Here is a 235690-nt window from a genome sequence, read left to right on the forward strand (position 1 = left end):
TTATTACCATATGGCAGGCACTATAGTAATAATAATAATTGTGGTATTTATTAAGCACTTAGTATGTGACAGGCACCATACTAAGCTCTGGGGTGGATACAAGAAAGTCAAGTTGGGCACAGTCCCTGTCCCACGTGGGGCTCACAGTCTCAATCTCCATTTTACAGATAAGGTAACTTAAGCACAGAGAAGTGAAGTGACTTGCCCAAGGTCACACAGCGGACAAGTGGTGGAGCAGGGATTAGAACCCATGACCTTCTGACTCCCCGACCCATTCTCTGAGACATGAAATGCTTGCTACAGTTCACCATGTTCTGGAAGTACTTTCACAAGAAGACATGCAAGTCAAGCTTTCAATCATTATTGTTGATTGAGTACTTAGAGGGTGCAGAACACTGTATTAAGCACTTGGGAGCATATAATAGAATAGACAGACACGATCTTTGCCCTCAAAGAGCTTTCAAGGAAGCAGCATGGCATAGTGGAATGGTGGAAAGAGTATGGGCCTGAGAGTCAGAGGACCTAATCCTGGCTCGGGCACTTGCCTGCTATGTGACCTTGGTCAAGTCACTTCACATCTCCGGGCCTCAGTTTCCTCATCTGTAAAATGGGGATCCAATACCTGTCCTCCCTTCTACTTATATAGCGAGGCCCATGAGGGACTAGGTCTGACCCAATCGGTTTGTATCTACCCCAGTGCTGTGTACAGTGTAAGGCACATAATTAAGTGCTTAACAAATACCAATATTATTAAATAAATGAATTTAAGATTCAGATGTAGAATGCAGTTCATGCTTGCTGCACCCTCCTCGCCACTCTCCAGAAACCATGTTTCCTGGTCCAAGACAGTGTCGGGACACGGAGGTCAAAAGCAGAACAGAGTGGGGAGTCGTACCTTCCTTGTTGTTCTTCTGAAGCCTAGCCCTTGGGTCTCGCTTGACACACTTAATAAATATGAAAATAATTATAAGAAAAAACCCAATCCATCGCCTTTGATGGAGAGGACAGACAACTGGAGTGGGCCCAGACCAGGCTGACGGAGCCCTCTGATCTAGGAATAACCGGAAGGTAAAGCGTTAGTGCCAAACACAAGAGGGCCTCACAACACCAGAATTCAGCACCTGGAAAAACCACCAGCCACATGGGAGTTGGGAATTCTGGCCGCCTCTCTCCTCGCTACTTCCAGCAAAATATCTTCCCCATTTACGGGCACTAGCCTTCCCCACCAACTCCTGATGGGTTTCACTGCTCTTCTTACAAGCCTCCAGATACCCAGGTTTGTTGATTACCCCCAACTGCATATGTGCTAGTTTAGAGGCTAAGGCGCTTAGAACAATGTCACCCTGGATGGCATTTTGATTGTGAGGGGATAGATAAATTCGATCTATAAGTGGAAGAAACCACCCAAATTGCCTGCTACTGGGCAGGCAATCTGTAATTTATTTGAATGTATGTCTCCCCTTGTAGACTTAAACTTCTCCGGAGCAGGTTTCATCATCATGATCAATGGTATTTATTGAGTGTATACTGTGTGCAGAGCACTGTACTAAGCATATGAGGGACTACAACAGAGATGGTAGAATAAGCAGTTTACAATCTAGTAACTCGATTATATTGTAATTTCTCAAGTGCTTAGTATTGCACTCTGCACATGGTAAGAGCTCAGTAAACACCACTGATTGATTGAGGAAAGAAGAGATTGTCCTGTGGGTTTTAGTCATTCTCTAACTCAGAAAACTCAAAGTTTTTATTATGGTAGGATGATAATGAAATAACACCACTGTGTTCCAAGCTAAGCTAGTATTCCTCCGAGGAGGGGAAAAATGAGAGAAGCCTAGAATATAGCCCGGAGTTGAGCAGAATGAGAAACAGATGGACTCTGATTTCTAAACTGGAACTTTTTTTTTCTTGGGAGTGGGGGTTGTTTAACGCTTGAAAACCTAACTAGAAACCCCAGCAAATTAAAGTCACCTTCAGGTCACCTTAGATGGAGCTGACTGCTGAGATTCAGGTACAAGCATGCCCACAGGGGTTGGGGAGAATCCATGGCCCTGGCCAGCCTGCTCCTCTTGGAACGGGCATGCTGCGGGGTGTCTGTTGGGGTCAGAAAGGGTTGGTTTGTTTCATGATGGCTTCTGCTCCCTTAACAGTGAGCCACCCGGCAATGGCTCCTGAGAGGAAGCTGGCTCCTGGAGGGAGGGAAGGCTTGCACGGGAGGCTCTGCGTTGTCAGCAGCCAGGGAGGGCCGTCTGGGAGAGCTGAACCTGGTCCCAAGCTGAGAGGCTGGCTTTGGGATTAGGGCTACAGTGATGAGTTTACCATCATGATGGGCGTTATTACTTGCTGAAAGCAACTCAGCTGGCATAGGAATGCACTGCTCGGTTCATTAGCGTTGTCAGCGGTACCGCCACGACCAGCGGTACTTACTGAACACCTGCGAGTGCAGAGCCCCATATTAAGCTACTTCTGTTGTATCATCCTCTCCCAAGCGCTTAATACAGTGCTGTGCACATAGTAGGCGCTCACTAAATATTACTGATTGAGTGCTTGGGGACACACCAGAGCGGTAAAAGACAGAGGATTTATAATCTAGAGTTGATTGCTGTCCTCACAGAGCTTCCACGATAAATGTCCAACATTATCGACGCAGGCCGATCAGCCTAAAGGAAGGCAAGCAGCAGAGCTAATGGAAATCAGGCAGCTGCCTAGGAGAGCTTTCATCCTCCTCATCCCTCCCCTTCCTATCCCCCTATCGTTTGGAATAGGCACATGGAGTTAGGATCTCTGAGACAGCTTGCTATGGGGAGATGTGATGGTGTCCCTGAGGGGAGAGAATCCTGAAAGTGAGGAAGGCTGGGAGAGGGAAGAGGTAAGCAGGGGTGGAGCTCTGGACCCGGAGCTGGCTGGTGGAGGTCTGGGCTGACAATTTGCCAGACCAGATGAGTCAGCATCAGTTCAAGCAGATGAGAAGCAGAATTGCCTAGTGGTGAGAGCACAGGCCTGGGAGTCAGAGGACTTGGGTTCTAATCCCATCTCTGCCACTTGTCTGCTGTGTGACCTTGGCAAGTTAGTTAACTTCTCTGTGCCTCAGTTACCTCATCTGTAAAATGAGGCTTAAGACTGTGAGCTCCATGTGGGACAGGGACTGAATCCAACCTGAATATCTTGTATCTACCCTAGCACTTACTACATGAAATAAGTGTTTACTTATATTTAAAAATTTAAAAGAGAGATAGCTATCGGAATCCTGCTAGAGGCTGCACTTCCTGCCGACCAGTCCTGCCAACTGCATCGGTCCTCTTTGTTCTGGGCATCATCTCTGGCATTTGGAACCCTTCTAATCCTGCAGAGCAATCCAGAAAGGAGAGGAATCAGCTGAAGCAGTGTGGCCTAGTGGAAAGAGCACAGGATCAGGCATCAGGAGACCCAGGTTCTAATCCCTGCTCTGCTACTTGCCTACTGTGACCTGAAGCAAGTCGCCTAACTTCTCTGGGCCTCGGTTCCCTCATCTGTGTAAAACAAGGATTCAATACCTGTTTACTCTCCCCTTTAGACTAAGAGCTCCGCATGGGATCGTGACTGTGTCCGACTTGATTATCCTGTCTCTATCCCATTTCTTGGCACATATCAAGTGCTTAGCAGATACCACAATTATTATTGTAAATTGAGGGCTGGTCAGAGGAGAGGGTAAGGAAGAGGGGTAGGGTGGCTTTGGCTCTGTTCTCTGTTGGGCTCCTGCCAAGGAAGATTGTTTCTCACAGCTGCAAGCTCTTCCATTCCAGCTACCTACATGTACCGGGGAGCAAAAGTCGGTAGAAAAAGGGAAGCTGTAAGGAAAAGAAATCCCCAGGAAAATCCTGGTAATTCGACCCTGCCAGGCAATGTTCAGGCTCTGTAGGAGGGGCCCCCGGTTGGCCACATTCCACTGCTGCTTGCTGAGAAACCTGTGGTTCACTGGGTTCTGAGAGTTTCCGTGATTGTTTTCTCCTAGCTCTGGTGGTCACACCAGGTCCAGCTGGGCTTTGTGGTCATCCAGTGACACAAAGAGTGAGCAGTGCTTCCGCTTAGGGTGGCCACTGGCAGACACCAGAGGCTGAGACACAAGGGACGTTGCATGCCACACGGTGGGCTGGCATCATCACCAAACCATGTCAGGCACAAAGTTTTGCGGCAGCCCTTCAAATCTTTCAGAGTCTGATGTGCTTCATGGAAGGGTGGAAGGCAGTCCTTGAACCTTTCCTTTGCTCCAGAGCCACTGGGCCGTGGAATTCCCCAACCATGCCTTGGAGCAGGGGTGCTACTTCCGAGCCTTGGCACTCAGTCACAGGCGGAGGAAGGCTGGGTGCTGACGAAGGTAATGGGCATTTGGCACCTGGTACCAATCTGTATGCCAATCTATGGACAGAGGATAGACCAGGTGGACCCCACTGTGGCTCAGAACTCTGGCCCCAGGGAAAGGAGGCAGAGGGGCCTCATTTCAGGATGTCCCTCTCTCCTGGCTGACCCCTCCCACTTGAGGAGCTAGTTCTGGCCCAGGCAGTTTGGAGCAATGCCAAAGGCGGCACAGCTGGCTGGGAGAGAACTGTCCGTGGGGTTTCTGCTTGACCATTTAGATCGGCCAGTCACCTGCTGCCACTGGACATCTGAAGACCTATTCCCAGAAGAGGTGCTGGGAGGGCAAGAAGCTCTTCCCACAGGACTTGGCACATCACAAGCTCCTAATGAATATGGTTCCTGGGACTCTGTCCATTTCTGTCCAGGTGAAGGTGAAAGTGGCTGTTTCAGCTTCCATCCCCCTAGGCCGTTATTCAGAATAAATAACACAATATAATGGTGAGAGTCTTGTAGGGTGGCAGGGAAAGAGGAGAGGATCTGTAAGAGAGGATTTAGGAAGCGAGGAAAGTTAGAGAAACGGGAAAGGACTTGGGAATCTTTTCTGACTCTGTTGTTTGTCTTCTGTGTGGCCTTGGGTAAGTCACTGAACTTCTCTGGGTTCCAGTTTTTGTTCATTCAATCATTTATTGAGTGCTTACTGTGTGCAGAGCACTGTACTAAGTGCAATTAAGCAACAAATAGAGACAATCCCTGCCCACCATGGGCTCACAGTCTAGAAGGGGGGAGACCGACATCAAAACAAGTAAACAGGCATCAGTAGCGTCATTATAAATAGAATTATGGATATATATACATCATTAATAAAAATAAATAGAATTATAATGATAAATATGTACATATATACCCAAGTGCTTTGGGGAGGGGAGGAGGGTAGAGCAAAGGGAGCGAGTCGGGGTGATGGGGAGGGGGAGCAGAGGAAAAGGAGGGTTTAGGAAGGCCTCCTGGAGGAGGTGAGCTTTCCGTAGGGAATTGAAGGGGGGAAATGTGCTAGTTTGGCAGATTTGAGGAGGGAGGGCATTCCAGGCCAGAGGTAGGACGTGGGCCAGGGGTCGATGGCAGGAAAGGTGAGAACGAGGCACAGTGAGAAGGTTAGTACCAGAGGAGTGGAGTGTGCAGGCTGGGATGTAGAAGGAGAGAAAGGAGGTGAGGTAAGAAGGGGCAAGGTGATGGAGAGCTTTGAAGCCAATACTAAGGAGTTTTTGCTTGATAGGCAACCACTGGAGATTTTTGAGGAGGTGGGTAACATACCCAGAACGTTTCTGTAGAAAGATAATCCAGGCAGCAGAGTGAAGTATAGACTGAAGCAGGGAGAGAAAGGAGGTTGGAAGATGAGAAAGGATGCTGATGCAGTAATCCGGTTGGGATATGATGAGTGATTGTACTAACGCAGTAGCGGTTTGGATGGAGAGGAAAGGGCGGATCTTGGTGGTGTTGTGAAGGTGAGACCGGCAGGTTTTTTTTGACCGATTGGATATGTGGGGTGAATGAGAGAGTGGAGTCAATGACGACACCAAGGTTGTGGGCTTGTGAGACGGGAAGGATGGTAGTGCCGTCCACAGTGATGGGAAAGTCAGTGAGAGGACGGGTTTTGTAGGGCAGATAAGGAGCTCAATCTTGGATACGTTGAGTGTTAGTTGGCAGGAGGACATCCAGGTGGAGATGTCCAGAAGGCAGGAAGAGATGCAAGCCTGGAGGGAGGGAAAGAGACCAGGGGAAGAGATGTAAATTTGGGTATCGTCCACCTAGAGATGATAGTTGAAGCTGTGGGAGCAAATGAGATCATCAAAGGAGTGGGTATAGATGGAGAACAGAAGGGGACCAAGTTTTTTCATCTGTAAAATTCAATAGTATTTATTGAGCGCTTACTATGTGCAGAGCACTGTACTAAGCGCTTGGGATGAACAAGTCGGCAACAGATAGAGACAGTCCCTGCCGTTTGACGGGCTTACAGTCTAAAAATGAGGATTCAATACCTGTTCTCCCTCCCCATAGACTGTGAGCCACAAATGAGACACTGGCTGTATCCAACCTGATCATCCTGTCTCTACCACAATGCTGAGTTACAGTGCTTGCCATTTGGTGAGCGCTTAACAAATACCACAGTTATTATTAATGTGGAATTTGATGGATGCCCTATGTAAGCACACAACCAATCCTTCCAAGGTATCCAGACAAACTCACATTGTGAGGAGAACATGCCCTAGTTCCCTAACAGTATTCTAACCCAAAGATGCAGTGAAAACATGTTAGGGAAGAACTGGGCTTATTACACTCCTACCTTCAGACATCTTTACCTTTATGTCTTGCTGACACTGCAAACTAAACATACAGCGTGGCTCAGTGGAAAGAGCCTGGGCTTTGGAGTCAGAGATCATGAGTTCGAATCCCAGCTCTGCCACTTGTCAGCTGTGCGACTGTGGGCAAGTCACTTAACTTCTTTGTGCCTCAGTTACCTCATCTGTAAAATGGGGATTAAGACTGTGAGCCCCACGTGGGACAACCTGATTCCCCTGTGTCTACCCCAGCGCTTAGAACAGTGCTCTGCACATAGTAAGTACTTAACAAATCCCAACATTATATTATTATCTTTCCACCCAAACCCTGTCCTCTCACCATCTTTTCCAGCATTTCTAGCACTGTAGACACCACCACCCCCCACCCTGTCTCAAAAGCCTGTAAACTTGGCATTATCCTTGACTCATCTCTCTCATTAACCCACATAGTCTGTCTGTCACCCAATCCTGACAGTTCTGTTGTACTCTCCCAAGCAAGCCCTCAGTTTCCTCATCTGTAAAATGAGAACTGAGACTGTGAGCCCCAAGTGGGACAGGGATCAGGTCCAACCTAATTTGCTTGCATCCACCTCGGCACTTAGAACAGTTCCTGGCACATAGTAAGCACTTAACAAATTGCATAATTATTACAGTGCTCTGCACACAATAAGCACTTAATAAATACCAGTGATTGTTCGATTGATTTTATTTTCACAACATTGCTAGAATCCATCTTTTCCTTTTCACCCAAACTGTTACTGTGGTGATCCAAGCATTTATTGTAACCTGCCTCGACTACTGCACCAGCCTCCAAAATGACCTCTCCACCTCTTGTTTCTCCCTACTCCAAACCATACGTCGCTCTGCTGACTAGATCATTTTTCTTAAAAAGCATTCAGTCCATGTCACTCTACTCCTAAAAAACTCCTCCAGTGGTTGCCCATTCACCTCTTTATCAAACAGAAACTCCTTACCGTAAGCTTTAAAGTGCTCCTTGCTTCCTCCTATCTTACATCACTGATTTCCTGTCAATCAGTCAATCATATTTATTGAGCACTTACTGTATGCAGAGCACTGTACTGATCTCTTGGGAGAGTACAAAGTAGCAGAGTTGGTAGACACATTCCCTGCCTACAGTAAGCTTACAGTCTAGAGGGGCAGAGAGATATTAATATAAACAAACTATGGATCCCAGCTCTGCCATTTGTCAGCTGTGTGACTGTTGGCAAGTCACTTAAATTCTCTGTGCCTCAGTTACCTCATCTGTAAAATGGGGATTAACTGTGAGCCTCATGTGGGACAACCTGATTACCCTGTATCTACCCCAGCACTTAGAACAGTGCTTGACACATAGTAAGCGCTTAACAAATACCAACATTATATGTACATACTAATAATAATTATGGTACTTGTTAAGCACTTACTATGTGTCAAGCACTGTTCTAAGGGCTGGGGTAGTTCAAGGTAATCAGGTTGTCCCATGTGGGGCTCACAGTCTTAATCTCCAATTTACAGAGTAGGTAACTGAGGCACAGAGAAATTAAGTGGCTTGCCCAAGGTCACTCAGCAGACAAGTCGTGAAGTTGGGATTAGAGCCCATGTCCTCTGACTCACAAGCCTGTGCTCTTTTCACTATACCACGCTGCTTTTCACATAAGTGCTGTGGGACTGAGGGAGGGATTTAAAAAGAGTGCAAATTCAAGTGCAAGGGTGATGAAGAAGGGAGTGGGAGAATAGGAAATGAGGGGTTAATTGGGAAGGCCTCTTGGAGGAGATGTGCTTGTAATAAGGCTTTGAAGGTGGAGAGAGTGATAGTCTGTTGGGTTTGAAGAGGGAGGGTGTTCCAGGCCCAGAGGCAGGATGTGGGAGAGAGGTTGGCAGTGAGTAGGTTGGTACAGGGAATAGGTTGGCATTAGAGGAGTGAAGTGTGAGGGTTAGTATGAAATCAGGAAGGTAAAGTAGGAGGGGGCAAGGTGATGGAGAGCTTTAAAGCCAATGGGAAGAAATTTCTGTTTGACGCGGAGGTGGATGGCAAATCACCAGAGGTTCTTGAGGAGTGGGGGAAACACGGACTGAACGTTTTTTGTAGAAAAATTAACCGGGAAGAAGAGTGAAGTATGTACCGGAATGGGAGAGACAGGAGGCAGGGAGATCAGCAAGGAGGCTGTTGTAGTGATCAAGGTGGGATGAGATAAGTGATTTGATTAGCACAGTAGTTTGAATGGGGAGGAAGGGGTCCGTTTTAGTGGTGTTGCGAAGGTAGAACTGACAGGATTTGGTGACAGATTGAATGTGTGGGTTGAATGAGAGAGATGAATCAAGGATAATGCCAAGGTTACAGGCCTGTGAAAATTGAAAGATGGTGGTGCTGTCTGCTGTAATCCAGCCCTTTCATTTCTTTACTCTAACACCTACCTAACTCACTGTACTTCGATCTCACCTATCTCACCACCAACTACTTGCTCATGTCCTGCCTCTTGTCTGAAACTACCTCTCCTTTCATATACAACAGACCACCACTCTTTCCACCACGAAAGTTTTATTAAAATCACATCTCCTCCAAGGGGCCTTCCCTGGCTAAATCCTCATTTCCCCTACTGCCTCTCCCTTCTGTGCCACTAAGCACTTGGATTTCTACCCTTTAAGCACTTGATATTCACCTCACCCTCAGCCCCACAGCATTTATTTACAAATCAGTAATTTACTGTTTAGTTTTATGTCTGTCTCCCCCTCTAGACTATAAGAACCTTGTGGGCAGGGAATGTGTGGGTTCGTTATACTCTCCCAAGCACTCGCTCCAGTGATCTGCTCATAGAAAGCACTCATTAAATAACATTGACTGACTACAGTGAGTTCAGATAGTGGAAAATTTGGATCACTGAACTTCAGGGGTTGAAAACCTCGTACTGACAGTGGCCTGATTTGGTTTAATGAAGGAAACTCTCCTGAGCTTGCCTCAGCCCAGTCACCATTCAAATAACCGGTTTTATTCTTGAAGTTCAGAGCCCTTGCTAGGTCACCCTCTCTTTTGTCCTGTCTTTCTCTCCTCCATGGAGAGAGAAAGGAAATCCCATTTTATTCTCCATCCAGGAGAAGCAGTGACTGCCCTGATGAGTGTTTATTTACAGCACACAGTAAGCACTCAATAAATGCTATTGAATGAAGACTCAGATGGACAGATGGAGACCCAGGACAGACCAAAGAGTCAGACGGTCCTGAGCTCTAGGCCCAGCTCCTCCACTTGGGTAAGTCACTTAACTTCTCTAAGCCTCAGTTACCTCATCTGTAAAATGGGGATTAAGATTGTGAGCCCCATGTGGGACAGGGACTGTGTCCAACCTGTTTACCTTGTATTTACCCCAGCACTTAGAACGGTGCCTGGCATATTATAAATAATAATGTTGGTATTTGTTAAGCGCTTACTATGTGCAGAGCACTGTTCTAAGCGCTGAGGTTGATACAGGGTAATCAGGTTGTCCCACATGAGGTTCACAGTCTTAATCCCCATTTGACAGATGAGGTAACTGAGGTACAGAGAAATTAAGTGACCTGCCCACAGTCACACAGCTGACAAGTGGCAGAGCCAGGATTCGAACCCATGACCTCTGACTCCCAAGCCCGGGCTCTTTTCCACTGAGCCACGCTGCTTCTGTAAATACCTAACAAATACCACAATTATTATTATCGTTACTTTTGAGGCTCAGTACCCTGACTGCAGGAATCGTGTGCTTCCACTTTCAAGGGAAACTAGACATGCTCAGTTGAATCTCTTTTGATATCATCGCTAACGGCCGTGTTCCATATGTGGGAGGTGGGTGGGCCAGGCTGGGGAGTGGGCGGTAGTCAGAAGGGAGTTCCTTAAGCTCAGAGGACAAGGCTGCCAAAAGTCTTAAAAAATAAAATCAAATTCCAGAGGCCTTTCTCTCTACAATTCAGGAAATGTGAGCTTCTATGAGATCTGGGCTCACCAGGCTAATGGAGGAGTAAAGTAGGTTCATAAGAAAGTCCCAGGAGAAGGATTAAGCAGTCCATTTCAGGGGAAAGTGGCTTTATGGGATTGGATCTCAGGAGGCCCATGTTTCTGGAAGAATTTACTCAGGGCTGTTGGGCAACTTTGCAAGAAATGACTTCACTTTCAACCTCAAATGCCAAGGTGCCATTAGTCATACCTGGGCTTCCCAACCCAGGTTCTTGGATTTACTAGAGACAGCAGGGCTGAGGGGAGGCAGCCTGAACTGGGAGTCCAAGACCTGGGTGTTGGCCCTGGCTCAGTCCCAAGACCTTCAGTAAGTCCCTCTATCCCTCCGGACCTGTCTGTCTGCATCTGTAAAATGGAGAAAATGCCTCCTCTTCCTTTCCTTAGGCATCATCAGGGCCACAGGGATGGTGTGATGGTTTTGGGGTGGCAAAGTGCTGGAGGATCCTTCATAAATGCTGTTGAATTTTTCCTAACTTAAATGTATCTCCTGAACAACACACAGTCACTGAGCCCCTGTGGCGAAAGGAGCTACAGAAAGATGGGCGATTGGAGGAAACATGGGAAACGTGGTTAGTTAAAATTCATTATCCAAGAACCCCAATTTAATCAGGAGTTTCAACTTTCTTCCCCTTCAGCATTTCACCAATCAGAGCTGCTAACCTGGAGAAAAATGAACTGGTTCATGTATCTTGTTTTCCTTTTTTCTGATGGAAGGGTCAATGAGGCTCCAGCGGAAGGAAGCTGGGTGGAGGAAGAGAAGAAAGAGGAGAAGAATTGGGCCTCAGATAACCTACAAACTGGATAATGCACAAATGGATCTATTGCCCCCTGAATAATAATAATAATAATAATGATAATGAATGTATTTAAGTGCTCGCTATGTGTCAAACACTGCAGAAGATACAAAATAATCAGGACAGACATAGTCCCTGTTCCACACAGGACTCAGTAGGAGGGCGAACAGTTACTGAATCCCTATTTTACAGATGAGGGACGAGGCACAGAGAAATGAAGCAATTTGTTTAAGGTCACAGAGCAGGCATATGCCAGAGTTAGTATTAGAAGCCAAGTCCTCTGATTTTCTGGCCCACCCTCTTTCCACTAGGCCACGCTGCCCCTCTACAGTTGACTCAAAGGTCCCCAATAATCTACTTCTTGACAAATCCAATGGTCTCTACTCTATTCTAATCCTCCTAAACCTCTCAGCTGCCTTTGACATTGTTGTCCTTCTCCTGGAAATGTTATCCAACCTTGGCTTTACTGACTCTGTCCTGTCCTGGTTCTCCTCCTATTTCTCTGGCCACTCATTCTCATTCTCTTTCGTGGATTCCTCTTCTGCCTCCTCCTGTAACTATGGGTGTCCCTCAAGGTTCATTTAATAATAATAATATTAATAAATACCATATTAAATATATTATTATAGTGTTATGGTATTTGTTAATCGCTGACTATGTGCCAGGCACTGCACCTAAGCACTGGAGTGGATACAAGCAACTTGGATTGGACACAGTCCCTGTCCCCATGGGGCTCACAGTCTCAATCCCCATTACAAATGAGGTAACTGAGGCACAGAGAAGTGAAGTGCCTTGCCCAAGGTCACGCAGCAGACAAGTGGCAGAGCCAGGATAAGAACCCTTAACCTACTGACTCCCAGGCCCATGCTCTCTAGGTCCCCTTCTCTTCTCCGTCTATACCCACTCCCTTGGAGAACTCATTCAATCCCATGGCCTCTGTCTGGATGATACCCAAATCTACATCTCCAGCTCTGATCTCCCTCCCTGCAGGCTCACATTTCCTCCTGCCTTCAAGGCATATCTACTTGGATATCCTCCTGTCACCTCAAATTTAATTTGTCTAAAGCAGAACTTCTCATCTTCCCATCCAAATATTTTCTCCCCATGACTTTCCCATCACTGTAGATGGCCCTACCATCCTTCCTTCCTCACAGCCTACAACCTTGGCTTCTTGACTTCTCTCTCACACTCAATCCACATATTCAATCCATCACTAAATCCTGTCAATTTCACCTTCACAGCATAGCTAAAATCTGCCCCTTCCTCTCCATCCAAATTGCTACCATGTTAATCCAGCCACTTATTTTATCCTGCCTTGATTACTGCATCAGCTTCCTTGCTGACCTCTATGCCTCCTGTTTCTCCCCACTCTAGTCCATACTTCACTCTGCTGCCTGAATTGTTTTTCTACAAAAACGTTCAGGCCACCTTTCCCCATTTGTCAAGGAACTCCAGTGGTTGCCCAACCACCTCTGCAACAAACAGAAGCTCCTTACCATCAGCTTTAAAGCACTTAATCACCTTGCCCCCTCCTACCTCACCTTGCTACTCTCCAACTACAACCCAGCCTGCACATTTCTCTCCTCTAATGCTAACCTTCTCACAATACCTCGATCTCGTCTATCCCACCACTAGTCTCTCACCCATGTCCTGCTTCTGGCTTGGAACGCCCTCCTTCCTCATGTCCAAAAGACAATCTCTCTCCCCTCCTTCAAAGCCTTATTGAGGACACATCGCCTCTCTTCCCTGACTAAGCCCTGCATTCCTCTTCTCCCACTCCCTTCCGAGTCACCCTGACTTACTCCCTTTATTCATCCCCCATCCCAGCCCCACAGCACTTTTGTGCATATCTATAATTTTTTATATTAATCTCTCCCCCACCTTGACTATAAACTCATTGTGGGCAGGGAATGTGTCTGTTTATTGTTATATTGTACTCTTCCAAGCACTTAATACTGTTCCCTGCATGCTGTAAGTGCTCAGTAAATACAAGTGAATGAATCAATGGATGATGGACAAGGTTTTATGATGTTATTTTGAGGATTGCCCCAAAGTGAGGAAGAATGGAAACAATCAGGGAAGTCTAGAAGCTGCTAGAAGAATCTGAGTCTCCTTGGTTCCTCTGTTGAAAAAATTCATACAGGGCTTCACCATTCTCTGAATTTATATTCTGGATCTTGGGGCAGGCTTCCAGGAGACACTCTCTGGGAAGACCTGTCCCTGCATGGCTTTCCTGGGAAGAAAAGGGTGGTGAGGGAGAGACATATGAAAAATGAGTGCTTGGGTAGAGGCAGAGGGTACTGGGAATTACAGTCTCGCAGACAGCAAGGTGGATTGGTCATGACCTTAATCAATCAGGAGTACTTATTGACCACTTACCATGTGCGGACTAATATACTAAGTACTTGGGAGAGTCCAGAACAACAGAAATGTTAGATACATTCCCTATCCACAAGCCGTGATTTCTTGGGACAGACCCATGGCTCATCCAACCCAGTGCTCCTCTTCTGGTGGTGGTTCCAGGATGCTCAGTGGATTTGTGTGATGGCTGCTTATGGTCAGGGATGGACCACCCGGCATCCTTAACTTTTCCCTCATTGCCTCTAATTTTTCTTCTAGTAGCACATAATGAGAAGCAGCATGGCCTAGTAGAAAGAGCATGGATCTGGGAGTCAGGGGACCCTGGTCTAACCACTTGGCCACTTTGTCACTTGCCTGTTGTGTGAGACCTTCACTGAGTCACTAAGTTTTCAGTGCCTTTGTTTCCTCATCCGCAAAATGGGGAGCCCCATGTGCAATGGGGAGTTGGTCTGATCTGATTATCTCATTTCTTCCCCAGCACTTAGTTTAGAGTTGGCAGCTGGTAAGTACTTAACAAATACCACAATCTTATTTATGGGAAGCAGCATGGTGTAGAGGATAGAGCATGGGCCTGGGAGTCAGAAGGTCATGGGTCCTAATCCCGGCTCCGCCGCTTGTTTTCTGTGTGACCTTGGGCAAGTCGCTTCACTTCTCTGGGCCTCAGTTCCCTCATCTGTAAAATGGGGATTAAGACTGTGAGCCCCATGTGGCATAGAGATTGTTCAACCCGATTTGCTTGTATCGACCCCAGTACTTAGTAACAGTGCCTGGCATATAGTTAAGCGCTTAACAAATACCATAGTTATTACTGAGCACTTTCTCTGTGCAGAGCACTGTACTAAATGCAGGGGAGAGTACAATATAACAGACTTGGTAGTTACGTTCTTTGCCCACAGTGAACTTAGAGGGGGAAACAGCCATTAATATGAGTAAATAATTTATGGATCTGTACATAAGTGCTGTGGGGCTGAGGGAGAGGTGAATAAAAGGAACAAATCCAACTGCAAGAGCAATGCAGAAAGGAGTGGGAGAAGACACTGTCTCTCTTTTGCTTTCTCTCCCTTGCCCAAGAGTCTATTCAAACCTCTCCTGGATCCTACTAAAATTTCCCTGTGCACAACTTCCTGTGGGAGCAGGATTCCATATGTTTACCCCCAGTCGAGTAAGAAAGTGTTTCCTTTTGTTGGTTTGGATCTCCCCACCTTCAAATTCCAGGGTTTGTTCCTTGCCCTGGTGCTGTGGGACCTGAGGAATCAAGAGTCTCCATTTGCCCTGTCCACACTCTTCAAGGTTCTGGGAATCTCTCCCTCTTGGCCTGCATTTTTCCAGACCAAAAAATCTGCACCTTTTCTTTCTGTCTATAAAGCATCCATCTACTTTTAAATGGGAGCTGCTTCTATGTGGAACCCCGGGTGGGATTCAATTCCCTGTTAGTTCCATCTTCCCTCCCTGGAGTGACTGGAGTGTCTTTTTTGGGAGGGAAGGCAGAGAATCCCATAGATCGGGAGCTCTGTATGGGACAGGGACTGTGTCCAGTCTGCTTGTATTGTCTCTACATGAGCGCTTAGTACAGAGCTTGGCCCATAAGCCTTAATAAATGCCAATATTACTACTATTAGTATTATATTATGATAATAACAGTCCAGGCAAAGATAGGATATGAGACGTAGCCTGCTACCATGAAATGAGTACTGGTCTGGGAATCAGAAAACTTGGGTCTTTGTCCTGGCTCTGTCACTTGCCTGCTGTGTGACTCAGAGCATGTGCCTTTTTCATTCATTCATTCAGTCAGTCATATTTATTGAGTGCTTACTGTGTGCCGAACACTCTACTAAGCGCTTGGGAAAGTACAATACACCAATAAAGAGAGACAACCCCTGCCCACAGTGAGCTCACAGTCTGGAGGGGAGTGAGACAGATATCAACACAAATAAACAGACATCAATATAAATAAGATTACAGATATGTAATAATAACAGTAATAATCATCATGGTATTTGTTAAGTGCTTACTGTGTGCCGGGCACTGCGCTAAGTGCTGGGGTGGATACAAGCAAATGGGGTTGGACATAGTCCCTGTCCCACGTGGGACTCCCAGTCTCAATCCCCATTTTGCAGATGAGGTAAATGAGGCACAGAGAAGTGAAGGGACTTGCCCAATGTCCCACAGCAGACAAGTGGTGAAACTGGGATTAGAACCCATGACCTTCTGACGCCCAAGCCTGTGTTCTATCCACTATGTCATGCTGCTTCTCTACATAACTGCTATGGGGTGGGGAAAAGCAAAGGGAGTAAGTTAGGGTAATGTGGAAGGGGGTGGAAGATGAGGAAAAGTGGAGCTAGTCTGAGAAGGCCTCTTGGAGGAGATGTGCCTTCAGTAAGGTTTTGAAGGGGGAGAGAGTAATTGTCTGGTGGATTTGAGGAGGGAGGGCTTTCCAGGCCAGAGAGAGGACATGGGCCAGGGGTCGGCAGTGAGACAGGCGAGATTGAGGCATCGTGACATGGTTAGAAGTGAAGTGTGAGGGCTGGGTTGTAGGAGAGAAGTGAGGTGTGGTAGGAGGAGACAAGGTGATGGACTGCTTTAAAGCTAATGATGAGGAGCTTTTATTTGATACGGAGGTGAATCTCCACTGGAGATTTTTGAGGGTGGAAGGGTGGTGACATTCATTCATTCATTCAATCGTATTTATTGAGTGCTTACTATGTGCAGAGCACTGTTCTAAGTGCTTGGAAGGTACACTTCAGCCACAGATAGACAATCCCTACACAACAGCAGACTTACAGTCTAGAAGGGGGAGACAGGCAACAAAAGAAAACAAAAAGACATCAATAACATCACATCCTGAACGTTTCTATAGAAAAATAATCCAAGGAAAAGGAGCGAAGTATGGAGTAGAATGGGGAGAGGCTGGAGGTTGGGAGGTCGGAAAAGAGGGTGAAGCAGTAATCTAGGCGGGATAAAAATGAGTGATTGTACTAACGTGGTAATGGTTTGAATGGAGAGGAAAGGGAAGATTTTAGTGATATTGCGAAGGTGAGACCGACAGGATTGGTGATGGATTGGATATGTGAGTTGAATGAGAGAGCGGAGTCAAGGATAAAGCCAAGGATACGGGCTTGTGAGAGGGAAGAAGGGCAGTGCCATCTACCACGATGTGAAAGTCTAGGAGAGGACAGGATTTGGGTGGAAAGTTGTGCCTTGAACTCTTCATCCCTCACCTACCCCATCTACAAAATAGGGGTAATAGGACCTGCCTTCCCCTACCTCAAAGGGATGAGGTGAGGACAAAAATGATGTGATAGCACTTTGGAAATCAAAGAACTCTTTAAAATCAAGATATTCCTATGATGATTTTCAACTTGAACTTCTTGCCTTGCCATACCACTGATGGATCCAGCTAAGAGGAGGCAGCACTGAGATCAATCAATCGATCAATCCACTAATCTATCAATTAATTGTATTTATTGAGTACTTACTTTGCAGTCAGTGCTTGGGAGAGTAATACAACAGAACTGGTGTATGTGCTCCCTGCCCACAACGGGCTTACAGCCTAGGGAGGGAGACAGACACTAGTACTGGATATGTACATAAGTGCTGTGGTGCTGAGAGAGGGGTGAATAAGGTGCAAATCCAAGTTCAAGGGTGACACAGAAGGGAGGGGGAGAAGGGGAAATGAGGCCCTAGTCAGGGAAGGCCTCTTGGAGATGATGTGCCTTCAATAAGGCTTCCAGGAGAGAGGTTGATGGCAAGGTAGGCAAGATCGAGGTACAATGAGTAGGTTACCATTAGAGGAGCGAAATGTGAATGCTGGGTTGTAGTCGGAGAGCAGCGAGGTGAGGTAGGAGGAGCAAGGTAATTGAGTGCTTTAAAGTCGATGGTAAGAAGTTTCTGTTTGATGTGGAGGTGGATGGCCCACCACTAGAGTGAGCAGTGTGGCTCAGTGGAAGACCACGGGTTTGGGAGTCTGAGGTCATGGGTTCGAATCCCAGCTCTGCCCTTCGTCAGCTGTGTGACTGTGGGCAAGTCACTTAACTTCTCTATGCCTCAATTACCTCATCTGTAAAATGGGGATGAAGACTATGAGCCCTACATGGGACAACCTGATTACCCTGTATCGCCCCCAGCACTTAAAAGAGTGCTCTGCACATAGTAAGTGCTTAACAAATATCATTATTCTTATTCTTATTAGAGGTTCTTGAGGAGTGGAGAAACCTGGACTTTGTAGAAAAATGTAGAAAATGTAGAAAAATGTAGAAAAATGATCTGGATGGCTGAACGAAGTATGGACTGGCGTGGGAGAGACAGGAGGCAGGGAGGTCAGCAAGGAGGCTGATGCAGTAATCAAGGTGGGATAGGACAAGTGCTTGAATTAATGTGATAGCAGCTTGGATGGAGAGGAAAGGGTGGATTTTCACAATATTGTGAAGGTAGAACTGACAGGATTTGTTGACAGAGTGAATATGTGGGTTGAATGAGAGAAATGAGTCAAGGATTACACCAAGGTTAATGGGGTTGGGAGACAGAAAGGATGGTGGTGCTGCCTACAGTGATGGGAAAGTCAAGGGGAGGACAGTGGTTGGGTGGGAAGATTAAGGAGTTCTCTTTTGGACAAGTTAAGTTTGCGGTTCAGCAGGACATCCAAATAGAGATGTCCTGAAGGCAGGAGGGAATGTGACATTGCAGAAGAGGGAGAGAGATCGAGAAGTTGGGAATCAGCTGCCTAGAGGTGGTAGTTGAAGCCACTGGGAGCAAAGAAGTTCTCCAAGGGGGCGTGAGTAGATTGAGACTAGAAGGGTACCTGGAATTGAACTTTGAGGGACTTGCACAGTGAGGGAGACAGAGGAGGAGCCAGGGAAAGAGACTGAGAACGAGCAGCAGGGAGATAGGAGGAGATTCGCCAGTACCTCTGGGGCAAATGTCCTGTCCCCTGCTCTTAGTGCGGGAGGTTGGAGTGGGTACGTGAAGGGGAAAGGGTTCTCTGTGTCCAGAAACGGCTGCAACTTTGGGACTTGGCCCATCCATCCCCCAGAGTCCCCGTCTACCCAAGCCCTCTCTGAACATTGGGCAAATCACTTAGAACCTCTGTGCCTCAGTCATCTGTTCTGTAAAATGGGGATAAAATACCTGTTCTCCCTTCCTCTTAGATCGTGAGCCCTATGTGGGACAGGGACTGTGCCCGATCTTCTTATGTTACATCAACCCCAGCACAGAGTACAGTCCTAGGCACCTCATAGGTGTTTTACCAACACCACAGTTACAATTATTATGAATCCCGGAGCCCTGCCTCCTAACTTCCTGTGGGAGCCATTCCAAACATGCCCCTATAAACACTCACCCTTGGCATTTGGAGGCAACGCTACTTCCAGCATGGTTTCCTCTGCTGGCTTCCTCAAAACGACGCCTTCCCCAGCAACATATTTCACAATTTTTGAAACAAATAAGTGTTGCTAGACAAGCTGTGGGACTCCTGCCGTCCAGGCAGTGGCCAAGCACGAGCCAGATCATTTGTTATCTGCCTGGCTTATTTCAGTCTTCAGGCTTTGGGAAATGGGTTTTTAAATAAGCCTTTCAAACAGTGAAGGAGCCTTGTAAATAAACAGAAAAATTTCCCAGTTCAAACATATAGCCTACCAGCTTCACCTTCTCTGGGGAGGTACCTGGGTAGTAAAACAAATTAAAGAAAGACTTTTCGCCCTATGCCTGATGTAACTTGTTTTTATTTTTTTATTTTTTACCTTGAGCCAGTGGGTAACTATCTGCCAGGCTGCTTTAAGATTCAAGTCCCCCCAGTTCTACCCGACCTTTATGCTTAATACTAATAGTAATTGTGGTTTATATTAAGTGCTGTGTTTCCCTGTTCCTGTCCCACATAGGGCTCACAGTTTAGGTAGAAGGGAGAGCAGGTGCTTTATCCTCAATTTACAGATGAGACCCAGAGAAGTTAAGTGACTTGCCTAAGGTCACGCAGCAGGCAAGTGGCAAGTGGTCGTCTGATTCTGAGACCCGTGCTCTTTCCACAAGGCCACAACTCTAGGGAGGGTCAGGGTGATGCAGGCAACAAACCCAATGTCGAGCTGGTGGTTTGGGGAGCAGACTGGGCATAAGGGCTCCTGGGTTCTGCTTCTGTGCCTCTGACTAATTTCAGATGTGGAACTGGTCACCACTTCATGGGATTGGTTATCTGGATTACTAGAGACATCTGTATCTGAGGTTTACTTATTGTTCAAACAGAGGATATAAGCTTAATTATAAAATTGGATAAACTTGCCTACCCATAAGAAGCTGTAAAAGTGGCCAGGAATCTTGGAATAACCAGCCTTACTTAGTCTCTGAGCTCCATGTGGGACAGGGACTGTGTTCAACTGGATTATCTCGTATATAACCCAGTGCTCGGCACATAGTAGGTGCTCAACAAATACCATAAGAATGTTGCATTTTCAAATATTGATATTAGAAAATGATTCTTCCAGTATCCTTAGTGAAGGTTCTTGGTTACAACTCCCAGGTAAAAAGGTAAAACACTCTTTTTTATAGAGATTTCTAAGGTTACCCCGGATTTAATTTCATTATTCAGAAAGCTTGATGCTGCTTGAACATTCCCTTTCAGTCTATGAAAAGGAAGATGCAGGAGGAGAGAAAACGCACGAACACACACACTCACACGCACACACACACTTCCTTTGCTGGTGTTTGTTTCCCAACATGTCTATTGTCAGAACTGAGACCCACAGCTTAGCTAAAGCACTGGGGCTTTGGGCTGTTGGGAAGGCCAGCAAGGGTGTGGAAGACTTGGACAATAGGGTAGTCCCTGGAGACAAACCCCAAAATAGAAGTAAGAGTTCCTTTCGGGAATTGACAAGAAAGGAAAAATGAAAGGCCTTCATTTTTTTTTTTCCCGGTGCAAATGGATAGATTGTGATCCCCTTCTTATAAGAAGGACTATATTAGAGAAGCGGCATTGGCGTAGGGGAAAGAGCACAGACCTGAGAGACAGAGGAACAGGGTTCTAACCCCTTTTCCACCACTTGCCTTTTGTGTGACCGTGGGGAAGTTACTTAGCTTCTCAGGGCCTCAGTCTCCTCATCTGTATAATGAGAATTAAATTATTGTTCTCCCTCCCCTTAGACTGTGGGAAAGTGAGTGTGTCTAACCTCATTATCTTATTTACCCCAGTGATTAGCACATAGTAAGCACTTAACCAGCATCACAATTATTATGGGAAAAGATATCTTAACATTCCCAGTTTAGAAGCTTAGAAGCCACTGGAAAAAATTCAAACCCAATCCAACCCATCCCAACTTGCTTAACAAGTTTTCTTTTGGCCCTTGAATAAATCTTGCCTGTGCACATGACTTTATTAATAATAATAACAATAATTGTAGCATTTAAGTGCTTACTATGTGCCAAGCACTGTATTAAGCACTGGGTTAGGTACAAGATAATCAGGTTAACACACTTCCCGTTCCATATCGGGTTCACAGTCTTACTCCCCATTTTATAGATTAGGTAACCAAACCACCGAGAAGTGAAGTGACTTGTTTAAGGTCACTCGGCAAACAAATGGTGGAGCGGAATTAGAACCCAGGTCTTTCTGACTCCCAGGCCCATGCTCTAACCACTAAGCTATGCTTCTACTGTCTCTGCAAAAGATTCCCAAGCTTACCTCACCCAGGTCCAAATCCTCACCTGCTTTTCAGGGGGATTTTTATGGTATTTGTTAAGCGCCTACAATGTGTTGTACTAAGGCTGGGGTAGATGCACACTAATCAAGTTGGTCACAGTCCATGTCTCACGTGGCACTTTAATATCCTTTTTACAGTTGAGGTAACTGAGGCACAGAGCAGTGAAGTGACTTACCCAAGGTCACCCAGCAGACAAGTGGCAGAGTGGGATTAGAACTCAGGTCCTTCTGACTCGTAGGCCTGCCCTATCCACTAGACCACGCTGCTTCTCATTTTTTCAATCTCACATTTCCTCCTGCTTTTCAGGACGACTCCACCTGGGTAACTAACTCACACTCAATAGGACAAAAATGGAACTCCTCATCTTTCCTCCTACATCTTTCCTACCTACGTGTCCTCATCACGTGGCCGACATCATCCTCCCCCTTGTCCCAGAAGCTCACAACCATGGTGTTTTCTGAGACTGTATTCATTTGGTCTGTAAATCTTTCTGTAAATCCCTCTTTCCCAGATCCACCCCTTCCTCTCTACCCTTCAGTCACACTGCACTAACCTATCTGCTGCTTGCAGCCTCTGGTCTATCTTTAACTATCTGATCATCTTCCTAAAATGCCATTCAGCACATCCTATCTGCAAAACCTCCAATGTCTCCCCATTTTGCTCCGTAGGAGACAACCACTGGCTTCCAGGCTTTCCCCAGCTATCTCCTCCTTACCTTTCCTCTCTCTTCTCCCACTACATCCCAGTTTGCACTCTGCTCCTCCCACATTAATCTCCTAACTCTACCTGGGTGTCAATGCTCTTGTCTCTCAAACCTCACAGACGTGCTTTTCTGTGCTTAGACTACTTACCCACTGCAATCATTCAATCATTCAATAGTATTTATTGAGTGCTTACTATGTGCAGAGCACTGTACTAAGCGCTTGGAATGAACAAGTCGGCAACAGATAGAGACAGTCCCTGCCGTTTGACGGGCTTACAGTCTAATCGGGGGGGACGGACAGACAAGAACAATGGCAATGAATAGAGACAAGGGGAAGAACATCTCATAAAAACAATGGCAACTAAATAGAATCAAGGCAATGTACAATTCCTTAACAAAATAAATAGGGTAATGGAAATAAATACAGTTGAGCGGACGAGTACAGTGCTGAGGGGATGGGAAGGGAGAGGGGGAGGAGCGGAGGGAAAGGGGGAAAAGAGGGTTTAGCTGCGGAGAGGTGAAGGGGGGGTGGTAGAGGGAGTAGAGGGAGAAGAGGAGCTCAGTCTGGGAAGGCCTCTTGGAGGAGGTGAGTTTTAAGTAGGGTTTTGAAGAGGGGAAGAGAATCAGTTTGGCGGAGGTGAGGAGGGAGGGCGTTCCAGGACCGCGGGAGGACGTGGCCCGGGGGTCGACGGCGGGATAGGCGAGACCGAGGGACGGTGAGGAGGTGGGCGGCAGAGGAGCGGAGCGTGCGGGGTGGGCGGTAGAAAGAGAGAAGGGAGGAGAGGTAGGAAGGGGCAAGGTGATGGAGAGCCTTGAAGCCTAGAGTGAGGAGTTTTTGTTTGGAGCGGAGGTTGATAGGCAACCACTGGAGTTGTTTAAGAAGGGGAGTGACAGATCGTTTCTGCAGGAAGAAGAGCCGGGCAGCGGAGTGAAGAATAGACCGGAGTGGGGCGAGAGAGGAGGAAGGGAGGTCAGAGAGAAGGCCGACACAGTAGTCTAGCCGGGATATAACGAGAGCCTGTAGCAGTAAGGTAGCCGTTTGGGTGGAGAGGAAAGGGCGGATCTTGGTGATATTGTAAAGGTGAAACTGGCAGGTCTTGGTAACGGATAGGATGTGTGGAGTGAACGAGAGAGACGAGTCAAGGATGACACCGAGATTGCGGGCCTGAGAGACGGGAAGGATGGTCGTGCCATCCACGGTGATAGAGAAGTCTGGGAGAGGACCGGGTTTGGGAGGGAAGATGAGGAGCTCAGTCTTGCTCATGTTGAGTTTTAAATGGCGGGCCGACATCCAGGTGGAGACGTCCCGGAGGCAGGAGGAGATGCGAGCCTGAAGGGAGGGGGAGAGGACAGGGGCGGAGATGTAGATCTGCGTGTCATCTGCGTAGAGATGGTAGTCAAAGCCGTGAGAGCGGATGAGTTCACCGAGGGAGTGAGTGTAAATGGAGAACAGAAGAGGGCCAAGAACTGACCCTTGAGGAACTCCAACAGTTAAAGGATGGGAGGGGGAGGAGGCGCCAGCGAAGGAGACCGAGAATGACCGGCCAGAGAGGTAAGAGGAGAACCAGGAGAGGACGGAGTCCGTGAAGCCAAGGTGAGATAAGGTATGGAGGAGGAGGGGATGGTCGACAGTGTCAAAGGCAGCAGAGAGGTCAAGGAGGATCAGAATGGAGTAGGAGCCATTGGATTTGGCAAGAAGGAGGTCATGGGTTACCTTAGAGAGAGCAGTCTTGGTAGAGTGGAGGGGACGGAAGCCAGATTGGAGGGGGTCTAGGAGAGAATGGGAGTTAAGGAATTCTAAGCATCGATTGTAGACGACTCGTTCTAGGATTTTGGAAAGGAAGGGTAGTAGGGAGATTAGGGCGATAACTGGAGGGGGAAGTGGGGTCGAGAGCGGGTTTTTTTAGGATGGGGGAGACGTGGGCATGTTTGAAGGCAGCGGGGAAGGAGCCATTGGAGATTGAGTGGTTAAAAATAGAAGTTAAGGAAGGGAGGAGGGCAGGGGCGATGGTTGTAATAAGGTGAGAGGGAATGGGGTCTGAGGCGCAGGTGGAGGGGGTGGCACTTGCGAGGAGGGAGGAGATCTCTTCTGAGGATACTGCAGGGAAGGATGGGAAAGTAGGGGAGAGGGTTGGTGGGGGGGAGGGGAGAGGCGGAGGGGTGACTTTGGGGAGCTCAGACCTGATTGTGTTGATTTTCGTGAGGAAATAGGTGGCCAGATCATTGGGGGTGAGAGATGGGGGAGGGGGAGGAACAGGGGGCCTAAGGAGAGAGTTAAAGGTCCGGAACAATCGGCGGGGGTGACGGGCATGGGTGTCGATGAGGGAGCAGAAGAAGTTTTGCCTGGCGGAGGAGAGGGCAGAGTTAAGGCAGGAAAGGATAAATTTGAAGTGTGTGAGGTCGGCTTGGTGTTTGGACTTTCGCCAGCAGCGCTCAGCAGCTCGAGCATAGGAGCGTAGGAGGCGGACAGAGGAGGTGATCCAGGGCTGTGGGTTAGTGGAGCGAGAGTGGCGGAGGGAAAGGGGGGTGAGAGAGTCCACCATGCTTTATCCAGTCCCACCTTCAAATTCCTCATAAAATGCCTCTTCTTCCAGGAGGTGTTTCCTGACTTAACCCCACTTCCCTGGGCATGTGATCCTACTGCCCCCCCATCAACATTTATGTATATTGGTTTATTGGCTGCATTTACCCACTCATTTTTTTCTTATTTTTGCTCTTACTGGTTGTATCTCTGATTTTATTCTTGCCTGCAATTTAAGTCTGCATTGTCTCCCCCATTTTTCTTTATGGTGGTTGTTAAACATTTACAACTTGCCAAGCACTGGGGTAGAAATGTTAATCAGGTTGAACACAGACAAGTGGCAGAGCTGGGATTAGGACCCAAGTCCTCTGACTCCCAGGCCCACGCTTTTCCCCCTAGGCCACGCTGCTTCATTAGATTGTAAGCTCTTGAGAGAGGGAACCCTCTTGCTCTACCTCTGTCGCATGCTCCCAAGGGCCTAGTGTAGTGCTCTGCACATAATAGGAACTCAACCAGTTGTATTTATTGAGCTCTTACTATGAGCAGAACAATACACTGAGCATGTGGGAGAATAAAAGACAATAGAGTTTGTAGACAGGATCCCCGCTGTCAAGGAACTTACTGATAATGTTGGTCATAATGATGATGACAGCCCTCACCTTCTGGGTTAAATTAGGAGCAGGAACCTTACCTGAAGACAGGGGGATGGACTTAACTGACTTCTTAGGGATCTGGCTAGTCCTAGACTCTTATTAATCATTCGTATTTATTGAACACTGTACTAAGCGCTTGGGAGAACCACTCAAAGGTTGGGAATTTAGGGTCCAAGTGACCTCAGCTGGCATTCTCCCTGAGATGGATTTGGGACAGTGGCAGACAATGAGCTCTCCAGGTGCTCTGGTGGTCTGGGTGGACCCCTGAGGTTGGTGGAACCTCAACCTAGACCTCTCCATTTCCTTGGGTACATCTTTGTGACCTCAGGATTCCCAGGGAAAGGTCTTGGTTGGACACACCAGTCGCATGGAGCTCCACAGATCCTCTGCTTTCGCCAATTCATGGAACCCCAAAGTGGCCTCTCACCAACAATCCCAACCAGACTTTCTCTGGGGTGGGGGCTTGACCAGACTTTGGGGTTCAACCTGTCCGGGACCCTTTACCTACTGAGGCTTGTTAGCCTCCATGCAAGGGCTTTGTTCCCCTGGGCAAGTGGCTGCCCCTTGGCTTTGGGTCTGATTCAGCCAGTCCAGGTGAACCAACCCCTCCTGGACTTCACAGTCCTTCCAAGAGGCAATAGTAGAGAGTCTATCCCCCTCAACTTCTGGTTCTGGTTTTTGAACTAACACTGGGGGAATTCAGAAGGCTGCTTCTCCCTTGGGCCTTCCCACCCCAACCCGCTTCTCTCAGCCAGCGCAGTTGACTCACAATGCACCCAAATTGCATAGACACCCGCCAAAAGCAACAATTTTCAGGAAAGACGAGAGGAGCCCGTGTTCTTCTTTTTCTGCAGAAGGAGAAACAGAAGTACGAGAGGTCAAGTGATTTGTCCAACGTCACACAGTACAAGATGAAGATGAAGTACAAGAACCCAGGTCTCTCGACTGTTAATATAATTGTTCCCTGAGGCAAGAATTTTTGGAAAGTGGAGACTTCGGGGGTCCTGTGATGCCTAAATTCCCCACCGCTCACCCCCGACGTTAGTGCTATCTCACCCTCACCACTCCCCAGTGGTCAGAATCAGAATCAGAGAGTGGCCCAAGTGGAAAACGCATAGGGGGAGGAGTCAAGAGACCTGGGTCCCAACTCTTCCCCCTGCCTGCAGTGTGACGATGGGCAAGCCCCTTAACTTCTCTGTGCCTCACTTTCCTCATCCATAAAATGGGAATTACGCGTCTGTTTTCCCTCCTCCTTAAATCGGTAGTCCCAGGTCGGGTAGGGACGGAATCCGATGTGCCTATATTGGATCTCCTCCGGTGCTTAGTGCTTAGTGGTTTGGCACGTCGTAAGCGTGTAACAAGTAGAGAAGGAGCACGGGCTTGGGAGTCAGAGGTCATGGGTTCGAAACCCAGCTCTGCCCCTTGTCAGCTGTGTGACTGTGGGTAAGTCACTTAAGTTCTCTGGGCCTCAGTGACCTCATCGGTCAAATGGGGATGAAGACTGTGAGCCTCAGGAGGGACAACCTGATTACCCTGCATCTACCCCGGCGCTTAGAACAGAATAGTAAGCGCTTAACAAATACCAACAATAGTATTATTACCACGGTAATTACCACGGTAAGCTCCCGCTCATCGCCCATCCGGCTGCCCGCAGGCCGGGGGGCTCTGGGGGGCTATTGAACGCACATGGTGGGAAGAAGGAGGGGTGGGAGGAGAGGCCTGGTTTTCGGGAGGGACAGGAGGCCCTGCTAGCCAACTGGGGCCAATGTTTAGCCTCCAGAAGAGGCAGCTGGGGGGAGGGAGGGGGAGAAGGGAGGGCGCTGTCTCTTTAAGAGGGCGAGCGAGAGGCGGGGCCACCGCACTCGGGTTCCCATCGCCCGTTTGATCCATTCAGAAATCGCTCCGTGCGGATTCCCGGCGGAGCCGGCCACGAAATCGGAGCTCCAGCCCGAGCAGCAGCAGCAGCAGTAGGAGGAAGAGGAAGAGGAGGGAGGAGGAAGGAGGAAGGGAGCGCCGTCGGCCGCACATGCTCTCCGAGCCTGGGCTGTAGCGGCCCCCAGCCCCGGGAAGCGGAGCGAAGGATAGCCGGCCCCCGGCCCCCGGGGCCCCCATGGCCGCTCGCTGAGCCATGGCCCGCTCGGCGGCCAGTCCCACCCCCTTCGGCATGGCAGCGCGGGAGGACTTGTACAGCCGAGTCACCCCGCGGCGCGCCCGCCAGCCCCGCGCCGGGACCATCAAGCTCGGCTCGTCGCTGGACGTGCTCCTGTCCATGGGCTTCCCCAAAGCCCGAGCGTGAGTGTCGGGACGCGGCCCCTGCCCCCTGGGGGCGGGGGATCCGGAACGGGGTACGGGGGAGTGGGGCGGACCCCCCGGCCCCTTCATCCCCTGCATCCTCATTACCACCCCCCACCCCCGGTTCTCTATCCCCTCCGGTCCCCTCTCGATCGCTATTCTTCCCGCCCCCCAATCCGGCCTATTCATCCTCGCCCTGTCACCCCTGCCCCTCCCCTCCACCCCGCCCTGCCCTCTCCTCTCCTCCCTCCCACCCCACCACCTCGGCCGCCTCCGGAGCTGCCGTCCCCCGCCCCTTCTGCGGTGCCCGGGCCCGTGCCCATGCCCGCCGCCCCAGTCCCGAGGCCACTTTCCGACAGGGGGAGGGGCGCTCGGGGCCGCGTCTCCCCGGAGAAGGGAGCGGGACCCGGGGCCCAGGACGGGCCATGCCACAGCCGCCTTCCGCCTGGGGCCCAGGATTTACCGAATGTCTTGGGGAGGCCCGGCCCAGCCCAGCCAGTCCCCTACCCCCGGCTCAGCCAGCCCAGCCAGCCTCCTGCCCACAGTCCACCCAGCCCCCGGCCCAGCTAGCCCAGCCAGCCTACCCAGCCCCCTTGCCAGCCAGCCCAGCTAGCCCACTACCCCCAGCCCATCCAACCTCCTGGTCCAGCAGCCCAGCCAGCCCCTGCCCCCAGCCCACCCAGCCCCCCGGCCCAGCTAGCCCAGCTAGCCCACTACCCCCAGCCCATCCAACCCCCCGGCCCAGCCAACCCCCCGGCCCAGCCAGCCCAGCCAGCCCACTACCCCCACCCCACCCAGCTCCCCAGCCCAACCAGCCCCCTGCCCCCAGCCCACCCAGCCCCCCGGCCCAGCCAGCCCAGCCAGTCCACTACCTCCAACCCAGCCAGCTCCCCGGCCCAGCCAGCCCCCTACCCCCAGCCCACCAAATCCCCTGGCCAGCTAACTCCCTGGCCCAACCAGCCCAGCCAGCCTCCTGCCCCCAGCTCCCCCAGCCCCCCGGTCCAGTTAGCTCCCCAGCCCAGCCAGCCCCCTACCTCCAGCTCCCCCCGCCCAGCCGGGGGTCATCCCGGGCAGAGCCGGGGGAGGCCGGGTGGGGAGCTGCCCTCGGAGCAGTCCGGCTCAGCTCCAGCCCCGGGACAGCCGTGGAAAGGAGGGAGGGGAGCCAAGGTGCTGGCCAGTGCAGCCGTGACCCCAGCCAGCTGGGCCCAGCCCCGGCTCTGCAGGCCTGCATTAGGAGAGAGGCAGGGGAGGTTGGTGGGTCATGTGTCATTTTATTGGCGAGGAAACCCAAGCTAAAGATGACCCAGCCAGGCAGCAGCCTCATATCCCCTCGAGTTGTGAGGGTGGAAGTGTTGATCGGGAAGGGTAGCCTCTGAGAATCGAGTCGTGCCCAGAGAGTCGGACAAGCCTATTCCTCGGAGGTTGGTCGGGGCTGTTATCCACTCCCAGGGGCATCCCAACCCAGCCCTTGGTTGAGGGGGGTCCTTCAGCCCTTTGGGGTTCAAACCTCTGGCCCTGACGGATGTTGCGGGGTTGGGGTCTGGGTGACCTGTTTCTGAGTAGATGATTCCGTGCTCTGAATCTTAGCGGAAGTTCTGAATGTGACTTAACCAGCCCCTGCGCCCCAACCACTGAGCCGCGAGGCTGGACATGTGTCCAGACCCGGGCTGCCTCTAGAGCTCAGGAACCTTGTTAAAGACCTGTATTGTGGTCCTGGGCAGAGCTGTGTCTGGGAAGGGCCCGAGCTTTGATATCTTGGGGTGGGGAGGGCCTCTTCTCACACCTGCAGGGCCAGGACTGGAGAGTCTGGCCCTGCATCTGCCTGTCCAAGCTCACGTGAAGGGGTTAGATTGTATGGGGGAGGTAGTGGGTCCCATGCTGGGGACTTGGGCTTGGCCTTGATGAAAGGCCCAGTGCAGGAGGACTCCTAGTTATAGTTGCTGCTCAGAAGGCTTCTTGTTCAGTGCATCAATGGGGAGAGGCCTGCTCTGGGCCTTTCCCTTTCCCTTCCGGTTGATTAGAGGGTTGAGCAAGGGTAAGGCCGGAGTGTCTGAACAGACTTTTCAGGAGGAGGAGAGGAGGACAGGAGGCGTGGACAGGCAGGCTGGCAACCCATCTGGGGAATATGGGTGCCCAGTTCCCTGTTCCAGTTCAGCTCTGGGTAGCCTTGGGCAAGTCACTGACTCTCTCCCTCCCCACCCCCCCCAATTTGGGGAGCTATTAAATAGATTAATTAAGTGACTGACAGCTCTCAAGTGCCCAGACCTGGAGAAGGAGAGGAGAGCTAAGCAGTAAAGAGGCCCAAGACCTCAGGGCACACTATTTCTGGCTCATTGCTTCTCCTAAACCGGCCCCAGCAGGCACAGTTAGAAGCACCGAACTGTGTCTGCTAAGCTTCCAGAGTCCTCTGGGCCACGCAAGGACAGAGGTGCCTTGTATCGGGCAGGCGGGCAAGATTGGAAAGAAGGAGGGAATGAGGATGACCAGGGTGGGGGCAGGTGTGAAGCAGGGGCTTGGCTTCGGAAGAACTGGGCACTGGGTCAGAGGCTGAAGGGAACGTCCTGGGGAAAAACCCAAAGGGGTTTGTGAAATAAGTGAGTCACTCGACAGTATTCCAGGGCCCTCTGCTCTGGGTGGGATTCCTGTCCTGGCCGGAGGTTTTTCCATTTTGTCTCCTCCCCCGGGCTGGCTGGGCGCTGGGATGAGCGGGAATGTCTTGGTTTGCTCAACAGTGTGCTCCACACCAGCGCTAAGGGGAATTAAACCCAGAGCCCGCAGGTTTTTTCCGCCACACTGCCCTGGGTGTGCCATGGTTGAGAAGTAGTGCGGCCTAATGGAAAGAATATGCGGCTGGGAGGTGAAGGAAACTAGGGTTCTAATCCCAGCTCTGCTGCTTACATGTTGTGTGACCAGCAAGTCACTTATCTTCTTGGCTCCTTGGTTTCCTGTTCTCTGTCCGTATTCAACTGTGAACACCATGTGGGACAGGGACTGTGTATGATCTGCATATATTGGATTTACCCCAGTGCTTGGCACAGAGTAAATGCTAACAAATTTACAATTTTTATCTGTTTGCTGACCTTTCCCCTTCCTAGTCACGAGAGCCTCATCAGACCTCGGGCCAGGACTCACACCTTATATGCCGCCCTCTAGTTCCCCCATCTTATATCCTGCTCTCTAGGGCTCACACTTTGTATGCTGCACTCTGGTTCCCACACCCTGCTTGCTTCTCTCTAGGGCTCACACCCTATGTGCTGCTGTTGGTGATAACTTCACCCAGAAGAGCCCTGATAAGGTTCTTTGACCAACACCGGAGAAGCAGCACGGTGTAGTGGTTAGAGCACCGGCCTGGGACTCAGAAGGACATGGGTTCTATTCCAGGCTCAACCACCTGTCTGCTATGTGACCCTGGGCAAGTCGCTTCACTTCTCCATGTCTCAGTTCCCTCATCGGTAAAATGGGGATTGAGATGTGAGCTTCACGTGGGACAGGGACTCTGTCTAACCTGATTTGCTTAGTAAAGTGCCTGGTACAAAGTAAGTCCTTAACAAATACTTTTTAGAGAAACAGCCCGGGCTAGTGGATAGAGCACGGGCCTGGGAGTCGTAAGGACCTGGGTTCAAGTTCTGGCTCTGCCACTCAATTGCCGTGACCTTTGGCAAGTCACTTAACTTCTCTGTGCCTCAAGTTACGCATCTGTAAAATGGAGATTAAGACTGTGAGCCCCACTTGGGACAGGGACTGTGTCCAACCTGATTACCTTGTATCTGCCCCAGAATTTAGAACAGTGCCCGGTTCATAGTAAGCACTTAACAAATACCACTAAAACACCCCCCAAACCCTGCCCCAAAACACCAAGAGGTTTAGCCACGCTTCCTGGGGAAGGGAACTGATGCCAGGTATTGATTGGGAGGGGTGTTGTCGGGGTCAGTTGGGAACGGAGCAGAGTGGCTGCAGCCTTGCTCCTGAGGTGGAAAGAATGACTGTTTAGCAGCAGCAGTTTAGGTTGGGGAGAGAAGGAAAAGACACACACAAGACTCGTGTGGCTTTCCTGCAGACTGTGGCGGCCAAGCTGCCTTTCCCCCACCCCGCGCACAGATAAAATCAGGTGCGGAGTGGGGCCGACCGGGCATCCTGCCAAGATGATAAATGGAAGTGGGGACTTAAAGCTGGGGTTGATCCTGCTCACCTATGGGACTCCTGGCTCTGCCCCTCAAGGCTCTGGACCAGTTTCTAGCTGGAATGCAGCTGATCTGGGCTGGGTCCACCGCAGGCAGGCGGCTGCCTGACAGTAGTGCTGAGGCCCACTCTGAGGCGGCTCAGGGTGGAGCCTGGAGCACACATTCCCCTGTAAATCAAAATAGGATTTTGGATGGATGACGATGAGAGTCCTTGCTGCTCGTTATCATAAATTTTCACCCATACCCCCATATCCCTCCTTGTGGGCAAGGATCATGTCTACCAACTCGATTGAATTACACTTCCCAAGTGCTTAGTACAGTGCTGTGCACACAGTAAGTGCTCAGTAAAATCCACTGGTTGTTTGACTTCCTCCCCGGCAGCTGTACAGAATCCACGATGAATACAGAAAGCAGTTTGGCCATGTGGAGAGAGCTTGGGCCGGGGAGTCGAGACCTGGGTTCTAATCCCAGCTCTGCCTTTCCCTGCTGTGTGATCATAGGGAAGTCATGTCACTTCTCTGGGCCCTGGTTTCCTTATTGTGAAAATGGAAATAAGATCTCCCTTTAGACTTTGAGCCCCACGTGGGTGTAGGGACTGTGTCTGACCGGCTTGTGTTGTATCTACCCCAGCACCTAGTAAGGATTTACTGAGTAACAACGCACCATGGTTGTATTATACCTAGAATCTGAGTCCCATGTCAGACAGGGATTGTGTTCAAAGTAATTTACTTGAATCTTCCCTAGTGCATAGAACAGTGCTGGCACATAGTAAGTGCTTAATAAATACAATAATAATGGTAATTATTATTATTATTAGATTTGCAGCTAGGCTGACTATCCACTGGAATCTTTTTTTTCTCCTGAATGGTACAGCCTGGACCAGTGGGAAAAACTGGGGTTTAGGAGACTGTGGTTGTACTCTGCCCTGTGCCTGCTGAGTGACCTCCGGCAAAGCACTTAATCAGGTGAGAGGGCTTACTGTGTGCAGAGCACTGTCCTAAGCACTTGGGAGAGGACAAGATAATTGCTACACCACATCCCTGCCCTCAAGTTTACAATCTAGTGGATTAACCTCTCGGGGCCTCAGTTTCCTCTTATGTAGAATGGGTGTAAGACTACCTGCTTCTCCCAACCCTGCAGGGCTGTTGGGAGGGCAGGATAAGGCAATTCTTATTCAAGTGCTGTGGAAAAATTAGCAAGTGCTGTGCAAATTGGAACTGCAGTTTGGAAGACCCAAGTCTCCTCACACAAACTGTGTGCATCCTTGAGACCAAAGACCTCAGTTTGTTCTCAGTTTACACCTTTACTACAAGCTAAAAAAAATTTTTTCAAAAATCAAATAACGAGGTTGCTTGCCAGGCTAGTCTTGAATACTCACCCCATCCTCCCAGCGCCACCGGCACTTATGTACATATCCTTATACTCTGCTGCCTCACCTAAGTTTTATTTTATTTATTTTAATGCCTGCCTCCCGTTCTAGATTGTGAACTCCTTGAGGACAGAGATGTCTATTAACGGTATTGTACTGCACTCCCCCAAGTGCTTAGTACAATATTCTGCACATAGAAAGCTCCCAATAAATATCCTTGGTTGGTAGATTGATTGATAGATAGATGGAAGCCTTTCAACAGTGAAAAGCCAGTGAGAGGATTCTTTGATTCGACTAAACCATCACGGAGTTAAGCTCCATAGCAACCCCACCACACTGAGAACATCCCTGCTTCTTTATGAAAGACTTTCCATTTACACTGTCTCTGGCTTCTGGGAGTGTCCTCAGCCCCTTATCACAATCAGCTCTTCCCCCTCCCTGAGACCTCTTCCACTGTTGATTTTCCTGAAAGTAAATAGAGAGAGAGACCTGGTAATTAGGGACTCTCAGGACCCTGGGGAATCAGTTAACCATTCTGCATACCTGTACTTTTCAGACAGGCACATAATGGTGTTTTTCTGCAGAATGCAGCAGTCCTCACTTTAGTGAAAAGAGCTCTTTTTTTGAAGGGGGAAGGGGGGGAGTAGCCCAGCCACTGGGAAAAACAACTATGAAGAATGAAGATGACACATCTCTTTAAAGGAAGTTTGTGTGATGGGATTAAATGTCAGAGCCTGCCTGATGTTTTTGAATGGCAGGGTGCAAACAACAACATAAATGTTATCGCTCTGAACAAAAATTTGTTTCAGGAAAATAAACGGTGGTCCGTAGATATTGCCCTGTGGTGTTTGAACCTCTCAATCAAGGAAAGGGTGGAAGATCCGGGCAACGGTGGACCTAGCCTCGTCGGTGGAAAGCGGCAGGATTTTTCGCATTCTTTCAGGTCCCATTCATAAAGCAGGTAGTGCGACTTGTTTAGCATCAGACTTCTGGGTAGTCGGTATCCTGATAAATATTTACTGGCTGCATCCGTTCTCTAAATGTTTATTCTTCTTTTATCTTGGTAAGGAAGAGCTTTTGAGGGGGGAGGGGAGGGAGAGATTCTGCCTTCCCTGGCCACTTTCCAGTTAAAAATTTAAAAAAAAATACTTAATTACACGTAGCAGAGGGATCCAGGGTTTTGAAAACATTGTGATTTAAGAAACTAAAAATGCTCAGACACTAAAAGTGTTCCCCAGCAGCGAAGTGCCCCCGAGACTTCACAGTGCTTATTCCTACTTGAGACTGCTCTGAGAGACAGGTAGAAGTCACTAATAAAGGATAGGCTATCTTTGGCTCAGAGAGAATGATTAGCATGCCTATGATCACACAGCAAGTTAATGGAAGAGATCGGAGTTGAACCTGTGTTTTTTGACTCCCAGACTCGAGGCTTAGCTGCTAGGTTGTGCATAAGTCAAGTAAAACTACCGATCGCTAAAGATCATCATTCTGGTGGAGACTGACTTGGGTATTCAGCTTGTATTTATTCATTCGTATTTACTGAGCAGGGAAGCCTTTCTGGCCTTCAGTTTTCCCAGCTACTAGAGGTGTGAGACAATTCCTCTCCTCTCCGTATTTCACTGGAATCACGCCACTGAGGAGTCATTATTTAAGCGGCCGCTGTGTGCAGAGGCCTTGGCCTCGGTGCTGACCCGCGGTGAAAGTCTGAAATGTTAATAATGATGGTCCTGGGCACCGAGCACTGTACTAAGCGCTGGGGTAGATACAAAACAATCAAATCAGGAGTAATCTGTGGCCTACAGGGGCTCGATAGACCAAGAAGGAGGGAGAATAGGTATTTAGTCCCAATTTCACAGATGAGGAAACTGAGACCCAGAGAAGTGAAGTGACCCAGCCAAGGTCCCCTAGTCCTCTCAGCAACCTGGAGACAGATGCTAATTCAATGCAAAGTGTGTTTGTTGCTGTCCCCACACAATTTTGTACTGTGATGTGTACAGGGCAGGTTTTGGGTCTGAGGGTGGATAGATTTTTTCTTTCTCTCAATTGCTTTGTTTCTCAGGACTCAGAGGTGCTGTTGTCTGGAGCACTTCCCCATGAGACTGACCCATTGTGTGGCCAGAATCCAGCCCTGGAGTGACCTCTCTTTTGTGTCCAAGGAGAGATGGTTTCATCCAGGCTCCAGCCCGGCTGCGGGGCTGCCTGCAGACTCTGAGGGGTCCTTCTGGGTCATCCCAGGTCCAGGGGAGGAACAGGGTGCTCGGGAGAGGAAGAGGCACGTAGGGATGGACGGAGGGATGGTCCCCTTTGGAGCCAGCCACTGGTGAGAATGTTGGAGGAAAGTGAGCCAGGACATTCATCCAGAAAACAAGCTGGACAGTTCTGGGGCCTGTGGACTCCGGTTGGGGCACTGGGGCAAGATCATCACAGGACCCGTGTCAGTGATTGTCCAACCAGGCTCCTGGCGGCTTTCCACTACTGCGTCCCAGGGAGTTCATTCATTTATTCTTATTTATTGAGCACTTACTGTGTGCAGAGCACTGTACTAAGCGCTTGGGAAAGTACAGTACAGCAATAAAGAGAGACAATCCCTGCCCACATCGAGCTCACAGTCTAGAGGAGGGGAGACAGACATCAGCACAAAAAGATATCAATATCAACAGATAAAATTACAGTTATATACATAAGTGCTGTGGGGCGGGGAGAGAGTGGAAGAGCAAAGGGAGCAAGTCAGGGCGATGCAGAAGGGAGTGGGAGATGAGGAAAAGTCTGGGAAGGCCTCTTGGAGGAGATGTGCCTTCAGTAAGGCTTTGAAGGGGGGAGAGACTAATTATCTGGCAGATTTGAAGAGGTAGGAGGTTCCAGGCCAGAGGTAGGATGTGGGCCAGGGGTCAGCAGCGAGGCGGGCGAGATCGAGGCACAGTGAGGTTAACACCAGAGGGGTGAATTGTGCGGGCTGGATTGTAGAAAGAGAGAAGGGAGGTGAGGTAAAAGGGAGTCGAGGTGATGGAGTGCATTAAAGCCAATGATGAGGAGTTTTTGTTTGATATGGAGGATGGTAGGCAACCACTGGAGATTTTTGAGGAGGAGGGAATGTCTTGCCTTAGCCTGTACCTCTGGCTTTTAATTCTTCAGGGGCCTGGTGGTCCATCTGGGTCATTCCTGATTATTCCAGCCCCAACTGCCCTGGTTTTGTCATTCTGCACCTCCTGGCCCTTCTCTGTTTCCCTGCTTCTTTCTGCTTCCCCAAAGGGTTGCGGTGGGGGAAGAAAAGATATGGGGGTAGGGGAGGGAGGGGCAAAAGGGTGAAACTTGCCCTCATCCAGTTAAACTAGAGGCCTGCAGAGGTTGAGAGAGAAAAGTTTAAAATCCTCAATGGCATATCCCTCTGTCCCACCATCAAGAATCATCATCCTCATAATAATAATGACATTTAAGTAGTTATGTGCCAAGCAATGTACTAAATGTTGGGGTAGATGCAAATTAATTAGGTCAGACACAGTCCTTATCTGAAGAAGAAGGGAGAACATGTAGTGAACCCCCATTTTTAGGGATGTGGAGAGTTGGGCGTGTTGGCAGGGTTTTTCAGAGAAGTGCCTGAGCTGTTGACTCACCATGTGAGGATTTTCTCAGAGGGCCAGAATGTCCCTTCTTCATTCTGAGTGTTAGCTGGGGAAGGGTTGAAGCTCTCCAGTGAGATTTCTGCTGGGATCCATCTTTTCCCCCAGATTGGGCTCTGCCAGTTCTGACAAAAATGGGAAATGTAAATGGCTGATTGTAGTTCCCTATAAGCTAGATGAAACTGGCTTACACTGCAGCAAAAGAGATATGGGTGAGACATAAGGAGGAATATGATTCTCCCTGCTAGAAGAGGTTTTAGAACAGAGGAAGCAGTGTGGCCTAATGGAAAAAGCAGAGGCCTGGGAGCCAGAGGTCCTAAGTTAATAATAATAATAATGTTGGTATTTGTTAAGCGCTTACTATGTGCAGAGCACTATTCTAAGCGCTGGGTAGATACAGGGTAATCAGGTTGTCCCACTTGAGGCTCACAGTTAATCCCCCATTTTACAGATGAGGTAACTGAGGCACAGAGAAGTTAAGTGACTTGCCCACGGTCACACAGCTGATGAGTGGCAGAGCAGGGATTCAAACCCATGACCTCTGGCTCCCAAGCCCGTGCTCTTTCCACTGAGCCACGCTGCTTCCCATTCTGATCTGGGTTTTACCACTTCCCTGCTGGGCAAGTCACTTAACTTTTCTGAGCCTCAGTTTTCTCAATTGTAAAGTGAGGATTCAGTATCTATTCTCCCTCCTCCTTAGGCTGTGAGCCTCATGTGGGATGGGAACTGTGTCCAACCTGACTACTTTGTATTTACTCCAAGTGATTGGCAAATAGTAAGTATTTAACAAGTATCACAGTTATTGTTAGCCAAAGTCCTAGAGATAGGGATTTCACTGCTGAACCTAGTAATAATAATGTTGGTATTTGTTAAATGCTTACTATGTGGTAAGCGATCAGTAAACGCTATTGATGATTGACTCTGACATCTTGAGTCTCTTTCTGGCTCAGGTTCTCCTAACTTTGGTGGGGATTTTTGTTTCTCTCCTGCTTGGGCTTGTTTTCATTGGTCAAGTGGAGTTGCAGTGTCTGAGGCATCTGAAATACATCATTCAGTCGTATTTATTGAGCACTTACTGTGTGAAGAGCACTGTACTAAACGCTTGGAGAGTACAATTCAGCAACAGATAGAGACAATCCCTACCCAACAACAGGCTCACGGTGTAGAAGGGGGAGACAGACAACTAAACAAAACAAGTAGACAGGCATCAGTAGCATCAAAATAGATAAATAGAATTATAGATAGCGTGGCTCAGTGAAAAGAGCACGGGCCCCAGCCCATGGGTTCAAATCCCGGCTCTGCCACTTGTCAGTTGTGAGACTTTGGACAAGTCACTTTACTTCTCTGTGCCTCAGGTCCCTCAACTGTAAAATGGGGATTAAGACTGTGAGCCCCACGTGGGACAACCTGATCACCTTGTATCCTCCCCAGCACTTAGAACAGTGCTTTGCACATAGTAAGCGCTTAACAAATGCCATTATTTTACACACACATCATTAATAAAATAGAATAAAAAATATGTACAAATATACACTAGTGCTTTGGGGCGGGGAAGGGGCAGAGCAGAGGGAGGGAGTAGGGGCTATGGAGAGGAGGAGCAGAGGAAAAGGGGGGCTCAGTCTGGGAAGGCCTCCTGGAGGAGGTGAGGCTTTGAAGGGGGGAAGTGTGCTAGTTTGGCGGATGTGAGGAGGGAGGGCATTCCAGGCCAGAAGTAGGACGTGGGCCAGGGGCCGATGGTGGGACAGGCGAGAACAAGGCCCAGTGAGGAGGTTAGCGGCAGAGGAGTGGATTGTGCAGGCTGGGCTGTAGGAGGAGAGAAAGGAGGTGAGGTAGGGGCAAGAGTGAGGAGTTTTTCCTTCATGCAAAGGTTGATAGCCAACCACTCGAGATTTTTTTGGTGGGGGGGTGACATGCCCAGAGCTTTTCTGTAGAAAGATAATCCGGGCAGCAGAGTGAAGTATAGATTGAAGTGGTGAGGGGTCAGATGGTAGATCAGAAAGGATGCTGATGCGGGAATCCAGTCGGGATATGATGAGAGATTGTACCAACAAGGTAGCGGTTTGGATGGACCATATACACAAAATCATATCGTTGTTTCTCTTAGTAAGTTTGAAATCAAGAGAGGGAGAATTTGGTAGGTGACATCTTAGAACACCCCACCCTTGCCTCCTCAGGACACTCCCCACCGTCACTGGCCCTGGGCTACCAGACTTGGCTGATCCTGGGCAGCAGAGCTGAGCCTCCCAGAGGCTCCCAAAGGCAGCAGGCATGAGCCTGGTGTTGGGAAAGGGAGGGGAGGCCCTGACACCAGCCTGGTGTTTCAGCAGGAAGACCTGGGCAGTGGGAAGCCAAAGCCTCCCCCGGGACTGATCCAGGGGAGTGACGGGACAGGAGCCCAGGGCAGGGCCATTGGCAGGGGCAGAGGGAGCCTGCCTCCCAACTGAATGTGGTCCCTGGGGCCGACACCTGGGCGGTTCCTGGACAGGGTGGGATGGCAATGTGAGATGCAGAGAGATGTAGAGTCGAGGACAGATATCAGAGAGAGCTGCCTCTTGGAAATGGGATTCTTGATCAGCTGGGGGACTTGGGAATTGACCTGGTGGTGGTTTTGCTCATGGTCTGGGTGGGAGTCAGTAAAGCAAGGAGCTCTGTGCTGTTTCCAGAGGCCTTTGAGTTCTCCAAATCAACTGCTGGGCTATTCTGAGATGCTCCTGTTCAGGTCTGAGGTGCTGGGCCCTGGCCAGGTCTCTGGGAGGCAAAGCTGCCCCAGCCCCAAGACAGGGGCCCGCTGCAACCAACGCAGAAAGCCATCTTACTATTGACATGTGAAATATTCATGATTACATGCTTTTTAGCACTGATGCCCCCAAGTTAAGACTTTTCTTTAAACTCTTGGCATTTATTTATTCCTCCGTGGGGGTAAAATTGATCACTCAACAGTGATCTCCACATATTTATTCTGTCATCCTGCTAGAGGCAAGGACCTGAATTTGGTGATCTCTTCAGTTCTCTCCGGCTTTAGGAGAAGGTACTCCTGCTCACTGGCCTGGGATTGTGTCAGTCACTCTGTTTCTTTACAGCCCTATGTATGTCATTGACTCAGCGCATTAAATCATCCACACACACATATGCCGGCCTGTGGCGAGTCCCGCTTGGAGACCATAGAGAAAGAAATGTTCGCTTCCTGATTTACTTTGTTTTGGTGAACTATGGGCTGGGTAGTGTAGAGGGAGAAAAGGCTGGTTGCCAGAGATTACCTCTAAGAAATCCTTCTTTATATTATAAACATCTCTCCTGCTGTGGTTTCAAAAGCTTCTTGCACTGACAGCAGAGAAGAGGGAGAAAAAAATGGCATTCTATAAACCTGAGGCGTCGGTCCAGTGAGATGCCCAAGGATTAAATAGCCAAGCCCATCCCTTAACGGAGAGGATGATTGATTCCCCACGAGGTAGGGCCAAGAAGAAAAGGGTGATTTTGTGTCTGTAGAGACACAATCCTAGGAGAGAAAGGCTGTGGATTTCTAAAAGAGAATTTCTGTGAGGGTTGTGAAATATCCAGGTTTTAGTCCTGGCTCAGCTGTTGAATCTGCCGTGTGATCTTGAGAATTAAACTTCATTTCTCTGTTCTCCATCCTAAAGTGAACATGAAAATGCATAAAAACAGCCTCCCGATTTCGTAGGGGGGAAGGTCAGATCAAATAATAATAGCAATGGTGTTTAAGCGCTTATAAGCCAAACACTGTTCTAAGTGCTGGAGTGATACAAAATAATCAAGTCAGACTCAACCCTGTCCCACAGGGGACCCACAGTCTAAGAGAGAGGGCAGGTATTATTTTGTTCTTATTTTACAGATGAGGAAACGGAGGCCCAGAGAAGCCAAGTGAGCTGCCCAAGGTCACACAGCAGTCAAGTTGCACAGCCACAATTAGAACACAATTCCTCTGACTCCCAGGCCCAGGGTTTTTCCTCTAGCCATGCTGCTTCTCAGTGCTTCTCAAGCATTCTCTGACTCCAGGGAGACAGGACCTACATGGGATGATTTGTTGGGGTGCCTGTATGCCAGAGTAATAATAATAATAATAATTATGGTATTTAAGTATTTGTTAATTATGTGCCAGGTACTGAACTATACTATATTGGGAAAGATATGAGCAAATTGGATTGAACACAGTCCCTGTCCCATGTGGGGCTTACAGTCTCAATCTCCATTTTACAGATGAGGGAACTGAGTCCCAGGGCCTCGCCCAAGGTTCCACAGCAAAGTGGCAGGGCCAGAATTAGAACCCGTGACCTTCTCCGTTCCAGGCCTGCGCACTGTCCACTACACCATGCTGCTTTTTCACACCATATTTCTCATCACCCCAAGGAGGAAGTTTCATAATACCACTCTGTTAACAACCTCAGAGGTCTCAGGATATTATGGCCCAGGTTCAAGTGTGTCACCTGAATTCCTCAAGCACCCACTGGCTGCTGAGCACCGAGTGAAGTGCGGGTTGACAGAAAAAGGCTCCAGCCTTCACAAGCGAGGGGGAAATAGACAAGTATGCAAGTAGAGCACGTCTACTTGTGTACATTTGTTATTTTTTTTAAGTATTTATGATGTGCCAGGCACAGCGTTAAACTCAGGTACAAAATAAAAAGATCAGAAATTAGATTGTAAATTATCATCTTGGAGTTGTAGAGGCACAAAATGTAAGCTCCAGGAAGGGGGGTCAGCAAAAGCTGATTTCCAGAGGCAGGTGTGAGTGCCAGGTGGGGAGCTGGAGTCATCAGTGTGACTGGACCCAGATGGGGCTTAATCAGGGAAGTCTTCCCGGAGGAGGTGGGCATCTTTTAGTGTTTCAAAAAGTAGGGGGCCCTGGTTTGGCAAAGCATAGAGAGTGTGTGCCACAAGCTAGAGGAGAAAGAGTTAGAATGTGTGTGTGTTGTGCTGTCATGTCATCTCCAACCCATAGGGACACCATGGACACATCTCTCCCAGAACACCCCACCTCCATCTACAATTGCTCCGATAGTGTTTCCATAGAGTTTTAAGAGGCAGTTAATTAGGTTGGCCTGAGTGGGGAACACAAGCAAAGGTGGGAGGGGCACATCCCTTGTGGACAGGAAGCATGTCTACCAAGTTTATTATGGGACGCCGTGTGGACTAATGGAAAGAGCTTGTCCTGGGAGTCAGAGAACCGGGGTTCTTATCCCAGCTCTGCCACTTACCTTCTTTTTGACCCTGGGGCAAGTCATTTAACTTTTCTGGACCTCAGTCTCTTCATGTGTAAAATGAGATTCAAAATTGTATTCTACTCAGATTGTGAGCCTCATGTGGAACAAGGACTGTGTTCACCCTCTTTATCTTGTACCTGCCTCAACACTTAGTAATAATAATGTTGGTATTTGTTAAGCGCTTACTATGTGCAGAGCACTGTTCTAAGTGCTGGGGAAGACACAAGGGAATCAGGTTGTCCCACGTGGGGCTCACAGTCTTAATCTCCATTTTACAGATGAGGTAACTGAGGCACAGAGAAGTTAAGTGACTTGCCCACAGTCACACAGCTGACAAGTGGCAGAGCCGGGATTCGAACCCATGATCTCTGACTCCAAAGCCCGGGCTCTTTCCACTGAGCCACGCTGCTAGTACAATGCTTGGCATGTAGTAACCACTTAATAATTATTATATTGTACTCTTCCAAGTGCTTAGTTCAGTGCTCTGCATTGATACCACTGTTAGATTGATTGCATTGATTGTGGAGATTTGGCAGAATTCTACCTTGTCCTCCCTTTCTGTTTCCCCTACTGCATGTTCATTTTCTTCTCCTCTCTTCCCCCTGTCCCCTCTGCCCTCCCCGCAAGAGGCCAGGTGATGGAAACCCTGACACACAGAGTGCTAGCCGGCCCTGCACACGTTCCCCTCTCAGTTTGGTGATAACCATCTGAGTATTGCAAGAAATGTCAAGGCCTCATGGCAGATTGGAACGTGATAAAACCCAGAAACCTCCGATACCATGAGAGCCGGAAGGCAGCTTGGACGGAGCCTCCCCCCGCTCCCCGGTGTTGTCCGGAGAATGCCTTGCCCGGCTGCCAGCAGAGCGCTGGCTTTGGTAGAGAGCTGCGGCAGAAGTCCAACCCCTAAAAGCTGCCCCAGGGATTGGGCCCGGGAGCTAATGAGCTGACTGGCGGCCTGGCTCCCCCTTCAAAAGACAGTAAGCTCCGGGTGGGACAGGAGACTGCCCAACCTGACTGCCCTGTACCTCCTCCAGTACTTAGTACAGAGTAAGTGCCTTACAGGCATCACAGCTGTTATTATGATTGGTTTTAATGGAGTGGGATTATCTCCTCATTGCAAGACCGTCCCTCCTAGAGGTGATAATTAGAGTCTCCTAGATTGGAGGTGAATTAGCTCTGGCATCTTCTTCCTTAAGGAGCCATGGGGACTAGTGTTTCTGTCTGGGTCCATGCCCCCTTGGCCACAAGGAAAGAGCCTTTGACACCTCCAGAAGTGATGAGTGAAAACCTAAAGGTTAAGGTCTGAAAGACATTAAGCCAAGCCTTGAAGAAATCAGACTTAAGACCCCCAACTTTGGCCGGATTAGTTTCTTAGGAGTTGCCATTCGAAATGAGCAAGGGAAGGACTGACCAACTCTCGAGGATGTGGGGCATCGTTCTCAAACAAAAATCCTTTGATTCTAAAGACCTAATCATAATAATTGTGGTATTTGTTAAGCACTTACTCTGTGACAAACACTGGGATAGTTACAAGATGAACAGATCAGACACAGTCCTTTTCCCACACGGGGATCACAGCCTAAGAGGGAGGGAGAGCAGGTTTTTGATCCCCATTTTACAGATGAGGAAACTGAGACCCAGAGAAGTTGAGTGACTTGCCCAAGGTCACACAACAGACAAGTGGCAGAGCCAGAATTAGACTCCCAGGTCCCCCAGATCCCAGTTCCATGTTCTTTCCACTAGGCCCTGCTGCCAAGTTGCCTGGCTACACCCATTGGAAATAATGGATAGCTAAGAAGTTTAAATCCTTCCTCCAAGGGGCAGAAATAGCTGCCGGTTCACCCATCATCAGGGAGTTCCCGACTGAACCTGTGCTCTGTTGGGACTGTGCCCAAGAGTCTGGATTGTAGGCATTTTCCTGAGCTCTTTGCCCCTTTCCAGCCTTGTACTGAAGTCTCTCTTCGTCGTCGTCGTCTTTTTCTTCTCTCTGTCTGTCCTGGTTTTTCTAACTGCAATCGCTACTTCTTTAAAAGGAGCCAAAAGGAAGTTTGGTATCTCTCTCTGCCGCTCTTAGCTCGAGCCTCAGTGCTCTGCCTGAACTGGGGGGTGGGGGGTGTGTGTGTGTGTGTGGAAACGGTGAGCCAAGACCCAAATGCGGGCTGACCTCTCTCTGACTCACCCCTCTGTTTGCAGGGCTGCAGGCCCCAACGTCACTCGGCCTCGCCTGTGCCGTGTGGCCCGGGTGCAAGGGGGGCTGTTCAGAGCTCTTCTTCCATCCCGACAAGGCAACGTGGAAAGAACGCAGGCCTGGGAGCCGGGGGGTTTGCATTCAAATCCCGGCTCTGCCACTTAATTTCTCGATGCCTCTGTTCCTCATCTGTAAAAAGGAGATTCTAGACCTGTCGTCCTTCCTCCTCAGACTGTGAGCTCCAGTTGGAATGGGGACCATGTCCAACATGCTGAACTTGAATCTTCCCCAGCGTTTAACAAATACCGCAATTATCATGATTCGAATTCCTAATATAAAGTTGGGGAAATCGAGTCACAGGGGATGAGAATCACATTCTCCGGATGGGTGATGGAAGCTGGAGCCCCACTCCAGATGGGGCCTCTGGAAGACACTTCCCTGTGCTGTATTTTGGTCCTGGATCGATCGCAGATTTAGAAAAACCCCCCGAGCAGAGAGAAAGGCCTTGCTGTCTGGTCTGCCAGCTGTTCCCTTGCGTGTTTGGGGACCACGTTGCCTGGATGCGCTTGGGGAGTTTGTTCCAATATTGTGGGTGGTGCTGGAGTGTTGGTGAAGCTGCTGGCAAGTGCAGGGGCAGCACACACTGCACAATATTTTGTGCTGGAGTTTTCAGTTTTGATGAAGCAGCATGGTCTGGTGGAGAGAGGGAGGGCCGGGGTGTCAGGGGACCTGGGTTCCTGCTGCGTGGCCCAGGGCAAGTCACTTAACTTCTCTGGGGCTCAATTTCCTCATCTGTAAAATGGGGATTTCAAAGCCAATTTCCCTTCCCCGCAAGACTGTGACCTCCATGTGGGGTAGGGACTGTGTCCAACCTGATTATCCTGCATCTACTCCATGCTTAAAATAGTGCTTGTCACACAGTAAGGACCGAACAAGCAGCACAATTATCTTTTTTAACCAATATTCCTATTATTAATAAAATAAGATACACATAATCAAATCAATTATTATATATTGCTTGTGATATAATTATAATATAATTAATAAAATATAACATACTACTACTAGTGAGGATGATGATAACTGAGACTCATGCAAAAAGTAAAATCTGTTCACTTCTCCAGTTTCCATTTGTGCCTGGAATAAGAAAACTGCCTCCTTTCTTATTCAGAGGGATGTTAATCAACAACTGCAAGGACATCTCAACTCCAGGGAGGGAAAGAGTCAGTGTCATTAGGAGAAAAAAATGGGTTTTGTGTTTCCAGGCTCCTCCGCAGAGCACAGTGCCCTTTTTTTAATGGAATTTAAGCACTTACTATCTGTTGAACGCTGTTCTAGTGCTGGGGTAGGTACAAGTCAATTAGTTTGGATACAGTCCCTGTCTCACTTGGGGCTCCCACTCTAAGTAGGAAGGAGAGCAAGTATTCCTATTTTATAGATGAGGAGTCTGAGGCACAGAGAAGTTAAGTGACTTGCCCAAGGTCACATAGCAAGCAAATGGCAAAACAAGCAAGGATTAGAAGCCAGGTCCTTCTGACTCCCAGATCTGTGCTTTCTCCCCAAGACTACGCTGCTTCTCAGCAGCACTTTGTCCCATGATCCCAAATGAGGGCAGAGCTGACCCACTATATACTGGGTGGCCTAGACCCTGGGGTGATTGAGTGAATTGACTTGAGAATCTGAGTGCCCTCAGCCCATGATCCTGCTCCCCCCAGCATGCCACCTTTCTTCAGAGTACTCTTGTCCTGGTGGTACCGAGTTCCAGGGCTCAAAGGACTGCAATAGCATCATAATTGTGGGCAGGACTTCCTGGGCTCATCTTCCAGGTCATTTGGGTGAGGAATTTTGGGCCGACGCTCACCTGTGTATTTTGTGTTTAGGTCTGAGGCACTCTGGCTGGGTCTGGGCCAAGGCCAAGGGATGGGCTGGGGCCGTAGATCTCCAGATAATTGGTGGGCACGGAGCCAGACGTACTGTTGACAAGCCCCAGACCTGAGTATCTCTGATCATGGAGTCTCCTTCCCACTCCCCCCGCTGACTCCGATCTGGGTGGAGTCTGGAGGGGCCGGAGAGGCTGATTTAGGTCACCGGTGATGTGAAGGAGAGGATGGGTGGTTCATCCTTGGAGATCAGAAGAAGCAGGTTGTCCAGTATCTACTGATAATAAGCCACTGAGTAGTGTGGTCAGCAAACCCGATGGAAGTCCCTCCCGCCCCACCTGCATCTCGGCCATGCTGTTACTCATCGCCACGTGCTCTGGGCCCTCAGCCTCCTCCTGCTCCTCGTTGCCTGGCCAGAGAAGAAATCGAGTGGTGAATCATGCCACCTGCTTGTAGCTGCGTAGGCAGGGTGTGGTTTAGTGAATAGGGCAGAGGGATTGAGATTTTCGTTGCTTGCTGTGTGACCATATGCAAGGTACTTGAGCCTCTCTGGGCCTTATTTCCCCTGACTGAAAACTAAAGACACTGTCTCCCTCCTACAGACAGACCTCCCAAGAATGTGTCAAGGAGAAGGGGGTGGGGAATATGGTGGTAGGGGCTATCTTCGAAAGGGAGCTTGTTGAGTTGTGGGATAAGCACCTGATAAATCCTACGAGGTCCCTTGATATTCCCACTGGCCTGGCTTTGGACAGAGGGCTGGAGACACTGAAGGAGTTCTTCTGCCAAACAAAACCCCTAATTGGGCCCAAGAGAAGCAAACTTCTAGGCCGGCTGAAGGAGTGAATCACAGAACATAAAAATGAGCCATGCTCCACTTAACCTAGTGTAGAAATCGCTCGAGGACATGAGCCTGAATTATGTCATTGTGATGGGGGAAGAGGCTGGGTGTTCTTGTCCTGGAGAATGGCTACCAGTGATCTGCACCCCATTCTAGAAAGGCAGGAGGAACCTGGCCCAGCTGGCGGAGGAGCTGACGATGGGTACGGTTGAGCACTCGCTGGGCCCAGATGTAGAGACAAAATCAAATGCCAAGGAAGCCATAGTGGAAAATTAATTCCTTTGGATGGAGGTCTGGGTCCTGCCAGGGGATGTTGTTGAGGTTCCATAGCCAGTCTTTGGAGAAGCAGTGGAAGCCAGAGGGCAGATTGCTGTGCCACCTGGGCAAGTCCTGCAGCCTTCCTGGGCCTCAAGAGTCTCATTCTATAAAGGGGAATGAACAACTCACCTACCCATCAGGATAAGTAAGATCCTAGGTAATTGAAAAGCTTTAGCTCTCCGGAAGAACGGTGCCAGCAATGTCATTATCATGAGTTTCTATTTCCATTTCTAATAATAATGTTGGTATTTGTTAAGCGCTTACTATGTGCAGAGCACTGTTCTAACCCTGGGGGAGATAGAGAGTGATCGGGTTGTCCCACGTGAGGCTCACAGTTAATCCCCATTTTACAGATGAAATTGAGGCACAGAGAAGTTAAGTGACTTGCCCACCGTCTCACAGCTGACAATAATAATAGCGGTAGTGCTTAAGTGCTTGCTCTGTACTAAGCACTGAGGTAGAGACAGATCATCAGGTCGGACACAGTCTCTGCCCTGCTTGTGACCCACAGCCTAAATGGAAGGGAGAAAAGGCATTTGATCCTCACTTTACAGATGAGGAAACTGAGGCACAGAGAAGCAAAGTGACTTTCCCAAGATGACGCACCAGGCAAGTGGCAGAGCTGTGATTAGAACCCGGGTCCTTTGATTTCCGGGCCTCAGCTCTTCCCAATAGGCTAAGCTGATTCTAGAGGATAATCATCCATCCTGCCAATGGGCAAGAATTCTTCCCCAGCCAGCCACAAAACATCAAATGGAATAGCGAGGGATATATTTTTATTTGTAAATTCAGTTATTCATTGTACTGTTTCATGCTGTATTGTTGTTTCTTCCACTATTTAGAGAAGCATTGTGGCTTAGTGGAAAGAGCACAGGCTTGGGACTCAGATGACATGGGTTCTAATTCTGGCTCCACTTGTCTGCTGCGTGACCTTGGGCAAGCCACTTAACTTCTCTGTGCCTCAGTTACCTTATCTGTAAAATGGGGATTAAGACTGTAAGCTCCACATGGGACAGCCTGATTACCTTCTATCTATTCCTGCTCTTAGAACAGTGCTTGGCACATAGTAAATGCTTAACAAATACCCATAATTATTATTTATTTTGGTTCTGGCTGCCTCTTCCACCAGAGTCTTAACTCCTGGAGCGCAGTAACTGTGAATCTTTTTTTTTGTCTTCTCACAAGTGCTTAGTTTAGTGCTTTGCACTCCATAGACATTCCGTGAATAAAGTAGATGCCGAAGATTTTCAAGACCCAGGGTTTCTTATCTCACACTTGACTTCAGGCAGAGAGGCTAGAAAAGAATTGTCCAGGCTCGCCATGTTTCCCAACTTGCCCTTGACTCAGCCAAATGGATCACTCCCGACCCCGTAAACGCCATTAATCATAGAAGCCAAATGTGAATGGAGGGCAGAGAAAGAGCCTATTGAGTATTTGGGTGTATCACTTGGTTCCTTTTAGTCTCGTGACCTGACTTCTTTTAGACCTGTGTCAGGTGATGTGGCTGTTTCTGAGGATGCCATCCTCTGTGTGCCCAACAGAGCTCTGAAACCTACCTCACCTGTCCTGGAAATCACTCTTACAGCATTCCCAGGGAAATGGGAAGAAAGGGTGGGTGAAGAGAGACAACAGGGGAGGAAGCTTCAAAGGAATGGCAGTGTTCAGAGAAGGGAAGTGAGAAAAGTTGTCTTTAACATGAGTCAGTCAACCAGGGGTATTTAAGGAGCATGAACTATATGCAGAGTGTCGTACTAAGCACTTGGAAGGGAACAGGACCGTGCCCTAGGCTAAGAAGCAGCATGGTGTAGTGGTTAGAGCACGGGCCTGGGAGTCAGCAGGTCATAGATTCTAATTCTGGTTCCATCACTTGACTGCTGTGTAACCTTGGGCAAGTCACTTCTCTGTGCCTCAGTTACCTCATCTGTAAAACGGGGATTGAGACTGTGAGCCCCATGTGGGACAGGGACTGTGTCCAACCTGATTTTCTTGTATCCACTCCAGCACTTAGTATAGTGCCTGGCACAGAGTAAGTAATAATAATACCATAATTATTGTTATTATTACCCACAAGAAGTTTACTGGGGGAAACAGACACAAAACGAATTACAGGTAGGGAGGAGGAGCAGCAGAGTTTGAAGACATCGTGGCGCAGTGGAAAGAGCACGGGCTTTGGAGTCAGGGCTCATGAGTTCGAATCCCAGCTCTGCCACTTGTCAGCTGTGTGACTGTGGGCAAGTCACTTAACTTCTCTGTGCCTCAGTTCCCTCATCTGTAAAATGGGGATTAAGACTGTGAGCCCCACGTGGGACAACCTGATTCCCCTGTGTCTACCCCAGCGCTTAGAACAGTGCTCTGCACATAGTAAGCGCTTAACAAATACCAACATTATTATTATTATTATTAAGACATAAGCATAAATGCAATATGTGGAGGAGGAAGACCTAAGTGCTGACACACAGGTGATGCAGCAAGGGTGAAATAGAGTGGGGGGATGAGACATTAGTCAGGGAAGGCATCCTGGAAATGTGATTTTAGAAGGGTTTGGCAGACAGAGAGGGCGGTGGTCTGCTGAAGATGAACAGACAGGGGGTCCCCTCAGGGTGCAAGTGAGGGGTCATGGAGAATTCCCCCAATCAACTTAGATTTGTCTGTCTAGAAAGTGTGACCTCTGGGTCCAGGGGCCTCCTGCAGGGTCCAGGGGCTTTCTGCAGGGTCCGGGACCCTGCGGTAGAAAAGGAGCAGAGTCACAGTCAGTGTGCCATCGACTCGGGGTATTTTTAATCTTCTTGAACTGTTGTGAGGTTGGTGGAGAGCCGGATCAGATAAAACAGGAAGTTGGACTGATATATTATCCAAGCCAGCGATTGCAAGATGAAAGTCAGCTAAGATGGCCACAGCGTCTCTCCCTTTTCTCGTCTCCCCTCCCCTTAAGTATGGCAACTAGCTGAGTACCATTTTGACTGCCTCACTCTGGTAATTCCTCACTTGGCTGTTGAGAATTTCCCCAGAGCCTGGGATTAGAAAGTTAAGGGTGGCTTCAGCTGTTCCAGTTGTCCCGTCATCTGGAACTCTGAGGCCCAACATTGTCTCCTCATCAGATTCCATTTCCTAACATAAATGGGCGGGACCATAGATCCTTCATACAACTTGGAAGAACCTCCCAGTTAAGTGTCGACCCCCTCTTACAGCACAGGAGAATCCTCTAAAGCCACCCAGGACAAACTTGTTCTGGGACAGAGAGGCCACAGTGTACAAGATATGCTCTTTCCATGGTGAAACTGAAATTCTGGAAATTCAGTCCACTCGTAATTATCCAGGAACTGAATATCCAGGCTGTGGACTATCCAGGTCCCTACCTTCCCCCTCAGGCTGCCATCCAACCCTGTCCCCTGCTCATGAGCACCTCCAGCAGGAGCTGGGTGGGGGGAATATAAGGAGGAAAAAAGTCCATCTCTCAAATTGACTGTCATCAATTCAGATGAAAAGGTTTTGTGAGAGGGAAGTCAAAACTATGCCTAAAATATGATTTTTTCCTCTCCCCCATGAGCACAGATAAATTGAAAAATAGGCTGTATCCAAAGACCAGAGTCCCTGAGAAATATCTTTTTTGAGGAGAGACTCCCTTGCTGCTGGCTATGTGACCCCTTGAGCTCTCCTGGCAGTGTGAGTATTGAAGTGTGAGTGAGCTCTCCTGGCAGTGTGAGTAGAGAAGCAGCGTTGCTCAGTGGAAAGAGCATGGGCTTTGGAGTCAGGGCTCATGAGTTCGAATCCCAGCTCTGCCACTTGTCGGCTGTGTGACTGTGGGCAAGTCACTTAACTTCTCTGTGCCTCAGTTCCCTCATCTGTAAAATGGGGATTAAGACTGTGAGCCCCACGTGGGACAACCTAATTCCCCTATGTCTACCCCAGCGCTTAGAACAGTGCTCGGCACATAGTAAGCGCTTAACAAATACCAACATTATTATTATTATTGAAGGGGATATTGTGATACAGATTGATCAATAGCTAGATACGTACCTAATCTTGCTCGGTTGTGTCAGGAGCACTGAATCCACCCACCCCCACTGCAGGCAGAGTCCAAATATGTCAAATTGTAGATCTTGAAAGAGAGGGAAATTCCCAGAAATCAATGAAACACATCCCACCTTGGTCTTCTACTGTATCTGTAAACCAATAGTGGCTGTTCCTAAGGAACAAAGAAAATTCATTCGGTCATACTTATTGAGTGCTTACTGTGTGCAGAGCACTGAACTGATCACTTGAAAGAGTACAATGAAACAATAAATAGACACGTTACCTGCCCGCAGAGCTGGGAACGAGCGAGTCTGGGAAGATTGGGGGTGGTGGTGGGGGAGAATGAACTGTAGTGGGGGGGGAAATGGGTAGCCCCATGACCAGCTGCTCAGGAAAATGGTGCCCGGGATTCTTTAAGGGCCCAGATCAAACCCAATGGGGCCTGCTGACTGGAACCGCCTCTTCTGCCTGCGTTGGCAAGAGGTTGGGTAATCTCTCAGAGCTTGAAACTTCTCTGCTGGAAAATCATTTTGGAGAAAGAATGGGGAGTGCGAGACCCTAAGCACAGATTCTGGAGTCTCGGGTCGTTCACGGACCTTTGGCCCCAAGCAAGTCATAGACTCTAGGGCTTAGCAGAGAATAGGGGTTTCGTGCAGGTTCGGGGGTGTGGGGCTGGGCCTGGATCTCAATGAGCTGCTAGATCCCTGTCCCTATTTGCCAAACAGCCTCCCTGAGGTATCCAAGAGAAATGAGGCAACATCAGCGAAGTGTTTAGAAGTTCCTGGATGACAGAGCTCAGGATGGAAAGCTTTAAGGGGGCAGGTGATCCCTGACAACAGCAATTGTGTGAGGGAGAGTTTGATATTTTTGTCAATCAAAGAGTGAAATTTGAGTGCTTCCTATTTGCCAGGCACCGTACTAAGCCTCTGGACTGAAAGCTTATTGTGGGCAGGGAACATGTCTACCAACTCTGTTTTAGTGTCCTGAGTGTTACGCACGTAGTAAGCGCTCAATAAATAGCATTGATTGATTGGGGAGAGTGCAATGAAGTAAAACTGCTATCCCCACCTCCAAGTAGCTTCCAGTTGAGTGGACTGTAAGCTAAGTTACTGTCCGTGCTACTCGAGTCCATTTCCCAGCAGCAACTTAGTAACTTAGGGAATTTCAGGGACTAACCCAGAGGAACTCAGTCATTTGCTGAATGTGTGGCGAGGTAGCCTGCCATTTTCTGAAGGTGGGGGAGAGGACAAGAAGAGTCAAACTCTGTCCCATCCTTTGGTGACAACACAGGAAGTCACCACCCTCAGAGGATATCACTAAGGAAGTGGCCACCTTTTAGTGACATCATAGGAAATTGCTCCTCTCCCAAACCCTTCCCCCCAAAGACCCCTTTTCTCAGTAACCTGGCCAAATTCACTGATGTTCACATCTCATTAGTCGCAGATTGAGAGTTTTATTTCAGGAAATTTTATTTTGAGAAGCAGCGAGGTCTAGTGGAAAAAGCCCGGGTCTGGGAGTCAGGCCCGAGTCCAACATTCATTCATTCATTCATTCAATAGTATTTATTGAGGGCAGAGCACTGTACTAAGCGCTTGGAATGAACAAGTCGGCAACAGATAGAGACAGTCCCTGCCGTTTGACGGGCTTACGGTCTAATCGGGGGAGACGGACAGACAAGAACAATGGCAATAAATAGAGTCGAGGGGAAGAACATCTCGTAAAAACAATGGCAACTAAATAGAATCGAGGCGATGTACATTTCATTAACAAAATAAATAGGGTAATGAAAATATATACAGTTGAGCAGACGAGTACAGTGCTGAGGGGATGGGAAGGGAGAGGGGGAGGAGCAGAGGGAAATGGGGGGAAAAGAGGGTTAAGCTGCGGAGAGGTGAAGGGGGGGCAGTAGAGGGAGAAGGGAGCTCAGTCTGGGAAGGCCTCTTGGAAGAGGTGAGTTTTAAGTAGGGTTTTGAAGAGGGGAAAAGAATTAGTTTGGCGGAGGGAGGAGGAGGAGGAGTTTTGAAGAGGAGGGAGGGCGTTCCGGGACCGCGGGAGGACGTGGCCCAAGGGTCGACAGCGGGATAGGCGAGACCGAGGGATGGTGAGGAGGTGGGCGGCAGAGGAGCGGAGCGTGCGAGGTGGGCGGTAGAAAGAGAGAAGGGAGGAGAGGTAGGAAGGGGCAAGGTGATGTAGAGCCTTGAAGTCTAGAGTGAGGAGTTTTTGTTTGGAGTGGAGGTTGATAGGCAAGCACTGGAGGTGTTTAAGAAGGTGAGTGACATGCCCAGATCGTTTCTGCAGAAAGATGAGCCGGGCAGCGGAGTGTGCTGTGTGACCCTGGGTGAGTCACTTAACCTCTCTGTGCTTGTTACCTCATTTGTAGACTATGGGACTGCGTTTAACCCAATTATTCTGTAACTTGCCCCATTGCTCATTATAGGCTTGGCACATAATAAGTGCTTAAGTTAAAAAGGGAAATGGAGGGAGCTGGTAGATAGACCTGCCCTCTGCTATCAAAGGGAGGGAAGTCACCACTATATCTAGGTTTATCTGGACAACTCAATGCTCTGTTCATCTGAGGTGTTTCTTAATCCTCCTGGGGAACGGAGGGCTCAAGCGGTCCTGCCCAACTCTGCCAGGAAAATTCGTCCTGTGTTCATGGGTTGGAAACTTCCACTGTTGGGTTCACCCTTGTCATTTGGACTCCAGCTGTGTGTGTGTGGCGGGGGGAGGGGGCGGGGGGGGGCGTGTATAGCTGGGGTTTCTTGGAAAGGAGCTGGAAACTCCAGTGTCATTTTGGGGTCTTGATGGGGTACAGTCACCAGCACTCCTTAAGATGGAGAGGTTTTGTGTTTCCTTCTGGAGAGAGAGAATAGGAAGTGTGTGTGAGAGAGAGGGAGAGAGAGAAAATGCATGTGTGTGTTTATTGCTCAGCCAGCGAGTTGGGAAGCTCTATGGTGGCAGATTGCCCATAAGTGCCTCCCCTGGAATGTCTTTCTGGGACCTACTACAGTCCCTCCATTATTCTCAAAGTGATGACTCTCACTGGAGATAGTTGCTAGTGGATGCCTGAATGCTGTCATCGTTTCAATAGTACCATCAAGGAGCTGTGTGGTTTTTATCCCCTCTCTCTTTTTTTTTTAATCAAGGGAGCACAGTTTGATTCAGGCTTTGTGTGTGTGTGATTTCAGTATGACAATCAATTGAGTGACCTTCAGGCTAGCTAATGCTCCCATTTACCTCCTGTCTCTCAACCAGGAAATGTGAAGATGCTCAAGGAAAAAAATAGAAAAAGCCATTTTTGCAGGGTTTGCTTGGCAGATCTGTCTTCCCCACTGAACAGATAGATGTGGGGGAGAAAATGACATGAGGTGACTTCACCCGGAAGTTACCAGTTCCCCAAAGCCCAACCCTGCTTGGAGGCAGGCGATGGGCAAGATGACCTCTTAAAGTCCCTTTCAAACTGAGAATCGTATGAACCTCCCTTCCTCAGCTCTAAATCTGCTAGTTTAGTGCTGAAAATTGTCTTTATGACTAAATTGGTCCTGGTCCCACCCACTCGTCCAGGGCCTCTGACCATCTTCACTTTTTGCCATCACTCCCCATCTCCTTATTCAGGAAGGCCATTTGATTTCAGAGAAGCCCCCACGAACAATGAAATCCACCTCTGAGCAGGAGTGTTGCTGAAACGGCTAATGCAAGCCCCACCCTCTTGTTTTGTTGTTGTGTTTAATGTTTGCGGCACCTGATGCTATTTTCTCTTTTACCTTCTTTCTTTCATTCCTTATGAAGCTCTAGCTCAAAAAGAGACCCCTCATTAGACAAAGAGAGGCAAGCCTTAAGCTCTTTGAGGGCAGGGCTTATGTTTACCAACTGAATTGTATCGTCCAAACACTTAGTACAGTGCTCTGCACCCAGTAAGTGCTCAGTAAATACCTTTGATTAACAATGCCATCAAGAAACACGTCCTGAAGATCCTCCCTGCCCAAGACAAATTCCTAAGAAAAGCAAATGAAAAGGGAAATGGGAAAGAGGCAGAAGATGTTCCGTGTCTTTTAAGTCCACTGGCTGACTTCCTTCAGGCCCGGCCTGATTTCTTTGAGCTCCGTGGCTCCCCGGGAATGGAGCAGATTAGCAGGTGCACCTTCTCCACCAGGACCAGCGGCCCACCGAAAGCTTCCATTAATCCCTGCTGCCCTTGGATCATCCGGGGCTCAGTTGGGGCAGGGCATCAGCACGTACGCCACATGCCCTGCATCCTGGTTGATTTCAGTGGCAGCAGACTTTCCCTTCTAAAGAGATCCATAGGCGAGGAGTTCCTCCTTTCCAGTGGCCCTGCAGGACACACTCTTCTTCCTGAAATGAGCAGGAGGTTTGTTAACTGATCGGAGGGTCAGATGGAGATCAGTCCATAGTGGAGCTGGCCAGGCCAAGGAATCTGAGATCAGAGCAGGTGAAAACTGGATTTCTCCCAGAAAAATGAAGGTGGTGATTCATGTCCAGTTGGCCAAACTTTTCTAGAAGATTGGTTGTGTGGGGACACTGGAGTTTTCCCAGCACCAACAAGAGACTCTGGAAAAGCTTCCTAGAGAGATAGTTCTGTCATTTTGTCCTTTATGTTCTGAAATGTTTGAGGTCCAGGACTGAGAGCCAGGGGACCTGACTTCTAATCCTGGTTTTGCCACTTGCCTGCTGTGTGATCTTAACTTGTCTGGTCCTCAGTTTCCCCATCTATAAAATGGGGATTCAATACCTATTCCCCCTTCCTCTTAAACTGTGAGCCCTGTGTGGGACAGGTGTGGAATCTGATCTGAGTGTATTTACTCCGGCTTGTAGTCCAGTGCTCAACACATAGTAAGCACTTAAGTGCCACAGTTATTATTATTATTCTTATTATTTTCTGATGCCAGAGGGTGGGAGAAGAGAAGGGTGCTTGGCTGACTGAATTTCACCCCTCTCACCTCTTCCTATGTCTGCTTTTTGGGGGGGGGGTTATTCGTTAAGTGCTTATATATCAAACACCATTCTTCGCACTGGGATAGGTACAAGTTAATTCATTCGAACACAGTCCCTGTCCAGCATGGGGCTCACAGTCTTAAGTAGGAAGGAGAACAGGTATCCCCACTTTACAGTTGAGGAAACTGAGGTACAGAGAAATGAATTGACTTGCCCAAGGTTGCCCGGCAAGCAATTGGCAGAGCTGGGATCAGAATCCGGGTCCTTCTGATTTCCAGGCCCCTACCCTCTCCACTAGGCCTTGCTGCTTCTCATGTTTCACAGGACAAGCATGCTTCTGAGGAGGGGAGAGGACTGTGGCATCCAACAGCAAAGGGACTGGGAGTCCCCAGAGTGGATCACCAGTTCCTGGGGAAGCGAGAACTGGCTAAAAATGAAATCCAAGTGGGGGGAGGGTTGCAGGCATCCTGAGGGAGAGGGTGAGGGGAAGGGTTTCTGAGGGGGTCTCTGGGAGGAGCAGATCAGGGAGAGAATGGGTGCACCAAAGCTGAGCAGGAGATCACTACTTCTCTTGTAGAGGCTGCTGCTGGAAGCTTCATAGATGGGTATTTTTCAGCGCTCAATCACTTCCCCTCATTTCCTAAGAGAAAGGCTCAGAAGGCAACCAGTCTCTCTGAAAATGTTCCTTTTCATTTAGTTTTGATTGACTGCGGGCCCGTCCATCCAGCTGAACCCCGTGGTGTTGGGGAGGTGCCTGGCTCCCTCTTAATCCTAACCGCACTGTTGCCATTCCCACCCATCTGACCACCTCTTCCTGGGACCCTGGTCTCTGGATCTGGGGTGAGGGAAGGCTTAGTCTTCCTCATGGAGAGTCTGGGCAGATTTACCAATCTCTTCCTCCGGGGGATTCTAGACACTGGCTGTGAACCCCCTCCCTGCTAACATCCAAGTGGGTAGGGTTGGATAATAATAATAATGTTAAGCCCTTACTATGTGGTAAGCATTATGCTAAATTCCAGAAGAGATGCAAGATAATCAGTTCAGGCCCAGGATGGCTTAGTAGAAACAGTGCAGGTCTGGGAGTCAGAGGACCTGGGTTCTAATCCCAAATCAGCCACTTGTTGACTGTGAGACCGTGGGCAAGTCACTTACCTTCTCTATGCCTCAGTTTCCTCATCTGTAAAATGCGGATTAACTGTGAGCCTCACGTGGGACAACCTGATTACCCTGTATCTCCTCCAGCTCTTAGAATAGTGCTCTGCATATAGTAAGCGCTTAACAAATACCAAAATTATTATTATTAATCCCAAGTCAGCCACTTGACTCTGAGACCTTGGGCAAGTCACTTAACTTCTCTATGCCTCAGTTTCCTCATCTGTAAAAAATGAATTAAATCCTACTCCCTCCTACTTAGACCATTAGCTCCATGTGGTACAGGGATTGGGTCCAATCTGATTATCTCGTGTCTACCCCAGTGCTTATTACAGTGCTTGACACATAGTAAACACTTTGCAGGCACCATAATTATAAATTAGTACTTTATTCCTGTTGCATCAGTGGGGAAACTGAGATCTGCCCAGTCAGGTTGAATAAATTGCTAAAGGACACCCAGGTGGGTAAGACCAGCTGTGTGCCCTAGTAATATTAATAATAATCATAATGTTAAGGACTTACTGTGGGCCAAACACTGAGGGAATTATACCACCATCAGGTCAGATACAGTCTCAGTTCCACACAAGGTTCATACTCTAAGGTATTTGACCCCCATTAAAGAGAAGTGAAGTAACTTTCCCGAGGTCAGGTTAGTGGCAGAATTAGAACCCAGGTCCTCTGACTCCTAGAACCATGCTCTTTTCATTAGGCTAAACTGCTTTTCTAGGGGAGGATTCCCTGCTGAGAGCTCACCTCCTCCAAGAGGCCTTCCCAGACTGAGCTTCCCCTTTTCCCTCTGCCTCCCCTTCACCTCCCCTCAGCTAAGCCCCCTTTCCCCCCTTTCCCTCTGCTCTTCCCCCTCTCCCTTCCCCTCCCCTCAGCACTGTGCTCATTTGTATATATTTTTATTACCCTATTTATTTTGTTAATGAGGTATACATCCCCTTGATTCTATTTATTACGATTAAGTTGTCTTGTTTTTGTCCATCTGTCTCCCCCGATTAGACTGTAAGCCCGTCAATGGGCAGGGATTGTCTCTGTTGCTGAATTGTCCATTCCAAGTGCTTAGTACAGTGCTCTGCACATAGTAAGCACTCAACAAATACTATTGTTTTTGTTTGTTTGTTTGTTTGTTTATAATACTATAAATACTAATACTATTCATTGAATGAATGAATGAATGTTGCCTTAAGCTCCTTGGCATTTTACTGGAAGCGAGGGAGACCCTGGCCCTAGGGGACATATTTAAGAATCTGGCTCTGCCTGCCTCCAGCTGTTCTCATTTCCCGACTACATGAGGATGAAAAAGGCTCAGGTCAAATCCAGTGTAGGGTCTGTACGTGTTCTATCCTGAATGGAGTCCTCATGATCCAGGAAGATCCTCGCTGGGAGGGGGTGGAGTGTGGATCAGAGTTCTCAGCGGTCAGTGCAGGAAAGCTCAAACTAGGAGGTGAAAGCAGCTGCACGCACTCTTGCCTGTCCCCTAGAGAGGAGGGACCTACACTTCCTGCCTGATAGTAGCCAGGCTGACAGTGACATTTAATTGCAACTCTAGACTGTAGACTCATTATGGGCAGGGAACCTATCTGCTAATTCTGTTTTGTACTCACCGAAGTGCTTAGAGTACAGTACTCTGCACGTAGGTGCTCAATAAACACCACTGACTGATGGATTAAAATTCTTACTTGTTGAAAGCCTAATTTCTCTCAGACATGCGGACTTGTGCCAATTTGTAAAGCTACATTCCCTAGTTCATCTGTTACTTTTTCCTCTTCTGAGCATCCCTCCGGCCAGTGCAAAGGACACCTTGGCCCAGCCAGAGGACTCTGAGTGCCAGGGGATGCGAGAATGGGTCAATAGCCAGGGCCTGGGTTCTAATCCCAGCTTCCTCCCTTGCCTGCAGTGTGACCTCAACTTTATGCTTCAGTTTCTTCATATGTAAAATGGGGATTCAGTGCCTGTTCTCCCTCCTTCATAGACTGTAAACCCATGTGGGATGGGGATTGTGTCTGACCTGATTATCTTGTATGTTCTACAGTGCTCAGCATGTAGTACATGCATGACAAAAACCCACTTATTATGAGAAGGTGTCAAACTCTCACAAGCGCAGCCTTGGGTCAGATTGACCAGCTTCGTTGTCCATGGGCCTGTCCTGTCAGGCTCCGCTTCTTCCAGGGTTTGAAAAAATCCTTTTGTCAGTCATTTCACCTCAGTAGGGCTAATTGGGGTTTCTCCTTGTGTGCTGCCTGAAGTCATTCATTCATTCAATCAATCGTATTTATTGGGCACTTACTGCGTGCAGAGCACTGTACTAAGCGCTTGGAAAGTACAATTTGGCAACCGATAGAGACAATCCCTACCCAACAACGGGCTCACAGTCTAGAAAGTCCCCTCAAGTAATGTGAAATCTTTCAGCTGGGGAGGGGAAATTCAGGGCATGGAAGTAACCAACCGAACCCAAATTGAATGGAGTCCAAGAGGGACACTCTGCTCACAGTCCCCAGAAGGGGGATGAAGTCTTTTAAACTTCCTTTCAGGGCATACTTGTGTTTCTCAATTTTGGGGGATTGCAAAATTTGTGGATGGCTCTGTCCCCCGCAAGGCCATCTAAGGCCATCCAGAGAGCCTGGGTTGTTGGCAGACAGAAACTGCCCCCTGCCCCCCAGATTGAGTGTGCGTGGACTGGCCAATGGCTTAAAAAGGCATATGGTGCCCCACCTCCTCCACTTTCTTAGCTTTTGGCAGAGCTGTGTGCCAAACCATTACCTAGTGGAAAGAGCCTGGGCTTGGGAGTCAGAGGACCTGGGTTCTAATCCAGTCTCTGCCAGTTGATGTTGATGGTATTTGTTAAGCGCTTACTATGTGCCAAGCACCGTTCTAAGCACTGGGGTAGATACAAGGTAATCAGGTTGTCCCATGTGAGGCTCACAATTTTAATCCCCATTTTACAGATGAGGCACAGAGAATAATAATAATGTTGGTATTTGTTAAGCGCTTACAATGTGCAGAGCGCTGTTCTAAGCGCTGGGGTAGATACAGGGTCATCAGGTTGTCCCACGTGAGGCTCACAGTCAATCCCCATTTTACAGATGAGGTAACTGAGGCACAGAGAAGTGAAGTGACTTGCCCACAGTCACACAACTGCCAAGTGGCAGAGCCGGGAGTCGAACCCATGACCTCTGACTCCAAAGCCCAGGCTCTTTCCACTGAGCTACGCTGCAGAGAAGTGAAGTGACTTGCCCACAGTCACACAGCTGACAAGTGGTGGGATTAGAACCCACGATGCCTGACTCGCAAGCCCGGGTTCTTGCCACTAAGCCATGCTACTTGCTGGCTGTGTGACCTTGGGCAAATCACTTCACTTCTCTGGGCCTAAGTTTCCTTACCTATAAAACAGGGATTTAATACCTGTTCACCCTCCCACTTAAGACTGTGAGCCCTATTTGGGACAGACACTATGTCTGATCTGATTATTTTGATCTCCCCCAGTGTTTAATACAGTGCTTGGCACTTAGTAAGTATATGACCAGTACCACCACTATTCTTAAGTGTTTAATAAATATAACAATTATTATTATTATGCGACATCATAGATGGAAGCAAGTCTCTTTCTGCCCCCCATCTGTCCGCACAAGTGTGTGCCAGCCATCTTGAATCTGATGACCCCAATCTGGGAAACATTGGGTTCTTTTTGAGTCATCCGGGCCCGAGGGTCGTCTGTGTAGCAGAGATACCGGCTGTTAGGTGCCACCTGGATTCTCTGGCCGTTGGCCCGATAATTAAGGTCTTAGCAACATGATCCAAGGTCTTGGATTTCGCTAAGTATTTTTCTTCCATCTGGACTTTTCCATCTTTGATGGTGTCCCGTGGGGAGAGGTGGGGATTATCATTCATTCATTCAAGGGAAGCAGCCTGGCTTAGTGGAAAGAGCGCGGGTTTGGGAGTCAGAGTATGTGGGTTCTAATCCCGGCTCTGCCACTTATCAGCTGTATGACTTTGGGCAAGTCACTTAGCTTCTCTGTGCCTCAGTTACTTCATCTGTAAAATGGGGATTAAGACTGTGAGCCCCATGTGGGACAACCTGTCCTATGCTTAGAACATTGCTTGGCATATAGTAAACCCTTAACAAGTACCATCATTATTATTATTATTCAATTGTATTTATTGAATGCTTACTCTGTGTAGAGTAATGTACTAAGAACTCAAGAAAGTTCCAGACAACAGTAAACAGTGACATTCCCTGCCCACAACGAGCTTATACTGTAGAGGTGGGGAGACAGACAAATAAATAAAATTACAGATATATACTTAAGTGCTGTGAGGCTGGAAAGGGGAAGAGCAAAGGGAGCAAGTCAGGGTGATGCAGTGTAAAGAGGGAAAAATGCGGAAGTCATTTCACTTCTCTGGGCCTCAGTTTCCTCATCTGTAAAATGGTGATTAAATAACTGTTCCCCCTCCCCGTTAGACTGTGGGCTCATGTGGTACAGTGGAAAGAGCATGCCTCCTCCACTCCTCCACTGCTGAGCTTCTCCCAGTTCCTCCACTGGTCTGCTGTGTGACCTTGGGCAGGTCGCTTAACTTCTCTATGCCTCAGTTACCTCATTTGTAAAATGGGGATTGACTGTGAGCTCCATATGGGAGGTGGTCTGTGTCCAACTTGATTAGTTTGTATCAACCCCAGCTCTTAGTGCAGTGTGTAGCACATAGTAAGCACTTAACAAACTCTGATTATCTTGTATCTTCCCCGGCACCTGGCACAGTGGTTGGCCCATAGTAAGCACTTGGCAGAACAGCTATTTATTATTTTTATTATTATTATTGAGGCAGGAGGACCCAAACCAGTGAGACTGGAGGATGGATAAACTTCCTCTCCAGCCATCGGTGAGTTGACCTCATTCCATAAGGCGGTCTGTTGTATCTGTGGAAGATGTAACCCCATCCTTTCTTCTCCAAACTAGCAATCCTAGTGTTCTTCGATTAAATGTGTGCTGCACAGCTAGACTGTGAACTTCTTGTGAGCAGAGAAAGGGTCTACCAACTCTGTTTATGTTTTACTCTCCCAAGGATTTAGTACCGTGTTGCACCTATAGTAACTGTTCAATAAATATAAATGATTAAATTGATTAAATGCTCATCCTTTGGCACCTTGTGGGCTTGCCTGAGCTTCTGTTATCAATCCAGCAATGGAATTTATTGAGCACTTAGTGTGTGCAGAGCACTATTCTACTCTCCCAAGTCTTCAGTAGTGTTGTATAGGCTGGCCATAGGTACCATTCTATTAAAACTGTCAAGCACTGGGCTGTTGCTTTTGTTGTTTAAAGGAAGACACTGGTTTGCTCTGGAAAATGGAAAATGATGTGACTTTGGATGTAATTGGCTTTGGTTTGAATGAAGCATCAGTGACAATAATAACGATGGTAGTATTTATCTTGCATTCCTAACAATTACCGCATATGCAGCAGGGTCTGGTGGATAGAACATGGGCCTGAGAGTCGGAAGGACCTGGGTTCTAATTCCGGCTCCTCCACTGGTCTGCTGTGTGACCTTGGGCAAGTCACTTAGCTTCTCTGTGCCTCAGTTACCTCATCTGTGAGCCCCATATGGGACATGGACTCTGTCCAACCTGATTAGTTTGTATCAACCCCAGCACTTAGTACAGTGTCTGGCACTTAGTGAGCCCTTAATGAATACCACACAAAAAAAGGACTCTGCTAAGTGCTGGGGTCGATACAGGATAATCTGGTCAGGCACAATCCCTGTTCCACATGGGGCTCACAGTCTAAATAGGAAGGAGAACAGGTGTTGAGTCCCCATTTTGCAGATGGGGGAACTGAGGCAGTGAGAAGTTAAGTGATTTGCTCAAGGTCACACAGCCGAGAAGTGGCAGACCCTAGGCTAAAATCCAGGCTCCTCACCTCCAATCCTCTGCACTGTCCACTAGGCCACATTGCTTCTCCCTGGAATTGCTCTGCCCTATTAGGGATTTAGGGAATAATCTGGTCAGGTTCAGTATCAGTAGCATTGTATTGAGCAACTGCTGGGTGTACTGAGTGCTTTATTACAGAACTCTGTACAAAGCACTTAAGGGTACTTTTAGAAGATGAAGAAGATGCAAACTTTGCTCTCAAGGAACTTCCAGTTGAATGGGGAAGAGAAGTCAGCATTAGTTGATTAAGATACTATGTCGTAAAGGAATAGATGACATAATTAATGCAAATTAGTGAATAGATCCATAAACAGATCAGACCATGAGTGCTCAGGTAGCTGGCAGGGTGGCATGAATGGGCAGATGGAGAGATTATTCAGGGAAGGCTTCTGGAGAAGATGGTTTTGGGGGGAGGGAAAGGGGCCAATCAATCAATCAGTAGTCATTACTGAGTGCTTTTTGTGTGCCAAACACCATACTGAGGACTTGGAAGAGCAAGTAGAACTGATCCCTGCCTTCAAGGAGTCTGTAACCTAGTTAGGGAGAGGACAGTAAAAGAAATTACAGATAGAGGAAGCAACAGATTATAAGGATATACTGACATAAGATGGTGTTTCATTTAGTTGCTGGGTTGTTTCTTTTTAACTCTGGGTTTCCAAGGCAGCTGTGGACATCAGAATCTGGTCCTTGGTCCTTTCCAGCCAGTTTGGGGATGGGGGGTGTCAGTGAGAAGGCTTCATGACAGACCACCTGGTTTTCGGTCAGCCTGTCCCCTGTCCGGTACTGTGTGGGTCAGCAGCAGGAGATGATCAGTAGTGTTGAGTTCCATTAATCCATTAATTCCTCCGGATCTAGTCCTAGGAGGAATCACAAAGGGATAGGGTGGGTAGGGCCAGAGTCGTACTCTCTCCATCCCCCTGCCCTTTAGTCCCCCAGAGACAGAGAAAGACACACACACACACATACACACACGTTTCACTGCAGCCAGTCCCCAGCCCTGCCCCTCATCAAAAAATGGTATTTTGCCTCTCAGCAAATTCCATGGTTTCTTTGTCTTTTGTAGCCAAATCCAGTCATTACAAACTGGAATTTCCTTTCAACCCCTAGGCAAAAGGGAGTGCTCTAAGCCCAGGAAGAATCTGATGTGGTGGAGGGAAAATGGGGCAGGTCAGAAACTTGAAGTGTGAACCTGGAGCCACTGAGAGGCTGAGGACTCAGCCGGGGAGAATATTATTCCTCATTTGGGAGGGATGCTGAATGCTCTTCAAACTGGGGGAAGGGGCACCATGGGCAGGGCAGGCTAGCTGAAGGGTCTGCTGAAATCTAAAGGAGGAGTCCTGAGGAGGAGGAACCAGGAGCTAACTAAGGACTATGATATGGTCTGCTAAGGATCCTTTCGGCAGCCCTGGGATTAACTCTAGAAGGAAGCTGGGGGCGGGGGCTGGTGTATGTGTGAGGGGGCTAGGGTGAATGGCCTTGTCTTAGGTTTCTGGCTTGCTAAAGGAAGGTGAATCCATTCTGCCCTGCTGTGGTTGCTAAAGCCACTAAGCTCTTGGATGAAGTTGTGGGGTGGGGAAGAGGGGGCTGCCAACAGGCCCATAATAATAATAATAATTGTGGTGTCTAAGTGCTTACTATGTGCCAAGCACTGTATTGAGCCCTGGAGTGGTTACAAGCTAATGAAGTCCCTCATAGGGCTCACAGTAGACGTAGGAGGGAGAACAGGGATTGAATCCCCATTTGTCAGATGAGGGAACTGAGGCCCAGGGTCAGAGAGCAGATCAGTCAATTGAATTTATTGTGCGCTTACTGTAGGCAGAGCACTGTACTGAGCACTTGGGAGAGTACAATACAACAGTGAACAGACACATTTCCTGCCCATGACGAGTTCAAAGTCTAGAGGAAATGGTGGAGTTGGGATTAGAACTCAGATCCTCTGACTCTGACTTTCTGACTGCTTAGGGCTGTAAATTCATTATGGGCAGGGAACGAGACTACCAATTTTGTTATATTGTACTCTCACAAGCGCTTAGTGCTGTGCTCTGTACACAGTAAGCATTCAATAAATATGATGGATTGATTTATTAACAAGGGAGCCCAAGGAGTCTCCTTTGGAGATATTTAAGAAAAAGGGTGGATGGTCATAGGCTGAATGATTGGAATAAAGTATTGCTTGGAGCGAGGAGGTTGCCCTGCTCCCCACTTAAAGCGGTTTGGGTATCAAGCCAAGGTTAAAGAGGATTTACTAGGGTGGCCAACTGAAACGGGACCCATGGTCATACCATCTGAATGGAGCCTTCTGCATATTTAGCAGTGAGTCTTCAGCTTTGGGTTCCAAGTTCTCATTCCACACCCCTCCCCTCCTTCAGAAACCTTCCAAAAAGTCAGTCCCTTCCAGTGGTCTTCCTTAATTAATAATGTTGGTATTTGTTAAGCGCTTACTATGTTCAGAGCACTGTTCTAAGCACTGGGGTAGATATAGGGTCATCAGATTGTCCCACATGAGGCTCACAGTCTTAATCCCCATTTTACAGGTGCAGTAACTGAGGCACAGAGAAGTTAAGTGACTTGCCCACAGTCACACAGCTGACAAGGTGGCAGAGTCGGGATACGAACCCATGACCTCTGACTCCCAAGCCCGTGCTCTTTCCACTGAGCCAACCTGCTTCCCAATTAATCCTCCACCTGCCTCGTCTTCAATCAATTGATGGTATTTATTGAGCACTTACTGTGTGCAGAGCACTATAGCAAGTGCTCGGGGAAGTACAATTTAAGTTGGTAGATGCGATCCCTGCCCATAAGGAGCTTACAGTCTGCATCGTGCCATCTAATCAGTGGGATGGTGAGTTGGGCGGGGGGAGGGGTGTGTGTGTGTGTACATGTGCACTTACCTGTGTGCATCTGTATTTTTTTGCTCATTTGTCTTTTGATGATTTGGGCCTCTTGACCTGATCCTGATCTGGTTAGTGCTCCTCCCCATCACTCAAACCTGGCTCTCCTCCAGACAACACTCTGTCTACTTTCTCACAGGGTTGGTGGGGAGGGGCGGAGGGGAGTCTCATCTTCCTCCACTCTCCAAGACTCACTGGGAAAAGGGGAGGGATTGGCTTGCTTCTTGCTTCCTAATCCTTCTTTCACATCTTTCCACTACCTCCACCCCATCCCTCTCCTTCCCTTCCTTCGAAGCCCAGATCACCTGCCTCCACCACCCATTCCAGCTCCTGTGTTTGTACTCTTCTGTCTCCCATAGGATTGCAAGCTCCTCGAGGGCAGGGACTGGTTCTATTGCCAGGTCCTGGCACAGAACTGCCCATAGCAAGCAGTCAGTCAGTGTTTCAGGGTGATGGTGAAGATGATGACCCCACTCCTCTTGGGTCAGTGCTCCCCCCAGCCCGCAGAGATGATGCCTGCTGCTGCAGTAGACTGTGGCGAAGTCAATGAGGGTTAATCAGGGTAAAAGACGGACTCAACTCTCCCCACTAGCTTATTAGGGGAGGCAGGACAGTGGTGACCTTGAAAGTATTCTCAGTTCAAGAAGAGAGTGAGCAGGAATGGCTCTCGGACTGTGCTGGCCAGTTGGGGAGGCATCGTGTTCTGGTGCAAAGAGCCCAGACCTGGGAATCAGAGGCCCAGGGTTCATTCATTCTTTCTTTCAGTCATATTTATTGAGCACTTATTATGTACAGAACACTGTAATAAGCACTTGGGAGAGTATAATACAACAATAAATAGTCACATTCCCTGCCCACAATGGGTTTACAGTCTAGAGTGGGTTAGACAGACATCAATACAAATAAATAGAATTACAGATATGTACAAAAGTGCTATGGGGCAAAGAGGTGGGGGAGAGAAAAGGGAGCAAGTCAGGGCGACACAGAAGGGAGTGGGAGATAAAGAAAAGTGGGGCTTAGTCTGGGAAGGCCTTTTGGATGAGATGTGCCTTCAATAAGGCCTTGAAGAGGGAGAGAGTAATTATCCGTTGGATTAGAAGAGGGAGGGCATTCCAGACCAGAGGCAGGATGTGGGCTAGGGGTCGGCACTGAGACAAGTGAGATTGAGTCACATTGAGAAGGTTAGCACTAGAGGAGTGAAGTGTGTGGGCTGGGTTGTAGAAGGAGAGAATTGAGGTGAGGTATAAGGGGGCAAGGTGGTGAAATGCTGGGTTCTATTCCCAGCTCCTTCACTTTTCTTCTCAATGACCTTGAGTAAGTCATTTCACTTCTCTGGACCTTAGTTTCCTTATCTGTGAAAGGGGGATTACATGCCTTTTTTCCCTCCCTCTTAGACTGTGGGACAAGGGCTGTGTCTGACCTGTTTGTCTTGTATCTACCGTAGTACTTAGGACAGTGATTGGCACATAAATAAGCATTTAAATAAATACTACAATTGTTCTTATTATTGGGAAGTGGGGTAATCAGGGAAAACTCTCTGGAGGAGGTGGCTGTGACCTTTTGATTTCCCTCATTTTCTTCCTCACAGTCCGGGGACAGATATGGTTTGTCCTCAAGCCCCCATTCCCCAGCGGGTTTGCAGGTGACAGATCCACTCTGCCGGTCATGTCCTGGAACCAGCTGTCCATCAGGGCAGCAGGTGGCTTGCCCAAGGTGTCCGAGTCCAAGCCCGCCCCCTCCATGATGGAAAGCAGAGAACCAGCCATAGCCTCCGACTCTCTCAACTGTGCCTCGAGCCAGCGTCCAGTGGCCGGGTCCAACTGGAAGCCAGTGTTGCTCCAGAGATGGTGCGCCATTCTGACTGAGGATTTCCTCTGGTGCTAGGGCTGATCAGTCACATCAGCCCTCTCTGGTCACTTCTCTGTAATCCGATTGATTGGCAGCTCTGAGCTCAAGTTCGCGAGGCTTCAGGAAGTCACCATTACAGGCGTGGAGAAGGTCTCTGTTGCAGGCAACTAGCTGTTGCTGAGGTACAGGGGGTTTGTTTTTATTATGCTCTGTCTAACATGGACTCAATTTCCCCATAGGAGATGCTAGTTCTCACATATGAAGTAAGCAATTTTGTCTAAGTCCCTGCCCGGAGAATGGGTTTTATCCACACCTGCCTGTCGTTCTCCTGTGTTGCAAAAGTCCTGATTTTCAAGACCAGGATGGAAAGCGTAAGCCTACCCAGAGAGGTGGGTGGGACCCCTCAAATCTGAGTGGCTTGAACGAACACCTGAAGGTCTATCCTCTGCCTCCTGGCACAAGTGCCCCCAAACCTACAGCTTGGTCCAAATTTGTGCAGTGGGGGATTAGAGCTTGATATGGGCTGATTTATGCAGCTGAAGCAGAAGGTTCAGGCCCCTCCGAGTTTCTGCCAGAACTATTGTTTAGTACATCTGTTTACTGATTACTGTATGCGGAGCACGGGGGAAAGCTCAGAGATTTCAGTTCACAGTCTAAATGGGGAAATTGGGATGGGGGAAACTGATGACGTGCTTTGAGACCAGGTCATCTGGTCCCATCAGGCAGGGCGATGGTGAAGTCATCATTTACAAAATGCGTTGAGTCTGTTCCTCAGTGAGCAATCTCTCCCTTTAATCTGTGCCAGTGTCTCCCTTCCTGTTAGGAAAGACTTCCTTGTATATACACCCTGGTAGATACAATCTAGGCAGATTGGACATAGTCCCTGTCCCACACGAGGTTCACAGTGTTAAGGGGGAGGGAGAACAGGTATTGAATCTCCATTTTACCTATGAGGAAACTGAGACAGAGAGAAGTTCAGGGACTTGCCCACAGTCACTCAGCAGGCAAGTGGAGGAGCCAGGACCACAGCCTAGGTGTCCTGGACTCACAGGCCTATGCTCTTTCCACCAGGCCACACCGCTTCTCCTGTGGCTAACTGGCTCTTGCTACAAAATTAAGCTTGTTTCTTCTCGTCCTCATCTTCTGTGGGGTGGAGGCGGGGTTGGCGGACAGAGCACAACCCTGCACAGAGGTTTTGGACAATAACCTCAGCCATCCCTTCTCCAGTCCTCAAGAACCCAGGCCCAGACTTTCCCTCTGAGGTCACCCTCTCATTGCAGTGATGGTTGGCTTTCTCTGCTGATTGTCTGCGTGGACATTTGCTAATAAGCAGTGCAGTGAGGCGTCCCAGTGCTCAGGTTTCATTAGCTCAGCAGAAACTCCCAGGGAGAAAGCACAGAAAGTGGTTTCTGCTGGTCACCTCGATTGGTCTGGCCTGCAGGTTGAACAGGTAGAAGTCATCGCTGCACAAGCCCGGTTGTGGGGGTTGGGGGGAGAAGAGGAGGGAGAGAGAGGAGAGAGATTGAGAGACTGTGAGAGACTGTTGGGTCATTTTGGTCCCCGCTGTGAGGGTATTTTTTTAATGGTATTTGTTAAGCACTTACTATGTGCCAGGCACTGTTGTAAGTGCTGGGGTAGATACAAGGTAATCAGGTCGGACACAGTTCCTGTCCCACATGGAGTTCACGGTCTCAATCCTCATTTTACAGATGAGGTAAATGAGGCACAGAGAAGTGTGACTTGCCCAAGGTCACACAGCAGACCAGTGGTGGGGCTGTAGCTAGAATCCACGTCCCTCTGACTCCGAGGTCTGTGGTCTATCCACTAGGCTATACTGCTTCCCTTAATATATGCCCAGGAGCTGGGTCTTGAATATCCATTGAGCCGTCAGCCACGGCATTCCTGGAGAGGTCATGCAGCCATTTCTTCCCTTTGGGCGGGACTACTGCCCCTCCCTTAAGTCTTCCCAAACCCAGGTCTTCCTTCTGTTTCCTACAGTGCCTTCCCACGTCCCCTGGGAGCCTGGCTTTGTGTGAACCCTTGACTTTTAAAAACCGGCTTTCCTTCTTTCCCATCCTCAGGCCCTGCATCTTGGGTGAGTTTCACCCCCGAAAAAGTGTTGAGTCTGGTTGGAAAAATGCATCTCCTTTCCCTTTTCCTTTGCTTGACTTGTCTTCCTTTTCAGTCCCACCCCCAGCCATGTGCATGAGATGGTAAGGGGCTGATGGATGCACGTGGGATGGGATTGATTGAAGGGACTCATTAGCCCCAGGAGAGCCATGTTGAGGCCCCGGCTGAGTCTTCACAAGGGTCTGTGGCCATTTGACAATAATAGCAGTATTTGTGAAGCACTTACTCTGCAAAGCACTGAATTAAGTGCTGAGGTAGATAGAAGAAGCAAGGTCAGAGAGCATCTCTGTCCCGCATTCTAAGGGGAAGGGAGAGCAGGCATATGGTTCTCATTTTGCAGATGAAGAAGCAGCATGGCCTAGTGGATAGAAGAACCTGGGATCTCATCCTGGCGCTGCCCCTTGTCTACTGTGTGATCTTGGGCAAGTCACTTCACTTCTCTGTGCCTCGCTTATCTCAACTTGTAAAATGGAGATTAAGACTGTGAGTCCCAAGTGGAGCATGGACTGTGTCCAACATGATTAGCTTAAATCTACCCCAGTGCTTAGTATAATGCCTGGCACGTATTAAGCACTTAACAAATACCATTTTTTAAAAATTGGGGAAAATGAGACTTAGAACAGTTAAGTGATACGCCCTAGGTCTCACTGCAGGCAAGTAGTAGAGCTGGAAGTAGAACCCAAGTCTTCTGACTCCCAGCCCTGTGCTTGGCCCTTTCCAACCTTCAGTTAACATGGAACCAGGCTACAGTGTGTCAACCTTAACCCCTGGGAGTAGCTCAATCAGATGAGTCTGTGATGTAGCCTCAGGGGTCATCTATTCCATGCCTCTGCCTCTGGAAAGGACAGTTCCCAACCCTTGGCTGGGTGAGAACCATCCAGCTTTCAGACCCCCAGAGGAGGAGGCCCCGTGGCCTCTTTGGCCTCCAGCCAGTTTGAAGCGGCTTTGCCTCCTCTTTGTTGCAGGTCTGCTCGCCATCAAACCATCCTGGACCCAAGCCCCGGGGGAGGAGGGAATCTGATTTTCAAATGAAGGAGTGATTTGCTGCATCTGTGACTTCCTTTGCAATCGAGTCTGTTCATCCCTCCTCTTGGAAGCCTTTGCCAAAGTCAGCAGCCCAGCTCAGCTGTGCACATGATGAAGGAGCAGGAAGATAAATTTTATGTTCACTCTACGGAGGCACATTATACAGAAACCAGATGGCCAGGTTGTCCTCAAAGTCCTCAACAAGAGAGAAGACGAGACAACCATGGGAGGCTTGTTAACTCTTTCGAGGTGCTGCCTCTGCAGGCATGCCTTGGGCCAGGGGAGCTTCTAGGTACTTTCTGGATTGGGGTGGGGGCAGGGGGAATGAGGGGTGCTGGATGGGAATGCGACCTGCCAGGCGTAACCTCTGTCATTACAATTACCATTTCCCCCCATGCTTCAATCCTATTCCAGTCCACGCTGCGTTTGGTTACTGGCTGGGTTTTCATTTTAAGGCTTCTGTAAGGCCCATGGACCCTTGTGTGAATCTAAGAACATCAGTGACCCCAACTGAGACTGGAGATTCTGAAAGCTGGTCTGGCCGCTGTTTCTCTACCCTTCCGGGACCCCCAAGGGAGATAGCCCAGAGGTGGCACTCCCGCCTCAGACGCACAGGATAAGCCCTGAACGTCACCATCTATCAATCAGTCAATCGAATTCATTGAACACTTACTCTATGCAGAGTACTATACTAAGCATTTAGGAGGGAACAGCATAACGGAGTTGGTAGGCACGTTTCCTGGCCACAGGGAGATTCCCAGTGTAGAAAAGGAGACAGACATTAATATAAATAAATTATGGATAGGTACCTAATGCTGTGGGGCTGAGGGTGGGGTGAATAAAGGGTGTCAAATCTAAGTACAAGGGTGACACAGAAGGGAGTGGGAGAAGAGGAAATGAGGACTTAGTTGGGGAAGGCATCTTAGAGGAGATGTGATTTTAATAAGCCTTTCAAGGAGAGGAGAGTGGACGTCTGTCAGATGTGAAGGGGGACAGTGTTCCAGGCCAGAGCCAGGTCGTGGGTGAGGGGTTGGCGGTGCGATAGACGAGACTGAGGTACAGTCAGTAGGTTGGCAGTAGAGGAGCCAACTAAGCAGGCTGGGTTGAAGTAGGAAATCAGAGAGGAAGATATGAGGGGATAAAAAGTTCCTGATTGATGTGGAGGTGGAAAGGCAACTACTGGAGGGTCTATGGACAGAATGATTTTGTAGAAAAATGATCGCAGCAGGAGACCGCAGTGTGGACCGGAGTGGGAAGAGACAGGAGGCAGAAGGTCAGCAAAGAGGTTGATGCAGTAATCAAGGCAGGGAAGGATAAGTGCTTCGATTACCATGGCAGCAGTTTGGATGGAAAGGAAAGGGCAGAATTTAGTGATGTTTGAAGGTTGAACCGACAGGATTTGGTTGACAGGTTAAATATGTGGGTTGAATCAATGGGCCGGGTGACCTCAGGCAAATTCCTTAACCTCTCTGACGCAGTAGCCACTCCTGAGGATGATTTTTACAGATGGTAGGAATATAAAGGACCAACTTGCAAGTTTTTTAAAAATTTATTACAGAAGCAGCATAAAACAGGCATCCCCCGGAGTAGTGGAAGGAGGGGGAAGTGGTGGAAGTTCACTCATGACAAGCTCTGTTTGTAAAAATCACTCTCGGCTGCTGGTCATCCTGATCCAGGCACCTGAGGCGAAAAATGGAGAGGTGGAGTCAGCAGTATAATGATATCCTCCTCACCTCGGCCCTGGCCACCACCCATATTTATGGACAGCTAAACATTTGTACGGACTGGACAGTTGGCCACCAGATCTCTGAGCTTCTCCTTTGCAGTGCAACTAGAGGAAATGAAACTTCCCTCCATCCCTCGCCAGGGGATTAACAATCAATCAGTCAAGCAGTGGTATTTATTTAGCACTCACTGAGCGCAGAGTGCTGTATTGAGCACTTCTGCGAGTACGATACAATCAAGTCAGTAGACACAATCCCTGCCCACAAGGAGTTTCCAGTCTAGAGGGAATGCAGACATTGAAATAATAATAAATGATATTTGTTAAGTGCTTACTATGTGTCAAGCACTGGGGTGGATACAAGGTAATGAGGTTGTCCCACATGGGGTTCACAGTCTTAATCCCCATTTTACAGATGAGGTATGTGAGACACAGAGAAGTTAAGTGATTTGCCCAAAGTCACACAGCTGGCAAGTGGGATTAGAACCCATGACCTCTGACTCCCAAGCTCGGGCTCTTTCCACTAAGCCACGCTGCTTCTCCAATAAATTTCAGATAGGAGAAATGGCAGACTATAAGTATATTCATTCATTCAGTAGTATTTATTGAGCGCTTACTATGTGCAGAACACTGTACTAAGGGCTTGGAATATACAATTTGGCAACAGATAGAGACAATCCCTGCCCATTGATGGGCTTACAATGGGGGAGACGGACAAAAACAAGACAATTTAATCACGATAAATAGAATCAAGTGGATGATTAACAAAATTAACAAATTAACAAAATTTGTTAACAACAAAATAAATAGGGTAATAAAAATATATACAAATGAGCACAGTACTGAGGGGAGGGGAAGGGAGAAGGGGAGGAGCAGAAGGATAGGGGGGGAAGGAGGCTTAGCTGAGGGGAAGTGGAGGGCGAGCAGAGAGGGAGCAGAGACAGCAGAGGGAAAAGTGGAAGCTCAGTGTGGGAAGGCCTTTTGGAGGAGGTGAGCTCTCAGTAGGGCTTTGAAGAGGGGAAGATTGTTAGTTTGGCAGAGGTGAGGAGGGAGAGCATTCCAAGACAGCGGTAGGACTTGGGCCAGAGGTCGACGGCGGGATAGGCGAGAACGGGGGACGGTGAGGAGGTGAGCGGCAGAGAGCGCATGCTCTGCGGGGTGGGCAGTAGAAAGAAGGGAGGAGAGGTAGGAGGGGGCAAGGGGATGGAGAGCCTTGAAGCCCAGAGTGAGAAGTTTTTGTTTCGTGCGGAGATTGATAGGCAACCACTGGAGGATTTTAAGGGGGCGAGTGACATGCCCAGAGCATTCCCGCTGGAAGATGATCCGGGCAGCAGAATGAAGAATAGACTGGAGCAGGGAGAGACAGGAGGAAGGGAGATCAGAGGGAAGGCTGACACAATAATCCAGCTGGGATATTATGAGAGCTTGTACTAGTAAGATAGCCGTTTGGATGGAGAGGAAAGGGCAGATCTTGGCGTTATTGTAAAGTTGAGACTGGCAGGCGTTGGTGATGGATTGGATGTGTGGCATGAGTGAGAGAGCTGAGTCAAGGATGACACCAAGGTTGCGGGCTTGAGAGATGGGAATGATGGTCGTACCATCCACAGTGACAGGGAAGTCAGGTAGTGGACAGGGCTTGTATTTACATAAGTGATGTGGGGCTGAGGATGGGGTGAATATCAAGTGCTTAAAGGGTCCAGGTCCAAGTGCATAGGTGATGCAGAAGGGAGGAGTAGGGGAAATGAGTGCCTAGTCAGGGAAGGCCTCCTGGAGGAGGTGTGATCTTAGTAAAGCTTTGAAGATGGGGTTAGTGGTGGTTTGTCGTATATGAAGAGGGAGGGAGTGCCAGACCAAAGGGAGGACGTGGGCAAGTGGCTGGCATCGAGATAGACAAGATTGACGTACACTGAGTAGGTTGGCGTTAAAGTAGCTAAGTGTGCGGGCTGGATTGTAGCAGGAAATCAGGGAGGTAAGGTAGGATGGGACAAGGGAATCAAATGCTTTAAAGCCAGTAGTAAGTTCCTGTTTGATGCAGAGGTGGATGGCCAACCACTGCAGATTCTTGGGGAATGGGAGATGTGTACTGATGATTTTCTTTTAGGAAACTCTGATCCTGACAGCAAAGTGAAGTGTGGAATGGAGACGGGAGAGTCAGGAGGCAACGCAGTAGAGAAGCATTCATTCAATAGTATTTATTGAGTGCTTACTATGTGCAGAGCACTGTACTAAGCGCTTGGGATGAACAGGTTGGCAACAGATAGAGACAGTCCCTGCCGTATGACGGGCTTACAGTCTAATCAACTGCAGCATGGCCTGAGGAAAGAGTATGGGCCTGGGAGTCAGAGGACCTTCCACATTAATGCAAAAACTTATCCTATCCCTCTTTGATTATTGTATCAGCCTCCTTGCTGACCTTCCTGCTTCCTGTCTCTCCCCACTCCAGTCCATACTCCATTCTGCCACCCGGATCATTTTTCTTCAAAAATGTTCACACCATGTTTCCCCACTCCTCAGGAAACTCCAATGGTTGCCCATCCACCTCCACATCAAACAAAAACTCCTCACTATTGGCTTTAAAGCACTCAATCACCTTGCCCCCTCCAACCTCATCTCGCTACTCTCCTTCTACAACCCAGACTGCACACTTCATTCATCTAATACTAACCTTCTCACTGTACCTTGATCTCGTTGATCTCACCACCAACCTTTCACCCACATCCTACCTCTGGCCTGGAATGTCCTCCCTCCTCATATCAGATAATCGCTCCCCCCAACTTCAAGGCCTTATTGAAGGCACATCTCCAAGAAGCCTTCTCTAAGCCCACCTCTCCTTCTCCCACTCCCTTCCGCATTTCCCTTACTAGCTCCCTTCATTCATCCTCTTCCCATCCCCGCAACACATATGTACATATCTGTAATTCATGTATTTATGTATTTGTTTATATATTTTAGATTCTGTCTCCCCCTCTAGGCTGTGAGCTCATTGTGGTCAGGGAATGTGTCTGTTGTTGTGTCGTACTCTCCTAAGAACTTAGTACAGTGCTTTGCACACAGTAAGCACTAAATAAATGAATGATTCCCTTATCCCCTTCTACCCTACCTCCCTGATTTCCTACTACAATCCAGCCTGCACACTTGGCTATTTTAACGCCAACCTACTCAGTGTACGTCGATCTCGTCTATCTCGATGCCAGCCACTTGCCCACGTCCTCCCTTTGGTCTGATCTGACGACAAATATAGAAAGTGGTCTGGCCAAGTAGAAAGAACATAGGGAGTTGGAGGACGTGGGTTCTAATCCTGACTCCACTGCTTGCCTGCTTTATGTGATCCTGGGCAAGTCACTCAACTTTTCTGGACCTCTTTTTCCTTAGCTATAAAATGAGGATTAATTACCTGTTCTAACTCTTAGACCAACCAGGGAGCTGGAGTTGGCCAACGACAAGAATTGGCTAATGGTTTGGGCCCCCCGGGACCTAACAGTGATAACTTTGATATCGGATTAACATGTACTATGTATGAAGTACTGTACTAAGGTAGGTACAGTAGGTAAAAATAATCCTGTCAGACATAGAACCTCCCCCACAGGGGCTCACATTCTAAGTAGGAGGGAGAACAGGTATTGAATCCCCATTTTACAGATGAGGAAACAAAGAGAAGTGAAGTGATGTACCCAAGGTCACACAGCAGGCAAGTGGGGGAGTAGGGCTTAGAACCCAGCTCCCTGATTCACAGGTCCATGCTTTCTCCACCAGACCACACCACTTCTCTCCTGTCGGACCTGGAGTGGAGGTGGAGGGAACTAGAATCAGCTTCCTGGGGATCGTTTGTCCAGGAAGAGGAAATCTAGCATGTCGGAAGTGAGGTTGGGGGTCTGGGTCTTTCCCCAAGGGGACCCTCCAGACCACCTTCCCCCAGTCAGTTTGCTCGCCAGGGACTCAGGCTGGGTATCAAGGCAATGGTGGTCAGAGAAGCCCCACATTTCTGCCATCAGTCCTATCTGCACCGAAGGGTCTGTTCCCTTGGATTTCCTGCCCAGCCTCTCCTGGCCTAGAGGCACCATGGGGTCCTCAGAAAGAACTGGGGGGCTTCTTCTGCCCCAATCCCCAGCCACTCTAGGCCTTTGGGGCCGGGCAGCAGACAAGGCACATTGAGCTCACAAAGTCCCTGCCCTTGAGGAGCTCTGACTCAAGACGGGCGGCTTAAACCTGGACATCCGGGTCACACAGATGTCCAAGCATGTGACCAGCCTGGAACAGAGATGCAGGTTGAACGGTTTGCTTTTTAAACAAGCTGTGGTCGGTGGGTTTTACTGGGAGGAGTGCACAGGGGGAGTTCATGGAAGACTTTGGGAGAAGGTGGAGGCTACTGGGATTATCGGAAGGGAGGGGGGCGGGGAGGAAGGCTGGGGGGGAGGGAAAGGCATTCCCGGTTTGGTTTAAAACTCCAGAAACCTGATCAGTCACTCTGGGGGAAGGGGAAGGAGAGCCAGTTTAGACCTCTGGAATCACACTGTGAAATCTGAATGGAAGAGTCCCAACTACTGATAAGGAGAGGTTCCACTGTCTCCCAAATCAGCAAGTCTCTGATTCCACAGATGATCAAAGGGAAGGAAAAGCAGCTTAGAAGTTTGCGGAATTCTTTTGGCCTCTTCTGCCTCTCCTCCGCCTCCTCTTCCTCTCCTGCTTCTGCCGGACCCAAAGCCGTCAAAAAAAGGATCGTTTTCACTCGTTCCAAGGTTCCCTGGAGACCCTGACGTTTTTGTTGCCCCGAGTATTCAGTCTTTTTGAAAATGGTTTCACAGATCAGATTCCTTTTTAAATGAGTTTGGGGCTGGCCCTCTAAGTCCTCTAAGCCAGACTGCAGGCCCACATAGACACTCTAAGATGCATTATTTAAAGTTATTTCCAGTGGTGCGTGGGTGGGAAGTGGGAGATGAGTGTTACTTAGTGGTTAGAAAAGCCTTTATCTCCCTCTCTGCCTTTTTTTTTTCTTTCACCTAACTGCGCTCTGCTAACTTTTAACCCTTCGCCCTTTGTGAAATGAACCTGTTGACTTGGCTTTGGGCTCCTGGAATTGTTGGAATCAGCTGAGTCCTCATACATCTCCCCCGCCACTCCAACAAAAAATGCTATGTCCATCTTCCGGTGAAATGCAGTGCGCCCGTTTGCATGGAACTTCACTGGAATCTATTCGAGTTTCTTCGGGAGCCAACTCAAAGAACTATTTCTATTTTGCTGGGGGGTCTGTCTGGGCTGTCAGCACCCAAAACCATAGTAGTAATAATAATCGTGTTGTTCGTCAAGTGAGCCAAGCACTGTTCTAAGCACTGGGGTAGTTGCAAGATAATCGGGTTGGGCACAGTCTCTGTTCCACATGAGGCTCGCAGTCTAAGGGGGAGGGAGAGCAGGTTTTGAATCCCCATTTTACAGATGGGGAAACTGAGGCCCAAAGAAGGAAAGTGACTTGCTCAAGGTGACCCAGTAGGCACTTGGTGGAGCCGGGATTAGAACCACATTTTGTCCACTAATTTCTTAGTCCCCAAATATGCCTTGGAGGGACTGTCAATTCCTTTAGAAAGTTCTCTTTGTGTCCTTAAGGGACCAAATTATCTTCCCAGATGCTCTGCCATGTAGAGCTGAGATCTTCTGGGCAATTCTCCGGGTTTGTTATACTCACAGGTTTGCAAGTCCTGGGCCCAATCTTTGGAGGTCACGGGCAGAGACTGAACGATCTCTTCGCCCCTTAGGTTGACGCCAGTAGTGCTAGAAGAAGAAAAGCTATCAGATGGACATAGCGGGGCCCAGCGGGCAATGTGGATTACTGAGAGTGCATCAGTCATCCCGGCAGGCCCTTTGCCTCTGCCCTGTCCTCCTCCTGCATCATGCCTCGGGGCTGTCGCTGGTCTACGTGTGCCTTGTTAGCAACTTTGGGAAAGGATGTGGTGGGAGAGGAGGTTGAAACTCTTACTGAAATAAAGAATGTGTGTTTCTAGGATCAGTGCTCTCGCTGGCCCCATGGTCACAGTTCAGTGAGAGCTGAGAGAGGAGCAGCTGGGCCTTGTGGAAGGAGTCCAGGGCTGGGAGTCAGAAGAACTTGGGTTCTATTCCTAGCTGCTCAGCTCGCTGGCTCGGTGACCTTGGGCGAGTCACTTAACTACTCTGAGCCTCCGTTTCCTCATCTGTAAAATGGGGAATTAAATACCTATTCTCCCTTCCTGCTAGACTGTGAGCACCTCATGGGACAGGGTCTCAATCTGATCTGCTTGTCTCGTATCCACTCTGATGCTTAGGACAGTGGCTATTCTTGGTTCAGCTGTCTGCCACAACGACAGACCCAGTCAGCCTTAGGAGTCGGTTGAGACGCTGTCCGGGGGAGAAGCAGCAGCCGAGGGCCCCTAGCCTGGAGTTGTTGATCCTGGTTTCTCTTCCTCTGCTCTTTTTTTTTTAATGGTATTTGTTAAGCGTTTACTATGTTCCAGGCACTCTACTAAGCAGTGGAGTAGATACAAGATAATCAGGTTGGACACAGTCCATGTCTCACATGGGGCTCACGGTCCCCATTTTACATATGAGGAGACTGAGGTAAAGAGAAGTTAAGTGATTTGCCCAAGGTCACACAGCAGATGAGTGGCAGAGCTGGGATTAGAACTCAGGGCCTTCTGACTCCCAGGCCCATGCCCTAGCCATTAGGCCACGCTGCTTGTCGACACCTGCTCGGCACCTTTGTGCCAGGTTTGGGCACCAGGGCTTTGTGGTCGTGGGATGCCCGACCTTGGTGACTTAGCTCCTGAGGTCAAGCAGCATGCAGTGGTTGGGGGCTGTTGGCATAAATTCTTCTGGCCAATGGCCCTTCCTCATTGACTCTTGGGGAGGTTTCCCTGCTTTCTTCAGCAGCACCATTCTTGGCAGGGGCAGGCCACTGATGGGCATCACCAGCCCACTTTACAGGAAATGCCCGGCCTCTAACCTCATGAACCTCAGGTGAATCACCCAGCGATGCCAGTGAGTGCTTACTATGTGCTGAGCACAGTACAAGTGGTTGGGAGAATACAATAAAGAAGGTAGACATGGTCCTTGCCCTCGAAGGGCTTTCAGTCCCACTAGTCCTTGGTCAGTCAGTTGTATTTATCGAGTGCTTATACTATGTGCAGAGCATTGTACTAAGCACTTGGGAGGGTACAGTATAACAGTATAACAGACATTCCCTGCCTGCAACGAGCTTACAGTCTAGAGGGGAGCACAACTCCCCAGTCTTTCAGCATGGGGAGCTCTGACAGGAAGGGCTCTGGACTGAGTCCCAGCTCTGCTCCAAATTTGCTGAATGACTTTGGGGCAAATATAGGGATTAGTGCTGTCTGGTGAGCCAGACTCTTTTTTTTTTTTTCCCTCCGAGTGGTATTTGTTGAGCGCTACTATGCTTACTCCCAGCATTTTGGCTACTTCCTGGATGACTGCAGCTGGTTCTACTGCGCCACAGGGGTATGACTCTTTTCCGTGTTAAGGAGGGCCTTGTGTTTAAGTCTTCACGCCTTGATAGGCAGAACACGCAGGTGTACAGCCTCATTGTGGCCTAGTGAAAAGAACACAGGACTGGGAGTCAGAGGGCATGGGTTCTAAGCCACTGTGTGATCATGGGCAAGTCACTTATCAGGGCCTCGATATCCTCATCTGTAAAATGGGAATTAAGTGCCTGTTCTTCCTCCCCGCTAAGCTGTGAGCCTTCTGTGGGACAAGGATTGTTTCTGAATTGATTATCTTACAAGTACTTAATACAGGGTTTGGCACAGTACCACAGTTATTATTATTATCACTATTTTTCTGAAATCGCATCGTGTCATATCCAGGCAGACGCTTTCTGTTGGAAGAATTGTTCCTAATTCCTTGATAGCTTCCTAACCAAAAGACACATTATGGGAAAATGGGCTGAGTGCGAGAGATACTTTCAAAGAGCTGTGCTGCAGAAGTTCAGGGTTTGGCTGTCATGGTAGAATTCAGGATTGGGGATCCAGAGCCTTGCGTTTCATGCCTAGCTCCCGAGCCAAACTGGGGAAAGACTTGATTTCTCCTGCCTCAGTTTTGCTCCCTAAAAGAATGCTCCTGGGATTCTGGGCTTGTTGGTGCTTTGAGGTCTTCAGAGGAAGAGTCGCATCATGGTTCAATTAAGGCTGCAGGAGGCACGCCAATAAATACCGTATTTCAGTTCTCAGAAAGTTATAAATACTTTTGGACTGTTGCTAATCGTTAAATCATTAAACCAGTTAGCACTTTGTTCTCCAGCCTCTCCCCCCAACCCTTTCCAATTTTGTCCTGTTCATCTGACCTTCAGATCTGCTGTTTCCCCAGGGTCACCGGGTCTCAGTCCCCAGATGTGGTCACTGGTGGCCTTCCTGATACAGATCATCCGTTTGTTTCAGCCAGTGGAGTTTATTGAGTGCTTACAGTGTGCAGAAAACTGTACCAAGCACTTGGGAGCTTGCTTGCGGGCCGGGACCGGGTCTACAAACTCAGTTGTATTATACTCTCCTAAGCACTTAGTACAGTGATCTGCACATAGTAAATGATCAATAAATACCAATGATGATGGTGATGATGATGGGAGAGTACAATACAACAGACTCGGTAGACCTGATCCCTGCCCTGATGGAACATATAGTCTTTGTATCCCACCGGTGCTTGTGCATAATAGTGGGCATTTGAGGTAAGAAAATACCTTCAGTGTTCAATTCTGAGTCGAGATCTTTTCTCCTTGACATTTAGCCCTGAGTCATGGCCACCCTCGATGCCACTTTTCATTGTAGCTTTGCCGAGCTTTAGAGGAAGTCGAATGGGAGGCAGGAGCTCTCGAGATGCCCTGCTGGAAAGCCCATCCAAAGGCAGCAGGGTTACTGTGGGAAAACCTCCCAACCTGGCACCAAACCTTTGAAAGGGATTTAGGTTTGTGATTGTTCTGGAGTGAAATTCCCATTTTCCAGCTCTCCTTTGGCAAACTATTAGCAGTGGTGATCTTCTCTGGTGTACCCGCTTATTTCCCCCTCCCATAAAGATACCTTCTCCAGGAAGCACTCCCAGATTGACAGATTGATTTCCCTTCCTCCCCCCACTTCCTCACCACATGGAGTGATTTATTCAGTTCATGCTCTCCCTTCTAACTATGACATTTGTTGATTTTTGCTTTCTGACTTTCGTATTCAGTGAATATCTCCTTGAGAGCAGAACTCGCACCTTTTATTTTCTGCATATTTTACACAAGCCCCCAGTCCAGTCTTCCACACCTGCAGATTCATCCAATCAGTTGAATTTATTGAGCCCCTTCTGAATGTGAAGTAGGGTATTAAGTACTTTGGAGGGTGCAAAAGAAGCCAAGGACTTGGTCCTGCCCCTCAAGGGGCTCATATGCTAATAGAGGACAAAAGGATGCAAAAATTATTTGCCAAAAATGTGAGTAAGAGGAGAGGTTGCTGCCCCTAGCTAAATTGTGAGCTCCTTGAGGGCAGGGGCCATATTTTGCATTCTGTTGTACTCTCTCAAGCGCTTAGTACATGCCACATGTTCATTCCAAGCGCTTAGTACAGTGCTCTGCACATAGCGCTCAATAAATACTATTGAATGAATGAATGAATGCTATGCATCCCGAAGTCGTTCAAGAAGTACCTTTGATTTGATATAGCGGGAAGTAGTTCAATGGAGTGAAATAGAGTAAACAATTGGATGTAGAAACAAAAGTCCTGATTAAAGATTACATATGAGAAGCAGCATGGTCTAGTGGATCCTGCATGTACCTGGATGAAGGAAGGACCTGGGTTCTAATCCTGACTCCACCAGTGACTGTTGCGTGACCTTGGGCAAGGCAATTTCCTCAGTACCTCAGTTACTTCATTTGTAAAATGGGTATTAAGACTGTGAGCTCCATGTGAGACAGGGGCCGTGTCCAACCTGATAAACTTGTATCTACCCCAGCATTTAGTACAGTGCCTGGCACAAAGTAAGCTCTTACCAAATGCCATAAAAGGGAAGAATTAAAGATGGAGGATAGGAATATAATGCCAAAGTCTTGGGTGTTGAAGTTGAGGTGTCATGACTAAGGGGTGGGTGATCACTGCAGGGAGGTTTCGGAAAGGAAGGGAGATTTTAGAAGGGTTTGAAAGTTGGGAAGAGTCACTTTCTGGTGGATTTGGCACTAGGAGAAGGGGGAATTCCAGGCCAGGGGAACAGTTTGAATGAGGAGACAGAAGAAGCTCACAAAAGACTCCCAGACCAGTGCTCAGTTCGCAGCTGACCCCCAGGCCAGTGCTTGGCTCACAGTAGATGCCCAGTACAGTGCTTGGCACACAATACACTTCCAGTCCAGGGCTTAGCAAAAGGGTAGACTTCCAGGTCACTCCTCAGCACATGGGTCAACTCCCAGCCCAATGCTTGGCTCAGAGTAGACCCCTAATCCAGGGATCTACACACGGTATCTACCCACTCCAGTGCTTGGCACAAGGGTAGACTGCCAGGCCAGTGGCCAGCACACGGGTCAACTCCTTGACTGGGGCTTGGCGGAGAGTAGACCCACAGTCCAGGGATCAACACACAGTACGTGCAGTCCAGTGCTGTGCTCCCTGGAGGTGCTCAATAAATGCTGATGCTGATTAATTATGGCTTAAAAGAGGCTGAGTTTGTGTCAAGACCAGAAGGGTGCAAGGCCCGGTGGTTTCTCAGGGTGCTGTGGTGTTAGCGTACTTCTCCACCATGACACAGGGGCCGGGAGGGTGGCGGCCCAGGGACCCTGTGCTCTGTGGAAGATGATCTGGTTTGGGCTGGTTTTGCTGCCACACAGCCGCCAGTTTCCGGGTTGCCTTGTTTGGTTTGAGCCTCTCTAGAAGTGGGTCTCCCCAGCCTGCGGCCCACGGCCCCAGGCCTTAGTGGCTGAATGTGTGTCTTTAGCCTAGGGGCTCTTGGCTGGGTGTGCCTAGCGGGAATTCACCTCCCTCTCTCCTTCCCCTTCCTCACGCCCCTCGAGTCAGCACCCTGACCCACCCTGTCACCCAACTCCTCCGAACCAGATCGTGAGCCAGTCCTTTTGAGCCGGTTTCCTGAGTTAGCACTCCGAGCCAATGTCCCTGAGTCCACCCCTCAAATCAGTCCCCTGAGCCAGCACCTCTCAACCGCTCCTCCTGAGCCAGCCCCCTTGAGTGCGTGCATCCACATGTGTGTGTACCCTGAGCGTTTTAAACACCGGAACTTGCTCTAACTCAGCTCCAGTATCTGGAAGGTATATACATTTTCCCTCATCAGTGAAGATTCTAGTCAGCAGAGTCTGGGTGTCTGCCAAAGTGATTCCCCATCTTCCCCTCCTGGGCTGACCGGAGAGCCTGTGATAGGATTGCCTTTCTGTCGGTGCCCAGGATGGCTGGATCTGTTGGCTGGCTGGGGCGGGGATTGCCGGGGGTAAGGGGGGTGCGGGAGAAATGGGATGTAACTGGAAATATTCAGGAGAAGAAAGGATGCAGGATGTAAGGATCTAGAGAATGGAACTGGGGCAAGCAAACTCCTTCCGTGTCCCCAGCAAAACCCGCCCCAGACTCTAGGGTGATTTTTCTGGAATTTATGGTCTAGTTATGGGGCAGTAATTTATATCTCAAATCACATTTGTTCTCTAACCCTCTGGGAGATAGTGAAGTACAGAAGACAAAAGTAGCATGGACCAATGGAAAGAGCACAGGACTGGGAGTCAGAGGCCATGTTTTAATTATGGTATCACTACGTGCCTTCTGTATGACCTTGGGCAAGTCACTTAACGTCTCTGGGCCTCCATTTCCACAGCTGTAAAAAGGAGATTCGATAACTCTATCCTGCTTAGGCTGTGAGCCTTGTATGAGGCAGAGACTGAATCTTATATCTCCCCCTGTACAGTGCTTGGCACATAATAAGTGCTTAACAAATCTTACCGTCATCACTATTATTATTAATACTAATGATAAAAATAATGACACTTGTAAGTGTAGGCATGGATTTGGACCTAGACTCCAGGTCTCCAGACTCTGCTCACTCTAGGACACACCAGTCTCACTTTTCCATGCAGTTGGGAACCTGCTGCCTCTGGGTCTGTTATCCTGACGGGATCCCCACAAGAGATGGAGCAAGGAGCAAATGGGCTGGAATCAACTACCCACCAGCCCCTGCTTTGGGCTTCAGGGAGGCTTCCACTGTTAGAAAGTTGCAGTCAATATGGTAAAGGATGGACCCAATAAAAATGGCAATATTTGTTAAGCACTTTCTATGTGCCAAGCACTGTAGATACAATCCCTGTCCCACGTGGGGCTAACAGTCCAAGGAGGAGGGAAAACAGGTATTTAATACCCATTATATAGAGGAGGAATTTCACTTTTAGGGATTTGCCCAAGGTCACCCAGCAGGCAAGTAGCAGAGCTGAGATTAGAATCCAGATCTCCTGGCTCCCAGTTCTGTACTCTTTCCACATGGCTTCTCAAGGGCACGCTTCCTGAGGAGGTGACCCAACACGTCAGTGACAGAGCTGGGACAAGAACCCAGGTCTCCTGACTCCCAGGCCCGTGCTCTTTTCACTTCTTGCTCTTAGCAATTGCACTAGAAATAATCAGGTTTCTGGGCCTGGGTCTGGCCAGAAAGAGAGATTTAAGTTCTTGTCTTTTAACATCGCAACTTCTCTGAGCCCATTTCCTCATTATTACAGGGAGGATAATAAGACCTCTCCCTGCCTCACAGGAATACTGTCAGGACAAAATCAATCAACAATATTTATTAAGCACTTAGTGGGTGCAGACTACTTGTGCTAAGTAAATAGTGAGGAGATATGATTCCCCGCCCTTGAGGAGTTTATACTCTAGCGATGATTATTGTGAGATCAAAATGAGACCACTGGTGTGAAAGAGCACTGGTAAAATGAAGTCCAAAGAGGTCAAGATGGCGTCATCACCACAGTTGTGTGATTCTGCAGAAAGCAAAGTGGCTCCTCCAAGACGAGTCACCTCGGGGCCAGGGCACGCACAGGAGGAGCCCTCCTTCTGGGTCATTTGATGGGCACTTCCGAGCAAAGTCGGACTGAGGATCTGGTTGGGGAGGGCGGGCAGCTGGCTGGCAGGAAGCGGAGGGCCGGGTGGGCAGAAGCTCACAGTCCGGAGGGGAGGGAGGCTGTGTACAAGAAGCAGCGTGGCCTAGTGGCCAGAGCCAGGGCCCTGGGAGTCAGAAGGACCTGGGTTCTAATCCAGCTCTGCCACTTGTCTGCTGTGCAACCTTGGGCAATTTGCTTCATTTCGTTGCGCCTGTTACCTCACCTGTAAAATGAAGATTAAGACTGTGTCCCCCAACCCAAACACCGTGTATCTACCCCAGGGTGTAGTATAGTGCCTGGCACATAGTAAGTACTTAACAAATGCCACAATTATTTTTAATTATTATTATTAGGAGAAAGAGGGGAGCAGCCCGCACACTACAGCCCAGCCCACACGCTGCACCCCAGCCCCCACACAAAACCCCAGCTCTACACTACAATTCAGCCTGTGTACTACAACCCAGTCTACACACTACGTCACAGCCCATATGCTACAACCCAGGGCACACATTACAATTCTGGTCACACACTACAACCCAACCCGCACATTACATCCCAACTCTCACACTATAACCCAGCCTGCACACTGCACCCCAGCTACACAATACTCATTCATTCATTCAATAGTATTTATTGAGCGCTTACTATGTGCAGAGCACTGTACTAAGTGCTTGGGATGAACAAGTCGGCAACAGGTAGAGACAGTCCCTGCCGTTTGACGGGCTTACAGTCTAATCGGGGGAGACGGACAGACAAGAACAATGGCACTAAACAGCGTCAAGGGGAAGAACATCTCGTAAAAACAATGGCAACTAAATAGAATCAAGGCGATGTACAATTCATTAACAAAATAAATAGGGTAACGAAAATATATACAGTTGAGCGGACGAGTACAGTGCTGTGGGGATGGGAAGGGAGAGGTGGAGGAGCAGAGGGAAAAGGGGAAAATGAGGGTTTAGCTGCGGAGAGGTAAAGGGGGGATGGCAGAGGGAGTAGAGGGGGAAGAGGAGCTCAGTCTGGGAACGCCTCTTGGAGGAGGTGATTTTTAAGTAGGGTTTTGAAGAGGGAAAGAGAATCAGTTTGGCGGAGGTGAGGAGGGAGGGCGTTCCGGGACCGCGGGAGGACGTGACCCAGGGGTCGACGGCGGGATAGGCGAGACCGAGGGACGGTGAGGAGATGGGCGGCGGAGGAGCGGAGCGTGCGGGGTGGGCGGTAGAAAGAGAGAAGGGAGGAGAGGTAGGAAGGGGCAAGGTGATGGAGAGCCTTGAAGCCTAGAGTGAGGAGTTTTTGTTTGGAGCGGAGGTCGATAGGCAACCACTGGAGTTGTTTAAGAAGGGGAGTGACATGCCCAGATCGTTTCTGCAGGAAGATGAGCCGGGCAGCGGAGTGAAGAATAGACCGGAGCGGGGCGAGAGAGGAGGAAGGGAGGTCAGAGAGAAGGCTGACACAGTAGTCTAGCCGGGATATAACGAGAGCCCGTAATAGTAAGGTAGCCGTTTGGGTGGAGAGGAAAGGGCGGATCTTGGCGATATTGTAGAGGTGAAACCGGCAGGTCTTGGTAACGGATAGGATGTGTGGGGTGAACGAGAGGGACGAGTCAAGGATGACACCGAGATTGCGGGCCTGAGAGACGGGAAGGATGGTCGTGCCATCCACGGTGATAGAGAAGTCTGGGAGAGGACCGGGTTTGGGAGGGAAGATGAGGAGCTCAGTCTTGCTCATGTTGAGTTTTAGGTGGCGGGCCGACATCCAGGTGGAGACGTCCCGGAGGCAGGAGGAGATGCGAGCCCGAAGGGAGGGGGAGAGGACAGGGGCGGAGATGTAGATCTGCGTGTCATCTGCGTAGAGATGGTAGTCAAAGCCGTGAGAGCGGATGAGTTCACCGAGGGAGTGAGTGTAAATGGAGAACAGAAGAGGGCCAAGAACTGACCCTTTAGGAACTCCAACAGTTAAAGGATGGGAGGGGGAGGAGGCTCCAGCGAAGGAGACCGAGAATGATCTGCCAGAGAGGTAAGAGGAGAACCAGGAGAGGACAGAGTCCGTGAAGCCAAGGTGAGATAAGGTATGGAGGAGGAGGGGATGGTCGACAGTGTCAAAGGCAGCAGAGAGGTCAAGGAGGATCAGAATGGAGTAAGAGCCATTGGATTTGGCAAGAAGGAGGTCATGGGTGACCTTAGAGAGAGCAGTCTCGGTAGAGTGGAGGGGACGGAAGCCAGATTGGAGGGGGTCTAGGAGAGAATGGGAGTTAAGGAATTCTAGGCATCGATTGTAGATGACTCGTTCTAGGATTTTGGAAAGGAAGGGTAGTAGGGAGATAGGACGATAACTGGAGGGGGAAGTGGGGTCAAGAGCGGGTTTTTTTAGGATGGGGGAGACGTGGGCATGTTTGAAGGCAGAGGGGAAGGAGCCCTTGGAGATTGAGTGGTTAAAAATAGAAGTTAAGGAAGGGAGGAGGGCAGGGGCGATGGTTTTAAGAAGGTGAGAGGGAATGGGGTCCGAGGTGCAGGTGGAGGGGGTGGCACTTGCGAGGAGGGAGGAGATCTCCTCTGAGGATACTGCAGGGAAGGATGGGAAAGTAGGGGAGGGGGTTGGTGGGGGGGGAGGGGAGAGGCGGAGGGGTGACTTTGGGGAGCTCAGACCTGATCGTGTTGATTTTCGTGAGGAAATAGGTGGCCAGATCATTGGGGGTGAGAGATGGGGGAGGGGGAGGAACACAACCCACCCTGCACAGTACTACCCAGTCCACACATTACAGCCCATCCTGTATACTCCAACCTAGCCTGCACACTCCTGCTCAGTCCATACACTACAACACAGCCTACATATTGCAACCTAGTTTGCACAATACAACCCTGCTCGCCCACTACAATCCATCTCTCACACTGAAACCCAGCTTGCACACTACAACCAACCTGCACACTGCTCAGCCTGTATGCTACATCGCAACCCACATATTACAACCTAGTTCACACACTACAGCCCAGCCCACATACTACTGCGCCCCAGCTACACATTACAACCTAGCCTGCACACTACTACTCAGCCCATACATTACAACCTAGCCCACAGATTACAACCCAACCTGCACACTGCGCCCCAACTCGCATACTACAGTGCAGCTCATGTACTACAACCCAGCCCGTACGCTAAAATTCAGCCCACATGCTTCACTCCTCTACCACCAACCTACTCACTATGCCTCCATCTCATCTCTCTCACCGCCAACCCCTTGTCCTCTGGTCTGGAACTCTCTCCCCTCTCATATCCTGTAGACTGTAAGGTCACTATGGGCAGGGAACATGTCTACCAACTTCATTGTATTATACTCTCCCAAGCTCTTCGTGCTGTCCTCTGCCAACAGTAAATAATAAATACCACTGATGATGATGATCCAACACATCACCCCTCTCCCGTCCTTCAAAACCACTCTAAAATCCTAAAGTCAGGACATTTCTCTGCTGGAATGGCTGGGGTTTGATTCCTGAAGGTCAGGGTTGCTGGCTGGCAGAGTGTCCTCAGCCCTTGCTCTGACCTTTGAGAGAGAGGGAAAACAAAGAAAAAGAAAGAAAGAGAGAGAGAAAACATGTGCAGCATGTCCTCATATTTGAGGGGAGGGGGACAAGGTTGTGGGCAGAGAGAGGCGAGGACTGCCTGCTTCAGAGTTGGCCTTTAGCTGGGTTGCCCCTGTACTTCTTCTCAGTTTGAGGGGAGATTAACTAATTTAATTCAGCCTTGTCTGGGAGGGGATGTGGGTGAATGGGTTATCACTTCTCTAAGACAGCCCTTAGTACACGGTTTGACACAATATAAATAGTTCATGAGTATGATTATTATTATCTACTTTGTGGATTTTCCAGTGCAGACTTAATTTTCTTCCATCTTCCGCTCACTGCCAGCTTGTCGTCCCTCCAGCTTGCCTTTGCTCTATTCTCAGCAGTGCCCAGCAGTAGAGCGGTAATAGTATTTATTAAGCACTTACTCTGCGCAAAGCACCAGGCTACACACTGGGAAAAAAGTACATGTCTGAGGCAGAAACTTGCTCCCCGGCCCCCAAGGGGGTTCACAGTCTAAGGAGGGGAGAGTTGGTGCTAGACACAGAAAGAAAGACAATGTAGAAGACCGTGATGATGACCAGCAGGAAAGGAGCTTCAGGATTACGGGGTCCTCAGTGTCTGACCAGCGGACCCAGGAGTCACAGCCGCAACTATAGTGGTGACCTTCTCCCTGGTCTAAATGTTGGGAAGGCCCCACGCTGCTGGAGTGTGAGTCCTTCCCAGGCCGGAACAGCTGATGGGAATGCCCCGTTGGGGCCCCAAGGCTTTCGGCAGTGAGTCTCCCTGCCCCGGTCCCAGTGGCCCAGGGGCTGTCCCTCCTTTGGGTTCTGAAGCTCCCTACACCCCCGCCCCCCCCAGTTTCATAATCTGCACACCATTTCTGGCTCCCCCCAGGGTCGATAATTGAAGAGCCCTTGTCTTAATGAGGCTGAAAGTCACGCTTTCAGCCTCTGCATTGAAGAAGCCGGGTAGACCCAGATATGACCCCCACTGTGATTTAATCCATTGCCGTGACCCCTTTTGAAGGACGTAGAGCGTGGGGTCTTGTCGGCCCAGAGAGGCTGGGAATTGAGCGTGGCCTTACTTTGCAGATCATCTGGGCAACTTCCCTGCTCCCTGAGCAGGAAGGCTGTTGATAACTGTGGTATTTGAAAAGCACTTGCTATGTGCCAAGCACTGTGCTACTCTCAAAGGATTGGAAGCGAAGGACCAGAACTGGCATGGAGGTGGCCAGGAGTGGAGTATGTTAGGACAGGTTAAGTTGAGGAGGAATGTGAAGTCCAAGCCAGGAATCTGTGTTGTAGCAAGTGGGAGCCTTTCATGCCAGGAAAGAGCATGATTCCAAGATTTTGAGTATGTGAAATGTTAGGAAAAAAAGATTGTCCCACCAGCTGTGCCAAAGCATTCAGGAAAGTGCTCTACCTCCCCTCTGGGAACTCCGAAGAGGAGATGACAATATGAAGAGAGAAAGGATTTCTTCATGAAAATGCAGTTTAACTTTAATCACATCACCTCTGTGATGTTAAAATTGTTGTTCACTTCCTTGAGAAGCAGTGGGCCTGAGTGGAAATAGCACTGGGCTGGGAGTCATGAGACCTAGGTCCTTAACCCAACTCTGCCAATATGCCTGCAGTGTGATCTTGGGCAAGTCACTTAACTTCTGTGGGATTCAATCTCCTCATCTGGAGAATGGGGATTGAAAATCCATTCTCTCTTTCACTTAGACTGTGAGCTCTGCATGGAGCAGGGACCGTGTCTGTCCTGATTATCTTGTATCTGCTCCAACGCTCAACAAATACCCCAATTCTTCTTCTTCTTCTTTTTCTGCTTCTTCTTCTTCCCACTCAACCCTTCTTACAAAGTGAGGGAGAGGGAAAGAACAGCAAGTCCATGGACGGTCTTTAAAGACTTAATGACTTTAATGACTTGCATTAATAAGACTCAGAAGCAGTGAAACTAATGGAAATCCACCAAAAATGCCATAACCTCATTTTAGCCAAAGCGCTGCTCCCTCCTCCCACTCCAGCCACCAAATCTTTCATCAGAGCAGCTCCTGAAGCAGTTGATTTGGAGTCTCTTTTTGCTCTCTACCCATCCTCTCTAGTGGAGGTGCTGTTAATTCTGATGGTCTCACAGAGCCCCTTAAGGCTTCCGAGAATATGATTCTACTCCATAAAAAAAGCTGCCATCCAGTCGGAGTCATGCATTACAGATCACAAGCTCACATTAGAGCATAAATAACCGAGATGGAAGGTCCTTACAGCAGTCCAGAGTCATTTTTAGAGAAAGAATGACACTGGCTCTTGATTCAGAGAGGGGAAGTGACTTCCCCAAGGTCACATAGCAAAGTAATTGTCCTGGAGCCCATTGGACTCGATCACTCCCAGGACATATTTGTGGAGCACATGATCCTATCCTCCCTGTCACTTAAGCCCGTAACTATGCCAGTCTCCTTGACTCCTCCGTCTTTCAACCCTGAGAAAAAAAATCTTCCACCAAATCCTGGTGGTTCTTTCTCCACATGTACATATCTTTACATGTTATATCTTTACATGGGAAGCAGCGTGGCTCAGTGGAAAAGAGCCTGGGCTTCGGAGTCAGAGGTCATGGGTTCGACTCCCAGCTCTGCCACTTGTCAGCTGTGTGACTGTGGGCAAGTCACTTAACTTCTCTGTGCCTCAGTTCCCTCATCTGTAAAATGGGGATTAACTGTGAGCCTCATGTGGGACAACCTGACTACCCTGTATCTCCCCCAGCGCTTAGAACAGTGCTCGGCACATAGTAAGCGCTTAACAAATACCAACATTATTATTATTATTATCTTTAACTTATACTTTATAAATTTACTTATATTAATGTCTGTTATATATTAATGTCTGTTATATATTAATGTCTGTCATATTAATGTCTGTTCCCCTCCTCTAGACCTTAAGCTCACTGTGGGCAGGGAACATGCCCACTACCTATTGTCATTTTAAAATTTATATTAATGTCTGTCTCCCCCTCTAGACTGTAAGCTTGTTGTTGGGAGGGAATATGTCTATTGTTATACTGTATGCTCCTAAGCGCTTAGTACTGTGCTTTGCACAGAATGAACGCTCAATAAATATGATTGAATGGATGAATGAAAGTTTTATTGTACTCTCCAAGTTTTTAGCATAGTGCTCTGCACATAGTAATTGCTCAGTAAATAAATATTGATTTGATTATTTCCAGAATCCTCTCCTTCCAAACAGCCACTACTTTGGTTCAGGCGCTTGTTATAGTCTGGCTCAACAACTGCATCAGCCTCCCTCCTCGCTCACCACCCTGCCTCTGGCCTCTCTCCTCCTTAGTCCACACTTCGCTCTGCTGCCCAGATCATTTTTCTAAAACTTCATTCTGGCCCCATTTCCCCCCTCCCCCAAACCCTCCAACCATTGCCCATTCCTCCCAACATCAAGCAACAATTCCTGACCGTTGGCTGTAAGCTCCTTCCACTCTCTTCCCCACTTCTCCTGTGCTCTACACACATAAAGCGGTCAGTAAATATCACTGTACTTCCGGTGTGCACACCACATTCCTCTCAAGCCAACATCGCCTCCAGGAAGCCTTTCCTTTTCACTTGGCACTTGTCAGCTATGTGACTTTGGGCAAGTCACTTAACTTCTCTGTGCCTCAGTTACCTCATCTGTAAAATGGGGATTAAGACCGTGAGCCCCACGTGGACAGCCTGATAACTTTGTATCTACCCCAGTGCTTAGGACAGTGCTTGGCACATAGTAAGCGCTTAACATACTATCATTATTATTATTTCCAGGTGAATCTATCATCTCCCTGCCTTATGTCCTTTTCTCTCGTCTCTCCCTTCAGTGGTTCCGTGTCCTCTAAGGACACTCCCATAGCTCTTATATGAACATGTTTATATGCTAATGCCTCCCCTACCTATATCTAGCTGCCCTGCTAGATTAAAAACCTCCTTGAGTGTAGGGTTCAAAGCTATTAATTCTTCTTGCACTCTCCCAAGCAGTTAGTATCTGTCAGTGGTGTTTATTGAGTGCTTACTATGTGCAGTAAGTGCTTTGGAGGGTACAGTAAAACAGAGTTGGTAGACATATTCCCTGCCCACAGTGTGCTTACAGTCTAGAGTAGCATGGCTCAATGGAAAGAGCCTGGGCTTGGGAGTCAGAGGTCATGGGTTCGAATCTTGGCTCTGCCACTTGTCAGCTGTGTGACTGTGGGTAAGTTACTTCACTTCTCTGTGCCTCAATTACCTCATCTGTAAAATGAGGATTAACTGTGAGCCTCATGTGGGGCAACCTGATTACCCTGTACCTACCCCATCGCTTAGAAGAGTGCTCTGCACATAGTAAGCGCTTAACAAATACCACATTAGTATTATTATTAGAGTACAGTGCTCTGCATCCAGGAGGCACTCACTGAATGATATTGATTGATTGGGTAACTGAAGCTTTCACTGCCTTCATCCACTGCATATATTTACCTCCTCCTTTTCACATCGTCCAGGCCTGACTGGGTACAGGTGAAGATGAAGAAGATACCTGCCTGTTCTTGGGGGTTTCCAGTCAGTCTCCACTCCACACAATAATTGCCCACTTGTCTTTTCAAAATGCACGGCTGGGCCCCGGGTGCCCTGGTGTGGGCAGGGCCCAGAGCCTGCCCCAGGGGTAGGTGTGGCTCAGGGACTCTTCAACTTTGCTTGGAAGCTCCTTTGTGAAGTTTCCTTGTTTAGGGTCAGGAAGGGGACATCTGTGTGGATGTGGCCAGTGGCGGCCAGCCTGAGGGAGGACCGGCCATGGGCCGGTTAGCCCACAGTTGGAACCAACCTTTCCAGAGCAGTCACACACTGCTGGCGGAATTGCTAGCTGGAGTTCCCTGTCCCACATGGGGCTCACCATCTTAATCCCCATTTTACAGATGAAGGAACTGAGGCATAGTGAAGTTAAGTGACTTGCCCCGGATCCTTCTGACTCCCAGGCTTGGGCTCTATCCACTAGGCCTCTCTGCTTCAAGGTGGTCTCCAGAACACTGCCTCGCCCCTCTCTTTTCCCCGGGAGTCAGAGAGGAGCAGTGTCTCAGCAAGCTCTTCCTGGGCCGAGGCCTGCAGGAGCCCACTCTTCACCACAAGAAATGAAACAGCGTGGCGTAGGGGAAAGAGCACCGGTCAGGTGACCTGGGTTCTGGTCCTGGCTCTGTCACTTGCCTGCTGAGTGACCTTGGACGAGTCACTAGTTTTTCAGTGCCTCAGTTTCATCAACTGCAAAATGAGGATTTATTCCATCTTCTCCTTTTGCCTTAGACTGTGAGCCCTGGGTGGGACAGGGATTGTGTCTGACCTGATGAACTTAATTATCTACCCACTCCAGGGCTTAGAACAGTACTTAGCACATAGCAGGCACTTAAATGCCATTATTGCTATTAAGCGGGAAGCCTTGTGGGGTGAGGCGAGAGGAGGCAAAAAGTCACCGGGGAAGTTAGTGAGATGTAGGGGAGGAGCCAGGGCACAGCTTCCTCCCGACTGAGCAGGACCCAGACTTCCTTGTCCCCTGGGTTAGTGCCGGGGAGACAAAACAGAGCTGGCTCCTCCAGCTCTCTTCTGGCCCTGCCCGTAAAATCTCTCAGAAACTTCATGTCAAACACTCTCAGAGGCTTCATCCTCAGCTGCATTCAGACTGTTGCCCCTGTAGAGTTAATACATATAGCTGGGGCCTCTCCCAACCTGCACCCAGGGCTGTGTTACCTTTGAGGAGCCACTTTACCTCTCCGAGCTTTGATGTCTTTATCTGTCATCGGTGTTGGGGACCCATCTCCCCTCAGGGGTTTTCCCTTGAGGGGTTTTCCTTCCTGGGGGAGGGAACCCTGAGCAATTGATCTAGACAGACTCCAGGAGACCGCCTGTGGGGGTTTAATCAATCAAACAATGGTTTTTATGGAGGACCTCTGGTGTACAGAGCACTGTACTAAGCCATCAGAAGAGTTCGACAGTAGAGCCCCTGTCCTCAAGAAGTAGAGAGTCCAGCTGAGAAGCTTACAGCTCGGTGAAGGAAGCTGCTTTGCAGAGAGCTCCCCCACCCCCCACTTCCTGCCTGCCCCAGTCTTTGGTGTTCACACACAGACCCTTCCTCATTTCCCTGACTCGCTACTTCCCAGGAGTGGAGACCTCCGCAGCAGACCCTCATGGCAGCCTGGACTCAGCCCTTACTCTCCCACCTCCCCTCCGCACAAATTCTCAGACCATTTCTTCCTCCTGCCATTAGTCTTCCTGTTGGAAGGGGACACAGCTGGCCCTTTCAGGCGTGTGAGTTTATGACCAAAAGGGTTGAATTCAGTGGGAAAAAAAGTAAGCCGCAAATGTCAACTATTCCTCAACTCCTGCCGTTGCATATCAGTTTGAAAGTATGCAGCACTAGAGGAGTATTTTCAGAAGCGGATTCCATTCAGAAGGTGCCTTGAAAGCAATTCCCGAAGTGCAAGTGATTAAAAAAAAAATTATCATTGGATATGCTTGCCTTGCAGGATTTTGATGGATCCTTTTTTCACTTTCCTCCACCCTAGAGGAAAAACGCAGAAATCCTTGGAGAGAAGATCATGCATCTGTGTTTTCAGATCCTTCTTCTTTCTGGGTCAGCAGTTCTACATTTAGACTTTTCCTTATCACGGTTTTTCACTTCTTGTTTCCCACTAGTTTTATGTAATCATGGCACTTATCTTTCTTTTAACCCCTTCGAGAGTGAACTTTTCACCCCGGAAAGCGTTCCTGTTTTGAAGCTTCACTGGATGCATTCAGATTATGCCAAGGGGGTGAACAGAAAGACGGTCGGCAGTCACTGAGAAACTTTCTCTTTTGGTTGGGATCGGAGGGAAAGGGCTTGCCCTCCATCTGACTGTGGTTGAGAAAGGAGGCTCAGAGACTGGATGCCTGGGCTACCTGCAGGGATTTGATCTAGTCTCCGGTCCCCCAGCTATCAGGGATTATCCTCATATCCCATCCTCCTCTTTAGATGCAGAGTGGCTCCAAAGTGCAATGTATTTTCCTTTTCCATGTACCGTTGCCCGTCCCTGCTCTCTTTCCCCGCCCCAAATCCTTCCAGACATGTCTGGTTTGGGAAATCTGTCCCCCCTACCTCCCTTCCTGGCCCCAAGGGCCTTCTAGCCCTACCGCCAACAGCTCTTAGCTCTGCGGATTTTGACTGGACGCCATCCAAGCCTTCATCTACTTCCTGTTTCCAGTAACCCCAGAGCTGACTTCCCTTCTGTGGCGTCCCCCAGGCCTGTGACAATCAGGGCCAGGAAATAAAGCCCCGTCACCTGAAATCGGCTCTTAAAAGAAATAATGGGACAGAACCATAGAAAGCTTTTCCACCAGGCTCGAGGCTCGTATCTGCTCCCTTGTCTTAAATGTCATTTCCTTCCCTAGCTCTGAAGTGTCATCCAGTGGGCTTTCGGGCCATTTTAGGAGCGCCTGGAGGGTATCCTTTACCACAAAGCTTTTAAGCTACTTACCTACACTACTGATAAGGCATAAGTCATTTCCCTAATACCTCATAGCTAGCTCTCTTTCAGCCTCTCTTCTAGAACATTTGATTGCCTAATGGGCCTTGGAAGAACTCTTCTGGGGGTCACTAGCTTTGTTCCCTCCCTTGCTCATGCCTGAAACTCCTTCCCGCTTCAGATCTGCTCTCCAAAGGATGCTTTCGAAGTGCGACTAAAATAACAATTCCTCCTGACCAATCTCTCCTCTCCCCACCCTAATTCTCCCTTCCTTCTGCATCATCTATACACTTAAGCCTGAACCCCTTGAGTACTTTGGTACTCACCCCACCCCCAACTGCCCAAGATCCTTACACTCTGCTGCTTCCCCTCTCCCTGTAATTTATTTTAATTCAAGGATCGCAAGCTCCTTGAGGGCAGGGGTGGTGTCTATGAACTCTACTACCCTTTCCCAAGTGCTAAATACACCGTTCTGCACACAGTAAGCATGCAATGAAAAACACTGATTGATAGGTAGAACATCTTTGTGTTACCTGCTCCTCTCCCGATCCAGGGATTAGTTTTCAGATTGTGCTGCCACTGGGGAGGTCTTTACGTTGCTGGGTTTAAAATCCCTTATAATGCACCCTTGCAAAAAAAGCTTGAGATACCAGCCTTTGATTTGTTCCCAGAGAGTTCACCAGCAGGAAAACAGTAAAAGTGTCATTTTGAATGCCTGCAGTGCTCTAATTTTTCAGAGGTGCTTTTATAGAAGTTACCTCAAGTCCTCAAAAATACCAGTACAAGAGTGATTACAAGAAGTTGTGGTCTGAAATTGCAAGGGGGAGCCCGGTTAGATTTGACAGGAATTTCTAGACTTATCAGGATGATCAAAATCCTGGACCAGGCTTATCCGACCCTGGGGATCTTTAAACAAAGAGAGGGTATCCATCTGTATAAGACAGCTTCGTCCTTTGCTGGGTCCGGATCCCTCCCAATTCTAGGTTCCTTATCGTACGGGGCAATGCCGGAGATATGGTTGGCCCAGAAAGGCCCCAACTAGCATTGTTTCCTAGAAGCTCGATAGATCTCCTGGCTGGCCCCAGGGTTGCCTACTAAACCATGAGCGATCAGACTGGTTTGAGTTTCAGCTCAGAGGTGGGAACGCCGTTTTCCGCTAACCGTACGCTGAACTGTCAGCGTCATTTCCTGTATCAGTTAGCTGACCCACAAAACCATACTTTAGCAATTCTTTGGGGTTTATAACCTACTCGAGTGGGCCCTGTCCTTTCTCCACCTTGGCTTCTCTGCCTCCTTTTTCCTCTCCTGGGTTCCTTCTTTGGGACCAAAAGTTGGGGTCAAGTTGGATGTGTAGAATCCGCATCTCCTTCCCTGAGACTTAAGTTGCCGGGGAAACAGGGAGGGCCTTGGGCTGGAAGGAAACCCAGAGGTCTTCTCATCCATCCCCCTGTCTCAGGTAGGACTGCACCCAACTCATCCCAATCAGATCTGGTCTGTGCTAGTCACTAGAACCTCTGGGAAAGGGGTGGTTTCTATCCAGGGAGACTCAGTGCTCCCTCCAGAAGACTGCCTTATTCCAATCTAGGTTTGTGCTCACGCTCCGCCTCTCTTGGGAGCATACGCTCCCCTTGAAATTCATCTTTTCCAGAGCTTTTAACGTGAAAAGTAGGTCTGTCTGCTTTGCCATATTTTTGCCAGGAGAGACTCCCAGCATCAAGTGGAGTCTGGTTTCTGATCCTTTTGAAGGCCACAGAGATGGCTTACTCGCTGTTTCTGACTTAGCCCTGAGGATGTGTTGCTGGATTTCCCCTATATCTAGCAGGTTATCAGTCAGTTAATCAGTGTTATTTATTGAGTGCTTACTGAGGGGAGAGTACTTGGAAAAGGATTCAGCTTGGAGGTGGGCTGCTCTGGCTTACGTTTGATGCCCCAGTGCCATGGGAAGCACCATGGCGTAGTGGATAGAGCATGGACCTGGGAGTCAGAAGGTCATGGGTTCAAGTCTGGCTCTGCCACTGGTCTGCTGTGACCTTGGGCAAGTCACTTTGCTTCTCTAGGCCTCTGTTCCCTCATCTGTAAAATGGGGATTAAGACTGTGAGCCCCACCTGGGACAACCTGATTACCTTGTATCTACCCCAGAGCTTAGAACAGTGCTTGGCACATAGTAAACACTTAACAAATACCATAATAATAATAATTATTATTATTGTTATTTCTGCCCCAGGCCTGGGGAGCCGCAGGGAGTGGAGGGCAAGGTCCCTGGGTGTGCCCTTGGACAAAAATCGTCAGTTGCAGGGATGAAATGGACCTGGGGTGTTGGTTGGGCTTCCTCTGCCCCTTAGGCCAGGACGCTTAATTGAGCAACCAAAATATTCTCCTTTGGCATCACCTCCCCTAGAACTGGATCCCTTGGAAAGTCTGTGTGTTTGCATGTTGAAGTTTGGAGAGAGGCTGAAACTCTCACTGGTGCTCAAGGACTCAGTTGTAATTGTGGTAAGTGATAAGTACTCACTTTATGCCAAGCATTGTGCTGCACGCTAGGGTAGTTACAATACAATCAGACAGGACACAGTACCTATCCCACATGGAACTCATAGTGTAAAGGGGAGGGGGAATAGATACTGAATCCCCATCTTGCAGGTGAGGAAATTGGGGCACAGAGAAGTGAGGTGACTTGCCCAAGGTCACCCAACACGCAAGTGATGGCATCCTGATTAGAACCCGGCTCTCTGGACTCACAGGCCCAGGCTCTTTCCACATGGCCTGGTTGCCCCTGGCTTGGGTGGTCAGACCTTCTACCTGCTTCTAGCGGTTTTCTGGTCCCAAGGTAGCGTTTGATCTGGTCGCTGGATTTCTCCAAACATTGTCCTGGCTGGAGGAGAGAACTAGGGGGAGAATCGGAGGAGTGTGGGTTCGTGGAAAAGAAGCTCTGCTCCCCTCCCTTCCTCCAGAGCCTTCCCCCATCCCCCTGACACCCCAACTTCCTGTTTTGAAACCCTGAGAAGCCGGAAAATGTGTGAAACCCAACACTTTGAAAGACCAGGTTTGTACACCGTGTGCACGCATGCACCCTTTTGCTTTCATGAAACATAACAGTCTAGGGCAGCCTCGGAGGTGAGAAGGAAACGTATCCTTGTAATCACCCCCCCGCCCCACCCCATGGCCCCCGAATCCCCGGCCCCCCAGTCCCTGGCCCCCACCCAGGGGGACGCAGCCCAGTCGTTTCATGTGGCTTTCTCGGCGAGAGCAGCCTGCAGCCGGGCCCCACACTTGAGGCTGACAGCGCTTGGGGGTTACCGGGCCGGGCGCAGGTTTGGGGGGCAGGGAGAACATCGGGAGATTAGAATCTGCCACAGTCTAGGGATCTAAAGAGCAGGCTGCCTCCTGCAGGCATCTACACTGGAAGTCTTGCCCTGCTCTTCAGCCCTCCTGCTCCCTGCCTTGGGAGGGACTGCTCCTTCGCGACAGGGTTCTACCCTTGAGGTGGCTGCAATTCAGGACATCCCCGTCCTGTGGATGTGGAAGGACAAACATGCTGAATAATTGTAGTCATTCTCTTTGTTAAGTACTTACTATGTGCCAGTCAATCCGTGGTATTTTTGGATCACTAATTGTGTGCAGAGCCCTCTACTAAACACTTGGGAAATACTGTTGTATGAAGCGGCGTGGCCTAGTGGAAAGATCACAGAGCTGGGCGTCAGATGACCTGGGTTCTGATCCCAGCTCTGCCACTTGTCTGCTGTGTGACCTGGGTCAAGTCACTTAACTTCTCTGGGCCTCAGTTACCTCATCAGTTAAATGGGGATTAAGACTATGAGCCCCATGTGGGACATGAACTGTGTCCAGCCTGATTTCCGTGTATCTACCCAGTGCTAGTACAGCGCCCAGCTCATAGTAAGTGCTTAACAAATACCATTTTTTTTAAAAAAAGCTGATTGATGTGATCCCTGCCCACAAGGAGCAAACAGTCTACAGTGGGGGAGACAGATGTTACAAAAGATTAGGGTTAGGGGAAATAGTAGAACATAAAAATATTTACATAAGTCCTGTGGGGCTGGAGTGAGTAAACATGTGGTTAGATAGATAATCAGATTGGACACAGTCCATGTCCGTCATGGAACTCACAGTTAAAGTTGGAAGGAGAGCATTTTACAGATGAGAAAACTGAGGCACAGAGAAGTTCAGCGACTTGTCCAAAGTCACATAACAGGTAAGTGATGGAGCCAGGATTAGAACACAGGTCCTCTAACTCCCAGACCTGTGCTCTTTCCACTAGGTCTTGGTGCAACTCTAGAATCTTTGGAGTGGATAGCACTTTTAGAGATCATTTGCTGCATCCCCCAGCCCTCCGATGGCTCAACTAAGCCCTCCTACACAGATGAGAATTTCTAGTTCTTAAAAGGCCCCTGGCAAAGGAGATCCCACCAAGCCCCTCATATCCATTCTGCCTTCAGAAACCCTTCCTCATATCTAACCTAAATCTGCAACTTCAGCTTTAACTCCTCTTCTTTTTCTGTCATCGGGGACATAGGAAAACAGCTAGTCAAGAATCACTGCATGATAAACACTCTAAAAACTTGTTATGAAGTCTTCTCTTGGCCTTCCTTTCTCCTGACTGAAGAGGGGACAGGCAAGGGAACACGGCCTAAGATATTTTGCAGGTTTGTTTCCTCCATGTGGCTGTCCTCTGACCCAGACACAGATTCTCCCTGGCCTTCTAGAGTTGGGGTGCCCAAAGCTAGGTCTGCGGCTCCGGGTAGAGTTTGACACCGCCCCTATAAAGCTTCAACCTTTTTAATGAACCTCAATCCCGTCCTTCTTTGGGTAGCCGACGTGCCATGTTGACTGACACTCATTCTGCTCTCCTCTCTGATCCCTGGATCTTTTTCAGCCCAACATTCCTCGGCCAGAACAGGGGGGTCGGTCTCCCAAATTCAGAAGGGTTGAGGAGTCAGACCCAAGGTTTGGGGTCAGCAGAAAACCAACAAGACTTGGCATCGAACTCCAAAGATTTGAGCTCTCCCAGGAGCTGACTTTTCGGTAGCTCCACCCAGACAAATGATACCTGCCCAACAGCATTTTGAACTCCAGAGCAGGAGGAAGAGGAGACTTCTGCTGACATATCAAAACCTCATTAAGCTTGTGGCTTTCACCTCCCCCAGAAACCTCCATAGAAATATTCACACAAAATATATTCTGCTTTAAGTAGGTGGGGTTGAATTTTCTTCCCATGAGCAATACCAAACTTGGCATGTGTTGGGAACAGAGAAGCAGTTCAGGTCTAGTAGTCAGGGGACCTGGGTTCTCATCCTGACTGTGGTCACTTGCCGGCTGTGTGAATTTCGGCAAGTTACATCACTTCCTGGGCCCTCTGCTTCCTTATCTGTAAAGTGGGGATAAAGTTCCTGTTGTCCCTCACCTTTAGACTGTGAACTCCTTGGGGAAAGGGACTGTGTCTGACCTAGTTGTCTTGCAATCATTCAATCACATTTATTAAGCGCTCACAGTATGCAGAGCACTGAACTAAGCCCTTGGAAAGTACAGTTTGGCAACAGATGGAGACAATCCCTACCCAACAACAGGCTTACAGTCTAGAAGGGGTAGTCAGACAACAAAACAAAACAAGTAGAGAGGCAAAACAAGTAGACAGATTAGGGGGTGGAGTGATTTGTCTGGTAAACTTGGATGACAAATGAGACTTGGGCAGGCTAATTAGTTATACGACCCCGGAAACCTGTCAGTTTTACCTTCACAACATTGCTAAGGTCTTCTCTTTCCTTTCCATCCAACTGTACTCATCCAAGCACTTGTTCTTGATCCCGCCTTGACTACTACATGAGCCTCCTCCCTGACCTCCCTGCCTCCCATCTCTTTTACTTAATAATGATAATAATAATAATGATGATACTAATAGTATTTGTTAAGCACTTACTATGTGCCAATCACTGTTCTAAGCACTGGGGTAGATTCGAGGTAATCAGGTTAGACACAGTCCCCGTCCCTCACAGTCTTATTCCCCATTTTAAAGATGAAGTAACTGAAGCACAGAGAAGTGGAGGGACTTAGCCCAGGTCACACAGCTGACAAGTGGTGCAGCTGGAATTAGAACCCGTGACCTTCTGACTCCCAGGCCTGTGCTCTATCCGGTACGCCATGCTTTTTGGCTCTGCTGCCCAGATCATTTGTCTAAAAAAATTTCAGTCCATGTTTCCCCACTCCTCAAGAATCTCCAGTGGTTGCCCATCCACCTACACATCAAACAGAAATTCTTTACCAGCTCATTGTGGGCATGGAATGATAATAATAATAATAATATTTGTTAAGCACTTACTATGTGTCAGGCACTGTACCAGGAACTAGGGTATATACAAGCAAATCAGGCCAGGTACAGTCTCTGTCCTGCACAGGGCTCACAGTCTTATTCCCCATTTTACAGATGAGACAACTGAGGCACAGAGAAGTGAAGTGACCTGTCCGAGGTCACGCAGCAGTCAGGTGGGGGAGCCGGGATTCCAGTACAGCTGTTGGCACATAATAAGTGCTTAACAGATAAATACCCTGAGCTGCATTATCCAAACCTATGCAAAGAGCTGAACATACTTTCTGAAGGAAACTGCAGACCTGAAAGTTACTCCGTAAACTCCCAACATTAGTTGGAGATTCCTAGAAGAGAGAGACATATATATTCCTTCAAGGTGTCTGAGGACAAGAATTTAGCAATCTTGAAGCTGTTAAGGATTTTGTCTTCACTCTTTCAGCAGAACTGCATTGTTGTGTCCAGTATGGTGTGATGGCTGACTTTCTCAGTGGGATCCACTGTGTGTATATACGTGGGTAGGCCGAGCTTAATAATAATAACAGTAACAATATTTGTTTAGTACTTACTTGGTGCTAAACACTGGGGTAGGTCCAAACAATCAGATGTGACACAGTCCCTGTGTCACATGAGCTTCCAGTCCATTGGTGTGACAGCACACCATTTTATAGATGAGGAAACTGAGGCCCAGAGAAGTGGCATGACTTGCCCAAGGACACCCAGCAGGCAAGAGGTGGAGTTGGGATTTGAACCCACATCTCCTGATGCTTAGTCTTGTTCTCTTTCTTCCAGGCCATGGCATGACCGTCCAGTTACTGTCAGTGTTGCCCTTTGCCCACCTCATTAGCTCTCCCTGTCCCCATGTGGGTCCTCCTCCTGCTCCATCCCAGAGCTGCTGTGGAGGTAAACTGAGTCCAGACTTGAGGGGTGTGGCACCCTGGCCAGTCTCTGACCTCTGGGCCCTGGACCACCTGGAGAAAATTGGGCAGAAATCTGGCAGCAGGGGCCAGGGATTGGGGCTCAAGCCAACACTCCTGGCCTTTTTTTCTCTTCTTTTTTTCAATGCTTATGATGGGTCAAGCACTGTTCTAAGGGCTGTGGTAGATATAAATTAAGCTGGACACAGTCCCTGCCCTGCAGGGGCATCACAGTCTAAGTTGGAGGGAGGACAGTTACTAACCCCCCATTTTACAGTTGTGGAAATGTAGGCATGGAGAAGTTAAGTGATTTGCCCAAGGTCACACAGCAAACAGTTGGCAGAGCCAGTAGTAGAACCCAGGTCCCAGGTGACTTCTGTGCTCTTTCCACTAGGCCATGCTGCCTTTGTGTGGCCTTGTGTTGTCCTTGAGACCATCCAGTGGAAGGAGGCCAATGTCTTCATTTCTCAGCCCATCCTGAGGCAGGCTCTGTGACTCTGAGCAAGTGCCTAAACCCTCTGTGCCTCACTCTGCCTATCTATATTAAGGGCAGGTTGGCATCCCTCTCCCTCCCTCGCAGAGATGGGTTGAGAACAAATATAAGTATTTGAAAGGGCTTGAGCTCTTTGGCTTTGCAGATATACGTACAATATTCTTCTTTGGGCTTCCCCTTGCTGTGTGTATTGAAGGTGTTATTATTATTATTCTTATAAATTATTATTCATTATTATTATGTGTCAAGGATTGTTTTTAGGCTGGGGTTGACACAAGTTGAATAGGTCAGGCACAGTCCCCATCCCACATGGGGCTAACAGTGTTAGAGGGTGAGAAGAAGAAATAAAGGCCAGGAGTGTTCCCGGGTTGGGTGATTGAAGCTGTTCCAGCCCACCTGGATTTTCTATTATGGTCTTAAAATAGCATGTCGATCTTAGCCCCCCGTGAGCCCTTCTGGGTGGATGTCAGACCTGACTGTATGAGCATTTGCAGGCACCCAACACCCTTCCTCCCGGGAGCATAAGCGCTTCAGGTGGCTAAGGCTCTTTTCGTCCTCCTGGCACAGTGCCCCACGCAGATGGACCATGATGGCTCCAGGCCAGGGACTGTTTTTCCCATTGTACAGGTGGAGATAGGTTCATGCAGTACCAACAGGCTCTTCCCTGTTGCTAGCCCAAGCCACCCGGCTCCCATCTGGGGCTCCTCATCCCCCTGCCGTCCCCAAGATGATCTGGTCCCCGGGGGCCGGCAGCACCTGGAGCAGAAGTTATAGGGATCAGGGCAAGGAGAAACACGTGAGGGTTATGATGTGGGATCCTGATGGACGGAAGCCTGAGATATTATTAATCATATTTATTATTATTATTATTTTAATAATCATATGTATTGAGTGCCTCCTGTGTGCAAAGCAGTGTACTAAGCATTTAGTACAAAGTGTTAAGCGCTTAGTGTTAAGAGATGTAGCTTCCACTTGCTCACCAAAACAGTCTCCCCTGAAGAGGGCTTATTTCTGCTAGCATGACCCAGGCTGCTTCCTTCCTCAGTTATCAGCGTCCTTCCAGATGCCCCCGGCCTGCCCTTCACTGCCTGACATCCCCATCCTGGGAGAGTCTCTCCACGGCAGCTCGCCGTGGCTTCTCACTTGCTGGATTTGACCACTGCCTGTGCAGTCTCTCCTTGAGGTTCTGGGGCCAGGAATTCACTCAACTGTATTTTTTGAGCGCTTACTGTGTGTACTAAGCACTTGGAAAGTAAGATACAGCAGTAGAGACAGTCCCTGCCCATAATGGGCTTGGACTGGGGTGAGACCCTCAGGTAGGGGTTCTGGGATCCACTGACGGGCTCACTCTTCACCCCCAAGGGGCCAAGGCCCTCTCAGGGCCTGTTCAGTGGAGAGCAGGTGAGAGTCGGAAGAGGCTCAATCTGATGGATGTCTGCTCGACCGAGTTGGTGTAGTCCAAACCAAGATTTTCTCTAAGACATCAGTGACAGTGGTCCCTCTCTGCACCCCAGAGCATTGCCTCCTTTCCGTTCTCTGTGCTGTGGGAGAGAGAAACAGCCCCTTGAAGGAGGCGGGCAGTAGATCCGGGGACACAGGGGAAGCCAGAGGAAGAGAGACTGCCAGCCGGTCTGCTCTACCTTTCCTAGTAACAATCATAACAATTGTTTCATTCGTTAAGTGCTTATTATGTGCCAAGCTTGGGGCTTGATACGGTACTGTCAGGTCAGACAGTCCCTGTCCCTCATGGGACTCTCAGTCTAATGGGGAGGGCCAGTGGGTATTTCATCCCCATCTTATTCATGAGGAAACTGAGAAGCTAAGAGTCCTGCCCGAGGTCACATGGCAGGCATGTGGCGGAGTTGGGATTAGAACCCAGGCCCCTACTCCTAGGCCTGTGCTCTTTCCTCTGGGCCATCCTGCTTCCTCCATCCCTTTACCCTTCCCTTCTGCTACCCTTGAGGGCTGGGTTCACGTATATTAACTCTTGTGTATTGTACTTTTCCAATTGTTTGGTATAGTGCTCGGCATACAGTATGCTGCCGGTAAACACCATCATGGTTATCAGTGGGATTTACTGAGCACTTACTTATTTAGAGCTCAGTGCTGGAGAGAGCATAATAATAATAATTATGGTATTTAAGTGCCTACTATGTGCCAGGCACTGTACTAAGCTCTGGGGTGTATTTAAGCAAATTAGGTTGGACACAGTCCGTGTCCCGCAACACACTGATTGACTGGGAAGACCTTTCTCAGTCTCTCTTACTGTAGCCCCAGCAGCAAAGACTCAGGGTCCTGGAGAAAAAGACCCTGAGGTGGGGAGAGTGACCCAGCAGACCCACCCAGGGAGATGGGATGTTCCCTTTATCATCCCGGGCCCCTCCCACCCTCAGGGTTATCTGGGGGAATTCTTGCTAGCTACTGCTGCAGACACCCAGGCAGCAAATGTAGGTAATTAATTGGAGTCACTGTATTTGATTTAATCACTGGTTTATTTGATCATCTGCTTCCTGAGGTTTGTGTCAAATTACAGAAATTCTTTTGTTTCCCAAATAAGCCTTCCTACCGCTGTTAGGGGAGGGAGCACCAGCTTCTGGGTTGCTGAGTAAATCCGGCTGGGAGCTCGAGCTGGGGCTGTTTTGGCGACAGGAGTTTTTTAGCTCAGAAGGAAGAAAGCAGCACGGAACTGCTGAGGGCCGATCAAGAGCTGGGTGGGCCTGGGCACGTGATGAATTCTAGGCCTGAAAATGTTGGAGGTAGAGTTTTCTGGCAAGGTTGACCAATCAGTCAGTCCATCAATCATTCAATCAGTGGTGTCTTTTGAGGGCCGACTGGGAGCAGCACTCTGGACCGAGTGCTTGGGAGAGAACAAAAAGAGTTAGTAGACGCCATCCCTGCCATCCAGGAGCTTACCGTCTAGCAGTGGAGACAGACATTCATTCATTCAATGGTATTTATTGAGTGCTTACTATGTGCAGAGCACTGTACTAAGTGCTTGGAATGTACAAATCATTAAAATCAATTCCAAGAGGAGAAGCAACTGAGTAGAAGGATATGGACACTAATGCCTGGGGGAGGAAAGGGAGTACCTAAGTGCCTAGGGGGGAGGATTCAAGTACATGGGTGACACAATAGTGGGGAAAGAGGGTGAGGAGATGAGAGGTTAGACAGGGAAGGTTTCCTGGAGGATGAGATTCTAGTTAGGACTTTGAAGATGGGTAGAGCGGTGTTCTGCCAGATGTGAAGGGGAACAAGAATTATTGTGGCTTTTGTTAAGCATTTACTACAGGCCAAGAACTGTCTAAAATCACCAGGTCCCACATGGGGCTCACTATCTAAGTAGGAGGGAGAATAGGTACTGAATCCCCATTTTGTAGATGAGGGAACCAAGGTACAGAGAAGCTAAAGCAATTTTCCCAAGGTCACACAACTGGCAAGTAACAGAGGTGGGATCGGAACCTGGCCTAGTGGCTACAGCTCAGGCCTGGGAGTCCAAAAGACCTGCGTTCTAATCCTGGCTCCTCTACTTGTCTGTTGTGTGGCCTTCAGCAAGTCACTTCACTCTTCTGGGCCTCAGTTACTTCATCTGTAAAATGGAAATGAAGATTGTGAGCCCCATGTGGGTCATGGACTGTCCAACGTGATTAGCTTGTATCTAGCTGTACTCCAGCACTTAGTACAGTGCTTAACAAATACCATTTTAAAAAAACAAACCTGGAGAAGCCTCAGTCTTGAGCTTTTTGGACAGAGAACCTGAGTGACGGACTCGCTTCTATTGGTAGCGTTCTGCACAGCCACTCGCACTCTCTTCCCCACCAGTTGGGTTTCCTTTGGGGCCTGGGGTGCTGTGAACTAGTGGCCAGGCAAGAGTAGAGCACATCACCAAGGACAGGGCCCAGTTTATTTATTCATTCAGTTGTATTTATTGAGCCCTTATTGTGTGCAAAGCTCTGTACTAAGCACTTGGGGGAGTACAGTAAAACAACAAATAGATTCATTCCCTGCCCCAGCTTAAGATCATGGCATTCTGGGCCAAAGCCACCATGGCCTTGGGTCACCACTGGGCCCTAAGGCCATGACCCAGCAGGCAGTTGGTTGCCATGTAACTGCCGCAATCTCCAACACTGCCCATCTAAGTTGGCTCCTTTTCAAGACCCCTGCTCAGTGGTCCTCGGGTCAGAAACTGGCCCCACCCCTGGCTGAACCCCAACAGGTTTCCCCTGAGCTGGATCAGGGACCCTGTCCTCATGAGTCCCAGATCCCTTTCTGTTAGAACAGCAGCAGCAGGAAGTGCCGATCCGGGCTGGTAGCCCAGCCTGGCCCAGCTGCACCTGCCCTGGTTCCTGCCTCATCCCAAACTGGGCCAGGTCCGGGGCAGGAGCCAAGTTTGGTTGGAGCTAGGAGAAATGGGAATGCTGGTGAGAAAGGAAAAACACTCAGACACTACTGGAACTTTCATATCAGAGTGTCCTTATGTGCCATTTGGGCTCGCAGCAGGGGAGACAGGGTGCTAATGAAATCCATAGACACTCCCCCCCCTTGCAAACGCACACATACACACACACTCACACTCTCCCCCCTCTGCCTTAGGCCATCTGAGACTACAACAGACTGGGAAGAGACTGATAGTTCTCCTCAGGTTTCAGCTCTGGCCCCTCATAAAAACAATTGCCAAATTCGTTAAGCATTTGCTATATGCCAAGCACCATGGCTAGGTAAAAGGTAGTCAGGTCAGGCAATCCCCGGCCCATATGGGGCTCACAGGCTAAAGAGGAGAGAGAACAGGGATTTAATCCCTATTTTACAGAGAAGGAAACTGAGGCACAAAAATCAAGTGATTCGCCCAAGTTCATACAGCAATCAAGGGACAGAACTGGAATTAGTACTCACGTCTTCTGACTCACAGCCCTGTGTCGTCCTGTGCTCTTTTTTTCTGCATCACCTATGCACTTGGATTTTTTTCCTTTTAAGCACTGGATATTCAACTTGCCCTCTGTCCAACAGCACTTATAGCAATAGCAGTAATAATAGTATTTATTAAGCACTTACTGTATGCGGAGCTGGATTAAGCACTGGGGGAAATATACAGTGGGAATTAAGCAAAGTCCCTGTCGTGCACATATCCATGATTTATTTTAAAATCTGTCCGTCCCGTCCCGTTCCCCCCCCCCCCCCCCCCCCAGGCTTTAGACTACATTTCTGGTAGGTAGGGAATGGGTCTACCAACTCTGTTGTATTGTACTCTCTCAAACCCTTAATTCGGTACTGTGCACCCAGTAAGCGCTCAATAAATGCCACTGATTGTTGGTTTTCACTAGACCACATGACTTCTAGGTGCCATAGAAATTTTCAAACCAGGAAAATTTGGGCTCAAAACCGGGGAGACGAGTTGCTGATGAAATCCACCTCACCGTCCCCACTGCCCCACAGTGTCGTGGACTAGCTGGGGCCCCATCAGACCAGACCCGAATTTAAGGTCTCTGAGCAGCTGACTTTGGTCCTTCTTTGGGCCTTGGCCTCACTATCATTTAATTTCTCCAGTCCTCCTCTTTGTAATGCAGAGTCCTGCTCCCAGCTTCCTGGTCAGGGTGGCTGGAGGAGACCAAAGAGCCCAAGGAATTCCCAGCCTTCGGGAAAGAGTGATGGGTCTATGTGGGGAAACCAACCACCAGTTCAGGAAATTGAAATTTACCTGTGCGTGGAAGCACCGGGAGACTTGGATCCAGCCGTGTGAGCTGGTTTACTGGGAGGACGGGGAGAAACGGCAGCCAAGAAATGTTTTAACCAAGAGGAAATCAATCTGGGAGCAGTCCTGAATGGATCGATTCTAGAATGTGCACAGGTCTGGGTCTTTCTACGCATCTCTCATGCTCTCTGCCTGGGTCTCTCCTCTCCTCCCTCCCTCTTCCTTCCCTCTTCCTGACCTTCCCCATCCCCCACCCTGGAATTAATGTATGTTGAATCCAGACAGGGAGGTGCTCTCCCTGCCTCTTAGACTGTGGCCCCCTCATGGGGCTGGGGCGGATCTTATTAACGTTTCTCTATCCAGCGCACGTCACTGGGCTTGGAACACAGAAAGCCCTTACTGAATCCCATAACAACTCTGCTTACCAAATCTCTGTGAACCAAGAGAAATGGGGATGTGCATTCTTCTCATGTAGCAGTTGGCCAGAGGAGGGCTCGCCTGTCCTGACTTGTAGCGGAGGTTGGCAGGGTGGGGTGGGGTGGGGAAGGATCCAACTGGCCACTGGGATCTGCCTCCCTGAAGCTGGTCCCAAGTTCTTGTGTCTGCTGGGCCCTGGCTGTACAGCCTTTCCCCCCTCAGATTCAGTGGTTGCAGAAATTCCTTTGAGCCCCTTGGAGGTTCAGAATAGCCACCCCACTTCCCCAGTGGATGAATTAGGACTCAGTGGACCCCTGGACCTCAGATCCAGCACCCCTACCCAGTCTGTCCAGACTCCAGTCTAACCCTGAGACCTCCAAGGACGGGGGCAGGTCGAGGGGACAGAGTTGGGAGGGTCAGGGGAGAAGAACAACCCGTGATGCTCTCTGTCAGACAGAGGGTCTGACATTAGCTCCCAGGATCGGGTGGCGGCAGGGTGGCAGGGTGAGTGGTCCCTTGTTCTGAAAAAGCTCTCCCTTTCTGCAGAGTGCAGTCACTATTAAGACGACACGTGGCCTCTTGCAAAGTCAGGCTCATCACAGAATTTTCTAGGTGAAAATTCTCTCCCCAGAATAAAACTGGCCTGCAGGTTGGGTCTGGCAAAAGAATGTGTTCTGAGATCTTGAGCCTCTCTTTCCATTAGCAAACTCAGACCCATGTGTTAGGAATAGTAATGATAAGAACTTGCCCAACGTCATACAGCAGGCAAGAGGTGAGCTGGGATGGGAGTCCTGGTCCACTGACTCTAAGGCCCATGCTGTCTCCCCTAAATCATGCTGCTTCTCTGCCTTCACTGAGCTCACAATCTCAAGGAGGAGTTAGATGGATGAAAACTATTTACAAACTCTGCAGGTAGGAAGATATATTTGGAAGTCTTTCAAGTTTATCAGAATGAAGTAGCAGAATAGGGAATTGGATGTACTAATGATAATCCCAATCAAAATATACACAAAAACCATACCTGATGAGGATGAAAACGCAGTAGTCGAGTGCTAAGGGTGGCTGTGTATTGATGGGACATGTCTGCTGAGACTTAATCAGGGAGGACTTCCTGGAGGAGATTTGGAGGGGGTAGGATTGATTAATTGATTGATAGGAAGGATTTGAAGATGGGGAGACTTGTGGTTTGGTGGATTGGGGGAGAAAGGAGGAACGGTTCCATTACTTCTAAAGAATTTATGACTGTTTCCTCTATTGGATTGTAAGTAGTAGAGGGCAGGGACCATATCTGCTGTTTCCAGTGTACTTTCCCAAGCTCTAACTTCAGTAGATGCTCAATGAGTAAATGCCACCAATTGATTTAGAGAAGGTGCCTTCTGCGGCCTTCCTGGTTGTGGCTCACAATCCCTGTGGACTTTGCTCCTTAGAAGTAGTAGGTAGTATTTATAAAGTGCTTACTATGTGCCCAACACTATACTATGTGCTGGGAGAGAATAATTGGGGGAAATTAGACATGGCCCCTGTCTCTCTTAAGGCTCCCAATGTAAGAGTTTAAGTGGGAAGAAAGGATTGGAGACAGACACATCAGGAGTAATGAAACATTCAAATGCAACACAAACAAATACAGAAAAGAGGCCCGAAACGTCCAGGAGCAGCTTTCATTCCTCGTCCAGCAGGCTTGAAGTGTGCTGTGATCGGGAACCCTCGGCAACGGGAGGAAAGGCAGCAATTGCCACAGCGCTCGTCTCAGTGGAGATGGGCGAGTTCGAGAGTGCAGGAACAGTTTTTATCCCCCCCCCCCCGGTGAGCCCCGAATATGCTGGGAGCAGGAACTCTCTGTGGAAGGAAGGAAGATGGTGGTTCAATGGTGTCTTTCTTGGCAGGGATGGAGAAGCCCGAGAGCAGCTTTTGCCCCCCAGCCCGGCACGCATGGAGCATGTCGGAGGCAGAGACTCTTGGTAGTGGGAGGGAAGGTGGTGGTTGCTATGCATGCTATTATTTGTGGCTTTCTTAGGGGAAGTGTCCTGGACTGGTTACCATCCCACTGCCCATGTCCACAAGGAAAAGCCTCGGCTTCCTTAGTGGAAGAGGCCCAGGCCCGCGAGAGGCAGCGGCAGCAGGAGGGGGCTGAGGGAGTTAGTTGCTGCCCAAAGCTACCCAAGCTGGGATAAGCAGTCTGGCATCCATCATCCAACTTTCGCTCTTCTTCCTGACCCCTGAGCTTTGGTTAGACCACAGTCATCATCACCGCCTCAACCTACCATCTAGCGCTGTGCTGGGTGTCCCACTCCCTACAGCAGTCTTCCTGGATCCCCTGTCTGTTCTCAGCCTTCTCCCCAAAAGAGGTCCCCTTCCCACCACTATCAGCACATCCTGCCCCGCCCCCATCCTAGCCAGGCTTCTCCCCCTCCACTTGGAGCTTCCAATCCATCTGTCTCTGCAGATTCCTCAGGTCCTTCTCCCCCGTGTCCAGTCTCCCCTTCGTCCCTCTGCTCAGTTACATTCCTCACTTCCTTCTCCCCACACCTCCCTTCTTTCCTCCCCATTCCATTCATTCATTCATTCATTCAATAGTATTTATTGAGCGCTTACTATGTGCAGAGCACTGTACTAAGCGCTTGGGATGAACAAGTCAGCAACAGATAGAGACAGTCCCTGCCGTTTGACGGGCTTACAGTCTAATCGGGGGAGATGGACAGACAAGAACAATGGCAATAAATAGAGTCAAGGGGAAGAACATCTCGTAAAAACAATGGCAACTAAATAGAATCAAGGTGATGTACAATTCATTAACAAAATAAATAGGGTAATGGGAATATATAGAGTTGAGCGGACGAGTACAGTGCTGTGGGGATGGGACGGGAGAGGTGGAGGAGCAGAGGGAAAAGGGGAAAAAGAGGGTTTAGCTGCGGAGAGGTAAAGGGGGGGTGGCAGAGGGAGTAGAGGGAGAAGAGGAGCTCAGTCTGGGAAGGCCTCTTGGAGGAGGTGAGTTTTAAGTAGGGTTTTGAAGAGGGGAAGAGAATCAGTTTGGCGGAGGTGAGGAGGGAGGGCGTTCCAGGACCGCGGGAGGACGTGGCCCGGGGGTCGACGGCGGGATAGGCGAGACCGAGGGACGGTGAGGAGGTGGGCGGCAGAAGAGCGGAGCGTGCGGGGTGGGTGGTAGAAAGAGAGGAGGGAGGAGAGGTAGGAAGGGGCAAGGTGATGGAGAGCCTTGAAGCCTAGAGTGAGGAGTTTTTGTTTGGAGCGGAGGTTGATAGGCAACCACTGGAGTTGTTTAAGAAGGGGAGTGACATGCCCAGATCGTTTCTGCAGGAAGATGAGCCGGGCAGCGGAGTGAATAATAGACCGGAGCGGGGCGAGAGACGAGGAAGGGAGGTCAGAGAGAAGGCTGACACAGTAGTCTAGCTGGGATATAACGAGAGCCTGTAGCAGTAAGGTAGCCGTTTGGGTGGAGAGGAAAGGGTGGATCTTGGCGATATTGTATAGGTGAAACCGGCAGGTCTTGGTAACGGATAGGATGTGTGGGGTGAACGAGAGAGACGAGTCAAGGATGACACCGAGATTGCGGGCCTGAGAGACGGGAAGGACGGTCGTGCCATCCACGGTGATAGAGAAGTCTGGGAGAGGACCGGGTTTGGGAGGGAAGATGAGGAGCTCAGTCTTGCTCATGTTGAGTTTTAGGTGGCGGGCCGACATCCAGGTGGAGACGTCCCGGAGGCAGGAGGAGATGCGAGCCTGAAGGGAGGGGGAGAGGACAGGGGCGGAGATGTAGATCTGCGTGTCATCTGTGTAGAGATGGTAGTCAAAGCCGTGAGAGCGAATGAGTTCACCGAGGGAGTGAGTGTAAATGGAGAACAGAAGAGGGCCAAGAACTGACCCTTGAGGAACTCCAACAGTTAAAGGATGGGAGGGGGAGGAGGCGCCAGCGAAGGAGACCGAGAATGACCGGCCAGAGAGGTAAGAGGAGAACTAGGAGAGGACGGAGTCCGTGAAGCCAACGTGAGATAAGGTATGGAGGAGGAGGGGATGGTCGACAGTGTCAAAGGCAGCAGAGAGGTCAAGGAGGATTAGAATGGAGTAGGAGCCATTGGATTTGGCAAGAAGGAGGTCATGGGTGACCTTAGAGAGAGCAGTCTTGGTAGAGTGGAGGGGACGGAAGCCAGATTGGAGGGGGTCTAGGAGAGAATGGGAGTTAAGGAATTCTAATCATTCCTTAAATCAGTCTCCCCCATTCCTTCAATCCCACCCTCCGGGGAACTTTCTGGAAACCATTTCTTAGAATTTGACTGCTTCTTTCATTTGAAGGCTGTTGAGTTCCACTGCCTGGGCAATCATTCCCTTTGTGCCTTCTGGCCTCTTTTCTGTTGAGTGGGACAAGTGTTCCCAGAGGCCTCTGGGTGTCAGACTAGCCAGAGGTTGCAGATGTCAGGAAACAATCAATGATCTAGGGGTTAGAGGCAACAACACATATCTGGCAAAGACTTAAGACTTTCCAGGTCATCATGGAGACCTCTGTTTGCTTGTGTGTGTGTGTTCATGTGTGCTTGTGCATGCGCATACATGCTCGCACACACACAGTGCCTTTTGCCTAAGTGTTCTCTGAAGATGAGTCAATATTTTAGGTTGGATCCAAGGATTAGCATCTAATGGAGAAGGTTGTGAATCTTTTATCAGACAAAACCCTGGAGGATTTTTGAAATGGCTACACTTGCTTATAGATTGAATCCGTCTAGAATGCTGACAGGGAGCTGCTCTGCCTGGAGGCCGGGACTTGGACTACGTGACCTTTTGGGGTCCTGTTTGCCTCTGGGATCCAGAGCAATTGCTGGCGGCCAGCTCCTCTAACAAGCAGGGTGGGTGGGCACTAGGTCAAGTCAGAGCTGATCTTTGTGTTGGTGTTCCGCTCCTGGACTGGCCTCTCCCTGGATGGAATCTGACCTTGTGTCCCTGCCCTCTTGGTTCCTGGACTTGGTGTGAGGCCACAGGATCAATCAATCGTATTTATTGAGCATTTACTGGGGGCAGGGCATTGTACTAAATACTTGGAAGAGGACAATACACAGAGTTAGTACATTCCCTGCCCTTAAGGTGCTTATCAGCAGTTTAGTGGGGAGACAGATGTTAAAACCCAGCTAGGCTGACACTCTATGGTTACACATACCAGAATGACCTTATGGCGGAAAATGGGACATTCTGAAGAGGGTGTGTCCATGGTGTCGCTATGGGTCGGAAACGACTCGTTGGCATTTGAAGAAGAAGAAGAAGGCTGGCATGAGTTACTGGACTCCCAGTTTGGTGCTTTCAGTTCCTACTGTTTTGTGCCCTAAACTGGACATTGGGAGACCGAAGTCCTAGTCTCATTTCCCCACCTGCTTGATGCTGGGTGACTGTGGAGTGGTCATAATCTCTCTGAGCCCTAATTTCTCTATCTGTAAAGTGGGTGTGAAAAGACCAGGCCCTGCCTGCCTCCAGAGGGCCAGAGAGTGATTGCTGAACTAAACAGACATGAAAGTGCTTTGAACTCTTAGGGTAAAGGAGTTATGGGTCCATTAGAGTCGAGTAGGAATGTGAACAAGGCCATTCCCTTTCCACAGCAAGACCTGCAAAGACTTCCTCAATTCTAAAATGCTGTTTCGGCGCAGGGAGCTGAACTGCAGCTTTTCCAGCACCACAGGCCCTCCACGCCAATTGCCAAACAACCCTCTGCCACTGGGGCTGCCGGGCTTGGCCTCAGCACCCAGAAAACCTGGGTGCTGGGAAGCTATTCCAAGCCACTTCACACTTCCTGATAATCTTGTACCTCTCCTTGCATTTTGTGTAGTCCTTGGTACATAGTAAGTGCGTAACTAGAACCATCATTCTTATTCTTCACCCACAGGAGAGCTGCTTAATAAGATTCTTTATGACTCAGAGAATTCCGCCGCTTCCATCGAGGGAGGTGAGAGCAGTGGGGCAGCTGTGGGTTCTAGGAGGCCCTCCTAGCGTCCTCTGCACCACCGCTTTGGCAGCAAACGGATGCTAAGAGCCATCCCAACTTTGAGTGGGGCTGGGAGCAGACCCAAAAGACTCTGGTGTCACTGCTAGCCTTGATGCCAAACTCCTGGCCCATGGGTCAGCCAGCAAGCACTGCCGAGCCCCCAGGCTCAGTATCTCCCCTCATGCTGCCTACTCATCCTGAAGCGCCTTTATACATCTTCCCCCATCACAGTCAATTCCTCAGAGGAAATGGAGCGAGGTTGTTGTGTTTTATTTTACTGATGGGCTCTCCACTGATTGGGAGCCTCTCCAGGTCCCCTCACCTCTCACTCACAGTGACAGGAGGGCTTGGTCTGGGCATCACTTGGGCCCTGGGGGCTCCGGATGCCCATTCTGCTGCCCAAGATTTCAAAGCTGCAGCTGGCATTGTGGAGGGAGGTAGGAGGGAGGATTCAGGTTAGTCAGTAGGAAGAACTTCCTGACAGCAAGGCAGAATGGGTTTGAGGGGCAGGCTAGTACTAAACCATCGGGACCATTGATCCTTCTGGCCCAGATCAGGCATGGTGGCTAGATGAGGTGACTTATAGGACTCTGGATTTTTTTATCACAAAACATCACTGGAGCCCTTCAAATTCAGTCTACCCCTACCAAGTGTTGGTCCATCCCCTAAGTCCATCTTGCTGCGAGGGAGAAGGAGACCACCCCCATCCTAGATCTGGCAGGGATTTAATGTTGGGGACTGTCAAGGGTCCTGATGCTGCAAGAGAGTGGAACAGATGGAAAGGTGCTGGACACAATCCAGCAGGACAGGAGTAGCAGGAGGTGCAAGAAAAGCAGGAGAAGGAGGAACAGAAGAAACAGGAGGAGGAGCTGGAGGCTCAGGAGGAGGTGATGGAGGCCCAAGAAGAAGAAGAACAGGAGGTGCAGGAGGAAAAAGAGCTGCAGGCACAGGAAGAGGAAGATCTGGAGAAGCAGGAGGATATGGAGGAAGAGGACAAGAAGGAGCTGGAGGCTCAGAAAGTAGAGCAGGAAGTTCAGGAGAAGGAGAAGGGGCTGGAGGCTTAGGAAGAAGAGGAGCAGAAGGTGCAGGAGGAGGAAGATCTGGAGGCACAGGAGGAGGAGCTGGAGGCCCAGGAAGAAGAGCAGGAGGTTCAGGAGAAGGAAGAAGAGGAGGAGCTGGAGACTCAGGAAGAGAAGGAGGAGCAGGAGGAGGAGGAGGAGGAAGAAGAGCTGGAGGAGGAGGAGCTGGGGGCTTAGGAAGAGGAAGAGACGCGGGAGGCATAGGAGCAAAATGAGATGGTGGTGCTGGAGGAGCAGGAGGGGCAGGAATGAGGAAGCTCTGGAGGCACAGGAAGAGGAAGAGAAGGAGTGGGAGGCTCAGGAATAAGAGCTGGAGGTTTAAGAAGAGGAACAGGAGCAGGAGGCTCTGGGGGAGGAAGAGCTGGAGGTGCAGGAGGAGGAAGAGCATTACAAGGTCCCTGCTCAGTCTTCCCTTTTCCCACTCATTCATTCTTTCATTCACTTAATTGTATTTATTGAATGCTTACTGTGTGCAGATCACTGTACTAAGCACTTGGAAAGTATAATTCAGCAATAAAGAGAGATAATCCCTGCCCACATTGGGTTTACAGTCTAGAGGGGAAAGATAGACATCAAAACAAGTAAACAGGCATCAATATAAATAAATGGAATTATAGATATGTACATATATACACAAGAGCTGTGGGGCAGGGAGGGGGCGTAGAACAAAGGGAGCGAGTTGGGGTGACGCGGAGAGAAGGAGCTGAGGAATGGGGGCGTAGTCTGTGAAGTCCTCTTGGAGGACGTGAGTCTTCAATAGGGCTTTGAAGGGGGGGAAGTGTGATTGGTGGATTTGAGGAGGGAGGGAATTCTAGGCCAGAGGTAGGATGTGGGCCAGGGATTGACGGTGGGACAGGCGAGAACGAGGCACAGAGAGAAGGTTAGCACCAGAGGAGCCGAGTGTGCGGGCTGGGATGTAGGAGAGAAGGGAGGATTGGTAAGAAGGGGCAAGGTGATGGAGACCTTTGAAGCCAAAAGTGAGGAGTTTTTGTTTGATACTGAGATTGATAGGCAACCACTGGAGATTTTTGAGGAGTGGAGGTGACGTCCCCGAAACATTTAGTTTGAGTCCTGGCCTCGCAAGTTATCTATCAATGAATGAATCAATCAATGGTATTTATTGAGCGCTAACTATGTACAGAGCACTATACTATGCATTTGAGAGGATACACATGGAAATTTCTCAGCTGATTCATCATCAGCAAGGCTCTCCTCTGAGCCAATTCTCCCCATCCTCTGTAGTTGTGGTACTCAGATCCCAATTCAGGGGGCAAGTGACCCCACTTGGTGGTTGAATGTTTACTAGAATTTCACGGCGAATCAATCAAATGTGTTTACCGATTGCTTCGTGTGTGCAGAGCACTGTACTGAGTGCTTGGGGGAGCACAGGGTAACATATTTGGAGACGTGTTCCCTGTCCACAGGGATCTTACAGTTTAGAGGGGGAGATAGTATTGTAAATAAATAAATTATGGATATGTGCATAAGTGATGCCTGACTTAGGAGTGAATAAAGGGTGCAAATCCAGGTGTAAAGAAGATGCAGAAGGGAGTGAAAAAAGAGGAAATGAGGGCTTAGTTGGGGAAGGCCTCTTGGAGGAGATGTGCATTTAATAAGGCTTTGATAGTGGGGAAGAGTGGTGATCTGTAAGATATGAAAGGGGCAGGAGCTCCAAGCCAGAAGGAGGATGTGGGCGAAGGGTCGGTGGAGAGATAGATGAGATTGAGGTACAGTGAGTAACTTGGCATTAAAGGAGCGAAGCGTACGGGCTAGGTTGTAGAAAGACGAGGAATGGCTAATGCTCAGTTCCCCAGGCCCTGAGATCCAGTTTGTGATTAACCAGGCCCATTCTTTCTCCTTCTGGTACACTCTGCTGATCGCTTTAAGCAGCACCAGAATGAATAGGGAAAGAGAAAAGGGAGGTGAAACTAAATCCACCCACATGCTCTTTGGCAACTTGTACGGATTGAATATTTGGTGATGGCGGAATTGGAAATTACTGGCCAAAGCAAGTGGATTGCCTGAGGTTTTCCTTATCTGGGTGGCCTCCTCTTGCTGCAGTGGTTCCCCGTGCAGGGGAGCAAGGGGACCTTTCTCAGCCTCATTCAAGGTTCTGTCAAAGTGCGGCCCCTCCCACCCCTAGGACTGGGCTGTGTAGTGCAGGAAACAGAGGAGACTGAGTGTCCCGAGGGTCAAGGATCTGAGCAAAAGCGATTGTTGGAGGGGAGGGGAGTGAGGAAGTGGTAGTTCAGAAAAGAACTGAGAAAGTTCAGTCCCAGCTCAGGAATCCTGGCCACCCCTTTCCTAATAATAACTGTAATAATAATAATAATGGTATTCATTAAACTCTTATGATGAAACTAGGGATAGATAATCAGATCAATCAACAGTCCATGTCCCACATGGGGCTCACTACCTAAGTGGAAGGTAGAACTTGTATTTAATCTCCATTATACTGGTGGCAAAACTGAGGCACAGAGAAATTAAGCAATTTGCCCGGGTACAAACAGCCTGCAAGGGGAGAGCTGGGATTAGAACCCAGATCTCCTGGCACCCAGTCCTGTGCTTTTTCCCCTAGGCCTCATTGCTTCTCTCCTCTCTTTCTGTTCTTCACCCGCCGCAACTCGCTCCAGCCAGTCTGCAGTCCTGCCTGCTCCTCCCTAGGAACTCATGCAGAGAAGGGGAAAGAGCAGGTGGATTTAGTAGCGATACACTGATACGCAGGGCCTCGGGCTTTCCCCGAGTCAAAGAAGATTTCCAAGGCCCAGCTACCATCCCCAGTGCTGTGGTCTTCCCATTTGCTGCCACCAACCTCTGGAGAAGGGTTCCTGGCCAAGGAGAGCAATGATGGATAGAAAAGTGAAGGATAAGAGAAGTAAAAAATAACCTGAAAGTGCATGAGGATATACCGGTCATTTGAACTGTGCCAGAAAATGGCCTGGCCTATCGTAGGGCAGAGGTGAAGTCCATGCTACCCTGGCCCCGCTGGCTGCCCCGGTCACTGGGACCTGGCTCTCGGCGGGGCGATCAGGGGAGTCACTGTCCGTGCCGTCCCCCAGCCCTCCCTCCCCGTCCTGCCACCTGCCCTTGTCCAGAAAAGGAATTGGGCTCCCAGCCTAGAGGGTTGCACTTGGCTGGGTCTGATGCAGGGGAGAATCTGTTCCAGGGTCAAAACACTAACAATGGAAATGTAATTTCGCTTTCTAGACAAAAAGCCCTGGCGTCCACAGGAGGAAGAAGTGTTCAAGCTGCCTGTGACTGGTGGGTATGAAATGGAGAAATACATAGAGAAAATCGCATGTCGTTAATTGGTGGGTGGGTGAGGGATACACTCTTCTCAACCCTTTCCCCACTGCGCTATGATGGTGAGGGTGGAGGGGGTTCTACTACCATGGTGGGCAGGGCTGGACATTTAATCCTGCAGAACGGCTCAATCAATGGTATTTATTGAGCCCTTACTCTGTGCAGAGCTCTGTATTAAGTGCTTGGGAGAGTATAATTCCATGGAGGTGGCAGACATATTCTCTGCCCATTGTGAGCTTACAGTATTTATTATTGTGAATAATAATTGTGGCACTTGATAAGCACTCTGTGCGCCAAGCACTGAACTAAGGGCTGTGGTAGCTGGGCACAGTCCCTGACCCACTTAGGACAGCGCAAAAGAGTTAGTAGACATGGTGCTTGCCCTCAGAGGACTTCCGGTTTTGGGGAGGTGGTGAGCAGTGACCTTTCAGTGGGTTTTCGGTCCTTCAGCCCGACGGTTCAATCGGGGCAGTGTACCTACTATGTGTCGGGCTGACGATGTTCACTTGGGTGTTTTCAGAAACATCCTCCTTTGTCAAGTCAGTCTGTTTTAGCTCAGGGGAGGCACACGGACCCAGCTGCCCGATTACGGAAAGGAACCATGCCACCCTCCCTGGGGCGTGAGTCAACACTCCGTTCCTCTGGCCTGAGGGTCGGACGGTTCCGGCCCCATCTCTGTTCTCTGTTCACCTCTCCTACCACACTTCACTACATTCTGACTATAATTCCAGCTCGTACACTTCGCTCATCTAATGCCAACCTCAAGTACTGTACCTCAGTCTCATCTATCTCGCCACTGACTTCTGGCCCACATCCCACATCTGGCCTGGAACACCCTCCCTTTTCGTGGTCCCCAGACAATTACACTCCCCACTTTCAAAGCCTTATTGAAGGCACATCTCCTCCAAGAGGCCTTTCCCGAGGCCTCATTTCCTCTTTTCCCACTCCCTCCTGTATCGCCTTGACTTGCTCCCTTTATTCACCACTCATCCCCAGCCCCACAGAACCTATGTACATTTCCGCAATTTATTTATTTATATTAATGTCTCTGTCCTCCTCCAGATGATAAGCTTGTTGTAGGCCGGGAATGTGTCCATTATATTGTGTTGTACTCTCCCAAGCACTTAGTACAGTGCCCTGCGTTCATTCATTCAATCATATTTATTGAGCGCTTTCTGTGTGCAGAGCACTGTAGAAAGTACAATACAGCAATAGAGATAATCCCTGCCCACAGTGGGCTCACAGTCTAGAAACCTGCACACACTAAGCGCTCAATAAATATAAATGATTGAGAGATGTGGGCTGAACAATATTTCAGGAAGATGATGCAAGCAGCAGTGTGAAGTACAGAGAGATGGGAGCAAGAAGAGGCTGGGAGACCAGCCAGGAGATTGATACAGCAGTCTAGCCCAGTAAATATGATCAGAACTTGGACCAATCCATCAATTAGTCAGTGGTATTTATTGAGTACTTACCGTGCGCAGATTACTGTACTGTACTTGGGAGAGTACAATACAACCGAGTTGGTAGACACGATCCCTGCCTGTGGAAGAGTAGAGTACAGCAGAGTTGGCAGACGTATCCCCGCTCACAACAAGTTTACAAGGAGTTTACAGGAGCTTCCAGTCTAAACACCAGAGTGGTAACTCTTTGGATGGAGAGAAAGGGGCAGATCCAGGAGATGTGTAGGGAGAACTGGCAGACTTTGGCAGTAGATTAATAGTAATTGTGGTATTTGTTAAGTGCTTACTCTTTGCCAAGCACTGTACTAAGTGCTGGGCAGGTACAAGGTAATCAGGTCCCAGCTGGGGCTTATAGTCTTAGTAGGAGGCCGAACAGGTGTTAAATCCCCATTTTGCAGATGAGGGAACTGAGGCATGGAGAAGTTAAGTAACTTGCCTGAGGTCACATAGGAGAGAAGTGCTGGAGTCAGGATTAGAACCCAGGGCCTCTGACTTTGCACTTCCCACTATACGTCGCTGCTTGAATGTGAGGGAAAATGGAGTCCCCCAGGACAACCTTGAACAGAACCGAAGTCCAGGCTTTGGCCTAGAGCTGACTGACACTCAGTAAACATGATTTTATGTCCCCTTTCTTGGAAAGTCAAAAGGCTCCCCTGGCCTCTCTGCTGAGTGTAAGCTCGTGAGCAGGGAATGTGTCTGCCAACTCCGTGGTACTCTCCCAAGTGCTTAGTTCATGATCCGCACATAGTAAACACTCAGTAAAAGCCATTAATGATGATGATGATGATGATGATGATGATAATGGTTGGCTGGAAGATGAGATATGCCTCAGCTAGAGTGAGGGGTCTCACAAGGAGGGAGATGTTGGCCTTCAGCTCTGGGCAGTGGGGAAGGGGGCTTAAGGGGAAAGTCAGGTTGGGTGGGCGACAACTCAAGCCTCAGACAGCGGGATCCAGGCTCCACAATGACTCTGCTCCAGGCTCAAGAGCTCTGGGATTCTACTGCTCCATGACTTCAGGGCTCCAGAATTCTAGTTCTTAGGCTGCAGTCTGGCCAGTGGAGACCTCCCCACTGCCACAGTTCAGAAAACAGTGCCTCCCCTCCTTTCCTCCATCTCCTTTCCTCCTGCTCCTCCTCCACTTCTCCTCCCTCTCCTTTTTTCTCTCCCATTTCTTCCCCTCTCTCCCTCTCTCTGTTCCTGACTTCCTCTTTCTGGATCACTCTTGCTGAGCCAGGTCCCACGAAGGAACTAAGACCCTCTTCTTGTCTGGGATCTGAGAGCCGTGGAAGGTGGGAGTGTGTGAGTCTCCTTATGTCTCCCTCAGTTATTTGAAAGTGGCCTCTCTCCCCTTTTCTCTCACCCTTACTGCCCCCACAGGCTGTTCTCTCATGTTGGCGACCCATTCCTGGATGACCCCCTGCCCCGCGAATACGTCCTGTACCTCCGGCCCACTGGCCCCTTAGCACAGAAGCTATCTGACTTCTGGCAGCAGTCAAAGCAGATCTGTGGGAAGAACAAAGCACACAACATCTTTCCGCACATCACGCTATGCCAGTTCTTCATGGTAAGTTGAGTTCTTCCTCTGGTTGGCCCTAGCCGGCCCTGACCCTCTCCCTGTCCCCTCCCCTGCGGTCCATCCCCAAAATGCCCCGCACAGACTCCTCAGGCTGATCCTCAAGAGGTGGTCAACTCATCCATCCCCCTGCCTCCCAGCAGGACGTACACCCCAGCCCTCCCATTTGGCCAGGTCTCTCTAGGAAAAGGGATTCCCCTTCTGCTGTCAGTGAACATTTCTGATCTATAATAGCCATCACTCGCAAGGAGTTCTGTTTTAGATCATCTTCAATCCCTCTGGCTGCAATTTAAACCTGTCTCCTCTAATCCTGTCTGTGGTGGGGTTGGGGAAAGAAGCAGTAAGTGGGGAGGGGAAGCGAGGGGAATGACAGATCACTGTGGTTATCGCTCCTGAAAAGGAGTTTAGCCCAGATATCCTGTGAGCAGAGAGGGGGTGTCTTTTGCTTCCTGGGCTAGTGGAAAGAGCGCTCTGCACCTGATTGGCTGTGTGACTTTGAACAAGTCACCTAACTGCTCTGAGTCTCAGTTTCCTCCTCTGAAAAACAGGGAGAGTAATAGCATCCTCTCCCTACCTGGAAGGGAGATAATGAGTTTGAAAACCCTGGGAAATATAAGTACTAAAAACATTCAGCGTTATTGTTGCTTATATCCCTTTTGTGAGGTGGCTGCTGAGAGATAGTAAACAGTAATAATAATAATAGTCATAGTTATTATTATGACATTTATTAAGTACTGGGAGAGATATAAGGAAATTATATCAGACATAGTCCGTCTCCCAACCTAAGAAGTAGGGAGAGCAAGAATCTTAACCTATTTAACAGACGAGGAAATTGAGACGCAAAGAGGTTATGTGACTTGCACAAGGACATACAGCAGGTCAGGGACAGAGTTGGGGCTAGAACTCTGGCCTCCTGACTCCTAGTCTCAGGAGGCTAAGCTGCCATGTCCTTGCATGAGTGTGGGAGAAGGGTGTCCAGTCCTATATCTTCTTGGGGCTCTGGTTTCTTTAGACGTTAGACTCTGAGACCTGCTCTGGAGGCATCTTCACAGCGCCCCACTCTTCCTGAGCCTCATCCTTCCCATCTGCAGCATGTTGGGGAGCAATTCCTTAACCCTGTTGCATGCCAACAAAGACAATCTCCTTGGTGCCCAGCTCTGGGGGGAGGAAGGGTCCATCCAGCTTCCCTGGCAGTCTCCTTTCTTGAGTGGCCTCTGCTGTCCCCCTCCCTCCCCTGACCTTCCCCGACTGGTTCCCATCTGCTCGGCCCTGACAGTGTGAGGACAGCAAAGTGGACGCCCTGGGGGAGGCCCTGCAAACCACTGTCATGCGCTGGAAATGCAAGTTCTCTGCTCCACTGCCTCTGGAGCTGTACACCTCCTCCAACTTCATCGGCCTCTTTGTCAAAGAGGAGAGCGCTGACGTCCTCAAGAAGTTTGCTGCCGACTTTGCTGCAGAGGCGGCTTCTAAAACAGGTGAGCGGGGTCCAAGCCTCTACCTTCTCCAGCACCGAAGGCCTCTGGGTTGGGAGGGCCAGGCTGAGGTCAGAGGGACCGGATGTGTCCCTCCCCTCTGGGTAGTTCATGCGAGCCCCAGGCGTTCTGGTCTGCCCTGCCAGAGGGCACCATCTGAATCGATTCTCGAATCAATTATATTTATCCAGTGCTTGCTATATACAGAGCGCTGTGCTAAGCACTTGGGAGAGTACAATAGGAGAGAGTTGGTAGACCCTGTCATCCCCTCCTACCAAGACCCCTTTGGCTCTAGCATCACATGGTTGGTGCCGCCCATGGAGGGAGCAGGAGGCAAAGCAGAGAAAGGAAGAGCAATTGTAGGTCGACGGCTGTAACCCGTTAAGGCCCAAGTCGAAACCACGGTCCTGGCAGATGTTCCACATCTGGGCTGTTCCTCCCATCTGTTGAGCCTCCAGTTCCCAAGTTCCGGAGTCAGGGTGGATTTGGGCCCGGTCCCAGATTGAAGCTCCTCCTCCCCTCCCGCCTCCGCATGACTACATCCACATGTGCTCTCCTGGCTGTTGGTCTGCTCCTGGAGTTGGGCTGCTCTCTGAGCATTCTGCAGGGAGGATAGGGAGTCCACTTAGTATTGAGTAACGGCAGTGGTCACTGGACCAGGCTACAATCAGTTGCTAAATCCCGATTCAGTTGCTAGTCCCTATTAAGCAGGCAGGCAGGCCCCAGAGGTCCATGAGACGGGGTGGGGATTGAGGTTAGTGGGTGCGGGTGCTTGCTGTGGGGGTGGAGGGCTGCCGCGCGCTGTCTCCCCTGAGCATTTGTGCACCAGGCACAGCCAGGCCTCTTTGGACGAACGAGTAGCTGATTGGAAGCAAAAATACACCTCAGAATCCGAGATGGCAAAACTATCTTGCCCGCGAGAAAGTAGCGAGCCCCATATGGGACAGGGACTGTGTCCGACCTAATTAACTTATATCTCTCCCAGCACTTAGAACAGCGTTTAAAACATAGTAAGCACTTAACGAATACCATTGAAAAACCCACCAAAAATCAAAAACAGTAACAATCAGCTAAGAAAAACTGTACCTGTACTTTGACCCCATTGGCCATTGGAACTATATAAAACTCTCCGCAGAAGGGAGTTTTGAAGTTATCTCTGCCTCGCATTCTTTAATGAGGTGTGAGTGGAATCGAAGAACCTCTCCTGTTTTTAAAGACCATCAGAGAGGTCACCCTCAGACACCCATTTCCAGGCTAATAAATTTTCCCTTTAGGAAGTTCTTTCTGTTATCTAACTTAATCTCACTGGCTGCAGGTGAGCCTGCTGATTTCTGTCTTTAGCAGAGATGGATAACCCTGGGTGGAACAGGCTTGGTATAGCAACCTGTCAGAGACCCCAAGGGGGTTTTAGATTTCCCTCAACATTCTCCAGTTCCCTGCTTTATATCCTCCAGTTTCCTTCTCCTTGCTTCATAGAATTTGTTTTCCGCATTGAGGCTCCATGCTAAAATCTCTCCGAACCCACTGCTGTTGAGGTGCCAAGAAGGGAGCAATTTATTAGTCAGGGCCTGGGTCATTTGGGAAGTGAGCTAGAAAACCAACCCAAGTCCCGGCGGAGGCCTGCAGCCTTGCAGAGGAGAACAACAGTCCTACTTAAGCTCCTTCTGGCTTCACAAAGGGCCAATGTCTGCTCTGAATCGTTGCTGACTTTGGAGGCTGATGTTTGGCGGAGGTGGGGATAGGAAGGGAGGGGGCACTGATGTCTCAGAGAAATCTCCTGTCTGGAAGGAGAAGTGTTTTATTTTTCTTTCTCTCCAACTTTGGTGGAGACTGAGAAAAGGCTTTTTCCTCCATCATATGGGGTCAGTTATCAGAGTTGACTCACATTCCCTGCTGAGGTTAAATGAAGGTCTCAGAAGGAAGCGGGGCCTAGTGGGAAGAGCACAGGCCAGGGAGTCAGGGGTTCTAATCCTGGCTCCACCACTTACCTTCTGTCTGTCTTTGGGCAAGTCATGTAATTTCTCAGGGCCTCAGTTTCCTCTTCTGTAAAATGGGTCAATCTGTCAGCGATATCTATTGTGCACTCTGCGCAGAGCACTGTACTAAGTGCTTGGAAGAGTGTAATACAGCCGAGTTGGATTCAATGCCTGTTCTCTCCTGCTTAGACTAGGAGCCCCATGTGGGACAGGAACTATGTCCAACCTGATGAACTTGTATCTTCACCAGTTCTTAGAACAGTGCTTGACACATAGTAAGTGCTTAACAAATACCACAAAAAAACACCCTGAAAATCCTTCAGTATTTCCCCAGCTCTAATTCCCTTCCCATGACAAGAGCCTCTGTGAGAGTTGGGTTGATTGACTGCATTTCAAAGCATGCAGTCCAGTCAGAGACCTGTGATGGGTGAGTTTCTTGTGTGGACCCCAGAACCTAGCAAAGTCTGGGATTGGCTATGTCCCCCAAGAACCTGGGGCTTTGTTGCCACTGTAGCACCCCTCAGTAGTGGTTCAAAAAGCTAGCCGCCCCCCGGTCCCCCCACACACACTGCAGTGAAATGGTCCAGCCCTCCCACACGGAAATACAAGATCCCCAGCGGCTTCCAGACGGGTGGTTTCTGGCTCCAGAGTGACCTTAATGCCAAAAGCAAACAACAGTGGCTTTTGGTCAGCCCGGCTCTTCCCAGAACGTGTCAGTCCTGTCAGAGCTGACTTAGAGGAAGCACAGCTGGAAGCATTCAGAGTCAGAGCCCTTCGACTTCCTTCGGGTTGAGAGAGATGGAAAAAGTGGCCCGTGGAGATAACATCTGGGTTGGAGAAGGGAGGGGGAGGATGGTGTGACTGTTAGGTTTTTAAAACTTTCAGGCAATATCTGTCCTGAAAGGCCCAAGGGCTTGGTAATTCGATCCAGGCCCTGACGCTTTAATTCCCCTCTCCTCCTCACTGACCACACCAGACCACACCACTTGCTTTGTGAGCTTGGGCAAGTTTCTTCCCCTCTCTCGGTCTTCTTTTCCCTCTGTAGCTTGACTCCCAGGCAGGACCCACCAGCAATATCCCCGGTCTTCATCTCTCATATCCCCTGCAGTTCAAGTTTAGGAAGATGGTTAGTTATTTGGGAGGTCAGAATTTCCATCTGGTTCTGTCCCCTGCCCCCAGCTTCCACGGGAGCCCACCGGGATGGGTTGGCTGACTCCTGACCTTCTCTTACTCCTTACAGAGGTGCACGTGGAGCCCCACAAGAAGCAGCTGCATGTGACCCTTGCCTACCACTTCCAAGCCAGCCACCTGCCCACTCTGGAGAAACTCGCCCAGAGCATCGATGTCAAACTGGGTTGTGACTGGGTGGCCGCCATCTTCTCCCGGGACATCCGGTTTGCTAACCATGAGGTGACTTTTCCTTGGGGCCCCACAGTCTACTGTCCCCTCACTGAGTGGATTCAGAGGGATTGGAACTGCTCAGACCCAGTTTGGGCTGCGCACAAGTCTTTCTCCCTCTGGGGTTGTGAGGGAATGGGTGGGAGGAGGGCTACTCCCCCCATTTCATGGGGGAAGAAAACTGAGGCCCAGAAAAAATAAGAGATTGATTCAAGGCCTCATACTGAGTCACAGCCAGAGCTGAGAATGAGACTCATTCAGTTCATTCATTTGTATTTATTGAGTGCTTACTGTGTGTAGAGCACTGTATTAAGTGCTTGGGAGGGTACAGTATAACAATAAACAGACACATTCCCTGCCCACAGTGAGCTTACAGGCAACTTGTCCAACAGACTGGGCCGCCTTAATCTTCCCAAGAGTTCAATGGGCGAGCACCTGACCTAATAATTGTGGTATTTGTTAAGCGCTTCCTACATGCCAAGGAGTGTACTAAGCACTGAAGTAGATAATCAGATCCCATTCGGGGCTCTCATTTGAAGTAGGAGGGAGCACAGGTACTAAATCCCCATTCTGCAGAGGAGGGAACTGAGGTAGAGAAGTTTAATGTCTTTCCCAAGATCATACAGCAGGTAAGTGACAGAGCCGGGATTAGAACCCAGGCCCTCTGACTCCCAGGCCCGTGCTCTTTCCATTAGGCCTGATCTTGAATTTTTAGCGGTTTGACTGCCTGGAAACAGGGGGCTGGATCAGATGACCTCTCTGGGTCCCTTCGGCTCTGGAACTCTAGCAATCCGAGCCCATGGAACAAGGGGACCTGGGCGGGCTGAAGGGAGCCGTTCTTTCTTCACTGGCATATATGGGTAGGTGGAGGGTGGGGAGTAGTAATAGAGATAATACTTACTAAGCACTCACTGTGGGCAAAACACTGTGCTAAGCATTGGGAAAGAAGACACCGGTTCTACTGAGAATCCCCACTAAGAACCAGATGAAAGCACATTGAATTTGGCTGCTGATTAGGCACAGTCCAAAGGGCAGCTGAGTAGGTGTGGGTAAGGAAGGATTAGCAAGCCATGACCCATGGCCAGGGGCCTGGGCAGAGTCATCTCTCTCACCCCCCCACCCCAGTCCGATGCCACCTTGCCCGGGGCTCCAGAATTTCTGGAGGCACGGATTTGTCAATTGTTGAGAATGAGTTTTACAAACACTCTGAAGCAAAAGGACTGTGTCCAACCTGATTAGCTTGTATCTACCCCAGTGCTAACCAGTATCATAAAAAAAGGACTGACTTTCACACTTTTCAAAGGGATGTAAGATCACTGGGCATCATCAGGCATCAATGGGGGCCCCTGTCAGAACCAGGTGATGCCGTGGGGCCGCACTTTTCAGGGTGGGTAAATCCTAGCGCAGAACACGGAGGGATGTTGGAAGTTACTAGACTGTAAGCTTGCTGTGGGCAGGGAATGTTCATTCATTCAATAGTATTTATTGAGTGCTTACTATGTGCAGAGCACTGTACTAAGCGCTTGGAATGTACAGATGGGCAACAGATAGCGACAGTCCCTGCCTACTTACAGTCTAATCGGGGGAGACAGACAAAAACAATAGCAATAAATAGAATCAAGGTGATGTACATCTCATTAACAAAATAAATAGGGTGATAAAAATATATACAATTGAGTGGACAAGCACAGTGCTGAGGGGAGGGGAAGGAAGAGGGGGAGGATGTTTTACTGAATGTTTCTGTTTTACTGTTATATTATACTCTCCGAAGCACTTAGCACGGTGCTCTGTACCCGGTAAGCACTCAGTAAATACGATTGAGCGACTGACAGCTAGGAATTGTCTAGAAACCACAGCTCCATCCTCCCTTCCTCCCTCCTTGCCTGCCCTCTCCTGCCACAGAGCTCTCAAGTGGATCCTCATAATAACAACAATAATAATTGTGGTAGTGATTAAGCACATACTATGTGCCAAGCAATATCCTAAGTGCTGGGGGAGCTACAGGATGATCAGGTGGGTCGCAATCCCTCTCCCACATGGGGCTCACAGTCTTAGGTCTGCTCCTCTCTTTATCAGCTCCCCACCCTTTTTTCCCCATCCTTCCTCCCCATCTCCTCCTTGGACCCCTCTTCCCTCCCCCTTCTCCTTCCTAGTACCTTTTCCTCCAGCCCAGGGTCATTTGGACTTGGGGAAAGGGGCCAGAAGAGAGTCCTGTCCAGAGGTCATCTAGTCCACTGCCATGCACTCTTATGGTGCATGATTAGCTGTGCTCCCTACAATGAGGAGCAGTTTGGACCAGGCTCTGGGCAGGGCCAGTGCACAAGACAGGTTGGGTCTCAGAGGGCCAGCCCAGTCCCCCACCACCTCCAGGGGCTCAGCCTGGCAACTACCTGGCTTACAGGTGTCTAGTACAAAGGCAGAGCTGTGCAAAGAGGTGTCTTTGGAAGAGATGGGAGGAGAAGCGGCTGATGGAATTTTCCAGGAAGGTCTCCGATCCTGCCGGGGACTGTCACTTCCTGGCCTGACCCACATTTCGGCTTGGCTGAGAGAGAGAGAGAAAGAGAGAGCGAGAGAGAATGTGTAGGAGAAAGGAAGTGAGAAGGGAGGAAGGGAGGGAAGGAGAGAGAGACAGCAAACTCCTACATGAATGATCTTTTAAAAATAACTTGGCCCCTTTTAGCTGTTTGTAAAAGCTCATTTACTTCCCCTTCTCCTCCCTTGTACTCCCCCTCCTCTCCCACCCCTTCTCCTCCTCTCCGTAACACTTTATCTAGTGTCTTCACCTTTAAAGAGCCCTGAAAATGGGGGGCAGGTTTGTATTCTATTCCCCATTGGGCAGACAGGGAGGTAGAAGCCCTGAGGACAAGTCCTGTCCATAGTCTCCCAGCATGTTGGAGGGAGGAAGACTCAGAGCAGTCTCTCAGCTGCTTGGGAGTCAGAAGAGCTGGGTGGTAATCCCACCACCACCACTTGCCTGCTGTGTGATCTTGGGCAAGTCACTTCACTTCTCTGTGCCCCAGTTTCCTCTTCTGTAAAATGGGAATTAAATTCCTTTCTCCCTTCCCCTTAGGCTCCCTCCCTTGAGAGCCCCACGTGGCACAAGGATTTCGTCCACCTTGATTATCTTGGATCTACCCCCGCGAGTAGCACAGTATTTGGCACATAGTTAATGAATACCACAATTCTTATTACTGCTTCTACCGATCACCTGGTTTGGGTGACCCATTCCAGCTCGTTGTGGGCAGGGAATGTCACTGTTTATTGTTGTATCGTATTTTACCAAATAGTTAGTACAGTGCTCTGCACACAATAAGCGCTCAATAAATATGATTGAATGAATGAATGAATGAATGAATGAATGAATCTGGACTCCACAGAGAGTGGATCAATCCATCAATCAATGGTATTTATTGAACATTTACTGAGCACTGTACTAAGTGCTGGGGAGCATGCACTAGAATTAATTGGCACGATCTCCGCCCTCAAGGACTTTACAGCATAGCAGGGAAGATAAACACTAAAGATAATTAATTCATTCATTCAATAGGATTCATTGAATGCTTACTATGTGCAGAACACTGTAATTACAGGTAGTGGGATCAAATAGGTGTACTTGAGTGCAATGGGGGTTGGTGTGAGAACCCAAGGGTTTAGATGGCATGGAAGGGCTGAAATGATGGAGGTGGTGGGGCAGGGGATGAGGAATCAAGTGAGGAGATGAGAGCTGAATTTGGAAAAGTCTCCAGGAGGAGATGCGATTTCAGAAGAACCCTGCCTTGAAGATGTGGAGGGTGGCGGTCTGCCAGATCTGAAGCGGGGGGAAGATCCAAGCAGAAGAGAGGGCGTTAGCTAGAGGTTGGTGGCAAGGGAGTCGAAACTGAGGCACTCTCCTTATCGGATACTCTAAATCTGGAGGTCACTTACTAGACTCCTTGGGCTAGATGGGTCATCTGGTCCATCTCCCCATCTTGGGAAAGTATTGCAACTAGCCCCGCCACATCATCCATTTGAGGATCTCTGGCACCTCTGGAGAGCTCTAGGGGAGGAGGGGCCCCAGGCTCCCTCTGAATGGGGCCCAGCATCTCCTAATCATTAATCAACTGTATTTATTAAATGCTTACCGTGTGTGCAGAACACTGTACTGAGCACTTGGGAGAGTACCCTACAACAGTGTAACAGAGTTGGTAGACACATTTCCTGCCCACAACGAGCTTACAGTCGGGGGGATGGCGGGGCATCCTGAAGACACTCTCCAGGGGCATTCTCATCCTGGCTTGGCCTCAGTTTCCCCTTCTGCAGAGTAGAAATGCTAATCCCTGTCCCTGTCATAGAAGAGAGTGAGTGAGATCATCCTTTGTTTTTTGGGTTTCCCAGTGACCAACTACAAGGGAGAAAGGCTTAAAATGCAGCAAGAGGGAGTTAGGTGAGACCCAAGGAAGAGCTCTTTGGGTGGAAAAAGATCCGATACTAATAATGATGGTATTTGTTAAGTTCTTACTATGTGCCAGGCACTGTACTAAGCGCTGGGGTGGGTACAAGCAAATCAAGTCGGACACAATCCCTGTCCAGTACAGGGCTCACAATCTCAATCCCCATTTTATGGAGGAGGTAACTGAGGCCTTGAGAAGTGAAGTGAGTCGTGCAAGGTCACCCAGCAGACAAGCGGCAGAGCCGGGATTAGAACTATGCCCTTCTGACTCCCAGGTCCGAGCTCTACCCACTGCACTGTGATGCTTCCTGGTCAGCTTTTCTACCTGGAGGAAAGGGCCTGGACCACATGATCTCTTGAGGTTCCTTCCAGTGTTCAAATCCAGTGACTAGTCATGGGTAGGGCAGGATGGCTAAGTTGTGTGACAGGGCAGCAGGAGTCTGGGCATGTTTCCCTGTGGCCTCGTCCCTCCCTCTGCCCTGTTCCTGGGAGAGGAATGTTCCTAAAGATGGATTAACCCAGTTTCCGGGGGATGTTGGGAAAATCCAGGTGGACAGGAGGCTATCTGTGTGTGTGTGCCTGTTGGGGGAGGCCAGCAGGGCAAGGAGGAAAAGAGCCAAGGGGTCAAAGATGGGGTTGGGGTTGGGCAAGGAAAGAGAAGGCAGGGGGTAGGTGGAGCAGGGAAAAAGAAAGCAAGGAGTAGAGGTGGGGCAGGGCAGGGAGAGAGAAGGAAGGGGAGGTGCGGACAGAGGACCTGCAGGAGTGGGCTTTAGGCTGAGACCAGAGGGTCTGTGGCTCCAGGCCTCAAAATGCCCTCGATGATGGAAGGACGGGGGCCTATGAGAACAGACACTTGATTCTCCAGGTCCCCCAACCCCGGGGCCTGTCCACGCTGTCCTGGGGGATCCAGGTTTTTCCCAGATCCAGTTGCCAACCTGCTTGAAGCCCCTGTTCTTCTGGGTCCCATTTAAAAATTCAATATCCAGCGGTCTGCTGAGGACCCGACTCTTTCTAGTTGATTCATTCATTCAATAGTATTTATTGAGCGCTTACTATGTGCAGAGCACTGTACTAAGAGCTTGGAATGTACAAATCGGCAACAGAGACAGTCCCTGCCCATTGACAGGCTTACAGTCTAGTTGGGGGAGACAGACAAAAACAATAGCAATAAATGAAATCAAGGGGATGTACATCTCATTAAAATGATAGCAATAAATAGAATCAAGGGGATGTACATCTCATTAACAAAATAAATAGGGTAATAAAAATATATACAAATGAGCACAGTGCTGAGGGGAGGGAAAGGTAGGGGGGAGGAGCAGAGGGAAAGGGAGGAAAAGGGGGCTTAGCTGAAGGGAGGTGAAAGGGGGGTAGAGAGGCAGCAGAGGGAGCAGAGGGAAAAGGGGAGGCTCAGTCTGGGAAGGCCTCTTGGAGGAGGTGAGCTCTCAGTAAGGCTTTGAAGAGGGGAAGAGAATTAGTTTGGCGGAGATGAGGAGGGAGGGCATTCCAGGACAGCGGGAAGACATGGCCCAGGGGTCGACGGCGGGGTAGGTGAGAACGGGGGACGGTGAGGAGGTGGCCGGCAGAGGAGCGGAGCCTACGGGGTGGGCAGTAGAAAGAGAGAAGGGAGGAGAGGTAGGAGGGGGCAAGGTGATGGAGAGCCTTGTAGCTTGGAGTGAGAAACTGATGCAGTTTAAACATACCGGGCCCTGCCTGACACCCTCAGGGGTTGAGGGTCCCTGGGAGAGGGCATGGGCAGTGTGGCTTAGCCAAAGGAGCACAGGCCTTAGAATGAGGAGGCCTGCCTTCTGGTCCCAGTTCTTCCACTGGCTTGCCTGTGACCTTGTTTACTTCTCCCAGCCTCAGTTCCTTGATATGCAAAATGAGGATAAGGAATCCGACTCTCCCTACCTCTGAGTCCTGTGTGGGGCAGGGACTATGTCTGATCTGATTGTCTTGTGAGGCCTGGTAGAAAGAGCCCCGGACTAGGAGTCAGGAGAGCTGCATTCTAGTCTGGACTCTGCTTCTTGCCTCCTGTGTGCCCGGCAGACCTGCTTGTGCCTCTGTTTACTCATCTGTACACTGGGGATTAAATACCTGATCTCCAACCCTCTTTGTGACTATGAGCCCCAGGTGGGATGGGAACCATGCCTGGTCGGTCGGGTCGGTCGGATTGTCTCTACCCCAGCTACTTGACACATTGTAAGCCCTTATCAAATACCACAACAAGAATAATGATTATTAGGCCAGCTCCCGGCACCTGGTGGGAGCTCGATGCCCACTCAGGCCGACCGAGGTCTCACCTGTGCGCTCCCGCCCCTTCGGCAGACGCTGCAGGTGACCTACCCCTACGCCCCGCAGAATGACGACGAGCTGGAGCTGGTGCCCGGGGACTTCATCTTCATGTCTCCGGTGGAGCAGGCCAGCACCAGCGAGGGCTGGGTCTTCGGCACCTCCTTGGCCACTGGCTGTGCCGGCCTCCTGCCCGAGAATTACATCACCAAGGCCGACGAGTGCAGCACCTGGATATTTCATGGGTGAGCGATCTCCCGGTCGCCGTCGCCCCTCCCTCCCTCCACCAACCCTGCCAGCCCGGGGGAAGGGCTCAACTCTGACACTGGGGGCTGAGGGCCTGGGGCGGTGACCTGTTACCGGGCCCCTTGGCGTTGGGGCAGAGAGCGCAGAAGCTGGGGCGGGAAGGGTGCCCACCCACAATGCCTGGGCTCCTGCCCCACGCTGGCTGCCAGGGTCAAAGGCCTGGTATCCCCTCTGTCTGTGGGCATCTGTGGGAGGGGTCCAAGGGCAGAGGCTGGACGGGGAGGGTTGTCCATGGCATTGGAGATCCAGACCTTTATGACCACTCTGAGCCTCTCCCCTTCCTGCCACTGGCCATCGCTGGGTGAGAGGGAGGGAGGGGGAGCTGGGTGGGCAGGGGCCCTCCCGCAGGCAAAAGAGGCTATAAACTGTGCCTTCTCTCCTCTCCTTTCCCCTCCACACTGCTGGGCTGCCATAGCGGGAAGTGCGCGTGGCGGGGATGGGGGTGGGGAGGGGCGGGACAGAGCTCAGGCTGAGGTCGAGCACAAAATGTTAGGACCAGCGCATGCAAATATTTTTGGCCCCATGAAGCGTAGCTCCCAGGTGGCGTTGTTGGCAACCAAGTTGGAAATGAATTTAATGGAGCATATGTGTGTTTGTGTGTGTGTGAGGGTGCACATGCACACACGCCTGTCAGAGGGAGGGCCCACATGGTCGGCTGGCATTAGCCAGGCCTCTGCTAAGTGCTGCTGGCAGAATGAGTGCCAGGGCCCCATAATGAGCATCTGGGGGACATTTTAGCAAAGCGGACACGTCAGTGCTCAAAGCCGCTGCTGCGATGGGCAGCATTCGGGCTTTTCTCATCCCTGGCTCTGCCCAGTCTCTCTCCGGGTGACCACCCACCACTAGCGGGACCCTCAGTGAGAATCAATCAATCATATTTATTGAGTGATTACTGATTATTTAGGAAGCAGGAAGCAGCATGGCTACCTGGAAAGAGCACGGGCTTGGGAGTTGGAGGATATGAGTTCTAATCCCCGCTCTGCCATATGTCTGCTGTGTGGTCTTGGGCAAGTCACTTCACTTCTCTGTGCCTTAGCTACCTCATCTGTAAAATGAGGATTTCGACTGTGAGCCCCACAGGGGACAGGGACTGTGTCCAACCTGATTACCTTGTATCTACCCCAATGCTTCGAACAGCCCCGGCACATAGTAAGCACTTAAAAAATACCATTACTGTTAATATTATTAATAATACCTGGTAAATAGTAAGCACTTAACAAATACCAATATTATTATTATTATTATTATGCTCTTTGAAGAGTACAATATAACAGAATTGGTAGACATATTCCTTGCCATAAAGAAGCCAAGGCAGTGGCTAGTAGCTAGGTGGGCCCTAGTCTGTTCGGGAGACCTGCAAGCTTCCAGCTTCCTTCTGGTTGGAACAGAAGCTGCGTGGCCTATGGGCTTGAGAGTCAGAGGACCTGGGTTCTAATCCCGGCTCTGCCAATTGCTCTGCCGATTGCTTCCTGTGTGACCTTGAGCAAGTCACTGCTCTGTGCCTCTGTTTCCTCAACTGTAAAATGGAGATTAAATACCTGTTCTCCCTCTACCTTGAACTGGGAGTTCCATGCAGGACAGGGCCTGTGTCCGACCTCATTAATTTGAACCTACCCCAGTGCTTAGAAAAACGTTTGGCACATAGTAAGCACTTAACAAATACCCTAATAAAAAGAACCGAGGCAAAGGACGGGAGCTGGTCCATGTTGAGACTGGGCCAGTTCTGTAGAAACTGAGCCACTGGCTGCTGCTTTTCACCTTACAACCCCAGCCTTTAGATGTCTGCTCTCCCAAGGCTTCGCCTTCTCTCCTTTCTAAACCATCTGCTGCTTTCATTCCTCAGGGACTGTGTCTGACCTGATGACCTTGACTCTATACCATCGCATAGCACGGTGCTTGGCATATAGTACACGCTTAGCAAATCCCCGGTGATGATGATTCTTATTTCTTTCCAATCATTTCCTAATTTCCCAACCCTCCCTTTTTCCCCTTGGAGTTTTCCTCTGCCACTCCAGTCTCGGATAGGGTCATGCTAGACCCGAGAGACCAGCCAGGCCCTGACCCCAGCACAGACCAATAGAGACAAGTGGAAAGAGGCTTCAACTGATGCACGAGAGAGCTCAGTTAGGCATAAGGAGGAATTTCCTGACTGTCAGGAGAATCAGGCTTGGGAGTGGGCTTGCAAGGACCGTTTTGGAGCTTCCCCACTGAAAGGGATGGACCCCCACCTGCTTTGGATGCTGTTGCCCAATGGGGAGAGGCTGGGGGGCAGGGGAGAGACCAGATGACCTCTTCCAGTTCTACTCCAGATGGAGGACTCTATGATACAGTTTCTGTCGGTCCTCTATGACCCACTCTGCCTCCCTTGGAGACCCCTTTGCCCCCCATGGAATCACTGAAGCGGACCCGGCTCCAGTCTAGAGTCAGAAAATCTCCTTCCGAAGTCCGGGACCTGGCAAGTGTCTGGGGGCAATGGGCAGATAATAATGATAATGGGATTTGTTAAGCGCTTTCTATGTGCCATGCACTTTCCTAAGCGGTGGGGCTGATACAAGGTTATTGGCTTGTCCCACGTGGGGCTTACAGTCTTAGATGAGGTAACCGAGGCACAGAGAAGTTAAGTGACTTGCCCAAAGTCACACAGCTGACAAATGGTGAAGCCAGGATTAGAACTCATGACCTCTGACCCCCCAGCTCATGCTCTTTCCACTAAGTCACACTGCTTCTTGTCTGGGCCAGGGCTCGGATCTCTTCGTGCCCCTTTCAACAAGGGAGAAAGGGGCTGGGGCTGGGACTTGCCCAGGGAGATGGAGGCAGGAGGATCTTTCAGAGAAAGGGAAACACTGTCCATTCCCAAGCTCCCAGAGGTTCATTCAGGCTGGCCAGGGCGCAGTGGAAAGAGCACGGCCTTTGGAATCAGGGCTCATGAGTTTGAATCCCAGCTCTGCCACTTGTCAGCTGTGTGACTGTGGGCAAGTCACTTAACTTCTCTGTGCCTCAGTTCCCTCATCTGTAAAATGGGGATTAAGACTGTGAGCCCCGCGTGGGACAACCTGATTCCCCTGTGTCTACCCCAGCGCTTAGAACAGTGCTCTGCACATAGTAAGCGCTTAACAAATACCAACATTATTATTATTATTATTAGTATTTATTGAGTGCTTACTATGTGCAGAGCACTGTACTAAGCGCTTGGAATATACAATTCGGCAACAGATAGAGACAATCCCTGCCCATTGAAGGACTTACAGTCTAATCGGGGGAGACAGACAGACAAAAACAGTAGCAATAAATAGAATCAAGGTGACAGGAGAGTGGTGGGGTGGCGGAGGGCCTGCTGCCCACTCTCGGGCTGCTCCATCCCACCTGGACCTTTCTCTGCTCCTTCTCCTCCCCCACTGTCTGTTCTGCCCCTTCCCGCTCTTCTTCCCTAACCACCACCCCACCCCTTCTTGCGCTCCCCCTCTTCTGGCACCTCTCCTCCGTGGCTTTGTGGCCTCTCCCCCTCCACCAGAGTCTCCTGCTCACTCCAGGAGAGAGATGCCCACAACCACAGTCTCACGATAATCCAAACCGAGGCATTGCTCCAAACCAGGGCGGCATTGAACGGGCCTTCCTGAGGAGAATTTGCACCCACCTGGAGATGGCTGGAGCCATCTCTGGCCCTCCTGTGCCGGTTGGCCTTCCCAAGGAGACACATGCCCATCTTTGACCCTCCTATGCCAGCTGGCCTTCCAAGGAGACTCATGGCCACCTCTGGCCACCTCTGGTCTTCCTGCCCTGGCCGGCCTTCCCAGGGAGATGCCCCCACCACCAACCCTGTCTGGCCCTCCTGTGCCAGCCGGCCTCTCCGAGATGCGTGTCTATCTCCTTGAGCCCTTCTTTGCCCTATGATGCCAACCCACCTCTGGCCTTCCCATGCCAGCCAGACTTCCTGAGAAGAAGCGCACTCGCTTCTGGCCCTCCTGTGCCAGTCGGCTTTTCTAAGGAGACGCATGCCCATCTCGGCCACCTCCAGCCCTTCTGTGCCACCCTGCCCGAGGAGATGCCCATCCATCTTTGGCCCTCCTGTGCCAGGTGGCCTTCCTGAGGAGATGTGCACTCATATTAGGCCTTTTTGTTCCAGCTGGCCTTTCCAAGGTAAACAATACACTGTGCCCACCAGTCTTCCTGAGGAGATGAGCAGCCACCTCCAGCCCTCCTGTGCCAGCCAGTCGGTCTTACTGGAGAGACGGGTGCCCATCTCTGGCCCGCTTGCGCCCCCTACTGTCAGAAAGGAGCAGAGCCAGATACCCCAGGGCTGAGCCCCGCCTCCATGCCCAGCCACCCCGGCAGGCTCTGTGGCACAGACGTAGTCGGACAACCAGACAGCTAAGGCTGAAAGGGCTTGAAACTGGAACGTGGAAAATGGACCAATAACCTAATGCCGGAGAGAGAGACCCAACTTGAAGATCTGATTCAGCGCTTAGAACAGTGCTTGTCACGTAGTAAGCGCTTAACAAATCCCATCATCATTCTATAACAATAATAATAATAAGGGCTAAGGTAGATACACGATAATCAGGTCTTTCATGGGGCTCTCAGTCTAAGTAGGAGGGAGACCATGCATTGAATGGCCATATTGTTGATGAGGTTGCTGACTTGCCCAACGTTACACCACAGACGAGTGGCAGAGTCAGGATTAGAAGCCAGGTCCTCTGACTCCCACGCCCTTGCTCTCTCCGCACCGCTTCCCAGCATGGTCTTTGGAAAGGGCCTTTAGGAGGGACAAGAGGTTTGATAAAGCAGGGAGAGATTTATGGATGATAATGATAGCTGGAATGAGTTTTTGAGTTTAGAATGGCTTACTCTCTACAACACTGTCCCATCTGCTTTCCCAGTTCTCCTCTCACCTCCCCTGTAAAGTAGGAGAGGCAAAGATGATTTTCCCCATTTTACAGATTTTTATGGTATTTGCTAAGTGCTTACTTACTATGCCAGGCACTGTACTGAGCGCTGAGGTAGACACAAGCTACTCAGCTTGGACAAGTCCATGTCCCATATGAGGCTCCCAGTCAATCCGCACTTAACAGATTAGGTAACTGAGGCACAGAGGAGTTAAATGCCTTGCCCAAGACCACACAGGAGGCAAGTGGCAGAGCCAGGATTAGAATGTAGATCCTTCTGACTCCAGGCCCATGCTGTATCCACTAAGCCAAGCTGTGGCCCAGAGCCATTAAATGTCAGGGCTAAGGTGGTCCAGCTGTTCAGTGATGGAACCAGGCCTCCAAATGCCCGGCTGGGGCTTTCTCCAGCAGCCATGGCAGGGTCAGGGTTGATGTTTCAGCGGGGAATGAGACCAGATGGAGCTTCTGTTTCAAACCAGGAAGGTAAGCTAGAAAGGAAATCTTGGCTTCTGGTGGTCCGCTGGAAGTGAAAGCAGTGTGTTGGTTACCTAAGGGGTCTTGGCCATTGAAGGATTCAGACTAGTTGTGATTTCACCCCACAGAATGTCTCAGCGTTTGACTAGACAATGAGTCAGTAAATTGAGAGAAGCAATATTGCCTAGTGGAAAGAGAATGGGCCTGGGAGTCAGAGGACTTGTTTTTAATCCTGGCTTTGCCAATTGCCTTCTTTTTGACCTAGGCAATCACTTAACTTCTCTGTGCCTCAGTTTCCTCATCTGAAATTATAGATTAAATACCTGTTTTCCCTCCTACTTAGATTGTGAGCCCAGTGCAGGACAAGAACTATGTCTGACCTAATTAACCCCAGCGCTTAGAATGGGGTTTGCTACATAGTGCTTAACAAGTATCATAAAAAAAAAAATCAATGGCATTTATTGAGTGCTTACTGTGTACAATACATGGTGGGTAGACACGTTCCCTCCCCATATAAAAAAAAAACAACCAATCAATGACATTTGAGTGCTTACTGTGTACAATACAACATGGTGGGTAGACACATTCCCTCCCCACCAGAAGCTTTCAGTCTAGAGGGAGAGACTGAGATGAAAATATTTTACTTTTAGGTACCTAAGTACTCCAGGGTGGAGGATGGGGTGAATATCAAGTGTTTAAAGGGGACAGATCCAAGAGTAAGGGCATCTCCATGCACCCAGTGAGGTTAGGGGAATCAGCTTCCACTCAACGGCAGCAGAATGGAACGGGGTCCCCCAGCTGAAAAGGGCCACCGACAACAGGCAAGAGCAGAGAGACCCTTCCCCAGCCACCTTTGATGGCACTGGCGCGGGGAGGCCATGGAGGTGACTCCAGTGAGAGCCCAGCCAAAGGCCAAGAAGCCCAAGCGCTGTCTTCTTGTCTACAGCACTTTGGACTTGCCAGGCCAGCCACCCTGGGCCCTCCTCCACCCTGGCCACTTGCCCACCTACAGGTGGCTTCTCATTGTCTATAAGAGTTAGTACACTGATTGGCACAGGTGAATCAGTGGCTGTGGCCCACCACTGGCTGGATTTTTGTGTCATGATATGTGAAATGGGGGTATTTTTGGCGTCGTGATGTGTGAAATGTTGGGGGACAGCATTAAACAAGTTGCCACCTTCTGGAGAGTTTCCGATGTCCCCACCACATTCTAGGTAGTTTCCAGGACCTCTGCCTCAATCTGTACAGTTTCCAGTGCCGCTGCCCCATTCTGGGCTGTTTCCAAGTCCACCTCCCTAGATTGCTACCCGTGCCTCTGCCGCCAACGCGAGGCCCGGGGCAGTGATGATGCAGAGATGGTGCCGGAGTGTCGGCTGGAGGACCCCAGGCTGGCACCCCTCAGGCCACAAATTCGGACCTTTTAACTGGGCTTCACCTTGAGAAATGACCAACCTGCCCCCATCTGTGGCTCCCTTCTCCTCCCCGCCCCCCTCCAAAGCCTTCGCTCAGGCCAGAGTCAATCAATGAATGGTATTTATTGAGCACTTCCTGGATATAGAACAGAGTTCAAGGTGCTTTGGAAAGTACACTCAACAGAGTTGGTAGACACAATCTTTGCCTACAGGAAGCTTACGTTTTAGATGGGGGACAGACATTAAAATAAATTAGAGGAAGGGGAAGCGGCAGAGGATAAGGAGATGTTCCTAAATGTTGGAGGGCCGAAAGTGTGATGAATATCAAAGTCCTTAGGGGTACAGGTCCAAGTGCATAGATTTAGGGATGGAGAATAGGGTTGTGGGAATGAGTGAGTAGTCAGGGAAGCCTTCTGGGAGGAGTTGTGATTCTAGTAAGACTTTGAAGATGGAGAGATTGGAGGTGTGTTGGGAATGGAGAGGGAGGGAGGATGTGGGCGCAGGGTCTGGTGATAAAGATGAGACCTAGGTTGGGTTTTTTTAATGGTATTTGTTAAGCACTTACGATGTGCCAGGCACTGAACTAGGTGCTGGGGTAGATAGAAGCTAATCGGGTTGGACACAGTCCACGTTCCACATGGGATCCACGGTCTTAATCCCTATTTTACAGTGAGGCACAGATAAATTAAATGACTTGCCGAAGATCACACAGCAGACAAGTGGTGGAGCCAGAATTAGAACCCAGGTCCTTCTAACTCCCAGCCCCAGGTTCTTTCCACTAGGCCACAGTGCTTCTCCCAGAGCAGCAGTGTGCAAGCTGGGTCGTAGAAGGAGAGAAGCAAAATTAGATGGCAGGGAGAGAAGTCGGGTCTCTTGGGCTCTGGGAAAGGAATCAAATCAATCAAAATTATCGAGCACTTACCTTGTGCCGAGTAGTAATAATAATAATATAATGATGGTATTTAAGTGCTATGTGTCCATCATTGGTCTACAAGCTTATCAGGTTGGATACAGTCCCTGCCCACATAAAGCTCACAGTCTTAATCCCACTTTACAGAAGAGGTAACTGAGAAACAGAGAAGTGAAGCGACTTGCCCAAGATCATGCCGCAGACAAGTGGTGGAGCCGGGACTTGAGCCCAGGTCCTTCCTACCCCCAGGTTCGTGCTCTAACCACTAGGAAATGCTGCTTCCGATTACTCTGCTAAATCCTTGGGAAAGTGCAGTGCAATAGAGTTGGTAGACGTGATCCGCATCACACAGAGCCCTCAGTCTAGTGGGTGGAAGCGGAGGTTAAAATAAATTATAGTTAGGAGAAGCAGCAGAGTATAACGATCTGTAAATATGCACCATGCAGCTGAGGTGGTGGGGGTGAGTATCCAGGTGCTTGGGCAGGGTGGACCCAAGTGTATAGATGACACTGAAGAGAGGGGAAATAGGGTGGGGGAATCAGGTTAGTCAGGGAAGACCTTTTGGAAGAGATGCAGCTGATTTGCACCTGAGAAGCAGCATGACCTAGTGGCAAGGCTTGGGCCACTTGTCTGCTCTGTGACCTTGGGCAAGTCACTTAACTTCTCTGTGCCTCAGTTCCCTCATATGTAAAATGGGGATTGAGACTGTGAGCCCCATGTGGGACAGGGACTGTGTCCGACTTGATTACTTTGAATCTATCCCAGCGCTTAGAACGGTGCTTGGCACAGAGAAAGCGCTTAACAAATACCAGAATTTTTATTATTATGGTTTCAGTAGGGCTTTGGAGATTAACTTGTATCTACCCCAGGGCCCAGCGTGGACCTTGGCTCATAGCAAGCACCCAACAAATATTGATCTGCCCACCCATCTGTCTGCCTGCCCACCCGCCCTTCCACCTGCCCACCTGTCTGCCCCTTGCCAGCCCCAAGGGGTAAAGTCCATTCTGGTTTTCTCTGCAGATCCTACTCGATCCTGAGCACGACCTCGCCTGGCTCCCTTTTGTTCGGGGACGGAATGCCTGACAGGAGGCTTCAGGAAGACCAGGGGCCTGTGGAGGCCAGTCCCCTCACCATCATCTGTCAGCCCATGCAGGTAAGGCCGGGGTCAGGCTGCTTCACCCCTCAAGAGGGAGGGAGGCCAGTGGCACGAGCCAACAGTAACTGAGGCTCATGTGACTGAGGCTTCTCCTCTCCTTGCCACTGGACTGACTGGCGAAAAGGTCAGTAGGTGCAGTTACCTTGAGTTCTAATTCCAGGTCCTTGCCTCTTGGGTGACCTTGGGTAAGTCATTTCCCTTCTCTGGGCCCTCGGTTTCCTTGTATAAAATTGGCATCGAGTACTGTTCTCCTTCCTCGATAGACTGTGAGCCCCATTTAGACTGTGCCAGATTGAATTATCTTGACCCTACCCCAGTGCTTAGCACAGTGTTTGGGCCATAGTCAGTGCTTAAAACATACCACAGTTACTATTATTATTACGAGTTCAAGATGTAAGCCTGCAGCCTGCAGGGCTGGGGCCCCATTTCCCACCCGGGTTAGAGGGTCACCAGCCCACCTGGCAGAGTGAGATCACCCTGGAACTCCAGACCCTGTCACGGACTGGCACCCCACCATATTTTGGTGGGTGCAGGAGGGTTCCTCAAGTTGGTTGGGGACATTCTGTGGTCTAATGGAAGGACAATGGAAATGCGAGTCAGGAAATCTGGGTTCTAGCCACCTCTGTTATTGGCATTTAACCCCCCTGGGCCTCTGTCTCTTCATCTGAAAAAAGGGAAAGGTAATACCTTCCTCTCCTTACTTCAGAGTGTGAGAGTGTGAGTCCTGCGTGGGATAGGAGCCTGACTCTGGTCTTTTTTATTTTTCCTCTGTAGTACCAAGCATCAAATTAAGCGCTGAAGTAGATTCAAGATAATCAGGTTCGATACAGTTTCTGTCCCTCCTGGGGCTCATAGTCTAGGAAGGAGTAGAATTGAATCCCCATTTCACAGATGAGGTAACTGAGGCACAGAGATATGAAGTGGCTTGCCCAAGGTCACACAGCAGACAAATGGTAGAGTTGGGAAGAGAGAATCCAGGGCCTTTCCTCTCACCTATCTCCTCTCACCTACTCTTCCTCCTCTACCCCTCTCTTGCCCATCCCTCTCCCTCTTACTTTCCTCTCTCCCTCCTTATCCCCTCTTCCTCTTCCTCCCTCCCCACCTCTGACTCCCAGGCCTGAGCCCTTTCCACTAGGCTTCACTGCTTCTCTGACTATCTTCTTTGAACCCCAGTCCTTAGCATGGTATTTGACACATAGTAAGAATTTGATAAATACGATAGCAATCGTGATGATCATTGTTGGGAAACGACCAGCTCCTTGGGGCAGAGAGTGGAGGCCCTTCCTTAGGGACATATCAACGGCTTCAGCTTGCCGCTTCCGGAAGAGCTGGCCCCCATGGGGCTCCAGGAGCGGCCGGACCCGTGGCTGATTCACTCTCTCTTTGTGGGCAGCCCTTGAGGATCGACAGCCATTCCAGCCCTCAGAAGCGGTGCCTCTTTGTCTGCCGTCATGGGGAGAGGATGGATGTCGTGTTTGGAAAGTACTGGCTCTCCCAGTGCTTCGATGCCAAAGGCAAGTCCTGACGTTTGGTGCCGCCTGGTCTCGGGGAGGGTTCGATGGATTCCGGAAAGACCTCGCGTCTCGGGAAAATGGGGTGTCAGTCATCTTTGAGCCAATGGTGATTAATGGGTTGGGGGAGAGAAGGTTCAAAGATGGTGGAGGACATGCTGGGAAACCCAGGCAGCATTGTTCCTTGTTCAGGGACATGCCTGTGTGCCCTCCCTACATAGGGTCTTCCTCACCTGGGCCAAACGTGGGGATGGGGTTATGCCCTGAGCAGACCAGTGCTGGGGGATGGGTCATAGAAGCCCGTGGTAGAACAGAAACAGTTGGTTTATGAATGGGTCTGGCCTCGGGGGGTGCTACCAAGTCACCTGTAACCCAGGTGACTGTAGAAAGAATGCCTTCCTCTCAAAGGGTCTTCTCAGCTGTTAGGGATGCCTGTGAGGGAGGAGGAAAGGACAGCCATTCCTCTCCCCATTTTACAGATGGGGAAATGGAGGCACCAAAAGGTGAGGTGGGATGGAGCGGGGCAAGCACCTGGGGCCCATGTCCTCCAGCCCCAATCTGTATCCCTGCAGGCAGGGTTGGCAAGGCCTGTGTGGGAGGCACCCTCCCTCCTTATTTCTTGTGAGTGGGCACAGATAGTTCCTGGCTGTGTTCACAAATGCTAAGTCTCACTTGGGGATCGACTCTGATTTGTCGATGTCTAGCCAGAGCCAGGAAGGCTTGGGGAGGGGAGGCTAAGGAAATCCCATCTGTTCCACCGACTGAATGTTACCAGGCCCAGAATGGGTATGCAATAAGAACTGCGGTTTTTCCCAAACGCCTAATATGAACCCAGCATTGTATAAAGCGCTGGGGCAGATACAAGATAATCAGGTCCTGCCCAATATGGATTCATGGTCTGAGGAGGAGGGAGGTATTTTACTCTCATTTTATAGATGAGGAAACTGAGGCACAGAAAAGTTAAGTAGTGGCCTGTTCAAGTGGAGCGGCTGAGCCAGGATTAGAAACCAGGTGACCTGACCCCCAACTCTACGCTCTTCCCACTAGGCCATGCTGCTCCTCGTCGTTTACATCTTATATGTCAGCAATCAAAAATAAACCCAGCACTCCTACCGAGTGTAAAGTTTGTCCATTTTGAGTTCCTGGATGCTTCCTGTTAGAGATGCAGTATGGGCTAGTGGAAAGAGCTCGGGGGGGTCAGAGGACCTTTCTACACTTGCCAAATGGGTGATCTAGGCTAAGTCACTTAACTTCTTTGGGGTTCAGTTTCCTTACCTGTAAAATGGAAATGAAATACCTGTTCTCCCTCCTGGTCTGTGAGCCCCATACGGGACCAGGACTGTGCCTGACTAGATGATCTTGTTTTTACCCCAGCATTCAATACAGTGCTGGCCTTGAAGTAAGTATGTAACAATCATTATCATCACTCTCTCTGTTTGAGCGTCTTATACCCAAGTAGATCTCTTGGCTCATAATTAGGGGTTTGCAAAAGCTGAGAATTGTGGCTGGCTCACGCCTGAGCTTCTCTGTCCCAGGGCGATACACGCGCACCAATCTGAACATGCCTCACAGTTTACCTCAGAGGAGTGGCGGCTTCCGGGACTATGAAAAAGATGCCCCCATTACTGTGTTTGGGTGTACCCAGGCCCGACTTGTCGGTAAGTGGCTTGAGTTTCCCTGGGGCCCCTTTGGCCAGTGGGAGATAAGGGGCTGCCTTGGATTGGCAATGGTTCCCTTTTAATGACCTCCAGCGGTCTTTTTCTGAGTCAGGAGGTTCATCCTTCTGTCCACCCAACTTGTTCCTCCTGCTTGGTCTCCTGGGATTAAGGAGAACAACCGGTTAGGGTCCTTCTCGGACCAAAACTTTCCGTTCAGGATGATGGTTGAGAAAGTTCCCGCTTTCTCTTCTCTGGGTTAGGCAACCCTAATTCTTTTTCCTTTTCCTCAGCAAACTTGTTCTCCATTGTTGCCCTCACTCTCCGACTGGTCATTGCAACTTGGGACATTTTGGGTGTTTTTTCAGAATCCCTTGCCTGCATTTACTGCTTCTCCTGGTCTCAGACTATTGGGATGGTGATATGAACTGGAAACGGGCACTGCCACCTATAAGGCAGGAGAGCAGAGCAGAGCCAGGAGGAGAAACAGAGAAGGCACCAAGATAGTATGGGCAGGGCAAAGCTGAGTTGGTCCACGCAATCCAATGGGCACATCGAATTGGTTGACGGGCTAGTCATCCCATTAGGCACCTAGAGAAGCTAGCTCTCCTGTCCTGCATCAGGAATCCCATAAAAGAAAGCTTCCATCATTTTATGCGGAGTGGGAGCCTCTCAGGTTTGAGACCATATGCCTTTTGTAGGATGGCTAACTTTGCCTAGTTGGACTTGTGTTGGGTTTGATTTATGACACAGCCAACTCTCAGTAACAGTAAGCCCTTAATTCTCCAGTCTGTAGAATATCCAGGCCCTTTGGTTCTCCTGCCACTTCCTCCTGATCAATCAGTCCATTCGTGGTAGGGACTGAGAGCCTACTGAGAGCAAAGCAGCTGGGAGAGAACAGCAGAAGCAAGTACGCAATCCCTGACCACAGTGGGGAGGTCAAACTGGGGAGATGGGCATACACAATTCTAAACCAAAAAGGGGCGCAGGAAAAGGAACAGAGAAATCCCTCCTTGTCATCTAAATCAGTCTCCTTGCCGACCTCCCTGACTCCAGTCTCTCCACCCTCCAGTCCTTACTTTACTCTGCTACCTGGATCATTTTTCTAAAATGTCATTGTTGTGCATGGTCCACTGCTCCTCTAAAACCTCCCATGGTCACTCATCCATCTCCCCAACAAACAGAAACTCCTTTGCCACTGGCAGTAGGGCACTCAATCAAGCTCTCCCTGTCCTATGTACTCTCACTCTTCTCTCTCTACAACTCAGCCCTCACACTTGGCTGCTCCAAAACCAATGTGCTCATTATGCCTCAATCTCATCTCTTGCCATCGACCTCTTGCTCATGCCACCCTTTCTGCCTGAAACTCCCTCCACATTCGACATCTTGTGGTTCATCACTGTCCCCATCTTCAGAGCCCTTTCGAAATCGTGGCTCCTCCAGGAGGCCTTCCCTGACTTATTTCTCATCTCCCTGCTCATTTTCCACACTCCTGCCACTTCAGCACTTCCACGTCACCTGTGGTCTTACCCCCTGAGCACATAAGTATTACTGACCCTCAACAGCACTTGTGAACTTGTCTTTAAATTCTGTTGCTTCCCCTTTCCTGTAATTTATTGTAGCGTCCATTTCCCCTGCTAGACTGTAAGCTCCTTGAGGGCAGGGATTGTGTCTGCTAACTCTGTTGTCCTCTCCTAAGTGCTTAAGGACAGTGCTCTGCACAGAGTACAGTAAGTACTCCTTGGGGATTAATAAAACAGGAAATAATACACATCTGTCAAGATGAAATAGTTGAATAAATATTTGAACATCCAACTGAATTTAGAGAAGCAGCGTGGCGCAGTGGAAAGAGCACGGGCTTTGGAGTCAGGGCTCATGAGTTCGAATCCCAGCTCTGCCACTTGTCAGCTGTGTGACTGTGGGCAAGTCACTTAACTTCTCTGTGCCTCAGTTCCCTCATCTGTAAAATGGGGATTAAGACTGTGAGCCCCACGTGGGACAACCTGATTCCCCTGTGTTTATCCCAGCGCTTAGAACAGTGCTCTGCACATAGTAAGCGCTTAACAAATACCAACATTATTATTATTATATGTGTACCTATAAAGTGCTCAGGATAGGAATAAAATACCCAGGTAACTCTGAGTGGCTGTTGGGTTGTCATGTCATGGGCGTTTCTTCCTGGGGAGAAGGCGAATTTTAGAAAGGCCTTGAAGATGGGGGTGAGGCATCTTTTGGTGGATATGTAGCCCATTCCCAGTTTGCCGCTAGCCAGCATCAGAGGAAAGAGGAGGAGAAGAAGGGGGTAATTTGAGTTCCAGTTTTGTGACCTGTTGCGGTTCTGGGAAGAGGCTGGTCTAGAAGAGGGCTGGCATGGAGTGTTGGGAGCTTTATCTGTGGATCACAAAATCACTGACCTCAGAGGATTAATTCTTCCTTTGGTTTTCCGGCTAGGTGAGGCCTTGTTAGAGACTAACACCGTAGTTGACCATGTCTACTCTTCCCCGTCTCTGCGCTGCGTCCAGACAGCACACAACATCTTGAAGGGTAAGGATCCAAGACCTGAGGCTTAAGCCTTCTGGCCCTTGCCAGAATCGTAACCGAGGACAGAAAATGCTTTGATTTGGGGTTTTAGTCAAGTTTCAGCAATTAATTCCTTCATAATTCAGCATCAGACAGTCCAAAAGCCATATGCTTATGATGATAATATCTTTGATTCGTAGAATGTTTAGATTTTTCCCAAGATCCTTCCAGTTTATTAGCACATTTTGCTTTACCCATAATTCTGATGTGAGTAGCAGCGTATGCCTAACACAAGGGAAAGAATCATGATTTCCTTTATTTTTCTCCCCAGATCCTTTCTGGGGTGAAGACTGATCAGTAGAACATTTACATGGGCCAGTAAATTGGGAGGTTTATTTACAAGGCTGCCAAACTTAACCAAATGGACAATGCAACATTCTTCATTCCCCTATTTTTTTTAAAGTTTATTTTATTTTCCTCAAGTCCTAGTGGTCAAGTCCTAGTTGGTCCTAGTGCTTCAATTCAGGAAAGAGATTCTGGTTTCTTTAGTTGGCCACAGTTTAAAAGCCCAGTAGCCCTAATTGTATGAAATTACAAATTACATTTTCCTCATCTGTAAAATGGGAATTAAATTCTACTCCCTCCTACTTAGACTGGGAGCCCTATGTGGGAAGGAACTGTGTCCATCCCCAATCAGTGGTATTTATTGAATGTTTATTGGGTATAGAGCACTCTACTAAACATTTGGGAGAGTACAGTGTAGCAGAGCTGGCAGACATGTTCCCAACCCTCAAAGAGCCCATGGTACAGAGTGGGAGAAAGATGCCAAAACAAATAAATAAATTACAGATATGTAAAACGAGTGCCAAAAAGGTACAGATCCAAGTGCAGAGACAATGCAGAAGAAAGGAGGAGTAGGAGAAATAGCTTAATTGAGGAAGGCCTCTTGGAAGAGATGTGATTTCAGTAAGGCTTTGGAGGTGGGGAGAGTGATGGTCTGTTGTATAGGAAGGGGAAAAGAGTTCCAGGCCAGATGTGGGCAAGGGTTGACGGTGAGGTAGATGAGATACCTAGATGAGGTAGGTTGGCACTGGAGGAGCAAAGTGTGTGGACTGGGTTGTAACAGGAAATCAGGGAAAAAAGGTAGGAAGGGAGTGAGCCAAGTGCTTCAAAGCTACTGGTAAAGAGTTCTCTATGATGAGGCGGTAGATGGGCACCCTATGGAGGTTCTGGGGGAATGGGAAGACGTGGACTGAATGTTTTTTTAGAGATAGGATCTGGGCAGCAGAGAGAATTATGGACTGGAGTGGGGAGAGACAGGAGGTAGGTAGGCCAGGAAGAGGCAGATATGGTAGTCAATATGAACGACGACAAGTGCTTGGACTGGAATAGCAGCAGTTCAGATGGAGAGGAAAGGGCAGATCCCGAAGATGTAGTGAAGATAGAACCGACAGGACCTAGGGACAGACGGAACTTGAGGGCCAAATGAGAGATGAGTTGAGGCAAAGGGTTTCTACGTGCTTAACATTATTATTCTTTGTATTATGATTCTCATCATCAACAACATCTTTGAAATCTTGGCTTAAGGGAATTTAATTTGTGATTTCCCAGTGAGGAAACTGAGGAACGGAGTGTTTTGTCTGTCGACTTATTCAAGCAGACGTTATACTAGAAATTGGATTAATTTCAACTCTGGGACAGGGTCTACTCCTACCAGATCATTCTGCTGTAAAAATGCACTTGGGCCTCAGTGAGCAGAAACACACCACTGTCTGAAATATCCAGATAAATAAGGCCAAGGAGTCCTGAATCATCAAACACTCTGGTAGTGTTACCTAACCCACCGTAACCCTGAACAAACATTTTCAGTCAATCAGTAGTGGTATTTACTGAGGGCTTATATGTGCAGAACATAAGCACTTGGGTCTCCTGCCTCTCCAGCTCACACCACCATTGCCCGACCCTGTGGAACTAATAATAATAATGATACTGATAATTGTGGTATTCGTTAAGCTCTTTCTGTGTGCCAAGCACTTTGTGCTAAACTCTGGGCTAATTACACTGTGATCAAATCAGACTCAACATCACTGACTTGGTCCAAACCCCTTATCCCAGGCTGCTTCACAGATCTTCAATCAGTCCATCAGTTGAGCACTTACTGTGTGCAGAGCACTGTACTAAACAGTTGGGAGAGTACACTATAGACTTCTTTAATCTTCATTTTTCTTCTCTCTTCTCTAAGGTTTACAACAGGACAACATGGTGAAGATTCGGGTGGAGCCAGGGTTATTTGAGTGGACCAAATGGGTCGCGGGCAGCACACTGCCAGCATGGATTCCTCCATCAGACTTAGCAGCAGCCAACCTTTGCGTCGACACAACCTACAGGTAGCCAACCTCTTGCCTGCCCGCTTGGAGGAGCCCCCAAAGTGTCTTAGCCACTTAGCACCACTGTTTAATGAAGTGAAAAGAAAAATCTCATCATCTCCAGGCTTTGCAGTTGCGCCACACAACCCACTGGCCAATTTACCCCTGATGCTTATGGAACAAAGCCCAGCGAGATTCCTCTTCCATTTCCTTAAAAAGCTTCCTCACTGAACTCCCTGCCTCCAGTGTCTCCCCTATCCAAACCATATTGCCCAGATGGTCATGGGTTCGAATCCCGGTTCCGCCACTTGTCAGCTGTGTGACTGTGGGCAAGTCATTAAATTTCTCGGTGCCTCAGTTTCCCCATCTGTAAAATGGGGATTAAGACTGTGAGCCTCACGTGGGACAACCTGATGACCCCATATCTCCCCCAGCACTTAGAACAGTGCTCGGCACATAGTAAGCACTTAATAAATACCAACATTATTATTATTATGATGTTTTTTCTAAAGCATTGTTCTGTGCCTTCCAAGCACTTCCATGGCTGCCCATTCCTCTCCACCTCAGACAGAAACTCCTGACCATTGGCTTTAAGGCATTTGATCAGCTCTCTCCCAACCTACCTATCCATTCTCTTTTCCCAGCTCTTATGCTTTGTTCCTCTCAAGTCGACCAACTCACAGTGCCTCGTTCTCATCTCTCTCATAGCCCACCTCTTGCTCCCTTCCTCCCTCCCCTCAGAACTCTCTCCCCAATACACTCACAGACCACTGCTCTCTTTATCTTCAGAGCCCTCCTTCGATGACCTCTCCTCCAGAAGGCCTTCTCTGATTCATCTGTCATCTCTCCGCCATATATTGCCCTCCAACTGTCATTTCAAAATTTCTGTGTCACCTAAGCACTTAAGTTACTCATACACTCCCGTAGCACTTATGTACTTATCTTTATACTTTATGACTTCCTCATGTGTGTGATTTTCACATCTCTTTCCCTCACTAGAATGTGAGCTCCTTGAAGGCAGGGATCGTGCCAACCAACTCTGTTGTACCGTACTCTCCCAAGCGCTATTTTCTTGTGGTATTTGTTAAGCGCTTACTATGTGTCAAGCACTGTTCTAAGCGCTGGAGTAGATACAAATTAATCAGGTCGGACACAGCCTGTGTCCCATATGGCATTCACAGTCTAAGTAGGAAGGGGGACAGGTATTGAATTCCCATTTTACTGATTAGGAACCTGAGGCACAGAGAAGTTAAGTGACTTACCCAAGGTCACACAGCTGACAAGTGGTGGCGCTGGACTTAGATCCAGTTAACTAATTGCATTTGTTGAGCACTTACTGTGTGCAGAGCACTGTACTAAGCACCTGGGAGAGTACAGAATAACAGAATTGGTAGATACATTCCCTGCAGTGAGTTTACAATGTAGAGGGGGAGACAGACATTAATATAAATGAAATTACAGATTTGTACATAAATGACATGGGGTAGAGGGTGGGGTGAATGAAATATGCAAATCCAAATGTAAGGGTGACACAGAAGGGAATGGGAAAAGAGGAAATGAGGGCTTAGTCACAGAAGGCCTTTTGGAGAAGATGTGCTTTTAATAATGGGGAAATTGATCGTCTGTCAGATATGAAAAGGGAGGGAGTTCCAGGGAGAGGAAGAATGAGGACAAGGGATGGGCAATAAGATGGGCAAGACTGAGGTACATTAAGTAGTTTGGCGTTAGGGGAGTGAAGCATGCAAGCTGAGTTGTAGTAAGAAATCAGGGAGATAAGGTGGGGGTGAGAGGGTAAGGTTATTGGGTGCTTCAGAGCTCATGTTAAGGAGTTTCAGTTTGGTGTGGCTGTGGATGGGCAACCACTGGAGGATCTTGAGGAGTGGGAAAACATGGACTAAATGTTTCTGTAGAAATGATCTGGGCAACAGCGTGGAGTAAGGACTGGAGTGGGGAGAGACAGGAGGCAGGGACATCAGCAAGGAGGCTGATTCAGTAATCAAGGTGGGAAAGGATAAGTGCTGGGATTAACATAGTAGTACTTTGGATGGAGAAGAAACAGTAGATTTTAGTGATGTAAAGATTGAACCAAGAAGATTGGGTGACAGATTGAATATGTGGGTTGAATGAGAGAGATGAGTGGAGGATAATGCCAAGGTTTTTGAGATAGGGAAGATGGTGGGGCTGTATACTGTGATGGGAAGGTCAAGTGGGAGGCAGGGTTTGTATGAGTTTGTATGAATATGAGTAGTTCTGTTTTGGATAAGTTTGAGGCGTCAGTGGGACATCCAGGTAGAGATGTTCTGAAGGCAGGAGGAAATACGTGACAGCAGAGAAAGAGCGAGATCAGGGCTGGAGATGTAAATTTGGAAATCATCTGTATGGAGGAGGTAGTTGAAGCCATGTGAGAATTAGTTCTCCAAGGGAGTGAGTGTAGATGGAGAATAACAGGGGACCCAGAACTGAGCCTTGAGGGGCTCCCACAATTAGGGGGTGGAAGACAGAGGAGGAGCCCAAGGAAGAGACTGAGAATGAGTGGCCAGTGAGATAGGAGGAGAAACAGAAGAGGGCAGTGTCAGTGAAGCCAAGGTTGGATAATGTTTCCAGGAGAAAGGAGTGGTCCACAGTGCTGAAGGCAGCTGAGTGATCTAGGAGGATTAGGATGGAGTAGAGGTCATTCGATTAGTCAAGGAGGAGATCACTGATGACTTTTGAGAGGGCAGTTTCAGTGGAGTGAGGCCGAAGCCGAATTGGAGGGGGTGAAGGGGAGAATTGGAGGAGAAAAACTGGAGACAGCGGGTGTAGACAACTCGCTCAAGGAGTGGAGAGGAATGTTAGGAGGGAAATGGGGTGATAACTGTGGTAAGCTGTAGAGTCATGGGAAAGTTTTTTTAGGATAAGGGAGACATGAGCATGTTAATAAAGTGGATAAAGCATGGGCCTGGGGTCCAGAGGACCCGGGTTCAAATCCTGGCGCTGCTACTTGCCTGCTGTGTGACCTTTGGCAAGTCACTTAACTTCTCTGTCCCCTAGTTTCGTCAGCTGCATTAAAATGGGGATTCAATACCTATTCTCCCTCCAAGCCCCATGTAGGAGAGGGACTATATCCTGTCTGATTACCTGTATCTTCTCCAGCCCTTAGAATAATGCTTAACATGTAATAAGTGCTTAAAAAATACCATAAAAAAACCCTTTTGTTAGCCAGCCCCAGTCCCACAAGGTTGTATCCACTGGGCTTGGTGGGGGTAGGTTCGAAACACCTCCGAGTCAATTGCATTTGTTCTCCCAGCCAGCTTGGTATGCAGAAAATATCAGGAAGGCCAAGAGGAACTGGGGTAAATTCCTGGGTTGGGTTTAGATGATGGGTTTAGAGGTAAATTGGGGACAAAGAAGGAAAAGTCAGGGCTTTTAGATGGTCCACTCCTACCCAAGGTGATGGGTTTCCATAAGGGCAACTGGCATTCATCTTTTGCCAGCATTTCTGTCAGAATCCAGGGCTTTGATGTCCACTGGTCAAGAGCCTGAAGCCATTGGCTTTGGGTTCCGTGCTTCTGTGGCTGGTATGATATCCACCTTAAGTAGATTTGGACTTAAACTAGCTCTTCCTCTTGTAAAAAGGCTGAAAAGATTCCTCACGCTGTGAGTGGAAGTATTTATTGAGCACTTACTGTATGCGGAACAATGTATTAAGTACTTGGGGAAGTACACTACAACAAAGTCGGTAGACATAATCCCTGACCACAAGGATCTTACAGTTTGCAGGTAGAGACAGATAAATTGAAGGTAGGGGAAATAGTAGAATATAAGGATAATGATAATAATTATGGTATTGTTAAGTGCTTAACTATGTGCCAGACACTGTACTAAGCGCTGGAGTGGATAAAAGCAGATCGGGTTGGTCACAGTCCCTGTCCCACGTGGGGCTCACAGTCTCAATCCCCATTTTACAGATGAGGTAACTGAGGCCCAGAGAACTATAATAATAATAATAATGTTGGTATTTGTTAAGCACTTACTATGTGCAGAGCACTGTTCTAAGCTCTGGGGTAGATACAGGGTCATCAGGTTGTCTCATGTGGGGTTCACATTTTTTAAATCCCCATTTTACAGATGAGGTAACTGAGGCACCGAGAAGTGAAGTGACTTGCCCAGAGTCACACAGCAGACAGGTGGCGGAGCCAGGATTAGAACCCATGGCCTCTGACTCCCAAGCCCAGGCTCTTTCCACGGAGCCACACTGCTTCTGATGATGTATAGGTACATAAATTCCTATGTACATAGGATAGGTACATAAATTCAGTGGGGCTGGGGTGAGTATCAAAGTGCTTAAAAAGTATACAGCCAAGTGCATAGTCGATGCAGAGGGGAGGGTGAATAGGGGAAGTGAGGACTTAGGGAAAGCTTCTTGGAGGATGGAATTTTACTTGGGCTTTGAAGGTGGGATAGAGGTGGATTGTTGGATGTGAAGGGGGAGGGAGTTCCAGACCTGAGGGAAGACATGGGCAAGAGGTCAGTGGCGGGATAGATGAGATTGAGATACAGAGTAGGTTGGCGCTAGAGGAGCGGAGTGCGCGACCTGGGTTTGTAGCAGGAGATCAGCAGGGCAACGTAGAAGGGAGAAAACTGATTGCATGCCTTAAAGCCGACGGTGAGGTGTTCCTGTTTGATATAGAGGTGGATGGGCAACGACCGGGGCTTTTTGAGGAGTGGGGAGATATGGACTGAAGGTTATTTCAAAAAAATGATCCGGGCAGCAGAGTGAAGTATGGACTGGAGAGGGGAGAGGCAGGGATTCACTGGGTCAGGGTTCTCAGCTGGCATTAGAAAGAAACTAAATTCATCCCTGCACCCCTCTGCTCCACCTCCACTCTCCGCCCTTCACATGAGAAGCAGCGTGGCTCAGTGGAAAGAGCCCAGGCTTGGGAATCAGAGGTCATGAGTTCTAATCCCGGTTCTGCCGCTTGCCAGCTGTGTGACTTTGGGCAAGTCACTTCACTTCTCTAGGCCTCGGTTATCTCATCTGTAAAATGGGAATTAAAACTGAGCCCCATGTGGTACAACCTGATAACTCTGTACCCATCCCAGTGCTTAGAACAGTGCTTGGCACATTGTAAGCACTTAACAAATACCATCATTATTATTAATAGAGAAGCAGCGTGGCTCAGTGGAAAGAGCCCGGGCTGGGGCATCAGAGGTCATGGGTTTGAATCCTGGCTCTGCCACTTGTCAGCTGTGTGACCGTGGGCAACTCACTTAACTTCTCTGTGCCTCAGTGACCTCATCTGTAAAATGGGGATAAAGACTGTGAGCCTCACATGGGACAACATGATTACCCTGTACATCTACTCCAGTGCTTAGAACAGTGCTCTGCACATAGTAAGCGCTTAACAAATACCAACATTATTATTATTGCTATCTACAACCTCAGACTGAGCAGGAGGAGAACCAGGTTTGGGAGGTATTGTGAGGTTTTATTGATCTGCCCCTTTGTTAGGGCCCTCTCCCTTCCCCCCACCATTGTTCAAAGTGAGGGGAGGCATTCCTGGGACTTGTAGGCTCAAGACTAAAGCTTTCATATAATAATATTAATAGTATTGTTTATAACATACCATGTGCCAAGCACTGTACTAAGTGCTGGGGGGATTAAAGATAAGCAGATAAGACACTGTCCCTGAACCACACAGGTATTGAATTTCCATTTTACAGATGAAGAAACTGAGGCAACAGGAGTCAAGTGACTTGCCCATGGTCAGATGCAGGCAGATGGCAGAGCTGGGATTAGAACCCAAGTCCTCTGACTCCTAGGCTTGAGGTCTTCCCACTATTCATTCATTCACTTATTCAATCGTATTTATTTAGCAATTACTGTGTGCAGAGCACTGTACTAAGCGCTTGGAATGTCAATTTGGTAACAGAGACAATCCCTGCCCAACAACGGGCTCTCAGCCTAAAAGGAGGAGACAGACAGCAAAACAAGTAGGCATCAATACCATCAAAATAGATAGAATCATAGATATATATACCTCATTAATAAAATCTCAGCTTGGGCAGGCTTGTGGGGTTAATCAGGCTCCAGAGCAGGTGGCCCACATGGTGGCCAACCTCGTGGCTTTCCCACAGGCCTTCAGTAGCCAAGTGGATTTGGCTGCTCACACCCAGGGTTGGCAGTGGCATTTGGGCATCAGTGGGTGTCCGGTGGTGCATATGCCACTCTGCAGACTCACCCCGTGGGGCCTGTGCAAAAGTATGGGAAGGAAGCTGTGAACGGGAGCAAATCCTTGGAATTTTTTGAATGCCTGGCTTTCTGTGGGCAGAGCTCTGTACTAAGCACTGGGAGAGTAAAGTAAAAAAAAACATGGACCCTGACCTCAAGGAGCCTATATTCTAAAGGGGGAGATAGACACACATTTAATTATCAGCAGGATCAATCATTCAATCATGGCATTTATTGAGCACTTACCATGTGCAGAGCACTTTTACTAAGTGCTTGAGAAAGGGAAAGGGAATGTAGGAAAGAGAAAACGGAAGATGCGTAGGTGGATCAAGAAGCCCTTAAACAGTAGCATACATATATATAAAAGTGTAAGGGTTGAAGGTAGCAGTTAGGAGGCAGTGACCTGGAAAGGAGAAAATTAATCAGGGAATGACTTCTGAAGGAGATGGAATTTCAGGAAGGCTTTGAAGACGGAGAGAGCAATGGTCGGGCAGATTTGAAGGCGGAAGGAGTTCCAGGCAAGAGAAAGGATTGGAGCAAGGTGCCGAGTTGGGAGGATAGAGGACAAGGCACAGTGAGAAAATAAGATTGGGAGGAACAGACAGCGTGAGTACATAGTAAGCACTTAACAAATACCATTAAAAAAAAGTAAGAGAAAGAGAGCTAATGAAGTACGTTAAGGCTAAAGACATGCTCATTAAGGAGTAGTCATTGGAGGTTTTTGAGCAGTGGAGAGATGTGCAGAATGACAATTTAGAAAAATGACCCAGGCAACAAAAGAATATTTAGATGAGGGGAGAGGCTGGAGGCAGAGAGGCCAGTGAGGAGGTAGATAACAGTAGCCCAGTCATGATACGATCAGGACCTGGACCAGGTTGGTGGCAGTGTGGATGGGGAGGAAGGATCCTGGAAATGTACTGAAAAAACTGACAGGATATAGCAACAGTCTGAATGTGGCAGCTGAAGGAGAGCAGAGAGGCAGGGATAATACCAAGATTGGGGACTTTTGGCACAAGGGAGGGTGATGGTGTTGCCCACTGTGATGGGAAAGTTATGTGGAAAAGTCCATTTGGGAGAGAAGATGAGATGAGCTTTGAGCTTTTAGAGATAATAATAATAATAATAATGTTGATATTTGTTAGGCACTTACTACATGCAGAGCACTGTTATAATGTTGGTATTTGTTAAGCGCTTACTATGTGCAGAGCACTGTTCTAAGCGCTGGGGTAGACACAGGGGAATCAGGTTGTCCCACGTGGGGCTCACAGTCTTACTCCCCATTTTACAGATGAGGGAACTGAGGCACAGAGAAGTTAAGTGACTTGCCCACAGTCACACAGCCGACAAGGGGCAGAGCTGGGATTTGAACTCATGAGCTCTGACTCCAAAGCCCATGCTCTTTCCACTGCGCCACGCTGCTTCTCAAGCGCTGTTCTAAGCGCTGGGGTAGATACAGGGTAATCAGGTTGCCCCACATGAGGCTCACAGTTAATTCCCATTTTACAGATGAGTAACTGAGACACAGAGTAGTTAAGTGACTTGCCCGCAGTCACACAGCTGACAAGTGGCAGAGCCTGGATTTGAACCCATGACCTCTGACTCCCAAGCCCTTGCTCTTTCCACTGAGCCACATTGCTTCCCTAGATATAAGATTTAATGATTCAATTTGCTTTCACCTCAAGACACCAACATATTCCCCCTTTTTTGTGTTTTGTTTCTGTCTACAGACCTCATATCCCAGTCAGCAAGTTAGTGGCTTCTGAGTCTTATGACACATACATCAGTAGAAGCTACCAAGTAACAAAAGAAATATTAAGTGAATGCAAAAGTAAGGGTAAGTGAGGCTTTCTCTGCCCCAAATCTTTCCTCTCTAGAGATTTCTCTGTTACTCATATTTCTTAAAGATGGCCAAGTGTTCTTTTTGATGCGTCTCCTGGCGACTGAAGTTGTACTAAGGAAACTGTATTTTATTGATGTATTCATTTTAATGCTAGATGTTTATTTTTGCAAACTGAAGCCACATCACAAGCACTGCTTCAATGATGGATAGTGAAATATTTACATGAGTAATGAAGGGCTTTAATGTTAGTTGAGTGTATTTTATATTTTCCTTTCTTCTTGGAAATATTTCCATGCTACGCCCAGAACTGGGGTGAAACCATGCTTCTCTCTTTCAGAAGCAAATCTTTCATTTATAGATGTCTTCAAATAAATATTTGCGTGCAGATGAGTTAAAATGGCTAATGACCCATGGACACTCCTGGGCCCATTTTTTCCTACTGGCAAGTTTTCCTTTTGGCCAAGAGGCCTCTAGATTTCAGCAGTTGCCTGCATTTGAGAATCTCTCTGGGCAGTTAAGATAGACTAAGCATTTGCCAAATGATTCCTGGCTAAAATAGGCATAGCTCTGCCAGTTTCTGGAAGACGTTCGGCCTTTCCCGCGTCTCTGCTCTGGCTGTGCTGAAGCCCTCCTGGGTGCCTTCCCAAGGGAATAATCCATCTTTGTGCCTGATGCTCTTCCTCCCCCAGGGAACAACATCTTGATCGTGGCTCACGCATCTTCTCTGGAAGCATGTACGTGTCAGCTCCAAGGGCTTTCTCCTCAGAACTCCAAAGACTTCGTCCAGATGGTCCGAAAGGTAACTCGCCATCCCAAAGCTTGAGTTGCAACAGCTCGCGGGTCCTGATAGTGTCCCAGAGGTTGGGGGTCCCGTTGGCAGGGCAGGAGTGCCTGCATGTTTTTTGGGGGTGGCAGAGGGGAGGGTGATGGACTAAGTGACCTCTTAGGTCCTTTCCAGCTCTAAGGGTCACAAGGCCGGTCTTCTCGGATTGAATGCCCTCTCCTGATTAGGAAAGTGACCACTCCATTCAACCACACATGGTTTTTGCCCAAGAAATATCCCCTCATCTCCAAGGTGGTGGCCAAGCCTTTTAGACAGCAGTCTGGGGGAGTACAGTTGCTCGGCATGTTAACGATAAGAAGTTGCTGTGACATTCGGGCTCTAGGAAAGATGACTCCAGACCCTTCCAAGGGTCTTTCCTGATCCGGAAATAGGGAAACCCTCTCCCCATGGTTTTCCTTTTGAATCTCTCCTGGTCTGGTGTGTCTACTTTGATCAGTACAGTAGCTTACATGGCCAACCAGATGCCTGCTTCTTCCGCCCAATACTTCTTCCAGGATCCCTCATTCTAGTTGGGATCAGAAGCTCTGTTAGGTTGTGTCACCTCTAGCGATCTCTGCAGTGGTGGCTGGGAGGCAGTGTGGTCTAGTGGGAAGAGGTCAGGATTGGGAGTCAAGAGACCTGGGTTCTAATCCTGGCTCAGCCACTTGCCTGCTGTGTGACCTTGAGCAAGTCGGGTCTCCATTTTATCATCTGTGAAATGGGGATTAAATCCTCCTCCCTCCTTTAGACTATGAGCTCCATAGGACTGTGTCCAACCTGGTAAACTTGTACCTCCCCCAGTGCTTTGAACAGTGCTTGACACTTAGTAAGCACTTAACAAATACCACAACAAAAAAAATCTGCCTGTTCTCCCTCCTCTTTAGACTTTGAGTCCCATCAGGACAGGAACTCTGTCTGACCTGATTATCTCATATCTGCTCCAGCGGTTGTTACAGAGCAAGTCCTTCACAAACATTATTATTATTATTTCTACCTCTATCATCCAAAACCATCTTCCCAGAGTCCCTGAGTGCTTGGCATCAGGGGGCAGGAGCACTCCTAGATGCAAGTCCAGAGCCAATTCTGTCCGTGTGATCTATTCTAGTCCAGTTCAGAGTTTTCCAGGGGCTGAAAGCAGACCCTTGGCCGCAGAGGGACCATGTCTGAGGATGACATGCTTTCTGGCCTGGGTACTTCTGTGCCAGAAGGGATCCCTTATGGGAAGCAGCGTGGCTCAGTGCAAAGAGCCTGGGCTTGGGAGTCAGAGGTCATGGGTTCTAATCCCGGCTCCGCCACTTGTCAGCTGTTTGACTTTGGGCCAGTTACTTAACTTCTTTGTGCTTCAGTTGCCTCATCTGTAAAATGGGGATTAAGACTGTGAGCCCCACGTGGGACAACCTGATCACCTTGTGTCCCCTCCAGCGCTTAGAATACTGCTTTGCACATAGTAAGCACTTAACAAATGCCATCATCATCTCAAGAGGCCAAATAAGGATGGTTTGGGGCCAGCAGGGGGCAGGTCCGGGGCATGGTGTCATGTGCTGAAGTCTGGGGGCTGGGGGGACGCGTGTGGAGCCTGTGGCCCAGCTGGGGCCCACACACTCTGCTCCCTCAGTAGAGCTGACCCTGACAGGCAGAGCAGAGGCAGAGCAAGGGCCAGCCAGACCCCACCCTGGAGGCCATGTAGCTGGGGAGCTCAGGATGGAAATGGTGATGTGAGCCGGCCAGGAACTGGCCCAGACAGGCCTACCTTAGCTTGGGATAGAGGGCCCCACACGGGGCCCAAGCCAGAATGTTGCCTGCGCCTCTCCAGCTGGCCTATCTCCCTGCCTTTAGGCTGGCATTCCAAGGACCACCAGATTGTTGCTTCCCCCTTCCCGGTCACCACATCCCCTTACATATTCCTCCAGGCATCACACTGGGGCAGCATTCTCATATCACTCCCACCCCTCACTGGAATGTGGTGGCGTTTTCACAGATTTTTCCTCTCTTCTCATGCCTCTTTCTTCCAGATTCCTTATTTGGGGTTCTGTTCCTGTGAAGAATTGGGAGACACGGGTGTGTGGCAGCTGACTGACCCACCCATCCTTCCCCTCACCCATGGACCGACTGGAGGGTTTAACTGGCGGGAGACACTGCTACAAGAATAACCCATACGGGCCGAAGAGGGACTGGAGAGACCCGTCCGAGCCAAGGGAGGAGTCGCTCTACATCGTACTTAGCACCAGCTGGAGCGGGGGCCCTCGCCACACCCCATTCCCAGCGGGGAGCCCCAATCGTCCAGCTTCTCTCCTTTCACGCAACTTCACATTTCCAAAGTTCTGATGAGACTGTGTGGATGCAAGAGACACTTCAGTTTTGGAGAACAGTCCCCAGTCCCCTCCTCCTGCCCCGTCCAGCTTTCTGCCTGACTCCTCAAGCAGTCTGGGATGCCGAGATTGCTTCTTCCAAAAGAAAACCCGAGGACGCCTAGGGTTTTTTCTACCTTTTGCACCAGGAGAGTTGGAGATTGGGGGGGGCTTCACTGGGGGACATCCGCAGGAGGGTAAAGATGCACAAAGCTCCCATTGGACGGATGGAGCCAGGCGACCCCTTCTGAAATCAGTATTTTCATTCGATCCCTCCAAGCCCAGAGAAGGATTGAGTCCCGAAAGGCCATTGGCCTCTTGGGCCCCAGAGGGTCCGTCCGTCAAGCCGGCCCCACTCCCCAGTCCCATAAGAGGGCTGGAGACTCTGGCCCGCAATCAGGCCGCTTCCTGGCCCGGTCTTCCCCTCCCGCCCATCGGGGAAGGGGGAAGGTTGTTTTCCAAGCACTTTCAAACCTTCAAGCGAGAAGGGGAGAGAGAAGGCCGAGAACGGGTCCAGTCCAGCGGAAAGATCTCCCCGGGGTGGGAGCACAATGAGCCCCAGTGAGAATCCGCAAAGGGAAAACAGATGCTTTGGCTGAACTGAGAATCGCTTGGCCAGTTTGGGATGTCGAGCTCGCGAAAGGATGGGCATCAGGTACTTGATCTGAGTTTGTCAAGAAGCTCATCTTGGGCAGCGGGCCACATCTTGATTATCCCTACCATGCTCGGGTAGGGGCACCTTGCCAGTATATGTAATACATAATAGAAGAGTCTTTCATGCATTATTTGACCAGGGATACATTCATCAGGGAGTGAACGATGACAGTCGGACTATACCAGTGTTCCTGCAGGGATGGGAGGCCACTTTGTTTTTGTAATTTATAATTTAAAATATTTGGGGAGAATAACTTTGCTGCATTTCACCTTCAGGCCTGCTTACCGCAAACTTCAAAGGGAGTTTATTTAAAGAAAATAATGACAATCAAACCAAAAACCTGGGTTCTGACGGTCTGTTCAATTGTGTGAAGACCTTTCTGGAGGCTGCTGGGAGCTCGGGAGCTTGCAAGCATGTATTTTAGTACTGTACTAGCCAACACACCAGCACGATGGAATTCCTTATATGATAACTGTTTAGAATTAAGTAGTTTCATGTAGAGGGATGTGAGATCTGGGTAAGTACATGATGTGAAGTGCGATGATTGGTCTGTGTCTGAGCAGGAGTTGAAATCGTGATGTTTTCCATAGGTCAAGGCGAGAAAGGGTCTGCTAGTCAAACTGGCTCTTTAAACATGTTTAAACCTAAACTTCAAGGTCTAAGTGTCAGAAAGACATTTCTGAGAGCTTTCATTTTGTCACGAACATATGATTTAATCATTCAATATTGGAGAAGGGATCAGTGCTGTTTTCTGATTCACATAAATTAAAATCAGGAACACCTGGTAGAAAAAGCTTCAAGAGAAGAGGCCATCACAGTTAATTAATTTTTCTTTGTTTTGCCCATTTGTGACAAGATGCATTCATACTGGTAAGTGAAATACATACCTAGGACTGCAAGTGTGCAAAACAAGGAAGAAGCATTCCATCAACTGATGAGTTGGTGGTTTTTATTGAGTCCTTACTGTGTGCAGAGCACTCAGCTAAGAGCTTGCTAGAGTATCATAGAATAGGTAGACGTGATTCCTGGCCTCAAGGAGTTCACAAATCTTATAAGTATACAAGTTTGATTGCAAAATATCTGCTCAGAGGCAAGCTAAACTGTGTGTGTGGTGCAACAGTTATCCAGATAATTTAGGCAGAATTATCCAGTTTCCGTCCACTCAACCGAAATCAAGATAATTGCCCACTATCCACCTGACTGCCTGTGTAGACGCTGTCTCGGTTTAGGTTGGATCGAGAAGTGTTTTGGAGGAATGGTGAGTCTGAGTAAAGAAGGCATCGTCAGCCAAGCGAATTGTGGCCATTTATGAATGGAAAAGACCACGTGAACATTCTGAACCAAGGGTAAAGCTGGTGTTATTTTTTTAATGGCATTTGTTAAGTGCTTATTATGATCCAGGCACTGTGCTTAGTGCTGGGGTAGATGCAAGATAATCAGGTTGGACACGGTCCAGGTCCCACATGGGGCTCACAGTCTTAATCTCCATTTTACAGATGAGGTAACAGGCACAGAGAAGTTAGTGACTTGCCTGAAGTCACACAGCAGACAAGTGGTGGAGCAGGGATTTAGTACCCAGGTTCTTCTGACTCCCAGGCCTGTGCTTTATCCACTAGGCCGTGCTCCAGCTCAAGGCTTGTTCCATATCCTATCCCACCTTGCTGACCTCCCTGCCTCCTGTCTCTCCCCACTTCAGTCCATGCTTCGCTCTGCTGCCCAGGTTACTTCTCTAAAAAAACCATTCAATCCACATCTCCCCCCTCCTCAGGAACCTCCAGTGGTTGCCTATCCATCTATGCATCAAAGAGAAACTCCTTACCATTGGTTTTAAAGCCCTCATTCAGCTTGCTCCCTCCCACCTGACTTTGCTAATTATCTGTATTAATATAGCAGCTTGGCCTAGTGGATAGAACACAGGCCTAGGAGTCAGAAGGGCCTGGGTTCTAATCACAGATCCGCCACTTGTCTGCTGTGTGACCTTGGGTAAGTCACTTGACTTCTCTGCTTCAGTTACCTCATCTGTAAATTGATGCTATTGATGCCTGTTTACTTTTATGATGCCTGTCTCCCCCATTCTACACTGCGAGCCCGTTGTGGGTAGGGATTGTCTCTATTTGTTGCTGAATTGTACTTTCCATGCGCTTAGTATAGTCCTGTACACACCGCTCAATAAATACAATTGAATGAATGAATGAATAAAATGGGGTTTAAGACTGAGTCTCATGTGGGACTGGAACTGTGTCCAACCTGATGACCTCGTATCTACCCCAGCGCTTAGAACAGTGCTCGACACATAGTGCTTAACAAATACCAATATTATTATCATTATTATTATTATGTGTCGCCTCAAGACTATAAGCTACTTATGGGCAGGGTATGTGTCTACCAACTGTGTTGTACTATAGTCCCTCAAATGCTTAGTACAGTGCTCTGCAAACAGTAAGCACTCAAATACGATTGATGGATTGATCTCACACCCAATAGATAAGAATGCAATCAAATAAAGGCATTTAGCAGATTTAAAAAAGAAGAGTGGCAGAAACTGGCTGAAATGGAATAAACTGCATGGGGCTCATTTAAACTGTGGGATAGGGACTGTGTCCAACCTGATTATCTTGTATCTACCCCAGCACTTAGTACATTGATTGGCCCATAGTAAGTGCTTAATAAATACCATTATTTAATAAAACAAGCAAAAAACCCTGCGAGCTTTAAAGGTCTCAGAGAATTGTCTACAGATAGATGTTTCTGGACCACTGGGCCACTTAGAATGGTCCAGTATTATCTGTAGATAAGACTTGGTTTTCACTGGCTGTGGTAAATGCCACATTGACTCTCCTGGGGGTAGGAGTAATTGGTGCATTTTAATGCAATTACTAGGTGCCAGGTTTCCCCCGGAGTGGTTAATGCCCCAAACACTGGCAGTAAGTGCAAATTGCTTCACCAGTATTGAGTTCAGAATGCAGAGTTTAGCTCTTCAAGACGGGATGGCTTTCGCAGGCCAGCTGATGGCAGAGAAGAGGGTATTAGCTGTTCCTCATTGCACTAGGTTGGGAAAACTGCTTTGTGGGTTGTCTGGTTTTTGATGATCTATTTCAACCGAGTTATTAAAAAATAAGTATAATTTTTAGAGTTGTGATTTTGCCAAAGAAAACCAGTTTAGAGCAATGTCCCGTTCTAGCGATGTGGTGATCGATGCTTTTGCCAGCCGAGGGCTGAGGCGGTCAACGTCCTCGTGGCATTTGGAGGGGGCAGGGGTGTCTCCCTGAGCTCCTGGCATTGCCCAGTGGGCATCGTTGGCCGTAGTCACGCCGGGCTCACATGGAAATGGAATTTCCCATTTCAATTACTGGGCCTCCCCGGGAAGTAATTGAATACGTACCATAGGAAGGGTTCAAATCTCTCTGTTATTGAGGTAACTCTTCTCTGGGTGGAAAATGGAGATATTTTCTCTGGAATCCAGACACGTGAGACGTGAGGGTATAATTTAAAGCTGGCGATGAATCGCCCTTTTGAATTGTCTCCAAGTAATGAATGTGTTCTCATCCAGATGAACGGCAGCCTAATTTCACAAGCGTCAGCACTGTCACCAACTGTATGGGAGGCGACGGTGGCCGTGAACTTCGTGGTTAATAAGTAGCGGGATCATTTGCATTTAAATTGCAGCCTGATTCGGGTCTGAAAAATAATGAGATGCGTCTAAGAGGCTGGGGTGGGAGCGGGGTGGGAGGCGTAGGGCAGGGGGTAGGTTGAACATCTGTTTAAGTGAACATTCACTTTAGAAGGGAGGAAGGCTATTGTGTTCTAGGGATGGCAAATGATTTTCATGTTTAAACATGGGATTGGAAATGGATTTGAAGCTCTTTAATACTTAAACATATTGAATTTCCCCAGGAAAATTACTACGTGAAATGGGATTTCAAGTGAAAAAAGATAGACTGTAAATGCAAAGGAAGTAGCTTGTTTTTAAATACATATGGAATTTTAGTAGCAGTGAGGAGATTTATAAGAGAAATGAGAAGATAGATTTCATAAACAGAAAATCCTGATAAACAATTTACATAGTTCCCCCCAGTTACCACAGTTCACCTAAACACCTGAATTTGTATGCTTCTCAAGGTATTCATGAATTCTGCAGGCTGTGTATGCATACTGGGAAAACTTTGTTCCCCCAGCCCATGCATCCACACCAGGTGACAGGAATGCATCCTGAAAGTCTCGCCAATGGATGAACCAGTCTAAACTAGCTGTTTTCAAAAGCATTCCAATTATCAGGGTGTTTTTTTTCTTTGCTCATGTTCAGAGCCACTATGTCGTCATTTACCTTATCGATGTGGCCCGATTGTATTTATTCAACAGGGTTGTTTTGTTATTAAAGCCCCACCTAATCATGGTACCAAATTCCTTGTCATGTTACCGTATTACCCACCTTACCCTGTTACCGTGTTAATGTGACCACTGATCATATCCCACCTTGACTACTTCATCAGCCTCCTTGCTAACCTCACTGTCTCCTGTCTCTCCCCACTCCAGTCCATACTTCACACTACTGTCTGGATCATTTTTCTACGAAACTGTTCGGTCACCGTTTCTCGGTTCCTCAAGAACCTCACCACGGGCTTTAAACCCCTCAATCACCTTGCCCCCGCCTACCTTTGCTCTTTGATTTCCTACTACCATCCAGCCAACACGTTCGCTCTTCTAATGCCAAGCTACGCAACGCACCTAGAGCTTGTCTGTGTCACTGTTGACACCTCACCCACGTCCCGCCTCTGGCCTGAAATTTCCCCCACCTTCATATCCCACATGATTACTCTCCCCACCTTCAAAACCTGATTAAACTAACATCTCCTCCAGAAGGCCTTCCCCAACTAAGCCCTCATTTCCCTTCTCCCACTCTCTTCTGTGTCACCCTGGCACCTGTATCTGCACCTTTTGTTTACCCCACCCACAGCATTTATGTACCTATCTGTAATTTATTTACAATGATGTCTGTCTCCCCTTCTATATTATAAACTCACTGGAGGCAGGGACCCTATCTACCAACTGTTATATTGTACTCTCCCAAGGGCTTAGTATAGTGCTCTGCACACAATAAGCCCTCAATAAATACAGTTGATTGGGCTGACTGATTTACTCATGTTTCTGTTGCTCGGTTTGAGTATGCTAAATTCTGTGACAAGGAGCCCACGTGCCGTTGTAATCAGCTCGCGACACAAAGGAGCGTCTCAGTTCTAACGGTGGGTAGATGACGATGAAGAATAGGGTCTCACTGGTCCAGGAGCATATTTTCGTATTAGATCCTTTCCCTGGGTGAGCTGCGGACTTAGACCGGCTCCCTTGGGCGCTTGGGTAATCACCCTTTCTTCTGATGCCCCCAGCCAAAGGCCTGATTCTCTCCTTCCAGCAGGACCATGTACCACGATTCGGCAGCCATAAGACTTTCTCCTGACTCTGAGGTCTATGGGGCAGCACGGGAACATCTGTTGAGTTCCTGCTAAGCAGTAGGGAGCGTGGCTCAGTGGAAAGAGGCCAGGCTTGGGAGTCAGAGGTCATAGGTTCAAATCCCAGCTCTGCCATATGTCAACTGTGTGGCTGTGGGCAAGTCACTTAACTTCTCTGTGCCTCAGTTATCTGTAAAATGGGGATGAAGACTGTGAGCCTCATGTGGACAATCTGATTACCCTGTATCCACCCCAGAGCTTAGAACAGTGCTCTGCACATAGTAAGCGCTTAACAAATACCAACATATTATTAATGATTACTAAGTGCTCAGAAAAGTTCAAAAGCAGCAAGATTACAATCCCTACCCTCCAGAGGCTTACAAAGAGTGCAGTAGCTTACAACCTATGAGTCCTAGGCTTCACTGGGACCATTTTAAGGATTGCCCAGGCCCTGCTCTCTCTTCCTCCCCACTTCAGCCCTAAAGCCAGGATCTGGCTCTGGGAGTGCTGGGTATTTGAAGTAGCGGTGGTGCCTTCAATCACCCCATCAGTCAATGGTATTATTGAGCACTTACTCTGTACAGAGCACTCTAATAAGTGCTTAGGAAAGCACAATACATTTAGAGTTGGAAGAATTGAACTTTATCTTGGGGTAAAAGTCAATTCCTTTCTGCACCCCCTGGAGTCCCCATTTCTCTCCCCCTCCCCTCAATACTGTCAGGGCTATTTGTAGTCTAGCTGGGGCTGTAGTCAGGGAGAGCTGAGCCTGTCCAGAAGACTGTCCCCCCATTTTTATTCATTCATTTCATTCAATCATATTATTGGGTGTTTACTGTGTGCAGAGCACTGTACTTAAGTGCTTGGAAAGTACAATTCGGCAACAGATAGAGACAATCCCTACCTAACAACGGGCTCGCAGTCTAGAAGGGGGAGACAGTCAACAAATCAAGTAGATGGGCATCAGTAGCATCAAATAGCATCTCCCCTGCAGCCGTGCCCCCACCAGCAAGTGGTGGATCTGGGGTGGCTGGCTCATTTGCCCAGTGGCTAAGAAGACCCTACTCCCCTCCCTTTTATGCAGGCTGAGAAATCTCCCCTGTCCCGAGGAGGCTGGCAACAGCAGGCCTGCTGGAGATTACCCCCTGAGCAGAGGCAGTCCAAGGCTGGACACTGGGATGGGACATACCAGACACCTAAACCAGGGGTGCCACAGAAATGTGAATTCATCCTGATTCACAGCTTCATTTCCTGATTCAGTGGCTCCACTTAGCCACATTAGTTCATTTAGGCCTAAAATGACCCACTGGGACTGAAGTACCAAGTTGGACATCAGAAACTAAGGGTGGGCCCAGAGTCCTGTATGGTCACCCAGCACTGGGCACTGGAAGCTATAGGACTTTAATCAATCGATCAAGCAATCAATGATATTTATTGAGTGGCTACTGAACTATTTCTTGAGAGAGTACAATGGCAGAGACATGATCCACACCCTCAAATAAGCTTACAATCTAACAGGTGAGGAAGACACTAAAATAAATGACAGGAAGGGGAGGCAACCCACCATAAGGAGATGGATATAAGTGCCTGGGGTGGTAAATACTTCAGTTATTATGGAGTAAGTACTCAAGTGCAGAGCTGACACACAAAGGAGGGAAAATAGAGTGGGGAGACGAGGGGTTAGGGAAGAGACAGGATTTTTGTTCAGCTTTGAAGATTGGAAAGAGTGGTGGTCTTTCAGATATGAATGGAGATGGACTTCCAGGCAGGAAGGAGGAAGAAAATGAGAAGTTGATGATAAGAGAGACAAGAGCGAGCAACAGAGAGCAGATTGGGTACTGAGGAGAGAAGCATGCACGCTGGCTTATAGCCGAGGAGCCCCAGTTCATAGATAGGAAGGGGGACAGCTGATCGAGTGCCTTAATGGAGCTTCACCATAACCTTCCCCACCCCACCCTCTGTTCACCACATCCCTATCCACCCTCCCAAATCCATCTAAATGTGGCCACATTTTATCGTGGGCAAACTGCCGTCTAGCCTCAACCTGTTCCTGACCCAGTCACTGAAACACAGTTCTCCCAAGAAAACACTCTCTCCTGAGGAGGTCTCATATTTTCCCTATCCCTACAACATTCACTGGGAAAGGAGGAAAAATTGGCCTTTCCCTCAACCCCCAATGTTATTTGCATATCAACCACCCCCACCTCCCCCAGCCCAACATCCTCAACCTCCTCTTCCTCTGAAGCCCTCATCATCCACCCCTACCACCAACTACAATTTCATCATCTACTCCCACCTCGGGCCCGACTCCACTTTCCTGAATGATTTTGAGAGCTTTTTCGCCTTCCTACTCTCCTTCCTCCCTCCCTTATACTGAGACTTAAACATCTATGCGGACCTTCCTGGTGACCCATCAGTTGCCTGCTTCCTCTCACTCCTCAATTCCACTGATCTTCCACTCCATCCCATTTCACCCAGTCACCAACTTGGACACATGTTCAATCTCATCATCTCTAATCACTGTACAATCTCCAAACTCATCAACTCTGAAATTCCACTCTCTGAGCACAGCCTCCTCACCACCTTCTCTTCTAAACACCCCCTTCCCACTAAACTGTCCTCTTCCCCCAAAGACACCTCTTCTGATTTTCTTGACCTTCTCATCATTCAATTGTATTTATCGAGGGCTTACTGTGTGCAAAGCACTATCCTAGGCAACGTTCTCCACAAGTCCTACTCCATCATGACCCATTTGAATGCCCTACCCAACCTCCAATCTAAATATACATATCTTTGCATCAACCCCACCCTCTCTGCCAAACTCAACTCCCTCATCCTCCTGACCCTCCAGCAACCCTCAGCCCTGATCATCTCCTCTGTACACTTCCTCCACTCCTCTGCTTTTACCACAGAGCAATGTTGGTGGAAATCCAGGTACCGGGCCAACTTTGGCTACTTCAAACTCTTCCTCACATGCCCTCCTCACTGCCCTCTCCCCTTCTCAGTGACACAGCTTCTCCTCCCTCATCTACTACTGTGCCCATTGCCCCCACCTACTATTCCCAACTTTTAACCCCATCCTGAAACTCCCAGCACCCCCAATGCCACATACTTTCGCCTCTGATGCCAATGCTATTGATGCCTGTCTACTAGCTTCGTTTTGTTGTCTGTCTCCCCCTTCTAGACTATGAGCCCATTGTTGGGTAGGGATTGTCTTCATCTGTTGCCGAATTGTACTTTCCAAGCTCTTAGTAAAGTGCTCTGCACACAGTAAGTGCTCAATAAATACGACTGAATGAATGAACTACTTCATTGTCAAAATTGAGACCATCAAGTACGAGTGTCCCAAAGTTTCCCCCCTCGCTTCCCCAAGCCACTCCCGCTCCCACTAACACTTTCTCATCCTTCTCAGCCATCAATCAAGGGATTTCCCCACCTGTTTTTGTAATCTATCCCCACCACCAATTCTCCAACTCCAACCTTGTTCATTTCTAAAAACACTTGCATCCACTCCTCTTCCCTCACCAGCTTCAGTCACTCTTCAATAGTTCCTTCCTCTCTGCCTTCAAACATGCCCATGTCACCTCTAGCCTCAGAAGCCTTCTCTGGATCCCACTCTACCCTCCAACTCTCGCCCCATCTCCTCTCACTCCTGTCCAAAGTCTTTAAATGGGTTGCTTAAAATGCTGCTCCACTTCCTCTCTGCCTCTTTGGCCCTCTGCAATTTGTCTTTCACCTCCTTTGCTCCACTTCTCCTCTAGACTGTTAGCTCTTTGTGGGCAGGGAGCAAGTTTACCAAATCTGTTATACTGCACTCTTCCAATCTCTTAGTACAGTGCTCTGCACGAAGTACGTGCTCCATAAATACAATTGATTGAAAGTGCTCTCTCCACTGTCACCAATATCAGTTGCCAGATCTAGTTGGGTCTACTCTCTTCTAATTCTCCTCAACCTTGTGGCTGCCTTGAACACCACAGACAATGCTGTTCCCTGGAAACACTATCTAACCTTGGTTTACCTAGCACAATTCTCTCCTGGCTCTCTTCTTACCTCTCTGGCTGCTGCTTCTCAGTCTCTTTCACAAGTTTTTCTCTGCTTCCCACCCAACTGTAGGGGTCCTTCAAAGTTCTGCTTTAGAGTCTCTTCTCCTCTCACTTTACATTCATTCCCTTGGGAAGCTCATCTGCTTCCACAGCTTCAACTACTTTCTCTCTGAGGATGACTCCCAAACCCACCTCATCAATTCTTGCATCACTCTTTCTGCAGTCTCACATTTCCTCCATTCTTCAGGGACATCTCTATATGGATGTTGTGGTAACACATCAAGCTCACTATGTCCAAAAAATGAACCTTCATCTTTCCCTCCAAAATCTTCTCCTCCCTAAGGGGGAGGGAGTTCCAGGCAGAAATAAGGGCATGAATAAGAGATCAGTGGGAAGAGAGAGCTGAGAATGAGGGTGTGACCTAGAGTGTGGTGGGACTAGAGAGTGAATAAGCAGGAAGAAGAGAACTGAGTCAATGGTCAGGAATTGCTGCTTAATGCAGAGAGAAGAATGGGCAGCCCATGGAAGTTTTTGAGGAGTGGGGAGACATATGCAGAACAAAGTTTTAGAAAAATAATCTGGACAGCAGAGCAAAGTATGGACTGGGGAGGGGAGAGACAGATGTGAGGCAGAGAGGTCAATGAGGAGGCTGGTACGGCCTCCTAGAGAAGCAGCGTGCCTCAGCGGAAAGAGCCGGGGCTTGGGAGTCAGAGGTCATGGGTTCTAATTCCAACCCTGCCACTTGTCAGCTGTGTGACTTTGGGCAAATCGCTTCACTTCTCTGTGCCTCAGTTACCTCATCTGGAAAATGGGGATTAAGACTGTGAGCCCCACATGGGACAACCTGATCACCTTGTTTCCCTTCAGCACTTAGAACAGTGCTTTGCACCTAGTAAGCATTTAACAAATACCATTATTATTATTATTACGGTAGTCAAGTCAGGATATTACAAGTTCCTGCACCCAGCATGGGACCATTTGGATAGAGGGGAAGGGGTTCTGCAAACATTTGTGAGAAAAACACATTATTTGGTGACAGACTGGTACCTATGGCCTGAAAGACAGGGAGGAGTGAGGGATAATGCCAAGGTAATGAGCTTGAGAGAGAGGGAAGACGGTGGTATTGTCAATTGTGATGGGAAAGTCAAGTGGAGGAGAGGATTATAATAATAATAATAATAATAATAATAATGTTGGTATTGTTAAGCGCTTACTATGTGCCGAGCACCGTTCTAAGCGCTGGGGTAGACACAGGGGAATCAGGTTGTCCCACTTGGGGGCTCACAATCTTAAATTCCCCATTTTACAGATGAGGTAACGGAGGCACCGAGAAGTTAAGTGACTCGCCCGAAGTCCCACAGCTGACAAGTGGCCGAGCGGGGATTCGAACCCATGACCTCTGACTCCAAAGCCCGTGCTCTTTCCACTGAGCCACGGATATGAAAAGGTAAAGAATTCAGGTTGGGAAATGATAAGGCTTGAGGTACTGGTGGGCCATCCATGTAGGGATCTCCAGAGGCAGGAGGAGATTCAAGATTGCCAAGAAGGACAGAGTTAGATTTGGGAATCATCTGGTAGAGACGATAGTTGAAGCTGTGGAGCTGAATGAATTTCCCAAGGGAAGTGTGTAGATGGAGAAAGAAGAGAAGCAGCGTTGGCTAGTGGAGAGAGCACAGGCCTGGGAGTTAGAAGGATCTGGGTTCTGATCCCAGCTCCACAACTTGTCTGTCTTGTGACTTTGGGCAGTCACTTTATTTCTCTGTGCCTCAGTTTCCCTCATCTGTAAAAATGGGGATTAGACTGTGAGCCCTATGTGCGACAAGGACTGTGTCCATCCTGATAAACTCCTATCCACCCCAGCCCTCAGTACAGTGCCTGGCACATAGGAAGTACTTAACAAATACCATAACAAAGAGGTTGCCAATCTGAGCCTTGAGGAGACCCCCACAGCCTATGAAAGAGACTGAGAATGAGAAGACCAGAGAGAAAGGAGGAGAACCAGGAGAGGACAGTGTCAGTGAAGCCAAGTTTGGATAACATTTCCAGGAGCAGGGGGTGGTCCACTGTGTAGTGGTACAACCCACTGGAGGAGTTTAGATAGGAATGAGAATTATAGCAGCAGTAGTAGTAAAGAGTATCTATTAAGTGCTTACTGAGTGCAGAGTACTGTACTAAGTGCCAGAAGTTGGGAATTAGACTTGGTCATATCCCTCGGGGGGTAATAATAATAGCAGTGTGGCTCAGTGGAAAGAGCCCGGGCTTGGGAGTCAGAGGTCATGGGTTCAAATCTCGGCCCTGCCACTTGTCAGCTGTGTGACTGTGGGCAAGTCACTTCACTTCTCTGGGCCTCAGTTACCTTATCTGTAAAATGGGGATGAAGACTGGGAGGGCCACGTGGGACAACCTGATGTCCCCCAGCGCTTAGAACAGTGCTCTGCACATAGTAAGCACTTAACAAATACCAACATTAATAATATTGCCAAACACTGCTTTCAATGGAGTAGAGGGGAAACTCAGATCAGACGCAGGCCCTGTCCCACATGAGGCTCACAAGTCAAAGTAGAAGGGAAAACATAATAAATCCCCATTTTACAGATGTGGAAACTGAGGCACCGAGAAGTTAAGTGACTTGCCCAAGGGCAAACAGCAGGGAGGAGGGAGATGGGGCAAGAGCTGGATGGTGCAGTTCAGGGTGCCGGGACTGAGTCCAACACAATTATCTTGTATCCACCCCGGCACTGTGTACAATGTCTGAACATTGTAAGTGCTTAACAAATACTATAATTATTACAATCATTATGTCTGCCAGCTGGGGAATGATCAATTCACTTCCTGTCCAATTCCCATGAAAGGCACTTGCTCTTCATATGGGTCTCAAAACCACTGAGAAAGTTTGAGTCCTTATTTCAAATACCCCAGAGAAAACCCCACTGACTTGTGCATGGGGAAATCCCTCTTTGCTGACCCTGAAAGGTCAGTTAATTTCCCAGAGAGGTGGGCAGGCATTTCCCCCTTCTCAGCAAACACTGATGAGTGGGCGATGACGGACCACCGTGGGCCACCGTGTCTCCTTGACTCCTTGCTCCGCTTTTGGCCAATCACCATCAGTTATCCCATCTTAGCCTCACTGCATCCCGGTGGCAGGGAGAGGCCAATGTTGTCTCCATAAGGGAAGTGAGGCCCAACCACAGGGTCAGTTTTTAGCTGAAGATCACCTGGAACAGTGGTGGAGGGGAGGCAGGGTGGCCTATTAGAAAGCACATGGGTTTGGAAGTCAGAATATCAGAGTTCTAGTTCTAGCTCTGTGCTTTGGGACCTTGGGGAAGTCACTTATGGTCTCTGTGCCTCAGTTTCTGCCTCTATAAAATGGAGATAAAATTCCTGTTCTCTCTCTTATACTTTAAGCCCTATGTGGGACAAGGGATTGTGCCCAATCTAATTGGCATGTATCTACCACAGTTCTTAGCACATATTAGGTTCTTAATAAATACCACCCTCCTCCTCTTCCTCCTCCTTCTCCTCATTATTATTATGATTACTGTGGCTAGGCTGAGCCTCAGACTGCACTGCGGATTTCGAGGTCCCTGCCCTCACTCCAGAATTGTTGTCTGCCCACCCCAGACCCTCAAAACAGGGGCACCACTTCTGCACCTTGGAACTCAGGGGCAGGAGCCAATATAGAGGGAGCACATATTTAAGGTTAAAATCCAGGCATTATGGTGTCCGGAGCCAAATCCACTCTGGGTAGGGGACCGATCATCTGTAAAGCAGACCCTCTGGTGTGAATGAAACAGGGCAGGGCTGGACCTGGAACCTCTGGCTGCTGCTTCCCTGGCTGTCTCCCTCGGGGCTGGTAGCCTAATGGCAAAGCAGATGATAAAACCCATCTTCCTCCCCCACTGACCCTGGGAAATCCTCCAAGTAGCTTGGAAAGCAGGGGAAAAAGGCCCAGAAGACAGCCGCCCCCATCTCTCCTTAGCAACCAACGCCCCCTTCCCCCTCCCCTCGCCTAACCTATGCATCACTGAAATCACAAGTGGGGGGCGGGTGAGAGAACCGACTTGGTGGGGAACCGGGGGGGGGGGAGGGATTTCTACGCAAACCTCTGGGCTTGAACCATGCAAGAGCCTAGGTTGATGTTTCCACCATCGTCGGCAACTTCACCACTGAGATGGAAGGTCAGGCAGCAGGAGGGCCCAAGTGACCGTCATGGATAAGAGGCCACATCTATGGCCCCGACCGACTCACCGCCCCCTTGTGCAGGCTGAGGTGGGACAGAGGGGACAGGAATCAATTGCTCACTGGGAAAAAAACCCAAGCAACCAAAAGAAAAGGTCCTGGACCAGGGGTAGCTCGGCTCCTCTGAGTCTCCTGAGCAGAGCAAATCTGGCTCAGCCCGCAGGGTGTAGCTGGCTCAGTCACTTTGTTGGCCTGGGGTAGGTTCCTGCTTTCCCGGTACTGGAACCCTTCCCACCGAGGAAACAGAAACCTGGATGTGCAGGGGTGCTCAACTTTCCTCCTGAGGATCTTCCTTATGCCCCTATTCTGGTGGAGTGGCGTGGCATGGCAGACGTACATCTTGGCGGGAGAGAAGGCACTGGGGTGTTCATCCCCAGGAGCTGGTAGCAGGAAGAAGTGTTCCCTGCAGAGCCAGCCACCACCGGGGACACATTCTGGACCCACAGTCCAGAGAAGCAACCGTCCGCCTGACCGCCTGTTTTGCTTTCACTTTTCGGAAGCACGATCCGCCACTTCCCCTGGCACGCTGGGGCCACGGCATTGGCCTGGGGGGGCCGACTTCCTGAGGCTGACTGAGTCACCCCATGCCACTCCCAGGATATCCTGGGAGATGCTCCCTCTCGACCTCCCCCAACAGAGCTCCGCTGGGAACCGATTCCTTGGAGGGGAGTTGCGGAGGGAAAGGGGGAGGGAAAACAGGGGCTAGCTCAACTGTTGGACATTGCCTTTCCTGCTGGGAGCCAACAGGGCCAGAGAACATACACACTCACACAAACCCCCCCCACACACATACACTCTCACACTGATCCATTTTCTCACACACGAAACACGCTCACATATAGTAGGCACACTCACATACAACCACACCCACATTCACACAAACCCACACTCTCACACACAGCAGTGAAGGAAAGTGTTTGGTGAGACTGTAAAAGAAGATTGTGGTTCAGGGTGGGGGGTAGCAGGGTATGCACCCCAGGGGCTCCGCGGAGAGGAACAGAACACCAAAGATCTAATGAGCACAACAGACCCCCCCCAAAGGCAGGGTGGTCTTTCGGAAGGGCACTGGCTGGGAATTCCAAGATGTCAGCCCTGCTTCCAACCCGTCCACTGCTGTGCCGGGTACGGCCGCTCGGCCTTGCTGTGTCTCACCCGACCTGAGCATACGTTTGGAACCTCAGGAGGCTGGAGCTGGCCCCCTCCCGCATCAGCAGCCCCTCGGAGGGATGGACCCTGGCCAGCCAGCCAACTTGCATATCACGTAGAAATGGCAGTCACCCAGCAAGCAAGAACTGACTCTCCTCACCGCCTCCAGGACCAGCTTAGGTTGATCGTGTACCTTTGGGTCAGAGTTCAAAGGGCCGCCCTCATGGGACTATGATGAATCATGCCATGACCTACACAGAACACAGCATGACAGGACCATACGTGTTACTATGTGATGTCGTCAAACTGCACTCTTTCATTACACAGCAAATCAGTGATTTCCAATCAATCACACAATTGTATTTGTTGAAGTACTTAACTCTAAGCAGAGCACTGTACTAAAGGGCTTGGGAGAGTAAAGTTCCAATAGAGTAGATAGACATGATTCCAGCCCTCATAGAGCTTATAATTTAGTAGAGGGAGACAGACTCCTCATCTCCTCCCTATGCCGGTTCACCTGGATCTCAGTCGCTCCTCTCGGCTCCCATCACTCTTTCTAAAAGTGAACCAGGTTTACCTGGAACTCAGCCATTCCCCTTGGCTCCCCTCCCCCCTCCCTAATCCTGGTTCCCCCAGGTCTCATTTATTCCCTCTGCTGTCCTCACCTCTTCTCTGAGCTGCATTCACCCCAGACTTCAGCCACTCTCACCTCCTCCCTGAGCCGGGTTCATCGGGGCCTCAGTCACTCCTCTCTGCTTCCCTCGCTCCTCCATAAACCAGTTTTCACCCAGGCCTCAGTCGCTCCCCTCCACTCTCCCCTTCCCTGAGCCAGGGTCACCTGGGGCTCGCCATTCCCCATGTGCTGCTTCTAGCAGAGCCAACTGGATATGGAGACAGAACTTGGGGAGAAGTGAAGTCCGGGCACTGGTGATAGTGGGTAGGGTCTGGTCCTTCTCCATGCAGCATGCCCATTTGCTCCACCCACTACTGCTCCTCCCCACCACTCACTGGAGTGTGAAGGCTCCCCCAGGGGGTTGCCATTGCTTTGGCCTGCCTCTCCTAGTCCTTTAGTCCACACTGATTTTATTTATGATAACTATTATCATTATATTGACTATATGTCGAGCACTCTTCTAAGTACTAGGGTAGATACAATTTAATCAGGTTGGACACAGTCTCTGTTCAAACAGGGCTAACAGCTAAGTAGGAGGGAGTAGGATTTAATCTCTATTTTACAGATGAGGAAACAAGGCACAGAGAAAGTGAAAGTGATTTAACCCAAGGTGATCCAGCAGGCAAGCGGTAGAGCCGGAATTAGAATCTAGTCCTCTGACTCCCAGGCCTGTGCTCCTTCCACTAGGGCACACTGCTTTCTGGCAGGTACCCTAAGGCTTTGGCTGGCAGAGTGGCCACGGGTAATTTTTCCTCTCATACCCTTCCCCGCCCCCAGCTCTGCCGCTTCTGCTCCCCGGTGGCCTGGTCAACTTGGACCAGTGAATGAAAATCGGGACTGTTGAGGTTCCTTTTTAACCTTCACGTACTGACTTGCTCTGTGATCCTGGTCAAGTCCTCTCCCTCTTGGGTGAGAAGAAATGCCTATTTCTTCCTCAAGTGGTGGGAAAATTATTAGTCCCTCTTCCTGGCATGAAAGCTGTGCTTAGTGGCAAGACCTCACACCTAGGAATCAGAGGATCTGGGTTCTAATCCTAGCTCTGATAATTGCCTGCTGTGTGACCTTGGGCAAGTCACTTAACTTCTCTGTGCTGCAGTTTCGTCATCTATAAAATGGGGATTCGATACCGTTAACTGTGAGCCTCCCTCATATGGAACAGGAACTGTTGTCCAATCTGATTATCTCACATCTACCCCAGTGGCTTAGCACAGTCCCTGGTACAGAGAAGCAGCGTGGCTTCAGTGGAAAGAGCACGGGCTGGGGAGTCAGAGATCATGGGTTCAAATCCCGGTTCAGCTGCTTGTCAGCTGTGTGACTCTGGGCAAGTCACTTAATTTCTCTGTGCCTCAGTTCCCTCATCTGCAAAATGGGGATTAAGCCTGTGAGCCCATGTGGGACAACCTGATCACTTTGTATCCTCCCCAGTGCTTAGAACAGTGCTTTGCACATAGTAAGCACTTAACAAATGCCATCATATTATTATTATTACATAGAAATTGGTTAACATTACCACATGTACAGCACCAATATATACATCTTTAAAACTATTGCTTCCCCCTTACACATTCATCAGCATAGTCATAGTCATAATAACAGTACTGTTAAGTGCTTACTCTGTGCTAAGCACTCTATTAAGCATTAGAGTAGATACAAGATAATCAGATTGGACACAGTCCCTGTCCCACATCGGCCTCACAGATCTAAATGGGAGAGAGAAAAGGTACTTAATCCCCATTTTAAGGTGAGGAAGCTGAGGCACAGGGAAGTTAAGTGTCTTACTCAAAAATCACAGCAGACAAGTATAATTTATTTTAGTTTCTGTCTCCCCAACTAGAATTGGGTCTAACATATCAATTTGTACTCTCCCAAGGAGGGCCTCCATAAATACAACTGATTGACTGATCGATCAAAACCCACACCATTTGCCTTACCACCCACTACAACTACTTGTGACAGTCATCTTCCCACCTCCTACCTCCCCCTGCCCGGTCCCTCCTCTGCTCTCTAATCCTCTTTCCTTCTCTCCTCCCGCCGACTGGATTGAGCCTGAACATCCAGGTGCGGCGGTCCGATGCCCTCCAGCTGCTTACTTCTCTCTTCAGACTTCATTATATTATCTATTGCCGTAATAATCAAACAATGGTACTTACTGTGGCACTTACTTTTTTTACAGAGCACTGTTTCTAAGCACTTGGGTGGGTACAATCTAACAGAGTTAGCTTTGTTCCTTGCGCGCCACATGCTTTTCCAGGACCGCAGTGTGCTTACAGTCTACCATTTCTGAAATACTTGCTGTGTTGGAGTAGCTGGAATAGCTATAAAGTTAGCAGATTAAAAGACATTTCCTGACCTACATGGGGCTCACAGTCTACCTTATCCCATCATACAGATGAGGAACTGAGACCCAGAGAGGTTAGGCGACATGCCCAACATCGCATAGCAGTCCTAGACCCTAAGTCTCTTGACTGTCAGTACCATGGTCCTTTCACAAGGCCACACTGTCTCCTACACTCCACCCCATCCTCACACCAACTTGGACATCCTCTGGTTCCATCAGTCAATCAATTAATGGTATTTACTGAGCCCTTACTGTGTGGAGAGCACTTGGGAGAGTACATCAGAATTGGTAGACATGTTCTTGGCAGGAGGAGACAGACATTAAAATAAATTATGGAGGTGTAGAGAAACAGCATGGCCCTTTTGGATAAAACATGGACCTAGGAGTCAGAAAGTTCTAACTGTTAAGTGCTTACTCTGTGCCAAGCACTCTATAAGCATTAGAGTAGATACAAGATAATCAGGTTTGGACACAGTCCCTGTCTCACATGGGGCTCAGAGATCTAAATAGGAGAGGGAAAATGTACTTCATCCCCATTTTTACAGGTGGGAAAACTGAGGCACAGAGAAGTTAAGTGTCTTGCTCAAAGTCATACTACAGACAAGTGTAATTCATTTTAGTTTCTGCCTCCCCAACTAGAATTGTGTCTACCATATCAATACCATATCATATCATATCAGGATTGGGTTCTATCCTGTCTAAGCCACTTGTAGGGCTGGTGTGACCTTGGGCCAGTCAGTTACCTTCATCTGTAAACTGTGTCTCAGTCATTTCATCTGTAAACTGGGGATTAAGACTGTAAGCCCCATGTGGGACATGGTTACTACCATTACTTTATATCTTCCTCAGTGCTTAGAACTGTGACTGGCACAAAGTAAGTGCTTGACAAATATCATTAAAATATACATATATGTATATATACACAAATATATATATATATAATAAGGATAATAATAATATTGGGTACTTGTTTAAGCGCTTACTATGTGTCAAGCACTGTTCTAAGCACTGGGGTAGATACAAGTTCAACAGGTTGTTCCACATGGGGTTCACAATCGTAATCCCCCTTTTACAGATGAGGTAACTGAAGCCCAGAGAAGTTAAGTGACTTGCCCAAAGTCACACAGCTGAGAAGTGGCAGAGCTGGGATTAGAACCCACAACTTCTGACTCCCAAGCCCAGGCTTTTTCCACTAAGCCATGCTGCTTATGTGTGTGGTGTGTATATATATATATGTGCAAAAGTACTGTGGGGCTGGAGGGTGGGCGATAGCAAGTGCTTAAAAAGGTACAGATTCACGTGAGGGTGACAGAAGGGAGAGGGAAAAACAAAGGCTTAGTCAGAAAGAAGGTGTTCATAAGGCTTTGGAAGGTGGAGAGAGTGATATCGTTTGATAAGAATGGAGGGAGTTCAGGCCAATAGAGGATTTTGTCAAGGGGGTGACAGTGAGGCAGAGGACACTAGTGAATGGGTTGGCGTTAGAGTAGTGAAGTGTGCAGGCTGGGCTGTAGTAGGAAATCAGCTATCTCAATATCACTAGTTGTATCATTTCTCACCTCACCAACTCTGAAAACCCACTCTCTACCCACAGCCTCCTTCCCTCCCATCTCAGGCCTAAACACCCTCACTCAAAATTGCTTCCCCCCTTGGGGGCCTCCACATTTAAACTACTTACCCCAGGCCCATCATGTCTCACTGGATTCCCTTCCAGACATTCCCCCCTCAGCGAACACATCTAGACTCTCAATCTGGGCCACCTCCTTGAACTCGACCCCTCGATGGATCTCTCAGCCTGCGTCATGGTTCACAGTCCGCTTCCCTGCTCGCGTGCTCGTGCCACAGAGCACTGTAGGTGGGAATCCAGGCCGCAGGCCAACTTTGGCCACTTCAAAATCACCTTCACTTCCTTCCAACGCGTTTCTCTTTTTGGCTCAAGCAACAGCGCTTCTTCATTGACTCCCAGGGCAGCCATTCCAGACCTTTACTCCCCCCGGAAACATCTCTGGCTCCCATCAGCCCGCCGACCTTTGTCCCAGTGACCTGGCCAACTACTTTTTGACAAAACTGAATCCATCAGGTGTGCACTCTTCAATGTCTGCCATTTACATTCCCCAGCTCCCTGTCACTTCTCATTCACTCTCTCTTGTCCTTCTTAGACGACTCCCAAGAGAAGACTCCCCCCTGCTTTTCAAATTCGACCCTCTCCTGCCTGTGCCTTAGACTGTGAGCCCCATGTGGGAACCTGATTACCTTGTACCTTCCTCAGCACTTGAGTACAGTGCTTGGCACATAGTAAAGCAGCTTTATAAAAACCATCATTACATTATTATGTTGTTGTTTGAGCATCAAGTTCTAATCCTATCTCAGAGCATGAGACCTGGAGCAAATTCTTCAACTTCTCTTGGCTTCAGCTTCCTCATTCCAGGAGAGCTGCAGATCAGAGGTTTTCATCATCAGGACTGGACTAGTTGCCATGAATGGACAAGGGAAGGGAAGGACACAGGCCAGCTCTGGAGGAGCTTATAATCAAGTGGCTAGGTCAGGGTCAAGCGACCTGGGTTCTAATCCTGGCTCCGCCACTTGACTACTGTGTGATCTTGGGCAAGTTACTTCATTTCTCTGTAAACGGGGTTTCAACACCTGCTCTCTCTCTCTCGTTAGTCTGTGAGCCCCTTATGGGGTGGGGACTGTCTGGAGCTGAATATCCTGCATCTACCCCAGAGCTTAGCACAGTGCTTGGCACACAGCAAAGCACTTAACAAATACCCTATTCCCTTTCTCAGGGAGCTTACATTTGAATGGGGGAGAGCTGGGGAGTCAAACTGCTAATTTTGAGGAGGAACAAGAGGAAGAGTTTAGACAGAGTACCTTTCAAGTGTGTCTGAGGCTGACAAAGTGTTTTAAGGGGCGAGACATTATTAATCGTTACAGAGCTTCTATAGTGGCTTAAAAGGTTAATGGTTCAGATCGATATTTGTGACATCATAGGGCAACAACTTTAACACAAAAGCTGTATTTACGTGTCTTACCTCTACCCAAGGAAGGGTGAGAACTCAAGAGCGTACAGGAACTTTCCGAGGGAGGAGGGCAGCAGGTAAGAGGGAAGGGGGTAGGAGACTGACAAGATGAAGTCACAAGTGACTCTGCCCTCCCGACCTTAAAAGAACCACCCCTGCTCAGTGTTTGCAGAGCTAAGAGGAAGTTGAGAAAGTGGGTGTCAAGTCACGAGCAGCACTTCACAGTATGACCCTGTTGACAGTTTTCTGCTTGCTGGCCTGGTTCCCGCTACAGCAAGGTAAGGAGGATGATGGAGAGAACATTTACTACCTGAGATTTAATTGTGACTGGGTCATGTTGGGTCGTTCCAGGACTCAACAGGTGTAGATTGGAATTGCTTCCCTTTTGGATGAGCTCTTTCTCAGCCGACCACTCTATCCATCATTCACCCACTGCCAACCAACCTGGAGTCTTAGTGAGAATTGTTGGGAGATTTAATGCAAAAAAAAAAATAACAGTCAGAAAGAGCTAGAAAAAAATGCATATAGACCACCAGTAAAGAGTATTGGATCTGCAAGCTCTCTGTCTTGTTTGACACATCTGTATACAGTGAGATTAATTTTTTGTCCTTTCTGACTTTTTAGGGTTAAAGCGATTGAATCCAAATGGCATTTTAAAAATGGTGTTTGTTAGGCAGTTACTATGTGCCAAGCACTATACTGGGGTAGATACAATTTACTCATGTTGGATATAATCTGTCCCACATAGGGATCACCTTCTTAATCCCCATTTTATAGAGAGAGATCTGAGGCACAGAGAAAGTAAGTGACTCACCCAAGGTCACACGGCAGACAACGGTGGATCCAGTATCACAGCCCAGGTCCTCTGACTCCCAGACCCATGCTTTCTCCACTTAGGCCATGTTGCTTTTCCAAAGGCTTGATGGAGGGTAATTAACTCTGATGATTCTGTTATCTAGATTTAGCCCATGAATAAGCTGATATGACAGTTAGAGATCTAAACAACCTCTCCTGCTTCACTTATCCCAAATTACTGCATTGCACATTTACAGTTTAAGGTCAATCACTCAAGCAATGGAATTTATTGAGCCCCTGCACTAAACACTAGAGAGAGTACAACAGAATTACCAGACATGATCCCTGGCCACGGAAGAAATTACAATCTAGCAGGGTTGAATGCTATAGAATAATTTACAAATAGCGGGGAGAGATGCTCAAAGAGTAGAGTATGTAACATGGTACAGACAAAAATGCAAATGGAGAGATAAGGAGAGCAAAGATGCTAAACTGGTGCCAAAGTGCTGAAATGATAAGAAGGAGGATGGAACCTAGGAAGAAGAAAAATTAACCAGGACAGGCCTCCTAGAGGAGGTGGAATTTCAAAAGGGTTTTAAGGGTTGAGAAGAGCTTGTGGTCTGGAGAATTTGAAGGAGAAGGGAGTGCTGGGAAGGAGGAAGAGTTGAAGCCAGGGTTTGGAGATGGGAAATTCAGAACAAGGCACAGTGAGAAGGTGAGAGTGTGAGCTGAGGTGTAGTGGAACGGTGAGCTTATCCTCTGGGACTGTAAGCTCATTGTGGGCAGGGAATGTGCCTGTTATATTGTTATATTGTCCTCTCCTAAGCTCTTAGTACAGTGCTCTGCCCAGATTAAGTGCTCAATAAATACAATTGACTGACGAGAGAGGAGAAATAAGAGGGACAGAGTTGATGAAGTGAATTAAAGTCAGTCAGCAATTAGAAGCTTCTGTTTGAAGCAAAATGAATGGAGAGATGATCAGATCAGTGTTTCAGAAAAATCAACTGGCAGCAAAGTGAAACCACGGGTTGGAGAGGGGAGAGCCTGAAGGCAGAGAGGTCAACAAGGAGGCTGATAAAGCAGTCAAATAGGATATGATAAGCTCTTGGACCATAGTGGTGGTGGCTTGGATGGAAAGGAAGCGGTGGATTTGGGAAACGTTGTGGCTGGGTTTGAGCAAAAGAATGGATGGGAAATTTGAAAGAGAATGAGAAATCAAGGGTGGCTTTGAAAATAGGGGAGAATGGAGGTGTTGCTAACTGCAGTGGAGAAGTAAGATGGAAGAGCTTTAGGAGGAAAAATGAAATCAGTTTACTAAATATCGAGCTGGAGGTGGAAGTGAGATCCAAAAGAAAAGGGGGACTGGCTATCTTTCTGGGGTGGTTTGGATGAAGGCCTAAACAGAGGCAGGGGAATTAATTTATTGAATCAGTGGTCCTAGTGGAAAGAGCCTGGGCCTGTGAGTCAGAGGATGTTGGTTTAATCCCAGCTCTGCATGTTTTCTGCTGTGTGGTTTTAAGATAGTCACTTTACTTCTCTGTGCCTCAGTTTTTGCCATCTGTAAAGTGGGGATTCAATGCCTGTTCTCCCTTCTAGTCTCTGAGCCCTATTTGGGAAGGAACTGTGTCTGATCTGTTTATCTTATAGCTACCCTGATACTGAGTGCAGTGCTTGCACATAATAAGCACTTAACAAATATTACAATTAATTTGATAACCTCTTTCACTTCCTTCCAGCCCGCAACCTTATTTTTCCAAAACTCATCAGGGTCTGGTGACAAAAATGATGTTTTGTTCCTGTCAGTCACTGAATTTGGAACTCAGCTTCATGAATGGCACTGTTTCTTTTCCATTAGCCGTCCTCATTTCTAAGATCCCATTTTTACTGCAGTTTCTGTTTCTTGCTTTAGAGATTTATATGATGGTTCCATTTTGGCTACCAGTGTCTGATGCTATTTAACTAGGGACTCATTCTGGTAAGTGTGCATTACGTAGGAGTTAACAGTTCCAGATCAGTAAAGGCCATCTGTGTTGGGAAGTTTGCCATGCCGCCCAAATCGGACATTTGCTATTGCTCAAGAGATATGAAACTCTTTTAGGTTTGGCATTCCACCCCCTTGAAACTGATAAAAACAGTGTTTTTGTTTTGCTGCTAAAAAAAAAAAAAGAAATCTCAAATTTTACTCTCTGGAATCAGTAATGATGGGAAGTAAAAATGAAATCTGAAACATGAACTACCTTTTTACTTTAACTAACTTCTCCCTTTCCAAAACCTGGGCAGTAATTGGACAATCCCAAATTGAAAATTGGGGGAAGCAGCGGGCCCTCATGGAAAGAGCACAAGACTGAATCAAGAAACCTGGGATCTGATTCGGCTCTGACCCTTGCTTCCTTCACATCTTTATGCCTGAGTTACTTTGTTCTTTCTCTCCCATAGACTAGGAGCCTCTTGTGGGACGGGAACTGAGTCTAACATGATTATCTGTATCCACTCTGGTGATGGGGCACCATAGTGAGTACTTAACAAATACCACTATTATTATTAAGGGTCAGTGCCCACCAATTGCATCAAGTTCTGCCCAATTAGATCCAAAAGACGACTACAGGTCTTGAGCCGATTCCTATCCCGGCCAAGAAAAATATTAGCTTAGCCAAAAATGGTTCTTTCTTTACAGCCGAGGAGGAGATTTTAAAGCTTTAAGTTACCAACAGTGCAGGGAGGATGTACTTGAGAAACCTGGCCTCAATAAATCATTTAATAATACTAATGATAATTATGGTATTTGTTAAGCGCTTAATTATGTGCCAGGCACTGTACTAAGCACTGGGGTGGATACAAGCAGATGGGGTTGGACACAGTCCCTGGGGCTCACAGTCTCAATCCCCATTTTACAGATGAGGTAACTGAGGCCCAGAGAAGTTAAGTGACTTGCCCAAAGTCACACAGCTGACAAGTGACGGAGTTGGGATTAGAAACGATGACCTCTGACTCCCAAGCCCGGACTCTTTCCACTGAGCCACACTGCTTCTCATTTGGCTGTAGTGGGGACCAATCCATGGTAGAGGAGAGAATGTAGGCCTCAGGGCTTTTACAATACTCTGGAAAACCCCCTCACAGGCCTGAGCTGCCCCCAGCAGGAAATATGTCTGAACTAAGGACAAGGTGGTTAAGATGATTTTCAAAAAAGAATGAAGCCCTATCCATCCACTTCCCCTGTCCATGTTCCAAGTCAATTCCAGCAGCGGCAGCGCCTGAACCCCTGGTGTGTGCAGAGACCACGTGCTAGGCACTTGGAAGAGATACAGTGGAAGTAAGGACCCCTGTTCTTGCCCTCAGGAGCACAGTCTAGTGGAGGAGAGGGGCAGACATAAGTGGACTCATTTGCAATAGGCAAAAAGAGAGAGTCGCTTTAGAATGATAGGGAGAACCAATCAACCTAACACAAATAAATAACTGAATCAATCAATTATTTTCATTGAGCTCTTACTGTGTGCAGAGCACTCTACTAAGTGCTTCGGAGAGACTAATATAACAGAATTGGTTGACATGACCCCTGCCCGCAAGGGGTTTACAGACTAGATGGGGAGACAGACATTAAATAAATTACAGATAGGGGAAATGGGAGAGTATGCTGTGGGACTGGCACTGGGGGCCTTGGGTGAATATCAAGTGCTTAAGGTGATGCACAGGGAGGGTAAATAGAGGAACTGAAGGCTTAGTCAGGAGAGGTCTTTTGGAGGAAATGTGATTTTAGGAAGTCTCTGAAGGTGGAGAAAGCGGTGGATCTTGGGATATGAAGAGAGGACATGGGCAAGGCCAGAGGGACCCATCAGTTAATCCATCATGTTTGAGTGCTTACTGTGTGCAGAGTACTGTAATAAGCACTTAATGGAGTACAGTATCTCAGAGTTGGTAGTCATATTCCCTGCCCACAACGAGCTCAGTTTAGAGGGGGCAGATGGACATTAATATAAAGAAATAAATTACAGATATGTACATAATTGCTATGGGGCTGAGGGAGGGGTGAATAAAGGGAGCAAATCGGGGTGATGGAGAAGGGAATGGGAAAAGAGGAAATAAGGGCGTAGTTAGAGAAGGCCTCCTGGATGAGTCAAAGGAAGACTTTGAAGGTGGAGAGAGTAATTGTGAGATATGAAGAGGGAGAGTGTTCCAGGCCAAAGGCAGGGATGTGGGCAAGAGGTATGAGGTGAGATAGATGAGATCCTGGTACAGTGAGTAGGTTGGCATTAGAAGAGCGAAGTGTGCATTTTGGGTTATAATAGGAGAGCAGTGAGGTGAGGTAGGAGGGAGTAAGAGGGAGTAAGTGCTTTAAAGCCTATGGTAAGGAGTTTCTGTTTGATGCAAAGGTGGCTGGGCAACCACTGGAGGCTTTAAAGGAGTGGGGAAACATGAACTGAATATTTTTGTAGAAAAATGATCTGGGCAGCAGAGTGAAATATGGACTGGAGTGGAGACAGACAGGAGGCTGGAAGGTCAGCAAGGAGGCTGATTCAGTAAGCAAAGTAGGACAGGATAAGTGCTTAGATATACGTGATATCAGTTTGGATGTAGAGGAAAGGGAGGATTTTAGTAATTTTATTGAAGGCTGATCAAACAGGATTTAGTTATAGATTGAATAGGTGGGTTGAATGAGAGAGATGAGTTGAGGATAACACCAAGGTGATAGGAAGGATGGTGGTGCTATCTGCAGTGGGAGGGCTGTCTACAGAGGGATTTAGGCAAGAGGTTTTCAGTGAAACAGCGGAGTTCAAAAATTCAGTGAACACTTGGACATTACAGGAGTGAAGAGTGCGGGTTGGGTTGAGAGATCAGCAAGGTAAAGAAGGGAGAGAGCTGATTGAATGCCTTAAATCCAATGGCTAGGCGCTTCCATTTAATATGAAGTTAGTTGGTCAGCCATTAGAGGTTATTAAGGAGTAGCTGAAAAGTTTTTTTAGAAAAATAATCTGGGCAGCAGAGTGAAATATGAACTGGAGAGGGGAGAGACAGAGAAGAGTAGCAGCATGGCTCAGAGAAGCAGCGTGGCTCAGTGGAAAGAGCACGGGCTTTGGAGTCAGAGATCATGGGTTCAAATCCCGGCTCGGCCACTCGTCAGCTGTGTGACTTTGGGCAAGTCACTTAACTTCTTGGTGCCTCAGTTACCTCATCTGTAAAATGAGGATTAAGACTGTGAGCCCCACGTGGGACAACCTGATTCCCCTGTGTCTACCCAGCCGCGTAGAACAGTGCTCGGCACGTAGTAAGCACTTAACAAATACCAACATTATTATTATTATTACCCCAGCGCTTGGAACAGTGGTCTGCACATAGTGCTTAACAAATACCAACATTATTATTATTATTATTAAGAGTAGTCAAGCAGTTTATAAGTGCTTGGACAACAGCAGTTTGGACAGGGAGGAAAGGGTAGACTGTAGAGCTATTGTGAAGGATTTGGTGACAGATTGAATATTTGGGCTGAATGAGAGAGATGAATTGAGGATAATGTCATGTGAAAGAGGCTGAGGGATTAATCAATAATGGAAACCCTCTCGGTCTCTGGAGAAGGGATGTGGTTTGGCAAGTTAGAGTGGAGTCTCCCATGGAGAACAAAGAGGACAGCGAACTAGTCCAGAGGACATTATCGCAATGGTGGTTTCTGTGGAGCCACTCACTGTCTCTTCCCTACTTGTTGTGTTGCTGCTGCTGGGATGTGGCGTGCACAGGGTAAGGAGGCAGGCAGCAGAATGGCACATCCAGAAGAGCACATTCAGGGTCCAATCATGGCAAAAGTGCCCACAGCATAGAGCCTGTGCTGTGCTGGAGGGTCACAACCCAGCAAGTGGTTGTTTTGGCAGCCATTATGGCCTTCACGGCTCCCATTAGCCAACTATTTTCCAGGATTCCTGCTAGGCCTGTCCACCTGGAGAAAAACCATAGGTGGTTCTTTTGGTAAAAAAAAACCTTGACCCCTGACAGCCAAACCCCAGCAGGCTTTCCCCTGTTTGCCTAGCCAGGACCACAACCCAGGCCCTCTGGGTCCCAGAATCTCACTCTTCCACCTGCCCAACAGTAAGGCAGTGTGGGTTATCAGGTTAAGATTAGGTACTTGGGAGAGATACAGAGGAAGTAAGGACACAGTTGATGGAGACCTTAGGAATCAATGGAGAGAGAGAGAGATTTGTTTTACGCCTCTCTGGGTCATCTGATTGATGAATACAGTGGACTAAAAGTCTGTGGGTCACAGTTCCAGGAACAGGATTTGCTTAAGGCTCAAAAGCAAGCTAGGTGTGATTAATTGGTGTTTAGAGAGCACCCCCTTGGAGCAAAGAGAGACACCAACCACTTGGAAAAGCCCAACAACAAGAAGTGACGTGTTTCCTACCCATAGGAAGTGTACACTCTCATGAGGGAGATAGTAAGAAGGGCAGAGGTGATCAGCAGCAAGGACTGACTAAACTAAAGGAAAGTGGGAAAAACTGAGGAGGTGAAAGGTGAGCTGCAGAGGAAGCTAGACTGTAGACTGTAAGCCCACTGTGGGCAGGGAAAGTATCTACCAACTCTGTGGTGCATTGTACTCTCCCAAGCACTTATTACAGTGATATGCACATGGTGAGGACTCGATTAATGCCATTGATAATGATCGTGAAGTGAATTGGGTGGGAGTGGGGAGAGAGAAACTTCCATTGGAGTTGGAGATAAGGATGGATCTCAGATCGGAGGGGTCCTTGTTGAGAATGGAAGTATCAGAATCAGGAAGAATTTCAAACATTGGACAGATTAATTCCCTACCCCCACCCCAGGCTCAATTAGCAAATTTCAAACAGCTCAGCAGCTGAAGCCCAGACCCTTGCAGGAGGTCTGTGGTTTTTCAGGGGGCCATTCTACCTTTCCACAGACATTTCCTGTTGCGCACCCAGGCCTGGGGTCTACAGACCAAAAATGTATGAGTGTGAAGGTGAGAGCAAAGGCTTGGAACCCAGTGAGAGGAAAAAGATCATCACATCCCCAGATAAACATTTCCTCATGAAATGTTGTGATCTGACTGGGTGGTGGGTTTAAGTCTTTGTCAGAATCAGCGGAGGAAAGACCTCCTCAAGATGGGTGCTGGGGTGGACAAAGAATGTCCTTTATTTTTACTGGTCCATAAAGACCTAGTGAATATAGCAATTATGATATTTATTAAGCCTCAGGAATAACTGTGGTAGGTTTTGCGCTTACTATGTGCCAAGCACTGAACCAAGATCTGGAGTACGTGTAAGATAATCAGGTTGGACATAGTCTCTGTCCCACACAGGGCTCACAATCTATGGAGGGAGAAAAGGTTTTTGAATTCTCACTGAACAGAGGAAATAACTGAAGCCCAGATAAGTTTTCTCCTCTGTAAAACAGGGATTAAACCTTCTCCCTTAGACCTTGAGCCCCATGTGGGACCTGATTATTGTGGATCTACCCCAGTACTTAGTACAGTGCTTGGAACATAGTAATCGCTTAACCGAAACCACTGCCATAACTCCCCACTAAATCATTTCTGAAGCATTTCAGTATCCCAGATCAATTATGGAGCAGCATCTATATCTGTACTCCGGCAGACTGCGGGAAAAGTAGCTCACAGGGCAGATGTCCTGCCCTAAGCATTTCCCATTATGGACAAATTCTGCCTAATCCTTGACATCAACTACAGGATGGGATCTGAGCTTGTGGACTTGGTTGTAGTCTCCTTTGTGATTTTGACTCTCTGGCTGACCTTGGACAAGCCACTTTCCCTCTCCAGGCCCCTAGTTGCTCATCTAGAAAACGGAAGTCCCTGCCTTCTCCCTCCTAAACAGGGATATTTTGAGAATGGAAAAGGCAAATCAAGGGTTCTGAAAGCATTCATCCCTCACCATGAGGTCTGGTGTAAAGAGGGCAAGCAGCACATTGGTTGGGAGCCTGGTCTAGTGGTAATTTCACATGGTCTTCTGTTCTACTGAGACAATGCTTCTTCTAGGCTCTGTGCTCCCAGGAGAAGGACATGATACCCCATAAACTCCCATTTATTAGTAAACTTCCAGTTCTTGAGGGTCGCCCTCCCTTGCCAGATCATCAAGAAGCCTACACATCAACAGAATGGAGTTGGCTGGGCTTTTCCTTAAAGGACCAGGAGCCCGGTGTTCCCTCTAAAAATGTGATTCTCTAAAATCCCTGCTCAGGGAGTGAGATAAACAATTTCTCCTGGAGGCTGCTATAAACTTTCCAAAAAGAGAACTGATTGAAAAATAAATTTCCTTAACTTCTGATTTACTTCGTTGTGGCACATTTACTGCTGTTCAGAAGACCTCAAGGGAAGGTTTAGTTGGGGACCAGATAATGCCACTTATTCATAAAACATCTTCATTCCACATTCTACATACCATAGACTTGGACATTTTGACAATATTGAATGTTACAACTTCACCAATGTTTTATAAAATGGGGGTGGGGAGGATATGATTTATTTCAAGCGAAAGAGATTCTTGGGATCTAATAAGAAACAAAGCTATTTACATCTAGGTTCTCGCTCAAATCCAACTCACATCAGTGATGAACAAAAGCTATTCATCCCAATCCTTCCCGGGCCAAATGATGCTTCCTGATAGTAAATTAAATCACTTTGGGAGGAAAATTCACCCTAGCCAGACCACTGCTCCAATATGCTCAATGGATCTTTGGCTCCTCCCAAAGTGCCTATCTTTCTATTCAGGAATAATTTTAGGACAGGGATTGTGTTTACCAACTCTCCCACATGCTTAGTACATTACTCCACACGCAGTAAATGCTCAAATACCATTGATTGATTGATACTGCTAAAATTGGGTTTCATGTTTTCTGTTGCTTATTAACCTCTGTGGGATGAGAGATTATTGGATCTCATCTTAAGCTCAAATCCATCTCAATTGATACAGAGGAGTGTGAGCAAGAGATATGAATGCAGAATCTTAGAAAGGCATTCTCATCTGGAAAGTGACAAACGTAAAAATATGAGAGCAGTAGCACTCATTCTCCTTCAGAGGATCAACGAGCAATTATTCTGACATCTGGTCGAGGGAGCAGTGATGTCCAGTGGAAAGATAACGGGCTTGGGAGTCAGAGTACCTGGCTCCACTACTTGTCTGTTGGGTGTCACTGGGCAAGTCACTTAAACTCCACTGAGTTTCAGTTCCTCATCTGTAAACTGGGATTCAATGCCTGTTTGTCCTCGTATTTAGACTGAGCCCCATGTGGGCCAGGGCCTGAGTCCAACATGATTATCTTGTGTCTACTCCAGTGCTTAGTACAGAGTATAGCACGTAGTAAGCGTTTAATGAATAACTGCCATTATTATTACTGATATTCCTCTTTGTTAGGCCAGAGAAAAGAAGGGGAAGGAGTGACTATTGTTACCACTTTCAATCTGGAAAAACAGCCCCAGAGATGTTAAGTAACTTAACCATGATCCCATAGTACTCAGAGGACACAAAGCTTATTTAAAACTAGGTTCTCACTCAAATCCAACCCACACCAATGTTGAACAAAAACTATTCATCTCAATCCTTCCCGGGCCTAAAGATGCTCCTTGGTAGTAAATTAATCTCTTTGGAAAGAACATTCACCCTAGCCAGGTACATGACCTACACTGCTCCAATGCACTCAATGGACCCCTTTGCTCCTCCCAAAGTGCCTATCATCCTATTCAGGAATCATTTTAGGACAGGGATTATGTCAACCAATCAACACTAAAACTCAGGTCTCCGGGGTCCTGATTAAATTTGGTTTTCTTCCTTGCATGAGAACTCAAAGCAGTTATACAGGTTCATAACCCTACCTCCAGGAAGGACTCCATATGACCCACCCAAGCCTATTAAGAATCCCTCCTCCTTTTAAATCCTTCCAAAGAAGAAGTGGCCCCCTCTCTCTTGATCACCCATCCCCAGCATGAACAATCTCCAATGCCAGGAAGTTCCTCCTTATTGGTGTGACCTCAACCAATACAATTCTCCAGGAAAAGCCATCAGATCTCCAAGTCACCTTTGAAGAAAAGGTGGGTCAAGCCCACTGACCTGTCACCACTCTTGTTTGTCTTCAACAGAGGCATTTCTCACCAGCCGCACTGAGACGTTCACCATAGTGGAGGGGCGGACACTCACTCTGAAGTGTGCCATCCCTCAGGCTGACAAATCATCCCTGCAGTGGATGGCCCCATCAGGATTCACCATTTTCTTCAACCAGCAAAAGGGTAAGCGAGAGGAAAGGGGAACACTACTGTGGGAGGTATTTTCCGCTTTTGAGCCAGGTTGGGGAGAAAAGGAACACTGAGTCACTAAATGGGTGGGCTTGCCATGCCCACCCTCTGCAGCATCTGAATCACACCCCAGCACAGGCGTCTGGTGAGTAGTTGCTTTGCTACAGGAAGTAAGTGAAATGGAAATCCCACCAGAGTGGCTTATCGAAGGACCTGGGGTTACAGAGGTCTCGGTTACCACTGCCTAACTTTCACCTGCTGATGCTTTACTGGTTTGAAATGTTTCCCTGAACAGCTCAGGCAGGGTAAGACAGGCTTGGGCTGGGGCCCGGGCCAGGCTGGGCTGGACTTTTCTGTTCTTGTGGTGGAACCCTGGTCTCCAAACCCATCCCCCTGCTCTTCTACTTCCCTTTCTTACTAAGCATTAGTGAGGGAGAAGGGACTCAGGGAGAAGTAACTTATATTCAATTCTCCATCTCCCTCCCTTCTTCCCCCCAACTGCATACACACCCCTCTCCTCCTCCATCTCTTCCAACTATTGCAGCTTTCACAGGAGAGAAGCAGGCAGAAGAGGCACCTGCCTCCACCCATCTTAATCACTCACCCCTCTCTCCAGACTTAGCAGGAAATGAGGGAACCACCCATTTCAGAGGGGTTGATATAAAACAGCTCCGGAGGACAGAGACTGTATCACTTACCCTCTGTTGAACTCACCCCAGGCCTAATTCAGTGCTCTGACAGAGGAGGTAGTTGGCCATCCTAATGAAGACTTTAAATAGGGTGGCTTCCACAGCCTCAGCCCAGGTGCCTTCAACAAGCCGATGGAAGGATTTGGGGCTTTCATTTATTAAAGGTGTGTGTGTACTCTCTCTCTCTCTCCTCCCCTCCTCTCCTCCTCTATCCCTATCTCCCTCCTCCCCCCTCCCCCTTTCCCCCTTCCACTCTATTTGCTCTGGATCTAGCCAAACTACTCGCTTTGGGAATGAGGCACTCATCTTGTCTTCTTGCCAAGTCAAGATGAATGAACAGCTAGAGATCATCACATTGACACCAGCTCCTAGACCACCAGTTCTCATGGAAACACTATCCTTGCAATGACAACAGCATCAGCAGGACCCCCCCCCCCCCCGGGTTTGGGAAAAGAGGAGTCTGGGAGTGAGTGTGGTGGCCATGAGGTTAGATAGTAATAAAAATAATAATTATGGTATTTGTTAAGCACCTATGTGTCAGGCACTGTAATAATAATAATGTTGGTATTTGTTAAGCACTTACTATGTGCAAAGCACTATTCTAAGCGCTGGGGTAGATACAGGGTAATCAGGTTGTGCCACGTGAGGGTCACAGTCTTAATCCTCATTTTACAGATGAGGTAACTGAGGCACAGAGAAGTTAAGTGACTTGCCCACAGTCACACAGCTGACAAGGGGGGGAGCTGGGATTAGAATCCATCACCTTCTGACTCCCAAGTCTGTACTCTATCCACTACACCATGGAAGGTTACCTGAACAGCTGATGCATTGCCCAAATGTTGTCAGCAGGATGGAAGACCAGAAATAGATGAGAGGGCCCATCTGCTCAGAGGGTTGAGGCTCACTGTTGCTTTAAAAATTTGTACCACCTTCCCCGCTGACCTAGTCTCGTGCTATTGATTTGAGATTTGCACACAAAACTCCCAACTTAAAAGCACAAGAAGACCCCCTGCAAGAAGCAGCATGACCTAGTGGAAAGCACCCAGGCCTGGGAGGCACAGGACCCAAGCTGTAATTCTGGCTCTACCAACCTGTCCGCTGGGTGATCTTGGGGAAGTCACTTTACTTCTCTGGGCCTCCGTTTTCTCCTCTGTAAAACAGGGATTAAATTCCTGTTCACCTTCTCCCTTAGACCTTGAGCCTCATGTGGGACCTGATTATTGTGGATCTACCCCAGTACTTAGTACAGTGCTTGGAACATAGTAATCGCTTAACCGAAACCACTGCCATAACTCCCCACTAAATCATTTCTGAAGCATTTCAGTATCCCAGATCAATGGCCCGGTTCCCTAATTTCAGTTCATTTCTCTGAAACAAACTGGCTGTGGTTGTGGCTCAGCTGAATGCTTGTTTCAGCTCAAAATGCTCCAAGCTGCACATCTTTGGTGCTTGTTTCCCTGCAGTTGGCAGGGATTAAGAAAATTACCGCAAATTATTAAACTGCTTAAGGTTGCAGCTGCAAATGAGTTCATGGACTAGATGATGTATTTTAAGGCCACCTTTCTTTGTCCTTGTTCAGAAGACATGTCCAAGAAGACACTAGGACAAACTAGGAAAGCAATTTGCCATCATGTGGGTCAAATTAACTAATTAAAGAAAAGCAAAGACCCAGATTTTGGCCTTCTTTCCCCCATGGGCTAAATATAAACATGGGCTCCGTGGGTGGGTTTCCTCCCATTCTGGCTGAGCAGTTGGGTTCCTGTCATGGGCCTGAGCTCAACAATGAAGATTTGTTCTCTTCGAAATAAGCCAGTCCAAGCCACCCTGGTTTGTTGAGATGAGTCCAATCAATTACATCAGAGTTCATCTTAAAGCAACAAAAAAATGTGAGAAACAATATTCCTCCCTCTGAATGGGAAAGATCCACTGTTATTCTCGTGGCCTAACAATCTAGTGAGCCTATCTGCATTGAACGGAGGGGCTCAAATCCTGCTTGAATAACTGTCTTTTTTCTTCCACAGTTTTAAAAGATTGCAAATACAAGCTCGTCAACCACTCCAAGGACCATCTCTCCATCTCAGTGTCCAACATAACTGTCCAAGACGAAGGTGTGTACCAGTGTTTGTATTACACCAAACCAGTGAGGACCAAGAAAGTGACTGTCATTGTGATTGGTACGTTTCATTAACACTGGTAAGATCTCTTCGGGGAGCTGGGAATTGATCCCAACCAATCTCCTGGGATCTCTTTATGAAGGGGAAACAACGCCTAGGAATCTGATCCTTTCATGATTACCTAGAAGAAAGATTCAGAAAGACCTACAGCTTCCTGATCTCTTACTGAAGAGATGATGAGCAGAGGAATAAAAAGGAGTAGAAAAATGGGAAGCCTTCTGAAGGAGGGCTGCTATGTGGCTTCTGAGATGATGAGGTTTGAGACCAAAAGTTATTACTGGAATAAGCAAGTGAGGATTGGGCCTTGGAAAGAGCTGGCAGAGCCTGGAATGGGGGAGCAGGTAAGAAATGGCAAGAACAAAGAAGAGCATGGGGATATTGTATGTGCATAGCAGTTCTGACTAGTCACCAAGAGGAAAGAGAAAATTTAATCCCAAGTAAGAAAGGTTTCCATGATGAGAGCATCAGCGCTCAAATTGGGAGCACTTCATAATTCAGCCAACTCCTAATGATCTGTGCTAAGCTCCCTACAGAGCTCAATAAAAGTTTCTTTTGATTCGGAAAGTCTGTCCCCCCAGCCTTGTCCCTTCTCTCAAACGGTACCCATCACCCCAGGAACAAGCAGACACACGCTCTACCCAGCAATAGGACTTCAAATCCCTGCAAATGGCTAAACAGTGGGGGAAAGAGGCTAATCTGCTCGTCGCTAACCCATCTCTCTGTATTATACCCAAGTCAAAACCAACTGAAATCCCAAGAGATGGCCTCCACTGGTTTTAACAATCCTACTAGGGCTCCATTTCTTCTTGGAAGAAGTGAGAAACCAGAGAACCAAGGGCTGTTTCCTGAAGGGACAGATCAAGTCATTCAGTAAAAAGGCCAAAGCTTATGGGTGAAAGCAGGATGGAGGGATTTCAACCACATCAAAGCTGCCTCCTGATTTGAACTCTCCCTCATATAAAGTCTTTCTCTAAATCCTGTCGGTCTTTCCACCACATCTCCAGGATCCGCCCTTTCCTCTCCTCCATCCAAAAACCACTACCCTGGTCTAGGCACTTACTGCCTGGCTCTATTATTTTATCAGCCTTCTCGCTGACCTCCTGGTTCCAGTCTGTCCCCTCTCCAGTCGATATTTCAATCTGCTACTTAGATCATCTTTCTACAGTGCTGCTCTACAGAAACTCCTGACAACTGACTTTAAGGCACTCCATCAGCTCTCTCCTTTCTACTTATCCACTCTCTTTTCCCCCACTACATCCTAATTTGCATTATTCACCTCTCTCAAGATAACCTATATTCTGTACCTCATTCTTGTCTCTCTCACCTCTTCAGACCTCTTCCATCTTTCCTGCAGCCTGGAACTTCATCCCCCTCCAAATCCACCCATCTACAGCTCTCCCTATTTTCAAAGTACTTCTGAAATCACATCACTTTCAGGAGGTCTACCCTGATTAATTTTTACTCTCTCCACGTTGTGTCCCTCCCCATATTACTTTGCCACTTCCGGGCCAAGTATTCACCTGTGTACTCACAACTACCCATACCACTTCAGCATGCATCTTACTTATGCTATTAATATTACCCTATTACCTGAGTTATTAATAACTCAGATACATAGCCCCTCTTCCTTCTTCCTCTGATCTGTAATTTTAGAGTTTCTGTCTCCGTAGATTGTGAGTTCCTTGTGGCCAGGATCATGTCTCCCACCTCCACTGTTTTTTCCCAAGTGCTCGGCCTTAACACATAAGTAATATTCTTAAACCCATTCTCCTACAGCCCCACCTTCCAAGCCAACGTTGGAAGCATTAGCAATCAGAACAGCCGATAGAGAAGAGGTGCTACTGAAATGTTTCACCACCAGAAGCAAGCCCTCTCCTCAGATAACATGGCTCTTGGACAACGGGTTGGAAGTCTTCGGTGAGTTTGGACAAGGTTTCCTGATGCTCGTTTTTCTTAGTTTTCCAGAAATTCCCACTCCCCTCTGCCTCTCGACCAATTGGAAAACGTTCTGGCGCCCTCTAGTGGTAGGAAGAATAGGCCAGAGTAAAAAAAAAAATGTTGGTATTTGTTAAGTGCTTACTATGTGCAGAGCACTGTTCTAAGCGCTGGGGTAGATATAGGGTGATCAGGTTGTCCCACGTGAGGCTCACAGTGTTAATCCCAATTTTACAGATGAGGTAACTGAGGCACAGAGAAGTTAAGTGACTTGCTCACTGTCATACAGCTGCCAATTGGCAGATCCGGATTCAAACCCATGACCTCTGACTCCCAAACCCGTGCTCTTTCTTGCAGACCATTGCCCCGAGTGGGGATTCAACCGGGAGTGAATGCTTTAATTATCCTTTATTTTGAACATGAGAGTAATATTGTGCAATTGATTAGCCACGATCAGAAAGAAAGCTACAATGCTTTTATTAATAATGGTAATCATCATCATCATCATCATGGCATTTCCTAAGTGCCAACTATATGCCAAGCACTATATTAAGCACCAGTAGGTAGACACAAGATCATCGGGTAGGACACAGGCCCTGTCACATATGGGGGCTCACAGTCTAAGAGTGAGGGAATAATAATAATGATGGTATTTGCTAAGCGCTTACTATGTGCAAAACACTGTTCTAAGTGCTGGGGCGGGGGGGGATACAAGGTGATCGGGTTGCCCTGCATGGGACTCACAGTCTTAATCCCCATTTTACTGATGAGGGAACTGAGGCACAGAGAAGTTAAGTAACTTGCCCAAAGTCACACAGCTGACAAGTGGCGGAGCTGGGATTAGAACCCATGACTTCTGACTCCCAAGCCCATTTTCTTCCCACTGAGCCATGCTGCTTCTCCAGCATGGGAATAAGAACAGACATTGAATGCTTATTTCATAGATAAGGAATGTGAGACCCAGAGGAATGAGGTGACTTGCCCAAAATCACACAGCAGAAATGTGTTAGATATGGGTTTAGAACCCAGAACCTCTGACTCCCAGGCCTCGTTGCTGCTGGAAAGCACTTTTTATGGTATCTTAAGTGCTCACTATATTCATTCATTCATTCAATAGTATTTATTGAGTGCTTACTATGTGCAGAGCACTGTACTAAGCGCTTGGAATGAACAAGTCGGCAACAGATAGAGACAGTCCCTGCCGTTTGACGGGCTTACAGTCTAATCGGGGGAGACGGACAGACAAGAACAAGAACAATGACTACATGTCAAGCACAGTTCTAAGTGCTGGGGTAGATACAAGATAATCAGGTTGGACATAGTCCCTCTCCTTTACGGGATCACAATTTAAGTTGAAGGGAAGAGAATTTAATCCAAATTTTACAGATGAGGCAACTGAAGCACAGAGAAGTTAAGTGACTTGCTCAAGGTCTCACATCCAGATCCCCTGGTTCCTCCCTGGCCCATGTTCTTTTCACTATACCATGCTGCTTCTCAGTACACTTAATACAGTGCTCTGCACTCAGTAGACATTCAGTGAACATCATTGATTGACTGATTTGTGTTTCCCATTAGAGATTCTATAGATCAGGTTTCAGAATCCCATCATTTTAAATATAGACACCTCATCTAAACTAACTTTTCCTCTATTGCCACTTTACTCTTCTTTCTGAATTACTCTTCAGGTGAAACCCAACACACATTTGAACATAATGGTAAGAGGTGCAATACCACGAGCACGCTCACGGTCCTGACATATGGAAAAAGCTCCGTCATCAGCTGCATTGTCCGACACAAAGCTCTGCAAGGTGGAAATCTGACCACATCCTTCAGGTTTGAAGATCTCGGTAAGGACAGTTAGTTCCAAATGACTTTGGTGAACAAGGTGGAGGATGGAATTGATGAGATCTATCGTCTAGGGGATTTGGGGGGAAAACGTCTTCAGGGAGAAGTTATCTGCTGGGAGTTGATCCTCATTCCCCAGTGAATGGTGAATATTCACTTGGCCAGTTTAGCTCCAACTGGGGTTTCTAGAGAACTGCTTAGGATCTTCTGTTTGTTAAAATGGACTTTAAATTGGTGAGTTCAATGAAATGGGAACAACTCTGATTCAACTCTGATTGAAACCCCAAAGCAGAAGATCTCATTAGCCAAGGCAGTTATAAACTGAGCCAAACTTGACCCCTTCATTTGAGGATGTGGTTTGTTGCTTATACTTTTTTTCTTCATTTTAAAAACATTTTGAACTTGGGTGCCTCTCATCCTGAGAGCCCAGAGCACTATCTCATTTGACAAAATTATGTAAGGAAAGTTCAGGAGTACTTTTTTCCTTGTGGAGCCCTAATATTTTTGGTATTTTTTCCAAATGAAGTGGCAACAAATCTACTGTGATAAAAAATGTAACTCCTCAGACCCCAGGGCTTAAGTCGTCTACACTGGGGATGCTGGCAATTTGCAACTGCTAGCAAGGGAGGGCAGAGGAAATGTTTTTGGGGCACGGTAAAACTAAACCTCGGGACAATGATACATTCAGCTGAAAACTGGGAATCAATTGCTCAGGCTAGACCTGCTTGATGCACTGCCATCCAGAGGGAAGTAGCTTTCTTTGAGCAAAAGCTTTGTATGGAAAGAGAGACAAGGAAAGAGAATTAAAGACGACAGAATCAGGTGCCACAAACATTAAGCACAACACCACAGTGGACCACCTTTTTGTATGCCCAGTGTGACCAGGACTGTGGATCCCACATTGCCTTTTCAGCCACACACATCTGCACAGGTGAACTTCATCATCAGTGGTGTCTTTTTCCAATATGAAGGACAGCTACATATAATTAGTAAGAGTGCTATTAAGAAGTAGCTAACTGTCAGTTCCCTTATTTCTGAAGGGTCCTTTTCCAAATTAAACCAGAGATTAGCAAAGGGCCAGTGAGGTGAGGGAGGAGATCCTCTCAGGTGGAAAGTATTTAAGCTAGTAAGGACTCTCTATTGGTCATTCTGCCTTCCATTTGAGGAGTCTTCTAATCAGTAGTGATTAGTTCAGGGGGCTTACAGGACCCAGGACAATAGTGGATTTCCCAGTGAGACCTGACAAACTTTCTCTGTCCGTTTAGGACTCACTAACCCCACCACCCCATTCTGTGAAAGAGCCTGGAGGGTCAGGCTGTTTAGCAGGGGGACACCCTTGAGTTAATGACCAGAGTTGGCCATTAAGCAAAAGGCAGCATCATTTTGCAGCCCCTGGGACGGTGTTCAAACCAACCCCTCAAATCTCACAGGAGCTTCTGACCATCTGCTCTGAGACACCCAGAAGGAGAAATGACTCAAAACAGGAGGGTCAGAGAATGAGCAGTCAAACATCTAATATGCCTTGTTCTTCCTCTAGGGACCACTGGAGCACCTTCAACCACAGCAGTGCCCACAACCCCAGCAAATACCCAATCCTTCACTTCACATTCAACCCTCAGTAAGTCCCTTTATTTAATCACCTTTCTTTTAGCAATCCACTGCCCCAACCTTGACCTGTGACTTTTTTAAAAACTTTTTTAATCTAGGCTCATCCTTACTAGTTTCTTACTTTACTAGTCCAGGATTCTTTTCATTTAACCAAATAACAGCCCTGCCCTCTGCACCTCTCAATTATTTGAAAACCAAGGAATGGCACACCATGTCCCATGAATAGTAATGGAGTTAATGGTATTTATTAAGTGCTCAAGCACTCTGCTAAGTACTGGGGTAGGCACAAGGTAATAAGGCAGGTCACAGTACCTGTACCATGAGGGGCACATAGTTGAAGAGGGGGGAGAGAATGTGTATTTTACCCTCAATTTGTAGATGAGGAAACTGAGACTTAGAAACGTTATGTGACTTGCCCCAGGTCACACAGCAGGCGAGTAGCAGCCAGTCTCATGCTCTTTCCACTAGGCCACACTGACTCCATGAAGTTAAGAATGACTAAATCCTACTCTCTGTCCTTAACTATTTCTTATGCAAAGGACAATGACTTTTGAGGACAGCTATATAAAAGCTAAAAGGAGAAATATTAAGGTCCACAAAAGAACAAACTATTTGGAGTCAACATACCAAAATTCTTGATTTCTTACAAATGAATTATCAAAATAAACTCCTTTAGATATAGGAAGCAGCAAGTTTATCCTGAAGCTACATCCACTATTTAAGATCTCCTGATTAAATTGGAAGGTGAAGGAAATGGGGCTTTTATTAGGTTTTCTTCCCCTAAAAGCCCAAAATATATTCTCCAACTCCACCTTTCTTCATGCATTCTACATTAACATTTGGCTACTGGCAAAGGGTCAATCAGTGGCAGTAGCCAAAGGATAAAATCAATGGTATTTATTAAATGTTTCCTATTTGCAGAGCACTGTACTAAGTTCATGGAGAAGTACAATACAATAGAGTTGATAGATGGGATCCCTACCCAAAGGAGCTTACAGTCTACAGCCAACCACTTCATTGTAGGGCATTCCATCATCTCTGTAGCCTGGGAACACTAAATGGACCATCATTTGAAAAGACTGGCTGGCCCAAGGACACCCAGAGTGTGTCATTTTGAGTTTTACATTAAATTAGGTAACAGGCAGCAGGTTGAGTCCCTCTCTCATTCCTTCCTTCCTCTAGTCATAATGTGGGCAAAGCTCACTCCCAGTATATTTATAATTTTGTTTTCTCTCCCTTCCTACCTGCACTCTCAATACCCCACCGATGCTGGTATGCCTTCTTCCCAGTGGGGTATGGAAACCAGAGATCTCGGTCCTGGGGGATTGCAATGGGTTGGTTTTCATGTCTTGCTTTTTCCTTTTCAACAGACTCCACACCACCAACCCCACCAGACTACAGGAGTGAGAGTCCCTGGAGAAGCTCAACTCCTGAAATGAAAACTCAGCAGAGTGACCTCCAGAATAACACAACTCCAGGTATGTTCAGAACACTACTGTTGCAGAATAACTGTGAACTGAAGGAGACAGGGCATGGGTGCCCAGTGAGTTTAAAAGTTCTGGCCTACTGGAAAGAGCCCAGGCCTGAGAATCAGAAGTTCTGGGTTCTAATCCTGGCTCTGCCACTTGTCTGCTGTGTGACCCTGGGCAAGTCACTTGACTTCTTGATACCTCAGTTTCTTCACTGAAAATGGGTATTTGATATCTGTTCTCCCTTCTGCCTAGACTGTAAGCTCTGTTTGGGAAGGGTACTGTGTCTGACCTGATTCTCTCATGTCTACTCCAGTGCTTAGTACAGTCCTGGGAACATAGAAAGTGCTTAACAAATACCACAGTTAGAATTATCATTTTGATTAACTACTCAGAGCCCAACAGCTTTCTCGGGGACTCAGTCAGGGTATCAGAGAAGGAAAGGAATCAATTAGGGGTGGGGGATTTTGTGTCATTTCATTATTAAATGGATGACTTGTAAATTATCAGTAAAATGATATCAGATTGGCACCTGTTATTTTAGCATCAACAAGTCAGAGACTTTTGATTATAAGATAGAACCACTGACTAAGCTAAAAGTCTGGGGGCTTCTTTTTAAATCCCAAATCCCAGTTCTTCCTTCTCTGTGACCTTCAGAAAGTCCCTTCCCCTCCTCGGTTTCAGTTTATCCTTCTGGAAAACAGGGGTGCATTTATTGTGGTGTCCCACACAGCCCTCAGAAAAGAGGTTTCTTTTCTGGAAGGTTACAGTCTCCTTTATAGGCATCATAGCCTTGTGTGCAGAGTTAAATCCTTGAAAGGCTCAAATTAAATTCTCTGAGTCGAGGTGTTCTTCACCATGGGTGATCAAAGTCCATGCCACGCACCCTCATGCAGAGAGTAATAATTATTTGTGGTTGAACATTATAGGGGAGTATTTTCTTGCTTTTTCCCTTGGTTCCACAAGGTGACACCCTACAGCAGGCAGAAATCCAGAAGTGGGAAACGTAGCATGGATTCTGCACTACCACTGCACAAGTGGGAAAATGTAAATTCGGAGTGGAAATACAAACCTTATTAAAGGCCCCTTTCGCCCATTCAACTGGGACAACAAAACCTGAACTCCATGGGACAATAAGCAGCGTGACTCAGTGGAAAGAGCCCAGACTTGGGAGTCAGAGTCATGGGTTCTAATCCCGGATGTGCCGCTTGTCAGCTGGGTGACTTTGGGCAAATCACTTCACTTCTCTATGTCTCAGTTCCCTCATCTGTAAAATGGGGATCAAGACTGTGAGCCCCACGTGGGACGACCTAATCACCTTGAATCCCCCACACACACCAGCACTTAGAACAGTGCTTTGCACATACTAAGCGCTTAACAAATGCCATCATTATTATTATTTATGATACTTGTTAAGCCCTTACTATGTGTCTAAGTGCTGCGCTAGATATGAGATAATCAGTTTGGACACAGTCCTTGTTCTAGATGGGGCTCATGGTCTAAGTAGGAGGGAGAAGGATTTGATCTCCATTTTACGGACTAACAATATGTACCAAGTTGAGGTGTGAACATTAATAGGAGTTTATTTCTAAGACATACCCTTGCGGATTTCAAATTCCACATTCCCTGTTCACATAACACAAGATTCCTCTGCTTGTTGTTGGTTCCCTCAATTTCAGAAAGTCTGAGCACTCATATTCCCCCAGTCTGTTCTGAAGTTTCTATTTTGTGGATGTTTTTGTTTGATTTGGAAACAAAAGGAAAGAGAAGCAGCATGACCTAATAGAAAGAGCATGGGCCTGATAGTCGGAGGACCTGAGTTTTAATCCCAGTTCTGCTACTTGACTGCTCTATGATGTTGGGTATGTCACTTAATGCCTTTGTGCCTCAGTTACCTCATCTATAAAATGGGGATTAAGGCTGTGAGACCTACAAGGGACATGGACTGTGTCTGACCTGATTATCTTATATTCATTCATTCATTTATTCATTCTTCGTATTTATTGAGCACTTACTGTGTGCAGAGCACTGTACTAAGTGCTTGGAAAGTGCAATAAAGAGACAATCCCTTCCCACAACGGGCTTACAGTCTAGAGGTGGGAAGGCAGACATCAAAACAAGTAAACAGGCATCAGTGGCATCAAAATAAATAAATAGAATTATAGATATATACATATATACACAAGTGCTATTGGGTGGAGGGGGTAGAGCAAAGGGAGTCAGTCAGGCGATGGGGAGGGGAAGCTGAGGAAAAGGAAGCCCTTTGGGAGGAGGTGAGCAGGGAATAATTATTACTATGGTATTTAAGTGCTTTCTATGTGCCAGGCACTGTACTAAGTGCTGGGGTAGATGCAAGCAAATCATGTTGGATGCAGTCCCTGTCCCACGTGGGGCTCACAGTTTCAATCCCCATTTTACAGATGAGGTAATAATAATAATGTTGGTATTTGTTAAGTCCTTACTATGTGCAGAGCACTGTTCTAAGCACTGAGGTAGATACAGGGTAATTAGGTTGTCCCATGTGAGGCTCACAGTTAATCCCCATTTTACAGAGAGGTAACTGAGGCACAGAGAAGTGAAGTGACTTGCCCACAGTCACACAGCAGACAAGTAGCAGAGGCAGATTAAAACCCAGTTCCCTCTGACTCCCAGGACTGTGCTCTATCCACTACACCATGAATCTACCCCAGCACTTAGTACAGTACCTAGCACAAAGTAAGCATTTAACGAATACCATTAAAAAACAGTAAGATTGCATTTCTGTGCTAAGGTATCAGCCAAAATTCTCTATATTTAACACAAACCTAAAAATAACACCCACATTTTAGGAGTTGAAAAGAGAAATTTGTCTTCTCACTATTTGTAACGTGTACTTCGAGAAAGGATAGAGGACCCGAAAGAAGGACGAGAAACAAGCAAGCGGCTTGAAGGCAAAGGGGAAGAATCCAGCTCACCTAAACACTAAAATAAAGATTGGATCCACTGCCCTAAATATTCAATACTCTAAATTTAATGACCAAGTGCAAAATGTATGAAAATTGCACTACTAATGTAAGATACTAGATCAATCAATCTGAATTTATTGAGGGCTGAGTGCAGACATAGAAATAAAAATAATAATTAAGGTATCTGTTAGCTGCTTACTATGTGCCAAACACTGTACTAAGTGCTGGGGTAGATACAAGTAAATCAGGTTGGTCACTGTCCCTGTCCCATGTGGGGCTCACAGTTCCAATCCCCATTTTACAGAGGAGATAACTGAGGCTCAGAGAAGTAAAGTAACTTGCCTAAGATCACACAGCAGGAGCCGGGATTAGAACTTATGACCTTCTGATTCCCAGGCCCGTGCTCTATTACACCATGCTGCTTCTCACTACGCCATGCTGCTGCTTCTATATGAAGCACTTGGGAGAACACAATATAACAGAGTTGGTAGATATGTTTCCTGCTCACAACAAGCTTAGAGTCTAGAGGGGGAACAGTCTAGTCGGGGAGGACAGTCATTCTGCTCATTCCAGTCAATCATTCCAGATCATTCCAAATCATTCCATTTAACTCTAATCAAATCAATAAATAACTTTCACTGAGATCTGTTGTATGCCGAGCATTGTATTAAGCATTTAGAAAAGTATAAGAGTTAGAGGACATCCTTGAATGTAGGATCCTATGTCTAGTTGGGGAGACAAATTATAGATAGGAATAGTAATAGAGTATAAAGCTAGGTACACAGTGCTTTGGGGTTTGTGGGAACCTAAGTGTTTAGGTAATTCAGAAGGGATGAATCAATCAATCAATCAATGGTATTTATTGTGCACTTATTGTGTGCAGAGCACCGAACTAAGGGTTTGAAAGAAAATACAGCTGAGTGGGTAGTTGGTAGTTGGCAGAGTTGGTTCCATGTCCACAAGGAGATGGACATAAATTACAGTTAAGTGCTGTGGGGCTGAGGGTGGGGTGAATAGCAAGAGCTTAAAGGGTACAGATCAAAGTGCATAGGTGATGAAAAGGAAGAGGGAGTAGGGCAAAAGAGGACATAAGTGGGGAAGGCTTCTTTCATTCATTTGATGGCATTTATTCAGTGCTTGCTGTGTGCAAAGCACTGTATTAAGTGCTTGGGAGAGTACAACAAACACATTCCCTGCCCACGATGAGCTCATAGTCTAGAAGGGGAGACAGACATTAATATAAATAAATGACAGATGTATACATACTTGCTGTGGGGATGGGAGGGAGGATGAATGAATGGAAGAAGTCAGCAGAAAGGAGTTGGAGAAGAGGAGAGGAGGGTTTAGTCAGGAAAGGCTTCTTGGAGGAGGTGTGCCTTCAATAAGGCTTTGAAAATGGGGTGAGTGGAGGTATGTCATTTATGAGTTCCAAGATAGAGGGAGGATGTGGGGAAGGAGTTGGTGGCAAAGTAGATGAGATTGAGATATGGTGAGTAGGTTGGCATTAGAGAAGTGAAGTTTGCAGGCTAGGTTGAAGTAGGAGATCAGCAAGGTAAGGTAAGAGGGGCGAGCTGAACGAGTGCTTTAAAGCCAGTGGTAAGGAGTTCCTGTTTGATGGGAGACGGAGGTTCTTGAGCAGTGGAGAAACACGAACAGAACAGTGTTTTAGAAAAATGACCTGGGAAGCAGAATGAAGCGAGGACTGGAGAGGAGAGAGACCGGAGTCAGTGAGGAAGCTGATGTAGTAGTGAAGATTGGGTATGATAAGTACTTGGGTAAAGCTGGACTAAAACAAGTGTCAGCAGAATGGTGATCATTTGGATGGAGGGAACAAGAGTGGATGGCTTTGACAAACAAGAACCATAACATGGCTTTTTTTTCCCTTTAATTTCACCAGTAACAGAGGAATTCAATCACCCAGGAATAGTCACAATAAGCATTGAATCAACAACTCAGAAATATAACCTCACCAACGGTAAGTTTCATTCACTTGAAGCAAAATGTCAAGGACCTGTTTAGAAATCATGGAAGAACTGCAGGGCAGTTTGTTGAGTCATAAATTCCTGAGGCCGGAAGGTACAAGAGGACCGCAGTCCATCCAGCCCATGAAGCAGGGAGGGCCACCTTTCTACCATCTCTGTGGAGCTCGAGGAAGGAGAGGGAGGGAGCTGAGGTGCCGTAACAGCTCTGACACCAATGACTCCTTGAACCTTTCTGGGACTGAAAGTTATCCGGCATTCCTGGGACTATTTTTCTGGGACTACAAGTCCTGAACGCTCAGGGATGACAAATCTGCCCCTGGTCTTTCATTGGCTAGCACTACAGAAGAGGGCTGCTGGAGAGAGACCCCTCAATAGCACACTCCTCTAATTATTATTCTATGTAAGTACATACTATGCGCCAAACACTGTTCTAAGCACTGGCATAGATACACGTGAATCAGATTGGACACCGTCCCTGTCCCACAGGAGGGTCATTGTCTAAGTAGAAGGGAGAACAGGCACTGGATCCCAATTTTACACATGAGGAAATTGAGACACAGAGAAGGAGCATGGCCTAGTGGAAACAGCATGGGCCTAGGAATCAGAACACCTGCGTTCTAATCAACACCACATGACTGCTGTGTGACCTTAGACAAATCATTTAACTTCTCTGTGCTTTATCCACCTCATCTGTAAAATGGGGATTAAGACTGAGTCCCAGGTGGGACATAGACTGTTTCCAACTAACTGGCACATAACTGGCATAACAAATACTACTGGAAAAAAAATTGTAAGTGAGTTGCCCAAGATCACCCAACAGGCAAGCTAGGATTAGAACCCAGGACCTCAGTCACCAAGGCCTGGGCTCTTTTCACTAGGCCACACTGCTTCTCATGCTGTTCTACCTCTGAAACTAAGACAAATGAGGATCTCTCCTCTAAAGGAGTTTCCGCAAGCCTCTCAGTCACTCATTCCAGTACCTAACCACCTTCCCTGTAGGAAAACTTGCCCTCCTATTGAAGTTACATGTACAATCTTTATCCTCTCTCCTCCAGAAACCAATCCCATTCCTGAAGGGATCATGAAAAAGAGTAGCGGCATTCTGCTTCTCACCCTTGTGTCTTTCCTCGTTCTGATCCTCTTCATCATTGTCCAGCTCTTTATCATGAAGCTAAGGAAAGCACATGTGATTTGGAAGAAAGGTGAGTACTTAAAGGCCCGGGTCTCTGTGTTTTGGCGTTAAAATATCGCAAATGCAGATTCAAGAATAGCTTAGGGAATGGGTTCATTCATTCATTCAGTAGTATTTATTGAGCATTTACTATGTGCAAAGCACTGTACTAAGCACTTGGAATGGACAATTCGGCACCAGACAGAGACAATCCCTGCCCACTGACAGGCTCACAGTCTAATTGGGGTAGACAGACGGCAGGGCAAAAACAGAACGAAACAAAAACAAGACAACATTATCATGATAAATAGAATCAAGGGGATGTATCAAGGGGATGTATACATCATTAACAAAATAAATAGGGTAATAAATAATATTTACAAATTATGAGAGAAAAGTTATGGAAGGTTATGAGAAAAGTGGTGTCTCAGAGAGAGTCAACCATAGGGACACAGCAATTGATGGCTAACTAGAGACAGGACTGAGAGACCAATCACCCACCCCTAAATGATTATTCAAATTTAATCCAGGAGGCAGAGAGGGGTACAGACACTGGATGCTCTTCTTGCCTTAAAAGAAATAATAGCCATGCTAATGACTAATTGAATTTGTTCATCTTTCACTAGCACTTGAATCCCAAATTATTATTATTACACTGGTGTGCATTAAGTGCTTACTCCATGTCAAGTGCTATATTGAGCACTAGGGTAGGTATAAGATAATTAGTTCAGACACAATCACTGTCCCACATGAGGCTCGCAGTTTAAGTAGGAAGGAGAACAGGTATTGAATCCCCATTTTACAGCTAGGGAAATTGAGGCTTAGTGAAGTGATTTGTCGTAGGTCCCACAGCAGGCAAGTGGTAAAGCAAGGCTTAAAAGCTAGGTTCCCTGACTCCCAGGCCTGTGTTCCATCCACTAGGCTGAAGCTGCTTCTCCAGTCTTGCCTTCTCACAGCCCCAGCAGCTCCTGGGGACAACTGTGCAGATGCACAGCAGAGTCCCCTCAACCCAACCATCCCTCCCCGAAATCAAGAGCTGGTTATGCTGGGTCTGGAAGAGCAATGGCATTTCTTAAGTGCTCACAATGTTGTCAGGCACGGTATTCGCCACTAGGAAGAAGTTCAAGGAAAACTGACTCAGACTTGGGCCCTGAATCCAGGGGTTCACAGTGGGTGGTCAGGGAGAAGGGTGGAGAGGAGGGAAGCAAAGAGAAGTGATAGAACATATCCATCAATTCTGCTTACATTGTACTCTCCCAAGAGCTTAGTACAGTACTCTGCACAAAGTAAGCTCTCATTAAATATGACTGATTAGTCGAGATGCTTTTACAAGGTAAAAGTCAATCAGAATAAGAATAGCAGTGCACGTCACCAGCAGGGATAAGTTCTTGAGCTCCTTGCCGCTCTAGGGGTGGGAGCTGGGGAGAGGGGTTTCACCCTTAATTAGTTCAAACTCCACAACCTTCCCACTATTCTAACCATGGAGAAGGCAGTCCTGGAGCTGGGCTGGTGGCTGGTATGACAGCTCAGCCCTGAGATTGGGAGCTAGTCTGGGAGGAATCAGGTCACTAAGCAGTCCACAGAGAAGCCACTTCCAACCTAAAGCATGAAAAGTCACTCTAGGAAGGGATCTGACTGGGGCCCTAGGGGTTCATGCTGACACTTTTTTTTTCCTGCAGAAAATGAAATTTCTGAACAGACCCTGGAAAGTTACAAGTCAAGGTCAAATAACGAAGATACACCACACCAGGAGAAGTATGGCCAAAGTAAGCAGAGTTGTCTGTTTTGAGGGTAACTGGCATTTGAAGGCTACTTCTTAAACTGAAGCCAAAGAGGGAGAACCCCAACTTTAGTCTTCTTTGGATATTCTGAGGACCATTTCAAAAGACTCATACTCAAGCTTGACTGCAAGCTTGTAGCAATCAAGTTCCCACAAATGAATACGAGACAGGGAATCTGGGAGTGTGAGTTCTTATTTAAATATTTTTTTAAAGATGTATTTAAATCTGCAAGTAAACTTGATATCACCAGTTGCCCAACTTACACTGTGTAAACCGCGAAGAAGATGCTACTGCAGAGAGAACTGTTATAGCTCTGCGATGACTCCATCTGTCATATTTTCCAGCCCTGTTCTGGATGAAAGTTAGAAGAGTTCCATTTTAGATTTTAGCTCAAGTGAGTTCTCACTAATTCTAACTTTTCTTTCAGTTTCCAGTCACAAGGCTGGCACAAACTACGTTACAACTGTCAATACTGAAACAGAGAGCAAGAAGCCAACAGAAAATATCCAAGCTATTCATCATTCCCATTGCCAGGATTCATCAGCTGAAAAGGGACTGCATCACATCCCAGAAACAACTGTATAGTGTTTGGGGCAAAGTGTTAATGGCAAGTATATAGCATGTTTGTGGCAGCTGAGGGGATCATGTGTAACTTCAAAAAAGAAATCGGCCATAGTATTTCAGACAAAGAACCAAATGGCTCATTTCTACCCCCAGTTTGGGCACGCTGTGGTTTGTGATAACAGAGTGATACACTAACATCTGAACCCCACTGCCAGCCTAAATCCACAACAATTCAAGATGGCTTCCTCCTTGGCTCATCCATTCTCAGATTCAAAATGGCAGACTCAGCTCACATGAGCAATTTCCAGGCCATGAAATCCTAGATTCACAGAGCTGGAAGGAACTGAAAGAGAATGTCTATTTGGACCTCTTACCTCCAGGCAGATGGATGCCTACACCGATCTGAAGAGTTAAATGTCTAATCTTTGTAAAATATCTCCAGGGATGGAAGGTCCTCAACTTCCCTCATTAGCCTAATCCATGAAGGCCCTGATACTCAAGAATGGTCACTTTAATTCAAGGACTTTAAGAAGTGGGGTAAACTAGGTTTGTATTAAGATGAAATCTCAGGCAGAAATGTGTTGCCAATTCAATTCTGATCAACAGTCTCTGTGGCATGGGAAAGAAGGTCCCATTTGGCATTGAGAACAGTTTTTACCCATGTATCTAGCCAAACCAAGTCCTTCCATCTTAGTTTGTATTCTGCTCTTGACTGCTGTTGTCCTTCCTTATTTAATGTAGTCCAAGTATTTTTGAATGCTCTTGGGTGCAATGGAACCACGAAGCCAAAATGACTTTATGGACAGAGATCCCCTTGTTTGGGGAATTCCTTCAGTGCAATGCATGGTGCTAAGTAGTTGGGAAAGGACAAAAAAAGAAGAAAGAGACATGTACCTGCCTCAGACGAGTTTACATTTTAATGTGGTAGACAGATAAAAGTCTTTACAGACAGGATGATCAGAATAAAAAAATGACTGTAAAATTAAGTACACCTGTAGATAAACATAAGGGGGGGTATAGGTAAATGTGTACGGATTAGAGATACTGTATTAGAGAAGCAGCGTGGCTCAGTGGAAAGAGCCCGGGCTTGGGAGTCAGAGGTCATGGTTCGAATCCCAGATCTGCCACTTGTCAGCTGTGTGACTGTGGGCAAGTCACTTCACTTCTCTGTGCCTCAGTTACCTCATCTGTAAAATGGGGATTAACTGTGAGCCTCATGTGGGACAACCCAATTACCCTCTATCTATCCCAGCGCTTAGAACAGTGCTCTGCACACAGTAAGCGCTTAACAAATACCAACATTATTATCTACCCAATGCTTAGTACCACCATTATTTTTATTATTACTATTATTATTATTACCATCGATTAGGTTGCTGCTACTTGGGATATTGGGCATTTATTGGGGAAGGACTGTTGGAGGATGCAGGATTTTAAGAGAGGTGCTGAAGGTGGGGAGAGCTATAGCCTGAGGATTCGGTTGGGGAGGGAGTTCCCGGATGGTAGGATAGCATAGGTGAGGGGATGGAGGTGGGAGAATCGCAAGCAAGGAATGAAGAGAGCCAGTTGGATGAGTGGGTGAAGAAGGGCAATCTGTAAAATGGGAGAGTTGGTGGTGGTGACTGAAGTCAATCGAGGGGAGATTTTTCTTGGTGCAGGGGGAAATGTAAGTCACTGGAAGGGGCTCAGGAGAGGTGAGAGGAGATGAGCGATGCTTCGCGATCATTGGAATGACTGGAATGTGCATTTTCTGAGTTTTATTTTGCTTCCTTTTGTTTCTCCCCTGGACCTTTTCTTCTCCATGATTCCAAAACTCAAGTTAGAGTAATTTATATGTTTTGTTTTTGTGTGGTAACTTTGAATGCTCATTTCCAAGTAAACTGAATCGAAGCTGAAACAATAGTGTTACTATGTCAGTACGTAAGTCTACATTTAGTAGTCAAAATCTAGATGTTCTGGCTGGCTTCTGCCTTAGAGGTTGGCGAACCCCCTGGTGTTATTCAATCATTCAGCCGTATTTATTGAGTGCTTATTATGTGCAGAGCACTGTACTAAGCACTTGGAATGGACAATTCGGCAACAGATAGACAATCCCTGCCCAATGACGGGCTCATAGTCTTTAGTAAGACCCACTGTAACCCTGCTTATATTACCGCTTCCCATCTGATTCCTTTCTAATTAGAAACCCAAGGTCAACAATTTCTCAATCTCCCCAGGTCTCTGGGTGTGCACACCTCTTTACATAGGAGTGCTGTATTATTTAGACTAATCAATCAAAACTAAGCACTTGGGAGAGTAAAATTCAACAGAGTTGGTGGACATGATCTGTCCACAAGAAGCTTACAGTCCAAAGGTAAGACACCCATTAAAACAAATTACAGATATTATTGTAAGGGCTGTGGGCTGAGATGGGGTGGGGTGAATATCAAGTGCTTAAAGGGGACAGTGAATCACACAAAAACTCCTCACCATTGACTTCAAAGCACTCAATCACCTTGCCCCCTCCTTCCTCACCTTGCTACTCTCTTACTACAAAACAGCACGCACACTTTGCTCCTCTAATGCTATTGGCCATATCTGGGGTGAAAAAGGATTGTGAGACAAGACCCATTGCAATTTTCTTATTCTGGGTCTAATTAATGGGGCTTATTGCTCACTCAGCCCCTCCGGGGTTGGTAGTGTCAGGAGGTATGGGAAGTGTTAATGCTTTCCATTGCTCTCTGCCAGTCCCTCTGGTGCTAGTGAGCTAAGCTCATTTGCCGGGCCAGGGTGTGACTGATCGCAATCCGACAGACCACCATTCTTCTTATCGGCAAAGCCTTAGCAAAATCAAATAATAATAATAATTGGGGTATTTGTTAAGGGCTTACTATGTGCCTAGCAATGTACTATGTGCTGGAGTGGATACAAGCAGATTGGTATGGACACAGTTCCTGTCCCGCATAGGACTCCCAGTCTTATTCCCCATTTTACAGATGAGGTAACTGAGGCATAGAAGTGAGGTGACATGCCTAAGGTCACACAGAAGACACATGGCGGAGCCGGAATCCATTAGAACCCATGACCTTCTGACTCCTAGGCCTGTGCTCTATCCACTACTCCATGTCTCCAAAGACCTTCCCTAAGCCCTCATTTGCTCTCATTATTATTATATTATACCATATAATAGTAATGGCACTTAAGTGCTTACTATGTGCCAAGCAGTGTTCTATATTCTGATTAATCAAGCTGGACACAGTCCCTGTCCCACATGGGGCTTACAATCTAAATAGAGGATGTAGGATTTAATCTCCACTTTCCAGATGAAGGAATTGAGGCATAGAGAAGTTAAATGACTTGCTCAAGGTCACACAGCAAGCAGCAGAGTTGGGATTAAAATCCAGATCCTCTGACACCCACTTCCATGCTCTTCCCACTAGGTCACACTGCTCTACTCCTGTTCACTTCTCAACTCACCCTTAGCCCCACAGCACTTATGTGCATATTCATGATTTATTTATATTAAAGTCTTTCTCCCTGTCTAGACGAAGCTCCTTGTGGGCGGGGGACATGTCTATTATCTCTGTTACACTATACGCTCACTACTGCTTAGTATGTACTGCACACAGTAAGCACTCAATACGATACGACTGACTTTACAATATCGCCAAGATCCGCCCTTTCCTCTCCACCCAAACGGCTACCTTACTGCTACGGGCTCTCATTATATCCCGGCTAGACTACTGTACTGTGTACTCTGACCTCCCTTCCTCCTCTCTCGCCCCGCTCCAGTCTATTCCTCACTCCGCTGCCCGGCTCATCTTCCTGCAGAAACAATCTGGGCATGTCACTCCCCTTCTTAAACAACTCCAGTGGTTGCCTATCGACCTCCGCTCCAAACAAAAACTCCTCACTCTAGGCTTCAAGGCTCTCCATCACCTTGCCCCTTCCTACCTCTCCTCCCTTCTCTCTTTCTACCGCCCACCCCGCATGCTCCGCTCCTCCGCCGCTCACCTCCTCACCGTCCCTTGGTCTCGCCTATCCCACCGTCGACCCCTGGGCCACATCCTCCCACGGTCCTGGAACGCCCTCCCTCCTCACCTCCGCCAAACTGATTCTCTTCCTCTCTTCAAAACCCTACTTGAAACTCACCTCCTCCAAGAGGCCTTCCCAGACTGAGCTCCTCTTCTCCCTCTACTCCCTCTACCACACCCCCTTCACCTCTCCGCAGCTTAACCCTCTTTTCCCCCCATTTCCCTCTGCTCCTCCCCCCTCCCTTCCCATCCCCTCAGCACTGTATTCGTCTGTTCAACTGTATATATTTCCATTACTCTATTTATTTTGTTAATGAAATGTACATCACCTTGATTCTATTTAGTTGCCATTGTTTTTACGAGATGTTCTTCCCCTTGACTCTATTTATTGCCATTGTTCTTGTCTGTCCGTCTCCCCCGATTAGACCGTAAGCCCGTCAAACGGCAGGGACTGTCTCTATCTGTTGCTGACTTGTTCATCCCAAGCGCTTAGTACAGTGCTCTGCACATAGTAAGCGCTCAATAAATACTATTGAATGAATTGATTGGAAAGGGCATGGGCCTTGGTGTCAGAGGACCTGAGTTCTAATCTTGGCTATGCAACCTGCCTACAGTGTGACTTTGGGCAAGCCATTTAACTTCTCTGTGCCTCAGTTACCTCATCTGAAAGATGGGGATTGAGTACCTTCTCTCCCTCCCTCTCAGACCCTGAGCACCAGGTAGGATAAGGACTGTGTCTGACCTGATCATCTGAATTTATCCCAGCACTTAGTACAGGACTTGGCACACAGTAAGCGCTAAACAAATTCCACAATTACAATTATTATTATTATTACTCCTTCTGCACATTATCTCTTGGTTCCTCCTCAGAGAAATTGGTCTGTCCTCCTCATAATAGCCTTTCATAGACTTGAAGGTGATTATTATCTCACCTCTGTCTTTGAAGTAAATGTGCAAAAATCATATTCCTTGTTTTCTTCTCAACTGACATTGCCTATATATTCAAACAACATGGACCTGAGTCTTGGTTCTCCACATTAACTAGTAGTATGGGGAGAAATAAGTGTACTGGGTAACACACTGCGAACTCATCATACTCAGGACACCCGTGACTAATCAGTAGAGGAAGAAGATGGTTTGAACTGCTGTTCACTAATGGGTCCACTAATTTAAGCCAACAACATAATCTCCTATTACATCCCCTCCTTGAAGTCATGGTAATTTGCTATATTTATAATGGGGTTTTGATCTTGATGAAATGTAATTCTATTTTTACAATGCTGCACCTTCTGAAAGGTGTTCTCTTCCTTCCTATAATGCATTCATGTGCAAATCTGTCATTAGGGATCATTAGATTGTTGATGTGTGTTGGTCTTTTTCCCCCTTTTCTCCTCTGCAAATTTGTTTTCAAGGAGAGAGGAATCAAAGATACAGCAATAAAAGCCTCCTATTGCTCAGGGTGCTTTAAATCCTGACCAAAGCGAGCACCGGTCAGTGCCTGGATCTTGGTTTTCATGATGCCAGGATGCCTTGTCACCTCTTCGGAGAAAGGTCCATGGCTCCATTCGGTCAATTCACGGCCATCAGTAGGGCAGCAGCCTCCAACTTCATTCAGCTCCCGAATGGGGTTATTGACTAAATGCTACATACGTCTCCAACCACAGTTAGCCCAAAGGAAGCTGAGTAAAAAGCACCCAATCACAACCAGAAGCCAGAGTATCCCTGCTCTATTTGATACCTTTCTCTTTAGGTTCAGACAAACAAAAGGAAACTCTTATTCACTTAACAGGAAGTAATCACAGGGTATTTGTTGTAAAAAAAAGTAGTGCAGGTCCAAAACACCAGGGAGGGGCCAGGAGTTGGGCTAAATTAATGAACCAGAGGGCCAAACTGGATTCCTAGAATGAAAGTTAGGGACATTAGATGACCCGGTCTCACCCATTCAGGTGGATGTTAAAGAAGGCAATCATCACACTGTTCTCTCAAGCATCCTTTTGCCATCATGAGAGTCAGAATACTCAGCTAGGGAGTTCCCAGCCTGACACAGTTATAGTATTTCCTTCTTAGAGTGTAGGCCTTCATGGGACAGGGACTGTGTCCAACCTGATTAGTGGTGATAACCGGGCTTGGCACATATTAAGTTCTTAACAAATGCTATAATAACAACAATGTCTTATGCAGAAGAAATGAGCATGCAGAAAGTAGAGAAGCTAGCTAACTCTTTCTTTTATGGTATTTGTTAAGTGCTTACTTTATTCTATGCACTGTGCAAAGTGCTGGGGTAGATATGAGCTAAACAGGTTGGACATAGTTCATGTTCCACATGGGCCTCACAGTTTCAATCTCTATTTTACAGAAGAGATAACTGAGGCACAGAGAAATTAAATGACCTTTCCAAGGTCATACAGCTGACAAGTGGTGGAGACAGGATTGGAAACCAGGTTTTTCTGATTCCCAGACCTGTGCTCTATCCACTAGGAAACATGGCTTCTCTTGATAATTGCTACTTATTTATCCATTTTTTTTCACAACTCAATAAGATAATTGCTACAACTCTTGGTGAGGTGTAGTGTAGAGAAGACAAACACCACAGCTCGCTCCAAATCAGGCACCTTTAAACCTGCTCCCTCCCGGCAGGGCTCAGCACACGACCCCCGTCCAAGCACAGGGGGAACCACGGACAAACAGTCCACGGAACAAGCGGTCACTATGCTGAGTTTGGGCCGCTTACATGGGCGAAGTTTTAACACATCCTTCCTTTCCATCCGGCTGCTCCTGGCTGACCCAGGAAGCTCCCTTTGGCCCTCCCAAAGATCTCCCACAGGAGCAAATCTTCATTAGTCCCCATGCTGTCCATCAGGTTCTGCAGCTTCTTATTGGCGGTCGAGTACGAAGTTGGCATCCCTTTTTCTCCACTGGTCCCCTTTCATCACTCTTAGTCCCTCCTCCAGTGGTTCACTGATTGCTATGTGGCCCGGTCTGCCATCTTAGAGCCATGAAGCCTGAAGGGGAGGGGGAGGGCACCCCCAAAACCTCAAGGCATTGGGGACCCTCCTCTCTGAGCTGCGGGGCCACCTTGGACTGCAGGGTCGGGAACAAAACAGCTGAATCTCCCTCCCTCACCTCATCTCAGCAGAGCAGAACCATGGCTTGGGGCCAGGGAGGGGAAGGAACAATGAGGAAGAACCTTTTGCTTTTAGGAGGTGTTAGAAGCCACCTGGGGGTGCCCAGAGGCATGGGGTTTTGGGTTAGAGACCCTGGGGAGCTCACCTCTCTGACCCAAACCACAAGCCTGAGGAGGGGAAAGGTAACAATCATAAATGGTATTTACTGAGCACCTGACTACCAGGCATTGGAAACTCTTTGAAGGCAGGGATCATATCTGTCAGTTTTATTCTATTGTATTTCTCCCGACCGCTTAGTACAGTGCTCTTCACGGTAAGGGCTCAATAAATATCATCAGTTGATTGGCTTACTGTACAATAGCAAGACTCGAGTTACCCATCCTCATGGAGCTTTCGATTCAATCTGGGAGACAAAGCTGATTTACAATTTATGAAAGCTTGCAAGAAGAATGAGCATAAAGTAGGAAGCAATAAAACCAAAAAGCTGAACAAATATTGAATGTATAATATGAAAACAAAATTATAATGATAGATACGCATATGTACATAGGTCCTGAGGAATAGGAATAGTGACAGTGATGATCATGATGATGGAGTCTTCCATGGAAAAGAAAACATGAGCTCTAGTCAATCAATAGTGTTTACTGAGGATTCACTCTGTGCTTAGCACTATACTATTCATTCATTCATTCAATAGTATTTATTGAGCGCTTACTATGTGCAGAGCACTGTACTAAGCGCTTGGGATGAACAAGTCGGCAACAGATAGAGACAGTCCCTGCTGTTTGACGGGCTTACAGTCTAATTGGGGGAGACGGACAGACAAGAACAATGGCAATAAACAGCGTCAAGGGGTAGAACATCTCGTAAAAACAATGGCAACTAAATAGAATCAAGGCGATGTACAATTCATTAACAAAATAAATAGGGTAACGAAAATATATACAGTTGAGCGGACGAGTACAGTGCTGTGGGGATGGGAAGGGAGAGGTGGAGGAGCAGAGGGAAAAGGGGAAAATGAGGCTTTAGCTGCGGAGAGGTAAAGGGGGGATGGCAGAGGGAGTAGAGGGGGAAGAGGAGCTCAGTCTGGGAACGCCTCTTGGAGGAGGTGATTTTTAAGTAGGGTTTTGAAGAGGGAAAGAGAATCAGTTTGGCGGAGGTGAGGAGGGAGGGCGTTCCAGGACCGCGGGAGGACGTGACCCAGGGGTCGACGGCGGGATAGGCGAGACCGAGGGACGGTGAGGAGGTGGGCGGCAGAGGAGCGGAGCGTGCGGGGTGGGAAATGCTTGGGAAAATGTGATAGGGTTAGTAGACATGATCCCTACCTTCAAGGAGCCTACAATCTAGCAAGAACCTATAATCCTTCTATTTCCAATGTGTTTTGAGGTGTGTGTGAAAGTCAAGACACAAGGCACCTGGCTGACCACAGACACACATGCATGCAAGGGTCTGCACAAGGTGCTCTGCAGCAGTTTAAATAGTTTTTTGCCTAGCAGGTTTATCCTTAACTGCAGCACTGCACTTATCCTCAAAAAACATATTTGTAAATGGCAGATCTGAACCCAAGATGACCTGTCTTGGATCCGCAAGTTCCCAAACACTAGGATCACATTCTGAGGCTGGCCTTCAGAACACCTTTGTAGCTCTGCCTCCGCCCATCTCTGGAGAGTGTTTCAGTGCTAAGCACTCTCCAAAAATACGTTTGAGAATCCTTTAATCATTCACTTGCATCAAACAACCACATCATATCACAGCTGAGCTAATAATAATGATGGCATTTGTTAGGTGCTTACTATGTGCCAAGCACCATTCCCTCAATCCTGTGATTCCATATCATTACCGGATCTTAGTGCGGGACATGGACTGTGTCCAATGTGATTAGCATGCACCTACCCCAGGGCTTAGTACAGTGTCAGGATGGGCTTAACAAATATCATAAAAAGTTGAGTAGCATGTTATTGTCCACCTGCCATTTTATGCAGGCTATCCCCATCAGAAAATGGAGATGAAACTGGTTGTTTCATTTGTTGCCTTTGTGTCATTTTTGTCTCTCAGCCACATAACAATGTTGTGGTGACAGCAGTGCAATAGGTAATGACTGCAGTCTTCACACTAACTGCCCTTTCTTTCCAGAGTCAACATTCCTGCTTCCCAAATGGGGTAGTGGCCATGATCATTCATCTTGAGATGTTGCCAACAAGAACAGCGTTTTAGGAGAATTTGCTTTCCAAGTGGCATAATTTTTCAATGATTCCAAGGTGACACCATTAAAGGTTAACACTGTAGTGGGCTTTGACTGAAGAATGACTTTAGTTTTTGTGAAGTTTTTAATAGTATTTGTTAAGTGCTTACTATATAATAATAATGTTGGTATTTTTTAAGCGCTTACTATGTGCCGAGCACTGTTCTAAGCACTGGGGTAGACACAAGGGAATCAGGTTGTCCCACGTGGGGCTCACAGTCTTAATCCCCATTTTGCAGATGAGGTAACTGAGGCATCGAGAAGTTAAGTGACTTGCCCAAAGTCACACAGCTGACAAGTGGCCGAGCCGGGAGTCGAACTCATGACCTCTGACTCCGAAGCCCAGGCTCTTTTCCACTGAGCCACGCTGCTTATATGACAGGCACCATATAAGTGCTGGGTAGATCAATCAATCAATCACATTTATTGAATGCTTACTGTGTGCAGAGCACTGTACTAAGTGCTAGTGGGAGTACAATACAATATTACAAACATATTCTCAAGATGTCGAGAGGGTAGACAGACATTCATATAAGTAAAAAAATGATGGATATGTGCGTATATGCTGGGGGACTGGGCAAGGGCACGGTGAATAAAGGGAGCACGTCACTATGACGCAGAAGGGAGTAGGAAAAGAGGGTCTGAGGGCTTAGTCAGGGAAGGCCTCTTGGAGGAGATGTGCCTTCAATAAGGATTTGAAGTTGGGGAGAGTAACTGTCAGATAGGAAAAGGGAGGGTGTTTCAGGCCAGAGACAAGGGTGCAGATCCAAGTGAAAAGATGACAGGAGGGAAGTGAGTAGGGGAAATTAGCCGGGAAGGCCTCTTGGAAGAGATATGACCTTAGGATGGCTTTGAAGGTGGGGAGAGTTGTGACCCATCAGATATGAAGGGGGAGGGAGTTCCAGGACAGAAGGAGGACATGGGCAAGGAGTCAGCATGAGATAGACTAGGTCAAGGTATAGCAAATAAGTTGGCATTAGAAGAGCAAAGTTTATGGGCTGAGATGTAGTAGAACAAGTTAAGATGGGAAGGGGAGAGCTGATTGCTCAGTCAATCGAATTTATTAAGAACTTATTGTGTGCAGAGCACTGTACTAAGCACTGTACAATATAACAGTATAGCAGACACATTCCTTGCCTTCAATAAGCTTAAAGTCTAGAGGGGGAAACAGACATCAATATAAACAAATAAATAACAGAGATGTACATTAGTGCTGTGGGAAAGGGGATGAATAAAGGGAGCAAGTCAGTGACGCAGAAGGGAGTTGGAGAAAAGGAAAAGATGGCTTAGTCAGGGAAGGCCTCTTGGAGATCTGCCTACAGTAAGGCCTTGAAGTAGGGGAGAGTAATTGTCGGTTGTATATGAGGGAGGCTATTCCAGGCAGGATGTGAGCAAGAGGATGGCGGGAAGATAGATGGGAGAGAGGTACAATTAGAGGAGTGAAGGGTGGGTGTTGGGTTGTAGTAGGAGAGTAGCGAGGGGAGGTAGGAGGGGGCAAGGTGATTGAGAGCGCTTGATGATGAGGAATTTCTGTTCGATGTGCGGGTGGATGGGCAACCACTGGAGGTTCTTGAAGAGTGGGGAAACATGGCCTGAATGTTTTGTAGAAAAACGATCTGGGCAGCTGAGTGAAATAAGGACTGGACAGGGGAGAGACAGCAGGCAGGGAGTTCAGCAAGGAGGCTGATACAGTAATCAAGGCGGAATAGGATAAGTGTTTGGATTAATGTGGTAGCTAGCAATTTGGATGGAGAGGAAAGGGTGGATTTTAGTGATGTTGTGAAGGTCGAACAGAAAGGATTTAGTAATGGATTGAATATGTGGGTTGAATGAAAGAGATGAGTCAAAGACAACGCCAAGGCTCGTGAGACAGGAAGGATGGTGGTGACATCTACAGTGATTGAAAAGTCAAGGGGAGGACAGGGTTGGGTGGGAAGATAAGGAGTTCTGTTTAGCCAAATATAAGGAGCTTCTGTTGGATACCAAAGTGGGTGGATAATCACTGGAACTTTTTGAGAAGTGGAGAGGCATGGGCTGAACTTTGTTTTGGGAAAATGATCCAAACAGCAAAGTGAAGTATGGGCTGGAATGGGGAGAGACAGAAAGCAGACAGCTCAGTAGTAAAGACTGTAAACTCTAGGCTGTAAACTCCTTGTGAATAGGGAATGTCTCTTCCAACTCTGTTGTATTGTACTCTCCCAAGGGCTTAGTACAGTGCTCTGAACACAGTAAGCACCCAATAAATGCCATTGACAGATTGATTGATCAAAACAGGATATGATAAACTCTTGGATCAGAGTGCTAGCAATTTGGATGGAATAGAAAGAGTGATTCTAGAGCTGCTGTAAAGATAGAAATAAGAGGATTTGGTGACAGATTTTATATGTGGGTTGAATGCGATAGATAAGTTGAAGATAATGGCAAGATTACTGGTTTGCGAGATAGGGTGGATAATGGTGTTTTGTACAGTAATGGAAAAGTCAGGGGGAGGACAGGGTTTGAATGGGAAGATGATGAGTTCTCTTTGGAATATGTTTAGTTTGAGTTGTTGGCTGGACATCCAGAGGTAGAGATGTTCTTGAAGGCGGGAGGAAATACAAGACCGGAGGGAAGGTGAGAGATAGGGCTGGTGAGGTAGATTTGGAAAATATGCCAATAGAGATGACAGTTGAAGCTACGTAAGTGAAGCCCCTCGGTCCTTATGTAAATATTCTTATATGCCACTATTTCCCCTCCCTGTAATCAATCAATCAATCAATCAATCAATCGTATTTATTGTGTGCAGAGCACTGTACTTAGCGCTTGGAAGACTACAATATAATAGTGTTGATAGATACGTTCCCTGACTACAAGGAGCTTACAGTCTAGACAGACTTTAATATAAATAAATTAATTAAGGATATGTACATAAATGCTGTGGGGCTGAGGGTGAGGTGAATAAAGGATATAAGTCCAAGTGTAAAGGTGATGCAGAAGGGAGTGGGAGCACTTAGTTGGGGAAGGCCTTTTGGAGATTCATTTTTAATAAGGCTTTGAAAGTGGGGAGAGTGATAGTCTGACGGATATGAAGTCGGGGGAGAGCTTCAGATCAGAAGCAGGTAAGAGGTCAGTCAGTGGCGAGACAGATAAGATGGAGGTACAGTGAATAAGTTGTCATTAGAGGAGCAAGGCATGTGGGCTACAGTAAAAAATCAGAGAGGAAAGGTATTAATAAATCATATTTATTGAGTGCTTACTTTGTACCAAACACTGTGATAAGTGCACAGAAGAGTACAATATAACAGAGTTGTTAGACATGTTCCCTGACCACAGCGAGCTAAAGGGGGAGAAAAAACTACAGGGAGAGAAAAAAAGGAGAGTATAGGCAAGGGGTTTTAGATAAGTGGGATTTGGAGTCAGAAACTCAGGTGAAGGGGTAGACTTAGAAGATAGACTGGAGACCTCATGTGAGGCAATTGGAAGGGGAGGACAGGAAAGTAGAGTGGTGACGAGATTACTGTGGGAAATTTATGTCTGAAATAAGGTACGTTTGTTGTCATGGGCTGCACCCCGCCTACCTACTTGATTATTGTATTCACTGCCCCAGCAGGAACGGAATTGGCAGGAATAATAATAATAATAATGTTAGTATTTGTTAAGCACTTACTATGTGCACAGCACTGTTCTAAGCGCTGGGGTAGATACAGGGTAATCAGGTTGTCCCACGTGAGGCTCACAGTTAATCCCCATTTTACAGATGAGGTAACTGAGGCACAGAGAAGTTAAGTGACTTGCCCACAGTCACAAAGCTGACAAGTGGCAGAGCCGGGATTCAAACCCATAACCTCTGACTCCCAAGCCTTGGCTCTTTCCACTGAGCCACGCTGCTTCTCTGAATATAGAGAAGTAGTGTGACCTAGTAGAAAGAGCATAGGCCAGATGGGAGTCAGAGGACCTGGGTTTGAATCCTAGCTCTGCCACTTGTCTGCTGGGTGACCCTGGGCAAGGGATTAAAACTATGAGCCCAATATGGGATAGGGACTGCCTCCAACCTGATTATCATATATCTACCTTTCCTGGTTCTCCTCCTATCTCTCTGACCACTAAGTCTCTTTCTCGATCTCCTCTTCTGTCTCCCCTTCCCTAACTATGGGAGTCCCTCAAAGCTCAGTTCTGGATCCACTTCAGAGAAGTAGCATGGCTTAGTGGAAAGAGCACTGGCTTGGGAGTCAGAAGTTATGGGTTCTAGTCCCGATTCTGCCACTTGTCAGCTGTGTGACTTTGGGCAAGTCACTTACCTTCTCTGTGCCTCAGGTACCTCATCTGTAAAATGGGGATTAAGACTGTGAGCCCCACTTGGGATAACTTGATAAACCTGTGTCTCCCTCAGCGCTTACAGCAATACTTGGGACATAATAAGCGCTTAACAAATACCATTATCATTATTATTAATATTATTTTTCATCTATCCCTACTCCCTTGGAGAACTAATTCTCTCCCATGGCTTCAATGACCACTTTTACACAGAAAAGTCCCAAATCTACATCTCCAACTCTGATGTCTCTCCTGCTTTGCAGTTTACATTTCCTCTTGCTTTCAAGACATCTCTACTTGGACGTTCCGCAACTTTAACATGTCTAAAACAGAACTCCTTATCTTCCCATCCAAACCCTGTCCTCCCCCTAACTTTCCCATCACTGTAGGTGGCCCCACCATTCATTCATTCAATAGTATTTATTGAGCGCTTACTATGTGCAGAGCACTGTACTAAGCGCTTGGGATGAACAAGTCGGCAACAGATAGAGACAGTCCCTGCCGTTTGACGGGCTTACAGTCTAATCGACGGGCTTACAGTCTAATCGACAGGCTTACAGTCACCATCCTTCCTGCCTCACAAGCCCATAACTTTGGTGTTATCCTTGACTCCTCTCTTTTATTCTGCCGACATATTCAATCCATCACTAAATCCTGTTGGTCCCACCTTCATAACATCACTAAAACCTGCCCCTTCCTCTCCACCCAAACTGCTACCACGTTAATCCAAGCACTTATTCTATCCCACCCTGATAACTGAGTCAGTTTCCTTGCTGACCACCCTGCTTCCTGTCTCTCCCCACTCCAGTCCATACTTCACTCTGCTGCCCAGATTATTTTTCTACAAAAATGTCCAGGCCACTCCTCAAGAACCTCCAGGGGTTGCCCATCTACCTCTGCATCCACAGAAACTCCTCACCATCAGCTGTAAATCACTCAATCTCCCTACCCCCTCCTACCTTACTTGGCTACTCTCCCACCACAACCCAGCCTGCACGTTTCGCTCCTCTACTGCTAACCTTCTCACTCTATCCCGATCTCATCTATCTCACCGACAACCTCTTGCCCAAGTCCTCCCTCAGATCTGAAACACCCTCCCTCTTCATATCCAACAGACAGACAATTACTCTCCTCACCTTCAAAACCTTAATGACAGCACATCTGCTCTAAGAGGCCTTCCCTGACTAAGCCCTACTTTTCTCCTCTCCCACTCCCTTCTGTGCTGTCTCGACTTGCTCCCTTTATTCATCCCCTTCCTCCCAGCCCTACAGTACTTATGTACATATCCATAATTTTATTTATTCATATCAATGTCTGTTTCCCCTCTACACTATAAACTGGTTGTGGGCAGGGAATGCGTCTGTTATATTGTACTTTCTCCAGCGCTTAGTACAATGCTCTGCACACCATAAGTGCACAATAAATATGATTGACTGACTTCCCACCCAAACCTGGTCTTTTTTCTGATCTTCCTGTCACTATAGACAGCACCACCATCTTTTCGGTCTCACAAGTCCATAACCTTGGCATTATCCCCAATCCATCTCTCTCATTCAACCCAAATATTCAATCTGTCACTAAATCCTGTCAGCTCAACGTTCCCAGTATCATTAAAATCTTTCCTCTCCATCCCAACTGCTTCCACATTATCCTCTCCTGCCTTGATTACTGTATCAAGTCTCTTTGCTGACTTCCCTGCCTCCTGTCTCTCCCCACTCCACTCCATACTTCACTCTGCTGCCTGGATCAGTTTTCTACAAAAAGTTCGGTCCATGTTTCCCCACTCCTCAAGAAACTCCAGTGGTTGCCCCTCCACCACTGCATCAAACAGAAACTCCTTACCATTGGCTTTACCGCACTCAGTCACCTTGGCCCCTCTTTCCTTACCTCACTGCTCTCCTACTACAACCCTGCCCACACCATCTGCAATTCTAATGCCAAACTACTCAGTTTACCTCAATCTCATCTATCTCACCGAAGACCTCTCACCCAAGTCCTCCCTTGGACCTGAAACATCCTCCCTCTTCATATCCGACAGACAATTTCTCTCCCCATCTTCAAAGTCTTACTGAAAACATATGTCCAAGAGGCCTTCACTAAGACTCATTTCCTCTTCTCCCACTCCCTTCTACATCACCCTTGCACTTCGATTTGCTCCCTTCATTCACCCCTCCCTCAACCCCACAGCACTTATGTACATATTGGTAATTTATTTATTCATATTAATGCCTGTCTCCCCCTCTAGAATGTAAACTTGAGTGGGCAGGAAACCTGTCCACCAACTCTGTTATATTCTTCTATTATCCTCTCCAAGTGCTTAGTAAAGTGCTCTGAATGCAGTTCACACTCAATAAGTATGAATGATTGATTGAATCGCTCCCTTGGTATCAACTACCATCTCTATGTGGATGATTCCCATATCTACATCTCCAGTCCTTCATTTCTCTCCTTCTCTGCAGTCTCGGATTTCTTCGTGCCCTCAGAACATCTCTACTTGGATGCTCCGCTGACACCTAAAACTTAACGTATCCAAAACAGAATTGCTCAACTTCCCACTGAAACCTTAAACACCCCATTCCAGGAGACAGAATGGAAATCTCTGTGCCTCAGTTCCCTTATCTGTAAAATGGAGATTAAGACTGTGAATCTCACGTGGCACAACCTGATTACCCTGTAACTACCCCAAGCACTTAGAGCAGTGCTCTACAAATAGTAAGCGCTTAACAAATACAAACATTATTATCAGTCAATCAATCACCAGTACTCACAGATTCTTCTCCATGGATGGCACTGAGCTAGGTGCTAGGAAACATGTAGAAGAAGAAAACACAGTGATGAACTTACAATCTGAAGAGGAAAGGCAGGCAAATACAAATTGTATAAGAACAAGAATAAAAATAGAGGTGTAATTTACCTCTCTGGTTGCTCCTTGTCTCTTCCATTGCTTCTTCTTCTGCCTCTTGATCCCCACTCCCTTCTTACTTTTCACTCAAAGATCTGCTTCCCTTCTTACTTTACACTCACTCTTTTGAAAAACTTATCTGCTCCTATGTTTTCAGCTACCACCTCTATATGAAGGAAAACTGCCAAATTTATTTCACTAGTCACTTGCCACTTCTGAATCTCACATTTCCTCTTGCCTCCAGGACAACTCCACAAGGATGTCCTTATAGTACCTTAAACTCAGTATGCCTCAAACTGAACTCCTCATCCTCCCCCACCAATCCTCTCTTCTACACCTAACCTTCTCGTCACAATTGACAACCCCACAATCCTCCCCATTTCTGAAACCTACAACCTGGACATTTTTCTTGACTTCACCCTTTCTTTCAATCCCCATTTTCATGCTAAATGCTGTCAGGTTTTCCTCTACACTTTCTGGATGCATTCCTTCCTGTCCACACAAACTCTCATTATGCTGGCCAAAAAATTTTATCCCAACTAGACTTTTGAATCTCTCTTACGAACTGACGCCATACCACAGCCCGAAAGTTTGCAAATACCAATGAAGTTTAGAACTATGCCACTGAGAGATACTCTCTCTCTAGAGTTATCCATAATGGAAAGGTCTAAGCTGAGGCATCAGACAAAGTTGATTCACCTGTGCTGGGCAGCAGTGGCAGGGGAAAGAGTCAAGGGTGGATGATCAAGTGACCAGAAAGTTGATCAAAGACAATGGCAGAGACTCAGGTTTTCACTGCACAGAAGAAGGCAATGGTAAACCACTTCTATATTTTTATCAAGAAAATCCTATGGGCACACAAAGGAGAACAACTACAGATATAGTGCTGGAAAATAAGCCCCTCGGATAAGAAGGCATTTAACACTGGGGATGAGCAGACATTTATGATTTGTTTGTGACGTGGCTGGAATAAAGCCTTCAGGCCCTCTGGTTGCTGATGTTGCCACGAGAGAAATGAGTATCCAAAGCTGTAAAAAATACCCTTATTACTGGAACACGGAATGTGTGGAGTCTGAACCAGGGAAAGCTGAAAATAGTAAGAATGAAATGAACCAATTGAAGATTGACATCCTAGGAATACACAAACTGAAAGGGAATGGTATTGGGCATTTCCAATGGAGTGAGCACATCATCTACTACTCTGCCCAAGCTGAAAAAAAAAGAAATGGTGTAGCGGTAACTGTGACAAAGAAAATTGCTAAGACACTTATCAGATATAATGCTGTCAATGACTGATTGATATAATAATAATAATAATAATAATGTTGGTATTTGTTAAGCACTTACTATGTGCAGAGCACTGTATTAAGCGCTGGGGTAGATACAGGGTAATCAGGTTGTCCCACATGAGGCTCACACCCTTAATCCCCATTTTACAGATGAGGTAACTGAGGCATAGAGAAGTTAAGTGACTTGCCCAAGGTCACATAGCTGACAAGTGGGGGAGCCGGAATTCGAACCCATGACCTTTGACCCCCAAGCCCGTGCTCTTTCCACTGAGCCATGCTGCTTCTCTGTTAGATTCAGAGGAAAACCAATACTTCAGGTGTATGCCCCAACAACAAATGCAGAACAAGAAAAATTAGACGGGTTTTGCGATTAAGTGCAGAGAGAGACGAATAAAAGCTACAAGCAAATTGTGTTGATTTCACTGTAATGCAAAAGTTGGTCATGGACGGAAATGAAGGCTGTTGGCCTTGGAAATCAGAATCAAGCCAGAGATCGACTTACTGATTTCTGTGAATCAAATGACTTTTTTTTTAATTGCCAACACCTTCTTTAACCCACCTAAATGACAACTGTACAAATGGACTTCACCAGACGGACTATATGGAAATCAAATAAACTATTTTATTTGTAGAAAGAGATGGAGTTCTATTTTGGCAGCAAAAACTGTGGAACAAATCATGAGCTATTAATATGTAAACTGAGGCTAAAAGTTAAAAAGATCAATCATGCCTTACAGGTGCCCAATTTGGACCTGACAAATATTCCCCCTCCATTTAAAGATAATGTAAAAAAAATCCATTGAGGCACTTAATCTCACAGACAAGAAACGAGAGAAAATGTGGATGAAGATTAAAAATGTAATCAAGGAAGGAACTGATTACAGTATTGGAAAAGGCAGGAGGCAAAATAAGCCAAAATGGATGCAGAACATAACTCTGGAAATAGCCAGGAAAAGGAAGGAAGTGAAAATCAGAGGACAAAGGAAGCTGGTTTAAGAACTGGGCCAAGAATTCCAGCGCTCTGCCAGGAAGGACAAACAGGAATATTTTAACAGCATATGTACAGAAATGGAAGTCAAAAACAAATGTAAATGGACAAGATCGCTATTTCTGAAGATTGAGGACATTAAGAGAACATTTAGTCCTTGGATTAGCTTTGTTAAAAGCAAAGATGGACTGATGATAAATGATGCCAGAAACAGAGATGGAAGGAATACAAACAGGAACTATACCAGAAGGATAGCAATATTCAAGAAGTATTTGAAAAAGTTCCTTATGAATTAGAGCCACTCATCATGGAAAGCAAAGTTAGATCGGCTTTGTACCATCTTGCCAAAAATAAAGCACCTGGCTTTAATATGCTTCTGATTAAGGTTTTTCAGGCAGCTGGAGAGGAATCAGTTAAAGTTCTTACCAAATTATATCAACAGGTATGGCTAACCACTGATTGGCCACCTGATTGGAAGAGATCAGTTTATGTTCCCATATCGAAGAACGGAGATAGAACTAAATGTGACAATTATCATACAATTTCCTTGTTCTCACATACACAAGGTATTACTAATATTGGAGACCTAAATGAATTGCCTGATGTTCAAACAGAATTCCGGAAAGGACGAGGGACACGAGATATTATTGCTGATGTCTGTTGGACACTTGAAAGGACAAGAGAATGTCAAAATGATGTCAGCATGTGCTTCATTGATTATAGTAAGGCCTTTGACTGAGTGGATCAAGAGAACCTCAGGAGCACATTAAGGAAAATGGGCATTCCGTATTAATGCAATTAAATACGGAACCCGTGTGCTGGAGAGGAGGCTACAATAAGAACAGAATATGGAGAAACTGATTGGTTTCCCATAAGGTGGGGGTAAGATAAGGTATCTTATCACCTAAGCTGTTCATCCTTTATGCCAAATACATGAGAGAAGCCGGACAGGATGAATGGGGGGTAAAGATTGGAGGAAGGAATATAAGGAATATGGTGAAAACTGAACTTATCTTCCCACCCAAACCCCATCCTCCTAGTCACCTTCCCATCACCGTTGACAGCACCATCATCCTTCTTGTCTCACAAGCCCATAACCTGGGCATTATCCTTGACTCCTCTCTCTCATTCCACCCACATATTCAAGCCAACGCTAAAACCTGTCACAACATTGCCAAAATCTGCCCCTTCCTCTCCATCCAAACTGCTACCACGGTAAGGGAAACACTTATCCTATTCCTCTTTGATTGCTGAATCAGCCTCCTTGCTGACCTCCCTGCCTCTGTTTCTCCCCACTCCAGCCCACACTCCATCTGCTGCCTGAATCATTTTCCCTCAGAAACGTTCAGACCGTTTTTCTCCACTCCTCAAGAAGATCGAATGGTTGCCCATCCACCTCCGCATTAAACACTCCTCACCATTGCCTTTAAAGCACTTAACCATCTTGTACCTCCTACCTCACCTCGCTACTCTCCTACTACAACCCAGCCTGAACAATTTGTTCCTCTAATGCTAACCTTCTCACTGTAGCTCGATATTGTCTATCTCGCTGCTGACCTCTTGCCCATATCCTGCCTCTGGCCTGGAAACCAGACATATAATTGCTCTCCCCCACTTCAAAACCTTATTAAAGGAACAGCTCCTCCAAAAAGCCTTCCCTGACTAAGCCCTCCTCTCACTCCTTCTGCACTTCTCTTACTTATTCATTCATTCATTCATTCAATCGTATTTATTGAGCACTTACTGTGTGCAGAGCACTGTACTAAGAGCTTGGAATGTACAATTCGGCAACAGAAACAATTCCTACCCAACAATGGGCTCACAGTCTAGAAGGGGGAGA

The 235690-nt window shown here is 48.0% G+C and overlaps 2 protein-coding genes across 2 annotated transcripts; both read left to right on the top strand.

The window, feature by feature from the left end:
* The first annotated feature begins 27234 nt into the window (after window positions 1-27234).
* Window positions 27235-165242, top strand: UBASH3B (ubiquitin associated and SH3 domain containing B). The gene is made up of 14 exons (XM_029075793.2): window positions 27235-27653; window positions 121134-121187; window positions 124071-124257; window positions 125543-125741; window positions 128955-129124; window positions 135870-136078; window positions 144839-144971; window positions 146368-146488; window positions 148021-148143; window positions 150592-150684; window positions 152903-153047; window positions 160965-161071; window positions 161767-161876; window positions 163913-165242. The coding sequence occupies exons 1-14, from the start codon at window positions 27490-27492 to the stop codon at window positions 164048-164050; spliced, it is 1953 nt and encodes a 650-aa protein (XP_028931626.1). The 5' UTR covers window positions 27235-27489; the 3' UTR covers window positions 164051-165242.
* Window positions 165243-185940: 20698 nt separating this feature from the next.
* CRTAM (cytotoxic and regulatory T cell molecule) lies at window positions 185941-215980 on the top strand. Its single transcript, XM_029074569.2, has 11 exons — window positions 185941-186078; window positions 196683-196829; window positions 199546-199698; window positions 201475-201615; window positions 203319-203480; window positions 205016-205096; window positions 206457-206564; window positions 211398-211475; window positions 212538-212684; window positions 214333-214419; window positions 214862-215980. The coding sequence occupies exons 1-11, from the start codon at window positions 186027-186029 to the stop codon at window positions 215017-215019; spliced, it is 1314 nt and encodes a 437-aa protein (XP_028930402.1). The 5' UTR covers window positions 185941-186026; the 3' UTR covers window positions 215020-215980.
* Window positions 215981-235690: the final 19710 nt, after the last annotated feature.

The sequence above is a fragment of the Ornithorhynchus anatinus genome, chromosome 11 (genome assembly GCF_004115215.2).
Source record: "Ornithorhynchus anatinus isolate Pmale09 chromosome 11, mOrnAna1.pri.v4, whole genome shotgun sequence".
Lineage (NCBI taxonomy): Eukaryota > Metazoa > Chordata > Mammalia > Monotremata > Ornithorhynchidae > Ornithorhynchus > Ornithorhynchus anatinus.

What these genes read in the sequence shown, in the direction of transcription:
- UBASH3B (XM_029075793.2), top strand. Translation starts at nt 27,490, where the DNA reads ATGGCCCGCTCGGCGGCCAGTCCCACCCCCTTCGGCATGGCAGCGCGG. An exon ending in AGCACACAACATCTTGAAGG is followed by an intron (nt 150,685 to 152,902) that starts GTAAGGATCCAA and finishes CTCTTCTCTAAG; the next exon opens with GTTTACAACAGGACAACATG. An exon ending in AAGTGAATGCAAAAGTAAGG is followed by an intron (nt 161,072 to 161,766) that starts GTAAGTGAGGCT and finishes TTCCTCCCCCAG; the next exon opens with GGAACAACATCTTGATCGTG.
- CRTAM (XM_029074569.2), top strand. Translation starts at nt 186,027, where the DNA reads ATGACCCTGTTGACAGTTTTCTGCTTGCTGGCCTGGTTCCCGCTACAG. An exon ending in CACTTCACATTCAACCCTCA is followed by an intron (nt 205,097 to 206,456) that starts GTAAGTCCCTTT and finishes CCTTTTCAACAG; the next exon opens with ACTCCACACCACCAACCCCA. An exon ending in CCAGAATAACACAACTCCAG is followed by an intron (nt 206,565 to 211,397) that starts GTATGTTCAGAA and finishes TAATTTCACCAG; the next exon opens with TAACAGAGGAATTCAATCAC.